Source organism: Balaenoptera ricei, chromosome 2 (genome assembly GCF_028023285.1).
Source record: "Balaenoptera ricei isolate mBalRic1 chromosome 2, mBalRic1.hap2, whole genome shotgun sequence".
Taxonomy (NCBI): Eukaryota; Metazoa; Chordata; class Mammalia; order Artiodactyla; family Balaenopteridae; genus Balaenoptera; species Balaenoptera ricei.
Genome location: NC_082640.1, coordinates 186,273,516 through 186,545,433, shown reverse-complemented (window position 1 = coordinate 186,545,433; position 271,918 = coordinate 186,273,516). Strand labels below are relative to the sequence as shown.

The following is a 271,918-nucleotide window of genomic DNA, read 5'->3' as shown; positions in this document are numbered from 1 at the left end:
GAGGAAACTGAGGCTGAGAGAGGGCAGTGATGTGCCAGAGGTCAGCTAGCCGATGCTGGGACCAGGACTTGTGCTCCGGGAGGCTGAGCTCTTATCCAGAGAAGGAGAAGGTGAGGCCTGGGCAGGCAGCCCCTGGAGTCAGCAGAGGAGCTGGTGTGCGGGCCCTGGGAGCGTGTCCCCCTCTACCGCTTGTGGGGTCCTTTAGTTACGATCATCAGTGAATAAAAACCCATCATGGACCAGCTGCCCATACTGCACCTGTGCAGAATGGGGTGAGGGGCTCTTGGGATTTGTGTTGTGAAGGGAACTTGGCTGAGATGGAGCATATCCTGTGAAAGGTGGACCCTCTGGCCTGTGAGTGATGCAGAGTGGCAGGTTGGAGGATGTCGAGGAGAGACCTGCTCTACCCCCACCCCCACCCCCGGAGATTGTGCCCAGCGTCAGCCATGCCTTAAAGAGTGGAACAAAACTGTCCTCCTGCTGCACCAAGTGGTTCCCCGTCCCTAATTCCTAAGTGGAGACAGCGTGTTTTGTCGCAGAAAGAAGCAAGAGTTTTGCTGTCCAGAACCCACTTGCTGTTTGCACACAAGCCAGTCATGTCCCGAGGTGGCCTGCAGGTGGAGCCAGTGCACGCCGCCAGCCTGTCGTCGCCAGGCTTCCTGTGGGCACTGAGCACAGATGTGGGACTGCTTGGAGCTGTGCTGGGCACGGGGCGGGGGGGGTGCGGGGGGGCACCCTGTTCAGAACAGCGCTCGGGCGGTGCCGACAGAAGAGGCGTCTGTCTACAGAAGCAGAGAGGGCCTCGAACTCACCCGCGGGCAGGAGCAGCCAGTTTCCAGATGGAGCTCCAAGGAGGCCCTTTATCCTGAGGTCCACGCATCCCGCCCATCCGTGCTTCGTCAGTGTTCTTCAGAGTGGCCTGTGGAGGACCCTAAAGGCAGAGGGAGGAGAACACGGTCCCAGCATCTGAAGGGGTAACTTTCAACCATGTGTTTCAGCCACCAGGGAGCCTCCGGAGGAGGCATGTGTTTCTTGCTTGTCACTGTATTAATATATCCCGGGGTGCGTGCGCCCCAGTCGAGCTGTGCGGCGCCTGTAAGATGATTGATCATAAATTGCAGGTTTGGGACTTCCCTGGTGGCACAGTGGTTGAGAGTCCACCTGCCAATGCAGGGGACATGGGTTCGAGCCCTGGTCCGGGAAGATCCCACATGCCGCGGAGCAACTAAGCCCGTGCGCCACAACTACTGAGCCTGCACTCTAGAGCCCACAAGCCACAACTACTGAAGCCCGCGTGCCTAGAGCCCGTGCTCTGCAACAAGAGTAGCCACCGCAATGAGAGGCCCATGCACCGCAACTAGAGAAAGCCTATGTGCGGCAACAAAGACCCAACATAGCCAAAAATAAATAAATAAATAAATAATTTTTTAAAAAATTTCAGAAATAAAAAGCAGAGGACTTTCTGAAAAAGAATAAAAATAAATAGCAGATTTATGTAAAGGACACTAATTCATCTCTTTCCACCTGGTATCTCACATAGGACCAGGCATTCGTAGTAGGCACTCAGTGAAAGCAAAAGCTTGTTCTTTGAGAAGATAAATAAAATGGACAAACACTCTAGCCAGACTGGTGAAGAAAAAATAAAGGGAGAAGAAAAAAGTAATATCAGGAATGAGGGAGGTGCCATTACTACAGATTCTAAAGATATTAAAAGGATAAGGGAATATCACAAAGAGCTTGAAACCAGAAAATTCTACAGGGTGTATGAAATGGACAAGTTCCTTGTGAGACACAAACCACTGAAGCTCACTCAAGAAGAATGGAGAACCTAAATAGCTCTATATCAAAGAAATTTAATCTGTAGTTGAAAACTTTCTCAGAAAACTCCAGGCTCAGATGGCTTCCCTGATGAGTTACACCAAATATTGAAGAATGAAATAATACCAATTGTACACAAATTCTTCCTTAATAGAACAGGGGGAAACACTCCCCAACTCATTCTGTGAGATCAGCACCAGCATGATTCAAAAGTAGAACAACATTAAGAGAAAACTATAGACCAATATTCCTCTTGAACATAGATGCCAAATTTTTAAACAAAATTTTAGCAAATTGAATCCAATCAAAAGTAAAAAGTCATGACCAAGGAAGGGTTGGTTTAACATTCAAAAATCAATGAGAGGGCTTCCCTGGTGGTGCAGTGGTTGAGAATCCGCCTGCCAATGCAGGGGGCACGGGTTCGAGCCCTGGTCTGGGAAGATCCCACATGCCGCGGAGCAACAAAGCCCATGCGCCACAACTACTGAGCCTGCGCGTCTGGAGCCTGTGCTCCGCAACAAGAGAGGCCGCGATAGTGAGAGGCCCGCGCACTGCGATGAAGAGTGGCCCCCGCTCACCGCAACTAGAGAAAGCCCTCGCACAGAAACAGAGACCCAACACAGCCATAAATAAATAAATAAATTAATAAAAAAAAAAAAAATCAATGAGAAAGAAAAAAAAAAAAAATCAATGAGATCTGGATTTTAATCAATGGCAACATTCAATAGAGAGAACGGAGAGAAACTGAGATGTTTAAGAAACCCTGAATAGGAGCAGGCTTAAGGTTACGCTGGCAGGTTCCCCAAGAGAAAGAATCTGGCAAACAGCAGAGAACCTACTGATTCTTAAGAACAAAGACTAATGACATAATCCTCAGCTGACTGACTGATAATCTATCTACAACATTGTTTTCTCCAGGGAGCAGGGATTACTGGCATATTTTTTAATATACATGCTGACCTATATTTGTAAGTGCACATGTTAATGCTGAAACTAAAATAGTAGTAGTGGGGGAGGGATGGAGTGGGAGGTTGGGGTTAGCAGATGTAAGCTTTTATATATTGAATAGATAAACAACAAGGTCCTACTGTGTAGCACAGAGAACTATATTCAATATCCTATGGTAAACCATAATGGAAAAAAATGTTTAAAAAAGAATGTGTATATACATGTATATATGTGTATGTATGTATGTATAATTGAATCACCTTGCTGTACAGCAGTAATTAACACAACACTGAAAATCAGCTGTATTTCAATAAGAAAAAAATAGTAGTAGTTGTTTCTTAGGGCAGTATGCTGTTATGTGTAGCAGAAATAAGGTGTTCTTTGCTTAACTAAAAAAAAAAAAAAATCAATGTAGCTCACCATATTAATACAATAACAAGGAAAAACAATACCATCTCAATAGATGCAAAAAAAAAAGCATTAGACAAAATTAAACATCCATTCGTGTAATGTTTCTCAGCAAAGTAGGGATGAAACGTGACATCCACAATATAAGTGCATCTAGGACTTCCCTGGTGGCGCAGTGGTTAAGAATCCACCTGCCAATGCAGGGGACGTGGGTTCGAGCCCTGGTCCGGGAAGATCCCACATGCTGCAGAGCAGCTAAGCCCATGCACCACAACTACTGAGCCTGTGCTCTAGAGCCTGTGAGCCACAACTACTGAACCCATTTGCTGCAACTACTGAAGCCCACGCACCTAGAGCCTGTGTGCCACAACAAAGAGAAGCCACCACAATGGGAAGCCCGTGTACCACAACGAAGAGTACCCCTGCTCACTACAACTAGTGAAATCCCACGCGCAGCAGCAAAGACCCAATGCAGCCAAAAATGAATAAATAAATAAATTTATTTAAAAAAAATATATATAAGTGCATGTATAAAAAGCTTTCAGCTGGGCTGCCCTGGTGGCGCAGTGGTTAAGAATCCACCTGCCAATGCAAGGGACATGGGTTCGAGCCCTAGTCTGGGAAGATCCCACGTGCTGCAGAGCAACTAAGCCCGTGCGCCACAACTGCTGAGCCTGCACTCTAGAGCCCACAAGCCACAGCTACTGAGCCTGCACTCTAGAGCCCACGAGCCACAGCTACTGAGCCCGTGCGCCACAACTACTGAAGCCCATGCGCCTAGAGCCTGTGCTCTGCAACAAGAGAAGCCACCTCAATGAGAAGCTTGCGTACCGCAGCGAAGAGTAGCCCCTGCCCGCTGCAACTAGAGAAAGCCCACACGCAGCAACAAAGACCCAACACAGCCTAAAATAAATTTTTTTAAAAATTGTTTGTTTACATCCCCTTTCTGATGTTTCATTGTTAGTGTAAAGAAATACAACCCATTTCTGTATGTTAAACTTGTATCCTGCAATCTTGCTGAATTCATTTATCAGTTATAGTAGTGTTTGTATGGAGTCTTTAGGGTTTTCTATATATAGTATTCTGTCATCTGCATATAATGACAATTTTACCTCTTCCCTGCCAATTTGACTACCGTTTTTTTTTTTTTCTTGTCTAATTGCTATGGCTAAGACTTCCAATACTGTGTTGAAGAAAAGTGGTGAAAGTGGGCATCCTTTATCTTATTCCAGATTTTAGGGGGAAGGCTTTCAGCATTTCACCATGGAGTGTTATATTGGCTGTGAGTTTGTCATAAATAGCTTTTATTATTTGAGATATATTCCCTCTGTTCCACTTTTGTAAGGGTTTTTATCATGAATAGATGTTGAATTTTATCAGATGCTTTTTCTGCATCTATTGAGATGATCATGTGGTTTTTATCTTTTCTTTTGTTGATGTGGTGTAACACATTGATTGATTTGCGTATGTTGAATCATCCTTGTGCCCCTGGGGTGAATCCAACTTGGTCATGGTGTATGATCTTTTTTATGTGTTGTTGGATTCAGTTTGCTAATTTTGTTTTAATATAAATTTATTTATTTATTTATTTATTTTGGCTGCATTGGGTCTTTGTTGCACATGGGCTTTCTCTAGTTGCGTTGAGCGGGGGCTACCCTTCGTTGTGGTGCGCAAGCCCCTCATTGTGGTGGCTTCTCCTGCAGAGCACGGGCTCTAGGTGTGCAGGCTTCAGTAGTTGTGGCACATGGGCTCAGAAGTTGTGGCTCGTGGGCTCTAGAGCACAGGCTCAGTAGTTGTGGTGCATGGGCTTAGTTGCTCCGTGGCATGTGGGATCTTCCCGGACCAGGGCTCAAACCCGTGTCCCCTGCATTGGCAGGCGGGTTCCTAACCACTGTGCCACCAGGGAAGTCCAGTTTGCTAATATTTAGTCGAGAATTTTTTGCATCTATATTCATCAAAGATATTGGCCAGTAATTTTCTTTTTTGGTGATGTCTTTGTCTGGGTTTGATATCAGGGTGATGGTGGCTTCATATAATGTCTTCGGAAGTGTTCCCTCTTCAGTCTTTTGGAAGAGTTTGAGAAGAATTGGTATAAATTCATCTTTGTATGTTTGGTAGAATTCGCTTGTGAAGCCATCTGGTCCTGGACTTTTGTTTGTAGGGAGGTTTTTTTTGTTTTGTTTTAATTTATTTATTTTATTTATTTATTTTTGGCTGCATTGGGTCTTCATTGCTGTGCAGGGGCTACTCTTCGTTGCGGTGTGTGGGCTTCTCATTGCGGTGGCTTCTCTTGTTGTGGAGCATGTGCTCTAGAGTGCAGGCTCAGCAGTTGTGGCGCACGGGCTTAGTTGCTCCACGGCATGTGGGATATTCCTGGACTAGGGCTCAAACCCGTGTCCCCTGCATTGGCAGGCGGATTCTTTTTTTTTTTTTTTTTTAATTTATTTATTAGTTTTGGCTGTGTTGGGTCTTCGTTGCTCTGTGTGGGCTTTTTCTAGTTGCAGTGAGCGGGGGCTACTCTTCGTTGCGGTGCACGGGCTTCTCGCTGTGGTGGCTTCTCTTGTTGCACAGCATGGGCTCCAGAGTGCACGGGCTTCAGTAGATGCGGCGCGTGGGCTCAGTAGTTGTGGCTCGTGGGCTCTAGAGCGCAGGCTCAGTAGTTGTGGCGCATGGGCTTAGTTGCTCCGCGGCATGTGGGATCCTCCCGGACCAGGGCTTGAACCCGTGTCTCCTGCATTGGCAGGCGGATTCTTAACCACTGCGCCACCAGGGAAGCCCCCTGTAAGGAGTTTTTTTATTACAGATTTTATTTCACATTTAGTGATCGGTCTTTTCAAGTTGTCTGTTTCTACTATATTCAGTTTTGGTGGGCTGTATGTTTCTAGAAAGTTGTACATTTCTTCTAGGTTGTCAAATTTGTTGCCATATGATAATTCATAGTGTTCTCTTATGGTGTTTTGTGCTTCTGCAGTATCAGTTGTGATTTCTCCTCTTTCATCTCTTGTTTTGTTTATTTGGGTTTTCTCTTTTCGTCATGGTGAGCCTTTGCCCAGCATTCTCCAGCTCTTCCTGAGCCGAGGGACAGCACAGGAAGCCCCAAGATGGAATCCACACCTCCTGCTCTCACCATGTTTTGCATACACCCTTCTGGTGTCACTAAGCTTTTATTTTTTTTTTAATTGAAGTGTAGTTAATTTATAATGTGTTAGTTTCAAGTGTATAGCACAGTGATTCAATTATATATGCATATATATATCTCTCTCTATATATATTCTTCTTCAGATTCTATTCCATTATGGGTTATAATCACTAAACTCTTGTAATTATTACATATCTTCCTTGGTAGATGAAAAGAATTTCTTAAAAGAATTACAAGGATGTTTTCCTTCCCAGCTTGAAGGGTCTGTGGAGGACTCAGGTGGGGTGGGTGCTCTCACTGCTGCCCCAGACCCCTGGGATCTGCTCATGGCCCTGAGTGCCCTCCCGGCTTTGCTGGCCTCCCCCATTGCAGCCCCTGCAAAGTTGCTTCTGGGGGCTGGCCCAGGGAGGAGCCAGGAGTGCCGGGAGCTCACGTCCCCCAGGGCGGCACTCCCCTGAGGACCCCCCGGATTGGCTTCTTCCTCTTCCAGAGTGTTACAAAGCCTGCTCACCTCCACCCTCGCAGTCTCCCCTGGGGCCACTTCCGCAAGAAGCCACCCGCACCTGCATCCTCTCCTGGGAGTCAGCTTCTGACCACTCATCCTGAGCCTCCAGACACCTTTCAAATGAACGTGACAGGAATCGCAGGGGTGCCCAGTACACGGCCCTGCACACAGGTACCTCGGCTTGGCAGCCATGCCTCTGCTCTCTCCCCTGACCTTCATATCACCTTCCTTCAGGTGACTTGGTACCCCAGCCTGGGGCTTGGGAACGTCACAGCGGACCTGCCAGTGTCCTGAAGTATCCAGGAGACTGGCTGGGGCCCAGCGCCTCCCCCACCCCACAAAGGGACTACTGTGGGGAGCACAGAGGAGCCGCCTGTCCTGGAGGCTGGGGTTCTACCTCCTGCGAACAATGGCCGGACTCAGTGCAGACACTGCCATTGAAGTGCGGGCATTCTGTCTTTTGAAAAGGGCAGAGAGGAGCCTTGTGTTTGCATCTCCTCTCTGGCCTCAAAACCCAGTGGCTTTTCCAGTGAAACCAGCACTGTGGCCTCCCGTGCCCTCACCCGGGGAGCCGGAGCAGCTCCAAAGTCCATCCCGTGTGCTGAGGTGCCACTGGCCTCAGAGCCTCTGCCAGCCATCGAAGTGGGGTCCCTGGGTCCCCATCCCTGCCAAGAACCCCTTTCCACAGGTGAGCTGTGCCCTGAGCCCCAGGCACTGCCTAGAGGTCTCCACACCCCACCTTCACGAAGGAAGCAGGGCTCTGCCCTCACTCCCCAGATCCCTGCCCTCGAGCCCCAGCACCCTGGAGACAGTCGTCCAGGAGAGGTGGTTCAGGCGCACTGGACGGGGCTGCAGTCCCCTTCCAAAAGGAAGCAGGTGCAGAGTGATTGAAAATACGTCCTCTCTGAAATGGCTTCAGCCACAGCGGTGGCTCTCATAGAGTGGGGTCCCGGGGCCACTGCAGCAGCGGCAGCATCTGGGAACCGGTAGGAAATGCAGGTCCTCAGGCCCCGCCCAGACCTGTGGCATCACACACTCGGGCAGGCAGCAGCCTGTGCTTTAAGGAGCCCTCGAGGAGCTTCTGATCACACAAGTTCAAGACCCTCGGAAGAGCCTGCCTCTGAAGGAAGCCTGGAGCAGAGGCTCCAGCAAGGTCGTCAGCCGCCTGCAGTTCTGCCCAGTCAGTGAGTCACAGGTGAGCACAGCAGGTTTTCCTAACACAGGGCCCGGCGCCCAGGTGTCACCGGGGAAGAGCTGCATATCTGAACGCTTGCTTCCCTTCCCTCCCCGCGATCCCTGGCCAAGGCTGGGAGCCCCACCGCACCAGTGCCTGGGGGCCACAGTTAGTCTTGTGGCCCTAAGGTCAATTTCTGGTAACCTGGAGGGTGGCCTTGGGCCCAGTGTCATCTCGCCTCCAGCCCCCTGGTGCATCCAGTTAGCAGGCTGAGCTGGCCCCCTGCCTCCTAGCCACTGTTTGAGCGCAAAGCTGGGCATCAAAGGTCCTGCCTTGCTGCCCGGCTCTGTCCCCTCTCCAGGAGATGGACTGTCTTCCAGTCCCCAGTTTGCAGTCAAATACAGGCACAGCACAGAGGGAGCTAGTGTCACCACTGGCCAGGACCTCCCCGGGCCCTTCCCACCCACACTGTCCCTCTGTTCACCAGGCCCCTCCCACAGGTGGGCCACCTGCACCCAACACCTACAGCCAGGTGCTAGCATCCCAGCATGTGAGCCAATGCGAGCTGACCTACATTTACCTGAAGGTGCCCATTGGACTGGCACAGAGCCAGCCTCGTGTGCAGGGGACAGCCCGACTCCACTCCTGCCCCTCCTGTCAACCGAGGCAGACCGGAAGGAGACCAGGCTCCAGTGTCCACAGACGTCCATCCCAAGATGCTCTCACTTGGCTTGTCCTCACGTCGGCCTGGGCACGACAGGATCCCTGGGGAACCCAAGGAAAGCATTGGGGCCCCCGGGCCTCCTGGAAGCAGAACTGGATCTGGGAGAAGGAAGGTCACGGCATCCCTCAGGCCTCCCCCTGCTAGCATTTCTTCTCCCTGGTGCCTGTTCTGCCCACTCTTCTCCTCCTCCTGGTCTTGGCCCGAGGATGAGGTCATGGTGCCGTGCGGGGCCCATGTGACATTTTGCTGCATTACCCTCCTCCCCGGGGCATCTCCCCTCCTCTCTTCCTGGTCCAGATACCTGAGGGGGACATCTGACTGGCCCAGCCCATCTTTCTGCACCAGGCTACAGGGCATGGCCAGCCTGTGCGTGAGCTGCCTTCAGGTCAGGTGTCCACCTGATCCAATCGGTGTGACAAGCAGAGACTAGCAGCCAGCTTTCCTTCACGACAGCTCTGACCATCACCTCTCACTGCATCATTGACTGGGCTTTGAAAATTTTGATTGTAAATGCCCCCAAGTTCGTGAAGTTATATTTAACCCTTAAAGATTGATGTGTCAAGTATGTCAACCCAATGATCCTGACCTAGAAGTCCAGGTTTGGTGGCAGTTGCTGTGGGTGTGTGCTGGGCCCTGGTGCCAGGGGCTTGTCTGGACATCTGCATGCCCCCTTCTCCGGCTAGGAGCCCAAGTTCACTCGTATTCTCTCCAAGTGGGAACTGAACAGACCAGAGGAAAACACGTGTTTGCTGAGCCTCTGGTTTCACTTCCCAGACAGCGAGGACTCGCTGGTCACCTCCACTCTTCTTCAGGGAAGATGGAGGCTGGCCCTCAGGACCAGGGTTCTCAGGGTGAACCTGGGGTCCGGGTGATGGCCACGGCCAGCCTCTCTTTGACTGCCACGGGGAGTGGTTAATAAACACCTGGGCTGGCGGAGGGATGCCTTTCTTCCAGGAAATTAGTTCAGGAGAGCTTGGTGGCCTGGATCAAGTCTCCTGTTAAAGAGTAACTTACACCCCATATTACATTTGAGTCCCGGGAGTAAATATCCAGGGGAAGTGTTTATTTTAACAGGTGAACAAAGCATCCTTTGTGGGCCAGCTCTGCCAGCGCCAGGATCTCCTTTGATAGCAACTGGCTGGCACAGCCCCTGGGAACATGCAGCCTTGTGGTTGACCAGTTAACCACTCTCCGGGTGGGTTTATCCACTCTGGTCTTTGCTTTCCCAAGCATGGGATTGATGGAGCTGTCAGCACCCCCTCCAGACCGTCCACATCAGAGTGGGATGGGATCTCTCTCCCCTCGTCTGGAGTGAAGGTGTTGTGCGCCCTCAGAGTGGGCCGTCCAAACCTGAACTTCTAGGTCAGGGTTGTTGGGTTGACACCCCATGTACCACCTCTCTAGGGTCTCGCGGTGTCTCCCAGACCCTCCTGGAAGCAGCTCCACAGATCTGCTGGCTCTAAACCCTCCCCACTGGCTGCACCTCTGTGCGTCCCAGGAGGGAGCTTTGCTAAAATACACTTTTCCTGGGCCCCAGCCTGGATGACTCAATTAAATTCCTGGGGGTGAGAGTCTGGCACTTGTACTTAAAAAAAAAAAAAGAAAAAAGAAAAAAACCTCCTTTGTCTGATTCAAAACAATGTAGGGAGAAGGGGAACTGGGTAGAGTATAAATAAAACAAGATGGGCATGAGTTGATGGTTGATATGGGGATATGAAAGTTCAGTATAAATCCTGTCTACTTATGTAAAAAGTTTGGTGTAAAATATTAACAATGTTTCACATAATGAAAGTTTTAAAAAAATGCTCCCCAAGAGATTCTGCTCTGCAGCCGAACTGAGAACGCCAAAAGTGAGCCCCACGGGATTTGATGGGAGTAAGTCGGCTTGGGCAAGATACCGACTCAGAAAGCAGAGCTGCTCCTGACCCCGATGCAGCAGCCTGTGGTCAGCTCCACTCCGTTCCTTCTGAACACCGGGCTCCGTCAGATCCAGGTAACGGTGTGTGAGATGGAATCTGAGAGTCTCCACTGTAGGTCAGGAAGCCTGAAGGGCCAGCGGTAGCTGGTCCAAGTCATGCAGCCAGGAGAGCAGGAGGGCCTGGGGTGCACGGAACCTGCAGACCAAGCCCAAGGACGCTCCTCCCTGGGACTCTTTTGGGAAGGCCCCGACTGACGGCCTGCTGGCAGCGATGCCCCGAGCCGCTGGGCACAAGTGGCCTTGTCAATAAGCCAGTGGCCTCCAAGGGGACAGGCACAAGGTGGTCAGGTGGGGCGCAGCCCTGGGAAACCAGGCCGAGAATGTTGCATGGGCGCTGGCGCCATGGACACACCCTGGCCGCACCCACCCCACCCCTCGGGATTGCCCTGGCCTCTTTCAGCCAAATGCCTGGGAAGTGGGTCAGCTGAGGCAGGCGCATGTGGGGAGCGTGGGGCAAGGTCCATCACCCGGCAGGTGCTCCTAAGTCTGGGGAGGTTTGGTGACTTCCCGCCACAGGTGGGCAGGCCAGCAGTGAGTCAGGAGGAAGCAGCGCGCTGAGGAGGCTGGAGGCCACTTCCCTGCGTCCTTCCACCTCCTTGGGAAGCCTGCCCCAATTTGCACCTTGGCCGGCTCGGCCTTCGTGGGAAGCACTGCAGGCCACACCCTGGGCCTGCCCGGGTGGCCTGGTCTTTCTGGCACGTGCCTCACCCTGACCTAAGTCCTGGGGAATGAGCACCCGGCAGAGGCCACCCAGAGCTGGTGTCATGGGGATGTGGGGGATGGACGTGGGCAGGACCTGCCCCTGCCCCTGGGCCCGCCTGGCATGGCAGTGGGCCCGGGCCATGTGTCCTGGAGGACAGGGCCCACTCAGTCATCGCCCAGCCCTGAGCACCCTGGCCACAGAGGCTCCGGGGAGTCGGCCCCGGAAGGGAGAGTGAGCGTGTGGCTGGACGGGGCCTGCAGAATTCCTCGGCTTCCAGCTGAGTGCCAGCTTCCCCCCTGATCCATCTGGAATCGCTGAGACTCCCAGAGGCCCTGACTGATTTCCTCCCTCGGGCATCTGGGCTCTGCCCTTGGGGTCCCCTTCACCTGCCACTCCTTTCTTTGTGCTCCACACTCACCACTCCCACCTGCCCCTCTCCCAGTCCCTGCCAGACCGGACCCTCACACAGCTGGAGGTGACGCCGGGCAAGTCACCCAACCTCTCTGAGCCTCAACTTCCTCATCCGTAAAGTGGGCGTGCTGACTCCTGTGGGGGCCATTGCTGCAGCCTTGGGTCCTCCGCAGCAGACGCAGGTCATAAGGAAGGTCTATGCGCACTGACAGAATCTCCAAGATTTAGTCTGCTCAAGGGAAAAGCAGTTTACAGCATGATACATACAGAGCGACACCCTTTGAGTTTAAACACACACACAGGCGCAAAACTCAAACTATGTGTTTATATAGGCACGAGCTTGTATATCAGTAAAAATCCGGCAAAGTAGGCACCAAAACAAAACAGGGAATATACCGGGAGTCGGGGGGCACAATAAAGGGGCTTGATCAAGATGGACTTGGATTTTATTGGTAACACTTTGATTTATATGAGACTGTGTTCAAGAATTAACTGTGTGGGACTTCCCTGGTGGCATAGTGGTTAAGAATCGCCTGCCAACACAGGGGACACGGGTTCGAGCCCTGGTCTGGGAAGGTCCCATATGCCGCGGAGCAACTAAGCCCATGCACCACAACTACTGAGCCTGCACTCTAGAGCCCGCAAGCCACAACTACTGAGCCCATGTGCCACAACTATTGAAGCCCGTGCACCTAGAGCCTGTGCTCCGCAACAAGAGAAGCCCTTGCAATAATAAGCCCGCGCACTGCAACGAAGAGTAGCCCCCACTCGCCGCAACTAGAGAAAGCCTGTGTGCAGCAACGAAGACCCAACATAGCGAAAAATAAATTAATTTTTTTAAAAAAAGAATTACTGTGTGATTTCAAATAAGTAAAAATGTAAATTGCACCCTTCTTGCAAGGGCAAGAAGAATTACACCCTGAGAGACTAACGCAGCCCTGCCCTCCTGCCTGGCTTCTCTCACCTTCTTGGCACCTCCGTTCCAGAAACCGTCCCCCAGCCAGGCGAGTTATTCACTCAACAAGCAGGTGCTGCCGCCGCCTCTATGCTGGCCTCGGTCTGGACTCTGGGTCAGAGGTGGTTCCGAGGTGGGCCTGGCCTGACCTGGACGGGCTCCCAGCCCAGAGGGACACTGCAGGCAGCCTTGACGCCCAGCTCGGCTTCCACATGTGTCTCCTAAATGTTTGGAGGTGCCAGAAAACCCAGCAATAGTATTTTTCAGGCCAAACACCCATGAATAAACATTTTCTTCCAAAAAGAAAGTTTGTCAGACCAAGATTAATTAGCCAAACAGTAAAACATGCAGCAAAACTAAAGGAGGCCAGATAACCTGCACCCCAACACCAATGAAGTCACAGGAAACGGGTGACTTGGAGGCTTTTTCAAGCCCCTGCAACCCCCCTGCAAGGTGTTCTGAACTTGAGACCCTCCTAGCGGACCCCTTAGGCACCAGCGTTGATTGCAGTGCCCACCAGCATTCTGCACTTGGCCCTCCCCCTTCTCAGCACCCGCCCCTGTCTGATATCCTTTCCCATTCCCTACTCTCAGCCCAAACCAGGCCCAGGCGTCTCTAAGCCAAGTGTGCCCATGATCTACCTGTCCCCGGGGCACGGTTGGCAAACACAGAAGGCCTGCTCTGGGCCAGATGGTGGGGGCGCAGCATCCAGACACAAGCACATCTTCCCAGATCAGCCCAGGGGCTCTGGGAGATTCCCCAGATCTGGCCACCCTCGCCCGAAGTTTCACACCTAGGCCTGGGAAAAATGTGTGTGTCGGGTTCGGTGGAATGCAGTCCCCAGGAGGTCACACCCGCTGCCTGGTCACCGCTGGGCTCTGGGAGCCCCTGCTCACTGAAGGTGGGCGGCAGCATGGTGTCCACAGCATCAGGGCCTGGAGAGCCGAGTGTGGGCGGGGAGCTGGGAGACGGGGGAAGGGCTTGGAATGGTTCAAGTCAAATTCAGCCACTTAGTACTGCGTGGCTTTGGACATGTGAACATCGTCCCCCAAGCCTCAGTTTCCTTATCTGTGAAATGGAGTGGTGATGGTCACATCAGCAGCTCACGGTGAGACTTCATGAGAATGAATTAGGTGATCTGTGTTCCTCAGCACATGATGGTTTGGGTTGGGCGAAGGGGCTCGTCACTAAAATCAGGGCCACAAAAATGTACAGCACAGAGTTCCTCTGCAGGACCCCTGTCTCCCGTGCTCCCCAGAGGAGCCTCACGCACGCAGCCCAGCCTAGGTCTTCAGGTGCCTGCGCGTGGATGAAAGGGGCCACCCCGCGCCTGCCAGCTCTCAGTGGCCTCCCCTAACCCCGGGAAGCACCAGGGCATCAGAGCAGCCCAGCCCTTGTCCCACCCCCAGCCCCAGATCCGGCAGCAGGAAGCAGCTGGAGAAGCAAGATGGGCAGTCGCCCTGTGGGCTGCGGCCACCAGCGGCTGGGGGACTGTGCCAGCATCTGCTCTTTGCCCCCACTCCTGCCCTCACCTCCCAGGACTGTGCAGAAAATACCCTCATTTTTGGTCAGCTTTAGGTTGGGAGGGCCGGGGTGCAGACGCTGTCTGTCTGCCAGCAGCCTTACCCAGCTGTGTCCCAAAGGACGGTGACTAAATCCTTTTTGTCATCCTGCTGCTGATACTGATGAATTGCGATGGGCTGCGTCACCTCCCCATCCATGAACCATGAACCAAGCGAATAGCACCACCCACTCAGTGCTCACAGGTTTTTATCATGAGCTTGGATCGCTTCCGTAATCAAAAAATGACAACAGGGCACTTTAAAAACAATAGAGTAATAATCCCCCAGCCCAGCCAGCCAGGGCAGCATCAGTGAGATCGCGTGGGGAGGGGCTTCCTGAGCTCCCGGCCGTTCAGTGTCCAGACATCCCACACCAGCAGCCTGAGCACCCACGATGGGCACTGGTGTTGTTACCACGATCACAGTCACAGCGGCCGGGCCTCGAGGAAGCCGCAGGCTGGTTCAGCTCCCACTGCCCTGGCCTTTCATTAGCGTCTGTGCCGGCGCCCTCTGTCCACGTCCAGAGCGTTTCTGCCCCTTTGTCACCAGCTGAGGCTGTGCAGGTGCTGCCTTCTGCCAGGAAGGACAGACAGACCCTGCCCCCAGACCTGCTCTTGGTGGGGGCCCTCGGGCAGCCCTCGCGGTCCGTACCCCACCAAGCCGACTCCTGACTCCCATCCCAGACCCAAGGCCTCAGTGTCCCCCATGAACTTAGAAAAGCTTGCGGGACTGGGACCAGGGTCAAGCGAGTGAAGCGCCCAGGGCCCAACGCTGAAGGGGCGCTCATTCTAAGGGCCCACGACACTGCCCGAGGCTGCCCCAGCCCCTCCAGTGCCCCTCCCGTGCCCTGTCCCAGCCCGGGGAGCTTAGACCTTTGAAGTGGCTTTCCCAAAGGGCCTCAGAGGCCAGAGCCACTTCCACTGGATGAGGATTTTTAAATAAATAAAATGTACTTATTTTTTAATTGAAGTATAGTTGATTTACAATGTTGTGTCAGCTTCAGGTGTAGAGCAAAGTGATTCAGTTATACACATATATATATATATTCTTTTGAGATTCTTTTCCCTTATAGATTATTACAAAATATTGAGTATAGTCCCTTGGGTAAAATTTTTAAATGCCAAACCCAACTTACAAACACTGATACAGTTTAAAGTTTACATTTCCCAGTGTCACCTCTCACTCGCCCTGAACCCCCTGAATTAACCTCACTGGAGCAGGTGCCAAAGGCTCACAGCTGAGGCCTCTGTGAGGGTGGCTCCAGGCGGGCACGGCCCCCATTGCCGCTCTGTGCCCGCGCTTCCCAGCAGCCTGTGGTCCTCAGAGCCAGGGCCCAGCGCAGCCTGCGGGGACAGAGCAGGTGCGGAGGGGGACAGAGGGCCGTTGGAGCTCGGGCAGGGGCCTCGTGCGTGTGAGGTCAGCCGGCAGTGATGTCACTCTTGCTCTCTCGGCCTCTCAGAGAGACAGTCCCGGTAATAACCCACTTCCCCCTCCTGCTCCGTGATTCACCTGCGCTTGGGTCATCATCGCACCTGACTCACCTTCAGCATCAGCTGAGCGTGGCCGGAAGATGACCGACTCCCTGGGGACCCAGGGGCAGGAGGGAAACGTGGGGTGGAGGCGGGGCAGCTGGCAGGAGCTGCAGGTGCTTCTCTGTTGCGGCCTCCGAGAGAAACCCTGCTTCCTGCAGGGGGCAGCAGCCCTTCGCACCCTCACAGCACTTTACAGTTTACACAGCTCCGTCTCCCATTCTCTTAAGGAGGCGGAAGCTGAATTTCCTTTTGGGTGATGGGGAAACAGAGGTCGCAGGGGACCTTGACTGCCCAGGGAGGGACACAGCAGAATGGCAGGCCGGCCTCGGGACCACACGCAGTGCCTTCCCGCTGCATCGGGCAGAAGCTGGAATCGGTGGGTCCTGGGGCTTCAGCCCCCAGCGCAGGGCTGAGGGGCGGTGCAGGGAGGATGAGCTGGGAGGGGGCTACAGCACTGGCTGGTCTTTGGAAAGATAGTCATGAGCCCCACCCCTGCCTCTTCGCACACCTTCCATTTAACCTGCCTGGGAAAGGTTAGAGGTCAGAGGCAGCTCCAGAGGGGGTCAGCCCCTCTGGGTGGGGGGTTGGGCAGAGGTGACGGAGGCACCACATCTCTAGCACACCCACTGGGTGCCGTGGGTGTGGCTCACCCAGCCGAGCGGCCCTGGAGGGAAGCTGTCGCCAGCAGGCGGAGGCTCAGGGGCGCAGAAGCCTTGCTGGCCACCAGCACGGCGAATCACAGCGCCCGCCCAGAGGCCTTGTGGCCCGTGCATGTGCCTCCTGGGGCTGGGGGCCCAGGAGGTGTCCGGGAAGCAGGAGGGGAGGGAGGCCCAGCGGGCATCTCTCCGAGCCTGGGCGCGCCCAAGCCCAACCTTCAGAAGAAGGAAGACGTGAGGCCGGCCAACTGCAGTCCTGCCCCGACTGGCTGTAGCATCTATTTTTACATCCCCACTTCCCGCTTCTTTTCCTGTTCTCAGGAAAAGCTGCCGGAGCTCCGTGGGGCCTAGGGTTTCTCCCTGGAGCCAGAGGCAGCTGGGCAGCACCTCTGCCCTGATCCATATCCCTGAAGGGACTCTCCTCCTGCAGGTGGCCTTGGGGACACCTCTCCTGGCGAGGGCCTCACAGGGTGGGGGACCCAGGGATGCCGTAGGAACTGGCCTCATGCCCAGAGGGGGTGGCACCTGAGAGGGTCTGGAGCAGCCATTGCCCACTTGTCTGCTCTGTCCACCCTCGCTGTCCTCTCACCCCCAGACTCATTCTCCCAGCTCCATCCTGCTGCGACCCCGGCCTAAGTGCAAACGAATGAAGGACCAGGAAGGAAGGAAAGAGTGGGCAGGAGAAACTGGGAAGGAAGCTGCTTATCTTTCCTTGCAAAGAACAAGCTGCACATGAATTCTTGGAACCTGGCTCTGGACCCACAGCGGGGCCCCGGGCAAGGCAGCTGACTCTCCAGGCCTCACTGTCCTAACCTGTGAAATGGGGTCCGGGACTGCGGGGGTGATGAGTGACACTCAGGCTCGCTCGGAGGCGCAGCCACGGCAGGAAGGCCGTGTTAGTTCTTAGGCCACCAGCACTCAGAATCCTGTTCTGGGCAACTCAGGCCGAAAGGAGACGGACAGGAAGGAGGTGAGGCATCTCCCAGGTCAGAAAGGAGTGAGACCAGCGAGCCTGCAGCGCTGACCTTGGGGGGCCTCCAAGAGGCACAGCAGGCTCAGTGCCCCCCAAAATGTTTTTATTTCTTCTCAAATCAGAAGGAAAAAAAATGAACTTTTAGGTTGAAGAAAATGTTTCCACATATAATATGCATATACTCGTCTTTATGCCAACATATTTGGAAAATGTCATTTTTAATATTCTTTTATGGATGAGGAAGGGGCCCTGCCGCCAGGTGTGGCCCTCAGGGCTCCTCTGTGGGCCAAGCAGAGCCAGATTTCCAGGAAGGAAATTCTGATTGGTCAGCTTGAGTCAGGGGCCCACACCGGGACCAGCAACTTAGGGCAGTGGGCAGGGTGACCAGGCCCAGACTTGGCCATTGGGCACCCCATGGAAGGGGCTTTCCTGGAGAAGGGCAGTGGCTGGGAGCCCCACGGTGTGGGTCTACACTGATCATTGGGTCCCCTCTAGGGTCTGCTGTTAGATTCTCCCGTTTCAGGGCTGGGCACCGTCCTTTGCTCGGCCTCCGTGCACTCAGAGACGGACACGCACCAGGGATGCTGAGTGCAGGGGACTTGGGGCCGCAGGCAGGGCTGCAGGCGTCACCACCAGCTTCGGACCTGCTGCCCTCAGAGCATCCCAGCAGAGACCACTGTGGCCGTGACCACTTCCAAGGTCAGCATTGCCAGTCCTGACCTTGGCCAGGGGAAGCCTCAGGGACACTCCTGAGCACCTGTAGTTTGCGGGAGGGGCCACCAGGGTGGGTGTCCACCAGGCTCCCCTGACCGCTGGGGTGGAGAGGGACTCTGGGCCCTCTGGGAATCTGGGGTGCGGTGCAGGATGGGCCATCCTTGCTGGCCATGGTGGACTTCTCTGGTCCCCTCCGGTCCCAGTGATAAAACAGACTTGGATTTAAAGCCGATCTGGCCTTAGACCAACAGTGGGACTCGGAGAGCTCTTTCCTCTCTGAGCCTTGTCTTCCTCTTTTGTAAAGAAACTCAACTGCAGGGAGCAGACCTCGTAGCATTGCAGGGGCAGCAGGGACAGGAGAAGGGTCAGGAGAACTCCAGGGACAGGACAGATTCTCCGCTAACATTTTCCACCCCTCACTCTGTGCTCTTGCTGGGTCCTTTAGGGCAACTTGGGAATTTTAAATGGAAATGTTAGCCCAGGCCCCCAGCCAGCTGGTCTGCACTGTCCAGAGGCCCTGACAGGCAGCAGGGCGCAGGGAACGCCCAGGAGGAAAGTTCTGGTAGGCCTCCCCTCTCGGCCTTCGGCCAGGCCCTCCAGCTGGACCAGCCCTTCCCTGCCATCCTTTCGTTCAGCCCCTCCCCCCAGCCTCTGAGCATGCGGTCTTCCTGGGGCTTTGCAGTTTCCAGGCGTCCTATGCCCTCTGCCGGGTCCCCTTGTCCTCGTGGTCAGCCTGGCTCATCCAGGGCAGACACAGGATGAGAAGCCTTCCCTCCCTACCCAAGGGAGCCCCTTGCCCCTCTGTACCTGGGCATGCACCCAGGCCTCATCCCGTGCACTGACCACTTGCCAGGTGGCAGGATTATGTCACCTCCATCCTCCGAGCACCCTGGGGCGGTGCCCTGATTCTTGTCCCCGTTTTATAGATGAAGAGACTGAGGCTCTGGTAATCGAGGCGCTCGTAGGTCTGTCTACGTTGCCTCTACACGTGCATCACCTTTATCACAGCAGCTCATAAGAGCAGCTTCCCCGCTGGTCTCTTAAAGGCTCTGGGGCTGGGACGGGGCTGGGACGGGGCTGGTTCACCTCAGCCGCCTGGGGAGTGTCAGGTATGCAGCGAAGGGCTGACAGGGCCTCTGCCAGGCCTGCGCTCACAGGCTGCCCCCCTCGGCACTGAACTGGAGTGGGCTGCACGGGGCGCGTCATTTTCCTGCCCGGCGTGGAGCGCCCAGCTCTGGTCCTCACAGGCCTGCACGTGGGTGTCAGCAGGGCCCGAGGGCCCCACCCGGGCCAGCGGCCTCCCTGTGCTCCCTCCTGCCCCAGGGCCCAAGCGCTGCCATTGGCTGCACGCCCAAAGCATCCCACCAAGCTGGGCCTGCGCAGTGCGGGGAATGGGAGACGGCTCCCCAGACGTCTGGAAAACCTCGGCTCCCTCAGCCACGCGGCGCTGGAGAGAACAGCCTGTTTGTCTGGGGAGGTGCAGGTCCCTGACCCTGCATGGGGCCCAGTGCACGGGGTGGCACCCTTGGCCTTTGTTTTCGCTGGATGCCTGGCCCAGGGAGCAGGCAGCCACGCCCCTCTCCAGGGCAAGGACGCCGCTCCCCTCCTCGGGCGGGTCCACGCGCCTAGACTTTTTCTGACTTGTTGTTGTTTACATTCAGCGCTTTCATCCCTCTGGGACGTATCGGTGAAGTAAAGCTACTGAATAACCAACCAGCTTCCTGCAAACCCGGCCTACACAGGAGTCTGTCCCCGCGACCGCACAATCCCTGCAGCCACCTCTTCGTGGGTCAAGTTCTTTAAGATTTCAAGTCTGTTCCTAAAGCAACAGGGACTAGTAAACAACTCGAATCCACGGAGCCAGCCCAAGAGTGGACAGGGCCACAGCAAGGACGACGCAGGGCGATCGGCCGGGCGGCCGCTGCCCTGGTCCAGGGGGCAGGGCGGCAGCAGGGGTGCAAAGGAGCAGGCGGACGTGGAGGGGACTTGGAGGGTCTGCTCCCCGCGAGGCCCCAGCTGGCCTTCCCCGTGAGCACCAGCCCGCTTCTGGGCAGCAGAAGGGTCTGGCTTCCCCGGCAGAGCCGAGAACAGGGCCGGGAGTCCTGCAGCAAGACAGAGGCGGGGCCACTAGGCCCCTCGGGGGTCCTGCCTGAGTCCTTCTTAATTTCCTGGATTCCAGGAAGGCTCCCAGGGGGACAGTGGGCAAGCCCCTAACAGGGTGTGCCCATCCTGCCTTTCCAGGCAGCTCTTCCGGTGCCACGGGAGCCCCGCGCCCGGCCAGCCGGAGGCTCTGGGACTGTCTGGCCATCTGGAGCCGGGGCTGGCTGGGAGGAAGGCCCCGAAGCCCCACAGGGCGGTGGGGAGATGACGCCCAGCGACCAGGGTCACAGAGCAGAGCCCCACGGGGAAGCCCGCGGCTACTTGGGCAAAACAGGCAGTAGTGGGGACTGCCCTGGTGGTCCAGTGGTTAAGAATCCGCCTTCCAGTGCAGGGGACGCGGGTTCGATCCCTGGTCGGGAAACTAAGATCCCACATGCCCTGGGGCAACTGAGCCTGCGCGCCACAACCACTGAGCCCGTGCGCCACAACTAGAGAGCCCACACACTGCGACTACTGAGCCCGCATGCTCTGAAGCCCGTGCGCCACAACTACAGAGAAGCCCATGCGCTGCAACAAAAGATCCCACGTTCTGAAATTAAGACCCGACACAGCCAAAAATAAATAGATAAATATTAAAAAAAAACCAAAAAAACAGGCAGTGGCTGTGGCATGGCTGTGTGCAGGCTCTGGCCTGCCCCTCAGTGTACCTGGCCCCTGTGGCCCTTCTGCATCTGAGAACTTTTGACACACCGGCCTCCAAGTCCCTTCCAGTTGACAAGCTGGGAGTGTCCGAGGTCATGCCCATCCGGGTGCTGACCATGCGGTCACCCCTGAGCAAACCCGCGCTGCCTGGCCCCCCGATACTGGCACTGCAGCAGGGGCAGGGGACGGGCCAGCCCGAGGGGAATTGCAGGGCAGGGGAAGGTGGGAGATTCTGAGGTTTCCGCCTCAGGTTTCTGGGGAGGAGTGGGGCAGGGCTCAGGGGGCAGAGATGCAGGAGGGCAGGCAGGCGGAGGGTCCCTTGAAGGAGACCAGGTCTGCCACCACCCTCCTCCCAAGCAGGCCTCTCTCAACCTGCCTCCCCCTCCAGCCAGCTGCTCTGGCAACGCCCCGAGCAGCAGAAACGCAGCGGGGGCTGCAGCGCACGTTGGGAGGCCCCGTGCCTCCCAGGGCCGCTCCCAGGAGAGGGTGGGGAGGCGGGTCTCAGTGGCAGTCAGGGGGAGGGGGAGGAGGGGTGGCTTCGGTGCCTGTCGGTGACTCCCGAAAGCCGGCTCAGGTCGGGGGGAGCCCTGAGTGGGCGCCCCAGCTTGGAGTCCGCCCGGGATGGGGAGCTCACTCCCACACCAGGCAGCGGCTGCTCCTCCCAGGGGCGACGAGAGGCGGGCGCTGCTGCCTGGGCCCCAACCCGGGCTGGAAGGGTGAGGAGTTGTTGATCCCAGCGGCTTCTCGCTCGGGGGGCCGAGAGCCAACAGGGGCCTGGCTGCGGGGGGTCTGCCCTGAGCGGGCGCTGCTCCCGGCCACTCTGCCAGCTTCAGGACTGCCCGTGGGGGTGAAGCCACCGCGCAGCCGCAGGGCCAGGCCACGTTGAGAGCAAATGTTCTAGAACCTACTTCACGGTCCCCAAAAGGCAGGTCCCACGGTGGCCTTCCACGGAGGCCGAGGGGCCGAGAGGCCAGTGCGGTTAACGGACCCCTCTTTATTCCAGCTTTATCAGCTAATGGCAGCTAAGAGTGATTTTACACAAAATAGTGTGTCAGAGGTAATTGCTCCTGGGCACAGCTCCCAAATTCCTACCTGAAATCAAAGGCCAAATGTGCCCGTTAATGATTAAACCTCTAGAATGGGCACTGAGGTGCTGAGCAACAGGGAGAGGCTGCTGGCGGCGGCCCAGCGGCTGGCACTGCCGCGTGGGGGAGGGGCAACGCTTCTCCTCCGAGGGAAAGCTAAATATTGTCTAATCCGGCGCCCGGGAAGGCAAACAGGCCTCCCATTGTCTGTCAGGAAGCAGGTCACGGTCACGGCCCAGGTTGCACCCACCTGAGGTCAGGATGAAGGCCCAGGGAGGCTGGAGCATCCTGGTACCAGGTGGGCGGCAAGGGGGCGTGGGGGGGAGGGTGCCCTTGCCTCTACTGCCTTCCTCTGCCCCGAAGGACATTCTCGAGATAGGTCTTGCATCGCGCAAAGGGCTTAAACCACGTAAAACGAATGGGTCTACGTGAGCACCAGCATAAGAAAACCCATACTTGGAGACAGAAGGCAAATGTGGATGTTCTCCCAGGTGGCCAAGCGTTTTGGATTTACACTCCGGGCTCTGCTCCCAGCTCTGCCACGTTCTAGCAGTCATGTGATGCCTCTAAGCCTCAGTTTCCTCCTCTGTAAAATGGGGACATGGTGCCTGACCTCAAGTCATCCTGAGGCTTAATGAGATGATGCATGTAGAACACACAGCACCGTCACCTTGGCACAGGGTGGGTATTCAATACACAGCAATTATTTTTTAAATCACAATTATGATCACAACAGGATTCTGATCCTTTGCAAGATCCTCTCCCAACCTCAGCCTCCCATCTGTCAGTGTGTGTTCGCAGATTGATGTTGGACAGTGTTCAGGTTCACTGTTTGAGGCTGACTGAGGAGGGATGGAGGAATGCGGGGGGGGGGACCAGTGACCTTGCCTCCCCAAGGCCGGGTCAGAAGTGAATGTGAACGAATAGATATGTATATATTTTTTTACTTATTTTATTGAAGTATAGTTGATTTACAATGTTGTGTTAGTTTCTGCTCAAAGTGATTCAGTTATACATATATATACATTCTTTTTCATATTCTTTTCCATTATGGTTTATCACACCATATTGAACATAGTTCCCTGTGCTATACAGTAGGACCTTGTTGTTTATCCATTCTGTATATAATAGTTTGCATCTGCTAATCCCAAACTCCCAGTCCGTCCCTCTCCCTTGGCAACCACGGGTCTGTTATCTATGTCTGTGTGTCTGTTTCTGTTTCATAAGTTCATTTGTGTCATATTTTAGATTCCACATATAAGTGGTATCATAGGGTATTTGTCTTTCTCTGTCTGACTTACTTCACTTAGCAGGATAATCTCTAGGTCCATCCATGTTGCTGCAAATGGCATTATTTCATTCTTTTTAATGGCTGAGTAATATTCCACTGTATATGTATACTACATCTTCTTTACCCAATGAATACATATTTTTACATATAACAGCTTTATTGATATATAAGTCACCTAGCATAAAACACGCCCTTTTAAAGTGTGTGTTTCTGAGGGTTTTTGTACATTGGCAAGGTTGTGCAACCATCACTACTGTCTACTTGCATCACCGTCATCACCCCACAAAGAAATCCTATACTCATTAGCAGTCTGTTTCTCCTGTTTCTCCCTCCCCACCAGCCCTAAGCATCCACAACTCTACTTTCTCTCTCTATGCATTTGCCTATTCTGGACATTCCACATAAATGGAATCATACAATATGTGTTTTTTTGTGTGTCTGGCTTCTTTCACTTAGCATAGTGTGTTCAGTGGTAAAGCCTGTCTCAGTACTTCATTCCTTTTTTTTTTTAATTTTATTTATTTATTTTCGGCTGCGTTGGGTCTTCGTTGCTGTGCACGGGCTTTCTCTAGTTGCGGTGAGTGGGGGCTACTCTTCGTCGTGGTGCGCAGGCTTCTCATTGCAGTGGCTTCTCTTGTTGTGGAACACGGGCTCTAGGCACACGGGCTTCAGTAGTTTTGGCTCGTGGGCTTAGTTGCTCTGTGGCATGTGGGATCTTCCTGGACCAGGGCTCGAACCCATGTCCCCTGCACTGGCAGGCAGATTCTCTTTTTTTTTTTTTTTTTTTTAATTTTATTTATTTATTTTATTTATGGCTGTGTTGGGTCTTCGTTTCTGGGCCAGGGCCTTCTCCAGCTGTGGCAGGCGGGGGCCACTCTTCATCGCGGTGCGCGGGCCTCTCACTATCGCGGCCTCTCCCGCTGTGGAGCACAGGCTCCAGACGCGCAGGCTCAGTAGTTGTGGCTCACGGGCCCAGCCGCTCCGCGGCATGTGGGATCCTCCCAGACCAGGGCCCGAACCCGTGTCCCCCGCATTGGCAGGCAGACTCTCAACCACTGCGCCACCAGGGAAGCCCCAGGCAGATTCTTAACCACTGCGCAACCAGGGAAGTCCCCGTTCCTTTATATAATTGAATAATATTCCATTGTAGGAACAGACTGCATATTGTTTAACCAACCATTCATCAGCTGCTGGATATTTGAGCTGTTTTCCCCTTTTTGACTATTGTGAGTCATGCTGCTATGAACATTTATGTACAGGTTTTTGTATGAACATGTTTTCTTTTTTTTTTTGGCTGTGCTGCGCAGCATGCGGGATTTTAGTTCCCCGACCAGGGATCGAACCCGTGTCCCCTGCAGTGGAAGCGAGGAGTCCTAACCACTGTACCACCAGGGAAGTCCCGTGGACACGTTATCATTTCTCTTAGGTATATACCTAGCAGCGGAATTGCTAGGCTATATGGTAGAATGGATGTTATCTAAAGTTACCAAAAAAGCAGTAGAAGAATAAAAGTAACTATGTAAATATGAAAAATAGGAGGGTCATGTACAGCAGACCCTTGAACAACATGGGTTTGAACTGCATGAGTCCACTTATACACGGGGTTTTTTTTTTCCTCACTCAATACATACCGTAGCACTACCCAACCCGAGGCTGGTTGAATCCTCGGATGTGGAACCCCAGAGCAGAAGGCCCCCTGTAAAGTTATGCTGAGACTTCCGACTGCACAGGAGCTCGCACCCCTAACTCGTGCATTGTTCAAGGGTCAACTGTAATGTTCTTGTATTTCCACCTTTCATATTGAGGAGTCCATAGTGTCTGAAATTTGGCAAGTCAGAGATGAGAGGTAGATGTGGTGTGTACAGCTGCAGGGGCCGCTGTGAGCCTCACAAGCCCCGTGGGGTCAAGGAGCAGACCTGGGGAGGGTGGCTGGGTACAGTGTGGCTTTGCATCATACGCACCTCTGTGTCACTCATTTGTGACTGTCAGTGTGTTGCTTGCAACAAAAAGACACTTTGTTAATGAGAACATGTTTGGAGTCACAGACCATTTGGAACTGAAAATGTAAGTTAGCAAGAAAACCAGGTTCCGTTTACCATTTGTCAGGAGCACAGCAGGAGAGGAGGCGGGCTCCAGCAGTTGGCTTTGCCTCGACACCATCTGCCTCCCTCCCACTTCCCCCACTAGTCCTGGGTCCATCCCTAGAGCCATGGGGTTGGGAGGGGGTGTCCTTGCCTTCTCCCAGTGGACAGCCCTCCAAACCCTCAAAGGCACCTCTTCTGCTCCCCTGAGGCTTGTCTTCTGCAGGCTGAACTTCACCCACCTCCTCAGCTGTTTTATGAACAGGCTCTGTGATCCTTTCCTGGCCACGAGCCTTGGGGCACTCAGGGTGTGCAGGGGGGCAGGGGGTCTGCTGGCCTCTGTTGGGAACATGGTATCTGCCCACCCACCCACCCATCCAACCATCCACCCACTCGCATATCCATCCACCCATCCACCCATCCATCCACCCATCCATCCACCCACCCATCCATCCACTCACATATCCATCCATACATCTACCCAGTCACCCATCCACCCACTCACCCATCCATCCACCCATCTACCCAGTGTGGGCAGACCCCAATCCAATTTTGAGGAAAGTGTGCCAGCAGATTCTGCCTGGTGGAGACATCCTTCTCACCCAGCTATGGTTCCAGAAACCTCCATTTACCCTTGAAAAACATCAGGACTACCCAGTTGTGGGGGGCTGGGGGTGAGTGAGACTTGGCCCTTCCTCTTGGAGACCCCACCCTGCTCTGGGAGAAAGGACCCTCCTCAGCTTCCTGGCCCCTCAGGACTGCAAGTCACAAGCCGTAGGAAGACTCCATTCTAGGTCTTGTAGCAAAAGATCCTTGTAGCCGAGTTGGGCCGTGCTGCTGGTGGCCATTGTGGAAGCCATCTAGCCATGGCACATCTGATTGGCCTCTGGATGCCTGGCCTTGGGGACATTGATGACACCGTTGCTGGGAGGTTGTAGGCTGTGTCTGGGAGGGGGTGACAGAGTATGATTCTCAGAGGTGAGAAGTTAAACTGGGTCCACTTCTGGGAGGGGGTACTTTTGAGGAGGGCCTGGAGGATGGGCAGGTTTAGAGAGCTGTGCCAGGGTGGGCAGCAGGGAGTGGGAGGGTCTGGGTAGGGGCTCTGGCCGGGCGGGATGTCTCCTGAGGACTGCCCCCCCAGGGCGGGGACCTGGGAAAGGCGGAAGCCAAAGCTCTTCTTCTTTTTTTTTTGAAAATAAATTTATTTATTTACTTTTTGACTGCGTTGGGTCTTCGTTGCTGCGCGCGGGCTTTCTCTAGTTGCGGCGAGCGGGGGCTACTCTTCGTTGCGGTGCGCGGGCTTCTCATTGCAGTGGCTTCTCTTGTTGCGGAGCACGGGCTCTAGGCACGTGGGCTTCAGTAGTTGTGGCTCGCGGGCTCTAGAGCGCAGGCTCAGTAGTTGTGGCTTGCGGGCTCTACAGTGCAGGCTCAGTAGTTGTCGGGCATGGGCTTAGTTGCTCCGCGGCATGTGGGATCTTCCGGGCCCAGGGCTCGAACCCGTATCCCCTGCATGGCAGGTAGATTCCTAACCACTGTGCCACCAGGGAAGTCCCCGAAGCTCTTCTTATCGTCCACGTTGTCATTGTCACCATGTCTAAGACATAGGATCGGAGGGGAGGGCCCAGCGCCGGGGGAAAGAGCTGCAGGACCACCAGGCAAGATGTAAGCCCCCAACCAGAAGGAAGCGTGGCGGGCGGGAGCGGCCCGCAGGTCTCGGAAAGCAGGCCCCGCCCCTCCCGTTGAAGCCACGCCCACTCTCGAGGCCACGCCCCCAGTCCGTGTCGGAGCATCCTCGGACCTCTGCAGACCCCAGGGCACACCCGCCGCGCTGGCCACCCTCCTCCCGTGCCCTCCGTGGCATTCCGCCCCCATCCCTTGTGTGCTCATCCTCACACGGGATCCTTACACTGTGGTGTGGGGATGTCAGGGTGTGACCACCAGGACAACAGAAGGTCCAGGGATGAAGAGGGTCGTGGGCCTACCCTCCTGCCAGTCCCAGGGCAGGAGGACACAACCTGGGCAGGTGGGCTGCTTGGAGCCCTTCATCTGGACCCCCTCTTTGGAACAGGAAGCACTGTCCCCAGACACGAGACAAGGAAACCAACCATAGCCATCATAGAGGCTATCATGGAAGACCTGCACACACCTGGGGATTATTGCTCCAGTAACTGGGGGTGCTACTTGTTCAGAAGCCATGCCCAGGGAGGATGGTCCCAGAACCCAGCTAGCAGGTGACCAGAGTCAGCGACAGGCATGGGAAGGTGTCCTTGGTCCAGCTGGCAGCAAGACAACACAGAGCGCAGATCACAGGGCAGAGGGTAACCAGGGCATGGGACCCAGAACAAGGCCTGATGGACAGAAGACCCTTCCAGGTTGGGTGGGCTGTAAGAGGGTTCCGCCTCTGAGCTACAGAGCAGGGACTTACCTGCTCAGGCCCCACCGGCCTCAAAGCTGGCTCGGCCCCTGGGGCTGGGTTAGAGCTGGGGATGGAGGCAGGGGAAGAAGAGCCAGTCACGTGGCTCCAGCTATCTTGGGGCAGGAAGTTAAGCCTGACCTGAGACGCCACCTGCAGGGGTCAAAGGCCCAGTTCTGTGCCCCACGTGCCATTCTGACCAAAGCCACACTGTTTCCGCTGAGGTCGTCTGAGGCCCAGGCCTGGAAGGGGTTGAACGGTGGATCCTCAGGAGCTCTGGTTGCTAAGAGACAGTTGGAGGGAAAGCTGGTCCCAGGATGTGGCCCCTGCAGCAAAACCTCTTGGGAGGGGCTTCCCTGGTGGCGCAGTGGTTGAGAATCTGCCTGCCAATGCAGGGGACACGGGTTTGAGCCCTGGTCCAGGAAGATCCCACATGCCGCGGAGCAACTAAGACCGTGCACCGCAACTACTGAGGCTGAGTTCTAGAGCCCTCAAGCCATAACTACTGAGCCCACGCGCCACAACTACTGAAGCCTGTGTGCCTAGAACCCATGCTCCGCAACAAGAGAAGCCACGACAATGAGAAGCCTGCACACTGCAACAAAGAGTAGCCCCCGCTCGCTGAAACTAGGGAAAGCCCGCGTGCAGCAACGAAGACCCAACACAGCCAAAAAAAAACACCAAAAAACAAAAACCTCTTGGGAATATCCCACAGTGGCCCAACGTTATCACTGGACACACCATCTCACACCCAGCCACACTCACAGATGCCCTCACACTTGCACGCCCAGGGCTAGGAAAGCCGTGTTCGGCCCAACAGCTCAGTGCAGTCTGGGTGGCCCGGCCACATCTGGACAAGGCTCAGAGCCACCACCTCCTGCCTGGGGACACCCCATTCCTCCCCTCTTAAGGGCAGTCCAGACACTAGAGGCAGAGATGGAGGGCCTTGAACGCCAGGGACAGGAAGTCGGACTTTATCCTACAGGCAAGCGGGAGTGAGGGTGGCCTGGTCAGATCCGGGTTTCATCGGGCTGCTGTGTGGACACTCGGGAAGAACGTGGTTGGGGACAGGTTGCTCAGCGAGTGGCACTGCTGTCTGTGAAGAGGTGCAGTGGGGGCTGGGCTGGGCGGGCCTGACGGGCTGCAGCAGTGGGGCTGGGCGCTGGCAAAGTCAAGGCCTCTGGCATTCTCCCCAGGGTGCCTGGGGATGGCTCGTACCTCCAGGGGTCTTTGGGGCCCCTGTCCTGTTCCCTGGAGACCCAGCAGAGCCGGTGCTGCTCAGCTTTCCAGAAGGCCTTCGTGGAGTGTGGCCTGCTCCACTCCCATCCCAGCTGCCCAGGCTGCCGTGGCCACCCAGACACCTGAGCTCCCGTCAGGGCAGGTGCAGAACGACACAGCAGTGTCCCCAGGATGCTTGTTGGCCTGACACTGACCTGTAACTGCAGCTCCTGGAGCCTTCCGGAACCCAGATCTCTACCTGAGATCAAACCAAAGACTTAGTTTAAGGTCCCTCGCTTGGCTTGCAGCCTCCCAACACTGACCCACTTCACTGTGTCCTTGGGCCTCCCCAGGACCTCCTTGGGCCTTGGCTTTCCCACCTGCAAAATGAGAGGGGGCTGAGACGTCTCACTCACCCTCACTCCCACCCCACGCACTTCTGGGTGCCAGGCCCCTGCAGAGGGATGGAGCCACGGAGGGGTGCAGACACACTGGAGGGACAGACAGGTGATACTCATGACACATGAACTGGAGAAGAGGGAGAGGGAGGAGTTCAGGGTGGGGTCATCAGAGTGCTCCCGAAGGCTGGAATGAGGAAGAGCCCCGCCCCTCCCTCCTTACCCCAGCACCCAGCACCAGCTCTTGCCCACAGGCCTGTCATGAACAGATAAGTTGTCATTAGTAGCAGCTACCAGTAACCACCAATAGGTGTGAAGCCTATTGAGTTACAGAGGCCTGAGTCATTGCAACTCAGTTTGCCTTCCAGCAGCACACACCTGGGCCTTAAAGTAAGTGTAAGATATCTCTCATTCAGAAATGAGGAGACCGAGGGTCCGAGTGGTGCACGTCACTCACTGTCAGTGAGTGGCCATGTAGGGTGGCTCTGAGCCTCAACGGGGTAGGCGTGCAGCCCTGGGGGCCAGAGTGGGCAGGGTGCTGAGGACCGCTCCCTGTAGCCCTGGGCGGCCCGTCTGGAGAGCCTTTGGAGTGAAGCCCAGGTCCACCACCCCCGGGATCCGGGAGCCTAGGGCCCAGCCCACACCCTTCCCTCTGGCCTGCCCTGAGTTTTGGAACAGGAAGTGGGAACAAGGGTCACCCGCCTCCCCCCACACCCCCAGGCTGTGTCTGCTGGCTGTTAGGATTTCAAGAGATAAAGCCTACTAAGTGCTTAGCCCAATGCCTGTGGGAGACAAGGTGAGAAGGGAGTGGACCAGAGGAGGATTCTAACGAGAGAAGATGGAAGCCAGGGCCCCCTGGGGTCCAGTGACAGCAGCTGTAAAGGCGGTGGGAGGGGGCAGGTGAGGGAGTGACAAGGGGGATGCCGGAGGGGGGTGGGACCCGGGTGGGACCCGCCCCCGGAGGAGCTAGAATGGAGGGCCCAGGGGATCAGGAGCCAGGCCTCCTTCAACACGTGCCCGCCCCCCCCTCCCCCAGGTCAGCAGCAGATCACTTCTGTGCCAGGAGGGTGCAGGGCTTGGGGGACCAGGGGCCCCAACTGGCTGGTGGGAGAGATGAAAGTCCCTCTGAGATGAGAAATCTGGGTCCGACATGTAACCCGATGGATTCTTTTTTGGCCTGACAGGCCCGGAGCCAGTGCCTGCAGGCCCAGGCATGACTGCCACCCTCCAGCCCCACCTCCCTCGGAGCACTGCCTGGCGCCTCGTTCAGCTGGGCCCTGGGCAGAGGTGCTTTGCTGTTGGAACTGCAGGCACAGGCGCTGCTGCCCGCAGGTGTGGGAGCTCGTGGGCTCCAGGCCCTCTCCTGTGGGTGTGACCTTGAGTGGCAGGTTGTCGATCCTCTCTGGCCTCAGTTTACTCATCCATCAAATGGGGATGTGGTAGCAGCACTCACTTACCAGGGGCGGGAAGTGGAAAGCATAAAAATGTGTGTAAAAGCGCCCTCAGGGAGCTGACGGAAGGCAGACTCATGCAGCCATGAAACCATGTCAGAGTTACCTGATGAGTCCCCTCAACCTCTGGGGAGGTCACAAGGCAGCAAGAGATGCTGGGAAGCTTCCAACAGGCAGGGTTCTGGAACACAGGCCTTGGGAGCACTTTATCTCTCCTCCTGGTTCCTAGTTCCGCCTCCTCTACAGGGCAGGGTGGGTCCTGGCCCCTCCTCTGAGCCCTGCTGTGCTAATCTGGGCCTTTGGGACAGAATGGCTGGAGCTGCTCACTGTTAGGCGTGGCCTGTCACCCTCAGCGGAGAAGGGCACCTACACAGTCCCTATCCTGGGGCCCCTGCCGCTCGGGGGTATGTGGGGGGGCGAGTCCCTCTGCAGCCCCTCCCCAGCTTGGAAGCACCAGGAAGCGCCCCTGTCCTTTTCGAGGTACTGTCCCCAGGCTGCTTCCTCTCAGGAGGGAGGTGGGCATTGCCCTGCCCTGCCCCACCGAGGCTCTGGAAGCCCCAGGAAAGAGCTGCAAGCCCTGGTGACACTTGGCCTGTAGCTCAGCCGCCCCAGAGCCTAATCCCAGGAACAATACAGGCTGCCGGCAGGAGGCTTTGCCAGGGCTGGCGCACCCCACCCAACATCTCCAATCTGGACAAGCACCCAGCCGGGGGCATGTGAACTGTTAGAGCCAGAGGCTCAAGTTCAAGTCCCCGCCCAGACACTCAGCAGCTGTGCAGCCTCAGGGAAGTTGCTTGACCTCTCCTGCTCAGCTCACCAACCTACACAAAGTGGGAGTCACGGTGGTATGACTTTCTCTGAGAGTCATACTTTTACCAAGTTGGCAAATACCTACAAAGGAGCCTGGCCCTTAGGGCTAAAAATCTGAATTTCAGAGGAGGGGCAGGGCTGAGAATGGCCAAGGGGCTGCTCAGACAGGCTGAGTGGGCAGTGGGTCACAGCTGCCGCTTTCCAGAATTCCACAGCACCACGGGCCTGGCAACAAGCCCACAAGGGCAGCAGCAGGATGCTATACAGAGCCCAAGAGTCCAGCAGTGGTTTTGAAGGTGGAGAGCAGTGGGAGATGAGCTGGCAGGTCCGAGGAAGCTGCAGAGGGATGCCACAGGAAGAAAGCCCATCCATCCACTCATTCATTCATTCATTCACTTATTCACTCACTTTTTTGTTCATTCAATATATTTATTGAGCACCTCTTATGTGCTGGGCAGTGTTCTAGGTGCTGGGGAGATTTCTTCCCCCCCTCCCCCCTCCCCGTGAAGCATCTGTTCCAGATGTGAGAGGCAGGCTTTAAACAGTATGTACAATGCCAGCTGGAGTGCAGGGAAAGGGTGTACCAGGCATGGGGGTAGGGGTCAGGGGTGGCCTCACTGATGAGACGGAGCAAGGAAAGCATGTCTAGGACCAGCTTTATGGACCAGCACAGGGTCCCAACCCAGGGCTTATGCTCTGCCCGCTGTCTTGAGAGTCTTGATAATTTTACCTTTGGATGTGTGTTTTGTAAGTGGAGTCCAATGCCCTGGGGGTTGGAGCTGGGCTCACTAACGCAGTCTTACCTCCCACTGTTTCCCTGCCTCTAGACTGCCCACTCCTCTGCTGGCTGGCGCCCCGGACCCCATCAGAGCCACGCACACAGACCAGACCAGCAACTGCTGCCACCTTCTGCCCCCAGTGGGAACCTGGGCACAGGGAGGGTCAGGGGCTGTCACACACGCCCCACGGCATCTCAGGGTAGGACATGGAGGTGGCTGTCCCTGCCCCATGCTGGCCAGCTACACGGCAAGTTCTGTAGGAGATTTGGCAGTTCTTGTACAGAGGTTGTAACCCCTTAGGGGGTCACCCATGGCAAGGGGAGATTGCTTTTCTAGTAGGGGTTACTCAGCAGCCTGTGATTTGTGCATGCGCAAGTGTGGGACCCTGGGTACCCGTCAGGGTCTGCAAGTTCATGGCAAGCATCCCTTTGCCCCAGGGAGTGCAACATTAAATAACAAATTAAAAAGACCTTGACAGGTCAAGAGAGAGCCTCTCTCTTGGAAGAAATGAAAACCTTTTATATTTTGGTACTTTTTTTTTTTTAAGATTGATTGATTGATTGATTGATTGATTGATTGCTATGTTGGGTCTTTGTTTCTGTGCGAGGGCTTTCTCTAGTTGCGGCGAGCGGGGGCCACTCTTCATCGCGGTGCGCGGGCCTCTCACTATCGTGGCCTCTCTTGTTGCGGAGCACAGGCTCCAGATGTGCAGGCTCAGTAGTTGTGGCTCACGGGCCTAGTTGCTCCGCGGCATGTGGGATCTTCCCAGACCAGGGATTGAACCCGTGTCCCCTGCATTGGCAGGCGGATTCTTAACCACTGCGCCACCAGGGAAGCCCTATATTTTGGTACTTTTAATGATACTTTTTTTTCCCCTGCTCTTTGAATGAGGAGTCCCACATTGTCATTTCTGCACTGGACCCCACAAATTACAGTCAGCTTTGGTCATGTGGAATCTGGGAGGACTTCCCAAGCAGAGGGAAGAGCAGGTACAAAGGCCCTGAGGCAGGAGTGTGGTTGGCACAATCGAGCAAGGCGGCCAGTGTGGCTGGATTAGAGTTAGCAAGGGGACAGTTGCTGGGCGTGAGGTGAGAGAGGGGACGGGAGGTGGCAGTTGTGTCACCCCCGTAGGCTGCGGAGGGGCTTTGGCTTTCGCTGGGTGAGATGAAGAGCCAGTGAGAGATTAGAGAGAGGAGGGAAACGATCTTATTCCTTTTAAAAGGGTCATGCTGGGTGCTAGGTTGAAAATGGGCTCAAGGGTGGGGGGTGGGGGGTAAGTGGGCAGCAAAAGCAGAAACAGGGGGACCATTCTGGAGGCTTTTGTAGTGACCCAAGTAAGGGATGATGCACCCTTGGCCTGGAGTGGTTGCCGTGGAGATGGCGAGACCCGGTAAGGTTCTGAAGATGCTCTCAGCGTAGAACTGAAAGAATTTCCTGGTAGGCTGGATACGCGGTATGCGTCAAAGAGGACTCAAGGACCACACCGAGGTTTTGGCCTGAGCAATTGGAAAGATGGGGGTGCCCTCGACTGACATGAGAAAGTCTGTGGGAGAAGTGAGGTGGGGAATGTATCCGTTTCCGATCACTGCTATAACACATTACTGCAAACTTGGTGGTTTAAAGCAGCACATTTTTTCTCTTACAGTTCTGGAGGTCAGAAGTTTGAAATCAGTTTCACTGGCCTAAAGGCAAGGTGTCAGCAGGGCCAGCTCCTTCTGAAAAGCTGTGTCCTTGTCTTTTCTAGCTTCTGGGGGCCACCTGCATTATTTGGCTCATGACCCCTTCCTCACGTCAATCCAGCCACTTGCTTCTGCTGTCACCTCTCCTACTTCCTCCTCTGACCATCTCCCCTCCCTCTTTTTTTTTTTTTTTTTTTTTTGGCCGCTCCTGGCGGCATGTGGGATCTTAGTTCCCCAACCAGGGATAGAACCTGTGCCCCCTGCACTGGAAGTGCAGAGTCTTAACCACTGGACCACCAGGGAAGTCCCTCCCCTCGCTTTTATAAGGACACATGTGATGGCATTTAGGACTCACTTAATACAGGATCATCTCCTCATCTCAAGAGCCTTAACTTAATCATACCTGCAAGTCCTTTTTGCCATATAAGGTAACATCCACAGGTTCCGGGGATTAGGAAGTATTTATATTTTGGGAGCCATTGTTCAGCCAAGCACAGGGAGTTAGAAACCAGACATTCAGTTCTGGATCTATTCAGCCAAGATGTTTATTAGATATGCAAGGAGAGATGCTGAGAAGCTGGTTAGATAGAGGAACATAGAATTTAGGGGAGAGGGCCAGGCTGGAGTCATGAGTGTGCAAATAGCATTTAAAGCCGTGAAACTGGATAAGATCATCTTGGGATTATCACTTCATCAAGTTGAAGAAATCTCCCAAAAGACAGAGATAGAAATGAGGAGAGAAATTTTAACAAGAAAATTAAAAGACTAAACCAGGGGGTCCAACATCTGAATGTCAGGAATTCCACAAAGAAAAAAAAAAAAAAAAGAGAGAGAAAACAGAAGAAATGAAATTATCAAAGAAAAATGTTAAGAAAAACTCCCAGAATGGAAGGATATAAGTATCCAGATGAAACAACATCCCACCAAGTTACCAGCATAATTAATAGATAAAAATTCACATCAGTGCACTTCATCTCGAAATTTCAAACCAATGGGGATAAAGATAAAACTTCCAAAGAGGGGAATTCCCTGGCGGTCCAGTGGTTAGGACTCTGGGCTTCCACTGCAGGGGGCCTGGGCTTGATCCCTGCCCTGGTCAGGGAACTAAGATCCCACAAGCTGCGTGGCACGGCCAAAAAAAGGGGGAAAAGAAAGACTTTCAAAGAGAAAAAAGCAGGTCATTTTCAAAGGAAGAGGTAGCAGAATCTCTTCCACAAAAATACTGGAAGCAAGATGACAATGGAATTGACACCTTCAAAATTCTGATAGTGATGATTTCCAACCTGAAGTTCTATACCCAGCCAAACTATCAGTTAATTGTGAGAGCAGAATAAAGACACTTTCAGAATGCAAAGTCTTAGAAAATTCACCTCCTATGCACTTCCCTATCTCAATAAGCTACTGGTAGATGTGCTTTGCCATGAGGAAGATGCAAACTCAAGACAGAGGATGACAAAGGATACAGGAAACAGATGGCCCATGCAGGAGAGAGGTCGAGGTGCAACAACCATGTGGCAGACTTGAGAGCAACCCATCCATATAACTCCCAGAAGAACAAAAAATTATAGAGGAAAGGAGATGTAATCATAACTGAGATATTTTTGCTATAATTAAATATAAACGTTCCTTTAAAATCTTGCCTTCTGTAAAGTCATTCACTAAAAAATAACAGGGTTTACAGAGAAAAGAGGGTTAGACACTTAAAACCTGTGGAACATCTTTAAGAAGTTGGGTTTATTGAGGTATAATTTTTTTTTTATTTTGTTTATTTTATTTTATTTATTTTTGGCTGCATTGGGTCTTCATTGCTGTGCGTGGGCTTTCTCCAGTTGCGGCGAGCGGGGGCTACTCTTCGTTGCAGTGCGCGGGCTTCTCATTGGGGTGGCTTCTCTTGTTGTGGAGCATGGGCTCTAGGCGTGCGGGCTTCAGTAGTTGTAGCACCTGGGCTCAGTAGTTGTGGCTCGCGGGCTCTAGAGCGCAGGCTCAGTAGCTGTGGCGTGCAGGCTTAGTTGCTCCACGGCATGTGGGATCTTCCCGGACCAGGGCTCGAACCCATGTCCTCTGCATTGGCAGGCAGATTCTTAACCACTGCACCACCAGGGAAGTCCCTATTGAGGTATAATTTGTACAAAGTAAAACTTTTTCTTTTGAAGTGTATAATTTGATGAGGTTTTAAACATGTAAATAGTCATGTAACCACCACCACTATCAAGATATAGAACATTTCCATCATCCCCAAAAGTTGCCTCAGACCCCTCTACAGTCATTTCCCCTTAATCTTTCAGGAACTACTGATCTAATTACTGTCCTTATGATATTTCTGTCCCTATGATTTTCCAGAATGTCATAGAATCATACAGTATGTAATCTTTTGTGTCTGAATCCATTCACTTAGCATAATGCTATTTTAGATGCGTCCACTTTACTGTGTATATCACTTAGTTTGTCTCTTTTTATTGCTGGAGTCATATTCCTTTGTATAGAGGTACCACATTAACCATTTGAATAGAGGTTGGGTTATTTCCAGTTTGGGGTTATTATGACTAAAGCTGTGTATATGCAGGTCTTTGTGTGAACTTATATTTTCATTTCTCAAGGGTCAATGACTAGAAGTGGGACTGCTTCTCATTTTATAAATACACACACACACGAAAATACCAAACTGAGAGCCCAGAAATAAACTCACACACCTACGGTCAATTAATCTATGACAAAGGAGCCAAGAAAATACAATGGAGAAAAGACAGTCCCTTCAACAAGTGGTGCTGGGAAAGCTGGACAGCTACATGTAAATCAATGAAATTAGAACACTCCCTAACACCACATACAAAAATAAACTCCAAATGGTTTAAAGACCTAAATATAAGACTTGACACCATAAAACTCCTAGAACAGATCATAGGCAAAACATTCTTGGATATAAATTGTAGGAATATTTTGTTAGATCATTTTCCCAAGGTAAAAGAAATAAAAGCAAAAATAAACAAATGGGACTTAATCAAACTTATTATCTTTTGCATGACAAAGAAGACCATCAACAAAACAAAAAGACAACCTATGGAATAGGAGAAAATATTTGTAAATGATGTGACTGACAAGGGGTTAATATCCAAAATACATAAACAGCTCATAAAACTCAATACCAAAAAAACAACCCAATAAAAAAATGGGCAGAAGACCTAAATAAATGTTTCTCCAAAGAAGACATAGAGATGGCCAACAGGCATATGAAAAGATGCTCGATATCACTAATTACTAGAGAAATGCAAATCAAAACCACAATGAGGTATCACCTCACACCGGTCAGAATGGCTATCATCAAAAAGTCTACAAATAATAAATGCTGAGGCTTCCCTGGTGGCACAGTGGTTGAGAATCTGCCTGCCATTGCAGGGGACACGGGTTCGAGCCCTGGTCTGGGAAGATCCCACATGCCACAGAGCAACTGGGCCCGTGAGCCACAATTACTGAGCCTGCGCATCTGGAGCCTGTGCTCCACAACAAGAGAGAGGCCGCGATAATGAGAGGCCTGCGCACTGCGATGAAGAGTGGCCCCCGCTTGCTGCAACTAGAGAAAGCCCTCGCATAGAAACGAAGACCCAACACAGTCATAAAATATAAATAAATTAAAAAAAAGAAATGAAAACAGAAATTTAAAAAAAAAGAAATGAAAACAGAAATTAAAAAAATAATAATAATAATAAATGCTGGAAAAGGAAACTCTTCTACACTGTTGGTGGGAATGTAGATTGGTGTAGCCACTATGGAGAACAGTATGAAGGTTCCTTAAAAAACTAAAAATAGAGTTACCGCATAATCCTGCAATCCCACTCCTGGGCATATACCCAGAAAAGATGAAAACTCTAATTCAAAAAGATACATGTACCCCAGTGTTCATAGCAGCACTATTTACAGTAGCTAAGACATGGAAGCAACCCAAGTGCCCATCAACAGATGAATGGATAAAGAAGATGTGGTATATATATACAATGGAATATTACTTAGCCATGAAAAAGAATGAAATAATGCCATTTGCAGCAACATAGATGGACCTAGAGATTATCATACTAAGTGAAGTAAGTCAGACAAAGACAAATATAATATGATATCACTTACATGTGGAATCTAAAAAATAATACAAATGAATCTATATACGAAACAGAAACAGACTCACAGACATAGAAAGAAAAAACTCATGGTTATCAAAAAGGAAAGGGAGAGGGGGAGGGATAAATTAGAAGTATGGGATTAACAGATACAAACTACTCTACATAAAATACGTAGGGAACTATATTCAATATATTATAATAACCTACACTGGAAAATAACCTGAAATATATATATATATATATATATATATATATATATATATATATATATATATATATATATATAAACTGAATCACTTTGCTGTACAACCGAAATTCACACAATATTGTAAATCAACTATATTTCAATTTTAAAAAATAAAAGAAAATGTCAAACTTTTCCAAAGGGGCTGAACCGCTTTGCATTCCCAGCAGCCGTGTATGAGAGTTCCAGGTGTCCCACCTCCTTGTCAACACTAGATATTGTCAGTCTTATTCATTTTAGCCTTTATAGCAGGTGTGTGATGGTATCTCATTGATGACGACCAATGATGATCTTTTCATGTGCTTATATGTGCTGTATATTTCTGCCGCAGTGTCTCTTCAAAATCTTTTTTTTAAAAATAAATTTATTTATTTATTCTTTGGCTGCATTGGGTCATCGTTGCTGCGTGCGGGCTTCCTCTAGTTGTGTTGAGCTGGGGCTACTCTTCATTGCGGTGTGCGGGCCTCTCACTGGGGTGGCTTCTTTTGGTGTGGAGCATGGGCTCTAGGCGCACGGGCTTCAGTAGTTGTGGCACACGGGCTCAGTTGTTGTGGCTCACAGTCTCTAGAGCACAGGCTCAGCAGTTGTGGCTCACGGGCTTAGTTGCTCCACGGCATGTGGGATCTTCCCGGACCAGGGCTCGAACCCATGTTCCCTGCATTGGCAGGCAGATTCTTAACCACTGCACCATCAGGGAAGTCCCTCTTCAAAATCTTTTGCTCATTTTTTTATTGGGTTGTTTGTCTTATTATTGAGTCATAAGAATTCTTTATATATTCTGGATACACATCCTTTATTAAGTTTATATTTTTGCATAGCTCTATAACCAGAGCCCTAATAAAACCAACAATGATACTAATAAAGATACTAACACAGTCATTTCTCCACTGGCATTAGCACCTAAAATCACAGCTAGTCTCTCCTTTGCAGCCTTAGGCTTTAGGCTTCTGCTTCCTCCTTGGAAATGTTGACCCTTGAAGATGTTCACCTCTAAAAGAAACTAGTTTCATCAACAATAAAAAAACAATCTAGAGGTAGCTTTCTTTATCCATCAAAAACAAAATGTTTTAATATGAGAGCACACCTTTGCAGCTTCTTCATCTGCACGCTCAGCTTCCCCAGACAGACTGAACACAGAGGGGAGTGAAGTGGTCCTACACTACATTGTTCTTGCTCTAAAGGAAGACTTTTCTGTGGGATTTTTCAATTTACCTAATTTTTTAAGGCCTTCATATATTGCTAAGGCCCTCTTTTAATTGTTGTAATCCTTGTCCTTGCTGACTTCAAAAACATTAATACACTGGGAAAAACTGCATAAGAACTACCCAGCTTCCGGGTTGTACTGATGCCTTGCCCCTGCCTACCAATCACCTGTAAGCTAATATGCATAAATAAAACACGTGTCAGGGACTTCCCTGGTGGCACAGTGGTTCAGAATCCGCCTGCCAATGCAGGGGACACGGGTTCAATCCCTGGTCTGGGAAGATCCCACATGCTGCGGAGCAACTAAGCCCGTGAGCCACAACTACTGAGCCTGCGCTCTAGAGCCCTCGAGCCACAACTACTGAGCCTGCATGCCACAACTACTGAAGCCCTCATGCCTAGAGCCCGTGCTTCACAGCAAGAGAAGCCACCGCAATGAGAGGCCCGCACACCACAACGAAGAGTAGCCCACTTGCCGCAACTAGAGAAAGACTGCGTGCAGCAACGAAGACCCAACACAGCCAAAAATAAAATAAATTAATTTAAAAACAAAAACAAAAACAACACCTGTCGAACCAAAACTGTCTGTACACAGCTTGGCTCAGCAGTGAACAGTATTTACAAGGGTACAATAATGGAATCCTGAATATTGTTTAAACCAGAAATATGATATAAGTGTGTTGTGTAAAGGGAAAAGGCATTTTGGGAGAGGGCAAGTAAGACTGCTAAATTCTCATCTGCCATAATAGGGAGCCAGTTGATAATATCTAGAATTGAAAACTCAAGAAATAACAGTATAAGCATAATATTTATAAATATGAAGGTCTCTCACACACACACATAAAAGAATTGAAAGAGGTTGCCCCTGGAGCTTGTGAGTCAGAGATGGGCCTGTGGGTTTTTCATCAGAAGCATTTGCATACTATTTGCCTCATTAAAAATCAAGTGGGCGGGACTTCCCTGGTGGCGCAGTGGTTAAGAACCCGCCTGTCAATAATGCAGGGGAGGGACTTCCCTGGTGGCACAGTGGTTAAGAACCCGCCTGTCAATAATGCAGGGGAGGGACTTCCCTGGTGGCACAGTGGCTAAAAATCTGCCTGCCAATGCAGGGGACACAGGTTTGAGCCCTGGTGCAGGAAGATCCCAAATGCTGCGGAGCAACTAAGCCTGTGCGCCACAACTACTGAGCCTGTGCTCTAGAGCCTGCAAGCCACAACTACTGACCCCACATGCCACAACTACTGAAGCCCGAGCGCCGAGAGCCCGTGCTCCGCAACAAGAGAAGCCACCGCAATGAGAAGGCCGCGCACCGCAACACAGAGTAGCCCCCGCTTGCCACAACTAGAGAAAGCCTGGGCGCAGGAAGGAAGACCCAACGCTGCCAAAAATAAATTAAAAATTAAATCTTAAAAAAAAAAAATCAAATCCGTGGATTATTTTGATAAGAATATGAATTAATTTTAAACACAAAGTGAGGTATTTTGTCCAAACAGAACTATTTTTGCACATTTGCGTTTTTGAATTGGAATTTGAATCAGATCTTTCTGACTCTAATCACTATATTACAAGTAGAGAGCATTAGAAGCCAATTGGGGAGGTGACAAGCAAGTGATGAGCTGTGACCTATACCTCTGCGTGTGTGTGTGTGTGTGTGTGTGTGTGTGTGTGTTGTGTAAATCCCCCTTCTGGCCCAGCGGGACCCATCTGTCAAGACCAATGTTCTCCAGCAAGGTTCCCACATGGCCTTGACGTGTTCTTCACACCTCATTCAGCTGAACCGCCCTCCTTGCTCAGCCAGGCAGGCTAAGGGGTTGGCAATTACCCTTCTGGCTCACTAGGAGGCAAGTCCAGTGTCCTCCTCATTCACTTGAAGGAGTTTCCGGAACTTGTCCAGAGTTGTCTCAGGCATCCCGGTACAAATGGCAGCAGTCAGTCACGTTCTCTCCACATACCAAGAGGGCCAACCCTGCCGCCAGATGCCTTCTTTGGGGTTGGCAAAAAGGACAGATCATCCTGTTCCGGATTGTGCTGTGTTGTGTCTGTGCAGAGGAGACTGCGAGGGGGGCGGGAGGGGGGAGTAGACACTGCTCTTTAGCTGGTGGGGGCTTTTTAAGGTCAGGCTGGCATACCCAGGCACCCAAGGCTGCAGATCAGTGGATGAGCACAGTGGTTCTGAGACCAGGGACCCTCTTGGTCTGGCAGCAGCATCTCACCCAGTTCAGGGTAACAGCGAATGCCCGTTTGGCATTCACTGTGTGCCACACTTATCATTTTATGTAATCCAGACAAAAATCCTTGAGGAAGACACTGTTATTATCCCCATTTTACAGATGAGCAAACTGAGGCACAGAAAGTTTGCATAACTTACCCCAAATTACACCGCCAGACCTAAATAGCAGGTGGTCTAGCTCCACAGTCCAAAGGCGTAGCTCCTATGTGAAAGCTCATTTGGTTAACTTCTTGCTACAAAATAACGAAGTAGTTATTGTGAAATGGATTCTAAGCTCATAAAACAACGTAAAGTGTGTATAGAGTGCAGGATTTAGCATTAGAACTATGTTTGAATCTCCGCTACTCTCCAGGGGAGGCCCATCTCCAGGGTCTGCATCCACAGGTTCCTGGTACTCAGAACCCAGTGGGTTGGCCCAGTGAAGTGCCCTAGTGGGAGGTCAGGGGGCCTTGGACAGGCTGTCACTTGACCGAACGTCACTGCTTTCAAGGTCAGGCATCCCCTTGGTGACTCTCTTTTTTCATTTGCTGGTGACCTCCCCTCCTGCTTCCCTCCAGCCCTACGGGTGGTAACTGCCCCCCCTGTGCTGGTCCTGGAGGCTTACACTCTCCCTCTGGTTCCCTTACCCCCGCGGCCCTGCCCCTTCGGTAAGCAGTCCCCCTTTGTAAGTAACGCTCCTGGAATTTCCCTAATTTGCGGAAGCCATCTGTTTTCCCACAGGACCCTGACTGATGTGAGAGCATCATGAATAATGGGGGAAACTGGAAGCACCTGAAGTGTGTGGGGGGGAGAGGAGGGAGGGCTGATTAGGGGACCCTGCACAGCGGCTGGGCGGGAGGGGCTGCATCCCGCGGAAATGTTGTTCCGGGAGTGGGGAAGGGAATGCCGAGGGTAGGACGCTTGGGGAAGAACAAAAGATTGGAGACTAAATTGCCCAAATTGCATTCTGTCATGACCTCTAACAAGCTGCCTGAGGGCAGGGAGATGCAACCTGGTAGCCTCAAGTCCAGCACGGAGGACACAGTCAAGGTCAGAAATGAATGAAGGAATGACTGTCTGGGCCCAGCACTGGCTTCTCTCCTTCCCACAGGGGCCCTAGGCGGATCCCAGGAGGAGAGCAGAATGCGGTTCAGGCCTCAGACCAGGACGAGGGGTCTGTGATGTGTGGTGTAGCGGGGGGGGGGGGGTGTGTGTGTGTGTGTGTGTGTGTGTGTGTGTGTGTGTGTGTGTGTGTGTGTGTGTGTGTGTGTGTGTGTGTGTGTGTGTGTGTGTGTGTGTGTGTGTGTGTGTGTGTGTGTGTGTGTGTGTGTGTGTGTGTGTGTGTCTGGCTTAGCCAAGGCGCCCCGCGGACCCTTTCCAGGGGAGGAGGCCCCGCCCACCTGGGCGGAGCCGGCGGCGCCGGGAGTCCCGGAGGCCGCGCCCGATTGGAAGAGCGCGCCTGGCCCCGCGGCCGCGGGGCTGACTCCGGCTCTGCCAGGTTCGAGCCCAGCCACCGTAGGTCCCCGCCCCGTGGCCCTGCACAAGTGGCGAAACCCCTCTGGGCTTCAGAGAACACCTGCCTCACTAGGTCCCCGCGGGGATGAGCAGAGGCTTCTGTGTACCGAGCACTGGCCGCGTCCTGGCCATGTGGATCCCTCCCCCAGCGCTGAACCCCCGACCCCGGGGCGGTGACCCGGCACCTCGGCACCCGTGGCAGCAGCGGGGGCCTGTGTGGGAGTGAACGCAGCTCCCCAGCTGCCGAGCCCCCGCCCTGAGGTTCGTCTGCCTGGGGGTCTGCGGTGCGTTTCCCGAGGTGGAGGCGGCGGTGGGGTGCGCGTTAGGCGCCACTCGGTACTGGGCGCGGAGGACCCCGCGGCGGACACCCCCCCTCAGGGCCCCCCCAGCAGAGCAAAACACGGAAAGCAGATCGCTGTGTTCCTATCAAGTTCTCTTCTCACCTTGATCAAAAATATTACTATTTTAATGCCCCTGAGGACCGAACGGAACCACGATTGGTTCGCAGCCAGGGTTTGTGGAAACAGGCTTCCCTTGGAACCGTGGGGGCGGGACACGAGGCTCCGTCCCGACTGTCCCCACCCCTGCACGAGGGGAACACAGGGGTTGTGGGGTGGCGGGCTGCCTTCAGGCGGAGTGGGAGGGGTAGGAGTTGACCTGGGGCAGGTGGAGGTGGGAAATGAGCCTGGGGGTGAAACCATGCGCCCAGGACTCCAACGCAGCCAAAACCCGCAGTCTTCCAACCGAGATCACACACCTGGTCTCAGGACTTAATGAAGCTCAGGTTCTTGATGTCTCATTGCAGAAAGAATTCAGTGAGAGGCAAAGTGATAGATAAAAAGTGGGTTTATTTAGAGAGAAACACACTCCACAGACAGAGTGTGGGCCACCTCAGAAGGTGAGAAAGGCCCCAGGGTACGGGGTTGCCAGTTCTTATAGGGGTGGGTAATTTCATAGGCTAATGAGTGGGAGGAGTATTCCAGCTATTTTAGGAAGGGGCGGGGATTTCCAGGAATTGGGCCACCAATTGATCCTTATGGTCAGTTCAGTCTTGGAACCGTCATGGCCCCTGTGGATATGTCATTTAGCTTGCTGATGTGAGCATACACTGAGGCTCAAGGTCTAGTGGAAAACGTCGACTTGTCCACCATCTTGGACCCATTTGGTTCTAATCAGTTTACGTCATGTCCGCAGGCTGTGTCATTCTTTCAAAGGTTGTGCCCTGCCTCCTTCCCTCCTGTTTCAGGGAGAGAAGGCCCAAACCCTCAGGGGTTTAACAACCCCCCTGCCCCCTGAAGGGAGCCACTGAGGGGGTCCCACTGGGGCAGTGGGCAGGTATGATTTCCACATCAGAAACACCCCTTTGGCCGAAAAGAGTTTAATGGAGACTAGAGGTGAGGGTGGTTCCTGTTGCGGTGAGGCAGGGGGAGAAAAGGGATGGGGTAGGCAGCAGTCAGGGGTAGTGGGCAGAGAAGGGGAGAGGCTGGGCCATGCCTGAGGCCTGCCTGGAGTGCTGGATGAAGGGCTGGGTGGGGGACGGGCTCAGCCTGGTAAGAGGAAGGGGAGTCCTGAAATGTGGCCCTTCGGGGGCCACATGGCCAAGCAGGACGTCAGCACTGGACCCACTAGCTCCTGCTTGCTAAGTATGCCGGGGGCTCTGTGGGCACCAGACAGCCTCGTTTGAACCCCAGCCCCCAGCACTGGGCAGAAGCCTGGGGGCCGTCCCAGGTCCTTCCTTCTCAAGCCCCACCCCTTAAAGCACATTCCAAATGGGACCCCTTCCCTGCGTCCACCACCTACACCTCAGTCCCCCTAAGGGGCCTCCTTCCCCCACTCTTGCCACACACCAGCCAGCCTCCCCATGGTGGCCACTGGGCATTGGAAAACACACATCTGGTCTCTCTACCCACCCAGAATAAAATCCAGGCTCTTGGCCCACAAACCCAAACCTGACCTCACCTCCCTCCATTCTCCCCTGCTCTGCCTGCTGAGCCCCCAGGGCTGCCCCCAGAGCTGCCCTTAGCTCATTCCTTTCTCACCTGCTCTCCCTCCTCCTTCACATACCCCTCCTTGGGAGCCCCAGAAGGCGCCTCTTCAGTATTCAAGTCCCATCTCAAATGTCACCTTCTCCTGGCAAAAGCAGTTATCTCTGTCACATTAATCTGGTTTATTGCATTTTTTTATATGCTTACCAGCATGTGAAGTTATTTTATTTGCTTGCGTTCTTGTTTATCATATTCTCCCTGACCAGACTATAAGCTCCGTGAGAACAGGGACCATGTTTGTCTTACTCAAGGTTGTGTTGCCGGGGCCTGGACCAGTGCTGGGCACACTGGAGAAAGCCAGTGAACACTTATTACCTAAATGAGCCCACTGGCCCCTGGGGGAGATAGGTATGTCTCCAGACCTAAGGTAGCAGGATGTGACGAGTGAGCCAGGTCTAAGCAGTCTGGGAGAAGGTGGTAGAGGTGAGTTCTCCTGGGGGGAATCTGGAAAAACCTTGAAGAAGAGGAAGGATTTGAATTGTAACAGGAGCAGGTAGCACTTCTTGAGGAAATTGCAGAAGCATTTTTGTAGGCATAGGGTCCTGGACGAGGGGAGGGCCCAGCCTCTGGATGGCTGGGGTATAAGATCCAGGTGTGCAGGAATTCCCTGGCAGTCCAGTGGTTAGGACTCGGCGCTTTCACTGCTGGGGCCCAAGTCCGATCCCTGGTTGAGGAACTAAGATCCCACAAGCTGAGTGGCCAAAAAAAAAAAAAAAAAAAAAAATCCAGGTGTGGGGTGCTGGGAGCATAGGAGAGTAACCTGAAAAGGTAGAAGGTAGACTGGGGCCAAGCTATGAAGTGTCTTGTTAGGGACTGAATTGCGTCCCCCCAAGATTCATATGTTGAAGTCCTAACCCCTAACACACCTCTGAATGTGACTGTATTTGGAGATAGGGCCTTTAAAGAGGTAATCAAGACTCAATGGATGACTTCCCTGGTGGCGCAGTGGTTAAGAATCCGCCTGCCAACAATGCAGGGGACATGGGTTCGATCCCTGGTCCGGAAGATCCCACATGCCACAAAGCAGCTAAGCCCGTGCGCCACAACTACTGAGCCTGTGCTTTAAAGTCCACGAGCCACAACTACTGAAGCCCGCGTGCCTAGAGCCTGTGCTCCACAACAAGAGTCGCCACCACAATGAGAAGCCCGCTCACCACAACGAAATAAGTTTTTTTATTTCGAAATAAATAAATTTTTTTTAAAAATAGTGAAAATTCTTACTCTGATTTCTGTCCCTAATCCACCCAGTTCCCATTCCCATCTGCAATCATTACTTTATTAGTGTTCTTGATCCTTCAAGAATTCCTTTATGCAAATATGAATCTATACTGATTTTCTCCCCAAATGGGTTTTTTTATTTGCTTTAAAGAGTAATCATTTTTTAAAATATAAAATAGTTCAAACATACAAAGTAGAGAGAAAAGGACAATGTATCCCATGTACCCATCACCCAGATTCAACAATTATCAAGAATTGGCCGAGTATGCATAAGCTATCCCACCTGCCTCGCTCTCTCTCCTTCGCTGAACTGTTTTGCTAGTATGCCTCTCTGAACAATCCAGACATCTTCTTAGACCACCCTAAAAGCCATATCCCAGCATCAACAGTGACTCCTGAAGGGCATCTTGTGAACTTTAATCTGGGTGATGTGGAGACAAAGAGGTCTTTGCAGGGTCGGGGTTTTTGTGTGTGACCTAATTATGTCCATGTGTGGGATGGTTTGGGCGCGGAGGAGGTCAGAGAAGGGAGGCCAATTATGCACGACCTTGGTCTAGATACCAGGCTAAATCTCACTAAATATGAGGCAGGTGTTATTCCTGTAATTTCCCATTATAGAGACGGGCAAATTGAGATACAGAGAGAAGATGTAGCTTGTCTAAGATCATACTGTGAGGGCGTGGCCAAGGCAGTGTCCGTCTAACTGTAAAGTCCTACACTCTCAACCACTAACCCCCTTGGCCTCTGAAGAAGAGGCCAAGAGGAGTATGGTGTTGCTCTCTGGCCTGCTCCCTCTTTGTCCCTCAGCCCCACCCAGCAGCCTCAGGCCCCTCAGAGGAGCAGACGGGCTAGGGATGGGCTCTGACCACCACCTGCTGTCATCTCTAAGGAGCTGAGCCCTCCCCAAGGTGGGTTCGGGGCCATAAACAGACCTCTCTGCTCCGGATGCTCAAGGAAGTTTTAGAGCTGCCTGTGGAGTGCATCAGTTACCATCTCATCCCCGCCAGGGTTCCAGTGAATGGTACAGTGTGGAGGGCACAGAAAGGATGCCTGCCCATTGGCCGGCCTTCACTGAGAGTCTGCTCAGCCCCTGCCCTGGCCTCCGTTACTCAGGCGCTCAGACCTGAGTGGGTGGCGTCACGGGAGAGAGGGCCGTAAGGAGAGACCCAGACCCTGGAGAGAAGGACTGGGCGCTGCCCGGGGACGTCTGAGCATCGAAGGATGCTGGTACAGGTGCGCACAGGCCTTCTAGGCCGGGGGTATCGCCTGTGTGAAGGGCCAAGGCTGAAGAGCGGTCACGTGCCCGGGAAGGTCGGCTGGCCGTAGGGAAAGGGCAGCGGGAGTCGCAGAACACGCGGGGAGGTAGTGGTGTCGGGGAACAGGTGCCCAGGGGCCGGGCGCCACGCCGTTTCGTGGGTTCATCTTGAGCAATGCGGAGCCGGGTCACTTGCATGGTTTGGGGCGCATCCACACCCTTCCGATCCGGCCCCTGGCCTGCAGCCCCACCGGGCGTCGGGAGCCGGGGGTCAGGACGCGGTCAGAGGCGGGCGCGCGCGCCGTCGCCACGGGATGCGCCCCGCCCCCTCCGGCCTCCCTGAGTTGGGGTTCGAGTCTCGGCCCTACCGTGACCCGCTGCGGTGCCCCCGCCGGACCCTTCCTTCTTTGGACCTCGGTTTTCCCATGCCCGACGTTTGCGAGGGTCCGGGATCTTGGCCCCGCACGGCCTGGAGCCCACAGGCCGTCACGCCGGGCGGGGCAGCAGTCCAGCTTCCGCAGCACTGCCGCCCCTCCCCCGCCCGCCCGCGGGAGCGCGGACGCGCTCGTACCTGGCCGCGGCCGGGAGCGAGGTTGGGCGGGCGGGGCTCGGATGCCCCACCCCCCGGACCCGCCCCCAGCACAGTCGGGCCAATCGGAGGGGGCGGCTGGCGCCGTGTGGGGCGACGCGCTGGGGGCAGGGCCTGCGGGGGCTGAGGAGAGTCCGCGGGCTGGCGGCGAGAGGCGGTCGGGCGGAGGTGGTGGCGACGACGACCGGTCCTGAGACAGCGACGCAGCGCGCCGGCGGCCACGACAGGGCCGGCCAGGCTCCGCAGCCCGCTGCAGCCGCCGCCTCGCCGTGAGGGCCCGAGAGCGCGGCGGCGGGCGCGCGGCCTGTGAAGGCGGCCGGAGCGGCGGGCGCGGCGCGGCGCGACGCCGAGCGTCCTGTCAGGCGGCGGAGGGCGCCGCGGACCCGCGCCGCGATGATGCCGGTGGGTGCGGGCGGCGGCGGTTTCCTCCGCGGGCGGCTGGCCAAGCCTCCTTCCTCCCGCGGCTCCCGGCCCTCGGGGCCCGCGCGAGCCCGGCGGGCCGGGCGGGCGGGGAAGGAAGTGGCCTGGCGGGCGCGCCCGGCCCCGGCGCCCCCCGGGCGGGCAGGTGGGGCGGCGCCGGCTGTCAGCGAGGGCTGGGCCGGGGTCCGGGGGTCCGTGGTCCGCGGGTCGCTTCGGGGTCCGGGTGCGGGGGCCGGCGTGGTCGGGGGTCTGGGGGCAGGTCCGGGCGGGGGTCCCCGGGCCGGCGCCCCCTCCCTCGGCCGCGGCGCGGCCCTTCCTGCCGAGCCTCCCCGGCCGCACTGCCCGGGAGGGGAAGCCGGAGGTGAAATTGGAGCCGGTCGGTTTTCCCCGTGCGTCCCGGCGGGGTTCGGACGGGGAGGCAGGGGTGTCGTTTGGCTCTCGCCCCGTTTCGGGGTCTCGAGGCGCCTCTGCCCCCCGCCTGAAATGGGCTGGTGTCGTATTTGGTGTCGGCAGTGTGGGCACCCCCGTGTGGTGTTCCCACGCTGGAAACCCACATTTCTCCGTAGCCCTTTCCTGATTCTGGAATCCTGTTGTATTATATTTAGGAATTTACTTTACATTCCTTACTTAGGAATGGATTTAGAGAGCCGTTTTAGGAATTCCCTTTCACCGTGCCTTCGAGATTTGTACATTTTGCGTTAACTGGCCTGTTGTCAGTGTGTTTTGAAGGTTGAACTAGGTTCGTTTGTGGTGGTGCCGCCTTTGTCCTGCCCTCAAGGATGCGTTGTACTAGGAAGAAGACAGTGCTCATTAAATTTGCCATTCTCCTACCTGACCTTTTCCTTTACCTCTAATCTAAATAGCAGTGGGTGCTGAATTATAATTTTTCTCATCTGGCTTTTTGTGAAGTAAATGTCATGACTTGTGAAAAAATGAAGGGCTGGTGGTACCCAGTTGGATGTATTGGTTTTCTGAGTGCCTGTATATTAAGTAAAATTCTCAAACACATTTATAGTAAAGTAACAACAAAATCGTTCTTTTAGCCTACAATTTCTACATTGAAAATCACATTTCAGAAGGAAAGTACCGTTTCTCTGCATTTTCTGCTTGAATACTATTATTCTGCTATGCCTGCACCCAAGGACATTTAGATTAGAATTTTTTTTCCCTGATCTTTCAAGTCATTTCCTGTTTCTTGATAATCTCTTCTCCCCTTTTTGAACTGATTCCAACACATCGTGTTTGCAGAGTACTTAAAGTTTGACCTAGTTGATCCTTAGATCCTTCTTTGGCATCAGAGCTTGTATTTCTAAACGTTTGGTTTTAAATGAGTGATTGTCTTGTAATGGAAGGAGAACTGGATGAGCCTCAGAAGAACCAGAATCAAGTACTGGTTCTGCTACTTTTTAGCAATGTGACCTTGAACAAGTCAAGGTCTCCAAGCCTGGAATTACCTCTAAAGCAGGGATAAAAACATACCAATATCTGAGGGCTGTCCTGAGGATCAAAAAGGATGATGTGTCCAATAGTGCTTGTCAAACGGAATGCCCTGCAAATATTTATTATGGCTAATATGTCTCTGAATTGTCAATTTCTAATTTTAACCTCTGCAAGATAAGGCATTTGGAAACAGTTCTCTCCCTAATTCTCACTGGCTAGATTAGGAAAAGGCATTATGGTGTTTTGGAATTTTGAAACCACTTTTAGTTAAATCCTCTAACAGTTGATACCATAGTAATATTGAAGGATATCTATATAATTTTGACTGGTTTCATCATTGTATGTTTCATTTTAAATACCCTGTTAAGAAATTTGGCTTACATTTTCCATATGGTACATTCGGACATTTTACTTCTATTCCTCACATAGTTAGAATTTCTAGTCTCAGCCTTACCAGGTTTCCTTTTTACGACGTTTGCTTAGCTGGCAATTGGGAAATTTCTTTATGATACTCATAATAATCAAATGTTTTTAAAAAACAAGCCTACTAATTATTTAAAACACACTGCTTTTATTTTAAAATGCCTTCTAGAAACAGATGGTATTTCTCTTAGTCCCTCTTTTGTGGTCTTTACTTTGTATTTCCTTCTTGTTCCCTAAAAGTACTACTTTTAGGAATGAGTCCTTCCTCTATAAACGTAGTTGGCGTTGGTTGTAAATTTAATAGAAGTTTTAAGAACACGCCATTCTTACTTGATACTATCTTAAACTATGTATGCAAGATATAAATGAGATTTTTTCTTTATTATATATTTGGTGTTCATCATCATCGTCATGAATCATCAAAGGAGGGTTAGATCGGATTTTGCATAGTTTGTATAGAGTAGCACTACCCAATAGGAATGTAATGAGCGACACAAATGGGACTTAAATTTTTCTAGTAATTGGTATTATTTTTAATAGTATCTTTTATTAACTCAGTATATCAAAAATATTATCATTTTAACATGTAATCAGTATGAAAAATTTACTAATGTGATATTTTTTTTTTTTTTGATACTAAGTCTTTGAAAGCCAGTGTGAATCCAGTAAAGTTTTACATATATAGCACACCTCCTTTCAGACTAGGACATTTCAAGTGCTCAGTAGCTACATGTAGCTAGTGGCTACTCTAGTGAACAACACAGGTTTAGAGTATATTCTACTTACTTGAGAGTCTGTAATAATTTTTAATTGATCAGATGGCTTACTGCAGCATCCAGTCTCTCAGCTGCTGGAAATTAGTATCTGGCTGTGTTCTCATCTGACACAATAATGTCTTTGTAGAAGTGTTCAATTTGCCTGTTACACAGTTTCATGATTGTCTACTTTTAAATAAAGTTATATTTTGGAATTTTCCCTCATTAAAATATTATGGCATTCTAGTATTTGTGGTCATTCACCTTTTTTCAGTGGGTGACATTTTAAAACTTTTCCCAAGGAAAAAAGAGGGCTATACTTTAAAGATTACTCGTTGGCTGGTCCCTAGGGTCTAGACCTGAAATCGTTTAGGCCATACCTAAACAGATTTGATAGAAATAAGAATTTTTTTGAAAAATAAATTTATTTATTTATTTATTTATTTTTGGCTGTGTTGGGTCTTTGTTGCCGCGTGCGGGCTTTCTCTAGTTGTGGTGAGCGGGGGCTAGTCTTTACTGCGGTGCGCGGGCTTCTCATTGTGGTGGCTTCTCTTGCTGCGGAGCATGGGCTCTGGGCACGCCGGCTTCAGTAGTTGTGGCACACGGGCTTAGTTGCTCCGCAACACGTGGGATCTTCCCGGACCAAGGTTCAAACCTGTGTCCCCTGCATTGGCAGGTGGATTCTTAACCACTGCGCCACCAGGGAAGTCCCAAAATAAGAATTTTAATAAAAGTAGCCTGGTTCAGAGCATGAAAAGGCTGAAAAACCGCCTTGATCGTTAGCATCATTCTTTTCAACAGAGAATGAACATTTTGCAGCTGTAAAACTTTGTGCACAGGTGAAATATATCTGGGGCGTGGCACTGAGGAGACTTCTTTCTCTTCCAAAGGACTGCTGACTTGAGTAAAGGAAGCTCTGCGGCTCTGAAGTGTGTTTTACCTGTAAGAAGGGCACTCTGGCGGTGCCTCTGGTAATGTTAGCAGTGGGACTCCTTACCTCCAGTAGACACCACGCAGTGTGACTAGTTGATTCCACTCATTTCTGTCTTAGGAGCCCTTCAGTATATTCACTGTGGGCTATGGGTTACATTAGTTTGTGCTTAATATTTAGCTCTCATTAAACAAACATTCACTTATTTCAGGTATTCACTTTCTTCCCAACGATGTAGAAAGTAAGTAAGTAACTGTGTGACCTGTGGACTTAATCTCTTTGGGTCTCAGTTCCTCACCTGTAAAATGAGTTGGTCCTAGTGGTTTCCAAGTGTTTGTGGTTGGTCCGGTAGTTGATATATAGCAGATACTTTCATGGGGGGTCAGTAATATTTGCATTGGCTGCAGCAAAGGTTGACACAACTTGACACTTGTTTTGGCAGCCTTTTAGTAAACTCATTCACTGCCCAAGTATATTTGTATGATAGAGCTGATAGAAGGAGCTCAGTGGATGTTCACTATTATTGGTTTTTTAAAATTAATTAGTTAATTAATTAATTTATTTTTGGCTGCATTGGGTCTTTGTTGCTGCACGCCGGCTTTCTCTAGTTGCGGCGAGCGGGAGCTACTCTTCATTATGGTGTGCAGGCTTCTCATTGCGGTGGCTTCTCTTGTTGTGGAGCATGGGCTCTAGGCGCTCAGGCTTCAGTAGTTGTGGCATGTGGGCTCAGTAGTTGTGGCTTGCGGGCTCTAGAGCACAGGCTCAGTAGTTATGGCACACGGGCTTAGTTGCTCCGCGACATGTGGGATCTTCCTGGACCAGGGCTCGAACCCGTGTCCCCTGCGTTGGCAGGCGGATTCTTAACCACTGTGCCACCAGGGAAGTCCCACTTAATCATTAAGTCATTTGATAGGCTTGAATTTACAAGCTAACTCAGTAAACAGAACACCGAGGACTGGAGAAGATTTTTTTTTTAAACTGGTTTCTTTAAGACAAAAGTTACAAACATAATATTACCATTTAAAACAATAAAACTATTTCTAGCCTTTGGAGTGCCCAAAAAATTCACAAAAGGAAAAGCAAAGCTTCGCTCATACAAAGATGTGTATGTAAAAGATTTTATTATTACAGTTTTATTGAACTAAAAACTAGTCTAGGACTTCCCTGGTGGCACAGTGGTTAAGAATCTGCCTGCAAATGCAGGGGCCACAAGTTCGAGCCCTGGTCCGGGAAGATCTCACATGCTGTGGAGCAGCTAAGACCATGTGCCACAACTATTGAGCCTGCACTCTAGAGTCCATGAGCCACAACTACTGAGCCCACATGCCACAACTACTGAAGCCTGCACGACTAGAGCCCATGCTCCTCAACGAGAAGCCACCGCAATGAGAAACCCACGCACCTCAACAAAGAGTAGCCCCCGCTCGCCCCAACTAGAGAAAGCCCATGCACAGCAACCAAGACTCAACACAGCCATAAATAAATTAATTAATTAATTAATTTAAAAAAAACAACTAGTCTATAGGGATAACTCTTCTAAAGGCTACAGTATTAAGTACAGCAACAAAGTTTTGCAGCTATTTAACTTCCTACAATTCAGTTTAGTTATAGTGAGCACTCAGTGTATGGTGTTTGTCATTATGCGCTAAAGCACTGCATCCTATAGGCTTTGTGGTGGTGTCTCTATTTTTATGGAAGACTGAGGCTCAGGAAGTAAAACTTGGCTAAGGTCCCCCAGATAGTAAGTGGTAAAACAAGGTTTGAAAACAAACTGTCTGACTGAAAAGCCTTTGCTCCTAGCCGTTGTACCAGTCACTTACTTGCTATAGTCAACGCATTTTGCTAGAGGTCCTGGTAAGTTGAATTGGGCTAAATATTTTCCCCTGATGCTTAGCTCAAATGGAGCTTAATATTTAAAAGATTCTCACGGTGAATCTTTTTGATAAAAGATGATAGTATTCGCCATCTTGAGTTTGGGGACAACGCTGTTTTAAATGTAAATGTGTTAAATGTATCTTTTCTTTCTCAGCGTCCTACTTTGAAAAGTTTATGCCAGCATATATGCCTAAGAGTTACTTAGAATTTTTAGCATGATAGAAACTTAAAATATCACCAGGTTACTGTATTGAAGTTACATAACTGGTTGTCAACATGCATTTTTGTGTGTTTGCACAGATGGGCAATAGCTTCCCAGCAAAAGTTCGGTGGGATTTTGATGCCTTGAAGTGCTGTTGCCATAGTTATTTCACAAACTATGGTTCTAGGGCTGAACAGAGGAATGGTGGTAATCAGGTTCTATTGTGACACTTTCTTGGCTTGATTGCTTTGTTTTATTTCACTGCAAAGATAGCCGTATGACTGTTGTTCGCACTAATTGGTAAGCAAAAGCTGCTGTTACTAGATTTTGTAAAATAAAAATCTTTGCATGGTGACATCATACAGAACAATAAAAGACTGGAAAATGAGGTAGTTTTGATTAAAATTAATAAGTGACATTCGAAATGTTAGTGTCCAATTCAGAACAGGGTCTTGCTAGCAGTATTGTTAGTGTGTCTAGAGAAAGTGTTAACTGAAGTTTTGACAGAATCATGATTTATAACATATGTTGTGATTGCAATCATTGTAGGTCAAGCAAATGCAAAGGCCCTGTGGTAGGAGCGTGCCCAGCATTCTGGAGAAACAAAAGGAGGCCTGTGTGGCTGGAGCAGAGTATGTGGGGGGGGGGGAGGGGGAGAGTGGAGGAGATGAAGTCAGGAAGGTGATGGTGGTGAGCGGATGGGTTAGGATCTTAAAGGGTCTTTTAAGGGCCTTATAGAGGACGTGGAGAGAAATTTCTTCTGGAAGAAATGAAGCACAGTGGTTTACTTATTGTATCATAAGTAGCTCTGAATAGCAGGCATTGTCCAGGTGACTTCACTGTAGCAGAGTATGGGCCCTGGTGTCGGTTGGCTTAAGTGTGGATTCTGGCATCACCATTTATTGGCTCTCTGACCCTGGGTAAAGTTACTTGATCCCTCAGTTCTTTGTCTTTAAACTGAGGATAATAATAATAGTAACCTTAGGGTTGTTAGGATCAGATGGATTATTACAGCAAAAGGTGCCTGTTGTGTAGTAAATGCTCAGCAAATGTTAGTTATATGTAATAAGTTTCATTTCCTCTGGAAAGCTTTCCCATCTTTGCCTTGGCCAAATACACCAGTAGAGGCCTTCAACCTGGTGTGCCTTTTTTTTTTTTTTTTAAAAGATGTAATTCACATACCATAAAATTTACCTTTTAAGGTGTACAATTTACTGGTTTTCAGTGTATTTACAAGATTGTACAACCTTTGCCACTATTTGATTTCAGAACATTTTGCCTGGTCTACCTTTGCAATACTTGTAGTGCAGTCTTAAACGTTTGTTTGTATGACTGGTAAATGTCTTTCTTGTCCTAGACTGTAATTTTCATGGTGGCAGGAGCTGTCTCTTTTTATTGCTATTTACCACCAGTGCCTGTCCCAATGACTGGCCACATAGTTGGTGTTCAGTGACGATTTTTTGAATGAAAGAAGGTTATGATGTGGGAAGTAGTGTCAGACCCCATTGTGAAGAGGTGTGTGTGTGTTCTGATGGGGTTCGCACTTGATCCCATGGGTGATCAGAAACCACCAAACGTTTTTAAAAAGTAGAATGATGCAGTCAGATTTGTATGGTAGAGGGAGAATTCTGGAGCCAAGGCCGGGGGATGGACTGCGGAGGAAGGGAAATTAAAAAGAAACAGGAAGAACAGTTAGGAGACCAGCTGGTGCAGGTCAGACTTGACATGAAGGTCAAGGGAAAGAGCCAGTCAATAGGAGGTAAAATAGATCTGATGGAGTGAGAGGGTGTGTGAGAGTGTGCGTACATGTGAGTGTGTGTACTGACGTGTAAGTGTGTGTGATTAACAGGAAGGAAGTACAGTGGCTGGAGTTGAGGATAACAGGTTTATTGCTTCAGCAGCCGGGCTTGTCTTTCCTGTAACCAAGATAGAGAACACGTGAGAAGGAATAGGTTTAGAGGGCTGTAAGGGGATGAATGAGGTTTATTTTGGGTGTGTTGAGCTTGAGATGCCTGCTATATCCTGCCTGAAAGATGTTACTCTTAAATCTTAAGGTAAAATAAATATATTAAGTTAAAAAAATCATTTGCCCTATATTAAGTGATTTTTAACGTTTTGTTTTTGATGTTCTAGATTACTGCCTGGGCATTTGTGGCATGCCACACACATGTGTCATCCCTTGTACTTGTCATTTTGCCTGATCAGCCCCACCCAGAGCCCCCACTAGACCCAGCTTCATGGGGCAGTGGCTGGCCTGGGCCTCCTCCTTCTTTGTGGAGTATATATGCACACTTTTTATAGCAGTGTAATCTGTGTCTCTGTATTGATAGTTTGTATTTTGCTTTTTGCTCTATTGCATGCTTGTAGTTCTATCTCATGGCAGTCTTGAAAATAACATCAGTGAATAATAATTAAATTCACAAATGATCAAAATATATACAGATTTTTGTGTTAGAATAGAAATGAGAAGTGAGATTTTGTCAAAATGTGAAGAACGGTGAAGTAAAGTTTGACAATTTTAGGATTAACAGAAAAAAAAACCCCCAACAATAGGAACAGAGTATTTGTGATAGAAATACAGATGTAAAACAGGGGGCATAGTGATTATCAGCTCAGACTCTGAAGCCAAGACTGTCTGGTTTCAAAGTCTAGCTTTGCCACTTACCAGCTCTGTGACCTTGGACAAATTATTTAACCTCTTTATTTTTCTCTTATTTTCCTCTTTAAAAATGGGGTTTTTTAAAAAAATTAATTTTTTTTTTATTTTTATTTTTGGCTGTGTTGGGTCTTCGTTTCTGTGCGAGGGCTTTCTCTAGTTGTGGCGAGTGGGGGCCACTCTTCATCGCGGTGCGCGGGCCTCTCACTGTCGCGGCCTCTCTTGTTGCAGAGCACAGGCTCCAGACGCGCATGCTCAGTAGTTGTGGCTCACGGGCCTAGTTGCTCCGCGGCATGTGGGATCTTCCCAGACCAGGGCTCGAACCCGTATCCCCTGCATTGGCAGGCAGATTCTCAACCACTGCGCCACCAGGGAAGCCCAAAAATGGGTTTTAATAGCAGTGTATTTCAAAAGGTGGTTGTGAGGATTGTCAAGTGCTTAGTGCATTCTGTTAATAACATCTGCTCTAACTCTTAGTTTTCTCTAGCAACCATAAGGCCTCATGGCAGAGAGGATTCAGTCAGCAAAGGAGCATAAGTGAACTTTACGCCACCTAGGTAGAATGCCTGTGTTCTTTCTGCCAGGAGAACTAGGTAGTAATTGCAAAATCTGTCAAGTTGATGGGACAGAGCGGGATGGTTTGTGTTTCTTAGAAATGAAAGTTTACCTTCTCTTTCCAGTACCCTTTGTTATCCAGACCACAGCTCAAAACCAGCTCAGATTCACTTCACTCAGTGTTCTGTCAGCAGAAAAGCTCACCCCCTGTTCTCTGGTCTCTACCTAATTGGCACGTTCCAGGCCACCCTGTATAAAATGTCCCTCCCTGATTGCACTTCATTTTTCTTTATAGTACTTATGTCCACCTAGCAGGTATTTGTGGAGGCTCCATGAAAGTGGGGCTTCATTTTCTTTTCCCACTGCAGGATCTCCAGTGCTTAGGATACTGCCTGCCTCTGGTTGGCATTCAGTAAGTACTTGTTTACTGAATGGCCTCAGCAGGCACTTAGGGCACATCCCTTATATGCTGAGTCTGTGCCAGGGCTGGCACAGTCCCTGCTCTCAGTGAGCTCACGGTGGGGAACAATCATGTAAATAAAAAGTGCCATTCTGAAAGATAAAGACTGTACGCCTGGCAGAGTACAAGCTACGTACGGCAGGGCACAGTGGTGAGAGGAGTCTTCTCAACCTTGGGATGTCAGGGGAGTTTTCACAGAGGAGGTGACATTTGAATGGAGTTGAGAAGGATGAGGAAGAAGGAATTTTAGGTAGAGGCCTTAATGTTTGCAGGGCATTGAGATCTGAATTGGTGTGGTATGTTGAGGGAAGTTGCTTGAAGCTTAAGGCCAGATGAAGCAAGGGGGCTAGAAAGGTCGGTAGAGGTCAGATTCTGAGGGCCGTGTGTGACCTGCATGAAAGTTTGAACTTGATCTTGAGAAGGATATGAAACTGTTGAAGTTGGTTGTTTTTTTTTAATTGTGGTAAAATATACGTAACAAAATTTACCATTTTAACCATTTTTAAGTGTACAGTTCTGCAGAATTAAGCACATTCACGTTGTTCAGCAGCCATCACCACCATTCATCTTCAGAACTTTTTCATCTCAAACTGAAACTACCGTTGCAGGATTTTAAGGAGAATTGTAAATGCTCTAATTTATGTTAAAGTTGGCATTAAGTGTCTGGAATCAATGAGAAGAGTCTATCAGGATAATCAAGGCAGAAAAGGGTCTCCGAGCAGTCAAAATAGTTGTCAAAGAATCATGCATTGAAGCTAACTTGGAGGTGATCCTCCTCAGCCGTCACTTATCCTTGATTCTTAGGTGTTGCACAGTTCTAATTTACCTGGCTTCTAAATCTTTAGAAGCTGCATCCAAGGTTGCTGGAGGGGTGTAGCTGTGGGCAGACATGCTGCTGGAAACCATAGAAAGAAACAGCTTTAAGAAAACCTGAGGTTGTGGTCTGAGGGTGGGCATCCTGACCTCAGTCAACACCAAAGATAGCACAATGACAGATTACAGACTACACACAGGGTGGTGGTTAAAGGTCCTCATGATGACTGAGTCATCAAGAAAAGACTAAATAATATCAGTAATGTAGACAGCAGCTGGACACATTTTAGATGAGCTCTGTCCAGTAGGAACATAATGTGAGCCACAAATGCAATTTTAAGTTTTCTGGTAGCCACATAAAAAAGTGAAATTAATTTTAATAATATATTTTATTTAACTCACTATATCCAAAAATTATTTAAACATGCAGTTAATATTAAAACATGATTGGTGAGGTGTTTTACATTCATTTTTTTCATACTAAGCCTGTCAAATTCCAGGACACATTGTATGCATACAGCACACCTTATTTTGGACTAGCCACATTTCAAGTTCTCAGTAGCCATGTGTGCCTAGTGGCCATATCAAATGGACAGCACAGTTTCAGATTTTGGCTCAGACAAAGGGGTTAGATGCTCAGCTATTCAGAGAATGCTATCAGTCATAAGGATTAATTCCTCAAGGATTATACATGGCTGGTGTTTTATTTTTATTTTTTTAAAATAATTATTTATTTTTGGGTGCGTTGGGTCTTTGTTGCTGCGCGTGGGCTTTCTCTAGTTGCAGCAAGCGGGGGGCTACTCTTCGTTGCGGTGGCTTCTCTTATTGTGAAGCACGGGCTCTAGGCGTGCGGGCTTCAGTAGTTGTGGCACGGGGGTTCAGTAGTTGTGGCTCGCGGGCTCCAGAGTGCAGGCTCAGTAGTTGTGGTGCATGGGCCCAGCCGCTCCGCGGCATGTGGGATCTTCCCAGACCACTGCTCAAACCTGTGTCTCCTGCATTGGCAGGCAGATTCTTAACCACTGTGCCACCAGGGAGGTCCCTGGTGTTTTATTATAGTAGTTTTCAGTTACTAACTTTTGCTTTTATATTCAAAAAACTATTGAGGGACAGTGTCATGCAGTAGTTAAAGAGCACGGATTTGGGGGTGGACTGTCTGGGTTTGAATCTCAACTATTTAATTTCCTACCTATGGGACCTTGGGTGAGTTAATCTCTCTGTGTCTTGGTGTCCTCATCTGTAAAATGGAGGTCATAGTAGTACCTACCTCACTGGTTTTGTAAGTGTTAAATGAGTTATATATAAAGAACCTATAACAGTGCCTGGTCTGTAATAAGCACTATAGATGTGTGCTTTTATCCTCCAAATGTTTAGTATCTCCAAAATGTTAAATGATCTTGATTCAGTACATTTAAAAAACATTTTTGCTTTGGAGACTGCTTAATTTAGATAGGTATTTAACAAGTTTTCACAGGTGAAAAATGTTAAATTGTAATTTTGTGAGGATATGTTCTAATTGATGTCTTTGGGTAACTAATTTTATTGTTTGCTGCGTCATTAAGGGTGCTTAACAACCACAGAAGTAGTGTAATTAATAAAGGATTTAGGATTCTAATTTAAATTAGGAAAAATTTGAAAGGATGATTTTATCAACATTTAACTACTAGTACTGTTACAATTAAACTACTCTCTCAGAAATACTTTATCAGCCCTAGTATGTCTGGGAAGACTACCTAGTTCTGTTTTCCTTCAGTATATTTTAACACTAAATTATCTTGAGAGTTTCACCTTCTACTCTCACTTGTAAATAGAGTAGAAAAGAATAGCAAAAGTAAAACCAAAATATAAAAAGAACACTGTGGAAGACATTTAAGAGGAGCTCCTTTATCACCTTCTAGAGTGAAGCATGGCTGGAAACATAACCAAATTAGGGTATGGTCATTTAAATGTCAAGTTTTTGGCACAGGAGAAAGCAGTGCCTAATGGGGTTTATTTAATCATGGCTGTTTTCATCTGTCATTGATTGGTGGTCTGTGGAACAGTTAAGCAGACTCTCTACTTAGAACATAATCTCCATATACAAAAATAAACTCAAAATGGATTAAAGACCTAAATGTAAGACCAGATACTATAAAACTCTTAGAGGAAAACATAGGCAGAACACCCTCTGACATAAGTCGCAGAAAAATCTTTTTTGGTCCACCTCCTAGAGTAATGAAAATAAAAACAGAAATAAACAAATGGGGCTTAATTAAACTTAGAAGCTTTTGCACAGTAAAGGAAACCATCAGCACAATGAAAAGAAAACCCACATAATGGGAGAAAATATTTGCAAAGGAAGCGACTGACAAGGGATTAATCTCCAAAATATACAAACAGCTCATGTTTAATATCAAAAAACAACCTAGGGCTTCCCTGGTGGCACAATGGTTGAGAATCTGCCTGCCAATGCAGGGGACACGGGTTTTGAGCCCTGGTCTGGGAAGATCCCACATGCCGCGGAGCAACTAGGCCCGTGAGCCACAACTACTGAGCCTGCGCGTCTGGAGCCTGTGCTCTGCAACAACAGAGGCCGCGATAGTGAGAGGCCCGTGCACCACGATGAAGAGTGGCCCCCACTCGCCGCAACTAGAGAAAGCCCTCGCACAGAAACGAAGACCCAACACAGCCAAAAATAAAAATAAATAAATAAATAAATTTAAAGTGCTTAAAAAAAAACAAAAAGCAACCCAATCAAAAAATGGGCAGGGCCTTCCCTGGTGGCGCAGTGGTCCATCTAAATGTCCATCGACAGAGGAATGGATAAAGAAGATGTGGTACATATATACAATGGAGTATTTACTCAGCCATAAAAAAAGAATGAAATAATGCCATTTGCAGCAACATGGATGGACCTAGAGATTGTAATAGTGGGTGAAGTAAGACAGAGAAAGACAAATATCATATGATAGCGCTTATATGTGGAATTTAAAGAAATGGTACAGGACTTCCCTGGTGGCGCAGTGGTCAAGAAGCTGCCTGCCAATGCAGGGGACATGGGTTCGGGCCCTGGTCTGGGAAGATCCCACATGCCGCGGAGCAACTAAGCCCGTGCCCCACGACTACTGAGCCTGTGTGCCGCAACTACTGAAGCACACGCGCCTAGAGCTCTGCAACAAGAGAAGCCACCGCAAAGAGAAGCACGCACACCGCAACGAAGAGTAAGTATCCCCTGCTCGCCACAGCTAGAGAAAGCCCACGCGCGGCATTGAAGACCCAACACAACCAAAAAATAAATAAATAAATTTGTAATTTAAAAAAAAGAAACACATTTAAAAAAAAAGAAATATGGTACAAATGAACCTGTTTACAAAACAGCAGTTGAGTCACAGATGTAGAAAACAAACTTGTGGTTACTAGGGGGGAAAGGAAGGAGGAGGGATAAATTGGGAGATTGGGATTGACATATACACACTACTATATATAGAACAGATAATTAATAAGAACCTACTGAATAGCATGGGGAACTCTATTCAATACTCTGTAATGACCTATATGGGAATAGAATCTAAAAAAAGTGGATATATGTTTATGTATAACTGACTCACTTTGCTGTACAGCAGAAACTAACACAACATTGTAAATCAACTATACTCCAATAAAAAATGAATAAAAATAAAAATTAAAAAAAAAAAGAACATAATCTGCTTACCCCCTGGCTCCCATACGCATTCTCCACTCCCCTTCAAGGCTAACTCCTTTAGTCTCAGCCTACATGTTGCTTCCTTTGGGAAGTCTTCCCTGGTGCTGGCATCTGGATCAGGCTGTCCTTCTGTGGGGTCTCATGGCACTCTGCAGTTTCCCACTGTAGTTTCCTGGTATCTCTTCTCTGTCTTAGCTCAAGATTCAGTGACTGAGGCGATGTTGACAGTCTGTGTCCCGAGCCTGGCCCAGGGCCATGTTGGGTTCAGTAAAATTTTCCTAAGTGAATGAATGAGTGATCCTGTAAGTGTGTCCAGTTTATGTTATATACATTGTAATACTTTGCTTTACCTTATGGGTTTTGGTTTTTTGTGTCTATTATACTGCAGTGTCTTGTTATAAAACAAACCCAGGAGTCTAATTTTAATCTTCTTATATGGTTATTTGCCTCTAGAATCGAACAAATCCTCAAATATCATTGTTAACAGAGAATACCTCATGGTCCAATTGGTTTCTGGTGGGAGTCCTTTAGAAGAGTTGCTGATAATCAGATACTAAGGCTCATATGGGGTAACTGGGAGGGAAAATGGGATATTTTTATAGAAGCACTAGCAGCTGCTTATGCTTTTTTTTTTTTTTTCCCAATGTGGACCATTTTTAAAGTCTTTATTGAATTTGTTACAATATTGCTTCTGTTTTATGTTTTGTTTTGTTGTTTTTTGTTTGTTTTTTGGCCCTGAGGCATGTGGGATCTTAGCTCCCCAACCAGAGATCGACCTCACCCCCTGCATCAGAAGGCAAAGTCTTAACCACTGGACCATTAGGGAAGTCCCCTGCTTATACTTTTGATAGTCAAGTCAAAGTAGCTAAGTTCCATGACTAAATTTAGTGGAAAATTATCTTTTGTGTTTGTTTTGCCAGTTTTTTTTGTTATGCAAAACTGTTATTAAAATCTCTTAATCTGAACCTTTATGGTTAATCATACAATAGAAGAGCCCATTTCTATCAGTTGATGAGGTTTTGGCTAGTATTCAGAGAAGTCTGGTGCTAGAGGTTACCAAGGTCAGAATTCTGCACCACCATGGAGTCAGGCAGGACAGGACTATAAACTTAGGGTTAGTAGTCTTTTGGAGGCTCAAATAGACATTTAGATTTTTGCGAAATTTCACTGCCTTCGTATCTTGCCATCCCCCTCCCCGTAGTACCTAGCAAAATCTACTTTAAGTGCCTTACACTTTGGTTTTGAAATTTTTAATTTCTTGTGGGTTGAAGCCTTATTAGTTTGTCATAAAACCATGGATTACGATCTCTATTACTACAGAGTGAGGAGGGGTACAGGATGAATAACTGCTAAGATCGTTTCTAGTGCTAACTTTTTATGATGTTGTATTAGAGCTGAATAGAGGGGTCTCCATGTGAAAGCCCTCTGTTAGGGAAGCTCCTGGAGAAGCAGGTGGGTCTGAGCTGGCATTGCAGGTGAATTCTGAGATGGAGAGAGGCCAAGTGACCCAGACCGAGAGTGGCGTTAGAGCTATACTTACTTTCAACAGATATGTTTGTGCCTCCATGATATGCCAGGGCACTGTGAAACATATGAATGGCATAGGAGGGAAGGTAAACGAGGTACAAAAAAAGTGACATTCATCAGATATTTACACAACAAATATTTATTAACTCTTATTATATGCCAACACAATGCTAGGCATTGGAGACTTAAAGACACTAATTCCTTGTCTTCAAGGGGTTTGTAGTCTAGTTGACAGAAACATTCAAAACAAGTACCTTGTGGGACCGAGTGTTTGAGAACACAGACTTTGGAATCAGGTAGGTCTGGGTCCAGCCTTGGCCCTGCCACTTACTCTGTGACCTTAAACAAGTCACATACCTGTTGGAGCTTATCTCCTCATCTGAAAGTAACACTGTCTCTCAATAAATAATGGTGTGGCCATAGGGGGAAATATAGTCTAAAAAAAAGGAGTAGAACTGTGTGAATTCTTGTGGAAAAATGCCCCAAATGTAGTGTTGGCTGAAAAACCCATTTTCTACTTAATGTGATTTCACTGTAAAAAAGAAGAAAAGAGTTTTGTGGTGGAGAGAAAGGTCTAAAAGGATATATACCAGCTGTTTAAAAGTGTGAGTCGTTAGGGGGACTGTCTGTTTTTTATTACATCTGTTGTTAGACTCTAAAAAAAAATTATGTGGGTGTTAATTTGCCACCTAAAAAATAATAAGGATAATAGAAAAAAAAGCAAAAACCCCAAAGAAAAACAAAAACCTCTTCCCAGGATTTCTGGCAGGATTGAACAATATTATGCCTGGAGAATGCTCAGCGTGAGGTCTAGCACATAGTGTCAATCAGTAAACAGGTGCTGTTACTTTTATTGCTGTTCACAACAGCTGAGGAGGAAGATGGGTGCTGGACTGCAGAACCCTTGAATGTTGAAGTTAGGTTCTGTGGTTTGAATTTCCAAGGTCAGTTGATTCCTTGGATGTAGGATCTTGGTTGTCCTGTGGGGGGGGTCCTTGGTTGTCCCACGGGGCCCAGATCTGGTGACTAGGGTCGTCGTGGTCCGTGAGCTTTTTGTGGCCTTGGCTGAAAGAGAGAGACCCACAGCTGGGTGAGGTGTGCCAAGCCTACATGCCAAGCCCATCCCCTCCCCTCATTCTCTTTTGAGGATAGAAACACTGTCTGCCTCATCTTGAAGGGAGGGAGAGAGGTGGCCTGCCAAGCTGTGATATCTGTCCTAAAAGAGACCTGGGACTCTCATGGGCCTTGTGGCTTTTGGAGTCATCCTGGGTTTAGATTCGGACCTTGAGTGACGTATCAAGACTCTCTTGACCCTGCTTCTTCATCTGTAAAATGGGGATAATGCTCCTACCTCTTTCACTTGCATGTCATAAATGGTTCTTTTCCTTGTTTCTGTTGGAGTAAGGGTGGAAAAGAATTTTTTTGAGGTAGGATTTATGAGTCATTTTATAAGGCTTACTTTTTTTAAAATATAAATTTATTTATTTATTTATTGCTGCATTGAGGTGGCTTCTCTTGTTGCGGAGCACGGGCTCTAGCCGCACGGGCTTCAGTAGTTGTGGCACTCAGGCTCAGTAGTTGTGGTGCGCAGGCTTACTAGCTCCACGGCATCCCGGACCAGGGCTCAAACCCATGTCCCCTGCATTGGCGGGTGGATTCTTAACCACTGCGCCACCAGGGAAGTCAGGGCTTACTTTTCATCTGCCGGTGAAGGAGATAGTTGAAATGAATCTTCATGGAAAAAAAAAAAAAAAAAAAAAAAGATCTATTCTGTAGTTTTCACTTTCTCTTTAGTCCTGATTTTTAAAATATTTGTTGCTTTGTGGTACTCTTCTCTTGGGAGTGTTTTGTTGCAGATGAAACAATGTAGTTTTCCTTAGGTGTGATTTATACTGGGTGCCCATACATCCAGGTGTGCAAGAGAACATCTTGGTTTTTGCCTGTTGTCCTGGCATTCTGTTTTGTTAGCTTTTTTTTCGCCACTCAAAGGGGCCATGTTTGGTTCTTAATTATATGGTCACCTAGTTATATCCCAATTGAATGCCTTTTAAACAAATAGTGTCACTTAGCTTACATTTTTCAGGATCCCATTGATAGTCATGGAGTCATTTTCAAAATTTATTATAGGTCTGTTTTCTGATCAGCTACCCTTTATAATTTGCACTTGATAATGTGTTCCTGTGTCAATTTTGTTTCATGGTTCTCTTTTGTAATTTAATTTCAATTCATTTCTATAATTTTTAAAGTTCTGAGGTTTTTCTAACTTTTGCAGTGCCTAAAGTTGATGCCAGGTATTTAAATAAACAAGAAAGGGAGGAAATTAGATTTGAGAGAATATTGTATGTCAGCCTTCTTGCTGGACATTTCACAGACCTTCTCATTCAATATTAAGTAAACAGTGTAACTAAATAAACTGCTGAAAGGGAGGCAGCCTGCTAGGCTGAGAATTGAGAGACCTGATTTCAGTCTTGGTTTTGTTACTAATAAGATTTATTAACCTTGACAAATTATTTCCTTCTCTGGGCTTCTGCTTCCTCATCTGTAAAATGGGGAAAGAGTGGTGGTTAGGTAAGGCTCCTTTCTGGCTCTAAGATTTGATGACTGATCTTTATGATAGCTTAAATTTGAAACTCTCAGCATATCCCTTTTAATTGCGTTGAATGCTTTTATGAATGGATTAAGAAGCAAGTGGTTATTTACTCTAAAGTAACTCAAATTACCAAAAAAGTTTTTTATTTTTTCTTTTTCCCCAAACAACTTTACTGACTATCGAGAAAAAATTGAGGCACCTGTGTACTGTCCTCTCAAATTTGCAGCTTAAAATGTATGCTTTTTGTAGGACTGGTATGACTGTTACCTCAGGGAACACAACATTTTATTTTTGTGTTAAAATATGGATCCTTTTGAGATCGCTCTGAGTGCTGAGCCAACAATAATACGTTAACTGTTTTTGTGACCAGAGGTGGAAGAAAACTATTTCGTGGCAGTGTAGGGAGATAAGACCAAAGGAAAGGTGATCTGTCAACCTGAGCCCCATTTCCTCTCTTCTTCTGGATGGAGACAGTTGGGGCTTTCAACTTGGTACAGAGCTGGGACTTCCATGTGTTTGCGGAACAGAGTTGCTGAGGCCCTTGACCCTGTGGGGTGGAGGGAAAGGGAGGTAGGTCTCTGTAACAGGATAATCCTGCTTCTCACGTCTTGTGAAATGCTGGCCCTGAAGCGGGTTTTCTTGCTGACCTTTTCTGCCTGCTTCCCTCCCACTTTTGCTTTTGGTTTTGTTTTGCTTTTATGCTCTCTGTGCCTGTTTGCAGGTAGAGGGCTAGTCAGGGCCTGGGAGGCAGTGTGGTACAGGCTTTCGGGAGCCAGGCAGACTTGTGTGTTCACCTCTGAACTCAGCTACCCAGGAACTGCTGTGCCTTGGATGAGTGCTGAACCTTTTTTATACCTCAGGTTTCTCATTTGTAAAATGATAGTAACTTTAGTAGTTGAGTTGATTTTGGTTGCAAGTACTTTCTAAAATCTTAGAAAAGGGACTTCCCTGGCGGTCCAGTGGTTAAGACTCTGCGCTTCCAATGCAGGGGGTGTGGGTTCGATCCCTGGTCAGGGAACTAAGATCCCACGTGCCATGAGGTGTTGCCAAAAAATTAAAAAAAAAAAATCTTAGAGAAGAGGGGGTTTATTGGAAGGATGCTGGAGGGAGAGCTGAGCAGTGGAATCTTCAGGTGGTGCAGGAACTGGGACGAGTCTGGGCACCTTGGCATCAAGGGTGGTGGGCCCCCTGTCTACGGCACAGCCTCTTTCTCTGGTAGTCAGCATCCACTCCATCAGCAGATCCATCAGAGCTACCTTCACAGTCTAGCCAGCTTCTATTCTGCACTACCTCCGGGATTCTCTCTCTGTCCTGGATTCCTGGGTTTGCCTTCTAAGGGCCTTCCTGTTTCTGTGCTTCTTCACCCTCAGTCTGTTCTCAACAAAGCAGCCGAGTGAGGCTGTAAATCATGATGGTAAAACTTGCCACTTCTTAGCTGAACTCTAAGGACTTCCAAGCTCCCTCTGAGCAGAAGCCTAATTAGTAGTTTACCTCTCATCACCTACTCTTCTCCCCTTGATTTCTCTGCTGCAGCCAACCTGACTCCTTGTTGATTCTGAATCGTAGGAGGCATTCCTTCTGCCTCAGGGCCTTTGCACTTGTTCCCTCTGTCTGAATGCCCTTCTGTCAGGCTGTCTGCAGGCTCATTCTCTCACCTCCTTCCCGGAGGCCTTTTCTAACCACCTTACTTAAAATTAAAATTGCCTTGTTCCCAATCTCCTTTGCCTGCTTTGCTTTTCTCCGTAGTATACATCACCACCCACCATACGATACATGTTCTACCTACTTATTTTGTCTCTTTCCTCAAACTATAATGAAAACTCCACAAGGGCAGGAACCCTGTCTGCTTTGTCAGTGCTGAATCTCCAGCGCCTGGCACACAGTAGGCACTCAGTGGATACCTGTGGGACGAAGAACATTTTTCATCATCTATCTTCCTTAGTTTGAGTCAGCAATGCAAGAGGGATGGGCATGTAAAATAAGCCTGACCCCTGAAAACTTTACAAGTGTGAGTCCCAGAGAAGAGGGGAGAGAATTGTCATCTGAAAGCCATCCCAGTTGGGGTCTCTGAGGTTGCCATGAGGACTAAATTGGTGTATGATTGCCTAGTAGGGGCTAAGAAAATGTTCATTCTTTTCTCTTTCTGAAAACACATAACTTCCTGACAATATTAATACTCAGAAATTCAGTCAGATCTCCATAATAGAGCTTTTTGTTTGGAAAGGTAAAAATTTGGATATGTGATAATAAGAAAACTTATATGCAGCCTCATGTTGTAATGAGTGATGGAATACATAATTCTCTCTTCAAAAGGAATGGTTTTGAAATTTTGCAAATTGTACACAGGTTTTTATAAAGGTTCTTCTGGTATCTGAGCAGATCCAAATCTCAGGACCCAGGTCAGGTCAAGAAAGACGTGAAGACATGGAGTGGGAAGGCATCAGTTTTCAGTTTAGTCTTTGTTAGTAGGAATTTTTTCCCAGAGGCAGTCTAGGCTGTGGAGTACATTCATCTTTGGATTTTATAATGAGTCTCTACTAATTTACTCTTTTGTATTCATACTTACAATGTTTTGCTTTTCAAAAGAATGTGTACATTATATATTTGAAGTGAGTTCTTCCATTATAAAAAAATAGTTTATGTTTCTGTCTGATAACTTTTGAATAGAGATTGTTTCTTGCAGTTTCATAGGGATGAAGAACTTGAATAGTTGTGTTGTTTTTTTGTTTTTTTTGTTTTTTAAAGGTGTTCACTGCTTTGTTCCTGAGCTATTCAAGTAGAAACTTAAGCTTTGGAGTCAGACACTCTTGGGTCAGACACTCTGGCACTTCTTAGTCACGTGACCTTGGGCAGCCCTTCAGTCTGTATGCAGTGACACGATCATCCTAGCACCTAGCTCCGTAGACCTGTTGGGAGAGTTCAGAGATATAATATGGGTAAACAGAAGGCCTGTCTTCGAACATAGTAAGCACTGAAATAATAGCTATTTTTATTATTAATAAATTGTAAAAGTCCTTTGAAGTTAAGTATCTTGTTATAAACTTCACTCTAATTTTAAGCACCTAAGATATGTCAGAACTAGCATAATTTGAAAAAAAAAATTGTAGTTCTGTATGTGTCCTACTTCCAACAAGCAATTTTCCTAAGCGTAACATACGGACAAGGCATTTATTATGAAAACTTATTTTAAAACCTTGAGGTTTCTCTTTTTAAGGTTGATGATGAAACTTAGGCAAGTCTTTTTTTTTAATAGTGGGTTTTATATGGAGATTAGTAAATTAATGTTTAGTTTTCCTTTTCATAGTGATTTCTAGATCCTGGTTACAGTTGTTATTGAACAGTGCTAACACCAAACTTTTTCTTCCATGGAACTCACCTAATTAGGTGAAACTTTATCCACCATATCACTCTGCTGTAACAACAGTGGTCTGTCTTGTTTCATTAGGACATCTTATCATGGTTCATGTCATTAGTGCCTGAATTTAGATTCCATGAGGCCTAAGGGACATCTGTTGAAGTATTTTTCCTTTGTAAATGGCATAGATAATCTCCAGGCACTGGGACTTTTGTTTTCTACACTTGAGTTTTGCTTAGTTTTCTAAAGATGAGAAATATTTTGAGAATGGTAACTCAGAGCATTATAGGCAAATTCAAAGTAGCATCATGGTTTTTAAGAGCTGTCTCAAACCTGAAAGACAAAACGGACGGAGTCATTTGTAAAAAGATAGGAGGGCTTTTGGACTTACTTTTCCTTGAAAAATTGTATTCTGATTTTGTACAGATGATAGTATTTGCTATGGTGTCTATACACGTGATTATATTAAAGTGTTCTTCAGAGACATTACTAATTATCCTTGTTTTGAGTTTTGTTTTCTGCTGGCAAAAGGATTAGTACTCAATTTTTGGTATTAGCAGACATGAAAAAACAGGATTTGTACAGTTATAAATCTTTATTACTAGAGAAAAGAAAAATATATAAAAGGAAATGATATAATATTTATTTATTTATTTATTTATTTATTTATGGTTGCATTGGGTCTTTGTTGATGCACACGGGCTTTCTCTAGTTGTGGCGAGCGGGGGCCACTCTTCGTTGTGGTGCGCCAGCTTCTCATTGCGGTGGCTTCTCTTGTTGCGGAGCACGGGCTCTAGGCATGCGGGCTTCAGTAGTTGTGGCACGTGAGCTCAGTAGTTGTGGCTTGCGGGCTCTAGAGCACAAGCCCAGTGGTTGTGGCTCACGGGCTTAGTTGCTCCGCGGCATGTGGGATCTTCCCAGACCAGGGCTCGAACCTGTGTCCCCTGCATTGGCAGGCGGAATCTTATCCACTGCGCCACCAGGGAAGTCCCATAATATTTATTTAAAGTTGTTTCCATTGGGAAAAATATTTTACTGATTGTATAGGTTGAATAATTGGTATAGCTAGATATTTTTTAAATACAGCTTTATTGATATGTATTTCACGTAACATTCACTCCTTTGAAGTATGCAGTTTAGTGGTTTTAACATATTCACAGACTTGTGTAACTGTCACCACTATCTAATTTCAGGACCCATTAGCAGTCCCTTCCTATTCCTCTTTCCCCTCATTCCCTGGCAACCACTAATCTACTTCCTGTCTCTATGGATTTGCCTATTCTGGGCATCTCATGTAAATGGAATTACACAACGTGTGACCTTTTGTATCTGGCTTCTTTCACTTGGCAATGTTTCTAAGGCTGATCCATGTTTGTAGCATTCACGTCATTCCTTTTTATGATCAAGTAATATTCCATTGTATAGATAGATATACGACATTTGTTTATCCATTCATCACTTTGGGCTGTTTCCACTTTTTGGCTGTTATGAGTAATGGTGCTATAAACTTTTTTGTTCAAGCTTTTGTGTAGACATATGTTTTTAATTCTCTTGGGTATATACCTAGGAGTAGATAGATGTTTTTAAAAAATACATACAGGAATATATTTTCTTGAATTTTACAAAGAAATATGTAGAAAGAGGAAGACTTATTCTGAAAATTGTTAGTACACCTAATTTAAAATTTTGTAAGGTCAAGAAAATTTAATTAGAACATCTGTTAGTGAGATCATCTTTATAGTTGAATAATTAGAAAAAAATGCATGATTCTTTGTTCTGGTTCCCTTGTATGATTAACTTTGCATTTTAGAGAGTTTCAGCTGTAGACACTAGATAAAATTTGATTAATTGAGAAGTTATTTAATAAAGGGAAGTATATTGTAAGTATGAAGGTATTTATTAAAATTCTGCTGTTTTTCTTTTTTTCTTTTGAAGTGGTTTAGAGTAGTGGTTCAGACCATGGCTTTGGAGTCAGTCAGACCAGGGTTAAATCCAATCCTACTCTGGCACTTATTAGCTCAGTGACCTTGGACAAGTTATTTAACCTGTCCAAGCCTCCTTTCCCTAATCTGTAAAATGAAGGTTGGTATTTATCTCACAAAGTTGGTGTGTGAATTGAGAATGTGTGAAGTGTGTGTCACAGTGCCTAGTAATAAAAACTGATAAATGTTGATGGGAGTGCTTTTCCCCCAGTGTAGTGATTTTTCATTTAATCGTGGGGGGTTTCATGAGGCCCTGAGAGCAGTTTCTTCCAAACTTCTTGGACCATGACCCACACCAAGAAACACCTTTTACAACGTGACCCAGTCTTACACACAATCCTGTATCTCTCTATATGGATATATGTAGTCAGAATTTCAGGAGACAGCACTTAACCTTTACCATGTGTAGTGTATTGTTTTATTTTTTATTTTAAATTAATGGACTCTGTTTTTTAGAGCAGTTTTAGGTTTACAGAAAGATTGAACCCCAACAGTTTTCCCTATTATTAACATCTTGCTTTAATGGGATACCTTTGTTATAATCAATGAACTAATGTTCATACATTATTATTAACTAAAGTGCATAGTTTACATGAGGGTTCACTCTTTCTGATGTACAGTTCTGTGAGTTTTGACAAATGTGGAGTGTCATTTATCTACCAATATGGTATCATACAGAGTACTTTCACTGCCCTAAAAAATTCTTTTCCTTCCTCTTACTCATCCTTCCTTCCACCCTCAACTCCTGGCAACCACTGATCATTTTACTGTCTCCACAGTTTTTTCTTTTCCAGAATGTCATATAGTTGGAATCATACAGTATGTAGCCTTTTCAGACTGGTTTCTTTCACTTAGCCGTGTGCATTTATGTTTCCTCCATGTCTTTTTGTGACTTGATAGCTCATTTCTTTTTATCACTGCATGATATTCCATTTTCTGGATGCACCACAGTTTATTTATCCATTCACCTACCGAAGGATGTCTTGGTGACTTCCAAGTTTTGGCAGTTATGAATAAAAAGCTACTATAAACATTTGTGTGTAGGTTTTTGTATAGATATAAATTTTCAATTCATTTGGGTAAATACCAAGAATCTTAATTGCTGGATCTCATGGTAAGAATATGTTTAGTTTTGTAAGAAACTGCCAGACTGTCTTCCAAAGTGTATGTACCATTTCACATTTCCACCAGCAGGTTCCTATTGCTCCACATCTTTGTCAGCATTTGGAATTGTCAGTGTTCTGGATTTTGGACATTTTATTAGGTGTGTAGTGGTTTCTCATTGTTGTTTTAATTTGCAATTCCCTAATGACCTCTGATGAACATCTCTTCACATGCTTATTTGCCATTTGTGTATCTTCTTTGATGAGGTGTCTGGATCTTTTGTTCATTTTTTGATTGAGTTCTTTGTTTTCTTACTGAGTTTTAAGAGTTCTGTGTATATTTAGGATACAGATTCTTTATCAGACATGTGTTTTATGAATATTTTCTCCCAGGCTGGTCTTTTCGTTCTCTTTTTAAAAATAAATAAATAAATAAATAAATAAATAAATTTATTTATGGCTGCACGGGCTTTCTCTAGTTGCGGTGAGCAGGGGCTACTCTTCGTTGCGGTGCACGGGCTTCTCGTTGCAGTGGCTTCTCTTGTTGCGGAACACGGGCTCTAGGTATGAGGCCTTCAGTAGTTGTGGCTCGCGGGCTCTAGAGCGCCGGCTCAGTAGTGTGGCGCACGGGCTTAGTCGCTCCACAGCATGTGGGATCTTCCCAGACCAGAGATCAAACCTGTGTCCCCTGCATAGGCAGGCAAATTCTTAACCACTGAGCCACCAGGGAAGTCCCTTTTCATTCTCTTAATACTGGTTTTTTTTTTTTAATGTGTGTTTTTTGGTTTTTTTAAATTTTTATTTTATATTAGAGTATAGTTGATTTACAGTGTTGTGTTAGAATACTATTTTATGTTGTTCTTCTCCATTAAAAAATAAAACTGGCCCTGAGGGCACTAATTGATTATACAGCACATTAGTAGGTCACAACCTGTGGTTTGAAAATCAGTTCTGCTTCCGTAACGTTCACATGGACAATGTCAGTAAAGCAACCATCATTCTGAGCAGTAATTCTCAACATTGATGAACAAGGGTGTCAGAGTTGATACTGCCCTGTTCCTATTTTAAAGGATTCTTTAAGTTTTAGTGAATAGATTAAATTTGGTCAGCTGCATCACCTCCACACATGGTATGGAGTAATGGCATATCTAGACATTACAAGAAGCTTCATGAGTTTTGTATTTCTACAAGGTTTTAGACAGGTTCCCTCAAAATGCATATGCTTTTAAATACTGGAGGGATTAAGTAAGTAAGGTGAAGGGAAGCTAAGATGTATATTTTGTATTCCCAGGAATAGTGTGTGACCAGATTTCACCAATTCAAGCTGGTGAGAGGAAATTTTTATATGATGGAATATATACTTTTAAAATATTAAATTATTAAAGCAAAGGGACTTCCCTGGTGGTGCAGTGGTTAAGAATCCGCCTGCCAATGCAGGGGACACGGGTTCGACCCGGTCCAGGAAGATCCCACGTGCCACGGAGCAACTCAGCCTGTGCGCCACAACTACTAAGCCTGCTCTCTAGAGCCCGCGAGCCACAACTACTGAGCCCTCGTGCCACAACTACTGAAGCCCATGCGCCTAGAACCCATGCACTGCAACAAGAAGCCACCACAATGAGAAGCCCGCGCACCACAACGAAGAGTAGCCCGCGCACCACAACGAAGAGTAGCCCCTGCTCACCACAGCTAGAGAAAGCCCGCGTGCAGCAGTGATGACCCAACGCAGCCAAAAATAAATAAATAAAATAAATAAATAAAATAAAAAAGGCAAAAACAGTGACTTGAACTAATTGATATGGTTATTGAGGATCTAATTTAATGGTCATTTAACTGTATTAGTCTCTTATGAGTAGATGCTACTTAAATATTTAAATGTGTCTGTCCTCTCAAGAGTGTTAAATATTTACTTCTTGCTTATTTAGAAAAAAATTCTTCATTGATCTTGAAAGGCTAGTTCTAGTTCTTTGCCAAAATAATACGAATTCCAATTACAGAAATTGAATGTAATATGATCTTACCAAACTATTCGTTCATTTTCTTTGGAGTTAATTCATTTCCCCAAAATTTGCAGGAGTGGGGGTGGGACTCCCCCCCACCCCCAATACCCTGCAGTGCCACCTTGTGGAAAGAGGGAAAACTTTAACAAGGGATTTCTGTGATGTCTAGTTTTGAGTAAAATCTGCCAAATATCATATGCATGTGTACAGGCTTCTGACTTTTACACTAACATTTAAAAAATTTTTTTTAATTTATTTTTTGGCTGCCTTGGGTCTCATTGCTGCATGCAGGCTTTCTCTAGTTGGGGCGAGCGGGGGCTACTCTTCGTTGCGGTGCACAGGCTTCTCATCGCGGTGGCTTCTCTTGTTGTGGAGCACAGTCTCTAGGCGCGTGGGCTTCAGTAGTTGTGACACGCGGGCTCAGTAGCTGTGGCTCGCAGACTCTAGAGAGCAGGCTCAGTAGTTGTGGCTCATGGGCTTAGTTGCCCCGCAGCATGTGGGATCTTGCTCGGACACAGGGCTCAAACCCGTGTCCCCTGCATTGGCAGGCGGATTCTTAACCACTGCGCCACCAGGGAAGTCCCAAACACTAACATTTTAAAAAGATTTTTATCCTTCTTCTCTCTGATGTGGAGTAACTCAGTGATTAGGGGGGGAATATATTGGTCTTTTTTTTTTTCCTATGGAGACCTTGAAGATAAGAAGGCAGACACCTACCCTTTGTGACTCAACCTATTTTAAAAAGAAATTTTTTATATACTTGGGGGAGTTTATTGAGTGCCTACTATGTGCCAGGCTTTACTCCAGGCACTAGTGATAGAGCAGTGAACTAACTAAAATCCCTGCTCTCAGGGAGCTTATGTTCTAGTGGGAGGAGACAGAGGATAAACAAATAAATAAATATACAGCACAGATCAGGTGGTGATGAAAACGAAGAAGAAAAAAAGCAGAGTGAGATACAGGAGTGCTGTTTTAGATAGGTTGGTTAGGTGAACAAATGTTTTAAAGGCTCTACTATGTAAATGACTTACATTAGTGGTAGATTCCCAGTGATTTTCTTTATGTAGCTCAAATGTTCTTGAGAGTGAGGAGAAGTTGACCTCTTAATCTGATATGGTTATGCAGTTAGCTGCCTGCTAGGCTGCCTCCATCTTTTATTTACTGAGCACACTTATATTTTACTCAGGCACTGAGTTAGAGAACACAGGTCCTGCCCTCAGTGGCCTTATGGCCATTCTGGGTTTTTTTTTAACAACTTCTAAAAAAATAAAAATATGTGCAGCTTGAGACACACTTAGATGATTTCAAGAGCAGGTGATGGGTCACAACTCACTCCTGTGAGTCACAAACACTGTTCCAGTAGAGGATGTAATCATGAAAACCGTTGATAATTTAGTGTAAGAATGTTATGCCAGAAATAGCCACAGTCTGTTATAGGAGAGCAAAAGAGGAGGCCTTGACTCACACTGGGTCAGGATGGGTAGACAATGGCGTCAGGAAATACTTCCAAGAGGAGGTGGACGTTTGCAGATGATGGAGAAGGACGGACAGGCGGGCAGGGTCTGATAGCGTGACTTGTCTGGGCAGAGGGAACAGTTTGAAGAAAGGCATAGAAGGCATCTTATCATCACGTGCTATGCTGGTTACAGCACATAGTATAAATCTTTGTGTGTTTTTCTAACTGTAGTTAACCAAATATTTTATTTTCAACATATTAATCTTTTAGGAAGAATAAACATTAACTTTTTTTTTTCTTTGTTTTCTTTGCCTTCTTAGCCTTCTTAATCCTTAACCCTGTTGGGTTTCATCTCTATACATACTATTAAGAAAGAAAAAATAACACTACCCATTAGATTGTGACATGCTATCAGTTGTAAGATATATTGTGATTTCAAAGATATTAAAAAAAAGTGCATCTAGGATTAATACTTATGATATTTGTGTTGGAGATTCTTCAGTTTCTTTTAATCTAAGAAATACTTGCTAGAATAATGGTAGCAGTCCCATGCCTTTTCAGCTCCAATTTTAGGGGTTGCTCTAGGGAAGTATGTACCATCCAGGTCAATGCCAGCTTAATTTATCTCGAGAGCTTTTAAATCTGTCATGATTATAATGAAATTAGTTTTGATTGAGTAGTAGAGATTAGGGGAAATGGATTTTGCTAAGATTAGAAAAGATAGGGTTTACTAAAGACTATAAAATAGAATTAAAAACTGAAATAATGTGTAGTGACTTTTGGCTAATTTATCTGGGAGTTCTTAGCTTTCAAAAATAAATGTTCAGACTCACAACTCTGCCATTCTGCCCCTCCTCCCCTTCCCCCATCATATTGAACTTATTCACGAGCTGAAAAGTCTTGGTAATTCAAAAGTGTCCCCGAAGAGTGTCACGCCATGGTTCATTCTGACAGCAGGTTCCTAAAGAATTCTGCTTTCCGAGCAGAGAAGCACAAGCCGTGCCTTTACAGGTGCCACTGTGTGCCCATGGTGGGTGATGAGCATGCGAGACTGGCTCTGGCCAGAGGCCCGGCTTCCAGAAGCAGATGGTTGTGTACACCTTCAGTAGCTCACAGTGTGGAGAACAAATCATGGATCCTGTAGTAGACACAAGGGGTACAGGATGAGGAATGAAAAGGCTGAAGAGCTGCGGAAAACAGGACCCACTCCTGGTTATTAGTGAAATGTAGTTACAGCACTTAAAGAGAAGATAATTTTTAAAAATATTCTCACTGATTTGAAATTTTGATTTATAAACTGTGGTTTGGGAAAACATATTATTAGATCTTATAAAGCATAGGCTATGAGGGGACTTCCCTGGTGGTCCAGTGGCTAAGACTCTGCGCTCCCAATGCGGGGGGCCCGGATTTGATCCCTGGTCAGGGAACTAGATCCCACATGCCACAATGCAGATCCCGCGTGCTGTAACTAAGACCTGGCGCAGCCAAACAAACAAACAAATAAATAAATAAATAAATTTAAAGCATAGGCTGTGAAATCACATGGGAAAATATTTACCATTCGAAGTATAAAATAAATATGAGTAAACAAGAATAAAAATATATTCCAAGGGCTTCCCTGGTGGTGCAGTGGTTGAGAATCCGCCTGCCAATGCAGGGGACACGGGTTCGAGCCCTGGTCCGGGAAGATCCCACATGCCACGGAGCAACTAAGCCCGTGGGCCACAGCTACTGAGCCTGTGCTCTAGAGCCCACAAGCCACAACTACTGAAGCCCGCGTGCCTAGAGCCCGTGCTCCGCAACAAGAGAAGCCACCGCAATGAGAAGCCCGCACACTGCAACAGAGTAACCCCTGCTCGCTGCAACTAGAGAAAGTCTGTGTGCAGCAACAAAGACCCAATGCAGCCAAAAATAAATAAATAAATAAATAAATTTATTTTAAGAAAAAATTACACTTGTTCTGATGAAACTGGTATAGCATTAAGGACCTTCAGTTCTGGACTTGTTTGCACTGGATCCAGGAATTACCTATTTTATTCCAAATTCTATAGATTCCAGGCCATTTATGTTAGTATTTAAAAGACCCCCAACTTTTAAAGATAAATTTCCTCTGTGGGTTAGTGAGCAGAAATAACTGTTTTATTTCTTATAAAAGAGAAATGTGTTTATAATATCCTAGAAGAACTGAAGGAAAAGTGCTTGTTTGTTGAACAGACTGGATGTATCTTACTTAGATCATGAGTAGTGTTTCCTCAGTTCTGTGGTATGGTGAAGGTTTTATATTTTGTTTGTCATTCGTGGAGTCAACCAGATTTCACAGTGCCTCCCATACATCAGATACTGATCAGGCAACGGGAACAAAAGATTCAAAAGTGAATTGCTTGGAGGCGCGTAGAGCCTAGTGTGATGTAATAAAGATGTGTGTGAAGAGCTACTGGATCACAAAGGAAGGAACATGTAGCCTCCCTGGTGAGAGGAGGTGGTGAAGGGAGGTTTTGCAAAGGTGGACGCACATGAGCTGAGTTTTGAAGGGTGAGTAGGAGTTTACAGGCAAACAGGAAGGGCACTGGGGCAGAGGGACAGCGGCCTGGAGAACTTGGACTTGAGGGAGCAAGGTTCATGGTGGGAAGGCACTAGGACTGGAAGGCTAGGAAGGTTGTGGGGAATCTTTTACCCGTGATAGGAGTTTGCAGTTTATCCTGTGGTCTAGGCCTTCTCGGAGGGCATTCTGTGGAAATCCAAGCCCCATAAGGGTCTCTGGGGGAGAAAAGTTAGAGATTCACATGAACATTACAATGTTAGACTCTTGAGTACTCAGTAAAGAAACCAGTTTCCTGTTTATAAACCCGAAGAAATGTTTTGGGAAGGATTGCTATTAGGCAGTGCAGGGTTCCTGAATATTTTAAGCAAGGGAATGACTTCAACTGATTTAGGAAATTAACTGACGACAGTGAAGGGGTAGGTTGGAGTAAGGGGAGATTGGTGGCAAGAGAACAGTTCATAACTATTGCTAGTTTTGGTAATAAAATCTGGCTGTCAGTATAGAGATGTTTAATCTCAAAATTTAGGAATTTAGGGCACTTCTAAGAAAAAAAATATTTTAACAATGAACTAAAATACTTAGTTGACAGCCAAGATTTTGAGAGGAGAATTTTGGGACAAATGCAAATTTTGTTTTTGACTTTGATCAAAGATTAAACAAATACTTTATAATACTGTCTGATCAAAGAAAATCTTGGGTTTAAATTTTACTTTAGGGGTAATGTTTTTTAAAAATCCCTTATGATACAATCTCTTGAGTTCTTAGATCAAAGTGGTAGGGTTTTTAAAAGATTTTTTAAAAATAATGCTGGACAATTTTTATTTTTTAATTTTTTGAATACATTATAATGTATCTTCATTTAAGGACCATTTTCATTTCTTTTACTGTGATATATTATTTCTTCAGTCAATTTTAAAAAATAAATTGGATTTTTGGTCTTTCTGGTACCAGTTTTTAGGAGCCCTTTATATATTGAGGAGATTGGCTTTTTATATGTAATATGAGTTGCAAATATTTTTCCCCAGTTTGTCTTTTTTGCTTTGTAAAAGATCCCTGTGTTTTATTACTTGAATATATCTTTTTCTGTGGTGTCTGGTTTTTGAGTCATAGGTAGAAAGGGCTCTGTACTCCAAGATTATAAAAAGAAATTTACCCAGTTTTAGTCTAAAATCTTTACAATTTTGTGATTTATATTTAAATATTTGATCTATTAGGAACTTATGCTTGTGTATGATGTGCAATATGAATTCATTTTTTTCCAGTTGGATATTTTAATTGCTCAGGCATCATTCATTATATAGTCTTTTCCCTCCTCAGTTTTGAGATAACCTGCTTCATCATTTACCATTTTCTGTTTCTGGACTTCATAATTTGTCCCATTGATCTATTTATGTGCTGGTGCCATACTGTTTTGAGGCTTTATAATATCTAGTAGTGCTAGTTTCCTTCTAATACTCCTCTTTTGGCATTTTCCTGACTTGTCTTACATTTTAATTTTTCTACATGAACTTTAGGATCAGCTTAACCTGTCCTGTAAGCATTCTGGCAGGGCAGAGTGGCAGTGGCGGAGTGGGGAGGTGGGGGGATCACTTTTAATTTACAGATTAATCTCTTTATTGATTGATGACTCAAGTTGTAGCTTTAATTTAATATTTCTCTTACAGATGATATTAACCGTGTTCTTGAGCAACAATGAACAGATTTTAACAGAAGTTCCTATAACACCAGAAACAACATGTCGGGATGTTGTAGAATTTTGCAAGGAACCTGGAGAAGGCAGTTGCCATTTAGCTGAAGTGTGGAGGGGAAATGGTATGTATTAGGCTCTATAAAGATGACTAAGTACATGAAATCCAGTGTTTATTGAATACAGAATGTTGTTCCTGGTTCTTTGTTATCTGAGGTAATAAGGAATTGAGTAAAGTAAAAACTATTCTATCGCATGAGGATAGGATGTTATAAATGCTGTTTGCAAAAAAGTGTGTTTTGTGATTTGACCCTCACCGTAGCCGTGTGGAAGAAGCTGGGAAAGCGGATCCGGTTCTCTTGTGAAGGCTTTCTGACATCACTACTGACCAAACGAGAGTTCTCTGTCCACTGAGACCTTAACAGTGTTTTGTTTGTTGCATGTCATGTTGTTCATCTGCTTTTCTTTTCCCTATGATAACTTCACGAAGACAAAAACATTATCGTGTTCCCCTGTGTACAAAGCCTTTTAAATAGTAAGTGCTTCATAAATATTTGTTTATTAAGTTGAGAAAAGTTAATACTGGCTCTTATATTTAAGGATTTGTCAGCTAGCTGGGCAGAGATGATCAGTGTAGGTAATATAATTACCGAATACAGAAAATTCTGCAAAATAATGTGGACTCTCACGGAGGGGTGGAATTGAACTAGGATAGGATACACCGGGCGAGGGGAGCAATGTGAGGGAAGGACAAGAGAAGAGCATGGACAAGGCGTGCTCCTCAGACAGCACTGAGAGGAGGGGGCCCGGGAGGGTGGGAACTAGACTGGCAAGGCCACCTGCTCCGGCAGCGTGTGGAAGGAGGTAGCTGTGTGCATGGATGGGTCTGAGTCAGGAAGCAAGAGAGTGGTCAGTTGGAACATGCTGTGTATGAGGTGGGCGTCCAGATGGATGTGTTTAAAGGACACTTAGGGATAATCAGTGAATTCTTACACTTCTTAAAAATAATTTTTTAATTGAGGTATAATTGACATACAACATCTTATTAGTTTGAAATGTACTACATGATTATTTGGTATTTGTATATGTTGTGAAACGATCACCACAGTAAGTCTAGTTAGCATCCGTTACTGTGCACAGTTACAGCATATTTTTTCCTGTGATGAGCACTTTTAAGGTCTACTCTCTTAGCAACTTCACATATGCAGTATGTTTTTTTTTTTAATTAATTTATTTTTGGCGGCATTGGGTCTTCGTTGCTGTGCACAGGCTTTCTCTAGTTGCAGCGAGTGGGGGCTACTCTTCATTGTAGTGCGCGGGCTTCTCATTGCGGTGGCTTTTCATTGCAGAACATGGGCTGTAGGCGCGCGGGCTTCAGTAGTTGTGGCATGCGGGCTCAGTAGTTGTGGCTCACAGGTTCTAGAGCACAGGTTCAGTAGTTGTTGCTCCGCAGCATGTAGGATCTTCCCGGACCAGGAATCGAACCCATGTCCCCCTGCATTGGCAGGCAGATTCTTAACCACTGCGCCACCAGGGAAGTCCCTGCAGTATGTATTATTAACTTTGGTCACCATGCTGTACATTACACCCCCAGTAAGAGTTCTTTATATATTGTAGATACAAGTCCCTTATTAGGTATATGATTTGTAAATATTTTCTTCCAAAGTCTTGTGCTTTTAATGTTATCTTTCAAATTCAGAGTAAAAACTTTAAGGACACATTGAGAGAAACTTGACTTTGATAAACGGTGGACTATTTACTAAAGTAGAACTAAGAGGCCAGGTCCTCAGTTATCAGTCTGATACCACCTACAGGAAGAGGGGTGTTAAGTAATTGCAGTTTTTAGAGGACTAATGTTAGAGCCTGGTCATTCCATCATTGTTTGCTCTTCTCTAGCCTCTTAGCGCTCTTGCTTTTTGTGGCTTGCTATCACTTCTTATTCCTTATCTGCCTCTTATATTAGTCTGGGAGAGCCCCAGTGGTCCCTGGCCGCTTGAGTCACTCAGTTGGTGCAGTCCTTGGCTCCAGGGCCATCTGAAATCATAACCTGTGGTCTAGGCTCATCAGGAGTGAGGCCTGCCTCCTCGGAGCACAGAGGGCCACAGCCACTGCCCCCACTGTCTAGAGCAGTCCCTAGCACCCACGCACCTTTGCCTCTCGTCCCTTCCTTGAATCTCAGGGTGCGTTAAGGGTCCCTCCCCTTTGCTCCAGTACTGTCATTGTATTTATCAAAACATAATATAGTAGCTTTCATCTCTCTCTTATTGGACTAAAATTCCTGAAGGCAGGAACTTGTTTGTTCACCATCATACCCCCAGTGCCCAGCCTGTTTCTCATAATAGGCCCTGAGTAAACACTTAAATCATTGAGTAAATTGGAGCAGCAAAGCGAGATCTTGAAGAGATGGGGGTGGATGAGATTCAAAGGAAGGGGAAAAAGCACAGCCTTTCTCAGTCTTTTTTACCCCAGAGGAACCCTTAAGGTAATTTTCAGATTTTGGAGAACACTTTGCATAAAAATTACTGCATCCATAACACATGGTATACTCATGTCATCAGTATTCAGAAATATGATACTCCAATATAATTGTCAGTGCTTTTGAGAAGAGAGTATTTCTCTGTGGATCTGTGTATTAGTTTGCTCAGGCCGCCATAACAAAGTAACACAAACTGGGTGGCTTAAATAAGAGAAATTTATCTTTTCACAATTCTGGAGGCTAGAGGTCTGACTGAGATCAAGGTGTCAGCAAGGTTGGTTTCTCCTGAGGCCTCTCTCCTTGGCTTGTAGACAGCAGTCTTCTCCCTGTGTCCTTACATGGCCTTCTGTCTGTGTGTGTCTGTGTCCTAATCTCTTCTTAAAGGGACACCAGTCATTTGGATTAGGGCCCACCCTAATGACCTCATTTTAACTTATTACCTCTTTAAAGATCCTGTCTTCAAATAAGGTCACATTCTGAGGTACTAGGGGTTAAGACTTCAGCATATGAATTTGTGTGTGAAGGGACACAACCCAACCCATAACAATCTGTTAACTTGGCCAGCGTATTATCCTGATCTTTTTGTGGTTCCCTTCCTCACAGAGGATGTCAGCTCTAATGCAAATCAGGAGTGTAGGTAGGCCCTTCAGTTTTTCTTTTTGTGAAATTTCCTACTTGATTTTCTTTTTGCCTTATCCAAGAATGGCTGAAAGTCTTATAGATTTCTCCATTACATAAGATGCTAATGAGGTATAGTATGCTATTAATTCTACATGATATGTGTGGGGTAGTTTTGTTTTCACTTTAAAACAGAAATAACATTTTAGTTAACCCTTCTTATTTAAAAAAGGTAATGAAGCTTAGCTTGCTTTTCTTGAAGTTAGTCTTTAAAATTTTTTTATTTATAAAGGGAAACAAATTTTTTTCAATAACTGGCTTTAAGACAAAATTGGAGTTTTAACTTTATAAAGTTATGTTCAGACTTGGTAGATTTAAGTGAAGACTGTAAATTGATTTTAATTAATGTGAAAAAAATTTGTAAGCCAAAGCAATATGAATGAAAATATGGCCTAAGACACAATTTTATGTAAAACCAAGGGACATGATTAGGCTTAAACATGGGCCTCACAGCTATAAAACTACAATATACAAGTTCTTAAAAATCTTTTTTATAGGCCTATATCCATAAAAAGTGTTACTTTCAAAACTAAACATATGGAATGATATACTTCTTTAGTGTTCAATTTGTGCTTGCTTTTCGCTGTACAAATACTCAGTTCAGAGTTGAACTAAGCACACACAGATTTCATTTTCAACTGAGATGAGATGATTTATGTCCTTGCCCTTGATGTTGGTTGAATAGACAAAGCTTGCCTGCACATGTAGGAAGATGAAACGGCAGCAGCACAATGTGCGCTGCATTTCTATGAATGGTGGGGTTTTCTTCCTTACGGAAGTCTGGCACTTATCTAGGACTGAACAATAAATCACACCTTGAATGTATGATGAGGCTGCAGCTTGCACAGCTCTTTCTCTTGACTCAGTGTCAGATTCTCAGGCTGAGCAGGAGGAGTCTCTCACCCAGCCACACTCTTGTGTTGAAAGGAGCCAAAATACTGTTCAATCTTGTCCTGCTCCTCTCCCACGTCAGGCGGTTTTCTGTGAGCCTTGGAACTTGCCGATATCCTTTCTCGCTTTCAAGCACAAGCGGCAGTGGGAACGTTTCAAGATTTCCTTTTTTTTTCCTTTTAATTGAGATAAAATTCACATAGCATAAAAATCCCCATTTTAGTGTACAACTTTGTGGTTTTTAGGACATTCTCAGTGTTATGCAACTATCTCCAAACTCTGTACCTCCCCATTCCTTCCTCCCCCAGCCCCTGGCAACCACTGTATTACTTTCTGGCTCTATGTATTTGACTATTTTAGGCATCTCATATAAATTGTATCATATAATATGTGACTTTTTAAAAAAACTATTTATTTTTAGTGTGTGATTTTTTGATCTTTTTTCTCTTAGCATGTTTTCAGGATTCATCCATGTTGTAACATGTATCAATACTTAATTTCTTTTTTTGGCTGCAAATATCCATTGTATGATATACAACAGTTTATTTATCCTTTCATCAGTTAATGGACATTTGGGTTGTTTCCACTTTTTGGCTACTATGAATATTGCTGCTGTGAACATTCACATACAAGTGTTTGTGTGGGCTAGCTGTATTGCCAGCATGTCGTTGTCAAGCCTTTATACATCTGATTGCCACCTGTAACATTTTAATGGATAACAAGATTCAGCCAATTTGTTAATGTGTTTCTTTGAAAGAGTGGGAGGCATACTGCTTCATGATAAATATACTAAAGGACATTTTTTTCACTGTTCCCCATTTAATGTTGCAAAATTGCTTTTATGTTTACTTCTTTGTGTTTATATGTTACCTAAATTATTTCCCGTTCATGGTCTTGCTTTCATTTCATTAAAGTTAAAATTCAGTGCTTGTAATATCCTTGAATTCTAATATGTATGTGTACATTTATTTTAAATTATTTTTATTCATTTTTTACTTTTGGTAGGAGTCATTTTGTTTGTTTCTGGGAAAAGTAAGATTTTTTTGTTTGTTTGTTTTTTTCCTAGAGCGTCCCATACCCTTTGATTATATGATGTATGAACATCTTCAGAAGTGGGGGCCACGAAGGGAAGAAGTGAAATTCTTTCTTCGACATGAAGATTCCCCAACCGAGAGCAGTGAACAAGGTAGATAAGTGCTTTTCCCCCATTTGCTAATTTTTGCCATAAAAGTTAATTTAAACATTAAATTAATTAAAATTAATTTAAGAATTAACAGGAATAAACATTAAATTATTCACATGATTTTCCCCCCTTCACTTACAAGTGGTGAGAGGGAGAGTTGGTATCTCACAGGGGTTTTTTTGACTTCTGTTATTGCAGTTTATGATTATTTTACACTTTCAGCCTCCTCCTCAGGATCCTAAGTCAGTCACGTAATGCACTGAAACATGTAAGGGGACCTGCTGTTCAAAGGGATTGCTTTTGATAAATATCATATGGATGAAATCTCTAGATTTTAAGAATAAATGAAACCATGAAAAGATCATAAAAATTCTGGGAAATATATATATATTTATATAGTATATATATGTGTATATATACACATATATGTATATGGAGAGAGAGAGAGAAAAACAAGAACAAGACCTAAGTGGGGAGTTCTCTGGTGGCCTAGTGGTTAGGATTGCAGGCTTTCACTGCCACAGCCTGGGTTCAGTCCCTGGTTGGGGAACTGAGATCCTGCAAGCTGCGCGGTGCGGCCAAACAAAAAAAAAAAAAAAAAAAAGAACAAGGCCTAAGTGTAACTAACTCTAAACCATAATAGAAAAGACGAACCAAATTATTAAAATAAAAAAACAAAAAAAACCTCTTTGCATGGCAATAGCCACATTAAAGCAAGGTCAAAAGACAATATAAACTGGGAAACAGCATTTATAGCTCATATTGCAAAGGGCTAATTTCCTTTACATAAAATGATAAAAAAAAACAGTAAAAAAAAAAAAAATGGACAAAATATACAAACGTGAAGTTCACAGAAAAGGAAATATTCATGACCCAGAAATATATGAAAAGAAGTTCAGCCTTACTCCTAATAAAAGAAATGTAGGAAAAACACTGAGATACTGTATTTTACGTGTCACGTGGCCAAGATTAGAACATTTAATAACACAGTGTTGGCAAGAATGCTGAGAAACAGGCAGCCTTCCACACTGTTGGCAGCTTCTGTAGAGGGCAGTTTGGTGGTATCTATTAAGCTTACAAAAGCATGAAACCTTTCACCCAGCAATCTCACTTTTGAGAATTTATCCTAAAGCTGTGTCTGCACACATACAAAATGACATCTACATAGTGTAGCTCATGGGCACTGCTGGTAGGAGCAGCCTTCAATGTCTCCAGGGGCGTTGGCTGAAGAAACCGGAGTACATCTGCTCTGTGCCCTGTCCGAAACCACTTCCTGGACTTGTCACTTGAATAAGCACAGTGTACACACGTGCTGCCTCCTGTGTAACAAAGATGAAAGAGTAATGACGTATTCTGTGTTGGCTTGTGTGTATGAAATATCTTTGGAACGATAAGTAAGAAACTGGTAACATGGCTAACCTGGGGGGAAGGCTGCTGGGTAGGGGAAGGAGGGAGGGAAAATTGGTCATTTATATCTTTTGGTTCATTTTGAATTTTTAAAAAAAATTTATTTATTTTATTTATTTATTTTTGGCTGCGTGGGTCTTCGTTGCGGTGCGCGGGCTTGTCACTGAGGTGGCTTCTCTTGTTGCAGAGCACGGGCTCTAGGCACACGGGCTTCAGTAGTTGTGGTGTGCAGGCTCAGTAGTTGTGGCTCGTGGGCTGTAGAGCGCAGGCTTAGTAGTCGTGGTGCATGGGCCTGGTTGCTCTGCGGCATGTGGGATCTTCCTGGACCAGGGCTCGAACCCATGTCCCCTGCATTGGTAGGCGGATTCTGAACCACTGCGGTGCAGTGAAGCCTGTTTCCTTTTGAATTTTGAACCATAGGAATATACTACTTTTTAAAAAAAATTTTTATTGGAGTATAGTACATTTACAATGTTGTGTTAGTTTCAGGTATACAGCAAAATGAATCTCTTATACATATACATATATCCACTCTTTTTTAGATTCTTTTCTCAAATAGGCCATTACAGAGTATTGAGTAGAGTTCCCTGTGCTGTACAGTAGATCCTGATTAGTTATCTGTTTTATATATAGCAGTGTGTATATGTCAATCCCAGTTTCCCATAAACTACTTATTTTTGAATTAAAGTTTAAAATAAGGGAATCTTTTTTTTTGGAAAGCATATACACTGTGCAGTTAAGAAAGAAACCTTTGTTATTTAACAGTGATTATGGATTACTTCTGGTATTTAAAAAAAAATAAACAATGAAAGGACATCCTTTTGTAAAAAGAAGATTCTTTTATTACAAGTTATCCCTCTTTATTTATTTTTTGCCGAGCCACATGGCTTGTGGGATCTGAGTTCCCCGACCAGGGATTGAACCCGTGTCTTCTGCATTGGAAGCACAGAGTCTTAAGCACTGGACCGCCAGGGAAGTCCCTAGTTGTATTTTTTTATAATACCTATTTATTTATTTGGCTGCTTCAGGTCTTCGTTGCAGCGCGCGGGTTCCTCGTTGTAGCGCGCGGGCTTCTCTCTAGTGGTATGCAGGTTTTTCTGTCTCTAGTTGTGGTGCACGGGCTCCAGGGCGCATGGGCTCTATAGTTTGTGGCATGCGGGCTCTCTCGTTGAGGCGCACAAGCTCAGTAGTTGTGGCATGCGGGCTTAGTTGCCCCATGGCATGTGGGATCTTAGTTCCTTGACCAGGGATCAAACCTGCGTCCCCTGCATTAGAAGGCAGATTCTTTACCCCTGGACCACCAAGGAAATCCCTGTATTTTTAATTAAAGGATATTTTGCCACTAGGATGAGCTACCGTCTGCTTTAAAATCATCTTCCCGTAGCTGTAAATATCATGCTGTTTTTCACAGTGCATCATTACTTCTGGTTTTTATTCCACTGGGTGTTGGTCATCTGGAGTCAGGAGACCAAGGCTCCAGGCCTAGCTCTTCATCCATTTCTACCTTAGAAAAGGGCCCTGCCTCTCTGGACGGAATCCTGAGGAGGATTAGACTAGCTGGCAGTTAAAGTGCTGTTCTAGTGCTAAGAACTTACTTTAACTCTCTACCTGAGTGCTCCAAATATTTATACCCTATACTCAAATTAGAAGTTTTATATTTTACTTTAATCATTATAATATATGTACATAACCCTTACTGTCTCAGGATGGTGGAGTGGGGGGAAGGTCTTATATTGTTCTCACTCTATAAAGTCTGGAAGCGTTAGGGATACTTGAGAGAACTGTCTAGAGTCACAAGGAAGGGGACAGCACTGACCTTCCAGTTGACGTTCATCGTCACACCGGATGCTGCTCAGTCTTGTTGTGCTCACGTGGCAAGTACACCTGAGACAGTGGAAGAGCCGGGTGCTGGGCTGTGTGAGGTTAAGGAGACAATGCGTCCCAGGGGGATGGGGCTCGAGACGAGGGCCTTGAAGAGGGAGTCGGACCTGGAGGGGAGAGTACAGAGCTGCTGCACTGAAGGCAGGGGACCAGGATGAAGGAGGCTCCGAGGGGAGTGGTGCCAGGGAGTACACCTTTCTCGACCCAGGCTGGTACAGAGGGTTGGTCAGGATTGGAAGAACCAAATTCATCACACGACTCTCATCACTTTTCACAACTTTCAGCAAAGTCCCTGCTTCCCTATTTAATACTCCTCAGCTTAGCTTTGATGGCATTTGTAATGGGACCCTGCCCATCTCCTCAACCTGTCTCTTCTTTCTCTCTTCCACCATATTCTTTGTTGCATATGCATTCGCTGTCGTGCCCTAACTCACAGTTCCATCTTCCTCCAGCTGTGATGCTCCACCCTCCGCCCTTTTCCCTCTGCCTGTGCTTCTGCATGTTCTGCCTCTCTCTCAGAGCTCAAGAAGAAAGGTGGCAGGTAGAACAGCTCTCATTGGGTGCTGTGTTCCATTTTATTTCTGTTCACTGAACTTCTCCTCCTGCTTATATTCTAATCAGCCAGAGGTGAAGATCCAAGACGCATGTTTCCTCTCTGCTCCCCACAGAGCTGAGGACAAGCCAGTTGTCACCGATATATATTGTTTAAAAGGAGTTACATTTGAGTATTTATTGCCTATAGAACTATAAGGTATAACAAGAAGTAAAGGACAACCCTGACTTAAAAGAGTAGGAATTCTCTATATGGAAACTAGAGGAGAGTGTGGAGGACATGTCCTTCAATCACCTTGTATACCTGGGGGAACAGAAGCTTAATGTGTAAAGTAACTCGGTGCAGGTCATGTGCAGAGTGTAAGCTAGAATCCGGGGGCTGCTGTGATGGAGTTTGGAGTGAGGGCTCCTGGGTTCAGCACCGGCCCTGCTGCTTACTCAGTTTGGACCTCGGGCAACTGACTTCACATCCCTGTGCCTCCGTTTCCTTATGTGCAGGGTACATTGGGTTGTGGTGGCAGTTAATGAGGTGTCCTGGCGATGTGCTCACTAAATGTCAGCTCTTATTATTATTTTCTGTCTCCAGAATGCAGGATCATCAAGTTTCTTCTTTACCATCAAAGATTAAGTGGCACTTGATATAATTTCAATGTTATGTGTTTTATAGTATTCTAATTTGATGGTTTGCTGTTTGCAAGAGGCAGCAATGATAGAATATTAAATTAACCCAAGTACCTTATTTCTTAAAAATTCTAATAACTAAGAATTTAATTTACTCTGTAAACTGATAGATGCTATAGTCTAGGATGTGTGTATGCGTAATTTCTGCTAATAGGAAATATAATAGCTGTGATGAAATGGCTATTGTATATTACGCGACTGTGTTCGGTTGCATACTCTGTCATTCCCATTTATTTAATCGCATTTTTCATTATCACCTCCCTAAGGGCCCTTTACTGGATATTGTATTCTTACTTGCCCCTGTCTTCCCCCTATCAGATGTACTGTATGTCTGTTTATGTACCCAGTAGCTTTGCTTTATACATAAAAAGAGTAAGTTTTTTTTAAAATAAATTTATTTATTTATTTATTTATTTTTGGCTGTGTTGGGTCTTCGTTGCTGTGCGCGGGCTTTCTCTAGTTGCGGCGAGCGGGGGCTACTCTTCGTTGCAGTGCATAGGCTTCTCATTGCAGTGGCTTCTCTTGTTGCGAAGCACGGGCTCTAGGCGCACGCGCTTCAGTAGTTGTGGCACGCGGGCTCAGTAGTTGGGGCTCGCGGGCTCTAGAGCGCAAGCTCAGTAGCTGTGACGCATGGGCTTAGTTGCTCCGCCGCATGTGGGATCTTCCCGGAGCAGAGCTCGAACCCGTGTCCCCTGCATTGGCAGCCGGATTTGTAACCACTGCGCCACCAGGGAAGTCCAAGCTTTAATTTTTAATAAAAATTAATTGTGGTAAAATATACATAACGGAGAAGAAACTCTGAAGTCTAGCTGTGGGCAAAGAGGCACCACTGGAAGGTATGCTTCTTCTCGGACCCTCCCTGCGGTCAGGGATGCTGCAGCTCCCACCCAGCCTCCAGTCTGGGGCGCAGAGTCACTCTCTGCACGGGGTGCAGCTGGTCGGAGGCTCAGAGCTGACCGGGAGGTAGCCTGTTCCAGCCAGCATTTCATCCAGGACCCAAGGGGGCTCCAGGAACCGGGAGGCGAAGGCCCAGGTCTGAGGACTGTGTCCTCAGGTCACAGAGCAGAGGAGGCCCAGGCAGTGCCAGGAGTCAAGGTGAGGTTGGCAGGGGACAGGCCGCCCAGGAGGAGCGCCCCTGTGAGGCCCGAGAGCACCCCTCAGAAGAAGACCTGCCCATGGTCCCCATATGTCACCCCTGCCCACACTCCTGTTGGTGGCCCGACCCCAGTCATCAGACCCCTGGTCCAGATGAGTGAGCTCCGCAAGCCTGAGGCAGACCTTCAGGACCCAGTCCAGGCCCAGGGCCCGGTGGAGGCGCGGCTGTTCAGGGCTGAGGGGGAGGAGGCTGCATCCCCCTCGTCTCCCTCCTCCCCAGTCCGCGCCCCCCCCCCAACCCAGGCCGAGTCCTTGTCCCAGGAGGCACTTGATGTGATGATGGCTGACCTGGTGGGGTTCCTGCTCCTCAAGTATCGCACCAAGGAGCCGACCACCGAGGCGGAAATGCTGAATATGGTCCTCAAAGACCATCGGGACCACTTCCCCGTGGTCTTGAGCCAAGCCTGCGAGTGCATGCAGCTGGTCTTTGGCGTGGATGTGAAGGAGGTGGACCCCAGCGAGCACACCTATGTCCTGGCCCCCACCCTGGGCCTCACCTGGGATGCCATGCTGACCGATGGGCAGAGCGTGCCCAAGGCCGGCCTCCTGGTGATGCTTCTGGCTGTGATCCTCCTGGAAGGATCCTGCCTTTGAGGAGGAGGTCTGGGAAGCACTGAGCGTCATGCGGGTGTATGCAGGGAAGCAGCACTGCATCTGTGGGGAGCCCAGGGAGCTGCTCACCAAAGTGTGGGTGCAGGAGGGCTACCTGGAGTACCGGCAGGTGCCCCACGGCGACCCCGCCCGCTACGAGTTCCTGTGGGGTCCCCGGGCCTACGCGGAGACCAGCAAGTGGCAGGTCCTGGAGCATCTGCTCAGGGTCAATAGCTTGGATCCCAGGTCCTTCCCATCCCTGTGTGCAGAGGGTGTGAGCGATGAGGAAGAGGGGGCCTGAGCCAGAGCAGCAGCCAGGCTCCTTCCAGGCCCACGTCCAGCAGCTTCTGTGGGGCAGGAAGGGAGGCCGATCCTTCGCTCGGAGTTTGAAGAGGGAGCGGTCAGCCTTCTAAGTAGTGAGGGCCCGGGAGAGCTGGGGGAACCCGGTGTGCAGCATCTTTGGGTTCGTGTTGTGTATGAGGACATGGAATTTCATCTCTGTTTTCTTTAGGAATTCTTCAAATATTGTTCCTTTTAAAAGAAGCCTTAATAAGCTTCGGTATCTAAGTTTGTGAATGACATTGATCACACATGTATTTGCGCTAATTCAGTTCGATGACAAGAGTTCTGCTATTTTGTAAAACAAATTGTAAGATTCCCATATTATTTTGTGATCCTGAACAAGATAACATGGCATTGGAATATGAATCTCTTGGAAATGAGAAAGAACTTTAGAATAAAATTGATGGGGTCAAGAAAAAGAGAAAGAAAAGTAAAAGTTAATTCTAAAAAAAATACACACACACACACACACACACACACCGTAAAATTTACCATCTTGACCATTTTCTAAGTGTTAGAAACTTTTTGATATAAAGCAATTTCAAAATTCTGAAATAGAATATTAGAAAAAATTTTCATTTAAACAACTTTATGTAAACAGGTTGATTATAAGACATTTTTTCAACTGTACTAATTTTTGAGTTGTCCAGCCTGGTATTTTATACTTGTGTTCAATAAATATTTGAATAAGTGAAGAAATGATAAAATATCGTTTTTCTAGTATGTCTTTTAGTAAGTTTGGCCTTCATTTCTCTAGGTGGCCGTCAGACCCAAGAGCAAAGAACTCAGAGAAATGTAATAAATGTACCTGGAGAAAAACGCACTGAAAATGGGGTAAGTAATAGTGAATTAAATTGAAAAATTTTAATTGCTTTTTATAGGTACTAATGAATTGGGGTTATAATTTATTTTTAAAGAATTAATTTTGGGGTAGTGCTAACCGAAAACAATAAAACAGCCAGTTATTTTACCAGCAAAACAAGTTGATTTGGGAACAGTGAAGAATTGCAATTCAGGACCCGCAGCTCTGGACAACCACATCCCAGTCCTCTAAAGCAAGAGGAAGCTTTTTTTTAGAGGAGAAGAGGAAGTTGGGAGGGGCTGCTGTCAACAAAAGGTCTGTTGGAGGAACCTGCGAGTTTGAAATATGGTGGCTTTATATTGGCTGAATTGTTGTCAGGCAAGGAGGAGATTGTTATTCCTGCTGCTGGTGGCAGTAGAGTGGTGTTACTTCCTCCGGGGGTGCACAGTACGTCTCTTCCTGTTGGAGTCTGCGCCGGTGTCTAGTGGTACGTGTGTGAGAGCTCCACGTCGTGGCTTCCCAACTCCATTTTCCTGAGGTTGCCCTTTATTTTCACAGAAGTTGTCATTTCTGTTGAATATTTCAAACATTTTTATGAAGTTACAAAGCGGCAGTCACTTGAGTGGTAATGGTTTTATCAATCCACACCATGGCCCATGCACTGGATGGTCTCAAGCAGAGCAGTGCCCTCCATGCCCATTACATGTTGCTGCCCACGGCATGTCCTGGAGCAGCAGCTGCGTGCCTCTGTGCTCATGACAGTGGCCTATCCCCAGGAAGCAGATGGTCTAGTCTCTAGACTAAAAGATGGGCAGGCAGACTTGCTTTGTATCTTCAGTGTTGATGTCTTGATCCTTGTGTCAGGTCTTAAAAGACAAAGCAGCTGGTGGGTTGAAGTCTTCATAGGTGCCTCCAGGAAAGAGAACTTCCTTTATCATATGGTGTAGAGTTGGAGAATAGGCCTAACATTGATTATAGGTGAGGAAGTTTATCTAAGTAGAAGGGTTCTTTTTTCTTTTTCTTTTTTTAATATTTATTTATTTTATTTGGTTGCACCGGGTCTTTGTTGCAGCAGGTGGGCTCCTTAATTGTGGCTTGCAGCCTCCTTAGTTGTGGCACATGGGCTCCTTAGCGGTGGCATGCGTGTGGGATCTAGTTCCCTGACCAGGGATTGAACCTGGCCCCCTGCATTGGGAGCACTGAGTCTTATCCACTGCACCACCAGGGAAGTCCTAAAGGGTTCTTTTTAAGAAATAACATGTTAAAAGAATGAGCAGAAATGAATGAATGAGAGTGAATGAATGAGAGAAAAAGGAAGAATGAGAAACTTTCACCATGGTCTTTTCTGGAAGTTTTAGTAATAAGTTTTCCAAATAATTTTCAGGCTGGAGAATTAGTTTCTTTTTCTGGCTCTGCCACTAACTAGGTGTATAGCCTTGGGCGGATCACCCCCTGGCATGTGCTTGGCACAGCTATACACTGGAAAAAGCACAGGCCTGGAGTGTGGAGGGCCCGTGCTCAGACACGGCTTCAGAACTTTCTAACAAGCTAAGTCTGAGCAAGTTACTTTGCCTCTGTACTTTCCAACTCGCTATTATTGACTTCCGATTTTATTTCTTTTATTGGCTACCATTGTGACTTTAAATGATATACTTAAGTCTCTATTTCTTTGTATGATCAACTTTAAACCATGTCTCTGGACCTCCCTTCTTGTAAGATGAGGGTATTAGCACCCCCTCCCTTTTTTCTGTCTCCCCTTCCCTCCTGTCCTACCTTCCAGCTTTTTCAGCTGTACTTTTTTTTTTTTTTTAATTTATTTATTTTTGGCTGTGTTGGGTCTTCGTTGCTGCGCACTGGCTTTCTCTAGTTGCAGCAAGTGGGGGCTACTCTTCGTTGCAGTGCGCGGGCTTCTCATTGTGGTGGCTTCTCTTGTTGCGGAGCATGGGCTCTAGGTGTGCAGGCTTCAGTAGTTGTGGCACGTGGGCTCAGTAGTTGTGGCTCGCGGGCTCTAGAGCACAGGCTCAGTAGTTGTGGCACACGGGCTTAGTTGCTCCGCGGCATGTGGGATCTTTCCGGACCAGGCATCGAACCCGTGTCCCCTGCATTGGCAGGCGGATTCTTAACCACTGCGCCACCAGGGAAGCCCTCAGCTGTACTTTTATGTTGTCAATGTTGATAATATTTGTGTACTTTTATCTAAGTATAGTTAAGACTTTATACCTTGTATATATATTGGTTATAAAGCTGAAAACCATTTAATGGTGTTTATTATTTTAGATTTTTCAGATATTATCCACTGCAGAGCCAAGTGGTATACTAGATTATATTTTCTTCTTTTTGGTTCCAATGTCTTAATCCTTGTGCCACTCAAGGAGAACTATTCCTAATGTCAAGATTAAGGATTCTCCTTCCTTACCCTTCAATTTCTAAAGATCATTCCACAAATCCTCCTCTTATTCTTGCCTTCTGATATACTTGTCCACTCCAAATCTAGAGCCTTTGTGGGGTTCCGTCAGGCATATATGCTTCAGAAAGTCATAAGAAATAAAGGCCCAGGCCCCACTGGCAGAATTTTTGATTCAGTAAGTTTGGAATGGGCCTGGAAAACTCCCCATATGACTCTGTTGCCCTGCCAGGTTTGGGAACCTCCAGGTTACATGTACCCACTGTCGGAAGCATTCAGAACTTACCTGTACAACAGAATTTTGAAGATCCTTTTGAGTTCTAAGATTTCCTGGCCTAAACTTTAGGGAAGGGGAAGTAAATACGTTGAGTAGGCTGTGTGTATTGAGGCGGGGTATGTGCGCATATGATAAAGGGAAGGGACTCCGGAGGAAAGGATTCCCTTCCAATAATGTAAGAAGGTGAGTTTCGATGTTTTGATGTGATGGGTCTGTGATCTTTTCCAGGATGAAGTTGTTTCTTGTTAACATGGAAATGAAGTTTACATTTCAAGAGCAACAAAACTGAAACCTGAAACCAAAATTAAAAATGTGTTTGTAGCCTTTACATGAGCTTATAGTTAGAGGAAGGTAGAGAGCTAGCGAGGAGGTATAACTCTGTGCTAGAAGCATGACATCTAAGATGTTACTGTGTTTTATGGCACACACACCTGCCTTTTAAGCCTAATAATATATTACCTTTGTGAAGTACTTTATTGTCTACAAAGCACTTTTACATGCATTTTTAAAGTTAATAAGATGTTGAAAATGTCCTTCTCCAAAAATGTTTTTGTGTATATCCTGGATATAGAATGGTGGCACACTGAACCGTCTGTCTGTGGGCTGCAGCAACCAGGAACAGATCCAGCAACCTGTGGGTTGGAAGAGAAGGACAGGCTGCTGATTTGGTGTGATGCATGCCCATTAGCAGCTGCTGAGGCAGGAGGCTGGGAAAGTTCTGTTCTCCCAAAATTGCAGGTCATGAAGTCAGGTTGTCTAAGAAATAAAGGCCCATGGGCTTCCCTGGTGGCACAGTGGTTAAGAGTCTGCCTGCCTATGCAGGAGACATGGGTTCGAGCCCTGGTCCATGAAGATCCCACATGCCACGGAGCAACTAGGCCCATGCGCCACAACTACTGAGCCCACGTGCCACAACTGCTGAAGCCCGTGCACCTAGAGCCCATGCTCCGCAACAAGAGAAGCCACCGCAATAAGAAGGCCGTGCACCGCAACGAAGAGTAGCCCCCGCTCACTGCAACTAGAGAAAGCCCGTGCGCGGCAGCAAAAACCCAACACAGCCAAAAGTAGATAAATAAATAAATTTATGTATTAAAAAATATATATATAAAGGCCCAGATCCCATTGGCAGAACTTTTGATTCAGTAAGTGTGAGGTGGGCCTGGAAGACTCCCCATACGACTCTGTTGCCCTGCCAGTTTGGGAACCTCCAGGTTACATGTACACACTGTCGTAAGCATTCGGAACTTACTTGTCCAACAGAATTTTCAAGATCTTGTTTAACTTTATGGTATAAAGGCAAATTGATTATTCTCATTGTGTATGCCTGTATCAGGGGTCCCAAGACCACCCCCGGTGTTGGTGATTTGCTTGGAGGACCCACAGGACTCAGCATTATGGTTGTGCTCGCGGCTGCAACCTCCTCCAGTCAGGGAACACAAAGCAAGAGCATCAAAGGGAAGAGGCACACGGGGTGACGTCTGAGGAGACCAGGCTCCCAAGAGTCCGCTCCCAGTGGAGTCACACAGGATGCACCTAATTCTTCCAGCAGCTGATCGTGACATGAGTGAAATGTCTGCCAGGGAAGCTCATCAGAGCCCCAATGCCCGGGGTTTTATTGGGAGCTGCTCATGTGGGCAGCCTCTGTCTAGCAACCACCAAAACTCCTGACTCCCAGAAGGAAAGCAAGCATTTTACTTAGGTGTCCTGAAAGTATCTATACTTCTTTTCTGTTTTCTCAGCCAATCAGGCTAAATCTGAGTCCGTTTCTGCTTTATTCCTGTACATCCACTAAGTTGCCAAGGCCAATTGATCCTACCCCCACCCCCCATATTTTCTTCTAAGAGCTTTATAGTTTTAGCTCTTATATTTAGGTCTGTGGTCCATTTTGAGTTAATATTTGTGTATGGTATGAAGTAGGGGGGCCAGATTTATTCTTTTGCATGTAAATATCCTATTATCCCAGCACCATTTGGTGCAAAGACTATCCTTTCCCCATTGAATTGTCTTGGCACCTTTGTCAGATCAATTGACTGTATATGTGAGTGTTTGTTTCTGGAAGCATTTATTATTAATATGGTCACTTAGTCTCCTTGTTTTCCATATGGTACCCAGGACTCAGCTGGGACTGTCATCTCCCAGGCCAGATAACGTTTCAGTTGTCTAGAGAATAAATTTGTAGACTTCTGCCAGGGTAGGAGAGAGGTGGTCACCTAGATCATAGAGTTGGGGAGGAGATCTAGGGATTTTACTGCTTCTTAAATATCTTTCACTCAGTTTGCTTTATTTTAGGTGCCTTACATTTCATCCCCCTTTCCAGAGATACATAGTTTTGCCAATTCCTGAGCCCTTTGAAGGTTCTGTGATGTAACTGGTTTCTTCATCCAGTTTCACCTCCTCTCTCTTGAGGTCTGTCTCAGATCTACTAGGTCAGTTACTTCGCATCCATTCTCCAGCTTCCAGACATTCTTGTTGTCTCCATTCCTGTTATCCTGTTTTTGTGGTGTTATATTATTTGATGTCAAAAATCCCTTTACTATCATATAGTGGTTTTGAGATTTAATGAAATTAGGATTAAATAATTCTCTGTTTTGAGTAGAAGAACTAAGTGTGCATTTCTGTTAATTTCTCCTGTTGGGATTTGTTGAACTTACTGATTCTGGGGATTGGCATCTATCAACCTAGCTGGAAAGTTCTCTACTGTTATCTCTACAGGTATTTCTTCTTCCATATTCTTTTTTCTTCTCTGGAACTTTGATTAGACATGTTATATCTTTCATTTTATCCTTAATTACTCTTATATTTTCACTTTCTTTGTCTCTTTGTACTGTGTTCTGGATAACTTCTTAAGATACAATTTTTCAGTTAATGAATTCTGTCTTTCACTGTGTTTATTTGGATGTTAGTACATATAATATCCTTTTAGTGTTACTTGTTATGAAAAGACAAGGCACAGTGTGGGAGAAAATACTTGCAAATACTATACCTGATAAGGAAATATATTCAGAATATAAAAAGAAATCTCAAATCTCATTAATAAAATAAATAACACAGTTTTAGAAGAAGCAGGCAGAATATTTGAATAGATGCTTCACTAAAGAAGGTATGTGAATGTCAAGTAAGCATGTGTAAACATGTTCCACATCATTAGTTTTTAGGAAAATACAAATTAAAACCACAGTGAGATACTGCCACGCATCCATCAGAATGTCTAAAACTAAAAAGACTGGTGATAGCAAGTGCTGGCAGAGTTGTGGAGAGCCTGCGAGAAACACACACGGCTGCTGAGAATGTAAGTGGTGTGGTCTGGAACACAGTTGTACAGTTTCTTTAAAACTTGAACATAAATCTGTTATACGATCCAGCAATTCTACTTCTAAGTATTTACACGAGAAAGGAAAGCAGATATCCATATAATCTTGTACATGAATGTTATAGCAGTTTGATTTGTGGTAGCCAAAAATCTAGAAAAACCCTAATGTGTGTTAACAGGTGAATGGACAAAAAAACTGTTATATCCATACAATGAAATATTCCTGAGCAATAAAAAAGAATGAACCGGGCTTCCCTGGTGGCGCAGTGGTTAAGAATCCACCTGCCAATGCAGCGGACACGGGTTCGAGCCCTGGTCCGGGAAGATCCCACATGCCGCGAAGCAACTAAGCCCGTGTGCCACAACTACTGAGCCTGCGCTCTAGAGCCTGCAAGCCACAAATACTGAGCCCACGTGCCACAGTTACTGAAGCCCGTGCACCTAGAGCCCGTGCTCTGCAACAGGAGAAACCACCTCAATGAGAAGCCCGCGCACTGTAACAAAAGAGTAGCCCCCGCTTGCTGCAACTAGAGAAAGCCCGCGCACAGCAACGAAGACCCAATGCAGCCAAAAATAAATAATTAATTAAAAAGAAAAAGAAAAGAATGAACCACTGCTGCATATTACACCATGGATGGATCTCAAATCATTACGCTGTAAGAAAGAAGCCAGACAAAAGAGTACACACTGTATAGTTCCATTTATATAAAATTAGAGAAAACGTAAACTAATTTCTAGTAACAGAAAGTAGATCAGCAGTTGCCTGTGGACCTGGGACCTGGGAAGGGTGGCGGGAGGTGGGAGGGAGGGATTACAAAGGAGCACAAGGAAGTTTTAAGGGTGACGGGTTTGTCCATTTTCTGCATTGTGGTGATAGTTTCATGGTGTGCATGTTTGTCAAAATGTGTCAAATTGTGCACTTCCGATATGTACAGTTTATTATATGTCAACTACAGTAAAGTGGATTTAAGCAGTCATTAAAAATTTTTCAGTTTAGAGGTTTTAGTTGGTTCTTTTCCACCTCTTCTTGGTTACTCTTTGGTCATATTTTAAGCTTCTCTTATTTCTTTAAACACACTAAACATAGTTATTTCATATTCTGCAACTAATAATTTCAGTTTCTGCATATGTCGCTTCTACTGGCTTTAAGTCATGGTGTTATGATCTTTGTGTGCTTTGATTTTTGACAATGAGCTTCTCATTTTCCTTGGAACTTGACCTGTGCATTTTTTATTTTTATTTTTTTTTTGACCTGTGAATATTTTTAAGGTCTGGATGAAGGTGGGATTTTCCCAAGTGGTTTGCATTTGCTTTGGTCAGTAACTGGGCGTGCAGATAGACTCACTCTGTGGTCCCCTTTGTGGGTCTTGAAGCTTACATGAGGGCTGTCTCGTGTTTACGGATTCTTAGCGGGGTCGTCCCCCTCCACTCAGACTGTGATGGAGAGAGGGCAGATTTCTCCTGCTCGCATCTGTGGGTTTGAGGGTGTTTCTCATTCACTCTCACGCTGAATCGGGGTCCTGGATGTGTATGGCATCTTCTATTGGACTCTCCACCCTGGGTTGGTCTCATCTTTCTCTCTCTTTTTTTTTTTTTAAATCCGAAATGTGTTTATTGGGATGGTTTTCTGTTCTTCTTGATTCAGGGTGCTTTTAGTGCTGCTTCTGTCTGAAGGAGCATCCTTCTGTAAGCCTTGCTTTTCCTCTTGTAGGCTGGCAGAGGACAGTAGAGCAGCCGCCACACAAAACTACTGTTTGTGCATGGCTAGAGACGGTTGTGATTTTATAGCATCCTGGGCATTTCACATCCATGAAGTAGGAATTGGGGCTCTGCACCAGGCGCTTCTTGCTGCGTTCCTCTTCTCTCCTGGAGAGGGATGAAGGAGGTCCATTCCAAGAGGCGTGTTCTCGGGGGGAGGTCGTCACTACCGGAAAACCGGCTTTCTCTCTTAGTGCCAGGCTTCAGCAGCTCCAGAGGGCAAGTCTCCAGGTGGGCATAAGCTGGCTTTGATATTTCCTCAATGCCCAGAGCTTCTGCTGTCTCTTTATTTCAGCCCCTGTAGCTTCCTTCCTTGCTGTGTCAACTCGGTGGTGCTTTTAAAAATAGGTTTTTATGTTTTATCTTTTAGTTGTTGCTATCAGGAGTGTAGCTCAGCGTGTTTTGTGGGCCACATTCTGAGAGATAGAGAAGTCACCATAGTGCTCAGCTTGTAGCACTCGTGTGGGGTGTAGTTGGTTTCTCTTACTGGTGTTCATGCTCCTTGGTAGCCCTATTCTCCTGTTGATCTTTCTCGCCCCAGCTGCGCCCAGCCACTTGCCTTGGGTATAAATGTGGTTAAACCAAACTGAACTGGTATCAGTGAATTTTAATCGTATGAGTGATTCACATATAGGATAAAATAGCATATTGTAGTAGTATTGCAGGGGGTGGGAGCCAGTATATGCTTTAGATATCTAATTGACTCTTATTAATTTGTGAGACTTAGTAATTTTTGGAATATGAAATACACCATTTCCAGAGCACAATGAGATGTTAGAGAGGTTCAATTTTACTGAATATTTTATGTGATAAAAATAAACCTACATGTTTATAATGTACCTTGATATCATTATCACTTACTTTTTTGTTTGCTAAATAAGCAAGTAAAAATACTCTCCAAACCTGAAAGTTTATAACCTTGCAGAGGTAGGAAAAAAGAGGAATGATTTAATGTTCTAGAATATCATGTGATTATAAACAGATTTTATCCTAATTATTTTGTCAGTTTTGTTTTAGGGATGTTTGTCATCTTTGAAGTGGCATTGTACTTGAGAATCCAGTTATACTTTAAAAAACTAGTTATAATTTTAAACCAATATCTTGTGATGATTAAATCACAAGATGGGATACTGGCTGTTAGGTCTAATTCTTCTTTATTTCTTACTTTTTAAATTGAAAAATAAATGTACAGAAGAATGTGTAAAACATGTATGGTTTAAAGAATTACTAAGCAGACACTCAGGTAACTACCACCCAGGCTTGGAAGTCCTCTTTTATTCTTTTTAAAGCAATTCTATCCAATTTATTTGTTTATTTATTTATTATTGCAGTAAGTTGATTTACAATGCTGTGTTAGTTTCAGGTGTTCAGCAAAGTAATTCAGTTATACACACACATATATATTCTTTTTCATATTCTTTTCCATCATAGGTTATTATAAGATATTGGGACTTCCCTGGTGGTCCATTGATTAAGACTCGGTTCTTTCACTGCCTAAGGCCCAGGTTCAATCCCTGGTCGGGGAACCAAGATCCCACAAGCTGCGTGGCACGGCCAAAAAAAAAAAGATGTTGAATGTAGTTCCCTGTATCCAATTTATTTGTATTTTAGATAGACCAAAGACATTATCAATGCAAGGTGTTTGGTGGTGGCTACTTGAAGTCTGCCTCAGATTTCACAGAGAAAGAATGGGTGTTTTTTGGAGAGAGCTGTGAAAACAGATAAACTATAACACAGTGTGAGGAGTGTGATGAGAGTAGGACAAGGCACCACAGTAACAGGGAGGATCAGATTAGCCTTATTGAGGTGGCGACCAGAGACTTCCGCAAAGATAGGGAGGAAGACGTGGGGCTGTGTGGCGGCAGAGAATGTAACAGCAGAGCCAGGGGACAGGAAGGTGGGGCGATGCTGAAGAGGGAAGAGAACTGGAGAACCCGCCTGGGGGTCTCAGAGCCTGGACGTGTCTTGTAGGAGGTTAAGTAAGAGGAAGACAGGGTCAGCTGTATCTCAGAAGGATCCCTGGGTGCCAGCGTGTGTGCTTGTGTGTCTGGGTGGAGGGTGGAATGGGACCGGAGGCAGGGAGTTTCGTGAGGCTTTGCCAGCTCTACTTTACAGCAGAGTCACAGCTACTTGAATCTCAGAGAGACTGACTTCCAGAGAAAATATTTGAAAATAAAAATGTCAAGGTTATGGAGATATAAACTCAAAAGGCATCCTGTTATCTGTAAACTACAACTTAAAGAAAATGTCACTTGAGATGCTAATGTAAACAAGAGGAGTTATTATTAGCTAACAGAATGATCTTTCTTTAAAGAAATGTTAAAAGAAACATTTGTAGGAGGACAATATTACCCTCCAAGAAAAGAAATTCCTTGAAAATCATCTTTCAAGAAAAATGATCAGACACGAGGTTTTAAAATTAGTTCTTCCGGGACTTCCCTGGTAGCATGGCGGTTAAGAATCCACCTGCCAATGCAGGGGACACAGGTTCATGCCCTGGTCCGGGAAAATCCCACATGCCGCGGAGCAGCTAAGCCCGTGCGCCACAACTACTGAGCCTGTGCTCTAGAGCCCGTGAGTCACAACTACTGAGCCCGCATGCCACAACTACTGAAGCCCTCATGCCTAGAGCCCGTGCTCCACAACAAGAGAAGCCACCGCAATGAGAAGCCTGCACACCACAACAAAGAGTAGCCCCCGCTCGCCACAACTAGAGAGAGCCCGCGCGCAGCAACGAAGACCAAACACAGCCAAAATTAAATAAATAAATTTATTTAAAAAAAAAATTAGTTCTTCCCCTTTTATAATTCATTTATGTCTGCTGACATGAAATTGTCCCAAGAAAGCCACAGATGACTTCCTCTGGAATAATAGCAGCAGCAATAGGCAGGCCTCCTCACCATCCTGCCTTCCTCCAGAAAGCCCTTCAGTGTCACTAGGCAGGTGTCATTAGTCTGTTTTGTCATTTCTCATAGTCTTCCAAAAATAGTTACCTAGAGTTCATTCTTCTCTGTATTTTTTTTATTATTCTATGCTAGAATCAAGTTATCTTTAGCTTTTACATTTTTCCCAGGGGGGGGAATGAATCCTTTCCTGTTAGATTGAACCATATGAAATTATTGATTTTGACCATTTTTTGATCTACAAAAATAGCATTTTCATATGATTCAAACTAATAATAAATCAATAAGTGGTGTCTAATGGAGTGTCTACCCTTTGATACAATAAATGATTGTTGGTTAGGAGCAATGGTAAGAAATGTAGCCTGGTAAGAAAAAAACATGAGGGCAATACCACCTGTGCGATGGAAAGAGCGTCTGGCTTGCTGTCAGGAGACTCAGGTTAAGATCCTGACACGGATACTGACCCAACCACAGGAACTTAGGAGAGCCGTCCAGCAGCTGCACAGAGACTCAGCTTCCTCATCCTAAACTAAGCTTATTTTCCCTCACAGAGTTTTCGTACACATCAACTAAGATAACTGTAAACTCAAGTATATATAAATGTCTGAGCAAGTGCTCCTTACATGTTGTTGAATCTCTAGAATTTCGAATCCATTAAAAAATACTGAGTTCTGTCCCATGTCTGGAAGTGATGTCAGATCCTGAGCGTCAGAACAGCTGTGTAAGAAATCCCTTAGATGATCAGGAAGAACTTCAGGAAGCAGATGGCATTGCCACTAGATCTTCAAGGATAAGGAAGGGTTTAGGAAGTAGGAGAAAGGCATTGTGGACAGAAGGAAGAATGTGAGCAAAAATATGGGGGTGGGAAAGGGTTGCTTGTGGAAGGGGGCGGCAGGCACAGCTGTGAGAGAGATCAGGAGCTGAGCCGCAGCTTCCAGTGGGCGAGGTGGGCTCAGGGTAGACACGGTGCGAGAGCCATTGATGAAAGTCCGGAGTTTAGGGAGGAAGCCCGAGTTGGAAGGAAAGGAAGGGGTTTGGTTTCAGACATATGGAAGTTGAAGTGCTGGCAGGGCATACAAACAAAAATGTGAGTTTGGCCATGGGAACTCTGGATCTAGAGCTCCTTTGGAGAGAGGCCAGGGGTGGATGGCTAGGCTCACCAGTGGGTTAACTGTGTTCTCCATATAGACTAAATACAAAAAGGAACTTGGAAGCTTAGGGAACTTACTTTTTTCCCAAATAATATTACAGTTATATTCTTGTCTGTTTTGTAACCAAAGATGAAGTTATTTGGTTGAGTATTAAAATCAGCATATCAGGATTAAAGCTGACATCTATAGTGGCCCATTAGCTGATAGGTGTTTAACTACTGACAAAATCCACTACCAAACAGTATACGTTAGGCATTGAGGGGAAAAGCAGCATTTATATTTAAAACCTCTGTTGATTGCCCTGTTATCTCACTCTCTTAAACATATGCTCATAAACGTTCTCTTCTTTGGATTGTGACAGTGCTGTTGGGAACAACCAAACTCTTCTAAGTAGTGCATGATAGAATGATAGAAGTCTATAGAGTCTTCACGAGATTTCACAGTCAGTGGATGTGGTGGTCTTTAAATATGTCTGCAAATTCTTTAACATGCCTCCCTTCAAAGGTGGAGCCTAATTCCCCTCCTCGCTGAGACTTAGTGACTTAGCTCCGAACAAACAGAACATGGGGAAGGTGAGGTCATGTGACTTCGAGGCTAGTTCATAAGGAGACAGCTGCTCCAGCTCTTTCTTGGATTGCTTGTGCTGAGGGAAACCAGCCACTGTGTCACAAGGACACTGGAGCAGGCAGCTCTGAGAAGGGGCCCACTTGGAGGAGAACTGAGGCCCCCCACCAGCAGCCAGCAGCAGCTTGGTAGCCATGCGTGTGAGCCATCTTGGAACCAGATCCTGCGGCCTTAAAACGGCCACAGCCCTGCCTGACATTTGACTCCATCTCAGGAGGAATCTCTAGCCAGAACCGACCAGTCATGCTGCTCGGGAATCCTTCACCCACAGAAGCTGTGAGCCATGATGAATGTGTACTGTTTTAAGCTCATACCAAGGCTAGGTGTGATCTGTTACTCAGCAGTAGAGAGCAGACACACGGCCTGTGAAATAAAGAAAGGGGGACTGTTGATTCCCAAACTGTTTTCACAGATATAAAATATATGAGTTGAACGCTGAAGTCATGATGATAGAAGCAATAACACATGAATTCAGCTGGGACATGAAATGTCATGCAATGACAGTGTGTCGTATTTGCGAAAGGAGGAGGAGAAGGCTTCACAGTAGGCATGGTTGGTGGAGAGGGATGCAAGAGAATTTTTCTTTGGAATGACTTTGAAATGTAAATTCTTCCTTTTATATAATTTTCTTCACCAATTTTTCAACTTTTGGGGATAATGCACTCAAACTGAACTTAAAGTTATAGGACAGGAAAGCATCTTTAGGGTAACAAAAGCTAAACGAGAGAGCACTTGAAAACAGATGGGGGAGGCCCTGTGCACAGTAGAGCAGAGGGGGTTAAAGAAGATGCCCCTCGGCCTCTTCACCAGGCGCGTGTGCTCAGAGCGCACGTGGGGACTCACCAGCCGTGACACTTGCTCTAGGGTTGGGCCACGTCCTATTCTCTGATGCGGAGCAGTTGGGGTGAGTAATTGGTGACTGTTTATTTGCTTGAAACTAATGTCACAATATCACTTCTTACAGAGCACTTAATGTGTTTTTGGATGTCATTATACCAAAAAAAAGTTGTCTGGAAAATAGTGTCATTTTTCTAGGAACTGTGAGAGTGAAGAGTCATTAACTGAACACATACTGTGCAAGGTGAGGAACGTTTTGTTTTCATAGACAGAAGTGCAGTCTTCGATGGTTTTGGCACGTATTGGAAAAACACATTCGGTGCATGTTGGCAGAACGTTTTCAATAGTACCTCAGATGAGACATAAAGCTAAGTCTTCTTACTAATATTTGGGAAGACTAAAAATCTACAAAACATATCATTAGAGGCTTAGGATGGAAGATGAGTGTATTGCATAATTGTCTACAATGGTTTGAGAAACTTTATTATATATTTTTAATAACTGAATTATTGTAACACCAGTTTCAAAATATATATGAAACACATTACCCGAGGAGACAAAAATACATTTGACTAAAGCCATGTTATCAACTGACTTGTGATCTAAAGCTTTTAACCACAATTATCAAGTGAGTTGTAGTTGTTTAATATCTAAAAAATCTAGTTCTGATAGCCTGTTTGTCAAACATACTTTATTTTGATAGCTTTCTGAGTCATGATTCATATACATAATTAGTACAAATGAGACATTAGCCTGGGAAATAAGCCCCCCTTTATATCTAAATTTCAGCAAATCTAGCTAGCTTATTTGTTTGTTTGTTTGTTTATTTATTGGCTGCATTGGGTCTTCATTGCTGTGTGCGGACTTTCTCTAGTTGCGGCGAGCGGGAGCTACTCTTTGTTGCGGTGCGCGGGCTTCTCATTGCAGTGGCTTCTCTTTGTTGCAGAGCACAAGCTCTAGGCACGTGGACTGCAGTAGTTGTGGCACGCGGGGCTCAGTAGTTGTGGCTTGTGGGCTCTACAGTGCAGGCTCAGTAGTTGTGGTTCATGGGCTTAGTTGCTCCATGGCATGTGGGATCTTCCCGGACCAGGGCTCGAACCCGTGTCCCCTGCATTGGCAGGCAGATCCTTAACCACTGTGCCACGCGGGAAGTCCCTAGCTAGCTTATTTATTGAAAATCTGATTATAGTGCGTTTGGGGTTCATAGCTTCATTAAGGACATTTTTATGCTTACTTCTTTTCATTATTTATCAAAATACCATTTATGTGGAATTCTTTCTTCACCAGGAGGTTAGCATTTTATTTCAAAAGGGGATCATTAAAATTTAAACCCTGACAACACCAAATGTTGACAAGGATGTGGAGAAGCTAGAGCTCTCATATATTGCTGGGGGGAGTGTAAAACAGTGCTTCACTTTGGAAAACAGTTCGGCAGTTTGTATCAGTTAAACCAGCCCTTAACCACACAAACCACCCCCTCAACCCATTCCCCTTCAGTTACCCAAGAGAAGCCAGAACGTTTGTCCACATAAATACTGGTACATGAATGTTCAAGATGGCTTTATTCCTCATAGCTAAAAAGTAGAAATAACCGAAATGCTCATCAGCAGACGAACAGGATAACAAAAACTGTTATATCCATACGACTGAATACTACTCGTCAGCAGGAAGGAACGAGTTCCTGATACAGGTAACAACGTGGATGAATCTCTAAAACGTTGTGGTGAATGAAAGAAGCCAAACACAAGGAAGTGACCCCGTCTGTGAGAACTTCTCCAGGACACAGGACTCGGTGATGATCGTGGCATAACCAGCACCACCCCTGCAGATGGCTGGTTTGGGGCAGGGAGAGTGGAGTTGACTGGGAAGCACAGCGGGGAGCTTTCTGGGATGATGGAAATGTTCTGTCTTGACTGGGCTGGTGGTTACACTGTGACGTGCAGTGGTCAGAACTCATGCAGCAGTAGACTTTAAATGGCACGTTTATGGTCTGTAAATTATGCCTCAATTAAAGTAAACGTGATAAACTTCACTGGGTATTTCTTAAACTAGCCTGTTGTCACTTCATTTTGTTAACTTATTACCACTATGGATGTTTTTGAAATTTTGTATCTGAAATGGATTAGAATATATGCTTATCAATTTTTTTAAAGTGGCTAATCTTAAATTTAAGAGCATAAAAATTAGAAAATCATGTGTTTTTTTATTATAAGTGTTGTGAAATTATATATATGTGCGTGTGTATATATATATTTAAACAGTAAATTTTATTATCTTACATAGTTTCTAGGGGTCAGGAAACCAGGGCTTGGGTGCGTGGTTCAGGGTCTCTCATGACGTTGTAATCAAGATGTTGGCCAGGATCACAGTCATCCAGGGCTTGACTGGGCTGGAGGATCTGTTTCCAAGCCCATGAAATAATATTTTTATGAGGAATTTATGTAAAGTCAGGAACAATAATGTAAAGAGGGTTTAGCTTCTCATTTGGATTCATTGTTTTGGGGTAGGAGGTTTTAAGAGACACTTTTTATTTTCAGACCCACAGTTCTCATGATGAGTGGACCCAGGGTAGCTGAGTGTGGTGCTGTGAAATGTTCTGCTTTTCTGAGCTTATCACAGGCTTTCCAGGATGGGTGCCAGGCTGAACAGCACATTTCTACAGGAGTGCATGGGTGCTTCAGGTCCTTGCTGCTACGCTGGAAAAATGCTCTTTGTATTTCACATGAGATTCTTAAGTATGGAGAGCTGAGCTCAGGCTCTGTTCCTCATAGTTGAATTTGATGGGTAACTTAATTGCTTCCCATGTGAGATTCTTACCCCATTCAGCAGAATCGAGGCTCATTGAAAACAGGGAGAAACTGCATTTTACTTTTCTATTACAGTATCTGGGATTATATCTGGCATATCGAGGGTAAACGAATTACCATGGTATCAAACATGTATAGTACTCAAAAAAAAAAAAAAAAAAGCCCCAGTTCTCCTGACCCCTTCACAGTCACCCTGTCGTGTAAATAGAGAATACCTGGTGCTGGTCCCCCTCTGTCTCTGACTCCTGCTGGGGTCCCGAGCACATGGCTTAGTTTCTTCTTTTACGAAGCTCCTTTACTACTGCTGCTTATAGCCTTTCCAGGCAGACAGGAGTTAGGGGACATCGTCAGAAGGGAGGTGATAGGGGCCCGAGGAAATGTGGGTTCACGAGGTGTGGGGGAAGATCTGGGGAGGGAGATAAAATGGCGAGGAGGATGTCGGCTCTCTATAGGAAGACAGAATGAAAAGAAGTCTGGACTTTAAGTTTGAGAAGACGCTGTCTCTGTAGGTATGTGATCAGGGTGTGGTGGAAGGATGAGGAAATATTGATTAACTTATAAATCCATTCAAGAAATGTTAATCATTGATCGGAGCCTGTGGCCATGCGCTGGGCCGGGCACTGTGGGCGCTGGATGCACTGGGACCTGTGGAGAGTTTCTCATTAGCCACGGCGCGCGCCAGCACAAGTTTTCTGTCAGGTGAGAGCTTTGTATATATTGCAATACAAGTATTGTAAGTTAGAGGAATAATGTCTCTTAATTCATTGTTCCCGCAAGTAGATTTGTAGACGCTTGGAGAAAGAAGGGGATGATATGCCCAGATAAGTGAAGGCTGGGGGCAAGAGGCTTCCGGTTTTCTCTGAGCTTGTTGGGGGTAGGGGTGGGTGGGGAGTCCATTATACCTGGGCTTGGGTGGGCTCTGTTTGTTATGGGAGGTGGGTGACATCAGTGTCAGGCTGGAGAGCGAACCGCGTTCGTTGGGAACATAAATACCAGCCCTGGAATTCAGAGTCCAGGTAGAATGTTGGAGGGAGAGGGGACCCTGAGCCCTGGGGCCCCAGGCAGCAGTCCAGCTGGGAGGATGGTGCAGCAGGTGGAAGGCTGGGGAGCTGTTTCCTTTCTCTGGGCCTGTATTTTAGAAGCCTGTTGGGCTGTTACCGAGAGAACTTTTCCACTAGTTTTACTAGTCGTGGAAGTGACTTGTCCTCCCTGTGACCTGGAGTTGAACTCATCAGATAACTACCATAATGAGGGACCTCCATGTGCCCATGGGAACAGGATTTGATTTCTTCTTATTAGATGCAATGAGAAGAAATAAGCAAGGAATTAGGTCATTAGTTTATCTGAATAAATTGAGTTCATATGGAGAATTTTAACTTGTTCCTATGGGGTTTAGTTTACAAGGAGAGAATGCATACTGATAGGCCTGTCATAAGAGGATAAAATTTACATCAAAGGTTTTTGTTTTCTTAAAACACTCTGGGGCTTCCCTGGTGGCGCAGTGGTTAAGAATCTGCCTGCCAATGCAGGGGACACAGGTTCGAGCCCTGGTCTGGGAAGATCCCACATGCTGCGGAGCAACTAAGCCCGTGAGCCACAACTACTGAGCCTGCGCGTCTGGAGCTTGTGCTCCGCAACAGGAGAGGCCGCGACAGTGAGAGGCCCGCGCACCGCGATGGAGAGTGGCCCCTGCTCGCCACAGCTGGAGAAAGCCCTCGCACAGAAACGAAGACCCAACACAGCCAAAAATAAATTAATTAATTAATTTTAAAAAAAAAACTCTGAAAAGGTGCTTTCTTCTAAATTTTCACATTGAACAAATTAGGGAATATGTACTAAAGTGTAAAATGTTGCATATCTGTTGACTTACAAATTTATGGTAGCTTGTGTTTTTATAACCTGTTTAAAATACAATTAAATTACACAGGTGTGTTCACTTTGAAATAATTCACTGAGCTGAACACTATGATTTATACAGTTTTCCGTTTGTGATATCTGTCAATAAACTTTTATTAAATTACAATATATATGAGTATATACATAAGATACAATACCTGATTTACTTATGACAGTAGAGTATATCTTAGTCTTATAGTTAGAAATACACATATGACACAACACATACAAAGAGCTCTCTCTTGTTCACGGGTATAAATATCAGAATATCAAACAGTTAAATTTCTCCTCTGTCCTCTTTTCATTGTTATTCTAAGCCATTGGTGTGGAGGGGAGACCAAAGAGACAGGTTTTTGTTTTTTCTTCAAGTTGTAAAATTATGAAATTAATGTGAATTGAAAGATTTGTTGCATGAACTTCATTTTTCTCTAGTGAAAAATATGTTTAAGGAGTAAAGTTCTGAAAGTTTTAAAAATACCTTTTGTTGTGGTGATTGGAAAATCTCAATAGGTGGAAATTAGAATCCTTTATTAGTATTAATGCAGAAATTTGGGGCATTGTGACAGTCCTGCCAGGCATTTCTGGAGAATGAACAAATCTCTTTTCAAATGAAGTTTCTGTAACTTGGCAGTTTACAATATCTAGTTTTGAAAAGGGGCTTGCTCCACGTTACTTTCTTGGGATGTTAGATAAACGTGGTCCAGTTAAGACCGGTGAACAGATCCTGATTCCATTTTCCAAGAGTCCAGAATGGGCTTGAACACCACATGATTTGGGGAGGACTGGAGCCGGAGGAACAGGGGTGGGTACCCCTGTGAAGAATTACAAGAGGGCGCAAGGGAGGTAGGAGGGACCCTGAGAGTGCAGTTGAGCCTAGAGGTAGAAAGTGGAGCTCTGAGGAGGGGCCGTGCACCTGTGTGGTTAGCTCAGCCGGGGCTGGAGGAGGTGGGAGGGAGACAGGCGTGGCTAGGATTGCAGCTCTGTGCCCTTAGCCACGCCCCTTCACCTTTCTCCTGGGATTCCTGCCCAGTGTGGGGCTCATCTGCCTGACGCAGAGGCTTGTTATGAAGATTGTGTGATACAGTGCATGTGTCACGTCTAGCGTAGTAGTGCATGCTTAGTAAAGACTGTGCTGTATGAGATGGTCAGCAGTAAGCCTCTGCCTCCTGCTCTGTCCGTGCAAACTGCCGGACCTGTGGCACAGTTTGAACTCCTCTCTGCTTCATTTTCTCATCTGTAGAATGGGGATATAATGATATCTACCTGAGAGTGTCATTTTGAGGCTTATATGAGTTCATAAATGGAAAGTAATTACTTCAGTGCAAGGTTCATGATGAACACAATAAAAATGCTTGATGTAATTATTTATCATTAACAGAGAATGGGGACATGCTTTCCAGTTCCATTGGTTGCCACTCCTCCAGATGTGTTACCTTTTTGTATTTATTTCACACACATAATTCTCTGTCAATAATGGGTCAATCTTTGGTTTAGGCCATACCAATGGTGTTTTTAATGAGATATTTGTATATTAGAATCTTTTATGTATTTCAGCTTCTTGAGACCAGGTGGCAGTGAAATGACATTTGTCCTTAAGGTGTCACCTACACATTTATTTTTTACGTTGTTTATCCTTAAACATTTGACATCCCCTTTTACTCAAATAAATTTAATAGAAGCAGTCAACAATTAGGAGGAAAAGTTCTTATGAGAAAGTACACTTATTTATCTTCTCTTAGCTTCTAGGGAACCTATTTAAAAATCTTGATGTGTGTGCATTTTGACACTAGAGAAAATGATTATGCAGATAAACATACATTCCAGTCTGAGTTTGTTTTGTTTCCTGCAGATTGGGAATCCACGTGTCGAACTTACCCTCTCAGAACTCCAAGATATGGCAGCTAGGCAACAACAGCAAATTGAAAACCAGCAGCAAATGTTGGTTGCCAAGGTAAGTTATTAAAGCAGCGGTGGGGAAGTGTTCAACAAGTGTGTTCTTCGGCATTACTTTAGATTACCTGGCTAACCCCTGCAAGTAGGGCCATGCCGCCACAGTGTTAAACACAATGTCTTTCTTAATTATCTCTTATGTAATCATAAATGCATACTGTAGCTTCTTGAAGTTGGGAAAGTATCAGAACAAAAGCATCTGACCCTTGACTTGCACACACAACCCCCCCGGACAGGAAACAGTTGGCCTTATCCAATTGTAGATAAAATTTGGAAAGAAAGGATACTTTCTATTGTCCCCTCCTTTTTCCTCTGGGTGTGTTCTCGGCTGATGTAGTTGGCATTAGTGTTCTAGAGGAAGCCAGTGACCTGTGATAAGACACTGGTCATGGGTCCCCAAGACAGTGGCTTCCCTTTATCCCACCCTACAAGGAATTTGTTTGGTTTATTTTGGTGCACGGCATTGTCAGCACTCATTATTTACACTGAGTACTAGATTTGTTGTTGAAACTCTGTCGTAGTGTTTGAAACTGTTGCCGACCTGCAGTGAGGCCAAACAGAGCAAAACAGAAACGTTGGAGTTTGGAGCAGAGAAAGGTTTATTGCAGGGCCAAGTGAGGAGAACGGGTGGCTCATGCTCAAAAAATTTGAATTCCCCGGTGGTTCTCGGGGAAGCATTTTTATAGGCAAAATTTAGGGGAGGGCTGCAGGGTGTGTGGCTTTCTTCTGATTGGTTGGTGGTGAGGGAACAGGCTGGTGATCCAGAGTCTGTGCTCAGCGTAGAGTTACCGTCCTCCACCTGGGGGGAGGGGGGGGGGCTTAGTTCCTGCAGAAGAGCTCAAGGGTGTATTGTTCTGTGTGTCCCTGGAGGAGGAGCCAGGACCCTGTTGCTTCCTGACTGCTCCTCCTTTGTTCTTGCATTCTCTTACTTCCCTGGTTAGTAACTGAATCTGCCTTTTGGAGCTCAGGAAAGGTGTAGGAGTCTGAAGCCTTTTCCCTACAAACCAGAAATGGGGGGCGCAGAAAGGGTTTTGGATCCCAGAGTGCCCCACAGGATCCTGCTTGCTTTCAAAACTTTTCTAAATAATGGTTTAGTCTTGGACTAAAAAATCAGACCTATCACCCATGCCTGCTGAAAATGATTTCATGTTTAATGATCTTAAATGTTCTGAAACTGCTGTAGAGAGAACACATATGTTAACGCCACTGCCTAGGTTCTTCATGCTTGCTCTGTAGAGAGATTTTCTTAAGAACCAAATGTCCAGTTCAACTTTTTTTCATTTATTTAATGACCACGTGATTCTATCCACTTTTATGTAAATAATAGTATAAGTTGGACTTGTTTTTAAAAGTTGTCTTACAAAGTTTATTGGATTTACAAGAATAAAGAACAATTAAAAGTAATTGGAAAGTATTTTCATCCCATTTCTAAGATGAAATGTACGTGGTATTATGTCATTATAAAATTTTCTAATTCTATTTTTTATTTTCTTTCCAAATATTAATCCAAGAGTATTGCTATTTTAAAAAATCTTAGATATTTTCAGCAGTGTAATTCACAAGTTAATCTTTCCATATTGAAGCACATATACCCTTCCCTTAGTGTGCAGTGTGTAATGCCTGCACAGTCACACTTAAGCCTCTTAAGTATGTTTTATGCATACAGATGGGACCATGAATAATGTTGACTGTTACCCTTAAGGTATGCTTTCACGTGAGTAGGGAAAAAAACTACTGAAGAGTATCGCATATATTTTTACTGTAGGACTGTCCTGTTTGACTATAAAATGTTTGATTACTTTTGAAGGAACTAATCCTAAAGAAAACAAACCCTTCCTCGAAGGTTCCTGTCACTTAGCAGATTAGAGGTTCATCTCTTTACTGCTCACCTTATCTCTTTTCAATATAAAATCCTCTGCTAGTCAGTGCTCATTTCCTTTAGGAGGTTAATATAAGGGACCCTTGAAAGCCGCTTTGTAGCAGCAGGAAACCTGGTACTGGTGGCAGGAAGCTTAGGCTGCTGGGGCTTCACACACAGGATGGAGGTGAAAGCGTGGCTAGCATTTCTGTAACATTCATTAAGATAGGAGATAGTGAGGGATCCACTTAAACTTTTTTTAGTGTACAAAAGTTACTGTACGTTTCAATTTTCAAAGTTAGCTATTTTCCTCTCTCAATAGGAACAGCGTTTACATTTTCTAAAGCAACAGGAGCGCCGTCAGCAGCAGTCTATTTCTGAAAATGAAAAGCTTCAGAAATTGAAAGAAAGAGTTGAAGCCCAGGAAAATAAACTGAAGAAGATCCGTGCCATGAGAGGACAAGTAGACTACAGCAAAATCATGAATGGCAATCTGTGTATGTGCCGCGGCCCACTGGCGCCCACACTCAGCAGGCGTAGATGACGTGAGACAGAGGCCAGCTTCCAGATGCTCTCAGTCACAAGCTGATGTCAGATCTTGCTGTAGAAAAGCACTAAAGCTTTGCTCTGTCATCTGCATCTAACTGGATGGGTTGGTTAGATTAAGAGATCTTAGAAGATCTTTTGCAACCTTAGCAATGTAGTAGAGAGATCCTTTTGTTACGTTGGTTGCAGCCGCCCTTTGGACTGGGGCTAGGGTACTCTTAAGACTCAACTCATCGTGAGGGTCTGTTTTAATTGAACAGCATAAATTTTATCTGTGTATTAAGATAAAGCATACAAATGCTCACTTTTTATTTCTGTGTGCGTGGATTGTTACTTCATCAATCAATTCTGTTAGTACCTACTTTATGTTACAGAATAAGCAAGATAGATTTGGATGGTCCTGCCCTCACAGAGCCTTTGGTCTCTTTGGTGCCTTGAGATTCCTAAGTGGCTTGACCAAGATAGCTTTTGGACAGATTGCCCTAATTTAAAAATATTCAATAATTAGTGCAAATTAATTGTTTGTCATATGAGCGGTCACATTATGTGTTCCAAAGGCTTGTTGAAGTGTGTTTTGGATTATGGATATTACAACTTTTTCTCTCCAAGGTCTGGCACTAGATGATGCTAAAGTTGAGTTAAATGGATAGAAATGAAATCACAAAATAAAAATAGCAAAATACTATGAAAAAAAGAATATCAACTAAATTATGTTTTTTTTTCTTTATTGGTGGGAAATTATAGCTGCTGAAATAGAAAGGTTCAGTGCCATGTTCCAGGAAAAGAAGCAAGAAGTACAGACTGCGATTTTAAGAGTTGATCAGCTCAGTCAGCAATTGGAAGATTTAAAGAAGGGAAAACTGAATGGGTTCCAGTCTTACAATGGCAAGCTGACAGGACCAGCAGCAGTGGAGCTGAAAAGACTGTACCAAGAGCTACAGGTAACTCACCTGGGTCTGAGGAATGATTCTATTAAAACTTCCTTATCTTTTGGGTTTTCTTTCAGTGTGGAAACCTCAGGAACTGGAAACAAATTAATGGATTCTAATTTAATAGTAGGCACAAAATGTATTCAGTACAAAAGAATTTTTTAAACAGCTTTGAGACATAATTCACATAGCATACGATTCACCCATTTAAAGCATACAATTAAGTGGTTTTCAGTATCTTCACAGAGTTCTGTATACACCACCACAATTGATTTTAGAATATCTTCATCACCCCCAAAAGAAACCCGACACCTTTTAGCCATCACCCCACCACCCCCTATCCCTCTAGCCCTAAGCAGCCACGACTCTACTTTCCATCTCTATGGATTTGCCTATTCCGGAAATTTCATATGAATGGAATCATGCAGTTGTAGTTCTTTGTGACTTGCTTCTTTCACTTAGCATTAGCATGTTTTCGGTACAGAAATTTCAGTATGAATTTAATTGGCAGTATGATGAACTGGTAAAGAATTAAGCTTTAGATAATACTTAAGGCCTCTGTGTAAACTGTGTTCTGACAAGATAGATGCCTATTTGTTAAATCCTTGTCTTAGTCAGCTTGGGCTGCCTTAAAGCAACAGACATTTATGTCTCACAGCTCTGGAGGCTGGAAGTCCAAGATCAGTTCATGGTGAGGGTCCACTTCCTGGCTGCCTTCTTGTTGTGTCCCCACATGCTCTGATCTCTCTTCCTCCTCTTATAAGGACACTAACCCCATCATGAAGGCCCCACCCTCATGACCTCATCTAAGCCTACCTAATTACCTCCCAAGGGCCCCATCTCCAGTTACTATCACATTGGGTATTAGGGCTTCCACATATGAATTTCAGGAGGACACAATCATAACAACCCTCAAGATTCCCATTTCTCAGAAATTGTCATTCAGCAGGTGATTTTTTTAAAATATTTATTTATTTATTTAGGCTAGCCAGGTCTTAGTTGCGGCACTCAGGATCTTTAGTTGCGGCATGCAGACTCTTGGTTATGGCATGCGGGACCTAGTTCCCTGACCAGGGATTGAACCTGGGCCCCCTGCACTGGGAGTGCGGAGTCGTACCCACTGGACCACCAGGGAAGTCCCCAGCAGGTGATTTTTCAAGCCAGATACAGGTTTTGCAGTTCTGTTAGCACTTGCTAGAAGAAGTATTGTATCATTTTATGAAATGCAAATTTTTAATTACAGAGAGTAAACTCACTTGTTGCGTTAAGTTCTGTAATGTTAATGCATAGAAACAAAGTGTTATAAGAATTTATTACTTTTTATATTTTTAAGCAATTGTTAAAAGCGCAGGGTTTTTCTTTTTTTTTTAACATCTTTATTGGAGTATAATTGCTTTACATTGTTGGGTTTCTGCTATATAACAAAGTGAATAAGCTATACGTATACATATATCCCCATATCCCCTACCTCATGCAAGTGCAGGGTTTTTTAAGGATTTTTTTTTGGTAAAGTTTGATGACTGTAGTATATTTATTTATATATATTTCCAATTTTTTGACTGCAATCTAGGTTATAAAGTACATGTTACCTCCTGTCTATACACATATGCCGGTATGTATGTGCTAGTACATGTGTGCACCTGAAAGAGTTTAGCAAGACAAGACTTAACCTTCTGTGTGCAGTGCACTCGGATGTTTTCTATTCTCTATTTCATTTTTTAAACGTGCTTGTTATAACCCATTAAAATGATATAAGAACATTCTGTTTGGTGATTTGGCCATCCTTGGGTTTCCTGCTGCCACATTCACTGGACTGTGTGGGGCAGAACAGATGCCCCTCCTTAGGTCACTGAACCCCACCCGCCCCCGTTCCCTAGGACCACAGGCATGGTGTCCCACAGTCATTACTGGTACTAGTCATTCCGTACACTTTGAAGAAGACACATTTGCAGATATTTGCTCTTTTTTTGGTCCATAAGAAATATGTTCCGGATTCATCTGTGCTGTACCTGTAAAATATTTAGCATACAGGGGACGATGCCTGTATGTAAATACACATAAGAACTAAATGTTGCTTTTTCCTTCTTTTTTTAATCCCCCTAACAATGAGAATTTGACTATTTAGTTAATACAAATCATGAATGTTATGTTTTCTATTTTGCAGATTCGTAATCAGCTCAACCAGGAACAGAATTCAAAGCTCCAGCAGCAGAAGGAGCTCTTGAATAAGCGCAACATGGAGGTGGCCATGATGGACAAGCGGATCAGCGAACTGCGTGAACGTCTTTATGGGAAAAAAATTCAGGCATGTGAAAAAGAAAATATTTCTGTGAGATAAACTACTGAAAATGGTTCATCCCCAAAGTGTAAATCTTCACTGTAATGCCATTCTGCTCCCCCCATTTGCCATAGCTGATAAACATAAATTGGCCATAAACCATAAAAAGTGACAGTAGAAGAAAGTTCATGTTCCCAAAGACACAGTTGTTTCCTGGTGCATGGAATCAAAACCGCCCGGTCCGCAGCACCTCACCGTCCATTCTCCCCAGGCAGCTCTGTCTCCCTTCCACTGGGGGAAGAGGCTTTGGCCCTGGAGTTGCAGCACCCATTTTAAGCTGTGCCATGTGCATAAATTCCTTGACCTTGTGTAGCCTCGTGTCCTTGCTCTGAGCTGAGAATTGCTATAAGGATTCTGAGAAATAACCCATGTGGAAAGACTTTGTAAACTCTTGAGAAAAGTGCTATATAAGGGGTTAGTGCTTTTTAAAAATCTTTATTTGGTATTTTGAATTTCAAAGGTAGTAAATACTCATTGGAAGAAAGTTAAAACAGTGCAGAAATATTTAAAGGAAAATGTGAAAGTCCCTTCCATCCTTCTCATTCTTCAGGGATGATAGTTATTAATGGTTCCAGTCTTTTGCTTAATATAGACAGAAAGGTATTCAATTTTTAATTGAAAATGGAATTGTAGGAATTATATCATTCACACTGTTCTGTACCTAGTCTTTTTTTTTTTAACTGCAATATGGGTATCTTTCCAGGTCATTATTACCTCATTCCTTTTGTAACTTCTGTGTAATATTCCATGTCCCAGGGCCTGTGGTCACATTACCCAGCCCTGTTGTTAGGCAGGGTGTCCCTGAGTCTTGCCGTTGCTGTCAGTGCTTCACGAGCGTATGCATCGCTGGGAGCTCGTGGGAGGATAAGGGACTGCTGTGTGTGGTGTCTCTGGCTGGATGTAGCACTTGACCTTTTGTTCCACCAGTGGTGCTCAGTGTTTGGGGGGAGCAGTGCCTGAGTGGAGAGCTGATTGGCACTTTGCCCTCAGGAGTGGAAATGGAGCAGGCAGCCAGGTAGCTGGGACAGTGCTCCCAGAGTTCCTCTATCCACACTCCAAAACTGGTGCTTTCACGCTTGACAGGTGTCCTCTTGTCAGCTCCTGCTGCTCTGAAGGTAGCTCTCAGGAGGCGAGGTGCAGGCTTCAGTAGCTTCGCCTGGTGGGATGGGTTAGGAGGACGCTAGAGGCAGAAGGGTACTGCCACTTCTGTGGGCATCGTGATCAGTGGTCTCAGGTGAAAAGTCTCTTATTTACAAATCCACACTTTTTTTTTTAACCAGAGTGCTTAAAGGTCAATGGTTAATCTGTATGATGCCATGATTTCCTTATTCTCTCAACTAACAACACACAGACCATGGGAGCGGACGTGTGCCTGTGCTCCATGCTTGCTTACATTACGGTCTTAGTAGTGGTGGGTCAGGGGTCTCTGGAGAACAGAATCAGTTCTGTGTGTACATGTGTGTAGAGACTGATCAGTCGACTGATTGTAAGGAACTGCCTCATGTGGTTGTGGAGGCAGGCACACCCCAAATCTGCAGGGCTGGCCGGCAGCCTGAAACCCAGGGAGTTGTGGATGTTGCAGCCTGAGTCTGAAGGCAGTCTACAGGCGGAATTCCCTCTTCCTCTGAGGACCTCAGTCTTTCTCTGTAAGCCCTTCAACTGATTGGATGCAGCCCACCCACATTATGGAGGGCAATCTGCTTTACTCAAAGTCTGTTGATTTAAATGTTAAAAATACCGTTACAGCAACATCTAGACATGTTTGACCAAAGATCTGGGTATCACAGCCTAGCCAAGTTGATGGGTAAAATTAACCGTCACAAATGGCTACATAAATATTACTTCTTATTCCATCTGATACTTCAAGGGATCTCCCTGAAGAAGTTGGTGCTTCTGCAGAGATGTGTCTCCAACCCAAAGGTTTTAGGCACCTTTGAACAACTGTCAAGATCATGGATGCTTTCTTCAAAATGACACATGCTCACGCATGCAGAATTTTGCAAACAATTGTTGGATGGGTATGGCTCTCTCAGAGCCTGTCTGGGGAACTCTAAGGGTCAGTGTTTCTCTAGTCAGATCCCTGTTTTGCAGGCTTTTGTTGTTGGGCAGTGTCACGTGACCAGTATCATTGGCTGTGGCCTGGTGTCCTTGCTGAGAACAGCAGAGCTGCCTTCAGGGAACTGGTCAGAGTCTCACCTGGTTCCAGACCCTATTACTTTGTCCTGCATGGCTCATTCAGTCCTTACAACAACGCTTATCCCGAATTTTCGGACATGGGCACAGAGGCTCAGAGATGTTGCATCACTTGCCCAAGGCAGCCCAGCGAGTAAGTGGCAGAGCAGGATTTGAAGCCAGGCTCAGAGCCCAGGCTTGACAATGCCTCTGTGCCCACCCAGGGGAGGGAGTGCATCCCCAGGTGAGAGGGTTATGTACACAGAGGGGTCCTGAGGGGTTCTCTGTTACACACTCGGCTCCTGGTTTTATAACTCACGAACAGGTAGATGTTATCACAGAGCATCACTCATACGGGACTGTGGGTTCAGGCCCTTTTTTGAAGTCTTGCCCTTTCTAGACACTGATCTTCCAGGGTGATGGAGCTTCCTACGTATGAACTGTTGAGTGATTGGCTCAAATCTGAGCAGTCGGTCATACTAGGCTTATAATTTCTTTTAACTGAGTAGAATTTTGACTCTCATTTCATCCCATTTTATAGCTGAGCCGTGTGAATGGCACGTCTTCGCCACAGTCACCCCTGAGCACGCCTGGCAGGGTCGCTGCGGTGGGGCCTTACATCCAGGTTCCCAGCGCCGGCAGCTATCCTGCCCCTGGAGACCCCATAAAGCCCCAGTCTCTCACTATCGCCTCAAGTGCTGCCCACGGAAGATCCAAATCCGGTGAGTGGCCTGGGTCCTCTTTCGGGGGGAGAGTGAGCAGGAAGGGGGACTGTGGGGGGGACAGTGGCCTCAGAGAAGACCCCCACGTTGCACCCAGCCTCTGCGATGTGTCCTCCAAGGCACTTTGTCCTCTAGGGCAGCATTTGGGGAGCTGTGTGCCACCATAGTAATGATGATCCTAAAACAAGAACAGGTTCTCTTTTTTGGACTCAGTGTCCTTACTGTGTGGCTTCTCAAAACACAAATTAGTTAAGACCTGAGCCTCCCCTGCCACAGGTTTTGTTTGCCTGTGAGGGTGCTTGTCCTCACACTACGGCCCAGGCGGAGGGCTGCCTCCCCATCAGCAGAGCCTGCAGCTTCTCTGCTTGCCCGACCCAGAGTGGTCTCTGTCCACCAGAAAGTCCACAGGCCACCCCGTTGGCTCTCGGCCACCCTGAATCGTGCGGTGTGACCGGACTCGGGCCCCCAGCGCCGAGCCGGTGCGTAGCCGTCCCGAGGACATGGAGCTCCTGCGGCGCCCCCGGCTTCCTAGCCGAGCGCAGGCCCAGGTCTCCACGGAGACGCCACACTGTGTCTTCAGAGGAAGACGGCTGTGCTTTAAACTGATGCATGAGATGCCAGGGCTCCTTGGCAGTGAGACTTTATGACAGGGCTGCCACGCTGGCCCATCACACACGGAGTCACAGAGCACAGGTGACATTCCTGACAGCGGTAGTGCTGACTGGGTCCGGACTACATTTTGAGGACTTTTTTAGGTTTGGTGGTAGATTTGTGCTGGTCTTTCGTTTGTTCGCTTTGAGTTCTCTTGCCTGGCACCTGGTCTGAGCAGCAACACCACTGCTGCCCCCGCTGGAGGACCCGGGGCTTGCTCTGACCCAGGTGGGAGGAGGTGTCCCCAGTCCTCGTGGGCCACGTGCCCGGCTCAGATCTCTTCGTGGCTGTGTCTTAGAAGCCACGTGGAGCGCGTGGTCGGCATGAAACTCTAATTGCAGCTTTCTTTGATAAGCTGTTATTTATAGTTTGAACCACCCGATGGTGGGAGTATATATTCAGCTGTTGCCGATGGCAGATAATTAGCACAGCCGGCTCCTTCTCTGCTTAAATATCTCAAAACCTGCCCCGAGCTGAGGATGGCTCGAGTTTCCCCTCTTCTCTGTGGGTGGATGCTAGGTCGCCTCACAAGAGGTTGCCGGGAGAAGACCCCTCGCAGGGCCGGGAGACCGTGTCCTCCGGAGGTTCGGCAGTAGCCTCGCTCCTTCTCTGTGCTGTGGGGTGAGTGAGCGCAGGAGACCTGTGTCACCCCCACGTTGGGGGGCAGTATCTCGGCCCAGACATAGAGCCGGGGTGAGAACATCTCCCAGGGGAGACTAACTGTGCTGTCGGCTGTCCTTCTGGTTCCCGTGTCACACAGATGGCCACGGTAAACCCAGAGTGACCAGCTCGTGGACAGTGTCAGACCTCGACGTCGGGCCTGACTGTGGCTCGTCACAGCGCCCCACAAGCCCGTTTGCAAACCGTATGTTGGCTGGCAGGTCCGGTGGGAAGCTCTGGTGACGGTGCCAAATCAGCCATGGCTGTTCTTCCAAACTGACAAAGGCCTGCGCCTCGCATTCAGACTTGAGACAGAAACCACATATACATAATTGGTCCCCGCCTTCAACAGGTGTGAAATTTGGGCTGGGTCGAAACACCAGATCATCCTCAGGAAGGGTTTGAGAGGTGCTGGCCCAGCAAGGGTTTTTTGGTTTTGTTTTTACAAAATTAAGACGATTTTCTGAGTTCATTATGAGGCTTTTAGTTTTATCTTCAGTACAGGAATCTCCCATCATACTTACAGATGACTGTCCCTTTATAATAGGAACGAATGGTCTTCCTTCTGCACCTCCTGCCGCATCCTGAAGAAGGCACGTCCCTAGTCCCTGTCCAGTCCCTGTGTGCCTGACTTCTGCCAACTCTCCCGTGGCTGTGGGATTTGAGGAGCAGCCGGTGGCCACATTTTCTGTGATCCTGAGAGAGGCCAGGGACTCTAGCCCCCGCAGCCAGCCCCATCCTCCCTCCTGAGTCAGCAGCAGGCTCTGTCCATTTTCCCCTCAGCCCGGAGTTTGCACTCGGTGCATCCTTGGTGAACCTGTGCATCCCTGGCCCACACCGCACCCCCCCCTGGTCTGATACAACCAAGGGGGCGTGAAAGCACACACACTTCTGTCCTGGAAGAGGCTGATGGGCCACACAGAGCAAAGCGATGGTTTGGACTAAGGCCTGGGAATGCCTCACCAGGGCCCTAGCAGCGGCCTGGAGCCTGCAGTGGTTTCCAGCCATGGAGGAACTGAGCCGGAGTAGCAGTGGACACAATGGGCTGGCCGTGCTGCTGCCAGAGATAGATTTGGCTTAGGAGCCACCGCTGCCCGGGCGCTCAGAGGCCCTCTCATCCTCACTGCGCTGACGCTGCTTGTATGGCTGCGTGCAGAGCAGATTTGAGAGTTTGCTCTTCCTGTTTTGTGAGTCGCAGGTTTGGGCTCAGGCACAGTTGCTGTAAGGGAGGGTGATTTCCCGCTGCTCTGCCATTGCCCTACCTGCCCGTGCTGGCAGATGGGAGGAGGGGCGAGGATGCGCTGCTCTTACAGGAGGGCCCAGAACAGTGCCCTTGGCTGCTTTCCCTCCCATACGGCTGATGGCTGGGAGGGTTCCCACTCTAGTCCAGCCCTGTACTGCTGCGGAGAGAAGCAGGGGCCTGAGGCGGGCTGAGATCTAACCCTGTGGGCTCACTGTGAGTGGGCCTGTGTTACCAGGGAATGCTTCTGCACCCTTTCTCAGTTTGGAAGATGCTATGTTAAAAAGCATACCTTTTCAGTGGCTGTCCTGAAAATGCTGGGTTGACTGGCTTTCTAATCACTGCAACAGAATGATAGCCTGCTACTCCAATCACTGGGAACTTGTACTGTCCTCCTGTGATCATGAATTATTTTAAGAGGGTGGAAATTTCTAACAGATTAAAGTCAAATTTTTCTTTTAATACTAGAAGCAGTACAGGTCAAACCTGTTAAGAAGTCAAAAGATAAGTCTTTTTTATTGCTGTCTGTATTTGTAAATAGTGTTTGAAAACCAAGTGCCGACGCTTATGTTCTTCATTGGTGTCGATGTAATGGCTTTGACCTGTATTGCAGTGGGGGCTGAGAATGTTTCTGCAACCCTCTGGCCCCTCGCCCGGGCTGGAGCAGCCCTGTGCTTGGCCATGGAGTCTCTGCACACGTGACCGCACGTGGGCACTGGTGAGGCGGTGCCGGCAGAGGCCGACCTTGGTCGTCCTGCCGCGCAGCAGCCGGTGTGTGGGTGAGGGGGCGCCTCCTGGTCATGGAGCTCCATCAGAGCGTGACGTCCCAGAAGGTGATTTTTGCTTCTGGCAGGGGGTTATTCTTATGTTGGTTCAACTAATTTCAAGAATAATTTTACTTAAATTCTGTGTTCTTTTCAAGCCAATGATGGAAACTGGCCAACATTAAAACACAATTCTAGCTCTTTGGTGAAAGTGACGCAGATCGCCAGCGTGGAGTGGAAGGACTCGAACGTGGAGGGGCCTCTCAGGCAGGGGCCCGTCTTGAGCCAGCCTGTGCCCGTGCCGGCCTTGGGAGCCCCGGAGAAGCAGGTGGGCCGCTTGTCTTCGTCACAAAACACAGACAGGCTCCTAACTGACTGCATCCTTATTTAGCCTTCGTCTTTATCTAAGTGGTAGGAGGTGTCACGAGGCAAATTAATCCTGTTGGTGTCCAAATCATAACCCAAGTCTGAAGGAGTTCATGGACCCTGAGCACGAGAGCCGGGTGCAGGTGTGAGGCCTTTGGTCAGGGTCGTTCACCCTGCTGTTCACCCCCACGGCGTGCCCCGTGCCTGGTCACAAGCCTATTTGAAGGATTACAAGTCCTACTTTGTGCTCTTGTGACCGTGGATGGAAACGTGCTTGACTTTTCAAAGGATGACTTTGTCTTTCTTTTTAACACCTAAATTTAGGGCATCGAGATTGGTAAAGTGCCACCTCCCATCCCTGGTGTCGGCAAGCAGCTGCCTCCAAGCTATGGGACGTACCCAAGCCCTGCGCCCGTGGGCCCAGGCTCGACAAACTCCCTGGAGAGGAGGAAGGAGGGCAGCTTGCCCAGGCCCAGCGCAGGCCTGCCCAGTCGGCAGAAACCTGCACCGCTGCCCCCTGCAGGTGGCCCCCACCAGCCAGGGTCCTCGCAGCAGATTCAGCAGAGGATTTCTGTGCCACCAAGTCCCACGTACCCGCCGGCAGGGCTGCCTGCCTTTCCAGCTGGAGACGGCAAACCTGAACTCCCACTAACTGTGGCCATTAGGCCCTTCCTGGCTGATAAAGGGTCAAGGCCACAGTCCCCCAGGAAAGGCCCACAGACGGTGAATTCAAGTTCCATATACTCCATGTACCTCCAGCAAGCCACGCCACCTAAGAAGTACCAGCCAGCGGCGCACAGCACCTTAAATAAGTCGGTGAAAGCAGGTATGGTGGGTTTGCACTCTATCTCGCGGGACTAGGAAATCATACTTGAGAAAATGCCAATCCATATCCTTACTTTGGGGCCACGTGCTATTTAGGATTAAACTTGATTCTTACATAACGTGTGGCCTTGGGTATCTGTGTGAGATGGGGGTAAAAGATGACATGCACAGAGCAGTTCTGCAGGTGGACCACAGCTCTCTGACTTCTGTCTGAGTGCCCGCCTACCCACATTTCTCAGGAAATTCAGGTCTCGGAAGGCTGGCACTTTGGAATTTCTTCTTTTCCTCCTGCTTCGTAGTAACTTGTACAGGACCTATCTGGGGAGCTGGCGTAGTAGGAGCTCTGCCTGGATCTGTGATCCCCCTGGCCTCCTAGTAGTAGCTGAGCCAGGCCCCTAGGGGGTGATGCGAGGGGAGGATTTTGCTGCTTTGGGATCCTTTCCCAGAGCCCACGGGGGAGAAGAGCCCTGGTTTGGGTGCAGGAACATCAGCCCCGGGCCTCCTGGGGAGGCAGGTGTGAGCACAGAGCCCAGTTCCCCACATACGGAGGCTGACGGTGATTCCTCCCTGTGCGGCAGGATCCTGGGCATCTGGGCTGGGCTGGGGCCTCTTCAGATGTTCTTGGGTGTGGGCTGCAGATTCCAGAATCTAGTTTGAGAATCCCTAGGCAGGCCAGGCCACTCTGTGCCCAGGGATCTCCCGGGTGGCTGTACCAGCACTGGCCTGCGGCAGGCCCTGGCCCACGGGGGAGAGGCTTGCCAGGGCCACCGGACCAGCCTTCCTTTCTGAGGTGGCCTGTGTGCTTGGTCCCAGGTCACGTGGGTTCTGCTTGGCCAGGAAACAGTGAACACCTGTTCAGGGCAGGAAGGCAGGTTTGCAACCTTTTGTTCTTTTTCATTTGAGAAAGCCCCAGTTCTGTAAACACTGATAAATTAGAGACACTCCACCTTCCAGAAGGAGTTGGTGGGGTTCTGTGAGCAGCAGCAGGTTCCTTTGGGATTTGATATGGGGACTTAGCATCCTCAGTGGCAGATTACAGTCTCTGTAGGAGCCCATCTCTGTGTCGTCAAAGGTGCTTGGTGAGCAGGCCCCAGGCGCCACAGGCTGCTGAGGTCGGTGTCCTCTGTGTCTCCCCAGTGTATGGTAAACCTGTTCTGCCGTCCGGCTCCACGTCCCCGTCGCCGCTACCGTTTCTTCACGGGTCGCTGGCCACAAGCGCCTCGCAGCCCCTGCCCCCTTCAGAAAGTGCTGAGAAGGAGCCAGAGCAGGACAGCCCTGCCCCCGCCGGAGACGGGGCCGCCGTGGAGAGCCTGCCGCGGCCGCTCAGCCCCACCAAGCTCACGCCCATTGTGCACTCGCCGTTGCGCTACCAGAGCGACGCTGACCTGGAGGCCCTGCGCAGGAAGCTGGCCAACGCGCCCCGGCCCCTGAAGAAGCGCAGCTCCATCACGGAGTCCGAGGGCCCCGGCGGGCCCAACATCCAGAAGCTGCTGTACCAGCGCTTCAACACCCTGGCTGGGGGCATGGAGGGCACCCCCTTCTACCAGCCCAGCCCCTCGCAGGACTTCCTGGGCTCCTTAGCCGATGTGGACAATGGGAACACCGCCGCCAACGGGAACCTGGGCGAGGCCGGCCCCGCCCTGCCCACGGCCCCACTCCCGGCCGAGCCTGCCCCCGCCTCGGACGCCAATGACAACCGGCTCCCGTCCCCCGAACCGGAGGGGCTCATCTGTCCCCCGAACACCCACCAGACAGCCGAGCCCGCCGAGGACGACAACAACAACGTGGCCACGGCCCCGCCCGCTGAGCCGGTGCCCCCGTCCCTGGGGGAGGAGCGCCTGCCCGCATCGCTCCCCACCGCCGCGCCCCTGCCGGCGGCCCCTACGGTGGGTGCCGCCCTAGACCAGGGCCCCGGCTCCCGAGTCAGCCAGCCAGTGCCTGTGGAGGGCGTGCCTGTGTTGGGGGTGCTGGGAGCAGTGGGGCTCGTCCAGGGCACGAGGGGCGGTGGCCTCTCACCAGAGGGCCAGCCTGGGGGCCTGAGGTGTCCCTGAGGAAGGGCAGGCAGCAAGGGGAAGGAGAACCTTCTAGACAGAGCCCTAGAGGGAGGGCAGTGCTGCAGGAGCAGAGGCAGGCAGGAGCTCCTCACGGCTGGCAGGGCGGAAGCAGTTGGGCTTGGCTGTGACCCGCCTTGCTCCCTCTCTCAGGTGCCCACGGCGCAGCCCGGCCCCCGAGGCAGAGACGCCCTTCGGAGCCAGGCCGGGCTGGCCTGAGAGCGGGCTGGTCCGCGGTGCCCGGCACCACTCGGGGCTGCGCGGGAAGCTCTGCCTTGGGCTTTAGGCCCTCCCCTCTTGCCCGCTTCCCCCCGGGCCTGCTTCTGTGGGGTCACCTTGAAATCCAAAGCTTCCTCCCGATAGAGCAAACGGACCAACCTGAAGAAGCCCAACTCGGAGAGGACGGGGCACGGGCTGAGGGTCCGCTTCAACCCGCTGGCGCTGCTCCTTGACGCCTCCCTGGAGGGGGAGTTCGACCTGGTGCAGAGGATCATCTACGAGGTGAGCAGGCGGGCGGCCGCAGCCCTGGTGGCCCCGGGCAGGGGCGGGGCTCATGCGCCCTGTGTCCTAGGTGGAGGACCCCAGCAAGCCCAACGACGAGGGCATCACCCCGCTGCACAACGCCGTCTGCGCCGGCCACCACCAGATTGTGAAGTTCCTGCTGGACTTTGGCGTCAACGTGAACGCCGCCGACAGCGACGGCTGGTGAGGGCCCTGGGGCGCGGGGGTGGTGGGGAGAAGGGAGGAGGCAAGGGTGCAGCTTGGTCCCAGGCCTGCGTATCTTCCGGGGGTTTTGTTAAAGGCTCGGCTGTGTTCACGCTCTTCACGTGGCTGACCGCTGACTGTAGTCTGAGCCTCTGCTGAGCCGTATGTTTTTAAGTGGCCAGAAAGCCTGTGTGGAGGGGAGCCTCGCGGGCCGGCCGCTGCGGTGCCGGCCCTGCACCCCGTGGGCCTCATCGTGAGCTTCAGGCAGCGGTCTGCGCTGCCGCGTTTGAACAGCCATTTTTGTATATTGTGGTAGAACACAGCCGTCACTGTCGCAGCCATTGTAAGGGACGCGTCACTGGTGTGAGGGACACTCGTGCTGTTGCACCGTGAACACCCAGCTTACAGGCCGGTGTTCAGTCCACTCCCGGCCCGCCCTTTTCAGAAACGTGTGTGTGGCCCAAAACTGTTAGTAGAAGTGAGGCCACTACACAGGCAGCAGCACAGCAGCTCACGGGGCACTGAGCACACAGCCCTGGGGGCCACCTGGGACCCGGCCGGGCGTGAGCGCCTCCTCTGTCCCTCCAGGACACCGCTGCACTGCGCCGCTTCCTGCAACAGCGTCCACCTCTGCAAGCAGCTGGTGGAGAGTGGCGCCGCCATCTTCGCCTCCACCATCAGCGACGTTGAGACGGCTGCGGACAAGTGCGAAGAGGCGGAGGAAGGCTACTCTCAGTGCTCCCAGTTCTTACACGGTGCGGGGCGGGTGGCCGGGGTGCCCCAGGGGAGAGGGCTGTGAGGGCTGAGGTGTCCCAGGGTGGGTCTCCCGTCCCGTCCCATCCTGTGCGGGAGGGAAGCTCCCTTCTCCATTAGGCAGGGCTGGGTTTTCCAAGGGCTAAACAGTCACAGGCCATCGACGCTACACCCGATGGGAGAACCTGTGGGCCCAGCCTACCTTAGACCCTGGGGACAAAGTGACACATGAAACGGGCAATGCCCTCCAGGCCCAGCTCCCAGGACAGAGGCCGTGCGGCGGGGCTGGGGGCGGCCGGCCTTCCTGGGGACCCGCAGGCGAGTCCTGGGTGTGAGCTCACTGGGTTGCGGTGGCTCCGTTGCTTGGTGGCGAGTGCTTCCCACTGTCCAAGAGCAAGTCACGCGGCTTTTTTAGACTTTTGGAAGTTTGTTCTACGTGTGGGTTGTACGTTTCACCTTAAGAAACGCCTTTTAGAACAACACTGTTTGGCTTCTGGACACAAAGGTTCCGCCACGGTCCTCTTGCTCGGACGTGGAAGGGGCTGTTGGTGTTAAGCGGAGGGCGGCAGCTGGCCTGGCTTCTGACCGCTCCACCGCGGCCCCCGCCGGGCTGCCCAAGGACAGCAGCGTGTCCCTCCCGATCCCGCTGCGCGGCTCCCTCTGCAGCCCGCCCTCCACGGAGACCTGACCGTTTGCTCTTCCGTCCCAGGGGTGCAGGAGAAGTTGGGCGTGATGAACAAAGGCGTGGTGTACGCTCTGTGGGCTTACGAGGCCCAGAACAGCGACGAGCTGTCCTTCCACGAAGGGGACGCCCTCACCGTCCTGAGGCGCAAGGACGAGAGTGAGACCGACTGGTGGTGGGCTCGCTTGGGGGACCGGGAGGGCTACGTGCCCAAAACCCTGCTGGGGGTAAGCACTCCGCGCTGCCCCTGGGGCCCCGTGCGGAGCCAGCCGTCCCCTCCTCCTGCCGTGGGCGTAGCCTGGGCTCCAGTCCTGCGGGCTGGAGACTGCCTTTCTCCAAGCCTCGTGGGAGCCGTGGGGGGGCATCTGCTCTCGAGGAGGCCCATGGGGAGGCCGGAGCCCCCCGACGGGCTGCTCACAGCATGCTCTGCTCGTGGGGCCTGTAACGGGGTGGGGGGCAGGGCGGCTGCAGGCTGCTGCTCTGCGTTGCACTGATGCTTCCTCAGACCCTTGGCAGGGCCGTGCCTTTGCTCTCGTGCTCCGTGCCCGGTGGGGCTGGCACATGCTTTCGTGACACAGTCGCTGAACACCGTGGGCCTGCCAGGCACCTTTAGGGGCCTTGCAGACAGCGTCAGTGTCGAGTGCTCTGAGAGGAAGAGGAAGGGGGTATCCTGGGAGTTGGGAAGTTCTCCATACGAGGGTGACAAGCCGAACTTCGGCCTGAAGGAGCTGGTGTGCGGCCTTCTGAGGGCAGCCTGGCCTCTGGACGGGGTTCCTGTCCAGTGGGTCGTCCCCTTGTCCTAACTCCTGTCCCTTGCTTCCCAGTTGTACCCACGGATCAAACCCCGACAGCGAACACTGGCCTGAACTTCCCTTTGGAGCACCGCACGGGCTCTCCAGCGACAAGGAGCCACTGAAGAGGTGATTCTGCCATTTCCCCGGGGAGCTGAAGCTAGACATGGCTTTACCGGTGCTCCCTTCAGCAGACAGCGTCCACAATGTGAAACCCCGGCAGGTTCTAGGTGAGGCCCTTTCTCCGGTCTGCCCGCAGCTGGGAGAGAGACCTTCACCTCCAAGACCACCGACTTTTGCCAGTTACTGTAAATCCGAATAAATACCCAGCTTTCTAAACAACCGCCCCTGTTGCCAGTAAGAAGCCCTGTAATTAACCCCTGGTCGGTTGCCAAGGAAGACGAATGCTGTCACAGACTTGGGCCCCAAGGCCGTCGTCCCTCATTCCCGGTGTCACCCCAGCCCCAACAATGAAAACTTGTAGCTGCTGTGAGGTGCGTCGCCTCGCTAGAGCCCTGCCCTCCTGTTGACTGGAAATCACAGAAACCCGGGCACCTTTCTCATCCTCACCACATGCGTTTCTTCATCACCAGAGGAGCCCCCGTGTGGAGACTTCGGTCCAGCGGTGGTGCCTGGTGTGTGGGCTCCACTTCCTGTTCCGGGCCTCAGTCTAGGTCACCGACAGGCCATGGACACGAGGGACCTTAAGAGCGAGTGACACGTGGTCAGGAGTCTCAGCACAGCACTGCCTTCTCTGCAGCCTCTTGCTGCCCCGGTGTGGTCCTCGCCCCTCCCGGTGTGGACGTGCTCTGCCGAGGGCTGTGCAACCCGCAGGCCAGGAGGCGGTGGACACGGGGACGCCTGCAAAGTCACGGGGCGGCTATAGGGGCGGGAGGGCAGGGCCCCGGCTCCCCGGTCCCGGCCATGACACCATAACCTCTGCCTGGTTCCAGACTTGAAGCAAGTAAGGCGCTTCCCTGAAGCGTCAATTGTACGTACAGGCTTTTATATACCAAAACTATTTTTTGACTAAACCACTTGAAACTGTCAGAACCATGTTGGAAATGTTTTTTTCTCTCATTAAAATCCAGGCCCTGAGCTTATTTTCCATGTACGAGTCTTGTGTGTAATTTACGTATAGACACGTGTAGATTCTTGTTGTAGTCGCCTACCTTTAAGCACTGATTGATTGTGTACACAGTGTGCTGATGAGAAGCGAACACCCTGCAGGGCAGTCTCTCTCCGCTGATGCCATGTAAACGTGCACACAATAAACCGCTGTCTCTCGCCGGAGGCTGTGAGTCTTGTGTTCTGGAGCCAGAACTGAGCTGAGCACGAAGCTCAGGTTGTCTGGACACAGCGAGGTGAGGCCTGATCCGTATTTTCAAAATAGGTTTTAATCATAAGCTTTATATACAAATTGTTGTACAATTATTTTAATAAAGGGAAATAGTGAAAAGTACAAAACACAAATCTTGTTCCTTCCCCTGTGAAGTAGCAAAGGTTTGTTCATAGCCCCAGATGAGTGACACACGAACGGGCAGTCTGTGAGATGTGCTCCAGTACAAATCAGGCCGAGTTACCACTGCCCAGATCACTTCCGTGGAAGAATTAATGGAACGAACATCAAGGGACCAGAACCATCTAGTAAACTTGGGCACTCATAAAAACATGGTATAGATTATGCTAAAAAGAGTTTAGCAGTAGTGTAGCTCAGTCTCTCCCACCCCAATTACGCATCGATAAGAGACAAATTCTAAAGCACGAGGTGTTCTGAGCATTAATCAACTGTGTACATATTGCACTAAGTAAGCTCCGAGTACTTGAGTTGCGTTTCCAGCACGTGTAGGGTTAGTTGCGCCTGTGCGTGCTCGGCGAGCAGGTGCTGCTGCCCCTAGCAGACTGTCCAGCCCGCGTGGCGTTACTGGTCCCGAGATTCGTAGAGAAGCTTGGCAGCCTGCAAGGTGACCAGAGATAAATGCGTGTGCCTGGCTGAAGCCAGTGGGGGCGCCCCGGCTAGGCAGGCGGCGGGCCTCCCTCTGGGAAAGGTGGGCAGTGCTCTGAGCAGAAGGGCCGGGCCCACAGTACCTTGTGCATGGCCACCAGCCATGCTGTCGCCTGCCTTCTGCTGCCGTTTGCGTCCTCCCCGGCCGTCAGCTTCAGCTGCGTCACGCCCTCCACCCCTGGCGCCGTGTACTGCAGGGTCATGCCTGTGGCCCGCGCGTTGCCTCCTGGAGCGGGGAGACAAGGTAAGGATGCCCGCGGGGACGCTGAGCGCCCAGGGTGCCGCCAGCCCTGATGTGCTGGCTGGGGCACCTCCTCCCCAGCCCTGGTGCTGGCCTCGGACGGAGGCGGCCTGGAAGCAGGGCCTGGGCTAGGGGCTGCCCAGCGGATGAGCCCGAGCTCACAGGGCGGGACAAACACTCGGCACCACATGGCCGAGAACCCAGGGAGAAGGCGCGGTGCCGTCGGGAGGGCTGCCCAGGCTGCACCCTGCCTGTCACGCTGGCCTCACCCCCACCCTACTCTGGAGAGCCAGGGTCAAAGCGGAGGGCCCAAGTGCCACCAACACCCCATTCTAGTACACGAGCTCCCGAAAAGATGCCGTGTGGGGTCGGCCTGCTGGGACAACTGCCTGCCTTTGGGCTGTGACGCCATGGACGACGACGGGACCCCAGCACCTGCTCTGAGAACCAACAGCTGGAGGAACAGACGGCCCTTCTGTCACGACTGCAGCCAGAAAAGTGGCAAGGAGACCAAGCCTCACAGTGGAGTTTGCCTACAGCTGTTCTACTTTGTGACTTGGGAGGAAAACTCCGTTGTGAGCAGTTACCCAGCTCAGAAGATCCCTTCCATCAGACGCAGGTCTCAGAGTCAAACGCAGGCCGGCAGGGGAGCAGGTGCTGGGTGGGAGAGGCCCGGCCCACCGGGAGGTCGATCCGGCTGGAAGTGCCCCGCCACCCAAAGCCTGGGACGCCCTCCATGACCTTTCATAAGCCACGGTTTGACCCTGGGTGTCAAGTGGCTTGTCCCCGCCTGGGCTCCTTGCAGGAGTGCCCCCCGCCCCGGGCTCCGGGGCAGGCAGGCTGTGCTCTGCCCACCCCCCGCTCCCGTAAGCAGACTTTTACTGGCCCAGGCCACGTTTCCGTGGCTCCTATGACTGCTGTCGCATTTTGAGTCTGTCCGGCAGAGCTGCATGCAAGTACCTGGGCCTTGACAGAAAGTGCGCGACGCTGCTGTGGCCGCCGCCCCCGCCCCCTCGGGAACACATTTTTCTGGGCATTTAACGGTTCCGGAAGCCTGGGCAGAGCAGGACTCACTGTCCTCCCAGCACCGCCACAAGGGGGCGCGTGGCGCCACCAGCCCTCGGCCCCGCCCACACGCGGGAAGGACACGGAGGGATGCCCCGGCCTGGGTGGGGGGTGGCCCCCCGCTTCTCCGGACCATGACTTCCGCACCTTCGACTCACGGCGCAGCACAGGTGCCGCCACGCACAAGCCTGTGCTCGGGCACGGGGGGCAAACGCGGCGCCGGCCCGCTTCCCTCGCCACCTGCAGGCCCAGGAGCGCAGAGAGGCTCCTACGAGAGAACACGGGAGCGAGCGCGCTGCGGAGGGACGGGAGCGCGCTGGGGAGGGCCGCCGCCCGCGCCCCCCTCGCGTGGCCCGCTCAGGCCCAGCGGATGCCATGGGGACGTTAGGAAACAATGCGTAGGGCTCCCCTTGGGAGCGCAGAACTGAGCAGATGAGATAGATTGCTTCATTTATGCTTTGTCTGCGCGTCTTAGACCCAACTGTCCTTCAAATCAACCAAAAGAAGAGAATGTGTGTTTCACAGAGAGCCTCGGCGTGGACCCCAGCACACAGCAGGGTCTGGAGGAGGCGCGGCCCGGCGCGGGGGCAGGGAGAGGAGAGCGGCGGAGAGCGGGGAGCTGACCTTCGGAGACGGGCTGGCTCCCCGGGAGGCTGGTGTAAGTGTGCGTGTCTTTTTCTACGTCAAGAAGGTAGGCCGGCAGGAGAGAAGAACAAGCAAGAGCCCATCAGAAAACAGAAAGCAAGACGGACTAAGTCACGTGGGTTTCTTCAGCACGCTGCACCCAACACGGAACACCAACTCCACTTCCGTGGAAGGACAGCTGCTGAAGTGCGGAAGTTTAGGTGGAAAGATCCAGAATAGGCTAAGCGCCCCGCAAGCTCCAGGAGGAGGGTTGTCCCCGCAGACCCTGGGGGCCGTGGTGCTGGGCGGGCAACGCTCCAGGCATCGGGGAATCGGGCCGATGCCAGCTGCCGCCGGAGCCTTACCCCTGACCCGAGCCCGACAGTAAGTGAAACGTACAGAAGAGCAGAGTCCCCGCTTGTTTTACACGTTAAGCCCCATTCGCCTGGTGAGCTCCTACAGCCACTCACTAAACACAAGCCCCTGCCGCGGCTGAGCAGGACGGCCCACAGACCCCGAGAGTCACCCAGGCCGGTGCCACACGGCACTCACCTCCAGGAGGGAAGCCTTCTGTGAGCATCTGCACGGCGGCAATGCGCGTGACCTCGACCTCGTGGCGACTGTCCCCGTCCAGAAGCAGGTACCTGCAGCAAACAAAGGGTGTCCACACCGCACCACTTCAGGCCCGGAGCGACAGAGCGTCAGTGCCGAGCAGCACCTGCTCTTACCTCTGGTTGCTGGAAAGACGACAGACCATCGTGTCTGACTTCTCCGAGTTTCCAAAAGTTACGAGGAAGGTGGCTCCTGGGGATGAAAACCAGACATGAGGCCCCGGCAGCTCCCTTCTTGCCTCCCCTTCCAGGCCAGCCCACCAGGGGACACGCACAGAGGACAAAAGAAAAGCAAGACAGGTGGCAGCTCTGTTCTGCGGTGCCCTCGGCTGAGGCGGAAAGGCCGTGACAGGGTTGGGGTTCAACAGCGGAAATAAAAGGCGCTGCCTGGGGCTCCCAGGGGCCTTACCTCCCAAGGGCCTGGATCACAGGGCGCCGACCCTCCCCCAGCGCTCGGGGGCCACTGGGCAGCACCACCCGCCCTGCTGCCAGGAGGGGGAGGGGGCCCGCAGGCCGGGGGGGCTAGGCTGCCAAGGCCCGGGAGAGGGCAGCAGGCCCGGGGAAGGGGCAGCAGGCCCGGGGAGGGGGCAGCAGGCACGGGGAGAGAGCTGCCCTCTCGCCACCACCATGTCCCAGGACGGCCGGGGCCGCACCTGGAGTCCCAACCAGCGGTCCCAAGCCTGCAGCAGGCGCCCGGCAGAGACAGAGGCCAGGCAGGGCGTCACAGCATCGCAGCCACCACACGACAGACACGAGGCCCCAGGTGCTCACCGCTCAGGAGCAGCTTGAGCTGCTTGTCGTAGAACTCGGCCTCCCGGTGGGACACCAGGGCGCACTCGGCGCACTGCCGCACGGGGTCCACGAAGCACATGCGCCGCAGCGCCACCTTCTGGCTGCAGCACTTGTCGCAGAAGCACTTCCCACACCGGCGACAGTGGTGCTGGAGACGTGGGGCAGGCAGTGAGTACCCCCGGAGACCCGCGCCACCGGCATCCACGACCAGATGCCTCGAGGGTCCCAGTGGTTTCCCAGCGGCCGGACCCCCGCCTGCCGACCAGGCCGCCACCGTCCCCGAGGCTCCGCGACAGACAGCACCCACTCCCACCCCCCACTCCCCCTACCGCCCCACCGCAGCTCACCTTCCTGGTGAGAAAGTCAAACTTGGTGTCGCACTGCATGCACCTCGGGCACTAGAAGAGAAGGTGACAGGGCGTCAGGACCCGGCTGCCGAGGCCACACGGTCAGCTCCTCGGGGAGCCCCGTCCTGTCGCCGGAACCCAGGATCGGCCGTGAGATGATGCGATGCCGCAGCAGAAAGTGATCTACACCGGGTCCCCGCGCGGAGAAGCGCGGTGGGTCTGCTGAGCTGGGGCAGCGCCCAGCCAGCAAGGGTGCTACGAGGGCCCAAACGCCCGGGGCTCAGCGGGGAGGCCGGGGACAGTGCTCCAAGGACAGGCCGAGGCCCAGGGCCGGAAACAGCCACATTATCACCAAACCAACCAACCACGCGGAGGCCCTCAGACCTGTCATCTGACACAGGACACAGGGTTTCTTCCCATCCTGGCACCAAGTGCGGAGAGACTGTCCCCGCGCCGCCAAGGCTCAGCATCCACGGTGGGAAGGCTGCGCCTGGACACATGTGCCACCTCACCCCGATGACACAGTGACAGTAAGATGCCACCGTCAGGGAGCCAGACACCCTGACCACCACGCGACCCTAACCTGGCCAGTCCCCAGGCAGTCCTGGCCAACACGGCCTGACCCCAGGGTCCTGCCCTTCGTCCTCACTGCCTGGCTTCAATCTGGGCAGCCAGAACCCACTCGCCGCCCGGGCTTCATTCCCCATCCTCCCTGTTCTGCCAGCGCAGTGCTTGACCTTGACCCCTACTCTGCACCCCTCCCGCCCCCAGGCCTGCGCCTTCAGCCGTGTCTGTCACTCTGAGGAAATACACAGCAGGAGCCAGGGCCCACCATGGGGCCGGGACCCTGAGGAAGCTTCTGGAAGGAGCCTGGCATCCACACGCAGTGTGCCCTTCTCCGTGGGAGGGCAGGCGTCCAGGCCGGCCCCCAGCCCCACCCAGCTCTACACGGCCACGGCCCCACCCTGGGCTGGTGTCTAAGCATTCTGAGATCCCGTAACGTTTCCTTATTTTCTCTTTGCTCTTACGCTGCATTCTGGGCTGGGACACAGGGCCTGGCCCACCTTGGCCCTCCAGAACCATCCACAGAGTCCCTGCCGGCGTCAGGCACGAACTGGCTAATCACAGCGCAGCTGCTTCCACCAGCCCCTGCCATTGCCTCTTGCTGTCAGTTCTGGAACGTTGCGTGTGTTTGGCCCTCGGGCCTCCACCCATGGCAGGGCATCTGTCTGCCACGCTCTCCTGTGACCTCACACATCTGCCAGCCACAGAATCCACTGGATGCGGGGAAAGCCGGCGGGACCACCAGCATCAGGCCAGGCTCCAGTGCGAGAGCTGCCTCCCGAGTCTATGCGCGTCCTGCACCCACGGCGGGGACGTGGAGCCCAGGGCTGCCCCACCCTCGCCGGGAGGCTCGCATCTAGGCAACTGAGAGACCAATTTCTAAACTAAGACCACAGCAGAATTTAAAATTTGCTCCCGGGGCTTCCCTGGTGGCGCAGTGGTTGAGAATCCGCCTGCCAATGCAGGGGACGCGGGTTCAATCCCTGGTCTGGGAAGATCCCACATGCCGCGGAGCAACTAAGCTCGTGAGCCACAACTACTGAGCCTGCGTTCTAGAGCCCGTGAGCCACAACTACTGAGCCCACACGCCACAACTACTGAGCCTGCACTCTAGAGCCCCCGAGCCACAACTACTGAGCTCACGTGCCACAACCACTGAGCCCATGTGCCACAACTACTGAGTCTGAGCTCTAGAGCCCGTGAGCCACAACTACTGAGCCCACACGCCACAACTACTGAGCTTGTGAGCCACAACTACTGAGCCTGTGCTCTAGAGCCCACGAGCCACAACTACTGAGGCTGCATGCCACAACTACTGAAGCCCGTGCGCCTAGAGCCCATGCTCTGCAACAAGAGAAGCCACCATAATGAGAAGCCTGCGCACCGCAACGAAGAGCAGCCCCTGCTCACCACAGCTAGAGAAAGCCCGTGCGCAGCAACGAAGACCCAATGCAGCCAAAAATAAATAAATTTTTTAAATAAATAAATAAATAAAATTCGCTCCCTTAAAAACATTAGTGATCTAGAAGTTTTGTATTAATCTAAATAACCAACGAGGTTATTCAGAAAATGTACAGGCTTTTAAATAAGGTAAGTTTCCTGTGGATTATATAAAAGAAGCTTTTAAAGTTATCAAGAGAACAATTTGATATGAAAAGAAAATTAAATAAGGAAATAAAGCAACTGGTGAAGATATGAGAGTAAAATTACCACCAAAGAACTCACACCTTGTCTGATAGACCAGCTGCATCGAAAGGAAACAAAAAGCCCAGGCCGAGGCCCAGCACCAGGCCCCGTGCACCTGACCTGGACCCAGAGGCTCTGGGGTTCCGGGAAACCGCTGTTTGGGGAGACGGAGTCCAGAAACCAGGTGTGAGCAACCCACCTGCACCATGTGTGACAAAAGCTGCCTGGGTTCCAGCCTCTCAGACTACATCGCACCCAGGCCTGTGTGTCACCGCGGCGCCGCTAGGGTGGGCTGGGGCTGGCGTCACAGACAGGCACACTTGCAAGGGAGAACCGGGACCCGCAGGAGCTCAGTGAGGGCCCTGCGTGCGAGGTGCAGGTTAAGGCACAGACACACACAGCACACGCACACAGGCACAGAGACACAGACACACACGCAGATGCTGCCTGATCCCCCCCAGGCTGCCCCAGGCCGCTCCCCACCTGCCAGGACGGGTGGTAGGACCAGCAGGGCCGTCCGCGTCCTCGTCCTCGTCCTCGTCCTCGAGTGAAACAGTGTCAACGGTGGAGCCTCCAGCCCACCTCCGGGGCCCCTGCGCTCACCCCCAGGACCCCCACCCCACAGTTGGGAGGAAGCCGGTGGTAAGGGTGGCCTCCACAGGGTCCCCTGGGCGCCCACGAGAGGACGAGGGAGCCGGGGGGCGGCACAGACAGCCACTAGTGCAACACCCAACCCCGAGCGCGCTCCTGGCTGCAGCCCCAGGGTCAGAGCCCAGCGGCCTCAACCCCTCGCTGAGCCAGGAGAGCAACAGCTGACTCATGCACACCCTGCCGACGCAGGAGAGTTCAGACGAGGCTGGGGGTGTGCTTTCTGGTGGGAAAGTGAGGAGATTACGAGCAATCAAAGGAGAAACCAGAAAGGGCCACACGAAGCCGGGCCCAGATGGCAGACTTCAGGGCAGAAGGGGGCCTTTGGGGATCGTGGGGTCCACCCCAGCACGCGGCCGAAGGCAGAGGCTGGGCCACAGGGCTGCTTGGAGACCCGCGGTCTCTGCCGACCTGCTGTCCGACTCCAGCACAGGGAGCCCTGGGGGTGCCCAGGGCAGCGCATCAGGACGGCCGACAGGGCATCTCCCCTCAAAGTAGAAGAGTCGGAAGAGAGAGTTTGGAGAGTTTAAAGGAGTGTTTAAAAAGAAGTTACTATAAAAAGGACAGATCTGGGGACAGATGCCCACCCTCCCTCTGAGGCTGGAGCGGCAAAGGGCAGTCACGCCTCCTCCCACGCTGTCCTTGGCGGCGCTGGGAGAGACAACACCTGCCCGGCTGCGCCTGGCTCACACGCTAGACCGTTTCTCAGGCTACTAGGGGACTTCCCTGGTGGTCCAGTGGGTAAGATCCTGGGCTCCCAGCGCAGGCGGCCCAGGTTCGATCCCTGGTCGGGGAACTAGATCACACGTGCATGCCGCAACTCAGACCCGGCACAGCCGAAACAAGTGAATAAATAAATAAATATTTTTTTTAAAAACGCTTCCTCCTCCTAGAGCCCGTGCTCCGCAACAAGGGAAGCCACCGCAATGAGAAGCCTGCGCACAGTAACAAAGACCCAACACAGCCAAAAATAAATTAATTAATTAGATAAATTAAAAAGAAAAAGGCGTCCTCAAAAATAAATCATAAAAATAAGTTACAAATTACATGTATTACTGTATCTTTGTTGAAAAACAACCGTTTTTAAAGAGTAAAAGCATAACTCCTACAAATATAAAATGAACCCATGTCAAAGATTTAACTCATGGACTCCCCTGGTGGTGCAGTGGTTAAGAATCCGCCTGCCAATGCAGGGGACACGGGTTTGAGCCCTGGTCCAGGAAGATCCCACATGCCACGGAGCAACTGGGCCCGTGCGCCACAAGTACTGAGCCCTCGTGCCACAAGTACTGAAGCCCGTGCGCCTAGAGCCTGCACACTGCAACAAGAGAAGCCGCTGCAATGAGAAGCCCGCGCACCGCAACAAAGAGTAGCCCCCGCTCACCGCAACTAGAGAAAGCCCGCGTGCAGCAATGAAGACCCAACGCAAACAAAAATAAATTAATTAATTAAAATAAATTTTAAAAAAAACATTTAACTCATTAACTAATGAGGGAACCAATAAAATGTTAGAAACCAGCTCACGGGACGAAGAGCAGACACACAGCAGCCCCGGGACTGAGATGAATTTGACAACAGATGCTTTCACGGGGGTGGGTGGGGCGCCTGAGGGAAGGAGGGGAGGGACAGAACACCTCCGAGGACAAAGCCCAGAGCCATCAAACAGGGAACAGCAGGTGCAGACACCACATCCCAGGAAGGAGAGGCGGCCACTGCCCGTGTCCCGCAGGACGGCCAGGAACCCGCCTTCTCCCGACACTGGCAGCAGCGCCCCGCCGGCCCGAGGGGCCGTGGGCAGCTCTCCTGGCTCCTCACCACGGGGGACCCCCGCCTGGGATCCCGGAGGCCAGGAGACCAGAGACCGGGGACGCCGCCCACAATGCTCTGGGAACACGTCCTGCAAAGGGCCCCTCCCCACCTGCTCTAGAGAAGACTAACAGACACCCCTGTCCACCCACCACAAGCCACACGCGGACTGCTGATGGGACGGGCTGACTCGTCCATCGGAACAAAGTGCCCACGAGCTTGACTTGATAAAACCTTCATTAATCTCTCCTTCCTTCAAGGCCTTGAACTCTGACCCACCCCGCAGCCTGAGACAGGCTGTCCTGGGGTGGTGCAGCCCCTGATCCGCTGTCAGATCACACCACCTGCCCCTCCCACCCCGTTCCCTTCTAGCCTGGGCTGCCCCTCCCATGGAGCAAGCCCTGCCACCTGCCCTTGGAGAGCTCGCAGGGCCCTGGGCCAGACCTCCCTCCACAGTGACCCTGTGGGACACAAATCTCTCCTCACCTTGTTTTTTTTAATTTTTTTTTTAATTAATTAATTAATTAATTAATTAATTTTTGGCTGTGTTGGGTCTTCGCCCCTGCGCGAGGGCCCTCTCCAGTTGTGGCGAGCGGGGGCCACTCTCCATCGCGGTGCGCGGGCCTCTCACCATCGCGGTCTCCCCTGTTGCGGAGCACAGGCTCCAGACGCGCAGGGTCAGGAGTTGTGGCTCACGGGCTCAGCCACTGCGCGGCATGCGGGATCCTCCCAGACCAGGGCCCGAACCCACGTCCCCTGCATTGGCAGGCAGACTCTCAACCACTGCGCCGCCAGGGAAGCCCCCTCACCTTGTTTTTGTTTGACACACTTGTGCTCTCTACTCCCCGGTTCTGCATCTGCAGAGCACCTGACATCAGTGACAGTGCAGAGCCATTGTCATCACTGGCTGTACCCAGCGCCCAGGACAGGAAGAAAGGGGCTACAAAACTGCCCGGATTCCAGCAATAAAATGCAGTATTTGGGGCTACTTGTAGCAAGTCCTTACGGCTGTGTGCCCAGACGGCCCACCCCTAAGCCCACTCTCCTGGTCATGGAACACTCGGACGGCAGTCACACGAGGCCCAAGCTGTTCCCAGGCCTCCTCCCCGTCCCGCCACTGCCTCCCCACCTCACAAGCTCCCAGGGAGCATAGAGACACCAGGAAAGTGAGTCTCAGTTATTTCTGGGGCAGGAACCCCTCTGAGAAGCTGAGAGCTACAGACGTACCCACATCCCCATGTTTTCCAACATCTGTAAGGGATGCCCCTGTGGGCCCCAGCTACCAAGCTGGCACAGGGTCAGGCACTGAGTAAACAGTTGATGGGGCTTCCCTGGTGGTGCAGTGGTTAAGAATCTGCCTGCCAATGCAGGGGACACGGGTTCAAGCCCTGGTCCGGGAAGATCCCACATGCTGTGGAGCAGCTAAGCCCATGCGCCACAACTACTGAGCCTGTGCTCTAGAGCCTGCGAGCCACAACTACTGAGCCCGCGAGCCACAACTACTGAGCCCGCGAGCCACAACGACTGAGCCTGCGTGCCACAACTACTGAGCCCACGCGCCTAGGGTCCGCGCACAGCAATGAAGACCCAATGCAGCCAAAAATTAATTAATTAATCAATTAAAAAGAAAAAGAATCCCACTTTGATAATGGCAACACAACGAGAAGACCACATGTAAATAAACTTTAAAAAAAAAAAAAAAAACAAGGTGATAGATGGGCAACAGGCTGGCCGCTGATGGACCCAGAAGAAGACAGCCGGGACGAAGAACGCAGGACGGCTGCACACAGCCGTGACGCTCATCCACCCACAGCTGAGTGCGGGGGCGGGCGAAGCTGAGGACGGCATGTCGCCCCCTGCCATGCTCCACCTGTGCCCCGCCACCGCCCGTCCCAAACCACAAGTAAACCTACTTCTCAGCACTGGTATCTCCACACTTGAGTCCCCTCCCCACACACCAGGGTCATGGGTCCCAGAAGCACTGGACAGGCCCGAGTGCCGCCAAGCCAAGCGAGCAGCAGGGCAAGCCCCCAGCCCCCCACGCCCGCGCCAAGAGCCACCGCAACCAAGGCCAGACTTCATCCCGACTCTCCCAGCCCGAACTGCCCCACTCCAAGTTTCTTTTCCTCCGGACACTTCCTTTGGTCACTTCTGGACTCTAGGACGTTCCCCAGTACATTTCAACACGCACTTCCTCAAACTCAGAGGAGAAACTGTCCACGGTCACTTGGAGACTTCCTCCCCACTCTGAGCTCCCTCCGCCTCTAGGGCCTTCTTTGGCTGCTCAGATGGCAAACTGGGGGCGTGTTTCTGGAAGGCACCCCGCCATCCTTCCAACATGAGAACAAAACTTCTGTTACAGGAGGGAGTGCCACGCTGATCCAAGCACACCCACCCAACCTAATCACTTTCCCGAGAGCCCCCAGACAGGTGGGCAGGGCTCCAGACGCACCTCAACACCAGACCCGCAAAGAAGGACAACACATGCAGTACAACCTGCGAAACAATCATTTCAGGAAAGAGCAAAGGGCCCTGAAGAGGGCTGGCACAGGGGACCCAGAGGTTAACTGAAGAGCAGCTTGCGGGCTGCAGGGGAAAACTGCACATCGTCCAGAGGGGTGTTCTCCTGCACATATGGTCCCTAAGTGGACATATCCACTGCTGTGACATTTCATGGGGGATCAATCAGGGGGAAAAATGTCTAAAGAGGGTCCTCGGGGGACAGCAGTGGAAAAAGACTGACACTCTGACCTGGCCTCGAGGACACGCTTGGTGCCCACTCAGTGAAGTGGAGATGTTGCAGACACAGTATGTCCCTGTCCCAGCTCCCCTCCCCCGTCATGGAATAGACCAACTCGCCTCTAGCTCCTGCCCTCACCCGCCTCCTTCCAGGTCAGGCTGTGCGGTTCTGACTTCTCTTCGAACCTTGATAACACCTGTCCGGCTCCCTCACTGATGCAGTTAAAAGAGCTCCGGAACATGCATTCACTTAGGAGAACGAGAGTCGTGATATTACCTTTTTTCTCTTTAATCACTTTTTAACAGCACTAACCAAGGAGACCACGCGAGAAAAGGTATGTTCTGTGATTTCAAAGACTGCAAACGCCAGGAGGAAAAATGCAAAAGAGAAAGAGCACAGACAGGGCGAGCAGAAACCCAAGAGGAAGAGAGGACGTGGCCTGGGCCAGCTCAGTGACCCGCCTGCGCACCAACATCTCACCCTCTCTGTGCACTGGCCTGCAGGAACTCGGTGACCAGGAGACCAGAGAAAAGGGCAGCCCTGGCAGGACGGCGCTGAGACCTCCCCGCGGCTGGCCCAACCGCCCCTCCGAGCTCTGGGCGCTTCACTGCCAGTGCCCTGAAAACACCTGATCGCATCCTCCCCTTCGCCCCCCTGCAGAAAACGTGCCGCCTGCCAACCGTGATTCTAGGGGGAGGAAGGAAAAGTGGTCAATCGGAATGCTGGAAAGAGATGCAACTTAAAGCATTTTCAAAAATCGTGCTACTTTTATGTCTCTGGGACGTCTGTGATTTACAGGAATGCGAGAAGTTTTTCCGCCTGGTTTAGCATAGCTGAGAATAACCGGCTTATGGGATCCAGTCCAAACCCTGTGGCACAGCACAAAAGGGCCTTCAGAGGTTCCGCCCTCACCCCGCCCACGGGAGAGCTCACGCCCCGCCGCGCCCCTCACCTCTGGGAGCAGGTGCAGCTCCCCAGGCAGGACGCCCTCCAGACGCCCCACCTGGACGCGCGTACTCACTCCCAAGACTCCCTCAGACACCACCGCCGGGCAGTCCACACAGCGAGAGTCCCCTACACAGAGCGCTGATTATAAATAAACAAACACGGGCCTCCTCTCCTCCCTCGCGGGAGGGGGTCGCAACTGTCTCAAAGGTTCCAGCCCAGCAGCTCGACCAATGGATGTGGCGGAATCCACAGATGACCTCGCAGCTGGGCAAAGCCCGGGTCGTATCAGGAAGGGAGATCTGTGAAGGGTCACAGAAACCTCGGGGGGCAGTTTCTGAAGAGCGGGGGAGACTGGGCGCCCCGCGAAAAGAAACCAGGCCAGGCAGAGTACCCGTGGCCCGGGAGGGGTGGAGCCCGGGAGCTCCGCTAGGGCGCGGGGCAGGGGTCCCGAGGGCGGCCGGGTTTGGGGGTGGGGAGGACAGAAGGGCCGCCCGGAGGAGGCAGTTCCGGGGCCGGGGTGCGCGGGGAGAGGAGGGCGGGTCGGGCTGCGGAGGGGCGTCGGGGAGGCAGGGCGGGCCCGGGGAGCCGACGCGGGGCGCGGACGCGGGGAGGGTTGGGGGCACGGGGAGGGGACAGGGGGCGCGGACCCGGTCCCGGGGCTGACGGGCGTCCGCGACCTACCTCCTTGTCAGGGACCCACTGCGGCTCCTCCAGGCCGAACGGGCTGCCGAAGGCGCGGTGCTCGGGCACCATGCGCAGGCCGCTGGGGGAGCGAACCAGCTTCTTGGCGTCGTGGCGCGCGGTCACCTCGGAGGACATGACGCCGCCCCAGCGCTCGCCCGCCGCCCGCCGCCCGCAACCGGGCCCTAGCCCCCCGGGAGCCCCGCCCCGCCCCGCCCCACCAACGCGACTGACAGCGCCCGCGCCCAATCCCCACGCCAAGCACGGAGCTCGGACCAATCGCCGCCAGGTGTCCGCCCCGTCGCTGCGCTCTCCAATTGGCGCAAGGGTACCTCCCTGCCACCCTGCGGTCGGCCACCAATAGGCATTGAGGGCCCGCCCGAGCACGTTCCGCCCCCTCGGGGCTATTGAGACTTTGGATTGGCCAGTTAGTCGGCGACGTGGGCGCCGCTTCATCTCTGATTGGCGTATCCGGCGCGGGGCGCCCGGCGCTCATTGGAAGAGTAGGCTGCGAGAGGTAGGACGGCGCGAAGAAGCGTGTGGAGCGCGGTCTAGGTGAGTGGGAGGAGTGGTCGCCGTGGTCCGAGGCGGGATGGAGGCAGGGGTGGCGTTGGGCACCGAGAGCGCAGCTCGGCTCCCTCGCGACCCTCCTCCTGGGGCTTTGCGGGGACGGGGTCGCGCGTCATCGATGCCCCAAGCCGCGGTTCGCACCCGCGGGCGGGCGGGCAGAAGGCACAGCCGAGCGAGGGGACGAGTGAGGGTCCGAGCGAGTCTCGGCGGCGGGAGGGAGCCCGGGGCCGGTGCCGCGCGGGCTGGCGAGCGGGGCTGGGGCAGGAGGGGCCCGGTCCTGGGGCCGTCAGCCCGCAGAGCTGCAGGGCCACTTTGGGCTGTGGCAGCAGTCCAGGGGCCGTGGGGTGGGGCGGGAGAGGGTGGGGGGTGGACAACCTCGGGGATGCAGCACCCGGTGGGAAGAGCAGATGCGCGTGGGTGGCAGGGTGCGTCTGCAGGGCGCCCTGGTTCATCGGACGGCCAAGGCGGGGTCTACTGGACACCCAGGTCTGGGGGAGTGGGGAGTGCTCAAAGCCTCAGGGGCTGAAGAGAGAAGAGGTTCCCAGAGACAGAAGAAGATCCTGAGAAGCGAGGGGGGCCAGAAGTCCAGGCTGGCCAGTTCTGGAGAAACCACAGAGGTGGCCCAGGCGTGGGAGGACCTGTGTGGCCACCCAAGGTCCCAGGTGAAAGCTTCCTCCCAGCAGCCCCAGGATGAAGGAGTGCTCGTTGGCCCCTTTGTGGGAGGGGGAGCCGGAAAAGATGCCCAGCCTTGAGGGTGGGCTGCTCCCAACAGGGCTGGACACCCCCGGGCAGGTCAGCCTCTGGATAACCGAGTTCTGCAGAGTATGGAGACCAAACGATTCCCTTTGGATTTGTTAACAGGTGGGCCGTGTAAACTCAGGGTCGGGCTAATTTGGGTCAGGGGCTTAGAACACACAGCCTGGACCTGCGTCGCAGGCCGGCCGCTTGCTGGCTGCATGACTTTAAGCTTGTCGTGTAACCACTTTGTGCTTCTGTTTTCTCACCAGCAAAACAGGGTTATAATATTGCTGGTGTGAAGTTTGAGTTCATACCTGTCACGCGCTTGGAAGAGACTAAGTGTTTGATAAATGTCAGCCCTCGACCTTTCATTACCTTCAGTGATTTTAGGGCAACATTAGTGGAGCTGTATGTAGTTTGCCTGAATTTAGCTCCGAACTTGACCAGAGAAAGAATGAACAGTTTCAGTGTGTGGGGATTGGTTCCTTCCACCCCGACCAACCCTCCGGTTCCTTTGCGTGGCTGTCTGGTTGAGCGGGAGAGGCCCTGAACACATTTATTTTAGTGCATTAGTTTTGAAAGGAGATCTTCCCTCATTCTCTAACCCTTGAGTCCTTAGTTTGAGTCAACGAAAGCTGCCGGAAACCTGAGTGTTGCCCCCAGGGTGGAGGTGGGCCCATCTGCCGCGGCCCCGCCTTCCTGTCCCAGCGTGTGTTGGCGGCATGGGGTCCTCAGGCCCCCTGAGAGCCCCAGAGTCCCAGAGATACAGGAAAGTGATTCCACCTGGGAAGGCTCGGGGACCTAACTGGAGTTTCCTCGAAGTCTCGCGCTGGGCCCTAAGAGTTGATGCGCCTTCACACTCACCAAGTGGCGCCCGCCGTTAGCTGTGCCCCTGAAACGGTACCTGCACTCAGATGCCCCTGGAAGCTGCTGCGCTCTGTCCAGGCCGCCCCGTGCCTGCTCCTGGGCGCTGCCTGGGCACATGCTTGTCCCCGGTTGGAGAAGCACAGACCTGGAGGGTGGCTGGCTCACCCGGGCCCCTGCCTGAGGCTCTTGGTCCAGCTCCTGGGCTGGTGTCGGGTACCCAGCGGGTGCTCCGTCAGTGGGCACTCTGCTTCTGGGGGCCCTACCCCCCCATCATGGAAGCTTGAGGCCCTTCGGTTGGTGGTCACCTGCTGGTTTTCCTGCCCCGTGTCCAGCTGCTCGTCAGAATCCGAGCTTTATATACAGGCACCTCCCGGCTGTGTCCCCACGCAGGCTCCCTCCCCCCGTCATTCAGAATCCAGACCCCAGCCCACTCGCTGCTCCCCACTTCAGAGCCTGCTCCCCGCTTCAGAGCCGGGGGCTTCCCACAAGTCCAGGGGAAGAACACATGCACTTCCTCTAGAATTTACAAACCCAGGTTGGTGTTCTGTCCGGATGTCTGATGCCCGGGCGTCTCCCACACGGCCTCAGGGTGCACTCCTAGCTACTCAACATCCCCCAGCCGCCCTGCAGTTGGTACCGGGGCCCTGCACTCAGGCCGCCCTTCTGTCCTGAGGGCCTCAGCAGTATTTACTGTCAGCCCTGCCCCGAGCAGCTGGCCTGGGAGCCCCCCACCCCCTGCGCCAGCAGAACGTGGGAGCAGCCTGCTGGCCCGGAGACCCCCTGCCCGGGCTGTGGGCCCCAGAGCCTCGTGCTGCCCCCTCTCAGCAGCTGCCTCCAGGGGCTCCCTGAGCAGACCGCAGATGAGGGGGTGTACATGGCCCGGTTCTTTAAGCTTCCGGAGCGACCTGACACCGTCCAGAGGCCCGGGCCTCGCTGCTGCTGCTGGACGCCGAGCCTGGCCTCTGCTGAGTGGCTGCAGCCTTAGTGTCGCTGCCCTGCTGCATCCCCGGCTGTGCCGTCTTGGGTGGACACGCCGCCGGCTGCCCCTCCTGCCAGCGGGGAGGGCAGGCTGCAGGCCGGGCCGGACTCGGTGTCCGCTGTTCTCTGCTGGGGCAGCGGTTCCGACCTCCTGGGCGTCCTCTGAGATCCACCACACGTGGCCTTTTCTGCTCTTTCCAGATCGCCATGGAGACACACTTAAGGGAACTCACACCGGAGAATGCAAAGCAGGCTCCACTCAGGTGAGCCCAGCGCACACGGGCCTCTGACCGTATCCGGCGCCGTCACCCCAGAGAGGTGGGTCAGGGCAGGGCGCCCCTGGCCTGGAGGGCGTGGGGCTGGGACACAAGCCGGTTTCTCCCACTTTCTGCGGGGGATGAAGCGGGCTGACCTTCAGAATGCAAGGTCTCTTCAGATGCATCTGTGTGTGGATTGAGTCCTAGGTTCTGAGTTACCGAACAGTTGCCCGGACAGAAGCGCCACCTTAGACGTCTCTCAGTGCTGTTCCTGGTGCAGTGAAGCCTCTCCAGGCTCAGGGCTGACGGTGTGGCCCTGTCACAAAGGGAACCGCGCACCCGGGCTCGGTCACTCTGCTGCACTCGGCTCCCGGGCTGCTCGAGGGGACGACAAGCACGTCAGAATTCGTGTCCCTGGGCGTTCGTCCATCTCTATGGTCACCCCATTGAAAAAATGGATTTGGATCAGTTGGACCTGAATCCTAGAATTATTGCTGCAGTTAAGAAAGGTGTGTTTGCTGATGTTTATATAAAGTGATTGTGTAAAAGTATGAACGTACATATATACACATCTTATGTAGAACAGGTTTACAAGGTTGCCTGTCTGAGCCTTGGGGACCCTCTGGTTACTGACCCAGGACAGCTGGTGCTGATCAACGCCCTGATGCTGGAATGTGCCGCAGGTTTTTCAGTTGTGTGTGTGTGTTTAACTGAAAGGACTTCTTTTAAGTTAATTTCATTTTCATCAAAGCAGTACACACATGGTGTCTGAAAAGTGAAACGGAACTACTTACCACTTAGGAGTCTTTTAGCAACTTTGTTGTATTTATATCTGGGTTGCTGACGAGTGAGCTTATGTTGCTGTGTGTGATTTGTCTGTGTTACGAGTCCTCACAGGCCTCCTGTTTTGGAGGTGAGGGCTGGCTGGTGCCCGTGTGCCCCTACTTCCTCCACACCTCCCGCCACAGTTGGAACACAGTTTGGGTCCCATTAGCCATCAGAGTTGTGACTGGGGACATAATGGCTGCCACTGAACCCGGGGTTATGACTGTTTCCTTTCTTGTACCATCTCTGGTTTTTCCCCCCAAAGTTAGTGGTTGCCTCCTTTTTTCATGTGCCGCATTTCCTCTGTACTTCTGATTATTCCCACGTCGCAGTAGGTCTGTCAGGCAGCGGTGGCTCTTTTCTAAATGCTTAAAGGGTTGGCCAGCCCACCGAGTCCGCTGGCATCTGGGCGCGTCCATCCCCACGCTGCACTGGCTCCTCCGCAGGCTGGCTGGCGCCCTGCACCCCCCTCTGTTCTCGCTGTCTCCCGGGGTGTCTGTGAGGGATGCTTCGACGTCAGGTGCTTGTTAGCAGGTGACAGGGGCCCTGAGTGCACGCAGGGCTCGGCAGCAGCGTGCCGTCCTGCTCCTCCATCCTAAGGGCACATCAGTAGTTCTGTTTTCCCCTTTCATTCAGTCTTTTTTTTTAACTGAAGCATTCAGTGCATACGTATTTAAGGTAATTCCTGATGAATTTAGGTTTAACTCTCCCTTATTAAGCTGTGCTGTTCGTCCTATTTTTTTTGTGTTGTTTTTCTTTTATGCTTTCTTCTGGATTGGTTGGATATATTTTTAGCGTATTTTTTTTCTTTCTACTCGTTTGAAAGTAATATGTTTATCTAAGCTCAAAATTATTCATTTTCCTCATGAAACACCAGCTCCCTCGGGCTGTTCACCCTGTAACCCAGCCCTCCGCGATACTGCCGCCAGCATGCTGCCTCTTCTTTTGTCTGTTCACCCCACTGGCCATCCCGTGGCCTGGTTCAGTGGATGTTCGTTTGGATCCCCTCCTGCGGCCTCTCCCTCGTGCATGGTTCCCCCGACTTGGCCCGGGCCCCTCCCAGGCTGTGCACACACAGACCTGTCTTGGGAGACGTGTCCAGGCGGGCGTGGGACCAGGCGGAGGCCGCTGCTCCCGGCACCAGGGAGAGGCCCAAGCATCCGGCTTCTGCAGCCAAGACGCGAGCCTCCCCAGGCCCCTTCCCTCCCGTCCCGTCATGGTCACCCTCCGTCTGGGGGTCCCTGCAACTTCAGGGAGAGGTGGACTGGCCCCTGCCCGCCAGGCCCCCAGAACTGGAGGACACCTGCTGTCCCTGCTGTGTCGCCGTGTGTTACCGTGTCTGACCTTGTCCTGTAATTGATTCTATACCTTCAGCCAAACTGAGGTCAGTAAAGGAGGTTCTGCATCTTTCTGGACCAGACCTGCAGAGGCTGACCCGCCTCTCCGGCCCCGACGTGCAGCGCTTGCTGAGGGCGGCCTCCTCACACCTGCGGGGAAGCAGCGTCTGCACAGGTGCCCGGTGCCCTGGGGTTTGGCTGGAGGAGCGGGGCACGGGGGCACCTGTGCGGGGCTTCCTGCGGGGCTGGGCTCACCTGTCGTTTCCCCGCACCCAGCGCTCCAGCTGCTGCGGCAGAAGGAGCAGTTCCCCGAGCAGCACCAGCGCCTGAGCCTGGGCTGCCCCGTGCTGGACGGGCTCCTCCGCGGCGGGCTGCCCCTGGACGGCATCACCGAGCTGGCCGGACGCAGCTCCGCCGGGAAGACCCAGCTGGCGCTGCAGCTCTGCTTGGCCGTGCAGCTCCCGCGGCGACACGGAGGCCTGGGGGCCGGTGAGTGCGGCCACTTCGGGGGGCGGGCAGGGGTCCTGACCTGTCACCTCGCGGGCACCTGCCATCGAGGCCAGAGGCTGCCCCTGAGGGCCGTTTTCCACGTTCCAGTCTCTGTCTTCACAACCGCTCTGCGATTCCTGCCTCAGGAGTGGGAGGGGGGCCACGGGCCCCTCGGTGGGAGGGAAAGTGCAGAGCCCCAGGGCCTGGCCAAGGCGGGACAGAGCCGGCCTGGGGTGACTCCGTAAAGCGGCGTGTCCCCTGCAGAGACCTGGCCCACGGCCACTGTGACCACATTAAATGTGGGGCCTGAGGCACATTTTCCTGAGAAAGTGACTTCCCAAAGCAGGTCTGAAAGCCCCAATTTTGAAAAGAATGGCCAAGCGGCTCTGGAGTTATTTTGGATCCTGCGCTTCAGAAAATGTGGAGCTCCTCCCCGCCGACCCTCAAATGCTGGGCCGCCTTCCTGCCAGCTTCTCGAAGCCCCTCTGTGGGCGGGCACCCCGCTCACCTGTCCCAGTGAGACGCCCGACGGGGTGTGGGGCGAGGAGCTTCGAGGGCCGTGCGATTGGGTTTGGCTGTGAACCTTCTGTCCAGGCCTCTCCCAAGATGTGGAGGACACGGGCGCCGCGGCGTTGTGACGAGGGTCTCGGCCACGTCGGGGGCTCCCCAGGCAGCCCTGCCCCCGGGAATGGGCTGGAACGTGCCAGGGAAGGTTAGGGAGGCCCCAAGGGTCGGGAGCTCACCACTGACACGGTCAGACGGTGCTTCTCCTTCCATCTTGCATCTCTTTTCCAAGTTTGAAAGTCTGTTGAAACAGAATCGGGTCAAAATGAAAGTTACACACTCACAAATAGGGCGTGCGGACGTGGTGTCGGTGCTTCTGCCTCTTCTCTGGGTCCCCTCCCCGGGGCGGTGCCGTGACCGGTACAGCGAGAGGAATGGTAGGTTTCGCCGTGGCCCTGAGAGTCCTGATGGGGCTCAGCCAGCGCACCGCCAGATCACAGGCCTTTCTTATTTATTTATTTATTTATTTTTGGCTGCATTGGGTCTTCTTGGCTGCACGCGGGCTTTCTGCAGTTGTGGCGAGCGGGGGCTACTCTTTGTTGCGGTGCGCGGGCTTCTCATTGCGGTGGCTTCTCTTGTTGCGGAGCACGGGCTCTAGGTACACGGGCTTCAGTAGTTGTGGCTCGCGGGCTCAGTAGTCGTTCGCGGGCTCTAGAGCTCAGGCTCAGTAGTTGTGGCGCACGGGCTTAGTTGCTCCGCAGCATGTGGGATCTTCCCGGACCAGGGCTCAAACCTGTGTCCCCTGCATTGGCAGGCGGATTCTTAACCACTGTGCCACCAGGGAAGTCCTGAGGCCTTTTTTCTTTATTTAACTCAGTGGTTTTTAGCATTTTCACAAAGTTGTGTACCCACCGCTACTATCTAGTTCCAGAACATTTCATCACCCCAAAAAGAAGCCCCATCCCTATGAGCAGTCACTCCCCACTCTCCCCTCCCCCAGCCCCTGGCAACCACCCATCTGCTTCCTGTCTCTATGGATTTGCCTGTTCTGCACATCTCAAATAAATGGGATCATGCAAATGTGCCCTTTCACCCAGCATAATGTCTTCAGGGTTCACCCACATTGGAGCATGTGTCAGTTCTTCATTCCTTTGTAGGGCTGAATAATGTTCCATCACGTGTACAGACCACAACTTAGCTACCCGTTCATCCGTTGACAGTCATGTGGGTTGTTCACACCTTTTGTTCGTGCGTGGCTTTGGGTGGACACCTAGGAGTGGGATTGCTGGGTCGTATGGTAGCTGCGTGTTTCGCTCTTTGAGGAACTGCCAGACTGTTCTCAGCGGCGGCTACACCGTTTTCCTTCCCATCAACGATGTAGGAGGTTCCGGTCCCTCCACGTCTGAGCCGACGCTTGTCCTTCTGATGCCCGTGTGGGTGGTTTGTCACTGTGGCGCTGACTGCATTCCCCTCGTGACTAGTGACGTTGACCATCTCTTCACATGCTGCTGCTCATTCGTGTGTTTTTGGAGAAAGGTCTATTCCAATCTCTTGCCCATTTAAAAGCTTGGGTTATTTGTCTGTGGAGTTCCAGGAGATCTTTATATAATCTGGATACTAAACTCATCAGATAAACAATTTGCAGTATCTTCTCTCTTAAGTTGTCTTCTCTCTCTCTTGTTGGTGTCCTTTAAAGCACAGTTTTTCACTTTGATGATGTCCAGTTTGTTTCTTGCTTGTGCTTTTGGTGTCACATCTAAGGATCCACTGCCTAATCCAAGGTCATAAGATTTACCCCTGTGTTTTCTTCTAAGAGTTTTATGGTTTGGGCTCTCATATTTGATCCATTGTGATTTAGTTTTCCTATATGGTATGAGGGAAGGGTCTAATTTCATCCTTTTGCATGTGGGTGTCTCTGTCCCAGCGCCCCGTTTGTTAAAAAGACTACTCTTTCCCCACTGAACTGTCCTGGGGCCTTTGTTGAGAATTGGTGGCCCCTGGTTCTTTTCAGCGCAGGACACCGGGGGTACCTTCTGGTGGGGATTCAGGGCCCCTGGTGATGCATCGCCTGTGTTTTGTTTACTGGCTTTTCCAGGCGCAGCAAAGACAGTTACCACCAGGTAGCCCAGAACCTTAGGAGGAGCCTTGACAGTGCAACTGAGGCAACATCCGCCCAGCAGGGCCTGGGAGGGGCATCTCCCTGTGTCTGCAGGAGGGGGCGTTTCTGAAAGCCGGGAGCCCCTACAGTTCCCCTCGCTCCCACTCGGACAGCCCAGGGCAGGCAGACCCACAGGGTGCAGTTCCGGCGGTGAGGGGCCCACGGTGAGAGGTGGGCGCCGGCCGGCCCCCGTGCCGGGTCGGAGGGGCAGACCCACGACAGGCAGTGCAGGAAGGAGGGCCTTTGTGGGGGGGGGGGGGGGGGGGGGCGGCCTCGGGCCCCCCGCTGCTCACCGCCCCGTGGCTTCCCAGGGGCCGTGTTCGTGTGCACAGAGGACGCCTTCCCCAGCCGGCGTCTGCAGCAGCTCATTGCTCAGCAGCAGTGCCTGCGGACAGACGTCCCAGGGGACGTGGTCAGGAAAATCCAGTTTGGCCACCAGATCTTCATCGAGCACGCAGCCGACGTGGTAAGCATCTGCGGGGAAGTCGGCCACGCAGGCGGGCCACGCGCACGACCCGCAAGGCCAGGCCCCGGTGCCCGCCTGCGGCGTGTCGTGTGCGGGGGGCTGTGTGCTCTGCTCAGGCCGGCGCTACTCGTTACCTGGACGCAGGCTGAACTGGGCGTCCAGTGTGTTTCTGGCAGCCTTACCCCCAAGGGAAGAGCGGGTAAGGGAGGGGCGCCTGACACGCCACCTCCTGCCCCCTAGAGGAGGCCCCAACCGGGCAAGGGCCTCCTGCGGCTGTTCACCTGGCTGCAGAGGGGACCACGGCCCAGAGGACGGGACCTGCCGTCCAGGCCACTGGCCCGGCAGCAGCCGTGGTGTGGGGTTGTACCTCTGCCTCTGAAGGAGGGGAAAGTCCCCTTGTCAAGGCCCCCCCAGATTGCTGAGTGCGCCTGGCTGGGCCGCTGGGGCGACACCACACCTGGAAGCCGTCCCCGGGTCATGCGCCCTCCCCGTGGGCAGACAGCGGTGGGAACACAGAGGGCAGTGGCCCCTGGGGAGGGGGCAGGGGGCAGGCAGGCGGCGGGGGAGCAGCCAGCTGAGGTCATTGTTTGGGGCTGAATAATGAAGCAAAGGCTGCAGGAGGGAGATGGGAGACGGAGTACAGACCAGTGCACCGAACACAAGTGCGCAGAGCCACCCACCCGGGCCCTTCCCCCATTTAAGAACTGCTATAAAAAGAATTTCCGGTAAAGGATGAACTGTATAAACTTTTAATTTTTAAAAGTTTTACAGTAAAATACATGATCACACATAGCGCGGGGAAGTAACACGATGAGCGGTGGCACGCGAGCCCGTGCTGGTTCAGGGCACGGGCGGCCCGGGGTGGACCGGCGGCAGGTGGCCGTCCCCTAGGGGCCCAGCGCGGCCGTGGCTTTGCGGGTGATTAGCGTGATGGGGCTCAGGGCGTGGACGCAGGAGAAGGCGAGGTCAGTGCTACAGGCTCCCGCTCCAGGCCCTCCAGCCTCGTGAGCGTCCCCTGGCTGTCACAGGGCCCTCCGGACGCACCCAGGCAGCACATCCGCATCCTCCCAGCGCATCCTCACTGCGAAATGCGGCAGCGGGTCAGGGCCAGGCCAGCCGAGACCCGGGGGCGGCATTCCTAAGTTCCGTTTCGGGAGCAGCTCTGGTTGGAGGAGGCCCCCCGGCCCTCGCTGGTGTCTGCCCAGCGACTGGGGGGCCCTGCCCGGGGGGAGGCCAGAGGTGCGGACCGGGGCCTGATGCCGCTGCACAAACAGAGCCTCAGAGCCCCAGGCTTCCTCCTGGGGGACGGGGTCTCCAAGCTAGGCCCCTCTTGGAGTCCCGACCCTGCAACAGGCGGGCGCAGCCCTGCCCCCGCCCCGGCCCCCCCATGCCCCAGCGCTGCCTGCGGTGGCGGGAAGGGGTGCAGGACTCACATTAAGGCTGGCGTCCTCCAGGCCGCCGCTGCTGCTGCTGTCATTTTCCACAGAGAGAGGCTCTGCTGGAGACACCCTGGAGAGTTAACAAGCACAGAGTCGAATTTCATCCCAGACACCCGACAGCTCTCAGGAGTGCCTGACGGGATGGCCAGCGTGTGGCCACCGGGCACCGGGGCCGAGTCCAGGCGGGCAGCCAGGCGGCCCCAAGGGACAGGGCTGCCCCGAGCACAGCGCGCAGGGCCTTGGGGGGCAGGTGGGCCTGGCCTGGGGGCACCTGAGGCCCCACACCGGCCCGGTCAGCGTCCTAGCGCACAGCCTGGGCGCGGCCCGGGGGTCTTCACGTGGGAGGCGACGCTGGTTGCAGGACAGACTCGGGTCCCCGCACACCTGCTTCCTCCCTCCACTGGGTGGGGCTGGGCAGTCCTGGTGACCGTGGTGGCCCGGGCGGTCGGTGCCCAGCACGGGGCCACTGAAGGGGAGGGGCCCGGCCACTGTGATGGCCCAGGGCGGGGCGTGGTGAGGGGTCCCCCGCGCGGGTGGTGACGGCCACCTCCCCTCGGCTTCCAGGACACCCTGCTGGAGTGTGTGCGTGAGAAGGTGCCTGTGCTGCTGTCGCGGGGCATGGCCCGCCTGGTGGTCATCGACTCCGTGGCAGCCCCGTTCCGTTGTGAGTTCGACCAGGCGGCCTCGGCCCTCAGGGCCCGGCGTCTGCAGGCGCTGGGGGCCGAGCTGCGCCGGCTGAGCTGCACCTTCCGGAGCCCCGTGCTGTGCGTCAACCAGGTGGGCCCCCCTCCGCCCCCGGGGAGGGCGAGGCCAGGGGGGCCGGGTCCTCACCGCCGCTGACCCCGATCTGGACCCTCCAGGTGACGGAATTCGCAGAGGAGCGGGGTGCGGCAGCCGGGCCGCCGGGGTGAGTGGGGCGCCCGAGGGCAGGGGTGGCGGGACCCGCGGTTCCACACACAGCACAGGACAGTCGGCTGTTTTCTGTCTCAGTGTCGGGGGAGAGCGGGTGTCTCCGGCCCTGGGAATAACCTGGTCCAACCAGCTCCTGGTGAGGCTGATGGCCGACCGGCAGCGCCCCGAGGAGGCCGCCTCCGCCCCGCCCCGCCGCACCCTGAGGGTGGTCTCCGCCCCCCACCTGCCGCCCTCGTCCTGTTCCTACACGGTCACCGCTGAGGGTGTGCGGGGGACGCCTGGGACCGAGTCCTGCTGACGTGTCGGCCTCCCCCTGGTTAGGGCCCCTCAGGTACCAGGGGCTGCAGCAGCTTCCTCCACCCCGGCCCCCGCGAGCTTCCTCCACCCCGGGCCCCCGCGAGCTCCCGCCCGGATGCGGGCCCCCGGCCCAGCCCGACCCCACAAGGCTGCACATCCCCTTCGCAAAGCTCCCAACACCCACGCCTCGGGCCACGGCGGGCCAAGGTCAGACGAGCGCCCACTGGCCCTCCTCACCCCGTGGTCGGGCTGTCGGCTCCTGGCCGCCAGCACACCCCCGGGCCCCGGTCTGGCACAGGGTGGAGAACACACGGCAGGCCAGGCCGCAGGGTCCGGGAGAGGCATCGGAGCGGGGAGATGTGCCTTGTGCGCTGCCCCTGCCACCAGCCCGGCCACCAGCCCCAGCGGGCGCCAGCAGCCGCGGCGCCAGCTTGGCCCATCGGCCGGGAAACCCGTTCTGGGCAGACGAGAACTATTCTAAAAGGAGAGCACATCCCGCTGTGCCCTCAGTGCCTCCTCCAAGGCTGGCCACGGTGGCCGGGACCTCAGCCCTGGACTGGGGGGGCGTCCACTCTGGCAGGGCGCTCCCGCACCGTGTGCATAGAACTCGGGACCTCCCATAGGCCAGGGTCCTGCTGCATCTGGCCACAAACGCCAGGATCTGAGCATCTGTTCGTGGCAGCACAAGGCCCCACGGCCACCAAGAGACGTGACTGCCGAGTTCCGGCAGGGCTGCGCCGCCTTCGCCCCCATCATCACCCTGCCTCTGCCCCCTCCCCACTGCTGCCCGGCACAGAGCAGCCCCGGCCGGACAGACGTGCCGGTGAAGGCACCCGCAGCCCCTGGACCCGCACCAGCGCTTGCTCTTTGCCAGGCACTGTCCTAAGGACTCATACACGTGACGTCTGTCCTCACAGCCCTGGGGTGGCCCTGTCACTCCACTTTCAGTGCCGTGGCCACCCTCCCACAGCTCCAGGAGCTAGACACTGGTCCCAGGCTCCCACGGGCTCACTGGGGTGGGGCGGTAAATCCCTGTCACGGGGCACACACCCTGTGCACGTCATTCTAGGACGGGATGGTCCATTTACAGTTTTCGTCCTGTTTTCAAAGTAGTCTGTGACCCTAAAAAGACTGGGTGCCTCATGTCAAACAGGAAAAGGTTCTAAATTTTAGGGTTGGAGTTTTACAAAAGAGCCTTTCCGCAAATGTACAGGGACTTTACAACAGGAAATAAAACTTTATTTTTGTAAGTAAATATAAACAGTTCCACATGATTTCCTAGGCAAGTCACACCAACAGTGAGAAAAGAAAACTGTTGCTCCAAGACAGAAGGTATGTTTCATGGCCACCCCCCTGCAGAGGTGCAGACCGGCACAAGCGCACCCACCTTCGGCCTCTGGGCAGCTGCACCTGCCCACCAGGCAGACAGGCCGTCCTGGGGGTGCTCACCCACCAAGGGCCATAGGACTTTGCAGTGGGGTTTTCTCTCTGTGTCTCAGAAACACCAAGTCCCAAAGGAGTGTCCACCCTACCTCTCCCTGGCCTCAGCCAATCCCATCCCCCAGAGCACGCCCCAGGGACAATCGGACGGTCCTCACAGGCCTGTGACCCCCAAGGGGTAGCGCCACACCACTGTATAAACCACCTGAGTCCTCCTGTCGTGCTGGAGAACTAAGCGGAAACTGTGCACATGTCTTTATGCGTCAGCCCGATTACACGAGGAGGCATCGGCAGGACGATGCTCGCTTAGCTCATCTGAACTTCACCTTTGGTTGGTGCTATCCAGTGCTGCTTTAGTTTCCAGATATCCCATGATTACACAATGCAGTGTTCAAACATATCAAAAGTTGGCCTCGTACAGATGTAACATGCCTTCCCCAGAACATTCTATGAAGTTATAACGAGTGCTACAAACTAAACTCTGAATCCTTAGCAATACTTACACTTTACTGTAAAGACAATAACTAATTACATGATATCCCTAGCAGCCTTCTGACCAAACAAATAATAGGAACTTTTTTTTAAGTTTCAGAAAATAACTCTGAACCCCTGCAGCATGGGAATGGCCTCTCCCCCTGGGGAGGAGCAGGAGGGTCAGGAGGCCCAGCTCTCCACGACCTCTGCCCTCAGACACTCACGGCGACCCTCAGCCCCTCCACTGCCCGTCCGTCCTCTGGCCAGGGGAGTCTAACTTGATAGAAACAGTGTAGAAATGGGGGCTGGCCCCCTAGGGTCCCCTCACCAGGAAAGGAAGAGGGAGGGCTGGACTTCCCCCCCCCCCCCCACAACTGCTCTCTCCGAGAATGTTAAAATCCTGACTACCAGACTGGAAGTGGGTTACAACCTGGCTTCTCTCTATTTTGATACAAGTTCAAAAATCAGAAACTGCTGACTCCCCGGTAGCATTCCCCCTGAGACACGAAGGCCTTCACAACCCAGCTTCAAGAAGGCCCTCGAGCCTCTCTTACACCAAATGCTGTCTCCATGTGGCCTTACAAAGGCCACCACAACCCTCGGGGAACCAGGGCCAGAGGGCTCAAAGCCAGACAAGGTTCAACTAAGGCCCCTGCAAAGAAGGTCTCTTTTCACCAACTGGAAGCTTAAAATTAAATTCTATTCTCAGCCCCATGTTTATTCTTTCTAAATGCCCTTTGTTTTTCCAGAGACAACTGTCACTAAGGGAAACCGAGTGGGTTTCAGGTGTCCTGTATCAGCTCTGTGGCTGGGAGAAAACTTCAATGTAGTGGAAGGAAGAGCCAGGACAGCTTGGTCCCCCTCCTGATTCTGATTGTGACACAGACACATCACCCCCACTGCACCTAAACGTGAACCTGAAAGGGCCACAGTGCCCACATGGGGGGAACGCAGCTCTGCTCTTTTTTCCAGTGGTTTCTTACAACCCATCAAACTTTTTTAAACACCTCTAGAGAGCATTTTGAAAGTTCCTGATCCATTGGAAGCTGCAAAACCTAAGTGGAGTCAGGAACTGAGGAAAGGAGTGTGGCCAGAGGAGACAGGCTGCAGGAGACTGGTCAGCCTCAAGGGCCCCCAACACCGGGCTGGGGTGCCTGCCTCTCAGGGGACACAGCAGCTCTCACCAACACAAGCACCGGTGCCCTGAGGTGATCCACTACTGAATTATAGGAACTTTTAAACAAAGCTTAAAGTCTAGCCTTGCTGTACTGAAACCCCAGGACGCTGCTGCCTCTAGCCCTCAGCCCGAGGTCCACACTGGGGGTGAAGGACACGTGCAGTCCAAGGGCACCCCACAGTGAGCCCCCCCCCCAGTCCCCACAGGGAGCACGTAGCACCCCAGCCCAGTGCAACTGTTGAGGAAAAGGTGGCTGGAAGCGCCTTTGCTCAGTGACACCACCCACATAACATTAAGGTAAACTAGAAACTAACCCTGACAACATTTCACAAGGATGCTCACAGCTTTCCAGATCCTCTTTCAAACCTCATCAGCAGGGATGTCCCCTTGTACAGCTGGCGTCATCTGGAATTACACCTTCTTAACCTACCAGCTCGTCTCACAGATTCCCTTAAGGAATAACGTCTCAGGGTTGGTTTGAAAATGTATCTGTCAGGACTTCCCTGGTGGCGCAGTGGTTAAGAATCCACCTGCCAGTGCAGGGGACACGGGTTCGAGCCCTGGTCTGGGAAGATCCCACATGCCGCGGAGCAGCTAAGCCCGTGCACCACAACTACTGAGCCTGTGCTCTGGAGCCCGCGAGCCACAACTACTGAGCCCGTGAGCCACAACTACTGAAGCCTGCACGCTTAGGGCCCGTGCTCTGCAACAAGAGAAGCCACCGCAATAAGAAGCCCGTGCACCGCAACGAAGAGTAGCCCCCGCTCGCCACAACTAGAGAAAAGCCCGTGCGCGGCAATGAAGACCCAACGCAGCCAAAATAAATACATTTCCAAAAAAGAAAAAAAAAGAAAAGAAAATGTATCTGTCAGAACCCACCCTGTGTTACTTAACGCTACAAAGAAAAGCTTTTTAAAAGGAAAACATGCATCTCCGTGTGCTTAGTGTACAGAGGCCAGGAGGGGGGGGAAAAGGGCTCCAAAGGGGCTGCGATGCAGACCAGGAGGGGTGCAGGCCTCCCTGCAGCTACCCCGTCTCCCCCGCTCCCTAATCCCAGCATCGCTGCCACAGGTCACTGGATTCCTATTCTCAAAGGATGTAGTTTAAGGTTCCAGTCTTAATGAACAACCTTAACACAGTATTACAATTGAAAGCAGATCTCGGTGCTGGGGCCGGTGTCCACGAGCAGCGGCCCATCCCGAGCACGCTGAGCCGGCTCCACACCTGGCCGGGTCCCACCGTCGGGCTTTGGCGGCTCTTGGGCACTAGGGCTGCAGACCGCTTAACAGAATTCGGGGCAAACCTCCAGCAGGTGGTGGAGGTCATCATCCAGGAAAGGAGGCGACCCCAGGGCCGCCCTGCAGGGGGGAGGGGCCTGGCCAAGCTTTGAGAGTCTCAGCGCTCGTTAGCCTTGGGGGTTAATCTAGCTCTGCCTCGACCCGTGGGGGCCAGGTCGGCGTGGCTGGCACTCAGAGCTCTGGAGTCTGCCAGACAATTATTTCGTTCCTGCGTGAAAAAACAAATGGAAGAATTATTCTTCACCAGTACCTCGCATGACGCCAGCTTGCAGTGGTCTCGGCACTAACAACAGCTGCACGACTCACATCAACACACCAGAGTCCTGATGCTCAGATGTGCGTGTGCCAAACACAAGAAAGGGGAGCAAAGGACTATGTTAGCTCCAGACCCTTTAAAAACAAAAGTAGTTTCTTCCACTGTCATCAGCAGCAGCGCATCCTCCGAGCACGTGCAGCTTTTACACTGGAGGCCCGAGGACAGCATCCTGGGAGCAGCCGCCCCCGCAGCGTGCTGGCGGTGAGGAGGAAGCTCAGCACACCTGCCGGCCCGTCACCGTCCCTGTACGTCACACAGTTTGCCAGTGGGACTGAGGTGACTGGGAAAGCTGCTGCATCAACAGGTGTGGTGACCAGGACACCTCGTCCCGGTGGACAGCAGCTAGGTCACAGAAGGGGCCAGAGGCCTGGGCGCACCCAACAGTCACACATGGAAAATAAAAAGGCCATTTGTAATGGAGAACAGGATGCCAACAGTTTTAAATGCAAAGGTGACCGGTCTGTGCGAGACTTGGACAGGTGACAAAGTGCTAAAGATTGTTGTGTCAAAGTGACTGTACTTAGTGAAGTTTTGAATAGTTTTAAAACACTGAACAGCTTAGCTAGACATTATATTAGTTATAAACTACTAGAAGCTAAAATCATACAAATTAATAATACAAATTAACAACTGGTCAAGTTTTGATATTACTTTATCAGAATATTTAATTTTTAATTGTCAATCAAAATATTTGTAAAGATCATTAATTCACATACTAAGAATGTTCACAACATTCCCATAATTCAGATGGTTAAGTTCATGCCGACTATGAAAGTTATCATTTATGATGTCTATTTGTCTTGAATCAGAAATACTAAAATGTTCACAGGCTCTGCTGAAATGGCAGCAGTGATGAGGAAAGGTCCAGCCAACATGTAAAGGATGTTAAGTGGGGCATGGCTCCTTACTTGGAAATGGTCTTCAGCCACCGTGCCACCCACGTTAAGGACATTCAGAGAACTGGCACGCTTCATGCTGCACCCAGGACGGCGGACATGCAAGGACAAACCGTCAGCACATCAGTCAACCAGGAGCAGGGAGCACAGCAAAGCCACCCCTCCAAAGCCTGTCACCATGGGGGCCTGGGACTGTCCCTAACGGAGAGGAGGCCTTTATCTCACCCAGACTGGGATACCCACCCAACTCTTTACACGGACATCCCAGATCTACTCTATTGCACCCAGCACAAAAAAAGCGCAGTTTCTCTGCGTCTTTCTCAGCAAAAAGTTTATCTTCGAGCCCCATACAGAAAGCCAGTGTCGCTGCAGTTTCACTTGTTAAAACCTGGCTCCTATAGGAGCCGAGAGGTTCTGCCAATGCCACCCGCTGACTTCGGCGTGGGAGCCCGAAGAGCCTCCTGAGATGAGTTTCAGGAGGGGAACCTCAACGACTCCCGTAAACCTCGCCCCTAAGTGACCGTGTCAGAGAGAGACCCTCAAGGGACTTTCCTGGTGGCACAGTGGGTAAGACTCCGCACTCCCAATGCAGGGGGCCCGGGTTCCATCCCTGGTCGGGGAACTAGATCCCACATGCATGCCGCAACTAAGGAGCCCACCGGCCACAACTAAGACCCAGTGCAACCAAATAAATAAATAAATATTAATAGAGAGAGAGAGATCCTCAAAGCTCACTATTAAGATCAAATGCATAAATATATTCTGTATTTTGTAGATTTTTCTATATTAAAACTAGGAAAAAATAATCTTTTATTAGTAAAATAAACTCTAAGGCTAGTATTTCTCTGCTCAGAAACCAAAATTTAAAACATATTTCATGGCTTTACATTTACAAAAAATATCGTGATTTATATATATATATTTACTTTTTTCTCCCGTTTGACACCTTTAAAATACTTAATAAAATATGTTACAGGGCTTCCCTGGTGGCGCAGTGGCTGAGAATCTGCCTGCCAATGCACGGGACACGGGTTCGAGCCCTGGTCTGGGAAGATTCCACATGCCACAGAGCAACTGGGCCCGTGAGCCACAACTACTGAGCCTGCGCGTCTGGAGCCTGTGCTCCGCAACAAGAGAGGCCACGATAGTGAGAGGCCCGCGCACCACGATGAAGAGTGGTCCCCACTTGCCGCAACTAGAGAAAGCCCTCGCACAGAAACGAAGACTCAACACAGTCATAAATAAATAAATAAATAAAAGAACGTGAATTTCTAAAAAAAAAAGTTACAAATTACCTATAATCTAAACTTAAAATTATAGTCGTAAAATTACTGTAATTGCTTACTGCCACCACGAATGACCTCAAACAGAAAGCCACCTTCTCTTTTAAAGCTAAAAGAACCAATATGAAGGGTTATTTTTAAATGTTTATAATAGGATCAGTAATTCTGAATTTGAACTACCATGACATCAACAGTGACCACTATTATTTACAAGCTGAGTGCATGGCTGCAAGGGTGAAGCACAGGTGTGAAGGCCGAGCACAACCAGACAGAGACACACACACGCACACCAGCTGCAGGGACCAAAGGCCCAGGTGATGGACGCACGGCCGCCAGCACCACAGGCACAGTGCCAGGCAAACAGCAGGCACTTACTGAGTTCTCACTAAACAAACGACACCAAGAGCAAAACCTTAACTGACTTATCCCCAAGTATTATAAAACTCACTCCCCAAACTTCCCACCTAGGACAAGACAAAAACATCCCAATGAACCCCACACAAGTGTTGCTAGAGCTCTGGACAGGTTTTCCTCTATCCAGAACCACTAAAGAACAAAGGATAAAATCCAATCAAATCACCAGTGAATTATATTCTGCCATATTTAATTATTCTATTACTTAATTGGCCAGCTACCTTTTCCTAAGAAAGGTACACAAACTTCGTCCTCAAACTTCCTTTTCTTTACAAGGTGAAGTGAAAGAACAACTTGCCCCATCAGTGACTCTTCGGAATCGCACCCTCACTCTTACTGAAGCCCGCGGCGCCCAGACCATCAAGCAGTCCAGTGCTTCCCTGGAGCTGTGCCCACTGCAGGCTGCAGACCCTGATCCCGGGGCACCCACTTCAGTGATTCTCACAACGTGGCCCACCCAGCAGCGCTGGCGCTACCTGGGAACTTGCTAGAAAGGCAAATTTGCCCCTCCTCCCCCCCGCCCCACTGCATCAGAAACGCAGGGGTGGGCCTTGCGGTCTGTTTCAGGAACCCTCCAGGAGACGCTGCAGCATGCTCCAGTTTGAGAGCCACTGGTCTAAAGATTGCTGCTCTTACCTGGAAAGATTACTTTGTTTCATGCATTTGATGGGATAAACTTTCTAAATTATTTAGTTTTTCAAAAAGTTTAGTAAGATATCAACCCAGATAACAATACAGAGGAAAACTGTTAAGCTATGCAAGTGTGTGGGTCTACTTTTCATCAGGTCAGACTGGCAAAGCGCTCTTAGCGCCATGAACATCCGTACTGGGGAGCGTCCACACACGCGGCGTCACGGGAAAGACAGAAAGACGTGAAGGAGAAACTGTGAGCTCTGCCGCGTCCAGGACTCGGTGCCAGAGTTGGACGCTGCCCTGAAGAGCTCCGAGACATCCAGAACCCCAGGCCACAGTGCGTCTGCCCTGGCGGAACCGGCCGATGGCCTGTACGGCACAGAGCGCGTGACATGCCCTCACTTCACGCGTCAGACCCGCCAAAGGATCAGGACCGGGGCTCAGCAGGGCCCAGCAATCTGCTCAGCCCCTCACCACGCTGTGAGAGGGGCAGACAGCACCCTATCACTTTAGCTCTGGAAACCAAACAAGGGCACTTTAGGACCCACTTCCCTAAGGCAGCGCACACATGCCTCCTCCCAGGCAGGACCGACGCCCTGCGCGCCCGCAGAAGCCCCCACTGGCTTCCAACACCGCAGCTTCCGGCGGTTTCACACCAGGCATCGGCGGAGCGCAGGAAACTCCCTCTGCAGATTGTAGACATTTCTGAGAAGAGGGCAATGGCAGCATATAAACACCCAACTGCTCCTCCTGCCTCCAAAGCCATCGGGAAGCAAGTCCCTCCACCAGCAGAGATGCGGGGGCAGAGCTAAGGGCAAGCCCAGCCCCTCTCCCCACAGGTGCGGGTGAGGCGCGGACCAGAAAGCCAGGCTGGGCGACCCCAGCGGTCTCGGGAGTCAGGCCCCAACTGATGACAAGAGGAATGAGACGGGACATGTCTTACAGACAGCGAAGCGCACAACTGTAAAAGCACCTACCTTTATATTCCCAGACGTTACCCAAAGGAACTCGGTCTCAGTTCTGAGACATCAGAATTCTTACAGAACTTAAAGTGAAATACTTTAAAACAGAGTCATACTAAGAATCAACCTTTACAAAATAGGTACCGTTTTAGGGAGGCTGAGTTTCACAGAACAGCTGACAATACAATACAGTGCTTCTGTGAGAAACGCATCCAAAAACAGGAAGCTGTTTACACCAGAAATAACCCAGAAACCAGGACAATTTGTTAACACTAACAGAGAAGGACAAAGAACCCTTCCTCTGACGAACCTTATAAAAAGCAAGGAATATCTTAGAATCAAATTCCTTTGATAACTTAAAAGTTATTGTTCAAAAGACCCTAAAAGACTCATGACTGAAGAGACCCTTTTCTAAACACATGCAAAACCTAAGGTTTTTTAAATCTCCTAAAGAAACTCATATAACAAAACTCTTGAAATTGTGATCCTTCTATTTAAACCATTTTTCTTCCTATAGTAATACCTGTATGATGAGATTTAATATAGTCATAGCTGGCATTTGATTTTAAAAGATTAAAACTAACTTTAAAGGATTTAAGCTAATGCTGGTTTTAAAAATGAATAATGCATACTTAGAGAAAACAATATGCTCAATATTTTAATATTAAATTCTTACTTTTCACTGCTAAAGCTTTCTTTGAACATGTAACAAAATCAAAGAATTCCATAAATTTCTTTCAAAGGCTTCAGCTCTTTTAGCCTCTAAACAGGAAATTTCACAATTTTTTCTCAACCTATCCTGGGAAAAAGTCGGATTGCAGCTACTAACCCTCTCCACTGCGACCGTGTGGGAAGCAGGCGGGAATGCAGCTCTGAGGTCTGCGGGCGAGAAGGGCGGGCGGGGGCCGGCGATAGTTACCCAGGGTCCTTTGGCTCACTGTCTCGTGAACCTCCTCCCTTCAGCTTCCTAACCAGCTTCTCGCTGCTGCGTCTAATTGAAGCCCGGAGTTTGCTAAAGGAACCACTGCGTTTTAAAGATCCAGTGCCATCCTGAAAAAAACGTGAACAAATGTGAAGCGCCACACGGTTCTCCCTCCCAACCTGCAAGAGACAAAGCTAAATGAAAACAAGAATTCACATCGTGGTTGACCTGCCGGTCTGTGACTTGCTGGTAATGTGACTCCTACAGAAATTATCAATTTGCCATGTATGTAAATACACTTTAAATAGAAATCTCTCCATTTTAAATTTCATGCAAGATAATCCAATGAATATGAAAACCTTTGAACATGAAAAAGCTCATTCAAACAAAAGTAACAAAATCCCCAAAGGAAAATTAATTATATTACTGTTTTGAAACAAAAGATACACAGAAAGACTCAAGGAAATTAAGGCAGCTTCTAGGAAGATCACCAAAATCAAACTCCATGTTTAATAAATATGGAAGCATCTGGTCCATGAAACAGTACAGGACCTAAAACATTTAGGTTTGACATAGGCAACTTCCTTTTAACAATTTCATCTACATGCAATAGACATACTGTTTCTTCATTAAGTTATATAGGACAGTTTTATTAAATGTTGATTACAAATGTAATGGGAAAATTAAACAATACGTTCATTCTATACAAAATAACTAAAAATCCTTAGATGCCTTGTAGGAAGCAAGTAAGAGTGCCCAGCTTTCGTATAACTGATTCAGATATTAATAAGTGAAACACTTGGCAGTATCTGGATATGAAAATCAAATACACAGAGTGAAAAAAATGTGTATAGAACAACTTTTATTCTCAGAATGAATCATTTAGTAAGATTAACAGTAGCCCCACCCCTTCTAGAAGCTACGGCAATGCTGCATTCCATGGAAAGAGTGAGAAGGTCTACCAAGCAGACAGACACCAAGACACAGGTCAGTTGGAGTGAGTTTATTAGAAGTTAGAAAGACACAAATACACAAATCACTGAACACTTAAAGATTAGTAGAGAAAAGCAGAATTGCCAAAATTTCACACAAAGACTACACAGCAAATTCTACTTGAGCACGATCCTAAGGGGAGCGCCCAGAGCCCAGGATGGTCCCAGCAGGTATCGGTACGCGACAGGAGCAGCACATGCCCTACTCTGACAGCCTAGGTAGTGTCACAGTCACCATCATGCCATTGCAGTAACACCTGGGGGATACTACTAACTACCTCTTATCAAAGTGAACAGCTAATTGCTCTTAGTTTTTAAACTCATGTATTACACAGTAAATGGTTTTATTAACACAGTTTATATTACTAAGTACATATCTGGCAAAGCTACATGTATACAGAGATAAGGAACCCCCCAAAAGGACAGCAGCACCGAAAGGAATGGCGGTGTAGCTCTGACAAGAATCCTAGGGGATTGCTAAACACAGCCGTCAGCACTGGAGAGAGAAGAAAAGCTGGAGGAGATGCCGCCCATCATGCAGGAGACAGTGTGAGTGTCACACAGGGCAGCTAGGCCTGTTAGACAGAAACGGAGAGAGAAAGCCCGGGTGAAATTCATGAGAAAAGAGCCAGTTTCCACGCAGCACAGCTTGGCTTACAGTATTTCTAGGTCACAAAATCTAAGCAGCATTTTTACCGCTTTAGTATTTGGAATTACCTTCTGCCTGCTCCTGTCAGCCCCGTATGAAACAGGTACTGGACCTTATGTTACATTTTACATAATCTAGACTAATCACTCCTAATCCTCAATAAAATAAAATTCAACATTTTTAGAGCACGGGCTGGCACCGTGCTAGACATCTCCTTGATACTCACAATAAAAAGGTTTTCCAGTTACTGTACATAAGGAGATTCCGAAACAAAAAACATTGACAGTGACCAAAAGAAAGACTGCTATGCACAGGAAGAGTGCATTCATTAAAGCTTTAACTTTATCAGAAATCCTCTCGCATAGAACTAAACTATAAAGTTCTCTCTGAAATCAGAAAGGACTTTCTCTGAAAAACACTAACATTTTAGACATTTCAGAAATGTTAAGAAACACTGACTTTTAAAGTTTATAGCACATTTTAAACATGCAGTTGATAATCCAAAATAAAATTAACTAGAAAAAGGATTTCCGAAGCAGCAACGCATCCTGGGTCCTGGCAGATTGGAAGCCCCAGACCGCGGGGACCTGAGCCCCGCCCGCGCTGACTCACCATGCGACGCTGAGCAAGTCATTTAACCAGCCCGAGCTTCATCTTTCTCATCTTTAAAATGGAAAAATAAAACTTGTTACCAACTCCCCACCAATGCTGGGAGGACAAGAAAACATAAGTTCTTGCTGCTCTTTAGAAACAGAATGTTAAAACGTTAATATAATTCTATAAATAGTACAACTCCTTGTGTTCATTTCAAAATTCAGTGCTACTCTATAGTAGTACTATTTGTAATATTCCTGTACTAGACACTCAGCAGAATACGGAAGAGTAATTTCAGTCAGATTCCAAGAGCATTTCATACACTTATCCACACACACTCACTCTCTCCACCCCCCCCGCTGCCCCCCCCCCGCCGGCAAGGCAGGCTGGGCTTGGGGAGCAGCACCTGGAGGGGAGGTGGGGCGGTGGAGCAGGTAGGTCTGCCTGCCCTCCTTGCTCTCACCAGCTGGGAACCTCTCCCCTGAGAACCACCAGGAAGGACAGCACAAACCCACCCAAACAAGGTGGATTTCTACTCAAAACAGACTAGAGGGTTGGGAGGTTTCATTGTATTCCAACACTTTCAGAATAGTCTAGATCGTTATACTGCCATGAAAGAATATCTGCATCAAAAAACTGGGTTTCTGAACAAAAATTAACAGTATAATGTATTGGTGAAGAATTATATGGCAGTAATTATTATCTATGGATTTCAGGTGATTTGGTGTTTTTAAATTCTTCTTTGGTTTATTCTAGTTGTCTTCCTAGTTTAATTTTTATTTTTAAAAAATTACATTATTTCTAGTTAACAGTTACCTCATTCCCAGTAATCCTGGGAAAGAGTTTAGTGTATTAAAAGCTTTTAGAAATATTAACATGGGGAGCAGTATGAAAAGAATGGGTACATGGGGGTGGGGCTACTTCAGAAGGACCCCAGTAGAGAACTGGCACTCTGAAAACAGAAAGGCCAGCACAGGTGAAGCTCAGGTCCCACTCAGAATGTAAGACGTGTGATGTTTCCTGGCGGCCTAGTGGGACCACTGCAAAGGCAATTCCTTAATTACAGTGCAGCCCCGAGGCTCCTGCGTGGCCCAGTGGGGACCTGGGTCCCGGTGAGTGACACACGTGCGTCTCACAGTTAACGTGAAGTCAGTTTTACCCAGAAAGGGTCACTATGCACAGAGCATCTGCATCTTTAGAAGCAGGACCATAAGAGACTTATCTTGACAGTGACTTTTAGATCTGAACAGTTTACACAAAAATAACATTTGATGAAGTTACATTTTCAAGTACTTCAATTATGATCTCTACGGTACACAGAAAAAGAACAGAATTGTACTTCCCTAAACAAATTATCTACCATGTCAAGAATCTCATCCAGAAACTTCACGTGAATTAGAATATGTCCAGGAGCCTTACGTTTCTTATATCTTAATAGCACACAATTCAGTTCTCTGCTGACCCAGACTTGCAGTATCTGCAGGGAGTAACTATTATAACCCAGTTTGTCTTGTCTTTGACCACGCCGCCCTCTGTGGTCCATGTTACTTCTGAACTCTGAGAAAGCCTGCGCCTAGTGTCCTGTGAGAACCCAAGGGAGGGCTGTGTGCGTCCCCCCAACAGAGCAGCTCAGCACTTTCCCTACAGCAGCGGTTTCCAAACTTTTTAAGGAGCGCTGAAATCCTTTTTTAAAAAATTAAAATCTAATGTAGAACCCCAAAATAAAACCTAAACAGCATTTTCTCATTATAAACATGTAACAAGTTCTTATGATAATAAAGTAAACAAGTAAGAACAATGAGGCTGCCTCAGAGAACCTGTGATCTGAACGTGAAGTTACAGACAGGTCCAGCCTCAGCGCCCACCTCAACTCCCAATTTATTTTTATCTTTTATCTTGACTGCGTAACAGAGAAAATCTTGATGCACACAGGAAGGTGGCTGCAAATAGCAACAATGCTTAGTCTGCTTGCCCTGTGATCCCAGGGAAATCTGCACTCATGCAGAGACAGCATGAAACATTTTATCCTCACACCTGGACAGAGATGATGTGGGGACAGCAGTGTGTGAGCCTCTAAACCAAGGTGAGCTTCAAATGCGCTCCTCTGGTTGCACGCAATTACACCTCAATAAAGCTGAATCTAAAGAGCACTTAAGGGTAGACGAATGGAGAAAGAAGGTGTGGCCCATATATACAATGGAATATTACTCACAGCCAGAAAAAGAAATGAAACTGAGGTAATTGTAGTGAGGTGGATGGACCCAGAGTCTGTCATACAGAGTGAAGTAAGTCAGAAAGAGAAAAAACAAATACCGTACGCTAACACATATATATGGAATCTAAAAAAAAATGGTTCTAATGAACCTAGGGGTAGGACAGGAATAAAGATGCAGACACAGAGAATGAACTTGAGGACATGGGGAGGGGGAAGGGTAAGCTGGGACGAAGTGAGGGAGTGGCATGGACATATATACACTACCAAATGTAAAATAGATAGCTAGTGGGAAGCAACCACATAGCACAGGGAGATCAGCTCGGTGCTTTGTGACCACCTAGAGGGGTGGGATGGGGGGGTGGGAGGGAGATGCAAGAGGGAGGAGATATGGAATACGTGTATATGTATAGCTGATTCACTTTGTTACACAGCAAAAACTAACACAACATAGTAAAGCAATTATACTCCAAAAAAGATGTTAAAAAAAACCAAACACCACCTAAGGGTGCATACTGCCTTTCCTGCCTCTTTTTAAAACGTAAATGTATGCTCTGAAAATAAAACTCAAGTCAAATGTTGGGAGAGCAGCACTAACTTCTCAGAACCTCAGAGCTTCCAAAGGAAACCAGTCTGAGAGCCAAGGCCTCCTGTTTGGGGGCGGTCCTGGTCTGAGCAGTGGCCTCAGGCACCAGCTCTCGACTGTCCCTCCCTGGTTAACCCAAGCAGTTCTCTATTTACTCACTGCTTCACATAAGACCCCACCTGAGGGGAGGGTTCCTTCTGCTGCTCAAAGTGAGTTTAGGAACCGCTGCACCGGATGACCGGCAGCCTAGATTCTTTCAGCCGCCTGGATCCAGGCCAGGCGAAGCGCCCTGGGGGGGATTCTGTCAAAGATGCAGAGCCGCTAGTGTCTAAAAGTCAAGTAAAAAGGTATCCAGCACCCAGCGTGTGTGCGTCCTGAGTGACAGCATGTCCACAGTGAGAGAGGAAATGTGAGGTGAAGGGCAGAGAGCAGGAACTGGGCGGGGGTGGGGTCCCACCTCTGCCCACCGCACCGTGACGCCCGCCCACCCGCCCTCCACGGAGGAATGAAAGCAGCTCTCCCTCACCCCCAAGTCTCAGTCTTGAAGACAGTAATAGAACTCTGAGATGTCAATAATTTTATTTTCACGTGATTTCATAGAAAGATTGACCTAGAAATACTGTCTCAAGAGAAAGCTCCTCCAGAACTTCATTCTAAAGGATCAAACCCTGCCCCCTGGCTCCTGAAGACCAGCGAAAAGAGGGGCCCTCTACACAAAGCACGCAGACAACAGCCACCACGGGGAGAGTACAGTACACAGTGCGGGCTGGACACGGACACGAGTAGGGCAGCGCCACCCTCATTTCCCTTTGGGCGACTGCCCAACGGGGTGAGTGGTCAAAGCAGATGCTGATTGGTTGTCTTGGCACAGGGAAACCAAAGCAAGGGAGCTGCCAGGTAAAGACAGTCGAAAGAGATGCTCTCCCTTAAAGCTTGGCCAACAACGTTCTGCACAAAATGTCAACTAGAGTGCTGACCCTTACCAAATTGCTACAGCTGTAGAAAATCCCAAAGAATAAATAGATTCAATAAGATAGACTATAAGAAAGTCCCAAACTACCATTTGGCAAAACATCTGCACAATTACCTAATCAAACTGCATTACGTGACTTCAAAAAAATCAACACTGCACCTGAATGCATTAAAGCTAATCCTGCATTCAACCCTCCCCCATAAAAGCAGAATTCCAAAGACACCAGCTCAATGTACAAAAAAATTACCCACGTGTTACAAAAATTCACTAGAAAGAAAATGCCCAGAAGGCAACACTGGAGAAACAGCAGTGGTAAGAATTTCCACAGAGGCAGATTCAGAGCCTGGCCACAGAGGTGACACGTTTCTAATAGAGGCACACGCTCGGGACCCAAAAGCCTCCGGCAGGTAACCGTGGAGACCGGTGAGCCGCTGGGCCCGCCGTGGACTGAGCTGGGCCGTGAAGAGCAGCCACCCTAACATTCTCACTCCTGACCTGTTCTCTTCTACAGACGAGTTCTGTTTGAATCACCATTTTCCTTGGAAGCATTTAAATTAATTCTAACGAAATCTACAGCAGCCTCGTCAGTGAAATTAGGAGCACTGAAGTTAGCAATGAAAATAGGTAAGTTAAAAAAGCGAGTTAGTTATCTGCCACACTAATCCTAATATTAAAATAAAACCAAATTATGGATTATGCTTTAACAACCAGGACACTCAATCAGCATTTAAGTGCTCAAAGTTAAGCCAAACAGCTTTCATGGATTCCTAAAAAGAAGAAAATTACTACTTCAAACAAATAACAGACTTCAGTGTTAGCAGAAGAACTTACAAAAAGCTTAATTTTTCGTACTTAATTTGAGACAAGTAGGCTGTCTAGCAGGTAAGTCAGGAGATGCCAGAAAGCACTCCGGTGGGAGACGGCCCAGACTGCTGCCCGGGGCCTCGCAGCACGGGCTGAGCGCGCGCTGTGTACTGTACTTACCCCGTTCCACTCTACGCTCATACTCACTTCCTCCCCTCCGTCAGGGCCGCTCTCGTACTTGACCACATCCGCGCTGAGGCTCTCGCGGCTTCTCCGCTTCTCTATGTTCTCAGGGTCATTCAGCACTTCAGCTACTCTCTGTTTGTGAGCATTGTCAAGACCCTGCGAGCCAGGCAGGGGGAAAAGGGTTTGATCCATCAGCACTTAAGTTTTATTGGGGATTTCTAAGATAACTAAATGTATATTAGGGGAAAAAAGTTCTTAAACATTGGAGGGAAAAGTCAGAACAGTGATTCTCAGGAATGTACACTTAAGACTTGTGCATTTCACCGTATGTAAATTTTACCTCAAATGTTAAAAAATTATAAACAAATACTGAGCTCCAGGTTATGATGTGCACGCTGAAGTATTTAAAAGGAAGTGTACTGAGGTATACAACTTTGAAAGGCATCAAAAAAAAAGAAAGGACCGAAGGATGGATAGATGGGAGAGATGCTCGTGACTGAATCTCGGAGGCGGTACACGGGTATAAAATCCTCTCAACTTTGCTCTATGTTTGGAAGTTTCATGGTGAGACGCTGGGAAACTGCCCAGTTTTTGACACTTTAACATTAAGTGCCTGGTGTTCCATGCCTCCAAAATAAGTACGTGGTTGAACGTTCACCCCAGGCACATCGGAGTGAAAACATAACTGGATTAACACCCAGCAGCAAGCGCTCGCCTGCTTTCTCAACGTTCACCCCAGGCACATCTGAGTGAAAACATAACTGGATTAACACCCAGCAGCAAACGTTCTCCGTGTGCATTTCAGTACCATCTGATGACCAGGTGCAGCATGTCTTGTGTTCTACATGGACTCTCAACCCAAACAGCTCATGCAAATACCGTCCCTTCGCTCACCCTCAAGGTTTCCTCCTCAGGGGGGCACAATACCCAAAAAGACCATGTGCTGCGGTGACCTCCACAGTGAAGCAGACCGTGGCCCTCCCAGGCGCAGGAGGGGCTGTTCTCAACAAAGCACTAGCAACATCCCTTTCTCTAAACATCTGCAGCTCCTGACTCTAGACACCACTGGTTGGATAAACACTATTTGGCACTGGTTTACAGCAAAGCCTGGTGATGAAGGAGCACCACGGACCACTCCCAGTCGAGCCAGAATCCCACGCCGCCTACACGCAGGGCGCCCTCCCCTGAACAGTAGCCCCTCAGAGTCAGAAGACCTGGGAAGGACGACAGGACTCAAGAAAGGGGCTCCTGCAGGGCACAGGCTAGGAGAACACCACTGACAACACCTATGCTGGGCCTTCTCTAATCCCTCTGCACAGAATCTCTTGAAGGAAAAAATTCTAAGGTACCCATGGGTAACTTTAATCCCGGCCAAAAGGTGGCTATAAACCAACAACTGCATAATAGGCTACATATACACCATTCAGGGGAAAAAGCCACACCTGCCCCTCCAGCCCTAAAAATAGAAAACAAAACCTGCCATCTTTATATGCATACACATACACAGTAATACATTAACTCCTTACTCTAAAACTGGTAATTAAAGGGCAAGAACTAAGCCTTTTTCCTGTATGTTCTTTACAACTGTATTTCAGCATAACTAAAATACCTCAGTTGATGAAGGAAAGTGCTTCAGCAGTCCTTCTATTGCCAAATAGTATTCCATCCCATGGATATACCACCTCGTGTATCCATTCATCCATCGACGAACGTGTGTCTGTCTGTTCGTTCAGCCTACTGAGAGTAATGCTGCCACGAACTTATGTGCACAAGCGCAGTCAATCCTCATCACTTACGGAGGCCGTATTTGCTAATTCACCTACTGGCCAAAATGTATTTGTAATCCTAAAATCAACACTCGCAGTGCTTTCATGGTCATTCACAGACACACAAAGTGGAGAAAACTTCGAGTCACCCGACGCGCACATCCCCAGCTAAGATCGAACAAGGTGACACCCTGCTTTCTTGTTTCACCTTATACTGTAAACAAGCATCCTCCCTCCCCCAGTCTAAATCATCTGGTGCCATGTTTTCCGCATTTCGGTCAGTGATTTCACTGTTTAAAACGGCCCCCGAGAGCAGTGCTAAAGTGTCCTCTGGTGTTCCTAAGCGCAAGAAGGCTGGGGTGTGCCTTATGGAGAAAGATAAGCTCTCTCCAGGCACAAGTTACAGTGCTGCTGGCCATGAATCCGATGCTAATGAATCAACAACATATACTAAATAAGGTGTCTTTAAACAGAAGCAGACCTAAAACAAGGTTATGTATTGATCGGTTGAAGTAAATGTGACCAGAGGCTCCCAGGAACATAACTCTGTATCTCCCTAGGAACAATGGTTCAGTATTTGCTAATTCAGTGTTCAGAGCAACTTTATAGAACAGAAGTACCATGAATAACGAGAACTGGCTGTATTTGTTTTGAGTACCTGTGTTCCATTCTCTCCAGTGTATACCTAGGAGTGGACTTGCAGGGTCAGATAGGAACTCTATGCTTCACTTTTGGATGAACCTCCAAACTGTTCTCTACAGAAGCTGCTCCATTCTACGTCCCCACCAGCAGTGCACAAGGGTTCCAATCTCTGCACCTCCTCCTCAACACTTGTTATTTCTGTTTTGTTTTTGAATTCTAGCCATCCCAGTGGGTGTGAAGTGGTACCTCACTGTGGTTTTCACCCGCATTCCCCTGACGACTAGTGATGTTGAGCATCCTTCCACGTGCTTGTTGGCAGTTGTGTAGCATCTTCAGAGAAATGTCTATTCAGGTCCTGTGCTCGTTTTTTAATTAGGTGGTCCTTGTGTCTTTATACATTCTGGACACTAGACCTCCTCAGAGATGTGATTTGCAAATATGTCCACCCATTCTGTGAGTCTTTTCATTTTCTTGATAGTGTCCTTGAATGCACAAATGTTTCTAATTTTGGTGAATCTAATTGACTGACTTTTGCTTTTGTTGCTCGTGCTTTTGGTGTCATATTTACCATATATTTACATTATATTGTCCCTTGAACAATATAATTTTATTTGTACAAACTAGAACAGTAAACATTTTCTATTTCTAAATCAAGGTTTCAATAAGTCTCGTAAAAGAGAATCATTAAACTCAAAGTTAAAAACGGAAGGCTAAGTTAAAAACAGAAGGTTTTTGACTGACCTGTTTACGTGACCTCATGGCTGCTTCTTCCAATGTTTCTGCAGCTTCAAATTTGCCTTGACGTCTGTAAAGTGCCCCAAGGTTTTTTAAAGTAGTTGTAACAGTTGGACTGTAAGAAAGCATATGATATACAAAACTATAAAATATAAGTTTTAGAGCAACCACTATCAACAGCACATAATCTAAAGGACAAACAGACTTATGTTTGGCTAAAATTATTTAAATTTCTATGGTATTTTTTTTTAACTGTAAAACTCTAACAGGCTCTTCTATGTCAAGCATCCCCTGCCTACTGCACTGAGCCCTGTGGCTGATGGGACATGCCCCTGTATTCTTTCCAGTCTGTGGCTGCTCCCACAGACCACCAAGCAGTCTCAACAGAAATGTCTATTCTGGGTCTGTCCAGTGACCATCAGGCTTCCCACCCCCGGGTCAGAGCTGACTGTGCCAGGCAGTAAAGAGGACACATGTTTTAATGCTGCTATCTACCTTCTCCCCTCCCTCTACAAGTAGAGGGGAAGCAAAGTGAATCCAAAACTCATCACCAATGAGATCTGAGTCACAGAATGACGGTTGTGTGTGCGAAAGGATGAACAGTGTGGACACAGACAGTGTTTCTGCACTCCTCACAGAGCACTCTTACTAAGAAACGAGAAATAAATCTAGTTCATTTTAGTATAGATATACTTCAAGAGATTTCTTTCTTACTGATAATAGGCGCTTTAGAAATAAAGAAGCTATACTCCATGTCTTTGAGACAATTTACAGAATACTGGGAGAAACAAAGCACATGCAACTCAGAAGTTATGCTAAGTGCTATGCGGAACCCAAATAAGGAGTACTTGTTCCAAACTAGGGGTTCAGAGAGTTTTTCTGAAATAGAAGACTGGTAAACTAAGTCTTAAAGGGAGAGCAAAAGTTAAAATAGGAAAAAGACTGCAGGAAAGGTGTTGCAGTCAGAAGAGGAAATGGGCATCTACACAGGCTCATGGGCTGCTGGTGAAGGAGCTCACACAACCCTCTGCAGACACGGAGGCCCTGAGGGCTGCGGGAGAGACTGGGGTGTGCACCCGGACACACCTGCAAAGTGCTGGCTTTTGCACGTCTGCTGGCCTGTTTCCCGTGAGTTTGCTCTATGGCCACCTTAAATGTTGTGTCTCTATTTAGTCATCTTTTCTCCTGCGATTTGGTAGTTAGCCTTAGACACAGCATTAATGGACAGAACCAATATTTTACCCATGTGACCCATATTACAGTGGGTTTTGTGCACATGAATTACCTCATTTAAAAAGTTATGGAGTTTTTATTGGAATTTGGGGAAAATCAGGGACTGTGCAACCACACCACTTTAAGGAACTTACACACTCGGTCGTTTACAAGCTACCTTTGAAGCATTAGCACCTTCCACAGCTGTGTCTTTGTTTTTCAGTTAAGCAGACGTACCTGTCAACTTTGCAGGCTTTGTACCAGCCACCATACTCTCCAAAAGAAGTCCCATCCTTTTGCTTTCCCTAAATTATAGCAAATAATTTCAAGTGAATAATTATCTTAAGCAATATATTCAATTTAGAATCTCTCGAAATAGTATGTCCTTACTTTGCATTCTTCTCTTTCCTCAGCATGCATCCAAATGGGTTTATTTTCATCTAGGGAAGAAAAAATAACATACTATAAACTGAAGCATAACAGAGCCCACAAAGTGGAAGTTGTCAATTTCAGCAACTGCAAGGTTTCTGTTTTGTTTTCCGTATGATCCTTCTCAGATATTACTTTTCACATCATGGACAGACAAGGTTTCACAATGGAGAATAAAGACTATGAAGACAGAACCAGACCACAAGAAACCAGCAGGAAATGGCCATTCACATGCAGCTCTGTGAACAGAAGACATGGAATCAAAGGTACCTACCTAGACAGGGTAGGCAATGATCAAAAACATGGACAAATGCTAGGGTCCCTATAAGGAAACTTTTAATGCTAGAACCCTCACGTAACACTTGGGACTATTTAGAATTTGAACAACTAACATTAAACAAAAGTCTAAGAAATAGTAGTAAGATGTTGGGAGCAAAAATGGAAAAACTACAAATCAATATTCCTTTAAAATTTTCTTCACTTTTGAGAGCACTGACACATAGCACTCATCCAAAGCTTCCAGACAACTAATGCACCCACATCATGGAGGATAAGCAGTCTTAAAAGTGAAGGTTATGGGCTTCCCTGGTGGCGCAGTGGTTAAGAATCTGCCTGTCAATGCAAGGGACACGGGTTTGAGCCCTGGCCTGGGAAGATCCCACATGCTGCGGAGCAACTAAGCCCGGGTGCCACAACTACTGAGGCTGCGCTCTAGAGCCCGCGAGCCATAACTGCTGAGCCCGTGTGCCACAACTACTGAGCCCGTGTGCCACAACTGCTGAAGCCCACACGCCTAGAGCCTGTGCTCCGCAACAAGAGAAGCCACGACAATGAGAAGCCTGCACACTGCAACGAAGAGTAGCCCCTGCTCACCGCAACCAGAGAAAGCTGAAGCACAGCAAAGACCCAATGCAGCCAAAAATAAAAACAAATAAATAAATAAATTTTTTTTAAAAAGTGAAGGTTATGAAAATACTTTTATGACATGAAAAATGCTTAAGCTACAAGTATAAAGGAAAATAAGCAGTATACATGATTATATATAAAGTGTGGTTTCAATTATGCAAATCAATAGGCAGAAAAGGACAGAAAGACACTAAAAAAATTAAAAGACATATTTGGGTGATGAAATTACAGGTGATTTTCATGTTCCCATCTCTTCACTTATTTTTGAGGTTTCTGGAGAATAAAACCTGTGCTCCCACCCAATCCAACCACTCATCAGCTACCCATCCTGGGCGAGTCACTTAGCCTGCAGTGTCCTCGCTCCTAAAATGGAGTAATGTGTGACCCACTTCACAGGACTGTTGAGAAAATTAAATAAGATTACACATTTAAACTGTTTTTAACTAAAAGACTAGTATGTGGTTAACTATTCTTAGGATTATTTGGCATGTCATAGGAGAAGAATGAAACTAGTTTTAAATACTGGTTTTAAAAGAGTGAACATTTGCATAGCAAAGGAAACCATAAACAAAATGAAAAGACAACTTACGGAATGGGAGAAAATATTTGCAAATGATGCAACTGACAAGGGCTTAATTTCCAAAATATACAAACAGCTCCCACAACTCAACAACAAAAAAACAAACAACCCAATCAAAAAATGGGCAGAAGACCTAAATAGACATTTCTCCAAAGAAGACATACAGATGGCCAACAGTCACAAGAAAAGATGCTCAACATAACTAATTATTACAGAAATGCAAATCAAAACTACAATGAGGTTATCACCTCACATCAGTCAGAATGGCCATCATTAAAAAGTCTACAAATAACAAATGCTGGAGAAGGTATAGAAAAAGGGACCCTCCTACACTGTTGGTGGGAATGTAAATTGGTGCAGCCACTATAGAAAACAGTATGGAGGTTCCTCAGAAAACTAAAAATAGAATTACCGTAGGATCCAGCAATCCCACTCCTGGGCATATATCCAGACAAAACTGTAACTCAAAAAGATACAATGCATCCCTATGTTCATAGCAGCACTATTCACAATAGCCAAGACATGGAAACAACCTAAATGGATAAAGAAGATGTGGTACATATATACAATGGAATACTACTCAGCCATAAAAAAGAACGAAATAATGCCATGTGCAGCAACATGGATGCAACTAGAGCTTATCATACTAAGTGAAGTAAGTCAGAAAAAGACAAATACCATATGATACCACTCATATGTGGAATCTAAAATATGACTCAAATGAACCTATCTATGAAACAGAAACAGACTCACAGACATAGAGAACAGACTGGTGGTTGCCAAAGGGAAGGGGGGTGGGGGAGGAGTGGAGTGGGAGTTTGGGGTTAGCAGATGCAAGCTATTATATACAGAATGAATAAACAACAAGGTCCTCCCGTACAGCACAGGGAACTATATCAGGTATCCTATGATAAACCATAATGGAAAAGAATATAAAAAAAAAAGAATGTAAATATATAACTGAATCACTTTGTTGTACAGCAGTAATTAACAACATTGTAAATCAACTATACTTCAATTAAAAAAAAAACAACAGTGAGACTAACCGGGGAAGTTTTGAAAAGGAAGAGTAATTACAGACTTTGTCACATCACATATCTAACTTCACCCCCACCCGCCTCACTGCAAACCTCAGCAGCCAAGAAGATGTGCAACTGGTACAAGAATCAATACCTGCATAAATGGAGAGGAATGGTCCAGCAGAAAAACAACCGCCACCATTACCACTACCACTACCACCAGCAACAAAATCCTTGACTTGATAAAGAATTTAGAATAGGACCTTACAAATGAGTGGGGGGAATGGAAGGATTATTCAGTTAGTGGTGCTGGTACAATTGTTTAAATACTTGAAAAATAATTGTGTATCACAATTATTAAAAAAAAAAAGAGTGAACAGTATTTAAAGCTTAATAACACTGTTATTTACTGCAGTTTTAGCTTTATGCACTAATCTAAGCCTATTGTTAGAACAGACAAGAATCCACCACAGTTAAGAGAACTAGGTTTCCTGACAACAAACCAGGTCATGGGTTTCAATGCTGCACTGTAGCCAAGAAGGCCCTGTGACCTGAAAGCCATGCCCCGACAGCAAACCAGGACACATGTGCATCTTGCCTAAAGAAAAAATGCCTTTCTGTCCTACGTTTTAACATTTGTGTGGAGGATAAATCCGAGTACAGAAAAACTGCTTTTAACTAGAACCCAATTAACTGGACTTCATGCTACTATTTTTAGTAGAAAGAAGCTAGCAAATCGCAAGGAAACAAGTCTTCCCCAAGAGTAAATTTTTTTAAAGAAGCACTAAGGAGATGGCCTGGAATCAACACAAAACCAGCAAGGCCTCTACAGTTAGACGAGGACATGAAAGGTCCCTGTGAACTGTACAGGTCCAGGGAGGTGGGCTGTTTTCCAATCCCGGCACAACTGCAAACGGAATCCATCTTCAAAATGATGAGCCTGAGGCATTACGATCTTCTGATAGTAAGAGATTTACTGCTCCACTTGTTAACAGAAAAAAACTAATACACTTTTCCAAGATTTTTCAAAAGTGGTTTCTAGAAACTCTCTATAGAAGAAAATATTTATTAATCAAAACCTCTTTTTCCCCACGAATTCTAAGGTTTCCCACACGCTAGTAACAACTGCCTACATTCTGAAATCCTTATGTAATAGGTAGTAAAGGGGGAAGACGCCTTATGTAACACACAAACATTGTTTTACTGAGCAATTAAAATCTTATAAAATATTAAGCACCTACAATACTTTAAGGGATACAAAGGAGACAGGCCTTAGCTCTTTAAGGCCGTCAAACAATCCAGCAGGCCTGGGATGGGTCAAGAATTTGCATTTCTGACAGGTCCCAACTGGTGCTGAAATTGCTGGTTCCTGCCGGCACTTTGAGAACCACTGTACTACAGAGCAATTGTAGAAAGCATTAATGACTCCAGGAAGGCTTTCTGGAGTCAGTGCATCTAGGTTGTGCCTAAAGTACGTGTGGACTCCGGTGAGGGTAGCGTGGCCCATCACCCTGACCACAGGCTGCATGACTCCATTATCGGTAATGCCAGGGCAGGCATGCAGGGTTCACCATGGTCACTGGATGATGAATGATGAGCCAATGGGCACTCACTCAGACTGGGTCACGTCCTCTCCAATAAGCGCTCCATGGAAAATCATTTCTAAAATTCAAATTAAATTCTATCTTGAAAATACTGTGATGACTTGGGTATTACCAAGTTCAAGCTGGAAATCACTATTTTTTTTATCCTTTTGCTTCATGGAAATCACTATGTTTAATGCATCCTACAACTGCATCTGCTTAGAAACAAAAGTGTATTTCTTACCATCTACAGAACCAAACTCCCTTTCATGTGCGCGAGTGAGAATCTCTTTGTACAGTGTTTCTGCTTGCTTGAATTTTCCTTGCTTCAGATAGCAGGATGCCTTAAAATAAAACAAAGTACTTACTATTCTTCATACGTAAGTGAAGCATACGTTCTTATTTATAGGTTAAACTATGAAACAGAGTCCAGGTTTCAGGAAGAAAGTAATCTGACTCTATCTATAAGGTTGTACCTCTGTCAACGTACCAGGTTATTTTTCGTTTTGGCCACATTGGGGTCATCAGGCCCCAGTTTTGTTTGGTAGATCTCGAGGGCTCTTTGATAATAATATTCTACTTCCTCGTACTTGCCCTGGTTCTGGCACAGTAAGGCCAAGTTATTTAACTGCTTGGCAACATCGGGGTGATCCTTTCCCAAAACCTGGGAATAAAAAATAGTGTATTAGAAACACTTATTATTTGTTTCACATGGTACCATCCGATCCATTCTCTACCCTATCATGAGAAGGCGCTTTCTAAACAGAAATACGACTGTGCCTTGCTTCCAGGCTTATGATGTATAAATGGTTCCCCATGCAATAATAAAAATAACTTAACCAGAATTTGTTGAACTCCTTAATCTTGGGGGGAGGGGACTATGCTGATTTCTTTCACGTGCTTTAGTGTCTTTAATTCTTATAACAATCCTACCTGGTAGGTAATACTATGCACAGTCTGAAGACGAGGAAACTGGGTTTTATAAAGGCTGTTTAATGTGGCCGCCCAGTCCTTGAAGTACCTGAACTTACACCTGGCCCTTCTGAGTCTAACGACATTACACTTATTCCTGCACAGAACAGCCTTCAAAGGAAACTTCCAATTCTTCAATTCACATCCTACGTATCCGTTCACAAACAGACCCAGATTCTCTGAGCATCCCAAACCACTTCCCTCGCATTTCAAACTTCACCCCTCAGGGCTCTTCGAACTTGAACTTACTGTCCCAGATGCCCGACGCTCTTCTCCCAGCACTGCCCTGCTCCCCACCCCCCACTAAACAACTCATCTTTCAGGTTTCTTTTCAGGTCCCCTCAGAGAGGACCTCCTTATATCCAATTTAAGGGAGCCCTCAGCCCATCCCTACCCAGTTTATTCACAAGCACATCACCTGGTTTTTTTCTTTCTTTGCAAGTATCACTACCCAAAACTATCTTATTTATCTATTTAGTCCTTTGTCGCCTGACTCTCACCCGTTAAGATGTAAGCCTCAGAGTGCAAATGCCTTGTCTCAATGTCTGGAGGTAATGTCCTCTCAGCACCTCGGACGGTGCTGGCACGCAGATGGACGACTAAACACGACAGTGCTTCCTCAGGACCTGAGCCAGCCGTCCAGTCTCTCACCTTGCGCCTTCACCTACACAGCCCCCAGTGAGGCATGCTGCCTCTCCATCCCCTCTGCATTCCCCACCTCTCCCTGCCCCAGAAGCTCTGACCTCGGTTTTTGAGACTCAGCTCCAATGCTGGCTGTTTGTGGGAGGCCATGCCCAGCGCAGTCCCAGCCCTGTACCTGGAGAAGCCCCTGCTCTATGTGTTCCCTGAGCTCTAGGCTAGAAGCCAAAGCACCTGCCTTCCCAAGGTCTGCCTGCTGCACTGTGTCCCCAGGGAAGGGACTGTGTCTAATTTGAAATCACCAACTCTAACCAAGCAGGGAGCCCCCAAGTCCTCAATAAATGTCTGCTACACAACTGAATGAAAGAGCAAATATATATGAATGAATCTGATATATCATCATCTACAGTTCATAATCCTTAATTTGATACATTTGTGGTTCTCCCTGATTTTAACCCCAGTCCACTCAAAATCTCAGTGGATAAATAAAAAATAAAATAAAAACTATTTTATTTTGTAAATATTATGCAGATGGCAACATGGACAAAACTTTACCTGCATAATGTGATAATCAGCCCCTTTTCAACCTCCCTTTCCCAAGTCCTTGCCATATGACTCAAAATTAAATGACTGATTGCTCAGTATCAATGGTAAACAATGACACAAAAAGTCAAATTAAAATATCATGGCATTGGACTTCCCTGGTGGCACAGTGGTTGGGAATCCGCCTGCCAATGCAGGGGACACGGGTTCGATCCCTGGTCCGGGAAGATCTCACATGCCACAGAGCAACTAAGTCCATGCGCCACAACTACTGAGCCTGCGCTCTAGAGCCCGCGAGCCACAACTGCTGAGCCCACATGCTGCAACTACTGAAGCCCGCACGCCAACAGCCTGCGCTCCGCGACAAGAGAAGCCACCGCAACAAGAAACCTGCATACCACAACGAAGAGTAGCCCCTGCTCGCCGCAACTAGAGAAAGCCCACACGCAGCAACAAGACCTAACGCAGCCAAAAATAAACAAATAAATAAACAAACAAACCTATATGTCATAAAATAACCTTTAAAAAAAAAAAATCATGGCATGGACCTGCCAAGTCTCTAACATTTGAATACACAGTCATACAGAGCACTGCTGAAATTAACAAGTTACATTTAAAAAATACCTAATTACTATAAACTGTATTAGCTGATATTAAATATCCATGACATTGACTTACTCTATAGCTCTGAGTTATTCTTTAGTTCTCAAAAACAATTATTCATTTTCTTCAGTTTCATAAGCATATTTGTTGACCTCATTTTTTAAATTTTAATGTTTTTCTTCTTGACAGGCACGTGCCCCACTGTCAATGAAATGCCCCCGTGCCTTCCACCTACAGGCCTGAGAAATTCCTTCTTCAGGTGAGTCATTTCTAGGCCTCAGGCTGGGAGGGCATGCAGACTCAGGGCTCCACCCTCTGCACACCCACTCCTCCTAAACTCCCATGTGTATGGGCCCATCTGGCTGCGTTTGGGGCTGCCCACCTGACTGAAGGGCTTATTTTCAGTAAATGGTCAGTGATGATATATCACAGTGGCCCTACCTTAAAGCTTAAAAGCGAGTTATTTTTTTAAAAAAAGTGAGTTATTTAAAAGCATAAAACATAGCATCTCAAGGAGAACCGCCCTCAGTCGCACCTTTTCTCTGATCTCCAGAGCTCTTTTACACAGCGGCTCAGCTTCTTTGTACTTTCCTCTTTTGCCGTAAAGCACTGCGAGGTTATTCAGAGTTGCGGCCACCTACCAACACAGGGAACCGCGAAGAACGGTAAACGACAGCAGTGGAGGGGATGTGAGACATCACACACTCATCACGCCCAGTATGTGCAGGGAAGAGCTCTCAGCTGGATGAAGGAACAGGACTCCACTTGAGGAGAAAGAGCAGTCTCACTGTCTACAGACAGACTGCATAAAGTAACACTGCCGAATATTAAAATTAAACAAATCAACATCAACAGGATCTTGATTTTTTTTTAAATTTCACTGAAAGCCACAAAGCCAACCAAAATAGATCTATATGCAAATCTGACCAGATTTTAATAAAAAGACAATACAAAATCTTTAGGAAAAAATTTACAGAAGTACATGCAATTTGATTTAGGATCAAAAAACACAGTACGTGATCCATTTGAGGTGGGGTGATCAACAACTTAAGTGCACACTGACACCTGCTAAATGGGAGTCACCAGCACTGAAGCTCATCACTTGCACTAAGTGAGGGAAGTCCTACCTGTGCCGTCCAGTGAAAAGGCAGCTCTTAAATCTTCCCTGTTGAGTTTAATATTAAAATGAGATGGGTATAAAAATACATGAGAGAAAATAATATATAAAAAGAATGAAAGAACCAGTATACAAACCGCAGGATGATCTTTGCCCAGAGTTTTTTCACGGATGGCCAAGGCATCATTCAGTAGATTAGCTGCATCTTTGTATTTATTCTGGTCTCTAAATTGAAAAACATACAATTAAGTGTTATAGACACAGCTTACTACATCTCTTTAAAATGTAATTTTGGAACTAAAGAAATAAAAGTTAAGCTTCAGTTATTAAAAAATAGACATTAACTATTAAAACTATTAAAAACACTCCTAATGTAGGAGAAAAAGACTCCATCAATAAACGTACTGGCAAGGTGAGCTGGGTGTTGGGCCTGATTAGCTTTTGAACCTGGCCCTCCCATCTAGATCAATGGGACAATACTACCGCCATAACCCCGCACACAGTAAGCGAGGCCGTCCAGAACAGTGAGGCAGACGGAACGGATTCCAGTGTCTGCACCCAGCTCTGCCAGCTACCGGCTGCGTGGCTCTGGCACGTCATGTGGGCTCCACAGTCACAGTCGGCCCACCTAAAAAGGAAGGATGTGACTCACAGAGCTGCTCTAAGAAGTTAACGATTCGCCACGTGCCATGGAAAAGCCTGTGAAACAGAAGCCCAGGACGCACCCCGCAGTGTCTGCTGGAGCAGGGCAGGGCAAAGGGTCCTGCTGACAGTGGGGAGACAGAAGCACCTCCAGCCCCAGCCCCCTTGGTTTAAGTGCTACCTGATGATGGGGCTGCAAACCAGTTATTTACTTTGTGAGACTGAGTACACATACTTCCCAACTGAGTAAGAACGGCTGCCCAGCAAGGCTTTGCCCTGCAGAAGCCAGCCTGTCCTGCAGAACCGGAAGGGCTGATAAGGCTGCCAGATCCTCCGAAGCACACCAATTCTGGCCAAGCATATAGGTTTTGGACTTCCCTGGTGGTGCAGTGGTTAAGAATCCGCCTGCCAAGGCAGGGCACACAGGCTCGAGCCCTGGTCCGGGAAGATCCCACATGCCATGGAGCAACTAAGCCTGTGGGCCACAACTACTGAACCTGCGCGCCACAGCTACTGAAGCACGCACGCCTAGAGCCCGTGCTCCGCAACAAGAGAAGCCACTGCAATGAGAAGCCCACACACCACAACGAAGAGTAGCCCCCGCTCGCCTCAACTAGAGAAAGCCAACGAAGACCCAACACAGCCAAAACATAGATGAATAAATATATATTAAAAAAAAAGGTAACAGAACATTCACAGAAGGACACAAATGACTAAAAACACATAATCACAGAATACAAATTAATACACAATGCTGCACTTCTCCATTAATAAAGAGTAAGAGACAACTAGCCCAGCCCCAGGCTGGTGATGGAGGAGGAGCGTGAACTGGCACCACCTTCCTGAAAGCAGCTGGGCAACATGTACCAAGAAGCGTATCATGTTTTTGTTTGTTTTTTTAAATTTATTTATTTTATTTATTTATTTTTGGCTGTGTTGGGTCTTCATTGCTGCTTGCAGGCTTTCTCTAGTTGCAGCGAGCAGGGGCTACTCTTCGTCGCGGTGCACGGGCTTCTCCTTGCAGTGGCTTCTCTTGCTGCAGAGCACAGGCCCTAGGTGTGGGGGCTTCAGGAGTTGTGGCACGTGGGCTCAGTAGTTGTGGCACGTGGGCTCAGCAGTTGCGGCTCGCGGACCCTAGAGCACAGGCTCAGCAGCTGTGGCGCACGGGCTTAGTTGCTCTGCTGCATGTGGGATCTTCCCAGACCAGGGATCGAACCCGTGTCCCCTGCATTGGTAGGCAGATTGTCAACCACTGCGCCACCAGGGAAGCCCACGTATCATGTTTATACTCTAATCCGGTTTAGGAATTGACACTGAAACAAAATACAAAATCCTGAGCAAAAGATGTTCATCAGTAGATTAATGCCGCCCCCCAAAAAAGCTTACAATTAAATGTCCCTTAATAGAAAAATGTTGAAATAGAGTTATGGTACAGCTCTAGGACACAATATTGAATATGAATATATACGTAGCTGCTAACTTTTTTCAAATGTTCTGCTGACATGAGTAAACTCTCACACTATAGTGCGAAGGAAAAACACAAGACTGAGGAGAGGCCACCGAATTCCCAGCACCCAGCACAATGACATCTGTGTGACCACGCACCCTAAGTACAACAAATTCCAGTGGCATTCTACGCATATTTTTTATTTAACTCGTTTACAATAAAAATATCTACCATCAGTCAGAAACTCTCATGTCCTTCGTAGGCATGTAAATTTTTTAAAGACCTTTCTGGAATGAAATTTAGCATAATCTACCAAGATTTTAAATGCAAATACCTGTGACTAAGGAATTCTTACAGTAATGCATAACAGTAAAAATCTGCAAACCTAAATGTCCATCAGCATGAAACCTGTCAAAAACTGTCAGGACTACCTGTAAACCAGAGTGCTATGCAGCACGGAAAAGGCTACGCTGCTCTCGAAGCCGAGCCGCGGCGGTGGCGTGGCGGTGCTCAGTTTCCTTCCGGTGCTCTTTAAGGCGATCAGCTCCCTCTCGGGACAGTCTACTCCTCTTCTCTTCATGGAGCCCTCCCCCTCCTTTCCCCCTCCCTGCTCAGGTTCCCAGCTCCACCCCCGCCAGCCCCTCGCAGCTGGGCTGCCCTGCCTCCAGGCTCCAGCCCCCTCGGGTCCTGTGCACTCCCCACAGCCACTCTCCTAAGACCTGGCACCTGCAGAGTGCCCAGCCCTTCCAGCCCCATCCCTTACTACTGCCAAACAGGATGCAGGAGTCTGCCCCAAACACACCCTTCAAGGCCGCAGAAAGCGCTCGCACCCCTCCATTAGGCCTTCCCTAATCCTCTCAGCTGGAAGGCATCTTTTCTGTTCCATGAACACTTCTGGGTTACTTTCTTTCTTTATTGGCCATACCAAGCGGCTTATGGGATCATAGTTCCCCAACCACGGACTGAACCCGGGCCCCAGCAGTGAAAGCGCAGAGTCCTAATTCCTGGACCGCCAGGGAATTCCTGCTTCTGTGTTATTTTATTAACAACAATCTCCCTGCTTCTATAATTACACATGAACACAGCCAGCCTATTCTCTAAACAAGGTCCTCAGTTCCTTTAGAAACAGGTTTAGATGATGCTGTTTGACTATTTCACAGTGCCAGGTAAACACCATGTCTCACATCCCCTGCAACCCTTCAGAGGCTCGGAAAAGCTAAGGGCTCTGGACAACATCCTCTGTCTAGGGGCCACTTAGCAGAGATACAAACTGAACTCTCCTGACTTCAAATTCCACGTTCTGGTTTCTCCTTGAGAACAGGTATTATGTATTCATCTTTAGGGACTCACAGGAACCAGCCCAAAGTCTTACATACGTCTGGATCTCAAAACTGTTGGCTAAATTGAAACAACCAAACTAATAAAGAAAAACGGAGCAGTTCACTGAAACCCACTACACTGGAGTGGCCACAGCAAACCAGTCCTGCGTGTGAGTAACACCCCGACCTGCTCGATTTCAGGTCAGTTCGGCTAAAAGACAGAAGCAGACAAAGGGCTCCCACGTACCACTGCCCAGTGCCTAGGCAAACTATTTAATTCCATTCAGGAAGTTCACCAAAGGCTTCTGAGTTAGCAAACATGTTCGAGTGACTCAAGGTGGAGACAAGAAGACAACCTGGTCCTCAACTTCAAGGAGCCAGGATCCCGGGAGAAGAGATGACAAAATTCAAATCACCCGGAGGCCAAGTACAGGGCAAGTGCTGCGAGAGAGGCAGGGACAGGGTTATGGGGCACAACTTGGGAAGGGGCACGTGGAGCCCTGGATTCAGAAAGGAGAGAGAGCTGACAAGGCCTCAGAAAGGCAGGGGGTACGGGCAGGCAGGGTGGGCAGAAGCAGCCTGGTATACCAAGTACTGTGGGGAAAAAAATCAAAAGAGCTTAGCTTGGCCAGAGCGAAGGGTGCTGTGGGCTAGTCCCGGAAGCCTGCCTGGGAGCCCCAGGCAGCGTCCGTTCTTCAGGGTCACACTCTTGCCAGAGAGCTTGCTAAATGTTTGCACTGAACCCCTGGCTGTCTGAAGACAAATGGATGATAAGGCTGGAAAAGTAGCTCGTAACAGTTTACAGACATGTATTTTTAGGGCAAGCTCGTTAAAAACGTCGTCTCTAGGTAAAATCAAGAGAATAAAATGAGGACTACTAGCCTGTACACCAAGGCCAGGATGTTGAGCATAGTGGCCACGTCCGGGTGGTCGTGGCCAGAGGTCTTCTCCAGGTCCTCCAGGGCCTGCTTGCAGAGGGGCACGGCGACCTCGTAGCGCCCCTGCGAGGCGTACTGGATGACCAGGTTGTGCAGGGTGCGCAGCCGCGCGGGGATCTCGTAGCCGCCCTGCTGGGCGGCCGCCGCTGCGCTGCTCTGCTGCTGCTGCACTACACAGAGAAGGGCTCACTTCAGGCGACAGAGAAAATCACCCGGTGACACCAGCTGATTAGCACTCCCTGCTCTGGCTCTGGTCCAGGTCAGCACGTGGTCCCCACTGTACCAAACCTGTCCAGCGTTCCCCACGCAGGCGAGGCAACACCAGCAACTTGTCGGGGGTGCCGCGCGCGCCCCAACAGTGTGGTGAGACTGCTCTTGGCACCAGGAAAACTCCTTTGCCCTTTCGCTCTGTGAGAATCCACAGATCGCGTCGGAACTGCTGGTGCATGCCCCTGTTTACGAGGGCTGGCTTAACACGCTACTCTAGCCCAGCGAGAAAATGACTCGCAATTCTCTGGGGAACCACGAGGCAGCCCGAGTGTGCAAGGGCTCCTGAGAGGCAGGCTGCAGGCACGCCACCGCCTGCTAATGACGGCAATTACACCCCAAGAGGACCCGCCACCTCGGTCTGCATGCTGCCATTTAACCACCACTCCCAACTTACTTCCTTGACCGGGGTCGTCATCGTCATTGGGGAAGAGGTCATCCAGAGGTTCTTTGGTGGAATCAGTGTCTTTGTCCTCCTATAAAACCAACCCAGGACAATATTAGTCTTACAAATACTATAAATCCTGCACTGGAAATCTTTGATACAAATTTCATTTAAACTAAAAATAGAAAAGATGGTTTGTTTTTCAGATCAAATATAGGACTAGCCACAATTTGGTCTATCCATCAGTTTAGTAAAGAGTAATAAAAAGCCTGCTAGACTGAACTCAAAGTACTTGTGCAGTCAGGAGTGGCAGAACAGATCACGATGGCATCTCTGTGCCTTAGTCGTCACCCGTGTCCTACAGAAGTTCAAAGAGCAGGGAAGCCCTTACTTGAAATAAATTTTATTTGGAAACCAAATGATTAAAATGGCAAATCTCTGAACACCACAGAACTGGCAGACTGGACACACCCCTCCCCACCCAGCATCTCCACCGCAGGACCCCTAAGAGCAGTGTGACAGCCTATGACTCGTGTCCCCCACAGATGAGCCTTCGGGTAAAATGAGTGACCACACGATGGAGAGAACAGACAGCAGCTTGACCAGGTGAGAACTCAGCATCGCCCTGGCACAGACGGACACCATCTGCCTCTGGAAGGGACCTGAGAGGCACACGTCACTTTTATAACATTCCCATCTGGGACACACAGTCCAAACACACTCATGAGGAAACACTAGACAAACCCAAACTGAGGAACAATCTATGAAGTAACTGGCCTGTATTCTTCAAGAATACCAGTGTCATGAAAGACAAAGACAGGCTTTCTTCTTTCTGTGAAAGGACCTGTTCCAGATGAAAGATGACTAAAGGAACGTGACCACTATGTCCAACGTGTGGTCCTGAACTGGATCCTGGAATGAGCGAAAAACGTCATCAAGGACTCTGCTGAGACAATCGGCAAAAATGGAATCTGGGCTGCAGAGGAGAGAGGAAGCACTGCGCCTGGGTTCAACCTCCTGAATCTAACCCCGGCCCTGGGTCCCACAGGAGAACTCCTCATGCTAAGGAAATGCACCAGCAGCGGTAGGAGGAACAGGGCAGAAAAATTCTCATGCGAACCCCCTAAAAGGGGAGGCAGGGTTAGCTCATTGTATCTCTTCTCCAAGCTAGACACGTTTTCCAAATTAAAAGTTTTAAATGTCTCTGATTCTATGAGACCAGCTTTCCCCTGCTCAATGTTATCCAGTTTTCCAGGTGAATCAACTTCTCTATTCTTATTCCCACAGCAACCTACAGGAGTTATGTCTTTTAAATCAAAACATTCAGTTGCTCCTGACCTAGAGATGCAAGGGAGAAATACAGTATGCCTCATAAAACAGGGTGCTATGGACTAATTGTGCCCAAAATCATGTTGAAGTCCTAACCCCCAGTGTGATGGTATTTGGAGGGAATTAGGTTAGATAAAATCACGAGGGTGAGGCCCTCACGATGGGATTGGTACCCTAATAATAAGAGACATCAGAGAGCTAGCTCTCCCTCCCCCCACACCCACACCCTGCCATGTGCAAACATAGTAAGAAGACAGCTGTCTGCAAGCTGGGAAAAGGGTCCTCACCAGAAACCAGCCATGCTGGCACCCTGATATCTGACTTCCAGCCTCCAGATCTATGAGAAAGTAAATGATCTGCTGTTTAAGCCACCTAGTCTATGGTATTTGGTTATGGTAGCCTAAGCTAAGACACAAGGCAAGTGTAGGTCTGCTGGCACAATACACAAAACCATTCCTACAGTCTTAGGATGAGGGCTCAGACTGCAGACACAAATGTGGAACTCAATGGTAGAAAGATTATGTAGTGAACATACCTAGAACTATGTAGGCATTAAAAAAATGTTAGCTCAAAATACCATGTGAAATCCTGGATTGGATTCTAGAGCAGAAAAGGGACACTAATGGAAGGACTGTTGAAATCCAAAGAAAGGCTGTAGTTTCGTTAATAGTAATGTAGCAACGTTAATTTCTTACTTTTAACAAACGTACTGCTAGGGACTGAATGTTTGTCCTCCCCACCCACAAATTCATATGTTGAAGCCCTAATCGTCAATGTGATGGTATCTGGAGGTGGGGCCTCTGGGAGGCAGTGTGGATTAGATGCGGTCATGAGGATGGGGCCACCATGACAACATTAGTTACACAAAGAGGAAGAGACCCTAGGTCTCTCTCTCTCTCTTTGCACACATGCACCAGGGAGGCCACATGAAGACACACCAGGAAGAAGGCCCTCACCAAGAAACCGACCAAGCTGTCACCCTGATCTCAGACTTGCAGCTTCCAGAACCAGGAGAAATTAAGTGTCTACTGTTTAAGCCATGCAGCCTACGGTATTCTGGAGACAGACAGTGCCCCAAGTTAACTCAGATACGTAACGTGGTGATACAAGATGTTAACACTAGGGGAACCTGGGTGAAGGGCATGTGGGAATTCTCTTTACAGTATCACGTCAAGAGACCTAGGGTCTCTTCCTCTTTGTGTAACTAATGTCATCATGGTGGCCCCATCCTCATGACCGCATCTAATCCACACTACCTCCCAGAGGCCTCACCTCCGACTTTTCTGTGAATCTAAAATTATTCCAAAATAAAGAAGGTTACTTTAAAAAAAAGTTAACTGAATCAGAAATAAACAGTAAACGAAAAATAGTAATCGAGATTGGGATGAACATCCAGAGAGAGCCAACAGATGAAGGAAAAGACCAAGATCCTTGGGGAACCCTAACATCCAGGAACCACAGGAGAGGCCAAGAAGGAGGCATGAGCGAGGGACCAGGAGAACCAAGTGGTGTCCTGGGAGCAGGGGAGAGGGTTTCAAAGAGAAAGTGAAGCTCCACCATAAACTACAGAGGTAGTCCCGAGTCTGGATTACAGGCGACTGGATCAGGGCACTGTTAAAGGAAAAGCATCCCCGCAGCGTGATGGGCACGGAAGCCAGACTGCAAAGGGTGAGGATGTTCAGGGGATCTCAAGCTGCGACAGGCCTCGTTGAAGGCAATGGCGCCTCTTTGCATTTATTTTATATTTACAAAGTATTTTTACATTTTCTGACCATCGTTCAAAAAAAAAACATACGAAAAAACTACTCCAGAGAGACTTATATGACTTGCCCAGGGACTCAGTCCCAAGACCCTTAATCCTTGGTCTTGTTAAACACAATCGCTGGAGGGGAGAGGAAAACACTGCCGGCTTTACTGAAACAATCTACCGCCGATAACGTGGTAACTGTCAATACTGCATTCCTACAGAACCACTTACTGATGGAGAAATGTCATCATCGTATTTTTTTAGCTGATTCATGAATTCCAGATGCTTCTTTTCTTCCTCCAGTTGAGCCACAGACTGCTCACTCTTCTGCAATTTCTGCTGCGTGTTGGCCAATTCATCCCGCAGCCACTGATTCTCCTGGCACAGACGACGAACCTGTGCACGCAGCTTCTGCTTCTCCGACTCGACGGCATTCAGGTGATTTGACAGAGCCATCATAACCTAGACAGACAGAAACGCTGACAGCACTGCACTACTCAGTCCAACAAACGCCACCTCCCGTCTCCACAAGCATCCTGGGGTTGTAGCTCTAGCTGACACCTGCAGACATGTGCTCCGAAGTACATACAAGTACAATTTGCCATTACTTCTATTTCCACACTTTAGTCACAGGCTACATTCAGGGCGTGATCAAGAATATCACATGCTCAGAACATCTATGAAAAATGCATTTTTTTTCTGTTTAGAAAGCATCTCGAATGGACTAGCAATGGACAGGCAGCTACTGTACTGATGAAGCTGTGTTTTTTTTACTTTTTATGTAGATGGCGCCAACAGAATTTCTCAGAGACCCTTTGCCACGGGTGAGAGCACATGCACACACCTGCACACGTGTGCAGAGTGCAGGTCACTCTGTGAGGGGCTGGTGGTGGAGCTGGGGCGGGGCGCACAGACAAGTCTTCCTCGCCACTGCAGGGGAAGGGACAAAGGCTCTGTGGTGTGGCCAGCACCAAGAGTCAGGACGCCCTGACGCACTCATAAGCGGAGGTCCCTACTGGGCTCTGCCTGGGGTGCACTGATGGGTCTCAGGGACGGGCCTGCCTGGGAGGATAAGGGCTGAAAGAGTTGGGGAGGAAAGCCGGCTTCGGTCTGTTCTCTCTGCAGACCGTGCACCTGCCCCTCCCTCTTTATTATCCTCCTAGGTCTAAAACCTGAAACTCTAGAAGGTGGGGCTCTTTCCTCCTTCTTCTTTTAACCCCAATATCTGCCAAACTAAAAAAGGAGGTTCACCCCTATATCGCTTTTCAACACAGCTTGCAAAATAAGAGATTTACAATAGACAAAGTCCTACAATTAGAATCTGTAACATGCTTAGGATGAAGAATTCTAAAATCAGGGTATGGCCATCACTTTGGTACAGAATGATTTCCTCTGGGAAAGCAGGAACTGGTAAACCAGAAGCCCCACTTCTGCCTCATTCATTCACTATACAAGAAGAAAGCTAAGAAAGAAAGAAGCCAATTTTTAGTGTATTTAATTTTACCTAAAATATGTTGGCAAAGCTGAAAGTTATGGCCGGGGGGCAGGGGGCACACCTAAATGTTTCCAATTTTTTCATCTCTATGTCTAGCAGGATAGAAACAAAGGTTTAGTCAAGTGCATTAGACAATCTTGTCTTGGGGTACTGCAGAGACTATGAGCTGTTGGCCAACATTCACCCTTCTTCCTCAGGCTTAAGAACCTGGAACTCTAAGGGGCAAGACAAAATTCCCCAGTGTCTCTCACAACTAGGTGTGCCCACGGAACCAAGTTCTGTCCAATGAGATGTAAGCAGAGTGCCACGCACACTTCAAGGAGGTAAAGGGAGGAGGCACACCCTTCCTGCCCCTTCGCAGTCCTAGAGTGGGGTCACGTGGCTGCAGCTGGGACTCTGTCTTAGCCCACGAGACAGGCTGGCTGGGGTGTAGTGCAGCAGGTGGCAGGGGCCTGGGTACCCTTGACAACCATACAGCTATAGTACCTATCTGGGACAGCCCACCTCAATATGTGCTTTACATATGACTATGATATTTAAGCCACTGTTTTTGTTTTTTGATATATGCAGCCAAATCAAATCCTAACTGACAGAGTTACCTCTATTTTCGCTCTACTTTTTAAAATTTAGACATGCCCAAATCATCATTTGTATAACATACATAACCCACATATAAGCTGATTTCTATTATTCTATAAGTATCTGCCCTCTAGTTTAGTTAAACCTCATATGTCAAACAAAATCTCCACTTTTCCAGACTGGCAAGTTCATGTTCATAGCTGAGACTTATACCTGTGCCTCACTCAGGCCAAGCTCCAACATTTCCAGTGACTTTCGGATCATGTTTGATTTCTCTTCCACCAGATTACTTTCGTCATCTTTCTTCAAACACTTCAGTGTCTCCAGTAAACTTTGTAAAATGGAATTGTGCTCATTCTTCAGAGCCTCCAGGCCCTGAATTACTTGCTTTGTCTTAGAAATAATTTCATCCTGCGTAAGCTTCTCCAACTTGTCTTCCTTTATGTACACCATTGTGGACATGTTGTCATACATTCTAGGATGGATAAAGAAAAAAAAGATAGACATCTCATTAGAGGCTTAATTTATGTTACACCTTTAATGAAATGCATGTGTGAAGACTTCTGAATTAACATTTTTATAGGTGAATAATAAATATGTGTATTGTGATTTATTACCTGGAAGTACTATATTCTGTACTGTTTCTGTTTTTCCTTTGCAGACCAAATTAATTACTTTTCTGGCTTATGTCTGAATTTTTTTTTTTTTTTTTTTTTTTAAATAAAAGTCTCTCCTGGGGCTTCCCTGGTGGCGCAGTGGTTGAGAATCTGCCTGCCAATGCAGGAGACACGGGTTCGGGCCCTGGTCTGGGAAGATCCCACATGCCGCGGGGCAAATGGGCCCGTGAGCCACAACTACTGAGCCTGCGCGTCTGGAGCCTGTGCTCCGCAACAAGGAAGGCCACGATAGTGAGAGGCCCGCGCACCACGATGAAGAGTGGCCCCCGCTTGCCACAACTAGAGAAAGCCCTCCCACAGAAACAAAGATCCAACACAGCCATAAATAAATAAATAAATAAATAAAGCACACCTAGTATAGTGTAATTTAAAAAAAAAAAAAAAAAGTCTCTCCTGCTGGACTGTAAGGAACAGGAAGGTAGAGACTGTAAGTGTTTTTTGGGTTTTTTTAAATTTTATTTATCTATTTATTTAGGGAAGGGAAGCAGTGGTTGGTTTTTTTTTTTTTTTTTTTTGGGCCACGCTGCGTGGCTTGTGGGATCTTAGTTCCCCGACCAGGGGTTGAACCTGGGCCACGGCAGTGAAAGCGCCGAGTCCTAACCACCAGGCCACCAGGGGACTCTGGGGGAGCAGTGCTGAAGCAGTGACTACAGACCCCACATTCTAGGACTTGGGAGTAAAGGCTGCGAGTAGCTGATAACAGGGTCACATCTGTCCTTGCACCCCCCGTTTCATACTGGAAAACTGATTTTTTTGCATAACACAAAGACTAAACTTTGGAAGTTTAGAAGCTGTCTGTAGGACTATTCAGAAATCCACCTCCATAACACAAAGAGCCCAGAAAACAACAAAAGAACAGAGGCGACTCCTCTACCTGACAGTGTAATATTATTAGATTTGTTACATACTTATTTATCTCATAGCTCTCCAACTGCACTGCAAACTCCAGGAGAGCAGGGACCTCATTTGTCTTGTTCAGCACTATATTCCCAGCCCGTCACACAGTAAACGCTAAATATATGTTTGCTGAATGAATGAAGGAAACATTTTAGAACCAGCTTCCAATGAACAGGACTCAATACCACTAGGTTAAGGTGTGGATCTGAGCACTGCCTAAGGTTCACTTCCCAGAACTGGTGTCCCTAGAGAAAGAAAAAAAACCAAAAATGAAGAACTCCTTCTCCACTTTCGGCAGCAACACATTTATGTATTACTTCCTAACGATGCAACGTTTATGCTCTTCTTCCCCAACCTAGACCATAAAAGTGTTTTACTACAACATACTCTGAGCGAGGCCCTGGCTTATACAGGGTGACAAGGGCCTCACCCTCAGGGACATGCAGGTAAAGAGAAGACAAGTAAATGAACACACCCACCCAGAGCTAAGGACACTTTACAGGTGACAGGACTTACGGGGGGGGCATGGGGGGTGAGGGGGCAGCAGCACTTCCACGGGAAAGGGGAGGCCAGATACCCGAAAGAAACGACCCCCGACCGCCACCCCCAGGAGAGCTGTCCTTAGCAAATGAGCACATCTTCTCTAGACGAAGTGCGGGGCACTCCTGGCAACGGGTGAGGCAGAGATGTGCACGCTCCTGCTGCCTGCGAGCAGCTGCACCGGGCTGCAGGTCGCTGTGAGCCAGGCACGCTCACGGTGATAAGACTAGAGCCGCACAGGAGTGAGGCCACAGCACACCTGCGTTCTGAAGGCAAGAGCCAGGGCGAGGGGGCCACGGCAGCAGTCAGGAGAGTGAGGAGGGCATCAGTGACCATGCCACGGAGCCATCCATCAAGACCCACGGCACTTACTTCCCAGCCCTCTGCTGGCCCAAGGTTCGATGCCTCTGCTCAGAAAGCCAAACACCTCGCCAGCAACTTCTCAGTCTTTCCCAGCAATGTTAAACCCAAAGGGACGCAGAGGAGAGTCTCTAGACCTAGTAATAAATGGCGCGACTTCACTGCTCAAATCACCTCCGGAAAACCAAGGCTCTTGGGGCATGAATGGGCAGTAAGTCATAGCTCTGCAGGTTAAATTCTGTCCAGCCATAAAGATGGTCAGTGTCACACCTCTACAGGTTACAGCAGTGGCTGAAAAGGGAAGAGAGGGCACTTTTGTTGACGTAAAAGAGAAAGGGGGACAGTGTTTATACAAAAGTATGAAAACCACAAAAGGCAGGACTTAGGTAGGTAAAAAAGAAAACAAAATGAGAAAGACTTACCACTTTAATTGAGGGAATGCCTCAATTAAGTAAATACATTTAGAGAAACCCAATTTTAATTCCTTAAGGAACATGTAACAAAACTGGCCCCAGGGCACTGCATGCTCACACACTCTCGTAATGGCTTTAACCATACACAAGAGTAATGAATACAAACGTTATCTGGACGCATGTGTATACACACATACATACACACACACACACACACACACACACACACACACACACACATCAAAAAAAGAGTCGCTTAAGGCAGTTTTTTTTCAAACTTACTCTTAAAAGAAAATGAGAATCCAAATGCTTTTGGGGGGCACTTAGCTCTCCTGAGAAATGAGATGACAGGTGTTGTGGACAGGAAGGAGCCTGGCTCCGCCACCAGCCATCACCGCAGCATGGGCGAAGTCCCCAAACCTCCTGGGGTCTCAGTGGTTAGCAGACCTCCCTCTCCAGGCTTTTATGAACATGGGCGAGTGTAGATGGGGCACTAAGCACAGCAGCTGACAGACACATAGGAACCACTCAGTAATCAATGCAATCTCCCACCCAGGAGCTGAGGAATCAGGAACTTCCCTAATAAATGACTGCTCAAGGTCTGCAGACACACTTCCTATAACTAACTCAGTACTCTGCAAGATAGTCAGTTCCTTGTTAGATTGTTCCAGTATTTAGTTAGAAAGTTATTCCTTTTGCTGAGTTGATATCTCCCTCCTTGTAACTTCTACCCACTGAGCCAACTTCTTCCCTCTAAAATAAACACAAAATACATTTACTATCTCATCCACAAGATAACGTTTCAAATATTGTGTGACAGGCATAGGACTCTCCAAATCTTCCATCTCCCCGGCTCACACCTCACACTACTCCTCTGGCACTCCTCAATCGTGACAGTTTCTTCATCTCCCATCCAAGCCACCATCACATGGATTCAACTGTGCACGCTGCTTCTTCAGAGGGAAGCACACAATGGCACATATATTTATACTGCTCCATAGCTCTCTTATTTCTAAGCTAAGCCATTATAACCAAAGGTGGGTTATATAAAAAACAGCGCTAAGACAACTGGCTATTTGGGGGGCGGGGGGGGGGGGGGGAGATGCATTCCTACCCTCACTATACACTAAAATAAATTCCATATTGCATAAAGAATTAAAGGTTAAAAAACCCACGAGAAACTAAAATAAAATTTAGGCAAAGGTCTATATGCATACAGGTGAAGGTAAAGAGCGTTCTATGAATAAAATGGCAGAGAACTAAAAGAAAAGACTGATAAGAGTTTATTTAAAATAAGAGGGCTTCCCTGGTGGCACAGTGGTTGGGAATCCGCCTGCCAGTGCAGGGGACACGGGTTCAAGCCCTGGTCCAGGAAGATCCCACATGCTGTGGAGCAACTAAGCCCATGCACCACAACTACTGAGCCTGAGCTCTAGAGCCCGCGAGCCACAACTACTGAGCCTGTGTGCCACAACTACTGAAGCCTACGCACCTAGAGCCTGTGCTCCGCAACAAGAGAAGCCACCGCAACTAGAGAAAGCCCGCGCGCAGCAACAAAGACCCAACACAGCCAAAAATAAATAAATAAATATAAATAAATTTATTTTTAAAAAAAGGTATGTTTAAAATAAGAAACTGCTAGGGAGTTCCCTGGTGGTCTAGTGGTTAGGATTCTGGGCTTTCACTCTCGTGGCCCGGGTTCAATCCCTGGTCGGGGAACTGAGATTCCACAAGCCGCAGGACACTGCCAAAAAAAAAACCTCCTACTAAAGTTTGATCTAGAAACTACCTTTCTGAGGAAACACTATTCTGCAGCCCATCACAGTAGAGAGCTGAGAGGGTTAAGGCAGAGGTCACGCTGATTTCTAATGTCAGCCATCCCAGTTTGTCAGCCCTCAGCCTCCCTCCACCCCTGCTGCTGAGTGCGCCTCCAGGCGGCTCCGCTGACGGCATCAGCCAGCACAGCCCTGGCAGGCACACAACAAACAGACACGCTAGTTATTCTGTTGCTCAAACTGTTCCAGCTCTGGCCATGGGAGCGCTTTCCATTTCTTTTGTGCCCCACTGACATGCCCATCCTTTTATTTTTCAAGCACTTTCTGGCACTACAAGATATTCCAGGCCCATCTTGTATTCTCCCTAGCCCAGCCCTAGAATCAGCCATTAGTCCAAAACTGGGCTCAGGGGTCTCCCTCCCAAAACCCATAAACCAGGCTTCCCTGGTGGCACAGTGGTTGAGAGCCTGCCTGCCAGTGTTCGAGCCCTGGTCCGGGAAGATCCCACATGCCGTGGAGCAACTTAGCCCGTGCGCCACAACTACTAAGCTCGCAGACCACAACTACTGAGCCCACGAACTGCAGCTACTGAAGCCCGCACGCTCTAGGGCCCGCGTGACACAACTACTGAGCCCACGCGCCTAGAGCCTGTGCTCCGCAACGAGAGAAGCCACCGCAACGAGAAGCCCGCACACCACAACGAAGAGTAGCCCCCGCTCGCCACAGCTAGGGAAAGCCCGTGCGTAACAACGAAGACCCAACACAGCCAACAATTAAAAAAATAAATTAAAAAAAGAAACGTGGGGGAAAAAAAGTAGCAGATCTGTATGCAGAGTGAATAACAGCCAAGAAAGAAATGTGAGTTATTCTGACAGTTCTTGAGTGCGAAATGAAGTTCCTATAAACACAGCAGAGTATGGCACAGAAAAATAAGATGGAGGGAAGAACACGGAGGTCTTTACCTAGCAAAGATTGGTAGCAGAAAATCACATTTGAGATGTTTTTCCAAGAGATATCTGAGCTGATCCAATGGGAAACTCTGGCAGCCAGCCAGACCCACGGCCCATCTCTCCACACAAGCCCTGATGAGCACCAGGCCCGGGGAAGCTCCTGATGTAGAGGGCAGGAGTGAGGAGAGGCAGGTAGAGAGTCTCTAATGAGTCTGTAGAAAACAACCCAAGTTGTATTCAGGGAAATATTCAGTGCTATGATCTGAATGTCTGTATCCCCCCAAATTCATATGTTGAAACCTAGCCCCTAAGGTGATGGTACCTGGAGGTAGGGCTTCTGGGAAGGTCATGAGGGTGGAGCCCTCATGAATGGGATTAGTGCTCTTATAAAAAAGACCCCAGAGACCTCCCTCACCCCTTCCCCCAGTGAGGACACAGGGAGACACCATCTATAAAACAAAAGCAGGCTCTCACCAGACACCGAATCTCCTGTCACCATGACCTTGGACTTCCCAGCCTTCAGAACTATGAGAAATAAATTTCTGTTGTTTACAAGCCACCCAGTTCATGGCATTCTGTTACAGCAGCCTGAATGGACTAAGACATTCAGTACCCTGGAACCCAAGATGACAGTGTGTTGTGGGTAAAATGACACAAGTGTCAAAACTTAAAAAATTAAATGAATGAGCCATCAATTCCACTCCTGGGTATATACCCAAGAAAATTGAAAACATGTTTATGTAAAAACTTACACATGAATGGTCCAAAAAATAAAATGCTGGACAAATGTAAAACTTGTACACAAATATTTTGGCATTAATCATAATACTAAAAATGTGGGAATAACCCAAATGTCCATCAACTAATGAATGGATAAACAAAATGGGGTATATCCAGACAGTGGAATATTATTTGGCAATAAAAAGGAACGCGATACTGATACATGCTACAACATAGCTAACCGTGTGCTAACTGAAGGAAGCCAGACACAAAAGGCCACGTGTTGCATAATTCCATTTATATGAAGTGTCCATGGAGACGGAAAGTAGATTAGTAGTTGCCAAAGGGATAGGAGTATGGGGAGTAACAGCTAATAGGTACAGGATTTCTTTTTGGGGTGATGAAAATGTTCTGGAATCAGATGGTTGCAAAACCCTGTGAATTTTTTCATACATGAATCATATCTCAGTAAAATACAACCAGAATTTTTTTTAATTAAATGATGCAGATCAAAGAAAACAAAAACACAAAACCCCACTTTGGGACCTAATCTATTTTAGCTTTGTCAAAGAGTCACAGAAAGCTTCATTTCTCAATCTTTTTATCCTGTGCTCCCCTTTTGATAAACAAAAATCTCAAGCCCTTCTCAAGGTATTTAAAAATGTCTAAATACACGTCATCTATTGCAACTAAACAGGTAATCAATGGTAATATTAGAAGTAAAAATATACATACTTTTTGGTTCTGAAATTTCAGAACAAAAATTATACAGTGTAGAGTCAAAGGGAAATACAATTCGAGAATTTCCAGGGGATGGTTCATTTTTTGTTTTGGTGGGGGCAGGAGAGGGTAAGCAGGGAGGTGTGTCACTCCCCCAGTTTACATAACAAAGTTAAGGTTCACATTTGAGCAAAATCCAAAAAGGTCTCCTGCAGGGTCTCAATCTTGTTCAAACCATGACATTTTGAATAAAAATGCAAATGTCACACCCCTTCGTGGTTTGTATTACAATAGTTTGTTTTCTAAATATAATATAGTATTATAATAATAAATATATTTTATCCAGCTCTACATGGCCTGCCCTTACCCACTGAGAATCACTATAATCTACTCGAGGGAGGATGTGCTCTATCAGGTACCTCCTGACCAGAAATTTCATCTCTGGGCTATGAACTGACAAGAGACAACTGAGAGATACAACTCCAGAGCCTGCCAATGGAAACTACTAACTGCATCATTTTCTGCTAGAACCATGGTATCTCCTCTGATCTAATCTAACTTTATCTAATCCTTTTATTTCCTCTTCTAAACTTGGGTCACAAGAATGAACTTGAATGAACAAATCCTGCTGGCCTAAAAATCAGAAAAATCTATAAAGTGAAATGTTTTAAAATTAAAGATTCCATAATTACAGTATCTATTCTGAATTTGTTTCCATCCTAAAACTATAAACCACTGGATAAAACAGAAGCTTGTATTTGCCTCTTGGGTGAGTCTACTGTAGATGCCCTTGCAGAATTAGAAATAAAGGCAGTCAGAACTCCGGGTACTTTTCCCCACAGCCCTGCTCAGGAAGTTGAGGCTGAGTGTGCTTCTGTTTTGCACTGGGCCGCCTCTGCGTACAGAGATCCTCTAACTCTATGATAACCTAACCACACCACCTGTGGAAAGAACTTTACAAGAAGGCCAGGTCCCCCACCAGCTGGTGAAGTGTCTACCTCTCCACGAGCAGCGCTCCAGGCCAGGGCCAGGAGTGTACTGAGGTCTTTTAATCTGCTGTGGGACCACAGGTCCATCTCTCCACATACAAATTTTAAGTATGAGAAGCTACAGGGAAGGGTACTACATGAAAATATGGGAGAACATGCGTTTTCCTGAAACAAGGATGACTGAGCCCAAATGATGCAGATGTCTCTATTACAAGTCCTTGGTTGAGCAAGCGAAAAGGAAAAACAGCTTCATCAGACGCGACTAAGAGAATACATAAGAGGGTGTTATGGGTGACTGGGGCAAAAGAATATAGAGTACTCATTCTGTGGTTTAAAAAAAATCCATTTTTATTTCAAAATGAAAAATGTCAGCAGATTAACATAATACCATAAGACTAAGTTCATGTATTTAAATGCTAATCAATAACACATACATGAAATAATTTTCTTTCCTAAAGAAAAAAAATTTTAAAAATTTTTTAAATGAGTTCTCTCAGGAGAAAGGAAATGGGAAAAGAGAAAGAGGCAACTCACACCTTTACATCTTTCTGTATCATGAGTTTTCCTTAATGAGCACACATTTTTAATAATTTAAAAACAGAGAGGGGGACGTCCCTGGTGGTCCAGTGGCTAAGACTCTGCGTTCCCAAGGCAGTGGGCCCGGGTTCAATCCTTGGTCAGGGAACTAGATCCCACATGCCGCAACTAAAGATCCCTCACACCACAATGCAGATCTGGTGTAAATAATAATAATAATTAGTAAAACTACTAATTATTAAAAGGCACAGCCAAAGAACACTTAAGCCCCAGATTCGGAAAAAATATTTCCAACATATGGCAAAAGACATGTACCCAAATACATAAAGAACTCCTAAAATCAATAACAAAAAGACAACACAATTTTTTTAATGGGCAAAAGACTTTAACAGACACTTCACAACAGCAGGTATACAAAAGGCCAATAATTATGTGAATAAGTGCTCATCATTAGTCATCAGGGAAACGCTCACTAAACCCATCACAAGACGCTACGGCCTTGCAGTCCCTAAGATGAAGCAGACAACACCAAAAGCTGGAGAGGACATGGAGCAACTGGAACACTCACACACTGCTGGTGGGAGTGTAAAATGCACAACCACTTTAGAAAACTAGCAGTGTCTTTAAAAGTTAATCCTACATCTAACCTATGAACAATTCCACTCCTAGGTATTTATGCAAAAGAAATGAAAATGTGGGACTTCCCTGGCGGTCCAGTGTTTATGACCCCATGCTTCCACTGCAGGGGCGGGTACAGGAGGCACAGGTTCTATCCCTGGTTGGGGAACTAAGATCCTGCATGCCTCGGGGTGAGGCCAAAAAAAAAAGAAGATGTATGTCCACACAGTCCTGTAGAAGAATGAGTGCTCCCCACCCCAGATGCGCAACAAAAGGAGAATGGCTAGACTGTGGTAGATCCATACAAGAGAACAATACTCAGGAACAGAAAGGAACAAATCACTGACACATGCTATCGTATGTGAATTTTTTTTTTAATTTATTTTATTTATTTATTATTTTTGGCTGCGTTGGGTCTTCGTTGCTTCACGCAGGCTTCCTCTAGTTGCGGTGAGCGGGGGCTACTCTTCGTTGCGGTGTGCGGGCTTCTCATTGCAGTGGCTTCTCCTGTTGTGGAACACGGGCTCTAGGCATGCAGGCTTCAGTATTTGTGGCATGCGGGCTCAGTAGTTGCGGCTCGTGGGCTCTAGAGCACAGGCTCAGTAGCTGTGGCGCACGGGCTTAATTGCTCCGCAGGCATGTGGGATCTTCCCGGACCAGGGATCGAACCCGTGTCCCCTGCATTGGCAGGCAGATTCTTAACCACCGCGCCACCAGGGAAGTCCCGCAGGTGTTGAATTTTAAATGGTTACGCTGAGTTACAGAGGATGGATGCAAAAATACATATATTGTTTAATCTCATTTGCATGAAATTCTAGAATAGATAGAACTAACCTATGGTTATGGAAGTAAGTCAGTATTGTTGGTAGGGGATTGCAGGCCACCTCTAGGAGCTACGGGAGGCAGCCCTCAGCTGACAGCCAGCCAGCAAGAAAACCAGGACATCAGTCCTACAACCAAAAGAACTGAATTCTGCCACAACCGCAAGAGCTTGCAAGAGCACCCTGAGCTCTGGAAGAGAACAACAGCCCAACACACGACTGTAGCCACGTGAGCCCTGAGCAGAGGATCCAGCCAAGCCATGCCTGGACCCCTCACCCACGGAAACCGTGAGATAACAAACGTTACTGTTCTAAACCACTAATTTGCAGTAATTTGTTATATGGTAAATAGAAAACTAACATAAACGTCACACAAAAAAAGCTTTAGAACTTAATGATATTTTAGTTAAAAAAAATAGAAATTATGGATGAATCTTGAGGACATTATGCTAAGTAAAATTAGCCAGTCACAAAAAGACAAATACCGTATGACTCCAGTTATATGAGGTATCTAAAGTAGTTAAATCTATAGAAACAGGAAGTAGAATGGTGGTTGCCAGGGGCTTAGGGGATGGGGGGAAATAGGGAGTTGTTATTTAATGGATACAGAGTTTTAGTTTTGGAAGATGAAAAAGTTCTAGAGATCTACTGCACAACAATGTAAATATATTTAAGACTACCGAACTACACTCTTAAAAATGGTTAAGATAGTAAATTTGGGGGATTTTTAAACCACAATCTAAAAAGAATAGAAATTAACATATTTCCCCATTTGGTCAATAATACAAATAATTTTTAAACAGACAGAATAAATGAATTTAAGAGAAAACACACCACCATATTCACCATAAGAATGAGGATTCAGTCAGCTTTTACTGACCACGGAGCCTGCGCCAGCTTCTCTGAAGGACACAAGTACTACAATACCAACATGGTGACCCGAAACACTATACTTTAGACAGCAACCCCAAGGAGTGACCATGACCACCCTGCATCACCTGGGCTTTATGAAACGGAAGAAATGGGGCAAGGGTGTCCCAGGTGCAGGCAACTGGAAGACTGAGCTTAGCGTTGCTGTGACTCATGATAGCAAGGTGGTTCAAAGCTTTAAGTGCACAAGCAAAAGCCTTGAAATAGAAGGCTGGCTTCACAGCTGTATACCTCTGGTTCACATAACTTGCCCTCTCTAATCCTCAATTTCCTCAACAGCAGGATAGAGGTGATTGCTATACCAATTTTACCTGGTACAGTGCTAAATTCACTATTATCAGTTTTATCAGTAGTAGTATAATAACTTCAAAGAGGCTGGAGCATAAATTTCCACATTATGCCATCGAACTCAGGGAACAATCTAAGGTTTGAGTTGAGTTAGGTATTTCCCTGGCAGTCCAGTGGTTAAGACTTCGCCTTCCAATGCAGGGGGTGCGTGTTCGATCCCTGGTCAGGGAGCTAAGATCCCACATGCCTCGTGGCCAAAAAACCAAAACATAAAAAACAGAAGCAATATTGTAACAAACTCAGTAAAGACTTTAAAAATGGTCCACATCAAAAAAAAACAAAAAACCTCTAAAAAAAAAAAAAAAGAAAAAAAAGTTGAGGTAACTGGGATATTTTAGAACCAAGGAAATAATTTCTACTTTACACATGCACTTAGCTTAAATTGTTTGTTCTAGTGATATTCACTTATATCTGCTTTATTAAGTATCAACGACATACCAAGCATATTTAAAAGCATAGACTGAGATTGCTTTCATCTGCCTCCAAAAATTAGTTAAAAATAAAAACATAATTCATGATTGATCTAAGAGTATGTTAACCAGCAGGCTACAGGGCAGAATGACACAAGGATACTTTGGGAGAAAAAAATGCAGGTCATCTCTGAATTAGCCCTCCAGTCTTGGAAAGCAATATTCTCAGGAAAAGTTTAAAAGGTCACAAATAGCCCTCCAGAACCAAATCCAATAGACTTTTCTGTCCAAATCTTTCCTTACCTCTTAGCCCATTTGATACTGCCCTCCTCCTCTTCCCTGTGCCCCAGGGCTTTCCTACCCTTAGGGCCACTCCGCAATCTCTACCAAGTGTCAGAAGCTCTCAAATCTTTATCTCCAGCCTAAATCTTGTCTTGAGCTCCAGACCTGAATCTCCAACTGACCACTAATCCACTTGGCCGCCCCATGAGCATCGTGGATTTAACCTACCCAAACCCAAACTCGCCATCTCCTCCTCCCATCTTCCCCATCGTGGTGGGTGTCACCAGCCAGTGAGTCACCCAAGTTAGAGACAAGGAAGTGACTCTAGATGCATTCCTTCACATTATGTGCCAAGCACTGACACTGAATACACCAGATAAAAATCCCCACCCTGCCCTTGTGGAGACTGAATGTAAGTGGAGGAGACAGATAAACTATATAAGAAAATAATTAAGTAGGGAATTCCCTGGCAGTCCAGTGGTTAGGACTCCAAGCTCTCACTGCCGAGGGCCTAGGTTCAATCCCTGGTCGGGGAACTAAAATCCCACAATCCTCGAAATGTGGCCAAAAAAAAAAAAAATATATATATATATATATATAATACTGTACAGATAGTGATAAGTAGTAAGGAGTGTGTGGGGAAGTGAGGACACACTGATATCCAGAAGAGCAGACTCGGAATGCGACGGGGCGTACTTGAATGAGGGCAAGAGTAGGAAGACAAGGGGAAAAGATGGGGTGGGGTGCTTACGGGACACTGGCAAGAACTTCAGCAGAGGAGTGACATGATCCCACTTAGGTTTTAGCAGCTGGCTCGGGTTTGAAAACTGCCTATAGTCTCCTTCTGCCTACAGCCCCACCCTTCCCCCACTCCACTCGGTCCCAAGTCAGGACCACCCTAACCCATCAATCCCTCTCTAATTCATCAGTTCCTCTGTTCCTACTGCCCTGCCCTAACCCAGAAGCTCCGTCCTCCGGAATTCCCTGTCCTCCCTAGACACACTGTACATCGCCCTTCCTGATCTCATCCTTCCATTCTCACCCATTCCCAATCTGCAGCACCACCACTCCCAGTCCCACCCCCACTTTTCTCCAAGTCTCCCAGGCGGAATCACCTCCTCAGAGCACTGGGCACAGCATTCCATCTAATCTGTCGTACCAGACTGTGAGCTCCTCCAGGACAGCGACTGTCCCCGTATCCCCGACTACTCAGCACAGCACCTGCCATTCAGCTGGTTCCCAACAGACATTTAAGACCTTGCTTTCACATCTTAATAGGCGAGTCATTTTTATCCTATACCACGAAACTGACACTTAAAACTTCCCTGTGCTTTTTGATCAGTACTTTTGTACTGATCACTTCTTTGTTAATAAAGTTCTGGTTTATTATCATATTTCACTTAGGTTTCCAAGTTACACGAATCCTACACTTTATTTAAATTCTGACTTTTCCACTTCTAGTTTTCTTTTTGTACAATTATATTTTGAAATAGTTTATAGCCCTACATGGAAAGCTACACATTGACTTATCTATTTTTCAACATTATGAAACATGCTTAAGAAGGTATAATTTTTTAAAAGAATATATAATTTAAGTAACTGCAGCTGAGTTTTTACTTACTATGCAATATTTAGGATACTATGTGCCTCTCCCCAGTGGCATTTCCTCCCTCCTCCTTGCTGGCGATTCCCATGCATGTCTTTCTTCCTTTATTACGTACTGTCTACAGTACTGTTAGAAGACACTGCCAAGCTAGGTGAACCTGCAAGGCTGCCGGGAGGTTACCACCCTAGGTCCTCCACGCCCCTCAGTGACAACAGGGCTGCCAGGCTCCACTGGAACATGAGGCTGCATTCTCGGATGACCTGGAGAAACTGGCTCGTAAGAGAGGGTCCTCCCGCGCCACATATAATTCCCACGCAATCTGAAATTTTTAGTATTTAATATCACTGTACTCTTACAGGTACTTAGGAAACAGAACAATGAATCAAATTTCCCACCTTAACTGAGGCTTGTTGCCAGTCCCTAAAAGAGGGTCATCCTAAATAAGAATATGAGATTTAAGGAGGTTGTTCCAATTTCTAATGGAACTATTCACTGAACTATTACAGTGTATTCTGAGCTAATGATTCTGATCAATGGCTTAGTCACGCTCTACCAAAAAAGCCTTTACATTTAACTAATGCAAAGGCTCAAAGAACCAACTGCCCCTTCACACAGCAGTTTAAATGGTGTATCACAAATTTTCTGCTCTCACACTTCTAAAGAACATCATTTTTTCAAGTTCTCCCTAACAAACGCTTAATATGTAAACTCTGAATGTGCTGTTTAACAAAACAGTAAAAAGCAGCAACAGTACAAAATCTCTAACACCAAATTGCCTGGATCTACAAACCTTAAGTTATAAAACCATCCAATTCACCAGGCATTCACTTTTTTAATATCTTACTTTAAATTTTTAAGGAAAGAAGTGCATCAAATTTGACAACCGAGTAGGTATTCCAGGACCGGAATGCTACAAGTTTAGTGGGAGCAACTCCAGCCTAAGCGAACACTGGGGATGAGGCGTTTCGGGTCTCGCCGCTAGAAGAAAGGGGCCGCGGGGCAGGCGTGGTCCAGCCGGACTCTCGGGAAGGAGCCCGCACGCTTCCGACCCGCCGATCGCCCGCGAGCGTGACAGGCGCGCCCGCCCTGGGCGGTGCCGCGGGAAAGGGCGGGGGCCGGAAGGAAGGGGAAGGACTCGGACAAAGCGAGCCGGGCCGGCCGCCCCCTCCCCGCGCGCCGCGTCCTCCCTCCCGTCCCCCGCCGCGCGGCTCCCGGGGCCACAGCTGTTCCCACGGCGGCCGCCCCCGCCCGCAGCAGGGCCGAGCCTGCGACGCGGGGTCGGACGGGGGGCCGGAGCCAGATGGGCACGCTGAGGGGACCCGAACCTGAAGGGGCCGTGACGGGAATGGGCCGGCGTCCTGGGTCCTGGGCGGCGGCCGGGACCGGGGGAGAAAGGGGATGGACCTGCTGGAAGCCCGAGGGCCGGAGAGGGGCCGGGAGGGGCCAGGGGCGGGAAGTGACACGGGTGCGGCCGGAGGACCCGGGCCCGCCGCCGACTCACCGTGCTGCTCCCGCGGGGCCGCGCGCTCGCGCTGTCAGCACCAGGAGGCCGCGGGCGCGTGCGCCGAGCGGGACCGCCGGGGCTGTCGCCTCGGCCGCCTCAGGTGCGGCGCCGCGGTCACAAGCGAGGGGCGCCGGCGCGGCCGCCCCGCAGCATCCTCGGCCGCCCACGCGCGCTGTGCCCCGCGGCTCCTTCTCACAGCCGCCGCCCCGCCGGCTCCAGCTCCACTGCTCCCGCCGCCGAAAATGGCGTCTCTGCGTCCCTCCCCCGGCTCGGCGTCCCCGCCCCACAATGCCGCGCGCCACCGTGACGTCACCCTGCCCCACCGCCTGGGGGCGGAGCGGCCCGGGAACCGGGGGCCCGGTGGAGCGGGCCACCTGGACCCAGACGCGGTCCCAGGCTGGCTGCCGCGGGCCACACTGGGGGGCGGGGAGCGGGGTGGGGGGGGCCCTCCGTGGGCGGCCCCGCGCGGGCAGGGCCAGAAGGTGGCCTGAGGAGGGCGCTGGCCCAACGCTGCCGGTCAGCACCGCGTCCGGGCCCTTCCCTCCCGGGCGCGGCCGTCTCGTGCTCTCATGTATCAGGAATAATATTTATTCACGTAATATTTATGTGCTCGTTTAAATCTTTCCAGAACCCACTAGGGGGGCTTTCACCAGCCCCTCCAAAGGAAAGGCTCCTGAGGCGCTAGCCTAAGCCAGGAGGCCTTTCTCCAGGACAATCTGGAGTTTTCGGTCGAGACCCTGACCCCCCAGTCCCCACGCCTTGCCTATCTCGTTCCCTCGCCCCTGGGCCATCGGATCTTCAAGGATCAGAGTCCAAGGGCACTTTTCAAGCCCTCCCTTCAGCCACAAAGGCCTCGCAGGAACCGCACCTCAGGCTCATAAGCGGGGTGGGATGCTTAACCTCTACTGCCTGGCAAGAGCAGAGGTGCTGTCGCCCCCCCACCCACAGGCAGCCATCACCAGGGCACACCCCTGGGCGCAGTGCCACGACCTCCAGCCCAACCCAAAGGTCAGTACTTCCAGGTCAGAGAATGCTCCTGGGCCCCATCCTGCTGCATCGGGGCTCTGCAGGCCTGACTCAGCAGCCAGCTGCGAGGATGCCTGCTGATTCAGTGGGCAAGGCTCAGCTTTCTTCGCCTGCCACCAGCTTGGGAGACCCACCCCCTCCCCCAGGTGTCTGCAGATGCCCCAAGTGGCATTACTAACCAGGAGGGGTTCCTGTGCCATTCCCCACCACACTTGCTTTTAAACTGCTGTGTTTTTCAGATGCTACCACCCCAGCACCAGCAGCCGTTTTAACCCTGCGATGACCCAGTCACCTGGGAAATAAATGCTCCTAGATTTTCAGAGGGTGGTCCAGTTACTTTGCTTTCATTTGTAAATGCAAAGTTGAGCTAAAAGTGGGGAAGATCCTTGGTGACACAGCAATTACTGGGCAGAGAGAGAGAGAGAGAGGCAGTCAATCAGAGTCAAACAACCCCTCCACATTCCCTTAGTGACTGGGCCGCACTGCAGCTTGGATGTCACCTGCTCCCCAGCAACCACCCTGGGGCTGGGCGTGGCAGGCAGCTGTAACTGAAGTGCTCTGGAGAGGGGAGGAGTGGGCTGAGCTCTGGGCTCAGTGACTGTTCCTTCCACTCACTCATCACGCCAGCAAGCGAGGAACCTGAGATGCTCATGCCCTCTTCCGATGGGTCATGCAGTGCTCGGCAGAGAATTGAAGTAAGATGATGCGACAGGCAGAGGCAAGGTGGTGGGGTGAGCTGAGACCTAAATAATAGGAAGCAGCCAACTGCAAAGCCGGCGGGGCTGGCGGGGGGTGGGGGGGGGACACTCCATGCAAAAGTTCTCAGGCAGCGATGAATCTGAAGTGATGAGGGAAACAGAGAAAAGGCCGATCATCCACCACATCCAGGGACCCTCCTGGAAGCACTGCGATGCACCCTCATTCTCAAGGCGGCAGGATGGAGCGCCTGTCCTCACCCAGGGTCTCACGCTGAGACTAACAAGCGTCCGTCCTCCCTGAGAACCCCTGAGCAGCCTCAGTCTCTTGCAGTCCTCTGAATCTCACTGTAACTCCCAAGAGAAGCACTGCTCTCTCCGTTTTACAGATGTTGCAGCTGAGGTCCTGCTAGTTCCCAGGTTTGCTTGCTGCTTCCCGAAGAGGGGTTAACTCGGCTTTAGGAATCAAATGGGAGCCCTGGGCCTCTCTGTGCAGGCACTGGCAGAGCCAGGAGTTGATGCCTTTGTGGTGGGGAACCCTCAGCAGGGCTACTCAGGGGCCGCACATTCATTCGTTATCTGTCCTTCCCCAGAAACCTGGAGGCAGCAAACACGCTTGCACATCCCTGTAGCCAACAGCCTGCTGGGCCAGCCAGGGTCCTGGAGGGGTGGGGCTGTGCCTGGGGGGCAGCAGGGATCTTTGGCCAGAGCTGGGCCCTGCACCCGACCCCTTAGGGCAGGACTAGGGGTTCCTCCCACAGACACAAGAGACATGAGCGGCCTCCCGCCTCACTCCCATGTACGTGCTCTTCCATTTGGAAAGGCAGCCCACGTGGCTTGAGCCGCCGCCGCCTGCTCGTTCTCTCTGCCTGTCCCTGTCTCTCCATCCTCCTGCCGTGCTCTCTGCCCTCATCCACTTCTGTCTGCTTCCCACCTTTCACTCCCCTGTTCCAAAACCTGAGAAATCAACAGGCAGCCTATAGGTCGAAACAGAGGTTAGGGCTGCAGTACAGCCTACGGGGCCCAGATGAAGCTGTGACTGAGGTCCCCGGTCGAGGAACAGCGGAACATCCACAAGCCAACCTCCTGCAGTTCGCAGGCACCAGGGCAGAGGAGATAAGCTAGGAGGGTGGCCCACGCTCATTCCACTCCCAGTATTTATTGAGAACCAATACTATCTGGTGCGAGGCTGGGCAATGGGAGAATGAGGGGCCCCTGCACAGGTGAGCCCAGGGCAGGAGCTGAGACAGGAGGCTGGGCCAGGTGCGGCAGGGATCAGGGGACCCCATGCAAGAGGGACGTTCACTCGGCAGGTGGGAAGGACCCAGCAGATGATGGTCCCAGTGGAGGAAGTGCCGGAAGAAAAGCCCAGCGCCCAACAAACCACACAATCCTCTGTCTCCAGTGGAGAATGGGGCGGGATGTCACCACGGTTATAAAGCATCCATCTTCTTACTGTAAATGTCTGTGGATGTCTGTGTCCAGGCGCAGCCCTTTGGGGGAGACTGGGATCTGGGGATTTCCCTTTGATCCTGAGAGGTCTGCACTCGGGGAGCCGGGGCCGGCCCCAGTCTGGGAGTGCCTGAGAGGGAGGGCAGGCAGGGAGAAGGAAGGGAAGGAAGCCTGCTTGCTCACGGCAGTGGGGAGGGGCCAGGAAGCGGTACTTGGGTGGCGTCCTCGGTCCGGAGGGGCGACCCATCTGGTCGGCCCAGGCCAGAGAGGGGCCTGCGCACCCGCAGAGGGACAGGGAGGGGGGAGGGTAAACACAGGCTCTACGGCCAGGACGCCCCAATTCCCTGCTGGCCCCACTGCGCACCCCGCACCTCATCCAGCGCCCACAGCCCGCACTCCTCCCCGCCCCCTCCCCCAGCCTGGGCGTCACACCCAGCCTGGACCCCGCCCCCCAGCCTGGGCCCAGAGGAGCCTGGGCATCCGCGGGTCTTCTCCAGGCTCAGGAACAAGTGGCCAGCGCAGCCGCTGGGAGGAGCAGCCTGGCAGCCAGCCCTGGGCCGGCAGTGCTCTCAGCTTGCCCGCCTTGCTCTCCGTGGCAGGTCACACCCTCTCTGGTCTCTGGCTTCGATTCTGAAAATGTCATTTATCAGATTTCCAGGTGCTTTTCCTCTAAAGAGCTCGAGCTGTTAGCATTAATTAAGCTCCAGGAACTGCTCCCTCAGACAAATGGGAAACAGCAGCGCCTTGGGTGGGGAGGAGGTGGGCGAGGGCGGGGGAGCTGCAGGGAGAAGCCCTGCCCCCTCCTTCAGCCTCCCTCATACACATTTTTTTTTCTGATGCAGAGGAATTGAAGCCTGGGTCCTGCTGGGGAATTTTGACCCTGCAGGAGTGCCCAGGGCCCCCAGCATTCCTGAATGTTGAATGGAGTTCATTATTTGCTTGTTTTTTAGGGAAAACTTACACAACGTAAAATGCACGCATCTTAAGGAGACCATCTGATGGGTTCTGATAAAGGCTCATACCTGCGTAACCGAAAGCCCCATCAGTAAATGGAAAGCTCCCATCACCCCACAAAATTCCCTCATGTGCCTTGTCAGGTAATCCCCCAGCCATTGTTGTATATTGTTGTTTCCTTTGGTTTTTTTTTTTTTTTAATTTTAGCAATTTCATGTATCTTTATTTATTTTATTTATTTATGGCTGTGTTGGGTCTTCGTTTCTGTGTGAGGGCTTTCTCTAGTTGTGGCAAGCGGGGGCCACTCTTCATCGCGGTGCGCGGGCCTCTCACTATCGCGGCCTCTCTTGTTGCGGAGCACAGGCTCCAGACGCGCAGGCTCAGTAATTGTGGCTCACGGGCCTAGTTGCTCCGCGGCATGTGGGATCTTCCCAGACCAGGACTCGAACCCGTGTCTCCTGCATTGGCAGGCAGATTCTCAACCACTGCGCCACCAGGGAAGCCCCGTTTCCTTTGGTTTTACTGTGGATTAGTTTTGCATGTTCTAGCGTTTTACATAAATGGAACCATACAGGAGCTACCTTTTTGTGTGGCACCTTTCCCACAACTAGTAGATTTGCACTCATCCGTGTTGTTGCATGTTAGTTTGACCCCGTTGATGAGAACTTGGGCTGCTTCCGTTTTGGTTAGCATGAATAAAGCTGATCTAAACGTTCTCATACAAATCTTTGGGGAACCTATATTTTCATTTCTCCGGTGAATACCTAGGAATGGAACTGCCAGGCTATAGGGCAGGGGCATGTTTAGTTTTATAAGAAACTTCCAGACCTGTTTCCTACATGACTGACCATTTCACACCCCACTAGTGTTGTATGAGCATTCCACACGTGGCAATTTGCTATACTAGAATCCTTGAAGAGCCGGTCTGGAACAAAGGCCAGCCAGTACCTCCCAGCAGGTACCACCAGGGGTGCCACACTTGGATGATGGCGGAGGGTGGTGCTGGCTGAGCAGAGGTGGTTGCTGGGAGGCATCAAGCCTCCTGCAGGGAAGGGACAGAGTTCCTCAGTGACAGCCCAGCCGCCAGGTGCAAAGTCCCTTCACAAGACATCCTGTAGGCCAATGATTCTGCTGTTCAAAAAGTAATGATTAAAAACACTGGGATATGCGCTCCAAATGTGCAGGAACTGGAGGTGGGGTGAAGAGTGAGGAGGGGACACCAGCTGTCATCTCTGGGGAGAAGGCAGGTAACAGGTAGGGTAGGTGGCCTTAGGACCGGCCCCCCCTGCAGAGCCAGCTTACAGTTTCCAAAGATGGCAGCATCGGTATGTCCCTCCCACACATTCTTCTTACAAAGTGACTTTGACACTCCTCCCAACAAAAGGTGACGCCTCTGTCCCCTCCCTTTGAATCTGGGCAGGTCTGTGATACAGTGGAAGGGACACTGTGTGACACTACGAGCAGCTAGTTCCTAAGAGATGATTCTGCCTCTACCCGGCTCTCTTGGGAAGCTCCCTCTTGGCACCCGGCCGCCATGCTGCTGGGAGACCCAAGCAGCCTCGTGGGGAGACCACGCAGAGAAGCCTGTGTAGACGGTCAGCTGGCAGCCAGCGTCACCGCCAGACATGTGCCAGCCCCCAGCCCTGGGGTCACCCCAGCCTCTGAGACATGGAGGAGCACAGATGAGCCACCCTGGATGTGCCCAGGCCACAGCCTTGACCCACCCTTGACCCCACGAGCACAGAACACCGTGTTGTGCCGCTGAGTTCTGAGGTGGTTTGTTCCCTGACGTTATGTCGGTTCCCCCAACGTGGCCCCATTCCTCTAGTGCTCGTGGCCCTTTGGGAGGCCCTGACACCTGGGGGAGGAGGGGCATAAATTAAGAGTGCAGCCCCCGCAGGACCCTCCCTCCCCACAGCTGAGGTGAGGTCATCCTCGCGGCGCACCCATCCTGACACGCGTGCAGCACGAGGTTGGCACAGAAAGCGTTAGAGGGGGAGGGAAGGAGGGAAAGAGGAGAAACTGAGTTCAGTCCTGAACTATGGCCTGTGAGGAGCCACACTTTCCTGCAATCAGGAGAGCCCTGCTGGGATCCTGCTGGAATCAGGACAGCAGGACCCAGCCCCGTTCCACTCCTGCGCCGGCTCAGTCTATCCACCTGTAAAGTGGGAATAATCACGCTGTCCATCTGGCCCCAGAACCTTGTGAGGAGCTGGTGGGTGAGAAGGGGGCTCAGGAGTGCCAGTCCCATGTTTCACCCCAATCCCTGGGGGGGCAGCTGACCGACGGCAGAGCCTGGGGGCATCTCCACCTCCAGGGGAAACGGCTCAGGCAGAGTCTCCCACGGCGACCACTGCTCCTCTCTCCTTCTGGGGGGCGTCTACAGCAGTACCCAGAGCCTGAAGGGCTTCAGGAGGTTCCAAGGCTGGGCTGCTGTCCCGGCTGCCCTGTGCCCCCGGCCCCCAAGGTCACAGGTGGGTTCACGGCCTCCACTGACCATGTCGTGTTCTCTCGCGTCCCTGCCCCTGTCCACCTGTCTCCACATTCTATGGCCCAGCGCAATTGGCCTCCTCCAGGCAGTCCTCCCGGTCCTTCTCTCTCCCAGGGACTCTGCTGCTTCAGCTCTGCACTCCCCACGCAGGAGCGCCCTGGAGGCAGGTCGCCGGGCCCTTCCAGGGGGAGAGTCTCTTGACCCTCCCCATAAGGCCCCGCTCGTGCAGAATGCTGACGGCCCAGGAGCCCACATCTTGGCCACCCCCTCTTTTCACCTGACACGGCTGCAATCCCGGGGGTGGGGGTGGACCCGCTCAAGGACACAAATCTGGGGCTCCTCAGACGGCCAGATGGGTAGCTTATTCGTTTTTAGACAAAAATAGCCACGCAGGTGCCAAGTCTGTCCTGGAATCGGCACAGGCTGCAGCCCCCCTCCACGAACAGGAGTCTGTTTGGGGACTTTAACCTCTGGATGCCCGATGGCGCCGGCCTCGTGCGTGTGCCCAGACGCGCCCCCCAGGACTCAGCCTCCTCCCGCCCTCTCCACGGCGTCAGCCTCGTCCAGTTAAGACCAGGCTGTCTCCAAGCTGTTATGGGTGCTCTGGGAGCACAGACCCCACCTTGATCTCTTTCCAGCCCCTCCTCCTTCCCACACGCCCCAGGCCTAACTCAGGTTCTTGAATATAGTGATTCTCAGTCAGTGGGGCTGAATGAATGAACAAGTGAATGAACAAATGAACAAACGAGGAAACAATCAACACCCCAGGTGCTGATTTCACACGTCCCAGATGGGAATCCTAGTCGGCTTCGCCCTTCCCCTGCTCCACCTGTGGGTGCCCTTGGACTTCTGGATCCCACCATCAGGCAGGGAGCTCTGTGTCCTGTGGCTTTCTTCCCTCTGCCTCTGTTCGGGTTGTGATCAAGCCTCAGCTTGGCTCTCTTTGTAGGAGCAGAAATGGCTGCAGCAGTTCCAGACATCACATCTTTGAACCTCACAGTTCAGAAGGGAAGAGACCCTCACCTTCCATCCATCAGCAATGCCCTGGGCTTCACTGGGATTCCACCTCCCAGGTCCCAAGGCCCCCAGGACCCACCCCTAGCCGGGAGAACACCTCACACTGCTTTGCTTTGCCTATGGGGGCTGCCCTGGGAACATGCTGCCGCAGGATGGGGGATGGGGACTGGAGGCCGGGGGCAGCTGGTCCCCTCTACGGGGCTCTCTGAGCTCACACAGGCCTGTTTCCCCGGGGTGAGGGTGGGGGTAGGGTGCAGTGGGGAACCTCCAAGCAGACCTTCTGCACGCACGCCGGTTTGGCTCAGCCAGTCAGGCTGGTTGAACCTCCCAGGCCCCATGAATCACCCTCCAAACTGACTTCCCCCTTTCCTCCCCCAAACCCCCGGCTGCCAGACAAGCCTGTCTATATATGAAGTGCAGTTGTGGGCACTGTTCACGCTGGTTTTCCCTCTCTTAGTAGACTTCTTGGTCCCCACGTGATCTGGTGGATTCACAGCCACTTTGGGAGAAGAGGGTCAATTATTTCCTCCCACCAGAATCACCTGCATGTTGGCCCAGCTGGGACCACGTGACTTGAGAAAGGGAGCTGGGGGCGGAGGCGGGCCAAAGCTGGGCTTAGAGTGTCTCCCCCAGGGGCAGGAACAACACACTCCCACCCTGCCGGCACGTCTGCTGCGCTGGTCACCTGTGCAGAGGGCAAGGCCAGGCCTGAGGGAACCTGCGAGCACGGCAGACCCAGGCCGCCCACACCCGGGGAGGGTTCTCAGCCCTGCCTGCGTTCGGTGCCCTGGGAGGGGCCTCTGAAGGTGTCAGGCCCCACGCAGCTCTGCGGGACAGAGCGGAGAGGGGACAGGTGCTGAACAAGGAAATGTGCAAGTGGATACATCACGGCAACGGGCTAAAAAGGAAAACACCCGGCCTTCAGAAGATCCGGGGTGGGCCCGCCTGGGCTGGGCTGACCTGGTCCATCTATGCTGCACCCTTGGCCTCCACCTTCGTCCAGCACCCGTGACCCCCATCTGTAGAGAAGCTTGGCAACCACAGACCACCCTTATCCCACGTGCTGGCACACCCTTTCCCCAAGAGCCAGCCGGGACAGGGAGCACCATCCCACCCTGCAGATGGAGACACTGAGGCTCGAGTGTGGAAATTGGCTGCGAGGCCTCAACTCAGGTCTAGTCCTTGGACCCAAGTCGAGTGCCCACTTGGGTGCTGCAGTAAGTAAGACTGAAGCCTTTACCCACATTCTCGCCTCTGGAGAATAGATTCAGGAAGAGGCTTTTAGCAGGGCCTCTGGAAATTTTCACCTACTGGTTCATTGTAGAAGCTGCTGATCCAACAGACGTAAATCTCGTTCTCCTTTTCCAGGGCTGCACACCGACCCAATCTCATCCAAAGTGCCATGAGTCCCTCCTGCTGTTCTCCTCGCTAACCCTAAGTCTGGAGCCTGTCAGCGTGCGACTCCTATAGCTGCCGGAACAAGAGACCACAAAGCTGGGCCTTAAAACAACAGAACTGTATTCTCTGGAGGCCGGAAATGGAAGCCAAGGTGTGGGCAGGGCTGGTTCCCTCTGGAGGCTGTCGCAGGCCTCACTCCAGCCTCTGATGTCTCCCGAGGTCCTTGGCTTGAAGACACATCACTTCAACTTTTGTGTTTGTCTGTGCGTGGCTTTCCCCTTTGGGTGTCTCTGTCTCAAGTATCCCTCTCCTTTCTAAGGACACTTATCAAGGGATTGAGGGCCCACCCTAAATCCAGGATGATCTCATCCTGACATCCTTATCTTAATTACTTCTGCAAAGCCTCTGCTTCCAAATCAGGTCACAATTCCAGGTACGAAGGGTTAGGATGTGGACACATCTATTGGGGGCCACCAGGACGGTCAGGCTCTTCACAGAACCAGGAAGCTAACATGAGCCACAATGTTATTTAAAGTTGTCCGGTAGCCACAGTAAAAAAGAGGAAAAGAAGCAGAGGAAATTTACTTTAATAAGATATATACAGGGACTGCCCTGGTGGCACAGTGGATAGGAATCCACTTGTCAATGCAGGGGACACGGGTTCGAGCCCTGGTCCGGGAGGATCCCACATGCCGCGGAGCAACTAAGCCCGTGTGCCACAACTACTGAGCCTGCGCTCTAGAGCCCTGGAGCCACAACTACTGAAGCCCGTGCGCCTAGAGGCCGTGCTCCACAACAAGAGAAGCCACTGCAATAGGAAGCCTGCGCACCGCAACGAAGACCCAACACAGCCAAAATTAAAGTTAAATCTTAAAAAAAAAAAAGAAAAAGATATATACATATATTGTTGTTGTTTCTTCAGCAAATTTTATCAGAAAATTTAAAAAATTATTTTTAATTGTGGCAAAATATACATAAAATTTACTGCTAGCTACTCTAAGTGTACAGTTCAGGAACATGAAGTACATTCACACTATTGTACAACCATCACCACAGAACTTTTCATCTTCCCGAACTGAAATTCTATACCCATTAAACAATAACCTCTCCTCCTCCAGGCCCTGGCAGCTACCGTTCAACTTCCTGTCTCTATGAGTTTGACTACTCCAGGTACCTCATGTAAGTGGGATCATACAGGATGTGTCCTTTGGTGTCTGGCTTATTTTACTTTATACACTGTCCTCGAGGTTCATCCATGTTACAGCATGGGCCAGAATTTCCTTTCTTTTCTTTTTTTATAAATTTATTTATTTTTATTTATTTTTGGCTGCTTTGGTTCTTCGTTGCTGTGTGCGGCTTTCTCTAGTTGCGGCGAGCGGGGGCTACTCTTCGGTGCGGTGTGCAGGATTCTCATTGCAGTGGCTTCTCTTATTGCGGAGCACAGGCTCTAGGCACGCAGGCTTCAGTAGTTCTGGCACATGGGCTCAGTAGTTGTGGCACGCAGGCTCTAGAGCCCAGGCTCAGTAGTTGTGGTGCACGGGCTTAGTTGCTCTGCAGCATGTGGGATCTTCCCGGGCCAGGGCTCGAACCTGTGTCCCCTGCATTGGCAGGCGGATTCTTAACCACTGCGCCACCAGGGAAGTCCTCTTTTTTTTTTTAATTTATTTATTTTTGGTTACATTGGGTCTTTGTTGCTGCACACGGGCTTTCTCTAGTTGAGGCGAGTGGGGGCTACTCTTCGATGCGGTGCATGGGCTTCTCATTGCAGTGGCTTCTCTTGTTGCAGAGCATGGGCTCTAGGCGCGCGGGCTTCAGTAGTTGTGGCACGTGGGCTCAGTAGTTGTGGCTCGTGGGCTCTAGAGCACGGGCTCAGTAGTTGTGGTGCACAGGCTTAGTTGCTCCACGTCATGTGGGATCTTCCCGGGCCAGGGATCGAACCCATGTTCCCTACATTGGCAGGCGGATTCTTTTTTTTTTTTAATTAATTAATTTATTTATTTACTTATTTATTTTTTGGCTGTGTTGGTTCTTCATTGCTGTGTGCAGGCTTTCTCTAGTTGTGAGCAGGGGCTACTCTTCTTTGTGGTATGCGGGCTTCTCACTGTGGTGGCTTCTGTTGTTGTGGAGCACAGGCTCTAGGTGCGCAGGCTTCAGTATTGTGGCATGCAGGCTCAGTAGTTGTGGCACACAGGCTCAGTTGCTCCGTGGCATGTGGGATCTTCCCGGCCCAGGGCTTGAACCCGTGTCCCCTGCATTGGCAGGCGGATTCCCAACCACTGCGCCACCAGGGAAGTCCTGGCAGGCGGATTCTTAACCACTGCGCCACCAGGGAAGCCCCTCTTTTCTTCTTAAGGCTGTTTAATATATCTTACTGAACCCAATATATCTAAATTTTATTTCAGCATGTATCTGCGTAAGAAATTATGAGGTATTTTGCATTCCTTTTCTCACACTAAGTCTTTGGAATCTGGGGTGCAGCTTATGCTTACAGATAGCTCAGCTCAGACAGGCCACATCTCCAGTGCTTGCTACCATGTGGCCTTGGCTGCAGTACTTCTTGCCAGACATCCTGGGAAAAGCCGGAGTGGCCGTGCCTGGCTTGGAGCATCTTCTGGATCCCCTCCCTGCTCAGTCAGGTACTGACTCACCTGGATGGCCCACCTGTCCTCCTGCGGACACAGCCTTTTGCATCCCCCTCCTCAGTTCTCAGCTCTGTCCTGCCCCACCTGCTGCCCAGCCTACACTCACACATTCCAAGCTCCCCTCTGGGACCAAAGAAGGAAGAACATGCCTTACGGCACCTCCTAGGCCAGCACTAGCAGAACTTGCTGCAACAATGGAAATGTTGCACATCTGTGATGCCCAATACAGTAGCCACGAGCCACACGTGGCTACCGGGCATTTGACAGGGGCTAGTGCAACTGAGGGGCTGAGCTTTTAACTTCACTTTATATTTACTGAAATGTCAATAACCACACATGGCTAGTGGTTCCTGTACTGGACAGGCTACTTCTCACCGCCTTCCTGGCTACCCCCTGGTCGGAGCCACCCGAGTCCTGGCAGTAGCCTACGTGGGGCTCCGCCCCTGCCCTGGCCCCCTGGCAGGGTGACGAGGCCATGGCCTCCCTTGCACAGGGTCCTCGGTGGCTCCCCAGAGCACTCAGGGGAAAAGCCAGCGTCTGCGCGGTGGCCTGCCAGGCCCTGGCCTGTCTCCTCCCACCCTCCTCCTCCGTGGCTCCCGCCGTGCCCCCACGCTGGCCGCCCTGCTGCTCCTGGCTCTGCCAGGCACACTGCAGCCCCAGGGCCTTAGGCACTCCCGCCCAGATCTGGGTCAGGTGCCCCTGCCACCTGCTCCTTCCCAAACTCCCTAGTCTGCTTGCTATTTCCCCACAGCACCGAGCATCTGGCATGATTTACTCTTTACTGCATACATGTCTGCCCCCTCTAGGATTTCCGCCAGTTTTGTTCGCGGATGACCCCCCAGCGCTGCAGCAGTGACTGCAAGCCTCCAAGCATTGTTGACCGAACGGGACACCTGGGAACACGGGCTCCGCGGCATCCATCCTCCCTGCCAGCGTCTGATAGGCCAGGGGGCAGGCCCAGGACCTGGCCGGGCCAATCAGAGCAGATCTGATTCCAGATTGCCCCTGGATGCAGGGGCATGTGTGCTGGCCTGACCCGCCTGGCCCTGTGCTCTGAGGGGCCCCAGAACCCTCCAAGGGCTGTTCTGAGGACACCAGGAAGCCACCTGAATAAAGCTGCAAGAGCCGTGCCTGGCAGACAATAACACTTGCTCACTATTACTGTTATTACTATTATTCGGTAAAGGGGTCCAGGGGCGCTACAAGTGCAATTATTAGCACACTTGTGTCCAAGGCCTACTCTGCACCAGGCAGCATGGCGAGCACCGGGCGGGGCGGGGGCGCGACCACAGGGATGAAGGTCACCTCCCCGGGCCGGGCAGTCACGTCCCTTGGTGACCTCTGGGCCCCATGTCTGCATGACCAGATGTTGAGATTCTGGAGTTCGTGGCCAGATGCAGCAGGACCCTAGCTGATGGGAGGTCTTGCTTTCTACGGAAAAGGCCCCCAGCCATGGCAGGGGAGCTGGGTCTCTGCAGGTGGCCCTGCCAGGTGTCCTGCTACGTCCTTACCAGAGTGGGTGCTCCCCAGGCCAGGGCCATGCTTGACATATGACCACTGTGGCCAGGCCTGGGGAGGCACCAAGGACACATTAGGATGCTGCTTTCTTTCTTTTTTTTTAATAAATTTATTTATTTATTTTTGGTTGCGTTGGGTCTTCGTTGCTGCACGTGGGCTTTCTCTACTTGCGGAGAGCGGGGTTACACTTCATTGCGGTGCGCGTGCTTCTCACTGCGGTGGCTTCTCTTGTTATGGAGCACGGGCTCCAGGCGCGCGGGCTTCAGTAGTTGTGGCACATGGGCTCAGTAGTTGTCGCTTGCGAGTTCTAGAGCACAGGCTCAGTAGTTGTGGCGCACGGGCTTAAGTTTCTCCGCAGCATGTGGGATCTTCCCAGACCAGGGCTTGAAGCCATGTCCCCTGCATTGGCAGGCAGATTCTTAACCACTGCGCCACCAGGGAAGTCCCTGCTTTCTTTTTAAAATAAAAATCTTGTTTGCCTACTGGTTTTCCTGGCAGATGGGCCAAATCTTCACAAGCCAGTGCGCACAGCTGTTTGCTCCTTCGTCTGGCTGTGGCTGGTGGACCCCGGGTGTGTGTGCCTGCGTGTGCACAGAGACAAACAAGCAAGCAAGCACCGCCTCTCAAGGGCCTCTCCACCACAGCTCTGGCTACCTTTGTGTTAATCTTCCCACCCTGCACCACACTGTGGATCTGTTTGGACGGCAAACTCAAGTCTTCAGGTGTGTGTGCTGGGGTGAGGGGAAGGGGGGATGGGCCTGGGGGAGCTTAAAGCCCCCAGTTACCTGGAGAGAAACCACCTCGAGACACCTACCAACCTCGTCCATCCATCTCATCCCCTCCTCTGGCAGCTCTTCCTGTACTTTTTCCACCCAAGGACCGACTCAGGACTCAGTGAAGACAATCATCACCGCAAATCAATAGCCAAGCAGCTCCAAATGCAGCCTGAACATTTTTGGAAGATTGACCAATTCATTTTCAATGGCATGAAAAGAAAGAAATGACTTTCCTGGAAGACCAGTGAGGTGAGCTGAGTGTCTGAGCAGGGGCACTGCCCAGCAACGAGGGTGGCTGTCCTCACCCTGTGGGCACAGGGCACTGGGGCCACAAGATGGGCAGGGCGGCCCATGAGGGCTGCTCCATTCCCAGCGCTGAGAGCAGGGCCTGGTGTGCAGCAGGTGCTTCTGAGCATTTGTTGAATGAATGAATAAGCAAGGACCCCGCTGTCTTCACAGGACCCCAAACGGAACACCATCACGTGCCCTTTGCTGGAGGGCACACCATTCTCGGTCTACAGTGCATTTGAGGCTCAGAGGGCTTAGATGCCAGAGCTGAGACGGCAAACAAAACCGTCTTCACTTGCTACAACATGGATGAGCCTTAAGGATGCCACGCTAAGGGAAATAAGCCAATCGCAAAAGGTCAAGTATGGATGAGGCCCCCCGGGGCAGTCAGACTCACAGACTGTTGGGGGCCAGGGGCTGGGGGTGGAGGCGGAGAGTCAGTGTTTCACGGAGACAGAGTTTCAGATGAAAAAGTCCTGGAGACGGATGGTGGTGACGTGAATGTACTGTATGCCACTGAACTGTTCACTTAAAAATGGTAAACTTAACGTTATGTGTATTTTACCACACATACTCACACAAAATTACTCTTCTTTCCGTTTGGCCTCTGGAACTTGCGGTATCTCTGAGGTGAGGCTCGTCCACTCCGAGAGGAGGGCGCCCTGCACAGGGACCAGGCTTCCTAAGAGGGATGCCACAGAGATCCGCCTCCCAGCAAGGGGTAGCGGGCACGCCCCGAGTCACCAGCACCCCAGCCTGACCCAACTCGCCTCTGCTCAGGTACAAGGGTTGCTTCCACGGAAGGTGAGTGAGTGACAGGCCCTCTCTGGGCCTGGCCTGTAAACCCTTTGCTGCTCCTCCAGCCTCCCTCCTTTCCTGCAGGCTCGGGGGGCAGTGCCCTGGGCCACTCACCAGCCATGGACACGGCAAAGCTCCGTTCAGGTGGGCAAGTCTCCTGAGCAAAGCTGAGGGGCAGGCCCCCTGGGAACTTTTTCTGGGGAGCCAAGTCTTGTAACACAAGCAAGTCTGCCAGCCAATCAGGGGGTGAGGGCACTGTAGGCTGCACGCGAGGCCCCTGAGGTCAGGACAGGGACCGGGCATGAGAGGTGCCCTCTTCGGCGAGCAGGTGGAAGGTGTGGAGGGGGACGGTGCCCTAGAAGGGCTCACGTAGTTGTCTGTACGTCCCCATTTGAAGTTCCGTGTTTTAAAATTTGGCTATCCACTTTGCTGTACACTTGAAACTAACACAGTGTTGTTTATCAACGGTACTCCAACATAAAACAAAAGTTAAAAAATAAAAAAATAAAATTTGGCTATAAACTTTACGATGCTATTTCTTTTCTTCGTGATACTAGCGAGAAAATAATGTTAATTAACTAGCACTTAGATATAATTGTAGTACATTTTAAGTAGAGATGCTTCTGCAATTGAAGGAATGTAATTAAAATCTATGGTTAACCTGGAATATAAACATGCAAATCAGATCAGGTGATTCCATAAAATATTCTTCATGGGTTCTTCATCACGTGACTAATTTTTTCTCCTACCTTAAATCCTGTTAGTCTGTAAGCGCTGCAGCGGAAGCAGCAACAAGCCCTCACCATCACAGCCCCTGTGCCTGGCACGGACAGGCACTCAGCATCTGTGGGAGGAACGAACGCTCCCACTCACCCACAGCCTTCACGGGCGGGCAGCGTGCAGCTGGCCAAGAGCAGGCGGCGTACGCCCGGGGCCCATGGGAAGCGCTGGGCTTTCCCAGCTGTGGCAGATGAGACACCAGGATGCAAACACCTTGGGAAGAAACGGAGGCGCCAGAGCACATATTCAGAAGGCCTGGAAGTTGTTAAAAGGCAATTACTTTGAAATAAAAATAACACGCGTGCACTGGAGTCTGAGAGGGAACCTAACAGGACTGAGGCCTCCCCAGTGGGCTTGGCCGCCCCCCAGAGGAGGGGAAAGCACGGCCGGCGCCAAAACCCCAGCTCTCACCGGCCCCCCAGTCAGGCGGGCTTGCTGAGCAAGAACGCACAGCCTCCCCTTTGGGAAACTGATTCCCCGTAAAGGAAGGCTGTTCCTTTGCTGTCTGCTCCTCCCTGCACTGTCCCAACTTCCTAACCAGAGGCATTCTTAAATTTTTAACGTAAAAATTGTCAACAGAATATGCCTATTTGTTGTTCTGTTCTCAGAAGCAAAAAAAAAAAACAATGTTAGTAGGGGGAAAAAAATCAACACACACAAAACTTTATCATACAATTTCCCATGACTTCTATGATCTCCCCACTAATCAGAAGTGTAAAATAGTCTTTGCAAATGTGCAGAACAAGAGGCCTGTTGTGCAGGCGCCTCCATGGCTGTGCGCCCTCCTCCGGCGTGGAAGCCCCGCACCATGGAAGTGGCCTGAAGGGCTGGCTGGAAAAGGGCCCGCCAAGCCTGTGTCCTCGGGGGAGGGACGGAGGATCAGAACACAGCACAAAGCTTCTTTGCAGCGATGCTGCGATGTTTCCTCCAGAGCCCGTGTGAGGCTGCCGGCCACAGGAGCGGTACGCGGGCTCATTCGGGGAGAGGCAATCCCCGAGGACCCCGTGTGCCAAGATCTACCTACAGCACCTCCTGCTTAAACTCCCGCTGGTGCAGATGCTTGGCTCCCACTCACGACAGGGGCTGGCTTCCAGTCACCCTTCCCCCACAGAGGCCCGGAGGTGCTTGGGAACCAGACCCTTTGAATGTTATTAGTCACTAATTTCCCCATTTGTGAGCAGCCTGTTAAGTGCCGGACACCATCCCCAACAGGCACGTGGGATGCGCCCAGGGGTTCTGTCAGGTGAGTGTCATTGCGGCCAAGGAAGCTGAGGCCAGGAGATGGGCTTGGGCAGATTGGTCTGCTCTGGAAGGCTCCTCTGTGCAGGTCTGTCATAAAGACGCTCCCCTGGACCTCCCAGAGGCAGACTTTCCAATATGCTATTATGGTTAAACAGGGAAAGAGGACTTCCCTGGTGGCATGGCGGTTAAGAATCCACCTGCCAGCGCAGGGGACACAGGTTTAAGCCCTGGTCTGGGAAGATCCCACAGACCGCGGAGCAACTAAGCCCGTGCGCCACAACTACTGAGCCTGCGCTCTAGAGCCCACGAGCCACAACTACTGAGCCCGTGTGCCACAACTACTGAAGCCTGCGCATCTAGAGCCCATGCTCCACAACGAGAAGCCACCGCAATGAGAAGCCCACGCACTGCAACGAAGAGTAGCCCCCGCTCGCCGCCAACTAAAGAAAGCCCGCTCGCTGCAACTAGAGAAAGCCCGCATGCAGCAACGAAGACCCAAAGCAGCCAAAAATAAATAAATAAAATAAATAAATTTATTTTTTAAAAAAAGGGAGGGCTTTCCTGGTGGCACAGTGGTTAAGAATCCGCCTGCCAATGCAGGGGACACAGGTTCGATCCCTGGTCCAGGAAGATCCCGCATGCCGTGGAGCAACTAAGCCTGTGCGCCACAACTACTGAGCCTGTGCTCTAGAGCCCAGGAGCCACAACTACTGAGCCCACGTGCCACAACTACTGAAGCCTGTGTGCCTAGAGCCCGTGCTCCACAACAAGAGAAGCAACCGCAATGAGAAGCCCGCACACCGCAACAAAGAGTAACCCCTGCTCACCACAACTAGAGAAAGCCCGTGCGCAGCAATGAAGACCCAACGCAGCCAGAAATAATAAATAAATTAAATAAATAAGTTTTTTAAAAAAAGAGCTAGAAGGACTTCCCCGGTGATCCAGTGGTAAAGAATCCGCCTTACAATGCAGGAAACGCGGGTTCGATCCCTGGTCGGGGAACTAAGATCCCACATGCTGCAGGGCAACTGAGCTCTTGAGCCTCAACTAGAGCCCGCATGTTGCAAACTACAGAGCCCACGTGCTCTGGAACCCATGCGCCATAACTAGAGAGAGAAAACCCACACGCCACAACTAGAGAGAAGCCCGTGCACCACAACAAAGAGCCCACGTGCCGCATCTAAGACCCGATGCAGCCAAAAATAAAATAATTAATTAATTTAAAAAAAAAAGAATTAAAAGCTAGAGAACAGTTCATGCCTCCGGGCTCACTCATATGGAACCGGGGCCCGACCTGGTCCCCTAACTGTGCTGGCGTTCCTTTGCAGACACACACAGTGTCACATGGGCTGGTGACAGGTTGTGTTTAGCAAAGGCAGTGGCGTGACGCGTGAGATGGGGTTATTTCTGTGAAGCCTCGTGTCCCACGCTGCTTGGTGCACGCACTCCACTCCCCGGGGACCTCCATGGACACCTGGGTTAACAGCCCACAGAGCTGATGGAGTGCACAGCGTTCGCCAGGAACCACAGCGCCCAGCGCTGGCTTTCCTCTTCAGCAGCACCCTCGTCCATCCGCGTGGCCCTTAAAAGCCTGGGGTGGGGTGGGGGTGGGATGATGTGCTTCCTCTGGTCTCTGAAATTTCTCCTTGGAAATCACCTTCGGTGGCAGCAGTTTATAAGCCACGGAAGAAATCCAGCCTTTCGACTCTACTGTCACATCCCGTTTTGGAATAAAAACTGCTTGCCAAGTGGCTTTTGGTAAAATCCAGATGTCTCATCTGTCCTCAGAGGACACCTTATGCCCTGGCTCTGAAGGGCACTTGCCCGCTGCTGAGGCAGGTCCCTCCACCCCTTCCCCGCCACGGCTCCAGGACACAGTACAAAGAGAGCCTCATCATTTTATAACCACATAATCCTATTTCAAACAATGCTGATTTTATAAGAACTGAAGCAGAGGGACATGAGCCACAGAAAGCTGTTCCGGAAAACCTTGGAAACAGGCTCTGCCCCCCTGGAATAAATGTAGCAAAGTCCCCTGGGCTCTGGTGGAGGAGCCGCACCTGCTTCCGGGTCTGTGTGTGGACGCCTCCCCGGACAGCTGCACTTCACCAGGGCCGGGACCCGGGGCCTCCAATAACCAGGGCTCGCTGGTCAGGTGAGGCCGTGGTGACACTGCAGCCAGCCTCCAAAACATTCCTATCAGTAGAGGCAAATTTTTCAAGTGAAATTTTATTAATATCTTTATATTGTTCTCTTTCAAATTGGTATAATTCAAAAACACAGAAAACAGGCACACAGTGCTTGGGTTTTATTTAACATCACTTCCATGACCAAGAGCCAGCCTGGAATCCACAGTCAGGACGGAGCCACCTGGGCCACAGCGCAACAGGACCCGCGTCCTCCCAGCCTGCCCTGCACACAGGTCTTCGAGCTCTCGTAAAACAAGCTCCTATAAGCAGCTGCTTCTCGTGGCAACTTAGACGCTGGGAGGGTGGGTCAGGGTGGGCTCCTAGTTGATGGTCTTCTTTCGTTTCAGTCTAAGCTTGTTCCAAATCCTCTCCAGGGCCACTTTTCCCATGAAGAAGGTGATGGCAAAATTACGCCTGTACCAGTCCCTAAAGAGGAACAGGACAAGCACACGTGACCGACGCTCAGGCCTCCCAACTGTCTCCTCTTCCACCCTTCCTCACCATCTCTGCCATCTCCCGCCCTCTTTAAAGCTAGACTGCCCACAACAGCCTGCCTTCCTTCCACCTGGATTTTCATCAGGCTGATGTGCCCAGTGCACCCCGACCCCGCTTTTCCCACTCCTGGAGGCTGCTGCAGCCTTCCTCAGATTTTGCTAGAAGACACAGAAAGAGCTCTCAGAAGCCCTGGGGCCCCCAGAGCCCAGTGGCATTCTCTCAGAGACACAACTGTAGAGCGATGGGGGCGTAACCTCTCAGAAAAGGACTGGAGGCTCTGCCGGAACTCGGTGGGGACCCTCCAGGCTTTGGCACCTTAACTGCATAAGAAGCACATGACAGAAGTACTCCATCTTGAGAAGCTAACTTGTCCAAATGCCAACATCATCAAGTTTCATATCTTCTTTTTCTAGATGATCTGAACTTTTGGGTAACCTGTGTCTCAAAAGAGATCATTCCAGAACTTCTCATACAAATACTGGGATGGAGTTACATGCTGTCATAGGCTCACTTGCCTGTGAATTACTCTACAGAACATGTCAGAGCTTGCAAATTCACCACATTGTCAGCAGCTGAATGGGCAAAACTTGGCAAGTTTCCACAATGGAAAGCACACATTCCAGACTCTCAGTGCTGAGCCCTCGGAAGCTGAAATGCCAACAAGTGCCAATGCTTTTTGTCCAAATGAGCTAATGAGGGAACGTGGAGCTGCTATTCCAGACTGGACTCAAATGGTTGACTGGATCTCAGCATAGAAGAATGGAGAATAACCAAGGGCTTAAGTGAAGTACTAGCAAGAGGTAAAAATACCAGTTTTCTGGAGCCTTTGCATGGCTAGATAGAAAACCCCTCTCCACACGAGAACGATCTTTACACTTCTATCCACTTCAATGATGCTATAAATGGGAAGCAATGCCCTAATAAAAAAGGCTTCCAGAAAAAAGAAAACTGGTATCCCACCGAGATTAAAGTTCTTAGGTTATTAAGGAAAAGCCAGATTCCACTCCACCGATACAGACAACCTGAATTGATAAAGTGTAGTGGAAAAGACAAACTAAGCTTTTCCTGTTTCCATAAGGAAAGCAGGGGCAGGAGGTGGTGCGGGCACAGAGCGGGAGCGCTCAGGCTCCACTACTGCCCGACCCTCTCTCTCCTCTGAGTGCCACACGGAAAACATCAAGCTTACCGGAGAGGAAGCAAGATGCAAACATGCTGTGTCCACACCAGAAATCAAAGGTCCAGGGAAACCTAACTAATACTGGCTTGACTGAATAACTCAGCTAGATCAGAGGGACACATGACAGCATTAGCAACAGAACCTGGACGCTGCAGGACTGGGCTTTATGCCTGAGTGTCACTCAAGAGCTCCTCCAGACTCGACGATCACCTCACTGTCTAGACCCTGCCCCACCTGCCCATCCGGCGTGGCCACTGCCCTACGAACGTCACAGCAAATCTCAAACGCCACGTCCTATCATCACACCTGGGAATACACATCACTATGTACCGTCAAAACCTTTTTTAAAAACACCTAACCGGGGCTTCCCTGGTGGCGCGGTGGTTGGGCGTCTGCCTGCCAGTGCAGGGGACACAGGTTCGGGCCCTGGTCTGGGAAGATCCCACATGCCGCGGAGCAGCTGGGCCCGTGAGCCACAGCTACTGAGCCTGTGCGTCTGGAGCCTGTGCTCCGCAACAGGGGAGGCCGCAATGGTGAGAGGCCTGCGCGCCGTGATGGGGAGTGGCCCCCGCTTGCCGCGGCTGGAGAAGGCCCTCGCACAGAAATGAAGACCTAACGCAGCCATAAATAAATAAATATATAAATTAAAAAAAAAAAAACAAAACACCTAACCACAATACTATCATTGCATCTGATAAAATGAACAATGACTTATCTATACAACCTAATATACAGTCACTGTTCAGTTTCCTTTGACTGACTGTCAAAAATAAATACCTTTTTTTAGGTGGTTTGTCTGTATTAGGATCCAAACAATGTCTACACACTGCATGAAGCCTCTTTTATTCTATTAGTTCCCCCTCCTTTTTTTTTTTTAATCCTAGTTACTGGTTGAAACTGGATCGTGTCTGTCTTGTAGAACTTCCAACTTCTGGGACTGTATCTTCAGGCTATGATTTAAGCATGGTCTGTGAACCGCTCTCTCCACACCCCCCCCAACACACCCTTTTATCTTTTTCCTGTAACCTGGTATGAGATCCGGAGGCCTGCTAGACTGCAGTTCCCTTGTTCTGGTGAGGACACCTCACTGGCCATGCTCGGTACCTCCTGCCGCACCTCACAGAGATGCACGCAGGCCGCTGCCCCACTCTGCACAGTGTGAAGAGGTACCGGGGTTCAGGCGCAATCAGCCCGACCTATCCAATATGAAGTCCCCATCAGCCTTGCTGCCCAGCGGTTTAGCAGCTGTGGGGTGATCAGGCCCAGATCTAACTCCAGCACCCCTGCGTTAGCTGTCATTCTTCTACCAAGAAAAATGCTCCTTCGTTCGGCTGCCCTGGAATCCAGTCGGGGCAGGAAAGGCAGGAGAGGTGAGTGTCCTTCACGCCTCGAGTTTCAGAACACTGGGCTGGCTGCCTAGCCCTACCCCGCGGCGCCTGTGAGCCGCTCAGTGTCACTGTGATCGCACAGGTGTCGGCACGTGCGATAGACGTGCAATCCACAGCCGTCACTGTCTGTGTGTGGCTGCAACGGCTCCGTCCCTGGCCTACGGGAGCCCCTCGAGTCGCTGTGAGCCGCTCAGTGTCACTGTGATCGCACAGGTGTCGGCACGTGCGATAGACGTGCAATCCACAGCCGTCACTGTCTGTGTGTGGCTGCAACGGCTCCGTCCCTGGCCTACGGGAGCCCCTCGAGTTGCTGTGAGCCGCTCAGTGTCACTGTGATCGCACAGGTGTCGGCACGTGAGATAGACGTGCAATCCACAGCCGTCACTGTCTGTGTGTGGCTGCGACGGCTCCGTCTCTGGCCTACGAGTCACCTTCTGGGCTGTTCTCACATGACCCCGCTGGGCTCCGAGCTTCCTCACTTTCAAACACAAGACGTCTCGACTCCTCTTGTGCTGCCCCTGCCCCAGACTGTGCTTCTCAATGGAGTCCAGGTTCCTTTCAGTGGGAAGTGCTGTGTAGAACCCACTGTCTACGCACTAGGGGTGCAAGCTGCTTTAGGGATGCCATGCAAACAACTTTAAGCTGTCAATTTTATTTAAAAGTGCGAAAACTAAGTTGATAGCAACTTCTACCTTTAATATAAACACAAATGTTAAATTCAGATAGCAAAATAATCCTAGACAATATGGTTGTGATATTCAAATTTTCAGGAAAAAAGTAGACACCCACCTGTTGTAATACATGTGCTTCTGAAAATTTTTACTTAAAAATTGCTTGTAAAAGTCAGCCATTTCTTCTGCATTCAATGTTGCTTTTTGACCTGAAAATTAATTTCAACTTAAACATTAAGACTTAAGGGGAAGGGTTCTACAAACAATTATTAGAATTAACAAATGAGTTCAGCAGGATTGCAGGAGACAAGATCAATATACAAATATCAACTATTTCTATACACTTGCAATAAACAATCTGAAAACAAAATTAAGAAAACAATTCCATTTACAACAGCATCAAAAAGAATGAGGGGCTTCCCTGGTGGCGCAGTGGTTGAGAATCTGCCTGCCAATGCAGGGGACACGGGTTCGAGCCCTGGTCTGGGAGGATCCCACGTGCCGCGGAGCGGCTGGGCCCGTGAGCCACAGCTGCTGAGCCTGCGCGTCTGGAGCCTGTGCTCCGCAACAAGAGAGGCCGCGATAGTGAGAGGCCCGCGCACCGCGATGAAGAGTGGCCCCCACTTGCCGCAACTGGGGAAAGCCCTCGCACAGAAACGAAGACCCAACACAGCCATAAATAAAAAAAAAAAAAAAAAAAAGAATGAAAGACAGGATAAATTTAAGACAGGAAGTATAAGACTTACACATTTAAAAACTACAAAACATAGAAATGAAGGACCTAAATAAATGGAAAGACATCCCATGTTCATGGTTTCAAAGACCTAATACCGTTAAGGTGGCAACACTCCCCCGTAATGACATATAGATTCAAAACAAACCCTACCAAAACCCCAGCTGGCTTTTTTTTTTTTTTTTTGCCCCAGAAATTGACAGGGAATTCCCTGGCGGTCCAGTGGTTAGGACTTGCTTTCACTGCTGGGGTCCAGGTTCAATCCCTGGTCGGGGAACTAAAATCCCACACGCTGCGTGGTGCGGCCAAAAAAAAGACAAAAAACATAAAACAGAAGAAATTGGTAAGTGGATCCTAAAATTTATATAAAAATGCAAGGAAACCCAGTAGCCAAAGCAACCTTGGCAAAGAAAATCATAGTTGGAGGATTCACCCTTCTTATATTCAAAACTTACTACAAAGCTACAGTAATCAAGACAGTGTGATACCAGCAGAAGAACAGGCTTATAGATCAATAGAACAGAGCTAAACCCAAACATTTATGGGCAAGTGATTTTCGACAAGGGTGTCAAGACGATTCAATGGGGACAAATAGTCTTTTCAACAAACAATGCTTAGGACAACTCGATTATCTACATGTAAAAAAAAACCAAGCTGAATCCCATCTCACACCATAAACAAAAATAACCTCAAAATGAATCAAAGACCTAAATGTAAGAGATAAAACTATACAATTCTTGGAAGAAAACACGTGCAAATCTTCATCACCTTGAATTAGGCAATGCATTTTAGATATGACACCTAAAGCACAGGCAAACAAAGAAAAAAATAGATAAGTTGGATTCCATCCCCCCCAAAATTTTTTTTTAATTTAATTTATTTTATTTATTTATTTTTGGCTGTGTTGGGTCTTCACTGCCACGCACAGGCTTTCTATAGTTGTGGCGAGCGGGGGCTACTCTTTGCTGTGGTGCGTGGGCTTCTCATTGCAGTGGCTTCTCTTGTTGCAGAGCACGGGCTCTAGGCGCACAGGCTTCAGTAGTTGTGGCACATGGGCTCAGTAGTTGTGGCCCACGGGCTTAGTTGCTCCACGGCATGTGGGATCTTCCCAGACCAGGGATTGAACCCATGTCCTCTGTGTTGGCAGGCAGATTCTTAACCACTGCACCACGAGGGAAGTCCGGATTTCATCAAAATTTAAAATTTTTGTGCTTCGAAGGGCACTACTGAAAAAGTGAAAAGACAACCTACAGAATGGGAGAAAATATTTGCAAATCATCCTTCTAATACGGGTCTAATATCCAGAGTACGTAAAGAACTCTTACAACTCAACAATAAAAAGAGAAATAACCCAATTAAATCCTTTAAAATAACCCAATTTTAAAGGATTTGAATAAACATTTCTCCAAAGGAGATATAAAAATGGCAAATAAGAACATGAAAAGATATTCAACTAATGACTAATGAGTCATTAAGGAAATTCAACTTAAAAAGATAATAAGATCACTTCACACTCACTAGGATGACTACAATCAAAAAGACAAACAATAACAAGTGTTGATGAGGATATAGAGATATTGGAACTCTTACATATTGCTGGTTGGAATGTAAAATGATGCAGCCACTTTGAAAAACAGCTTGGCAGTTCCTCAGAAAGTTAAACATAGAGTTACCATATGACCCTGCATCCCACTTACAGGTATATACGTGACTGTTCACAGCAGTGTTATTGATAATTGTCAAAAAGTGGAAACAACCCAAATGTCCATCAACTGATGGATAAACAAAATGTGGTATGTCCATATAGTGGAATATTATTCAGCCATAGAAAAGAATCTTCAATGTAGTGATACATGCTACAACATGGATGAACCTTGAAAACACACACTTAAGTGAAAGAAGGCACACATAAAACACTACATATTACAGGCAGACCTTGGAGATATTGAGGGTTTGGTCCCAGACCACTACAATGAAGCAAGTATTGCAGTAAAGTGAGTCATGAATTTTTTGGTTTCCCAATGCATATAAAGTTATGTTTACACTATACTGAGGTCTATTAAGTGAGCAATAGCATTATGTCTAAAAAACCATACATACCTTAATTACAAAATCATGCTGTTGGAAAAATTGTGCCAATAGACTTGCTCTATACAGGGTTACCACAAACATTTAATTTGTAAAAAACACAGTATCTTCAAAGCACAAATGAGGTATGCCTGTATATGATGACATTTATCTGGAAATGTCCAGAATAGGCAAATTCATAGAGACAGAAAGTAGACTAGTGGCTGCCAGGAGCTGGTGGGAGGAGGAAATTGGGGAGAGAGCCCTCTGGCTTAGAAGCCCCAAGCTCCAAACAGGCGTCGCACCCAGGGTCCCTGCACTTGCAGAGCACCCCCATCCAGAGAGGCCCCCGCTCCGGCTCCCCCCGGGGTTAGTCCACTCGCCAGGACTCCAGACAGAGGCTGTGTTTCCTGGCTGCAAAGCTGATGCTGACACTTCAACCGCACCAGGATTTTTGGGAGACAGAGACAGAGCTGGGAAGGTGACCCCAGGGCACATTTCTACAGAAACAGGAGGGAAAGTGGCCAACCCTGAACTCACACAGCACAAAGGCAAACGCAGACCGCACAGTACAAGCGTGGCTGTCCCCCACAGAGGCAGAAGGGCCACCTCCCGGCCAGCCTGAGCAGGGGCCCACGCCACCTGGACCCCCGCGGGCTGAGCGAAGAGCAGTCGATTCCACGCGCCCTCGCTCCTCTGACCCAGCCTCCTGCTGCTCCTCAAAACCTGCATCTGGAAGACCCTCTCACAACCTCCCCAGACGCCGCCCCTCCGAGGGGGCTTCCCCGAGGCCCCCGTTAAAACGCCGGCTCCTGCGCTCACCCCGGCTTCGTCCTCCCCCGCGGTCAACAGCCCGGGAGTGCAGAGCGCGTTCGCCGAGCTGCTCGTCTGCTGGTCACCCGCCCGGCCCACGCAAGGAGCTCCGCTCCACAAAGGCGAGGCCGTGGCTCTGTCTCGTCCCCAGCTGGTCCCCAGGACTAGCCTGGGATGTGGCAGGTGTTCAGTAAATACCTGGAATCAATCAAGGGGTGGATGCTGATGGGGGAAAGAGAGGGACAACCAGCTGCCTGAGGAGGGGAGGGAAGCCGAAGGCTCCCAGGGAAGGGGACAGTCCAGCCAGGATCCCACAGGGCACAGAAGGGGAGCAGCACGGGCAGAGCAAGTGACGGGTGTGGCGAGGCAGAGACGTGGCTGAACACAGAGTGAGGGGCGGAGGGCAGGCAGGGCTGGAGCGCGATGCGGGGCCACACACGGAGCTCTCGCTCCGGGGAGCGGGGCGCGCACGCTGGCCGAGAGCAGCGGCGTCTCCTAAGCTGCAAGCGGGTCCCGCCGGTCCTCCAGGGAGAGGCGCCTGCGCACCCTCCAGCCAGCCTCCCCTGCCTCTCACACGATGACGAGAGGAGCTGAGGAGGTGGGACGTGTCCTCCCGGCCCCGCAGGCAGTGGCTCCACGGGCCGGGGCTTCGTCCCTCGCCGGCCCTGTGGCTTCTCCGGGCTCCACGACGCGGATCACAGCAGCTCACCTCATAAGGCTGCTCTGAGACAAACTGAGTCGCGGTCAGTGTGGCAGGTGGGACGGGCCTGGCACAGAGGGGCGCGCTCATCACCGCTGCCGGCAGCACCGCAGGCGCCCCAGGGTTCTAAGGACAGGTGGGGGTGCCACCTTCAGCTACTGGTCTAGTTTGGTGTCCTGCCCAAACATTCCCAGGTGACGCACAGCATAAAGCAGAAGCACCATAAACGTTTGCTGAGTAATTCAGATTCCACACCTGTCAACACTGCAATGTGATACTGAACTTTAGTAATACTAAGAATGACAGGCAGAACAATCTAATTTATTACACATTTACCGAAAACCGAGTGGGTGTTTCTTAAATACCAGCTGACTTAAAGTAAATCCATCCTGATGGCACCCGGCTCCAGCTGCATAAACACTTCAGCAGTAAAAGAAACTAGAGGCAAGAACCCTCCCACAGCACTGCCTGCCTTACACTAGATTTAATCTGGGGGCAGGCAGAGTTGACGTCATGGTATTCTACTTTTCGCACTTGAAATGAAGTCAATAATGTTCCTAGACTGCTGCAGAATATTCCAGTGAACATCCAGTGCGCAGTGGGCCACCACAGCCTTATCTAATCTGAAATGACTGGATATTTAGATACTTCCCATTGTTTGGCAATGAAAGACAATGCTTCAAGGAACAGAGTGAAGTCTTCCCATGTTTTCCTATAGGATGAATTCTTAGATATTCAGTGGTCATAATTTCCCCGCTTCTTGGCATATGCGTACTTCATGCAACTAAATCCTTCTGGAAAAGGAGCTGGGAAAACATCTCCTTGAGTTCAGTAAGCATAAAACAAGGCCTAGGTGCTGTTTGTTTGTTTTTTGTTTTGTTTTGTTTTGTTTTTTTGGCTGCATTGGGTCTTCGCTGCTGCGCACGGGCTTTCTCTAGTTGCGGTGAGCGGGGGCTATTCTTTGTTGCAGTGCGCGGGCTTCTCATTGCGGTGGCTTCTCTTGTTGCGGAGCACGGGCTCTAGGTGCAGGGGCTTCAGTAGTTGCGGCACGTGGGCTCAGTAGTTGTGGCTTGCGGGCTCTGGAGCTCAGGCTCAGCAGGTGTGGCGCATGGGCTCAGGTGCTCCACGGCATGTGGGATCTTGCTGGACCAGGGTTCGAACCCGTGTCGCCTGCATTGGCAGGCGGATTCTTAACCACTGCGCCACCAGGGAAGTCCCTAGGTGCTGTTTTAATAGGCACTGTGAAATTTAGTTTGAGGAGTTTTTTTCTTGTAGTCACATTATTCATCTGCAGGTGTTTTGTTATTTCTACAAATTTGTTAAGGCTTTTCATAAAGTCCACACGCCTCTTCATCTCTGCCACAAACGCCTCCTGCCACCTGCCGTTCGCGTTTAATGTGTCTCCTGGACGTGGACCCCTTTGCCTGGCCCTCAGGTCTGCCGGGCACTGTCTGTGGAGCAGCCTCACTCCTTCAACAGAACCCCGCCTGGGCAGAGCCTCAGTCTGGCTACTTCCTTGGACCTGGGAGGTATAAACTGAGAGGTGGAAAAAGCCTGTTTACAGCAAGAGAAGGCTGAAGCAGTGGGGTAGACAGGAGGTGAAACGAGAGGAGGGGAGGATGTCCTGGGTTGCCTCTAGGGCCAGTGTCTGAGTGCAGGCCATGCCTGGGCCCGGCTCTCCCCTGGTCCTGTGTCTGAGCCACTTCGTGTCCCCTCAGCAAACTCTCCTTTCCAGGAGGACAGATCAAAGGGAGTCCTGACTAATCCAGACATTGTCAGTTTTCACGTTCTTGAATCTTTCTACCTTTACTGTCAAGCTCAGGGAATCATCACTCCTCCAGATAATGGAGGGTCACTTTTATTGTTAGACTTCCTACAACTAGGAGCGATGTATTTAACTTTTTACTCCATAAACAATTGATTTTTAATAATTAACTTTTTCATCCGTTTGGAATATATTTGTATTACAGGGAGCATGAATCTAAATTTATCTTTTTGGGTCAAAAATAATTAGTTTCTCCAACATCACTTATTAAACGAAACTCCTCTTACCTGGGTTCTGCGAGGCCCCTGCACTCAGGTGTCACACATGCGTGCTCTGGCCCACGGGGGTGACACACCTGTCCCCCCGCCCCCATTTCCATCCCTGCAGCCTGGTAACTGTTTAAACAGCTGACAGAGCAGCACCTCCCTTCATGAGTCCTTTCCTCAACATACTCTTTCCTGTTTTCTTACCAGACTAATCTGAAATCTAATTAAGGCCCGTCTTTCAACACTCAGTAACGCCATCAGTAGGAATCCATGATACTCATAGACGACAGTGGCCCGGGGGCCTCCCTGGGAACCCACTCTCCAGGTCAGGACCTAGGCCCCTCCACTTACTCACTCTGTGATTTTGGTCAAACAACTTGCCCTCGGGCTCCTCATCTACAAAATAGTAAAAGTAACAGTACCGACTTCATTGGGTCACCATGGGAAATAAAACAGAACATATGTGCAAAGGGCACAGTCCTGAAGTCGGGGCTCTCATTCTCTGCTTCGGGATGAGAGCCTGTCTTCGCCTCGATGCCCCCGCCCCCGGCCTCAGGACGGTGCTACCTAAGAAAGTCTTCCCCTCACCCCACACTTGCCTGCTCAGCGGTAAGCCAGTTGGAGGAGGATTCAATGGGAGTGTGTAAATGGGAGATAAAATGTCTTGGTTGTACCTGTTTGTGGTTTAGCTTTGTATTAAAAAAAAAAAAAGGAAATAAACTTGAAAATTGTCTGTCACCATAAAAATAAAACAAAAATTAAAATATTTATTGCCCCCCCAAAAAAACAACCAAAAAACAAACAAAAACTGATAGGACATAGCACCCTTTCCTGCTCACTCCTGCCCTCCCAGACCCTCAGTGGGGCCCGTGCAGCAGACAGCATACGACTGGGCCCAGCGTGGGGCTAACTCCATCCTCCCCAGACTTCTGTTCTAATGAGCCCAGGCAAGGCTACCACGAGCAGGGAGGGTCACGGTGCTTTAAGCCCAACACAGACCTGGCTTTGGGGGTCAACGATTTCAGATTTTCCATCAGAATGTTTTGACAGTAGACATCTGTTTAACCGACGGTACAAAATCTTATTCAGGCCTAACATCAACACCAAGAGAAAATGATTAAAGGTTATTTTGAGCACTAGATTCTCCATCCAAAAGAAAGGACAGCACGGTAGGCAGAGGGAACTGAATGCAGTCTGCACCCCTGACACATGAAGTGCGCAGCCTGGGGAACAAGACACGAAACAGGTAAAACGGGCAGGGGCCGGGCAGGCCTCCAATCCAGAAGGAGGAGCACAGCTGTCACTCTGTCGTCACAGGAAATCTAAAAACCTAAGCTGAGTGGCAACTATCAGAACTGCATTTTGGGTAGAACAGACTGGCTACACTGCAAAGAATGGATTTAAGGCATGAGTTGCTAAACTACAGCCTGCAGGCCAAATCTGGCCTACTAGCTGATTTTGTAAATACAGTTTTATTGGGACAAGTTCACGCCCATTAATCTATGTATTTTCTATGGCTGCTTTCACAGAACAACAGCAGAGCTGACCAGTTGAAGGAGAGACCCATATGGCCCAGAGAGACTAAACTATTTACTATCTAGCCCTTTACAGAAAGTCTGCTGACCCCTGATTCAAAGACTGGGGGCCAGGGAACCAATTAGGAAGATACTGCAATAGGCAGAGAATTAACAAGAGCCTGAATTAAAGCCATGTTTAAAGGAGAGGGAGTAAGGACTGCCCTGGTGGCGCAGTGGTTAAGAATCTGCCCGCCAATGCAGAGAACACGGGTTCAAGCCCTGGTCCGGGAAGATCCCACATGCCACTGAGCAACTAAGCCCGTGCGCCACAACTACTGAGCCTGCGCTCTAAAGCCGGTGAGCCACAACTAGAGGAAGCCTGTGCACAGCAACAAAGACCCAACGCAGCCAAAAATAAATAAATAAATTTATTAAAAAAAAAAAAAAAAGGACAGGGAGTAGCAAAGGTGCTGAGAAACACCTAAGAGGTAAATCTGGTGGAGAGATGAAAGATGAAGGGGTGGGGAGGGGCTTCCAGGATGACTCTGCAGTTTCCCGCTCATGGTCAGTGGGACCATGAACTGCCATCAGGAATCAGGGAAGAGAAGCCAGGGCAGAAGAGACAGAGGCTGCTGAAGCCATGGGACCTCGGATGTAAGTCCAAAGGTCAGAAAGAGGTCATCGATCAGAATGACCCAAAATGACGAGAGGGCTGACCTCACCCAAAGACAGAAGAGGGAGCAGGAGGAGGACAGACGTACGCAGCACTGAGGACACCCTCAGAGCGCCTGCCCCATGGAGCCATGACCTGCTCCCTGAGCTTTCTCTACTTCAGTCAACATCCTTTGTTTTTCTTTTCTTTTTTTTTTTTGTTTGTGCCGAGAGGCACATGGGATCTAGTTCCCTGGCCGGGGTGGAACCTGCGCCCCATGCAGTGGGAGTGTGGGTCTTAACCGCTGGACAGCCAGGGAGGCCTTAATACTCTGTCTTCACACCTTCTCATATAGTTACTCAAACAAAACCAGTGTTGGCAGAAAAAGAACTCACTCACCTGATTCAGCTCTCAGTTCCAGGACTTTGGCTTTTAGTCTTGAGTCAATAAATTTTTCTTTTTCCTAAAAGGAGACAGCTATCAGAATTCCCTTTCTTCGTCTTTCCGTTTTTCCTTGGCTAGGACACAGCTCTCAGCGCTCTGGAGAAGTCTGGATGTGGATTTTCTGAGAAGTGGCCCATCTCAAAGCCTGTTTTAAACCATCTGAACTTAGTTAAAAGTTTCATGCTTGAAATAGGATTTGAAAATGAGATGTTTAATAAACTTTGGGAGGCACTATTTGTTTATAAATCCACAGACTAAGATAAATGCAACTCCATTTGACTTAGCCTGCCCAAATGGATAAACAGGTATCGCCTAAGTCTTTCTTCTGGATTAGAATATTTATACTCCTTTCTCGTAGTTTACTGATGAGTATGCTGTTAAGAATCCTGAATTCTCAGGAAGAATGACAACACATCCCAGACACCCATGATTTCATAAACACACACACACAAGCGTATATACATGTGGAACCTGCAGTTCTGGTTCCGGCTCTGCTACTCCCTTTACTTCCTTGAACGTCTCAAGATCTGTGATGCTGTGAACGATCAATATTTCTTCTTTACAGTTACATACTGATTTTAAAATTCTACGCATATATACACACATACAGATGTATGGCAGGGAGGCAACGCGATGCTGCCAAATAACTGAAAGGCAAAGCGGATGCTAAAGATTTAGCGCCCCCAAGTGGCCAACTGTATTATTTCTCATTCTGACCCGAAACCTCAACTTACCTTAAGAAAAGTCAAATTCTGGTTTGCCCAGAACTGTTGGTTCCATTCTTGTGTTTCTTGTCTTAATTCTCTTAACTTTTGTTCCAATGGTGATTCATTTTCAGGGATGTAAAAGTGAACAGGTCGAAGGTTTGAATATTTATCTGGGGGTCCTATCCAATCATGGCAAGATTTTCTTGGAGGGCAGAATCTTGAGACCTTTAACAAAACGCATGGGGTTACTATACAACTTAATGAATCTCTAGTATTATAAAATGAACAGTCCAGATTTATTAAAGACCCTTGTTAGCTTCCTCTTTTTAAGACTATGTGCCAGGGAATATCCAAATTAAAAGAACTATAATAAATAGCATTCACATTAATACTACACCAAACATGTTCAACAATGGTGCTGGAATAATTCAACATCCTAAGGCGAAAAAAGAATGTCAACCTGTGCTTTGCATCATATACAAAAATTAACGCAAAATGGATCAAAGATGTAAAATGTAAAATCTAAAACTGTAAAACTTCTAAAACACGGTAAAAATTCTACAAGCTTGGATTAGGCAAAGATTTCTTACGTACAACACCAAAAGCACAATCCACAAAATAAAAAATAGATGAACTGGACTTCACCAAAGTTAAAATCTTCTGTTCTCCTAAAGACACTATTAAGAAAATGAAAAGACAAGCCACAGACTGGGAGAAAATACATGCAAATCTGTAAAAAGACTTGTTTCTAGAATATATAAAGACTTCTCAAAACTCCATAATAAGAAAACAGGACTTCCCTGGTGGCGCAGTTGTTGAGAATCTGCCTGCCAGTGCAGGGGACACGGGTTCGAGCCCTGGTCTGGGAAGATCCCACATGCCGCGGAGCAACTAGGCCCGTGAGCCACAACTACTGAGCATGCGCGTCTGGAGCCTGTGCTCTGCAACAAGAGAGGCCGCGACAGTGAGAGGCCCGCGCACCGCGATGAAGAGTGGCCCCCACTCGCCACAACTAGAGAAAGCCCTCGCACAGAAACGAAGACCCAGCACAGTCAAAAATAAATAAATAAAAATAAATAAATTTAAAAAGAAAAAGAGAAAACAGACAACCCAATTTAAAAATGGGCAAAATATTTAAATAAAAGTTTCCGAAGAAGATATATAGATGACAAATAAAAGCACATAAAAAATGTTCGACATCATTAGTCATTAGGGAAATGCAAATCAAAACCACAATGAGATATCACTATACACTATTAATATGGCTAAAAAAAAAAAATCTGCCAAAACAAGTGCTGTCAAGGACGTAAAACAATCATGTTCTTAAATATTGCTCATGGCAATGCAAAATGGTACAACCACCTGGGAAAAAAGTCAGCAGTCCATTATAAAATTAAACACACACCTAACATACAACCCAGCAACCCCTTCCCAGGTTATTTATCCAAGATACATGAGTACACATGTTTGCACAAAAACCTGGATATGACTGTTTAAAGTGGCTTTATGTATTAACTGCCAAAATCTGGAATTAGGGCTTCCCTGGTGGCGCAGTGGTTGAGAGTCTGCCTGCCAATGCAGGGGACACGGGTTCGAGCCCTGGTCTGGGAAGATCCCACATGCCGCGGAGCAACTGGGCCCGTGAGCCACAATTACTGAGCCTGCACGTCTGGAGCTTGTGCTCTGCAACAAGAGAGGCCGCGATAGTGAGAGGCCCGCGCACCGCGATGAAGAGTGGCCCCCGCTTGCCACAACTAGAGAAAGCCCTCGCACAGAAATGAAGACCTAAAACAGCCAAAAATAAATTAATTAATTAATTTTTAAAAAAAAATCTGGAATTAGCCGAAATACCCTTCCACTGATGAACAGAAAAACACAGCATGGCACATACATGTGACGGACACTACTCGACAACAGAGGAGACTACAGGTAACACAGATGAATCTCAAAGGCACTATGCTGAAGAGGCCACACCAAAGAGGCTGCACACTGGATGATTCTGTTCCCAAGACATCCTGGAAAAGACAGGTGCTGGGGTGGAGGAAGGGGGTGACTACAAAGGAATTTTCTGGGGTGGTGAAAGTGATCGACATCTTGAATTGTGGCGTACATGTCTGCCAGGAGTGAATTTTACTATATGTGAACTGGACTTCAATAAACCTGATATTAAAATAAAGAGATCAGCTGAGTAATCAAAAGACTAACTGTTCATTTGCCTGTTAAAAGATCAGTGTAACCATAATCCATGGGGGGAAATAATAATCAGTTTGGAAATCTCTTATACCCTACTTTTAAAAAAGCAAGCTCTACCTATAATGGAAAATGTATAACTAAATCACTTTGCTGTACACCCGAAGCTAACACAACACTGTAAATTAACTGTCCTCCAATTTTAAAAAAGCAAAAGCTCTACTGAGCACGACTTCTACCTCCGGAACATCGGAGTGCCTCCCGCCAGACCTCCCTCCAGAAACAACTAGAAAACTACTCAGCAGCGGAGAGGAGTGAGCTACTGACAGGTGGAACACGGACAGATCTCAAAACAACATACAGAGCGAAAGAGCCAGGCACCAAAGAGGACGTTCTATGTGATTCCACTTATGTGACATTCTAGAAAAAGTAATCAGATCAGTGGTAGCCCAGAGTGAGGGGTGGGGGGGATTGGAGTGATGTTCTGATCTTACTGGGGTGGTGATTGCACAGATTTACACATTTGTCACAACTCATCAAACTCGAAGTGGGTGCACTCATTTTACTATATATAAATTACACCTCAATAAAAATTAAGAGTGGTAAAACTTACAAAGACAAAAATTTACTATACTGAACATAATTAACAGTTCTTTTGCATTTAGAAGGCCCTTCATTTAGGATATTTCAGTACTTCACTATCACCATTATAAGCTGCAACTTCCAAGGAACTAAAAATAGAGATGCAGGGTTTGCAAAATTTAAGATAAAGCAGCTCTTTTTCTATCAGTAAGCAGCTTACTGATAATTGCATTTGAAAAACGTAGCTTTAGTAGCTAATACTTTCACGGATCAATGCAGATAACCAGGTGCAGCTGTGTGTTCTGTGGTGGCTCACGTGGCAGGCGCACCGTGGGAGGAAAGGAGAGGCCAGGCCGAAGCTCAGCTTGGTGCACAATCCTCAGCATTCCTCTCCCTAGTGGGGGTCTGACCATCTTCTGGTCCCTGGACTCAACCCTGGGCAATCAGAGTAAAGAACCAAGCGTAGACTGAGAAAGGAAACCAAGTCACTCTTTAGGAAACACAGTCAATTAGCTTTCGCTTTGACGGCTGCCACTAAGCACCACCAACCGACACCAAGCATCCCAAGAACTTGGCATTAACCAAAGGAGACTGCTAAATGCAGCACTGCCCGTTGGCCCTCTCCTTGTCTTGGATGCTACGACCTTCCTAAATCTTCTGAATTCCCAGGCAGTCTAAAAATAGGAAGAATTTAAAACATGACAAGGATAGCAGTGGGTTTGGTCGGGAAGTGGGTTACAAAGCTTGGTGTGGCCACCTAGCGTGGATTGTTCAGGCCACAGAGAACCCCTGAGGAGGTTACATCGGCTCTGCCATCACCGCTCAGAGTTCAGCAGGTCAAGTTATATTACAAAATACGCAGGGACATCCACTCATGCAGAAAGCTTTTCCTTACATCTGAGAACACAGAGTTACTGAGTTATAACACATTATAGCTCTGCCTTTAGGACAACACTGGCATTTATAATATTCTATTAAAAATCTGTGGCATGTTCAGCTCAGCATTAGAATGCCTACTATTTTGGGACTTCCCTGGTGGTCCAGTGGTTAAGACTCCACGCTCCCAATGCAGGGGGCCTGGGTTCGATCCCAGGTTCAATCCCTGGAACTAAGATTCCACATACCCCAACTAAGCGCCACAACCAGAGGAGCCCGAGAGCCGCAACAAAGACCCAGAGCAGCCAAAATAAATAAATAAATAAATAAATAAAAAATTTTTAAAAAGAATGCTTACTATTTAGAAAATTATTTTGAGTCTAGAATAAGTGAATGAGCAGGAAATGCTGAAAAGTACATATGATTCCCTCAGACTCTCAAAACATTTCTAGAAAAGTATCTTTTAAAAAAAATTTCAAAATTTTAAGGACCCTTGACAGATTAGGTAAAAGAATACAGCATTTGAGTGGGGAAAAAAAAGATTGATAGAGGACTTCCCTGGTGGCGCAGTGGTTAAGAATCGGCCTGCCAAAGCAGGGGACACGGGTTCGACCCTGTTCCAGGAAGATCCCACATGCCGTGGAGCAACTAAGCCCATGAGCCACAACTACTGAGCCTGGGCTCTAGAGCCTGTGAGCCACAACTACTGAGCCCACGAGCCACAACTACTGAAGCCCGCACGCCTAGAGCCCGTGCTCCACAACAAGAGAAGCCACCAAAATGAGAAGCCCGCACACCACAACAAAGAGTAGCCCCTGCTCGCTGCAACTAGAGAAAGCCTGCGTGCAGCAACGAAGACCCAACGCAGCCAAAAATCAAAAAAAAAAAAAAAAAAAAAAGTAGGGTGAACAAGACCTACTGACCTCACCTGTTTGTCAATGACACAAATGATTGTTTTTGTTATTTATTTATTTATTTACTTACTTACTTACTTACTTATTTATTTATTTATTTATTTATTTATTTATGGCTGCGTTGGGTCTCCGTTGCTGCACGTGGGCTTTCTCTAGTTGTGGTGAGCGGGGGCTACTGCGCCACCAGGGAAGTCCACAAATGATTTCTTTGATGAAATGGATAACGGCTTCCAAATACTGGAAGAACATTTTCTCAATTTGGTTTATTCACAATATGATGTCAACCAACAAGATACACTACTTCTTTTTTTTTTTTTTTTACTATTTATTTATTTATTTGGCTGTGCCAGGTCTTAGTTGCGGCACACGGGATCTAGTTCCCTGACGAGGGATCGAACCCAGGCCCCTGCATTGGGAGCATGGAGTCTTAACCACTTGACCATCAGGAAAGTCCCAAGATATACTTCTTAATTTAATCCACATTACAGTTGACCCTCAAACAATGCAGGGGTCAGGGGTGCCGACCCTCCCTACAGTCAAAAATCTGCATACAACTTTACAGTCGGCCCTCCCTATCAGAGGTGCCACATCTGCAGACGGAACCAACCTGAGAGTGTATAGTACTACAGAAAAAAATCTGAGCATAAGTGGATCCGCGAAGTTCAAATACGCATTGTTCAAGGGTCAAGTGTACTAACTAACATTTTATCCTTCACTTTCCTAAGTCTGGACAATCAACAAAACAGTAAGTTAAGCCCTGATCTGGAGAATTTGCCAGTTTCCATAGTGCAATGACTCCCACCATGGACAACTTCAAGCTAGCAATGTGATGTTACTGAACGAGGAACTGGGAAGAGATGTGCAGAAATGCCATTATATGTTACTTCTGCCACATAGGTATGGTAGAAATAGATGCAAATAACCTCAGAAGCAGAGATAATTATAATCCAACTTTTAGTAAGGGAGGCAAACTCTCCGTCTCCTCTCTGAGAGTCTCTAAACGGGCCTGAGAGTCAAACTAACATAAAACAGATTAACAGAAGAAAACCATATAGATTTTTTTTATGTACACATGGGAGCACCCATAGGAAAATGAAGACCCCAAAAAGCAGATAGGCCCAACTGCCTATATACCAGGCTGAACAAAAAGTAGCCACTGTGGAAGAGGGACTAAAGTCTATGGGGAGACTAAAGGAAGGTGAGAGTTACTTTACCAAGGTCCGTTTGCACAGATCTCTTTCACTCTCTGGTGATAAGAACACAGTTTTGCTCCTGATTTAGGAAGGGCAGTTTTCACGTGAGAGGTTTATCTCCTGCCTAAAGGAAGACAAGGGGGAGGTCACAGTGCCCTTCTTGCACCTGCTGTCTTTCAAGTGCTTTTGGCTCAAAATAATCTTTATGCCAAAGTGGCCTATTTCGGGGTGGCTTATTTTGTTACCCTTTAGTACTATTTATTTATTTATTTATATTATTTTTAAAAATATTTATTTGGTTGTGCTGGCTCTTAGTTGCAGCGTGAGAGATCTGGTTCCCTGACCAGGGATCGAAGCCGGGCCCCCTGCATGGGGAGCTCGTTGCCTTAGCCACTGGACCACCAGGGAAGTCCCCAGCACAGTTTAACTAGATATGGCAATCACCGATAACTCGCAGCAGCATGTTGAGAAGATCTGAGGGAGCCGGACGCCAACACCGCCAAGAGTGTTCCTTACGTAACTGCTAATTCTTGATGAGTTCCTAGGTTTTCCAGGAAACTCTCAAAGGCTGTATAGTCAGAGAAGCAGAGCACGTTGAGTGGCTGAGTGTTCTGGAGTACGACTCACACGTGGTGGAAGAACGGGGAGGCACTGTCGCAGGTGGACACGTCAGAGCTGCAGGGGAAGTGGAAAGCCAGGCTGACCGGCTGCTGGAGAGGGACTGGGGGAGGCGGGGAGAAGCCTAGGCGTAGCTGTCACCTCTGCGTGGCCAGTTCACACTCCACACCGGACTACTACACCCTACTGACTAGTTCAGCATGGCTATTTCGTTTCTTCTTGCAGATTCAAACATCTTTATCTCTGACCATTTTTACTTTTGTCTGGTTCTTCTAAAGAGTGTCTCTCTTGGTGTCACTGGGAAGCAAAGTTGAGCCGTAAGAGGCACAGCCAGAGTGGAAAGTTCTAAATGAAGGGCCAGCAAGTCCCCAAGAAGGGACTGAACTCATCCTTCATGTGTGAAAGTGATAGGGCCCCACTAGCAGAAAGGCATCCTGATCTGCTACCTAAGACCTGAAACTGTGCTCCTCACCATCAGGGTTGAAATACACTGACTTGATACTAGACTGACTTAAAACTCCTTTTTAGAAAGTAAAGGCAGGACCGTAACACATAGATCTTTAATGTTTTATCCATCATTCTAAGAATAATATATGGTTACCACATTTTCCCTTTCTTTTAAAAAAGTTTTTAAGAAAAAAACCCGACTTTTCTGCACATATTTCTGGACTTTTCCCACACAGCCTCTGCCTCTGTGATATCCGGATATTCTCAGAAACTGACGGTGATTCACACAAAGGGATGCAGTGAGTGGACACAGAAAGGGAGCCAGCCTGGGTCCCCTGCTGTGACCTTCCGCCGCACGATGGGTTCCTTGCCCTCCTCCAAGCTGGGGAGGCTGCGCAACACCCCTTGGAGACGTCAGCTCTGCCAGCAGCAGGGAGACAAAGGGGCAGGTTCCACCCCAACTGCACCTGTTTACCTGCGTCACTATCTTCCAGAACTGTACCCCATCTGTTCTTACAGGTTCCCTATCCCTACCCCAGCTGCCCACACATAACAAAGCAAGCTCAAAGAGGAGCTGGGGTATTCAGTTACTTTCCCATACGCATCTTTTAGTTGTTGCTTATAAACTACTTTACAGTTTATATGTGAACTCTGTGAACCAACTCCTTCAATCATCCTCAGTTTTCCACTATAATTTGAGAGACTGTATCTTCAATTATGGCAGAAGTGGTCCTTCTACTCTCCCCTATAAACATATTCTGTCTTTGTTCACCCAAGAACTGCTATTTAAAAGGGAGAAGAAGGGGCTTGGGGGAGGAAAAGAAAGAATCCCTTTGAGGTTTGAGTAATTACCATAATTTATGGTTCTTACAGCAAAAGCATACAGTGCACAGCTTCTGAGGCCTGGAGTGGCAGGGGTGTGCGTGGAAAGGCGTGCTAGACCTAACAGTTCCGCGGAGGACCACACATGTTCTTACTGGTCACACCGAGTTTTCATTACTGGGGGGTGGGGTGGTGATGAACCTTCCAGTTTTTTCTCTTTAACTGTAAACTGCCAGGCTGAGCAGCCCCACACCAGGCCTCTCCTTGTTCAGCTCTGCAGGCCCAGCCTGGCTCTCCATCCCTTCTGCCTTTCAGCAGGCTCCAGAGCTTTGCCAGCACACTCCCACCCTGGGGCCTGTCCTTCTAGAAGCCAGGATTTGGAGTGGGAGACCTTTTTCTCCAGCGCCTTCCTTCCCAGAAGTGCCTGTACACAACACAAAGCTCCTCTCTGAGTTAAAGTTTCACTGCCAGCCACTGGGAAAACCAACGGGTAACAATGAAAGGAACAAACGTTGGCCAGATTCAGTGTTCTCGGCGTGTTTCCTGGTCTAGAGTCCTAACCCTCCTGGGATGGGAACTGAAAGCCTTTCCCTTCTGGAGGGTTGGAGCCCCCAGCCTCTCATTCTAGACGGATGCTAGACAAATCAGCACACCAAATTCAGCAGTACACAAAAGGGCCATTGCATCAGGACCAAGCTGGGTTTATACTGGGAGTGCAAGGTTGCTTTAACATCAGAAAATCAATAACCAGTGAAGTAGCCTTCTCAAAAATAAAAAAGTCAAATCCACATGAAGTCAAGGCTCTAGAGTGCAGCTGTCTGTTTACAGGAAACACACAGGTCAGAGGAACATGTTAAATTACACCATGGGAATGCAATCAGCAAAATCCAGACTGTGTGAAACTCTAAAGGATACACTCCCCTCAGCAGCCCCAGATAAATTGCTTTAAAAAAAGGAAGGGGACCAGAATCACAACTAACTGCTGAACAATCATCAACAGGGAGACACTGGAATTCACCAAAAAAGATACCCCACATCCAAAGACAAAGGAGAAGCCACAATGAGATGCTAGGAGGGGTGCAATCACAATAAAATCAAATCCCGTAAGTGCTGGATGGGTGACTCACAAACTGGAGAACACTTATACCACAGAAGTCCACCCACTGGAGTGAAGGTTCTGAGCCCCACGTCAGGCTTCCCAACCTGGGGGTCTGGCAACAGGAGGAGGAATTCCCAGAGAATCAGACTCTCAAGGCTAGCGGGATTTGATTGCAGGACTTCGACAGGACTGGGGGAAACAGAGACTCCACTCTCGGAGGGCACACACAAAGCAGTGTGCGCATCAGGACCCAGGGGAAGGAGCAGTGACCCCAGGGGAGACTGAACCAGACCTACTTGCTGGTGTTGGTGGGGTCTCCTGCGGAGTCGGGGGTGGGTGGCTGTGGCTCACCGTGGGGACAAGGACACTGGCAGCAGAAGTTCTGGGAAGTACTCCCTGGTGTGAGCCCTCCCAGAGTCTGCCATTAGCCTCACCAAAGAGCCTGTAGCCTCCAGTGCTGGGTCGCCTCAGGCCAAACAACCAACAGGGAGGGAACCCAGACCTACCCATCAGCAAACAAGCGGATTAAAGTTTTACTGAGCTCTGCCCACCAGAGCAACAGCCAGCTCTACCCACCACCAGTCCCTCCCATCAGGAAGCTTGCACAAGCCTCTTAGATAGCCTCATCCACCAGAGGGCAGACAGCAGAAGCAAGAAAAACTACAATTCTGCAGCCTGTGGAAGGAAAACCACATTCACAGAAAGACAGACAAAATGAAAAGGCAGTGGACTTTGTACCAAATGAAGGAACAAGATAAAACCCCAGAAAAAACAACTAAACAAAGTGGAGATAGGCAACCTTCCAAAAAGAATTCAGAATAATGATCATGAAGATGATCCAGGACCTCAGAAAAAGAATGGAGGCAAAGATCGAGAAGATGCAAGAAGCGTTTAACAAAGACCTAGAAGAATTAAAGAACAAACAGCTAGAAGAATTAACAAACAGAGATAAACAATACAATAACTGAAATGAAAAATACACTAGAAAGAATCAATAGCAGAATAACTGAGGCAGAAGAACGGATAAGTGACCTGGAAGACAGAATGGTGGAATTCACTGCTGCGGAACAGAATAAAGAAAAAAGAATGAAAAGAAATGAAGACAGCCTAAGAGACCTTTGGGACAACATTAAACACAACAACATTCGCATTACAGGGGTCCCAGAAGGAGAAGAGACAGAGAAAGGACCTGAGAAAATATTTGAAGAGATTATAGTTGAAAACTTCCCTAACATGGGAAAGGAAATAGCCAGCCAAGTCCAGGAAGTGCAGAGAGTCCCATACAGGATAAGCCCAAGGAGAAACACGCCGAGACACATAGTAATCAAAGTGGCAAAAATTAAAGACAAAGAAAAATTACTGAAAGCAACGAAGGAAAAACGACAAATAACATACAAGGGAACTCCCATAAGGTGAACAGCTGATTTCTCAGCAGAAACTCTGCAAGCCAGAAGGGAGTGGCATGATATATTTAAAGTGATGAAAGGGAAGAACCTACAACCAAGATTACTCTACCCGGCAAGGATTTCATTCAGATTTGATGGAGAAATCAAAAGCTTTACAGACAAGCAAAAGCTAAGAGAATTCAGCACCACCAAACCAGCTCTACAACAAATGCTAAAGGAACTTCTCTAAGTGGGAAACACAAGAGAAGAAAAGGACCTACAAAAACAAACCCAAAACAATTAAGAAAATGGTCATAGGAACATACATATGGATAATTACCTTAAACGTGAATGGATTAAATGCTCCAACCAAAAGACACAGGCTCGCTGAATGGATACAAAAACAAGACCCATATATATGCTGTCTACAAGAGACACACTTCAGACCTAGGGACACATACAGACTGAAAGTGAGGGGATGGAAAAAGATATTCCATGCAAATGGAAATCAAAAGATAACTGGAGTAGCTACACTCATATCAGATAAAATAGACTTTAAAATAAAGAATGTTACAAGAGACAAGGAAGGACAATACATAATGATCAAGGGATCAATCCAAGAAGAAGATATAACAATTATAAATATATATGCACCCAACATAGGAGCACCTCAATACATAAGGCAACTGCTAACAGCTATAAAAGAGGAAATCGACAGTAACACAATAATAGTGGGGGACTTTAACACCTCACTTACACCAATGGACAGATCACCCAGACAGAAAATTAATAAGGAAACACAAGCTTTAAATGACACAACAGACCAGAGAGATTTAATTGATATTTATAGGACATTCCATCCAAAAACAGATTACACTTTCTTCTCAAATGCACATGGAACATTCTCCAGGATAGATCACATTTTGGGTCACAAATCAAGCCTCAGTAAATTTAAGAAAATTGAAATCATACCAAGCATCTTTTCCGACCACAATGCTATGAGATTAGAAATCAATTACAGGGAAAAAAACGTAAAAAACACAAACACACGGAGGCTAAACAATACGTTACTAAATAACCAAGAGATCACTGAAGAAATCAAAGAGAAAATAAAAAAATACCTAGAGACAAATTACAAGGAAAACACGACGATCCAAAACCTATGGGATGCAGCAAAAACAGTTCTAAGAGGGAAGTTTATAGCAATATAACCCTACCTCAAAAAACAAGAAAAATCTCAAATAAACAATCTAACCTTACACCTAACGGAACTAGAGAAAGAAGAACAAACCAAACCCAAAGTTAGTAGAAGGAAAGAAATCATAGAGATCAGAGCAAAAATATATGAAATAGAAACAAAACAGCAGCAAAGATCAATAAAATTAAAAGATGGTTCTTTGCGAAGATAAACAAAATCGATAAATCTTTAGCCAGACTCATCAAGAAAAAGAGGGAGAGGACTCAAATCAATAAAATTAGGAATGAAAAAGAAGTTAGGGCTTCCCTGGTGGCACAGTGGTTCAGAATCTGCCTGCCAATGCAGGGGACACGGGTTTGAGCCCTGGTCCGGGAAGATCCCACATGCTGCGGAGAAACTAAGCCCGTGAGCCACAACTACTGAGCCTGCACTCTAGAGCCCACGGACCACAACTACTAAAGCCTGCGCACCTAGAGCCCATGCTCCGCAGCAAGAGCAGCCACCATGATGAGAAGCCTGCGCACCGCAACAGAGTAGCCCCCGCTCACCACAACTAGACAAAGTCCGCGCGCAGTAACAAAGACCCAACATAGCCAAAAAAAAAAAAAAAAAGGAGAAGTTACAACGGACACCGCAGAAATACAAAGCATCATAAGAGACTACTACAAGCAACTCTATGCCAATAAAATGGACAACCTGGAAGAAATGGACAAATTCTTAGAAAGGTATAATCTTCCAAGACTAAACCAGGAAGAAATAGAAAATATAAACAGACCAATCACAAGTAATGAAATTGAACTGTGATTAAAAATCTTCCAACAAACAAAAATCCAGGACCAGATGGCTTCACAGGTGAATTCTACCAAACATTTAGAGAAGAGCTAACACCCATCCTTCTCAAACTCTTCCAAAAAATTGCAGAGGAAGGAACACTCCCGAACTCATTCTATGAGGCCACCATCACCCTGATACCAAAACCAGACAAAGATACTACAAAAAAAGAAAATTACACACCAATATCACTGATGAATATAGATGCAAAAATCCTCAACAAAATACTAGCAAACAGAATCCAACAACACATTAAAAGGATCATACACCACGATCAAGTGGGATTTATCCCAGAGGTGCAAGGATTCTTCAATATACGCAAATCAATCAATGTGGTACACCATATTAACAAATTGAAGAAAAAAAACATATGATCATCTCAATAGATGCAGAAAAAGCTTTTGACAAAATTCAACACCCATTTATGATGAAAACTCTCCAGAAAGTGGGCATAGAGGGAACCTACCTCAACATAATAAAGGCCATATACGACAAACCCACAGCAAACGTCATTCTCAATGGTGAAAAACTGAAAGCATTTCCTCTAAGATCAGGAACAAGACAAGGATGTCCACTCTCGCCACTCTTATTCAACATAGTTTTGGAAGTCCTAGCCACGGCAATCAGAGAAGAAAAAGAAATAAAAGGAATACAAATTGGAAAAGAAGAAGTACAACTGTCACTTTTTGCAGATGACATGATACTATACATAGGGAATCCTAAAGATGTCACCAGAAAACTACTAGAGCTAATCAATGAATTTGGTAAAGTTGCAGGATACAAAATTAATGCACAGAAATCTCTTGCATTCCTATACACTAACAATAAAAGATCAGAAAGAGAAATTAAGGAAATAATCCCATTCACCACTGCAACAAAAAGAATAAAATACCTAGGAATAAACCTACCTAAGGAGGTAAAAGACCTGTACTCAGAAAACTATAAGACACTGATGAAAGAAATCAAAGATGACACAAAGAGATGGAGAGATAGACCATGTTCTTGGATTGGAAGAATCAATATTGTGAAAATGACTATACTACCCAAAGCAATCTACAGACTCAATGCAATCCCTATCAAATTACCAATGGCATTTTTTACAGAACTAGAACAAAAAAATCTTAAAATTTGTGTGGAGACACAAAAGACCCTGAATAGTCAAAGCAGTCTTGAGGGAAAAAAACGGAGCTGGAGGAATCAGACTCCCTGACTTCAGACTATACTACAAAGCTACAGCAATGAAGACAATATGGTACTGGCACAAAAACAGAAATATACATAAATGGAACAGGATAGAAAGCCCAGAGATAAACCCACGCACCTATAGTCAACTAATCTATGACAAAGGAGGCAAGGATATACAATGGGGAAAAGACAGTCTCTTCAATAAGTGGTGCTGGGAAAACTGCACAGCTACATGTAGAAGAATGAAATTAGAACACTCCCTAACACCATACACAAAAATAAACTCAAAATGGATTACAGACCTAAATGTAGGGTCAGACACTATAAAACTCTTAGAGGAAAACATAGGAAGGATACTCTTTGACATAAATCACAGCAAGATCTTTTTTGATCCACCTCCTAGAGTAATGGAAATAAAAACAAAAATAAACAAATGGGACCTAATGAAACTTAAAAGCTTTTGCAAAGCAAACTACAAACAAGACGAAAAGACAACCCTCAGAATGGGAGAAAATATTTGCAAACGAATCAATGGACAAAGGATTAATCTCCAAAATATATAAACAGCTCATGCAGCTCAATATTAAAAAAACAAACAAGCCAAACGAAAAATGGGCAGAAGACCTAAATAGACATTTCTCCAAAGAAGACAATACAGATGGCCAAGAAGCACATGAAAAGTTGCTCAAAGTCACTAATTATTAGAGAAATGCAAATCAAAACTACAATGAGGTATCACCTCACATCAGTTAGAATGGGCATCATCAGAAAATCTACAAACAACAAATGCTGGAGAGGGTGTGGAGAAAAGGGAACCCTCTTGCCCTGTTGGTAGGAATGTAAATTGATACAGCCACTATGGAGAACAGTATGGAGGGTCCTTAAAAAACTAAAAATAGAATTACCATATGACCCAGCAATCCCACTACTGGGCATATACCCAGAGAAAACCATAATTCAAAAAGACACATGCACCCCAATGTTCATTGCAGCACTATTTACAATAGCCAGGACATGGAAGCAACCTAAATGCCCATCGACAGACGAATGGATAAAGAAGATGTGGTACATATATTCAATGGAATATTACTCAGCCATAAAAAGGAACAAAACTGGGTCATTTGTAGAGACGTGGTTGGATCTAGAGACTGTCATACAAAGTAAGTCAGAAAGAGAAAAACAAATATCATATATTAACGCATATATGTGGAACCTAGAAAAATGGTACAGATTAACCGGTTTGCAGGGCAGAAATAGATACACAGATGTAGAGAACAAACGTATGGACACCAAGGGGGGAAAGTGGGGGGGTGGTGGTGGGATGAATTGGGAGATTGGGATTGACATATATACACTAATATGTATAAAACAGATAACTAATAAGAACCTGCTGTATAAAAAATAAATAAAATACAAAAATTCAAAAATTCAAAAAAAAAAAGGAAGGGGATAGAGCCAAACCCTATAGGTTGAAAGAAAACTAAAAGAATATTAATCAGTTGCAATGTGTAGACCTTATTTGGATGCTGATACAAGCAAATTGTAAAAGAAAACATTTATGACATTTCTAAGACAACTGAAGAAATTTGAACATTGGAAATTTGCTGGGATTAAGGAATTATAATATTTTTAGGTGTGACGATGGTATTATGTTTTATATATATATATGCACACACAGGTATATGTATATATATTTAAGTCTGTATCTTTTAAAGATACATACTGAAATACTTACAAATGAAATATGATGTCTGCTATTTGGCATAAAATTATCTGGGAAGGGGGACTGGATTGGGGTAAGGATGAAATAAACAGCCATGAGCGGATAACTGTAGAAGCAGGGTACTGGATACACAGCAATTCTTTATATTCTTCGATCCTTGTACGTGTTTTAAATTTCCCATAAGTAACAAAAAAAGAAAATCAATAAATCAAAGTAATTCTCCACATTAACAGAACAAGGGGAAATCATGTAATTGTTTCGATAGGTGAAGAAAAAGCATTTGGTAGCGTTAGAACACTGGACTGAGAGTGGGAAAACATCGATTTCAATCCTGACTCTGCTGTGTGATAGCAGGCAAGTCACTTTACATCTCTGGGTCCCAATTTCCTCACCTTTATGATAATAGAGTTAAATTGCATGGTTTTTAAAGTCCTCCCACCCCAGCTTTGTTTTCCAACTATTTATTGAAAGCCTTTTAAATACTAGAAATATCCATGTTAACCTTAAAATTCAATGACTAGCTCTCTCACCAGTTTCTCATTTATCCTGAGTTTCAATTTCTTCCTACGAGGTTTATTCCAAATCTAAACTTGGGGATTTTGGAGATCATTCTCCTTAATGAAAATTTAAGCAAAACGTGACACCAGTAGTTCCATTATCTGTTATCTGCGAATACTACCTTTCTATGCTGAGGGCCTGTTTCTCTGTTTTGTTCATCTAGAAATTACTAGAAGAAAATTTTTAATTCATTATCCTTTGGATAAAGGAACTATAACATGTATATTCCTTATGTGCAAGCATTATGATCTTGAAATTGTTTAATCTTACTGTAAAAGTAAGTAATTATTGAAAAGTAATTATTCAATCTCATCTGTAAAATGGGGATGATAAAAGCACCTTCTGGACAGAATTTTAGGCTTAAATAAGTTAAAATATGTAAAGTTTTCAGAACAGTGCATGCAAGTGCTTCATAAATGTTTACTATCAGTATAAACGTGAATGGAATTCAGGACTATAAGCAAATATTAATGCATATAATATAACCGTGGTTCCCTAACTTGTGAACTTATTGGACTTGCCCTTAAGAATCCTGATGTTTGGGGCTTCCCTGGTGGCACAGTGGTTAAGAACCTACCTGCCAACGCAGGGGACACAGGTTGGAGCCCTGGTCCGGGAAGATCTCACATGCCGCGGAGCAACTAAGCCCGTGAGCCACAACTACTGAGCCTGCGCTCCAGAGCCCGCGAGCCCCAGCTACTGAAGCCCGCGCGCCTACAGCCTGTGCTCTGCAACAAGAGAAGCCACCGCAATGAGAAGCCCGCGCACTGCAACCAAGAGTAGCCCCCGCTCGCCACAACTAGAGAAAGCCCGCGCGCAGCAATGAAGACCCAATGTAGCCAAAAATTAAAAAATTAAAAAAAAAAAAAAGAATCCTGATGTTTGGACTTCCCTGGTGGCACAGTGGTTAAGAATCCGCCTGCCAATGCAGGGGTCACGGGTTTGAGCCCTGGTCTGGGAAGATCCCACATGCTGCGGAACAACTAAGTCTGTGTGCCACAACTACTGAGCCCGTGTGCCACAATTACTGAAGCCCGCAGTCCTAGAGCCCGTGCTCCACAATAAGAGAAGCCACCACAATGAGAAGCCCGCGCACCGCAACAAACAGTAGCCCCCGCTCGCTGCAACTAGAGAAAGCCCACGCGCAGCAACAAAGACCCAACACAGCCAGAAATAAATAAATAATTAAAAACAAAAACAAAAACAAAACAGTAGCCAGGGAATTCCCTGGCCGTCCAGTGGTTAGGACTCTGCGCTTTCACTGCTGAGGGCCCAGGTTTAATCCCTGGTCAAGGAACTAATATCCCGCAAGCTGTACAGCACGGCCAAAAAATAAATAAATAATAATAATAATAATAAACTGGTAGCCAGAGGTTAGAGAGGGAAATAAATTGTGTAGGTCCTAAAAGCAGGTCTCCTTAACGCAAGTGAAGAACAAAGAATGAGAAAATACATAGGGTGAACTAGAAATACAGGATTAAAATATATCTCTTTAAAGAAAACAAAAGGTTTAGGACCTGTGACTTTTAAGAAGACCTTAAAGAATATTTAAAATCACAGCCTGAAAGACAACAATCTCTCTCTGCTGCAGGAATTTAATTACCTGGAGAACCGGCTGTGTGCTCAGGAAGCATACAAAGATGGGGCCAAACACATAGAAACACAAATTGCCCTGAGGAAAGAACTGTTCTTTCACGCCGCATCCAAAACCTAGCATAATGGGGAACACATTCTAAAAAACAACAACAGCAGCACAAGTCGTAAGGCTAGAACGGGGAAGGTCTGACTCATGGGTCAGCTGCTCCACTTTCAGCCTCATCAGAGTCATTGCCTTCACAGGTGTAGGCAGTCCAACAGCTACGCAGCACCGGCTTCCTTGTCACTTGGACTGCAAAAGGCAGAGAGGTCTCATCTCGAGGATCAGACCCACAGTAAGACTTACTTTAACAAAAGGCTGTATGTCAACAGAGAAAGCCCTGTGTGGGTGCTGTTCTTTTTTCCAGCACTTGTTCACAAAAGAAGTTGGACTAAGTCCTCACCCTGGGGGCAGTTGTTGGCTGATGTTGTTTGCCCTCCCAGAGCATTTTCAGATACCTGTTGAGTATCTTTCTGCCCAAACACTGAGATGCTGGTGGGTTTCTATGTTCTAGGAATAGAAGTCAGGGCTGTGGCCACTGTATGAGGGAACTGAGCCAGAGGCTTGGGGTCTAGGTGCCCAGTTGCCCTGGTAACTCCCTGTTTAAACTGTAAACCAGACAGAACTTCAAAGCTTCATTTATAAAAGCATGCTAATAGCAACAGACCAAAATAAATGAAAATTTACAGGCAGGCACGTTTTGGAATTCTTAATAGGCTCTTTTTATCCTTCTTTAATTATCGTTTAAAGGATGCTTGCCAGCCTCGCTCCTTAGCCTGTTGGCAAATGAAACGTTAGTTTTTGTATGCTTTTTTTTTCGCGGGTGGGGGGGCGGGCTGCACCGCGCGGCATGCGGAACTTCCCCGACCAGGGATAGAACTCGCATCCTCTGCAGTGGAAGCGCGGAGTCTTACTCACTGGACCGCCAGGGAGGTCCAGTATTCTTAGGCTTCGTTTAAATATTCTATCTGCAGCCTATTCCACACCGTTAGTCCATATTTTCATGTGACAGTTGGAATGAAGGCCTACGGCTCCCTCAAACAAAACATCCTTCCCCAAAGCAGTGCAATTTATAAAAACTGCTCGCCGCTTTGCTGCTAAAGATATTCATCTTTGTGCATCTTTGGTCAATAAAATGCATATATGCACACACAGTTTCCAAACCAGAAAAAGCGTTCAACGTGAAGTCCTACAAAATATGATGACAGTTTGTCATCACTTGACGAAAAGCACTAATAATTTGAACGAAGCCAAGCGCGCGCGAAAACACACACACACACACACACACGCTGTGCTTATCAACAGCCCTTTAAATGTAAAGACTAATTATCCTCGACAAGAAATAAGGTACGTATAAACTTCCTAGCTGACTCTGCTCTACTTAACAGAAGTTTTGTCAACAGCCCCGGGGTGGGGGCGACGCAGGACACTTGGCGACTCCGGGGCCTCCCCACTCTCCACCCGCCCGTCCCCCCACGCCGCGTACGCTGCTCCGCGCCAGGCCCGGGCCAGCTCGGGGACCCTGCTCCCGGGTAGCTCAGCCGAGGCCGCCAGTGCGGCAACGCAGGTGAGCGCCCACGTGTGTCCCTGAGGGGCGCGGCTCGGGTCTGTCGCCCCTCGCGGTCACTCCCGGCCCAACCTCTCCGGGAACCACACTCACCCGGCTCGGCGCGGCATCCCTGCGCTCACCGCCGAGCTCGGGGGCGAGCTGGCAGCCGCCGCTGGAGAAGGCGCGGCAGAGACAAAGCAGGGCCCTCCTCGCGGGTCGCAAGGCCGCCATGGCTGCCGTCCGGCGGCCCCCGCGACGCACAGCGGAGTCGCGACGGCGCGAGGGGCTGCCTTACGGCACGGTCGCAAAGCCCGCGGGAGGGGACGACTCGGCCGACCGTGAGCTTGCCCGGCATGTGACAGGCTGCGTGGGCGGCCGAACGGCGCGAGCGCGCCCGGGTGGCAGCTCCTCGGGCGCGGGCATTCCAGGGGACTGCGCTAGGCGGCTAGCGGCGGGCTCAGCAAGGGTCGAGGTGCAGCGCGGACGCCGGAGGACTTTTTCCCAGGGCGGGGAGTGTTCGGCCCGGGGGCGGGGCTGCCGGGCCCGGCGACGGCAAGACTGCGGGGCGTTGGTGGCAAAGCGTGCGATGGCGCGGGCGGCGCAGGTGAGCGAGGGCGGAGGCCTCCGCGGGGCGGGTGGGGGCGCGCGGCCTCACCTCGGCGCGGGCTGCCAGCGGAAGACCCCTGTCCCGGGGCGCCGCCCCGCTCCGGCCGGGCCGGAGTTGGCGCCACCCCCGCCCCGGGTCAGACGCGGCCGGGCCTGGTTTCGGAGCCGGGCTCCCCGCAGCCGGCCGGGCCCGAGTTCCCTCCCTTCTCGCCGGCTTCTCTGCCCGGCCGAGCACGGCCGTCCCCTCCCCCCACGGGCCATTGTGAGGTCAGGCCGGCGGGCGCGTCGTGGGGCCCGGGCGAGACGCCCGGAGCGGCCGCTGCGGCCAGTAGCTGCCGCTGCCACCGCCGGCCCCTTCACCGGCTGCCCACTTCAGACCTAGCCGGGAGGGGGAGAGAGATGCAGCTTGGGGCGCAGCTCCGGTGCCGCACCCCGTAAAGGGCCGATTTTCTATCTGGCCACTTCACCCACGGGAAGGCAAGACCAAACCAGCTTAGACCGCTGCTGGGTAAAGTGCTGGGAGGGCTGGGCGAGAGGGGAGGAAACAGTCGAGGCAGCCTGCTCTTCTGGGCTTCCAGAGGCGTGTTCTGGGCTCGGCCACCCACAGGGGATTAGTTTCGGTTGAGCATCCATCCCCCTCCCGTGAAAGAGCGTAAAAAAAAAAAAAAAAAAAAAAAATGCGTTAAACCCTTCTGGACCCTTAACGGGAGGCTGGTGAATGAATTAGTCATAGTTGTCTCATTCTCGTGGGGTGTGTTTTGGAGGAGGAGAGGAGCACGATAGGACCTAGGGGGTACTAGGCCTCCGAAGCCCAAGGTGGTGCCTTTAACATAACCCAGTCGCCTTCCCTGTGGAATTTTATCCCTGTGCAGGGAGGATTTGTGAGGTATGAAAAGGGTGGGGCGAGAAACAGGGTGTTTTTACACAAGTGCTTAAAGGGTGGAGAGGAAGTAGAAGCGGGGACTCTTGGGAGTGTCTGCGAACCCCTGGTGTTGGTTTCAGTGGCTCAGCTCCTTTTGTTTATAGTTCCTTTTCCTGAAACTAGGCATAGCACTTTGGTCTGGTCGGGGTGCTTCAGTGTACCCATGACGTCTGGAAGGTTAGAAGAGCTGCTGTTGTACATTCCACAGAGGTGCCCTGCTCTTGCCAAAAACCAGCTTCCAGTGTTAAGACCTAAGGTACTTGTGCTTTCTCCAAGCTGATAGTTCAACCTCATGGCATACTTATGAAGGCATATGCCGTTTTCTTTGATGACTGAGGAAACTCTGAATTTCCCAGGCCCAGAGCTCCGGCTCATATTCCCCACTGCAGTAACCCCGGTCTCAATCACTGCCATGTTTAGGTTATTTTCAGGAGAGGGAGTTGATTAGTCACTCAAGTGTGGCTGTCCTTGGGATCGCAATAACAAGCCATATTTCTTAAGCATATCTTTTTAGAATGAATTAATATATGATTACCATTCTGCAGGCTTTGTGGTGTAATAAGTTATGTTTGTCATCTTTTAGTGCTTGTGAAACTGAACACAACCAAAGTATGGAGATGGGAAACCAACATCCTTCTATTAGTAGGCTTCAGGAAATCCAAAAGGAGGTAAAAAGCATAGAACAGCAAGTAATTGGTTTCAGTGGTCTGTCAGACGACAAGAATTACAAGAAACTGGAGAGGGTTCTAACAAAACAACTTTTTGAAATAGACTCGGTAGATACTGAAGGAAAAGGAGATATTCAGCAAGCTAGGAAGAGGGCAGCACAAGAAGCAGAGCATCTTCTCAAAGAGTTGGAGCAGAATGCAAACCACCCACGCCGGATCGAAATACAGAACATTTTTACAGAAGCCCAGTCCCTGGTGAAAGAGAAGGTTGTGCCGTTGTATCGTGGAGGCAACTGCGTAACTGATGAGTTTGAAGAAGGCATCCAGGATGTCATTTTGAGGCTGACACACGTTAAAACTGGAGGCAAGATCTCCTTGCGGAAAGCACGGTATCACACTTTAACCAAAATCTGTGCAGTGCAAGAGATTATTGAGGACTGCATGAAAAAGCAGCCTTCCCTGCCGCTTTCTGAGGACGCGCATCCCTCAGTTGCCAAAATTAACTCTGTGATGTGTGAAGTGAACAAGGCCAGAGGCACTCTGATTGCCCTTCTTATGGGAGTGAACAGTAATGAGACTTGCAAGCACTTATCTTGTGTGCTCTCGGGGCTGATGGCTGATCTGGATGCTTTAGACGTGTGCGGGCACACAGAAATCAGAAATTACCGGAAGGAGGTCGTGGAAGATATCAACCAGTTATTGAGGTACTTGGATTTAGAAGAGGAAGCAGATACCACTCATGCGTTTGACCTGGGGCAGAATCATTCCATTTTAAAAATAGAAAAGGTCCTCAAGAGAATGAGAGAAATAAAAAACGAACTTCTTCAAGCACCGAATCCTTCAGAATTGTACCTGAGCTCCAAAACAGAACTGCAGGGTTTGATTGGACAGTTGGATGAGGTAAGTCTTGAAAAAAACCCCTGCATCCGGGAAGCCAGGAGAAGAGCGGTGATTGAAGTTCAGACCCTCATCACTTACGTCGACTTGAAGGAAGCCCTTGAGAAAAGAAAGCTGTTTGTTTGTGAGGAGCACCCCTCACACAAAGCGGTCTGGAACGTCCTGGGAAACTTGTCAGAGATCCAGGGGGAAGTTCTCTCATTTGATGGCAGTCGAAATGATAAGAACTACATCCGGCTGGAAGAGCTGCTCACCAAGCAGCTGCTTGCCCTGGACGCCGTTGACCCGCAGGGAGAGGAGAAGTGTAAGTCTGCCCGGAAACAGGCAGTGAAGCTTGCACAGAATATTCTCAGCTATCTCGACTTGAAATCCGATGAGTGGGAGTACTAAAACGCCAGAGAGCCCATGGTTGATCATTCTTACTTTGCACTTTATATATGTGTCTGTGTATTTATAGAGAGCTTTCAGTTTGTTGAGCCTGCATGTGATTTATACATGCATACGTCAATCTCGGTATTTATGATTTAAGCAAATTATATTCAGTATCTCTGCTGCTTTTGATGTTGAAAAACAAATATTACAACATACTAACTTTTCCATTTGGATCACTATGTTGTGGTGTGGGTTTTTTTGTTTTTTTTTTTTAAATCAGAAAATGGAATAGGGGCAGCTTTTAAAACAGTTTTAATGGGTTGTTCAAGCATTAAAATGCAGATATTTCAGAATCTAGAAATAGACATAACCTTACATAATAAATACCAGGACAGTTATGAGGAAGGGGGAAATTTTTGGTTAAGTAGAAGTAAGGTCCAAGCACAAACGCAGTACAATGATATGTTTTATTATGCTAAATAAAGCAGAAGGATTTTTTTCATTTATAAAACCCAATTGGTCCCACCCAATTTAATAGGGTGGGAGTTTTTTTGTTTTTTTGGATGGTGGGTTCTTTCATAAACATTTTTTGTTTGAAATACAGTGTATTTTCTCCTGTACTCTGCATTTAGAGGGGGAGTCTTATTTTTGTGTGTGACAAGAAAATTATGAAAATGAATAGCAAAAACACCTTTGAGACTGCATTGAAGAAGGGATAAAACACCAGCTAATACCTTCAAGTTGTTTTTGTTTGTAAAATCTAAACTTACAATTTCCCTTAGAAATTACTAAGGATGGGAACATTTAAATGAAGTTAATGGACCTTTTATAAAAAAAGGAAACACCCACACCCATAGTAAGATAATGAAAAGTGGAAATTACCCATTATCAGGTTATGCTAAAATAAGCAAAAATGTCTGCATGTAGCACGTAATGGGCTTCTTCTGTCGTTCAAGGCATAAGGGACAAACTTGTTAAACATTCCCAATGCTGTTTTATAGTGTATGAGAGCAGAAGCTGTCGGCAGCCCTGCAGGACCAGCTCTTTGAAGCTTGTTCAGAGGAAGCGAGCGTCAGCTCCCTGCACCTGCAGACGTTGGGCACCAACCTGCTGCATTCCTTAGCTCATGTTATTGGCACATGGATGTTTCTCTAGTGCCTGAAAGGGCCAGTAAAGTCTGTCAGTGCAGGAAATTTTTTTCTTCTGCTAAAGGGTGTACATATTTCTGTACATACTTTTTGAGGATCCAAGTTTACCAGTTGCCTGTTAATGTGAACAGAAGAATTTCCCAAAGTTCTGAAGTGCCTTGATAACTTGCTGCCCCAGTATTATAACTAACAAACAGACTACTCTGTAGTCAGCTTTCACAAAATAATCGTATTAGAGTACATCTTTTGAGCTCTATAGTAATTTGTTATTTTCTTTCAGAGATAATAATTTGATAACTTTGGAAACAGCTAAAAATAAAATGGATAAAGGAATAGCCCTAAATACCTAAAAGATTATAAACGTGTAGCCCTAAAAAGTTTTCACTTTGTCTCAGTACTGCCCAATAATTAAAAGCCCTTGATATGTCTTTCCTACTAGAAATGTTCTAGATTCATTGGACAGTGGGGTCAAAGGGCAATCGGAGGTCTTTGGGCCGTGAGCCTTCCACCTGCACGTCCAGCGGGCTTTCAGTGCAGCTTATTGGTAGCTCATGCTGACCAAAGTCGTTTCAGGATTGCTATTCTGTATCATAATTTTAGGGTGCTCTTAAAAACTTGAGGAGTTTTTAAGTTCGAGCACTGTTGGCGTTATATCACTGGGCAATCAAGGCTGTACTCTATAACTCACTTCAGACGTCCTCACATCCTGCACCAGGCCCCACTACTTCACGTTAATTTCAGATTTGAAAGTTAAATGTTAACCTGTGCTTTTAGAGTATCCATTGTTGTTTGAAAGCAGGTCTTCCCCTAGCATTCATTTCCAGCAGTGTTTTCCATAACTCGCAGAGATGGCTCAAACTGCTAATCTTTGCACATCGGGGGTGAGTATAGGATAGTGAGCCCATCCACTGTCATGTTGGATTTCTCACGGGGATTATTTTGGTCATTGAAATAATCAAATCAGCCTTGAGTGCTGAGGAGTGACGCTCCCTGTCTTCAGTCTGTTCTAGTTCCTTGTACCTGATGATTCGGTTCCCATAATGAGCCCTAGTGATACTGGCTTTAGCTGCTACTGTCCCTCGTTGGGAGGCATGTGTGTTAATGTGGGCTGCTGCATGTATTTTGGGTTCATCACTTTGTATTGTATTTTTATGATCTTACATGAAGAGAATCTGTACTGGAAGTAAAACCTACCCCCTAAAAATGTTTGGCCTTGGGTCTGCATTAAACTGTATAATCCATGTTCACGAAAACTTGGCTGGGAATGTTTGCTTTCTTTACCTTCCATTCAGTCAGCATTGCTTTCAGGTCATTCTTTATCCAAACAGATTAATCAGCCTACTGTGAAGTAGTCATGAAAATAAACATGATGACTGTGTCTACTAAATACAATTTAACGCTTTATTTTGCTAAACTGCCTGGGTATAATATATTTGACATAATTTAGTATATTTGAAAAGTTTAACCAGTTTTTCTCATTTGTTTTACTTGGCCAGTTTTTAATCTGGTTTTGGAGGGTCGAAGCTTATCCTGTTCACACAGGTTTTTTTAAGCAAAGCGTTTTAGCTTTAAACTCATGCAGTGTTTTTCTCAAGAATCATTGGAGAACAATTTGCCACACTGATTTTCATGTGTAATTCAGGTGTGTCATCCCAGCGTGTTGGTTCCCGTCCCCGCCCCGTGAACTGTGTGACTACTGTAATACCGTGTCTTAAATAATTCAGTATTATTTTGAGATAGACACACTAGTATACCCTTAATTATTGGTGAAATAAAAAATCTCTTAGCTTCTCTTTGTGGTGGAGAAAGGACGTGAGTCTGAGGTGTGAGTCCTGTTGTCATGTTTTCACCTTTGGGTACTGTCTGACTTGGGTGCCCCTGAGCAGGCCAGGCCCGGGGGAGGGCTCCTTGGCTCCAGTCGGGGGCAGTGACGAGCACAGACGGGGATCCAGTGGTGGGGGAAGGGGTAACTGTTGCCCCGTAAACAACCCAGGCAGTGGGGGGCCAGGGAACCTGGAGCAGATGTGGCCTCACGCGCTGCTTCCCTGGGGAGGGTGCCCGCGGGCCAATCGCACAGGAGCTGCCCTTACTCGCAGGAGGGGAAACTCGAGGCGTTCTGGAAAGGTCCTCTCCCCGGAGGAAAGGTTTGAGGTAAGGTGTTGTGCTGTTGAAGCTCATCTTCCTAACGGAGATGTTTTTCTGGCCATTTGAGAGTCTCGTGCTCTGCACCTGAGCTAGCCGGGCGGCCGTGCATCTCTGACCATCTAGCCCTTCCAGCGTTCGCAAAATGCTCTGCTCTGCCTCGGGCTCCCTCACCCACCTCGCAGCTCACCCTCGCTTTGGCAGCTGTCTGTCGTAAACCCATTACAACCCATTACGTGGTGGCAGCAACTGGTTTTGCCTTTTCCCCGCCTCCTCCTACAGGCCCTCTTCTGTCTTCTCTGCCTGCGTGTTCCTCCCGGTGATCCAAGTGGAGAAGCAGCGCGGCCAGCCCCGCCGTGCAGGTGTGTGATATGTAATAGGCCAGACGCCAGGAGAAACAAATCGTACAGGTTAAAAAGACAGGAAATTTGACATTTTTAATTCTCTGCCACCCGCCAAGATGCGCTCTGCCCCGTTAGGCTTGGGTTACTTACGCACGTTAGAAACTGTTCTCAAGGACTTCCCTGGTGGTGCAGTGGTTAAGAATCCGCCTGCCAATGGAGGGGACACGGGTTTGAGCCCTGATCCGGGAAGATCCCACATGCCGCGGAGCAACTAAGCCCGTGAGCCACAACTACTGAAGCC

At 48.8% G+C, this 271,918-nt stretch overlaps 7 protein-coding genes, 1 long non-coding RNA gene and 1 pseudogene across 28 annotated transcripts; 5 read left to right on the top strand and 4 right to left on the bottom strand.

Moving 5' to 3' along the window:
- The first annotated feature begins 6,932 nt into the window (after positions 1–6,932).
- On the top strand, positions 6,933–13,035 carry LOC132360027 (uncharacterized). The gene is made up of 3 exons (XR_009501040.1): positions 6,933–8,013; positions 8,480–10,709; positions 11,840–13,035. It is a non-coding gene; the product is annotated as an uncharacterized LOC132360027 (long non-coding RNA).
- Positions 13,036–48,906: 35,871 nt separating this feature from the next.
- Positions 48,907–132,944, top strand: PPP1R13B (protein phosphatase 1 regulatory subunit 13B). Of its 2 annotated transcripts, XM_059915105.1 has the most exons (18): positions 48,907–48,996; positions 81,023–81,170; positions 86,157–86,276; positions 93,640–93,716; positions 113,501–113,602; positions 115,782–115,956; positions 116,750–116,946; positions 119,099–119,239; positions 121,986–122,166; positions 123,578–123,682; positions 125,640–125,809; positions 126,172–126,673; positions 127,810–128,558; positions 129,087–129,224; positions 129,295–129,428; positions 130,017–130,183; positions 130,891–131,090; positions 131,688–132,944. In XM_059915105.1, exons 1-18 carry the CDS (start codon positions 48,988–48,990, stop codon positions 131,727–131,729), a joined length of 3,357 nt encoding a protein of 1,118 aa, XP_059771088.1. In that variant the 5' UTR covers positions 48,907–48,987; the 3' UTR covers positions 131,730–132,944. The 2 variants fall into 2 exon arrangements, with proteins under 2 accessions (XP_059771088.1, XP_059771089.1); XM_059915106.1 differs by lacking the exon at positions 123,578–123,682.
- LOC132360779 (melanoma-associated antigen 8-like) lies at positions 92,043–92,841 on the top strand. Its single transcript, XM_059915876.1, is given in 2 exon segments — positions 92,043–92,533; positions 92,535–92,841. Coding segments are annotated over 2 exon segments (798 nt in total).
- On the bottom strand, positions 101,328–101,566 carry LOC132360852 (small ribosomal subunit protein eS27-like; annotated as a pseudogene).
- An 89-nt stretch (positions 132,945–133,033) lies between the features above and the next one.
- Positions 133,034–146,599, bottom strand: ZFYVE21 (zinc finger FYVE-type containing 21). Of its 5 annotated transcripts, XM_059915109.1 has the most exons (10): positions 146,413–146,491; positions 145,736–145,857; positions 137,340–137,390; positions 136,972–137,140; positions 136,318–136,393; positions 136,142–136,233; positions 135,590–135,643; positions 135,113–135,233; positions 133,743–133,885; positions 133,034–133,611 (listed from the first exon to the last, which is right to left on the bottom strand). In XM_059915109.1, the coding sequence occupies exons 3-10, from the start codon at positions 137,376–137,378 to the stop codon at positions 133,439–133,441; spliced, it is 867 nt and encodes a 288-aa protein (XP_059771092.1). In that variant the 5' UTR covers positions 137,379–137,390; positions 145,736–145,857; positions 146,413–146,491; the 3' UTR covers positions 133,034–133,438. The 5 variants fall into 5 exon arrangements, with proteins under 5 accessions (XP_059771092.1, XP_059771090.1, XP_059771091.1 ...); XM_059915107.1 differs by lacking the exon at positions 145,736–145,857 and having other exon boundaries at positions 146,413–146,599; XM_059915108.1 differs by lacking the exons at positions 135,590–135,643; positions 145,736–145,857 and having other exon boundaries at positions 146,413–146,599.
- Positions 146,600–150,212: 3,613 nt separating this feature from the next.
- Positions 150,213–159,474, top strand: XRCC3 (X-ray repair cross complementing 3). The gene is made up of 7 exons (XM_059915104.1): positions 150,213–150,331; positions 152,022–152,159; positions 152,261–152,473; positions 155,447–155,601; positions 157,605–157,817; positions 157,901–157,947; positions 158,031–159,474. Exons 1-7 carry the CDS (start codon positions 150,277–150,279, stop codon positions 158,248–158,250), a joined length of 1,041 nt encoding a protein of 346 aa, XP_059771087.1. The 5' UTR covers positions 150,213–150,276; the 3' UTR covers positions 158,251–159,474.
- Positions 156,328–213,316, bottom strand: KLC1 (kinesin light chain 1). Of its 14 annotated transcripts, none has more exons than XM_059915089.1 (16): positions 213,049–213,315; positions 198,168–198,429; positions 196,112–196,342; positions 192,817–192,895; positions 192,097–192,322; positions 187,944–188,031; positions 187,225–187,326; positions 184,423–184,596; positions 184,177–184,276; positions 179,806–179,855; positions 179,653–179,720; positions 178,210–178,318; positions 175,055–175,216; positions 168,062–168,192; positions 157,035–157,110; positions 156,328–156,682 (listed from the first exon to the last, which is right to left on the bottom strand). In XM_059915089.1, exons 2-16 carry the CDS (start codon positions 198,426–198,428, stop codon positions 156,680–156,682), a joined length of 1,860 nt encoding a protein of 619 aa, XP_059771072.1. In that variant the 5' UTR covers position 198,429; positions 213,049–213,315; the 3' UTR covers positions 156,328–156,679. The 14 variants fall into 14 exon arrangements, with proteins under 14 accessions (XP_059771072.1, XP_059771076.1, XP_059771071.1 ...); XM_059915088.1 differs by lacking the exons at positions 156,328–156,682; positions 157,035–157,110 and adding exons at positions 158,383–162,846; positions 163,863–163,929 and having other exon boundaries at positions 175,082–175,216; positions 213,049–213,316; XM_059915085.1 differs by lacking the exons at positions 156,328–156,682; positions 157,035–157,110 and adding exons at positions 158,384–162,846; positions 163,863–163,929 and having other exon boundaries at positions 213,049–213,316.
- Positions 213,317–232,421: 19,105 nt separating this feature from the next.
- LOC132360019 (cytochrome c oxidase assembly factor 8) lies at positions 232,422–264,802 on the bottom strand. Of its 2 annotated transcripts, XM_059915102.1 has the most exons (5): positions 264,630–264,801; positions 245,740–245,937; positions 244,961–245,024; positions 236,167–236,257; positions 232,422–232,743 (listed from the first exon to the last, which is right to left on the bottom strand). In XM_059915102.1, exons 1-5 carry the CDS (start codon positions 264,747–264,749, stop codon positions 232,638–232,640), a joined length of 579 nt encoding a protein of 192 aa, XP_059771085.1. In that variant the 5' UTR covers positions 264,750–264,801; the 3' UTR covers positions 232,422–232,637. The 2 variants fall into 2 exon arrangements, with proteins under 2 accessions (XP_059771085.1, XP_059771086.1); XM_059915103.1 differs by lacking the exon at positions 236,167–236,257 and having other exon boundaries at positions 264,630–264,802.
- Positions 264,803–264,826: 24 nt separating this feature from the next.
- BAG5 (BAG cochaperone 5) lies at positions 264,827–270,384 on the top strand. Of its 2 annotated transcripts, none has more exons than XM_059915099.1 (2): positions 264,827–265,122; positions 266,630–270,384. In XM_059915099.1, exon 2 carries the CDS (start codon positions 266,658–266,660, stop codon positions 267,999–268,001), a length of 1,344 nt encoding a protein of 447 aa, XP_059771082.1. In that variant the 5' UTR covers positions 264,827–265,122; positions 266,630–266,657; the 3' UTR covers positions 268,002–270,384. The 2 variants fall into 2 exon arrangements, with proteins under 2 accessions (XP_059771082.1, XP_059771083.1); XM_059915100.1 differs by lacking the exon at positions 264,827–265,122 and adding an exon at positions 266,174–266,302.
- Positions 270,385–271,918: the final 1,534 nt, after the last annotated feature.

Bases quoted from the DNA above. Each gene is read 5' to 3' on its own strand.
- ZFYVE21 (XM_059915107.1), bottom strand. From the start codon at position 146,550: ATGTCCTCCGAGGTGACCGCGCGCCACGACGCCAAGAAGCTGGTTCGC. The intron at 136,394-136,971 runs GTGAGCACCTGG...TTTCATCCCCAG, and splicing joins GCTCAAGCTGCTCCTGAGCG to GAGCCACCTTCCTCGTAACT. The intron at 133,886-135,112 runs GTGCGGAAGTCA...TCCCCGCTCCAG, and splicing joins TGCTGCGCCGTGAGTCGAAG to GAGGCAACGCGCGGGCCACA.
- LOC132360019 (XM_059915102.1), bottom strand. From the start codon at position 264,749: ATGGCGGCCTTGCGACCCGCGAGGAGGGCCCTGCTTTGTCTCTGCCGC. The intron at 236,258-244,960 runs GTGAGTGAGTTC...ATTAATTTTCAG, and splicing joins GGAACTGAGAGCTGAATCAG to GTCAAAAAGCAACATTGAAT. The intron at 232,744-236,166 runs GTGGGTGTCTAC...GTTCCTCTTTAG, and splicing joins AAGCACATGTATTACAACAG to GGACTGGTACAGGCGTAATT.
- PPP1R13B (XM_059915105.1), top strand. The intron at 123,683-125,639 runs GTATGTTGGCTG...GTTCTTTTCAAG, and splicing joins CACAAGCCCGTTTGCAAACC to CCAATGATGGAAACTGGCCA. The intron at 131,091-131,687 runs GTAAGCACTCCG...CTTGCTTCCCAG, and splicing joins TGCCCAAAACCCTGCTGGGG to TTGTACCCACGGATCAAACC.
- BAG5 (XM_059915099.1), top strand. From the start codon at position 266,658: ATGGAGATGGGAAACCAACATCCTTCTATTAGTAGGCTTCAGGAAATC.
- KLC1 (XM_059915084.1), bottom strand. From the start codon at position 198,428: ATGTATGACAACATGTCCACAATGGTGTACATAAAGGAAGACAAGTTG. The intron at 188,032-192,096 runs GCTAGTAGTCCT...TTTTCAATTTAG, and splicing joins ATCCTGGCCTTGGTGTACAG to AGACCAGAATAAATACAAAG. The intron at 175,217-178,209 runs GTCAGTCAAAAA...CCTGGCTCGCAG, and splicing joins CCATGAGGTCACGTAAACAG to GGTCTTGACAATGCTCACAA.
- XRCC3 (XM_059915104.1), top strand. From the start codon at position 150,277: ATGGATTTGGATCAGTTGGACCTGAATCCTAGAATTATTGCTGCAGTT. The intron at 152,160-152,260 runs GTGCCCGGTGCC...CCCCGCACCCAG, and splicing joins GGGAAGCAGCGTCTGCACAG to CGCTCCAGCTGCTGCGGCAG. The intron at 152,474-155,446 runs GTGAGTGCGGCC...GTGGCTTCCCAG, and splicing joins ACACGGAGGCCTGGGGGCCG to GGGCCGTGTTCGTGTGCACA.